The sequence below is a fragment of the Molossus molossus genome, unplaced genomic scaffold (assembly GCF_014108415.1).
Source record: "Molossus molossus isolate mMolMol1 unplaced genomic scaffold, mMolMol1.p scaffold_m16_p_6, whole genome shotgun sequence".
Classification (NCBI taxonomy): Eukaryota; Metazoa; Chordata; class Mammalia; order Chiroptera; family Molossidae; genus Molossus; species Molossus molossus.
This window is the reverse complement of record NW_023425399.1, coordinates 108,390,060-108,647,501: the sequence shown is the minus strand read 5'-3', so window position 1 is coordinate 108,647,501 and position 257,442 is coordinate 108,390,060. Positions and strand designations below refer to the sequence as shown.

The 257,442-nt window shown below is 39.3% G+C and overlaps 2 protein-coding genes across 16 annotated transcripts; one reads left to right on the top strand and one right to left on the bottom strand.

The window, feature by feature from the left end:
* Positions 1-28,637: 28,637 nt before the first annotated feature.
* RELCH (RAB11 binding and LisH domain, coiled-coil and HEAT repeat containing) lies at positions 28,638-130,177 on the bottom strand. Of its 12 annotated transcripts, none has more exons than XM_036244206.1 (29): positions 129,484-130,175; positions 109,760-109,849; positions 101,795-101,866; positions 101,629-101,684; positions 101,416-101,529; positions 97,531-97,734; positions 97,333-97,424; positions 96,441-96,734; positions 93,032-93,107; positions 91,585-91,680; positions 79,712-79,824; positions 74,960-75,050; positions 72,003-72,074; positions 66,309-66,449; positions 65,707-65,871; positions 63,509-63,656; positions 60,841-60,997; positions 60,101-60,224; positions 58,001-58,049; positions 55,652-55,731; positions 51,785-51,891; positions 50,546-50,645; positions 45,763-45,845; positions 44,916-44,979; positions 43,390-43,528; positions 40,859-40,975; positions 36,262-36,350; positions 32,036-32,106; positions 28,638-30,357 (listed from the first exon to the last, which is right to left on the bottom strand). In XM_036244206.1, exons 1-29 carry the CDS (start codon positions 130,007-130,009, stop codon positions 30,237-30,239), a joined length of 3,651 nt encoding a protein of 1,216 aa, XP_036100099.1. In that variant the 5' UTR covers positions 130,010-130,175; the 3' UTR covers positions 28,638-30,236. The 12 variants fall into 12 exon arrangements, 11 of the variants coding, with proteins under 11 accessions (XP_036100099.1, XP_036100109.1, XP_036100102.1 ...); XM_036244216.1 differs by lacking the exon at positions 45,763-45,845 and adding an exon at positions 45,178-45,260; XM_036244209.1 differs by lacking the exon at positions 129,484-130,175 and adding an exon at positions 116,728-116,790.
* A 352-nt stretch (positions 130,178-130,529) lies between these two features.
* PIGN (phosphatidylinositol glycan anchor biosynthesis class N) lies at positions 130,530-215,871 on the top strand. 4 transcript variants are annotated; one of them, XM_036245375.1, is made up of 30 exons: positions 130,530-130,627; positions 132,489-132,635; positions 134,855-135,114; positions 136,145-136,266; positions 136,738-136,836; positions 138,593-138,696; positions 139,800-139,924; positions 141,056-141,186; positions 142,076-142,192; positions 145,294-145,334; positions 148,604-148,663; positions 150,662-150,754; positions 151,659-151,714; positions 163,526-163,604; positions 164,744-164,926; positions 169,929-170,068; positions 173,034-173,133; positions 173,237-173,329; positions 174,259-174,350; positions 180,736-180,844; positions 183,097-183,205; positions 186,842-186,977; positions 192,539-192,641; positions 194,526-194,612; positions 197,134-197,189; positions 197,495-197,570; positions 199,620-199,693; positions 201,922-201,964; positions 204,736-204,788; positions 215,604-215,870. In XM_036245375.1, the coding sequence occupies exons 3-30, from the start codon at positions 134,894-134,896 to the stop codon at positions 215,725-215,727; spliced, it is 2,826 nt and encodes a 941-aa protein (XP_036101268.1). In that variant the 5' UTR covers positions 130,530-130,627; positions 132,489-132,635; positions 134,855-134,893; the 3' UTR covers positions 215,728-215,870. The 4 variants fall into 4 exon arrangements, with proteins under 4 accessions (XP_036101268.1, XP_036101271.1, XP_036101269.1 ...); XM_036245376.1 differs by having other exon boundaries at positions 130,531-130,627; positions 186,842-186,944; positions 215,604-215,869; XM_036245378.1 differs by lacking the exon at positions 136,738-136,836 and having other exon boundaries at positions 215,604-215,871.
* The last annotated feature ends 41,571 nt before the right edge of the window (positions 215,872-257,442 follow it).

The window sequence follows — 257,442 nt, the reverse complement described above, 5'->3', positions numbered from 1 at the left end:
GTCACCCTTTCTTGAGATCTTCCTGCAGGTGGAGAGAAGTGGCCTGGGACCCATCCGGGGGACTGTGGTGTACAGCAGCTGCCTTGGGGGCCAGCTGGGACCTGGTCTGTTTGCAGCGCTGATGTGTTGGGAAATATAATTTCGTGTATGGTACTTAGAAGTCTTGTAAAAAACAGCCATGGACTGACAGGGTCCTACTACAGCTCTTAATAAACCATGAAAACGTTTGGCCCACAGAGCTGACGCCCAGTAACCCTTGTTTTCCAACAGACCCACTCTGACTTAATAAGCAACACTAGACTCTGTTTAGAGCAAATACCCTTTACATCCCCCTTTCTATATGAATTCCTCGGAAAGCCTTTTTTTCTCTTAAGGAGTTAAAGTGGCAAGACGCTACATTTCATTTATTGGCCTCCTGTTGCCTCATTTTCCTGGGGGTTTTGTGCTGTGTGTCTGTCTGTGTCAGGGCACACGGCCCGTGTTTATTTTAACAGCTGACAAACCCTTCTGGAATGAGCATATCCACAGTCTGTGCAAGGCTTTGGGAGGGAGGAGGAAGATAATACATCGTAAATCAAAAGTTATTTCCTGATGCAGCGCCAAGGTGGGTCTAATTCTGAGAAGCCCCGAGCTGGAGAAACCTCGCGTTTCTGCAGGTGGAGGTGCAGAGACCCCTGGGTCTGGGTGTAGGGTCCTACAGGGCAGGGGGCCTGGAACGGGTCCTTTCTTTGCTCTTCATCAGCTGGACTGCGGTGCAAGTTGTCATGGAGACTGAGTCACTCTCCTCTGCTGAAAATCCACGCTGACGTGTAACAAGGCAGAAGGAATGGTGGCCCCTCTGTCACCCCGAGGGGAAACGAGCCCGACCCAGGGGAACAGATGCGGGATTTTTCCATAGATTTTATTTTGTAAAATATCATCTGGGACTATATTTGAGAACTTGGCTATAATCTGAGTAAAGATTTTAGCAAATTTCTGACAGTAGAACTGGAAGACATGGTTTTTGTTATGAGAGAAACTATTAAATGTGAAAATAACACCTTACTTAATAGTCACGATGCCCTTGAAAAGCATATTCTCAGTGAAAGTCCTAACGGAAACTGCTCCTGCCCAGCAGAGAATACGAACACATCTCTAGCGACTGTGTTTCCAAAACACGGAGACAGCTCTTCACTGTGATGGTCTCACGCCAGAAAGGTTTCTCTCCGAAGCCATTTGTTGTGAGAAACAAACAAATAAAACAGAAATAAATAGATCAGAGTAACCTACAAAGAAACGCCGTCACTCCGTGTCTACTGCTTTGAATGTCTTTATTCTCAGCTGGCCGAGCGGACAGGCCAGAGAGGAGGCTGAGGTCCCCCCACCCCAAAACGTTTCTATTACGAGTCAAAACGCTGACCCTTTATGGAGCTGTTTCGGGGGCCTTCTCAGTTTTGCCCCTTTCTTAGTGCCGCTTCTCCAGAAGCTTCCAGAGGGCCTTCTCTCTGCTGTCTAGCTTTCTGTTTTCGACCAGCACAGTCACGTGCCTGGTGGCGGAAAGGGCATCCCACCATCGTGCTCCTCCGTGAAAAGTTCGTAAACGGAAGCAGAAACCATTGAGTCATTTGTTGCTCGGAAATCTGATAAGGCAGGTTTCTACAGCAAAAAGAGAAATGAAATACTAACTACAAGAAAGGTTGACGTGCCAGAATGTGGAGATTTGGTGGAGCAGAGGTAGGGCCCGGACCGAAGAACGCCTGACGTTTCTTTTCTTTTTTTTTCTTTTATTGTTTGTTTTTTGACATTTCTTTAATAAAAGTGTCCAGAGTTTTACAACTGGGGAGCAAGAAAAAATAAGCCACTTCTAAGCCTTAGTCTGCTCACCTGTAAAATGGGGCTAATAATGGTGCCCACCCTACCGCACTGAGGATCGGATATGGTGATTCATGCAAACAATGCAGCCTTGGCAAGCAGCCATGGTCCATGAAAGTTAGGCTGGCTTCCTCCCCTTGAAGCTAAAGACCTTTCTAGGAGCTGTTGGGAGAATGAAGTAGTCACATCAGTCACTCAGCACAGAGGAGGAGGATGCCAAGGTGCTCACCCGAGCAGAGGGAGGACGCATCAGTTACTTAGATCATTCCCTGAGGGGGTAAACAGGAAAGAGTGTCACCAGGAAGTAGAAAGGATGGAAAAGACAGAAAGGGGACCCACAGAAAAATTCTGTCAGACAATGTTCCTGACACACCAGCCCCCTGACCCTTTACCTACATGATGAAAAAGCTGTCAGCTGAGGGGTTGGAAGGATACCATTACTACTACTACTACTACTACTACTACTACCACCACCACCACTACTACTGAAAGTATTACAGCTGTCCCCCCTTTTTGGAAGGATATGTTTTTAATCAAAGGGCTTATTTCTGAAAAGGCATGTTTGATTTCACATAAAAAAGTGCTTTCTCATGGGACGGCAGTCATGACAAGTGGTCCATTCGAGTCATTTAGTGGCTTTCTGTCTGGGGGTTCTGTCAGTGACGTAAGCCACCCTTGGGTAGGGGCAGAGACAGCTTACTCATGTCTGCAGATAAAGAGGCTGTTAGATCCTATCTAGCAGGGATTTTGTTAATGAGGATAAAACTGAGTTATGACTGAATGCCCTTCTAGACATTTTCGTTTCAAAGCTTACAGATTCTCAGAGAAAATATCAGACTCAGTTTTCTTTTGGACAAACCAAAGCCTCACATTGCATGCTTCGGAATGTTGCATAGACATTTATAAAGATAGTATCTTACAAATGGAAGACATAAAGAGAATGAGGGGTAGCTCTGGGGAATCTCCTAAGCACCCCAGTGGATCACCTGGTACCCTCCCGGAGGATGCACTGAACAATGGAACACAACTCGAAGAGCCCAAGTTATACCACCAGGTCCTTGGTTTAAGTCATAACGGAAATGGATACAGAAAATCAGACAGTTTAAACAGAAATCTGAGTGTTTAAAATATGATTCATTTCACAGAAATATATTTCAACACAGCTCTTGAAAAATTACTCTGCTGCCAATAGTGAGGTTCAAGTATTCTCTGATTGGTACAATATGAAAAAATGAGGCTAGTTGAAGACTGAAGAAAATGATGACTGTCACAAACGGTATTATAATCGACGTGCTGCTAAAGGATTTGGGGCATTCTGCAATGCATTGTGTGAAGGTGTTTCCATTGAAAAAGAGTATTCAAAACTCCAGCTCAAAGGCAAGTCCTACTGGCCTCATTGAAAATCACAAACAGAAACCAACTCCTTCCTCCACAACGGGGTTGTGAGCTGATAAAATCATAGAGGAAGGCCAGTCATTCCTTTGCCTGTATCAGTCCCCTTTATCTTGTAAAATGATTTTTCACGCCACTACGAACAGAAGGTAGATTTTTGTCTAGTCCAGGGTTTAAGAGAATAGAAAGCATCACTTTCTTAAAAGCTCTGCTATCTTCACGCCTTTGGAGACATCTTTACGGGGGTTCATATACAGTGGTCCAAGGGGCAGCCTTGCTGCAGGACTAAAGGAATAAGCCCACCCCAGCCCTCTAGGAGCACTTGGCATCAGAGGACACGCCAGGACACAGAGGAGAGGTAGACAATAGTAGCCAATCACAGCAAAGTAGCAGACCCTGGATCTCAGGCTGTATGCAGGAGAGCAGAAAGCTCATGTCGGGGAGGAGAGAACGGGCTGTCTCCGCATCACGGAAAATCAGATTTGGCTCTTTCTACGTCTGTCCTTTGAACGTCTTTTCTTTTTTTTTTAAACTTTGGGTTCCTCTAAAAACGTTTTTATTGTGATAAAATATACTTCAAAAGTTGCCATTTTAACCATTTTTAGTGTACAGTTCAGTGGCACTGATTACATTCACAATGTTGTGTAACTATCACCAGTCTTTCCCCAGAATACTTTCATCACCCCAAACAGAAACTGTTAACCATTAAACAATAACTCTACGTTTTCCCCTCCGTCTAGCCCCTGGTCACCTCTGTTCTACTTTCTGTCTCTATGAATTTGACTACTCAAGGTACCCCTCACAAGAGGACTCATGCAATATTTACCCTTCTGTGTCTGGCTTATACCATTGGCACAATGTCTTCGAGGCTCACCTGTCTTGTAGCGCATGTCAGAACGCCATTCCTTTTTATGGCAGAATAACATTCCAGTGTGTGAATTTACCATGTTTTGTTTATCCATTCATACTACTGGACACTTGGGTTGCCTCTACCACTTGGACACTGTGAACAGGGCTGTAGTAAACTTTGGCACATGAGCATCTGGGTTCCTATTTTCAATTCTTTGGAGTCGATACCTGAGTCATATGCTAACTCTATGCTTAGCTTTTTGAGGAACCACCAAACTGTTTTCTGTAGTGGCTACACCTGTTTAATACAAGCTCACCCAAAATGCAAGAAATTCCAGTTTCTCCATGTCCTCACCAACACATCATTTTCTGGGTTTTTGGTAACAGCCATCCTAATGGGTGTGAAGTGGTCTCTTGTAGGCGTAACTGCATTTCTCTGATTAATAATGTTGAACATCTTTTCACGTGTCTATTGGCCACTTGTACCTCTTCTTTGGAGAAATGTCTACCCAAGTCCTTTGCGATCGTTTATGGAGTAATTGAATTTTGCCTGGATCTGTTCACATGAGTCGGGTTAGCTAGTAACAGCACTGACTCACTACACAGGACTGGAATGAAAGCAGAGGGCTGGAGGACCCTTAGGTTCATTTTCACCACCTTGAAAGACATCCTTGCTTTTCCTGTTTTTAAAAATGCTCTCACTCCAAACAGCATCACTGATGGTTCTCTAGAAAGTAATCTAGGAGGTTTAGCCTTTAGGTAAGACATGTTCAGTGAGTTTACCACCTAAAAGTGGGACAAGTTAAAACTACAGTCATTTATTCCTCAAATGTTAACAGAACACATACCGTGTGCCAGAGATCATTCTAGGTTCTGTGGATACGAGAGATGGACACTAGGCAGAGTCCTTGCGTAGAGTCCACAGGAGAAGAGTGACAACAAACAAACATGCAATGAGATCTGGGTGTGGTAACTTGTGAAAAAAATAAAACGAGCTAAGTGATGAGATTAGGGTGGGAGCCTCTCCAAAATGAAGACATTTGGTGAGAAAACCCCTCAAATTCATAGCGAGGTCGGGAGGAGGAGTATTCCGGGGGATGTAAAAGCACCTGCGAAGGGCCTAGAGGGGGGTGTGCGGCATGGTCAGGGACAGCAGGCAGGCCACGTGACTGCTGCCGTGTGGGGAGGGTGGTGTAGAAGTCACACAACTGATTACGTAACTCATCCAAAGCATGAGGGAATATACACTCCCAGCACCAGGATTGTGTGACAGCGACTTTAGGTTCACAGCGGACACTGCTGTTACCCCACAAAGGTTTACATAACAAGCACTTCATGCTATTTTCATGACCAGACAGGGATTACATTTGCCATAAGATTTCTTAATTTTATTTTATATTGTGATAAAATATGCATAATATGAAATTGACTATCTTAACCACTTTTTTTCTTTCTTTTTTTTTTTTTTTTTTGTACAGATAGAGCGGGAGGGAGAGGAAGGGAGAGAGAGAGAGAAACATCGACGTGAAGGGACACATCGAGTGGCTGCCACCCGCACGACCAACCAGGGCCGGGGACAAACTGCAACCGAAGTACATGCCCTTAGCGGAAACCGAACCCGGGTCTCTCCGGACCGCAGGCCGACGCTCTAACCGCTGAGCCAAACTGGCCAGGGCTTAACCACTTTTTTCCACAGATATTTTTGGAATGTATATTATGCACAGGAAAAAAATCTGACTTAGCTCAGGGTTGACATAAAAAAACACACAAAAAGCCAGCCATGGCTAGTTTGCTCAGTGGTTAGGGCATCGGCCTGCAGACCAATGAGTCTCGGGTTCGATTCCGGTCAAGGGCACGTACCTCGGTTGTGGTTCGTCCCTGGCCCTCATCAGGGTCGTGCGGGAGGTAACCAGTCGATGTGTCCCTCTCACATCAATGTTTCTCTCTCTTCCCCTCTCTCCCTCTCTTCCTATCTGAAGATAAATAGAAAAATATCCCTGGGTGAGGATTAAAAAAAACACACACCAAAAACTTAAAAATGTACAGTAACTATTAAACATCTTGCCAGAGTCGCTGTTTGACTTAGCAAACATTAGACAACTACCTTGAAAGCTGCCCTTTTTCTAGATACTTGGGCATTTTTTCCGCTGACCACCTAGCATCCAGAGACACTCCTCCACGGAGGCAAGGGCGCGGGAGCATCTCCAAGGCCCACTGATCTGCTCCACCCTTCCTGTCTCCTCACAAAGCATTTGTTATCTCTGCTCCTAGGAACAACACACCTGCCGGAGGGAGAGGGAAAAAATCACCTTGCATTTCAACACCTCAATTGCAAGTGTCTTTGTCTTCCAGAGACGCAGAGTTTAGAAAGTGTGCAGCTGGGGGCCGGTGAAATGAAAGGGTGAGGCGGGTTTGTTTCCTAAACACAGCAATTAGGAAGGCTTCGACTTGTCCCTGCGGCACGCCCGACATGTTCCCAAGGCACCAGTGAAGGCCCCTTTATTCTCCCAGTAGTTAAGTCCCTCTCCCCCCAACCAGTCTTAGATTAAAAACAAAAAACTCTCATTTTTTTTCCCTGAGGAGAGCTGATTTCTCTGACTTCCTATAGTAAACGTCAGTGACTCCTGTGCTCCCAAGAGCGCCCTGGTCCGCTGGCGGCCAGGACCCTTCTAGGCTCTGCCTTCATTCTGGGGGTTCACTAAGCTAATATAAGGCCACAAGAGCCCAGAGTGGCCAGGGGAGGGACTAGACTGGCCCCGGCCCTCAGAGCCAAGGTCAGTGCCTCTCATGCGTGCCTAGGATAACCTGGAATCGCAATAAATGCACATTCTGATCCAGTAGGTCAGAGAGGGAGTGAGAGCAAAGTGTCCGCCAGCTGCCCCCTGCGTGCCCCTCCGGGGCGTAAGCCTGCAAACCAGGCATGTGCTCTGACCGGAAATCGAATCAGCAAACATTTGGTTCAGGGAACGATGTCCAACCAACTGAGCCCCACCAGCCAGGGCAGTGATTCTGCATTTTTAACAAGTTGCCAGGTCACCGCTGATGGTCTCTGAGTAGCACGGCAGAGATTACATTAAAGACCAAGAGCCAGAATGTCTCCTGTTCGCACACACTGTACAGAGGGAACCACCTCTCCCATTCCTGGACTCAGACACCGCTGGTGTGAGTGGGCATGAAGGAAGAATCGGCCCTTATGAAACACCTACTGTGTACCTGCCAGGCACCAGGCGAGACACCTGACTTTCCTTCCCTCCAGCATCCTCACAAATGCTCAGGTGGTTAGTGGGAGGACACTGAGCAGAGCTGGGCATGTAGCTCGAACTAAATGCTCAAACTCTTGTTTGTTCAATGAGTCATTTTTTCCTGAAGGACGAGTTTGATCTCATAACTTCCCTGTACAGAAGACTGTAAGTTTCCTACAGCTCTGAATCAGATTCACATTCCAGAGCCTGGACTCGGAAAGACTCCACCAAATGTGTGCAAAACTAGAGCTACCCAGCAGGGAGAGCGCTGCAAAATCCAGATGCGAGATCTCTTCCTGGGCTCAAATTCTGTTTTCTAATCGGGATAGAATATGCGTCTGCCTAACTAACACACGACGCAATGGCTCTGACGCCTGCCACTCACTCTGGGAACAGGCGCCTCTCACCCTGGCTGCGCCCCGTTCCTGAGGCTACTCCAGGCCGCTCTCCGGGCACAGAGGAGCTGGTGCCCATCACCGCCGCTCTGCGCAGTTGTGACGACAACCCGTTGGTTATGCACGAAGGTGCTGTGGCCAATTATAATTGTACACACAAGTGGGACCTCACTGGCCTGGTTACAAGGGCCCCGACTGGGGCAAGGAAAGCCAGAGCCCATCAGAAGGGGAACAATTTGTTACGGTTTTGCTGTTAAATTTCGAAACCTTGTGACCATGAGACAGTAATGGATTCAAGTTGAGGACCCAGATTCTGGTTGTGTTCCCGCCAAATGTAATTGCCCGGTATGTTACACCCCGTGGTCTGTTCTGGAGCTCCTGCTGCTGTGCGCTGGTAACAGGTCATGTCCTCCCCCAGCCTCGCTGGCAGCTCCCCATGTCAATAGCATATCAGAGAGGAAGCTGGGGCCCGAGGCTCCATGCAGTCTGACCCTCGGTCTCTCCAGCTCTCCTGCTCTTCGGGGAGTGTCTCTGAAGGGACTGGAGAAAAGTCAGTAACGGAATGACTTAGATTTGTTCCCTGGTGGGCATACACATCAAAGTAGGAGCCCAGGCCATCTGGGCCAAGAGAGGAGTCCTCGAATTCACTGTGAGTATTACACTGAGACAGAACCTGTAAAAACATAATCAAACTGCATTTACCTGTCCACTGGATGCGACCCCGGGGCTCAGAGGCCTTGTCTCCCCTCCCGCCCCCCAGACAGAGCCTGGCAGTGACTGCAGTGAGCCAGACACAGCGCGTCCCCTCACACAGCGCGTCCCCTCACACAGCGCGTCCCCTCCGGACCACAGGGCTGGGGCAGATGCACGGGCGGGCGGCCCAGGAGTGCGAGGGGTGCGCTGAGGACTCCGAGGTGCCTTCGCTTCAGGAAGCAGCGGCGATGACTTGATGAGTCACATTCTTTTTCCTCCTGACTCAGAGATCAACTAACTGGCACAGGGACCCTGTCCTGAGAGAACTCTGGAAGCCACTTCAAACTCAATTAGCCTTAAAGGCACAGCGCTTGCCTTTCTGCTCAGTAACAGTTAGCAACAGAAAGCCCCCAACGAGTGACGTCCTTGAACAGACCACCACCAATGCAGCCCTTTCCCCAAGGGCTCAGACGCTTGCTTCTGTCCCACCAGCCCTGGAGGGCTTTCTCTGCTCCCCCCCTGCCATACAGTTCACTGTATAAGAAGGTGCCCTGAGGGGCTGAGACCATGCCACTGGAGCAGACACCTAGGAGACGTTCCAGCTACTTACGAGCTGTGCCAACATGGGCAGGTTAGCCTCTCTGGGCCTTGGCTCTTGTATCTTCCTGGCAAGGTGAGCCGAGGACTAGAGCTCATCTCTGTGAAGCACTGAGCACATGACTGGCACACAGATGGCAAGTACCTTTAATAGGTGTTAAACATCTATAGTAACTTGGAGCAGAGCTCAGAACCTTCTGGTGGAATCCCACAGTCCATAACAGTGGTTCTCGAACTTGGGCATGTGTCAGGATCTCCTGGTTGTTGAACCAGACTGCCGGGCCTCGTCCCCAGATTCGGTGGGCCCAGGTGCCGGGTCCAGGAACCACCCTCTCCACAGGGCAGAGTTCCAGCTCCTGAGGTTTGTTCGCACAGCCCTTCATGACTCAGATCCAGCGTCTCCCTAGCTGATCTAAACCTTCTCTGGTCCCTTTCGAGGGCCCTGGGCTCCAGACATCCAGATAGGACATGATTGTGCCCTATGCACTCTGCGTGTCCCATCCTGGCCCCTTCCCCTGTCCATCTGGTACCCAGAGCAAGCACTACCTTGGCAATCCTGTCCCGCTCTGTGTTCCCAGGGTATCTTGTTTATTCCTCTTTTGCAGTGGATTAGACCCACAGAGCTGCAAGAAATGAACACTGTGCTGTCTGACTCTCCCTACTGGATGGGGAGCTTTCCTGGTCAGAGGTTGTGTGGCAAAAGTCTGAGGTTTTCCATCACATCTTATGGGCTTTCATTTGTTTGTAGGTTTTACTAGTAAATGCAAAGAAATATCCATTGAATTGAGAGGAATGAAAGCTGACAGAGAGGTTAAGGAACTAGAACAAATAACCCCGGGCAAGGGGAAGTTGTTGGCTAACAATCTTCAGTAATAGAACCATTAAAATAAAGATGACATTGACCAACTGATCTTTACCCCTACAACAGAACACATTTGAGGAAACGGGATCAAATTGTGACATATTAGGATTAAGTCTGCTCTGGGGAAGTTCCTGAGATTGAGAATTATTAAGTGATCTATCAGGGTTAGCAAGGGCAGATGAGAATAATCCCAGGTAAACTTTAATAAGGGAACTGATTATCTCAATTACCATGAAAGTTTCGGAGGTTTTACACCTTGATCTTTTTTTATACCCTGCCTTTATACCTCGGGTACAAAGTTGAGAGGAGGGAAGGGCCCTTGGCAGGTTTCTTTTAACTGGATATAAGTTTAGCAGCTGTTTTTGCTTCTTAAGGATACACTTTCAAGTTAGTTGTTAACTATATTCCAAAGAGTAACAAATGTTTTAAAAAAATAGATTAATTAGGGAAGCGGATCCTTTCCCATTTGGGGGATGTGATGAGAACCCAAACCAGCCCAAACTGTGGTGCTAAGAGGATTTATGCAATAACGCACATCCTCCTTCCCATTTGCCAGGTTTAACCATCACATTTGCAAAAAAGTTAACATTTTTCTTCCTCATTTTTAATGGAAAGTCTTCAAATTTTTTGATTGCTGGAGGAAGTGGCTCTTGTCCTGTCAACACTGAACAGGAAATGTAATAAGTTATTATTATTCTGATGAACTAAAAGGGTAGCTTTTGCAGTCAGTTCTTCCTGCCACTTGAAACCTGGCAGCTGTGACTGCATTTATGCCGGACAGGCTTCTGCCACCTGCTAGGCTAGGACTTTTTTTGGGTCGGGGAGGCATTTGGGAGCTGGGCAGAGAGGAAGGGAAACACTCATCGTAAGCGCTAGCAATCCACCAGGAAAAATGTTTTATGCAAGCGAAACTTTTTGCCAAGTTAGGGGTCCAAGGTAAACACTGCTTCTGCTGGGGTCAGGTGACCTATCTGCAGCCAGTGTGGCAGGACCGCGGGTCAGGTCACACCTGCTGGGCCCTCTGGGGGTCACTGGCTGCTTATCTCTCTTTAGTCCTGGGTTTTGGAGCTCTGCCTGCATCCTGAGCTTCTGGGTCAAGACGCCTTAGGTCAGGAAACGGCTCAACATTCCAGTGAATCTCCAGTGCATCCCGGTTTCCTGCGGATCCCCACCTTGGGTCTGTTAGCTTGTTTACCGCCATAGCATTTCAGGAACTTGTCTGCCCCCCGATAAAATAATCCAAAGCAGCTGGGGTTCAATAGCCTAAACTTCATCCTTCATTATTACTTGTTTAGGGGGAAAAAATCCCTTTTACTTGAACCTGAACAACATTCTGATTGGGACTAAGATAGATAGACATTTCCTTAATAAACCGTGAAAAAGACAATCCAAATAGTCAGCTATGTGTTGTGACATCAACCACATCTTCTTCTTTTTTTTAAATATTAGGTCCAACCAGCCCACATCCTTTGGCCCTGTATTGTCGGCGCCAGCACAGCCCTTCTGGCTCGGAAGGGCTCCGCTCTGGGCTTCTCCTTTCACCGCTGAGCTGACCTCATTCAAGCCGTGGCCTCCTTCCGCCCCTGGGCTCACCCCCCACACTCCCCGGAACGCACAGTCTGAGCGCTGCCTCCCCAGCCTACAGCACATCAAATACAGCCTCGGCTACTCTGCTTGCACGTGGGCTCGGAGTCCAGGATGCTGTCCCTGTTAGAAATCCCTGCAGACCTGTCAGGCCCCCCCACAGTCCCCACCTGACATAGCACTAGCACCTTGAACCCCAGGCCCAAATGCCCCCCTCTCGGTTCTCTGCGCTTCAGACACACAGGAGCCCGCGGTAAGGAAGAGTGGGTAGTTCCCCAGACACCTGCAGGCGGGTTAAAGCACTCCTGTCCCGGGGCCACACCCAGGTCACACGAGCCCCCTCCCCCAGTCCAGCACATGCGCAGACGGCGCCCCCGCCGGGAGCCCACCGTCCCTCCGGCGCCGGCGCTCGCTCTGTTGAAACGAACAAATGCATTTAACACACATTCTGTCTTATTTCTCCCTCGTGGGCGCCTGCCCTGCACGGGCAGCCCACACCGATCGGAGGCTGCAGGTGGACGGCGGCCCACACAGCAAACACGCAGGATCAGCACCCATCCAGAAAGCGCCCCCTCCTGCGAGGCTGCGCCCCGAGAACGGTGCCGGCCCGGCCGCACGGCCCCGGGGAGGCTCCGCGGGCGCGGGCAGGAAGCGGACCGCCGGCCGCTCCCAGAATGGGGACAGAGATGTGGGGCGCCGTGTCATCGCGCCCGCCGCCCACTCAGCAGTAAACCTCAAAAGCTCACGAAGAACTTCAGTCGGCGAGTCTGCCGTTTCGCGGAAGCCCACTGTCTCCACTGTCTCGCCCCATTTCTTCCGACTCGGTGCCTCGGGGCAGAGGATGGTCCGGCTTCAGCGGTCTTCCTAGCCCTGGGCCCCGCGGGAAGCCCACACATGGGAACTCGGGGCACCGGACAAGGCGAAGGACTCCCTACAAACAAGGTGGAGAACCTCAAGGTGCTCGGAGAGAAAGGCACCTGCGGGCAGGTCCCACCCACGCAGCTGTGTGCTCTGGGGGACAGGGCCTGCTTCCCGCGGCGCTGGGGTCAGGACTCCACGGGGAGGGGACACCTGTGGAGCTGATGATTATTAGGGGGGGATGCAGACCCTCTTTGGCCAAAACAGCCCAGACCGCATTCCTACTCCACCGGACACACCGTGTGGGAAGAACACTAACATTTTTTCCCATGCACCTCAGAAATAGGAAAATACAGCAGGGGAAATGTTAACACTGACACGGCAGAGAGAATTCCTGCAGCACCTTCTTAAAACAACATTGTGCAAAGGAGGCCCCGGCTTGGAACTCCCCTCTTCACGGTCTCCCACAACACTGATTTACTGACCTTTAGAGATTCACCTCTATTGTTTCAGTTTTCCTGGTGTGAGAATTTCGGGTAGATAACTGCAAAAAGCAAGCTCGTGTTTCCTTATCAACACAGAGAACGCGTTCATGTTACAGATTTGCCATTTTCGGGGGGAACTGGTGGGAAGGAAATAGTGGGGAGGCATTTGAAATACCTGTTATCGACAAAACGAACCAAGTGATCTATGTGTCTGTGGTTATCCAGACAAAGCGGTAACACGCAGCAAACTTTCCCTTCAGGGTGGGATGGGAGGCACCAGCCAGCAGATGCGGGGTACCCACCCATCCTATAGTCCAATAGCCCAGACAGAGCTCCACCTAGGGGATTTCCTCCACGGGGTCTCCCTTCCCGGGCCCTGTGGCCTGTTTCTGATTACTCACCTTACCACCTCAGTAAGGGCCATACAAGAGTTATCTCAAAAACTGTAAATGTTTAATGCCCTGTCTGTCGGTGAGGTTTCCTGAATCAAGTGCTTTGTGCTATCTGCAAAGTCATAAGAATATGTGAAGGTTTTTGTTTGTTTTTGTTCTTTGGCAAGCTTCCTTTAAGCCTAAACCACTCACGCCGTCCTCTCGACTAGAAGGCGTTCTTCCCCAGCTGCTTCTTGGAATCACTCCTCTTGATTTATTTCCTCCTCATCCTCCAAAGCCCATTTCAGAAGCCCTTCCCTCCCAAAGCCCCCTCCCCCCCATTCCTCCAGCTACACTCAGTCGGCAGGGGCTCCGCCCTCCACATGTCTCTCATCCCTGCTGCTCCCTGTTAGCTTCACCATCTCGCCCTCTCCCCAGAACTGTGACCTGTGAAGACAGCTGTGTCCCGTCTTGTTTCTCACCAGCACAATGTTTCACATCCCACAAATGTTTGTTGGCCTGGGTATGACTGAATCTGCCCCTAGGTCTTGGATACCTGGGGATAAACAGTTACCTCAATGAACACAGTGAGCTCCCACGTTTTCTTACTTGGAACAAACAGTAGAAGTATCAACATAAAAACTTAAAATGTTTTTATCTGCAGGCAAATACTCTTCTTATGTCTGAAAAATTCCCTCCCAAGACAGGCCGACAGAGATATAACCACAGAAATGTTTTAAAAGGCAAAACGTGCAGCCTTCCAGGTAAGTTTATTTCTATTTAATTAACGTAAATGAAACCAAGTGCAATACTTGCACAGAAAGCACTTTCTAGAAGCTGTTTTTTGCCAACTAGTTTCCAAAACCAATACCCCATCCCCAACAACGCAGAGCAGTTTGCAAGCCTTGCCCAGTGTGTGATAACCAACATCAAGGGATAGCCAAAGCAGTTCCTTTTAAACTCCCAGGTTGGCCAAGGAAGCAGTAATTGGCCAAAAAAGAGTGCTTGTAACTCAAGTATCTTCGGGGGATAATATTGCATCTCCACTTTCATTTAGAGGATTTCCACTGGGGAGCCTGAAATGTATCATTAGATTAGAAGGCGAATGCCATTTGGTTGCTTTCTGTTTAGGTATGATTTTACAGTGCACGTCACTCACGTGGCCGAAAGGAAAAGGGAAGGGAAGCGGCACTTGTTGAAAGGTCTCTCTGCAAAACAGCTCTGTTTTGATAGCATTTGCTGTTAACATTACAACCTACTGCATTTTATGCATAGGTGGGTCGCTTTTGTAATAAAATGTGAGATGCTTTTTTAAATTACGTAGCTGGCAGGTTTTTCTCTGGTGGCTAGCTGTTGATAGGATCCCCGTTTTTTTAGTTCAAATAAGGGGGCGTCCTGCTCAACTTTTTGTACGTGCCCCTAGCGGGGGGCGAACAGAGGACTCTCTGGTCCACAGGCCAACGCTCCAACCGCTGAGCCAAACCGGCCAGGGCCTGCCCAACCTTTTGAACACTTAACTTAAGCAACATCTGAAGTGCTTAAAATGAAAAATCTCATTTGGTTTCTTGGCTGTCTTTACCCTCATTGATTCTGAGGGACCCATACAAGGATTAAGGTCATAGAAGGAATCTCCAGGAGTATTTTCTACTCCGGCTTCTAGCATATTCCTGTTATTTTTCTCAAGCCTTGACTCCCAGGCTTCCCCCTCCCCCTTCTCACCCCAAACACAGTTAGTTCTGCAAGTGCCTCTCCAAGTCTGCACGGGGCTCTGAGCCATTCCGCACACGGGAGTCATAACAGCCTAAACCAACTTGACCAGAAAAGGGAAATCTGAAACTGCTGAAACCAAGGAACCAACACCACCACTTACCCTTCCTTCTGAGGAACTTTCAAACAGACAAGGTTTTCATAGTATTTGCGGTGCTGGGTTGGCCGCACTACAGCTCCCTCCACGAGGCCAGAAAACCAGTAACTGGCTTCACTTACTTGCAACTGTACTGAGCGATCGGATAGAGACAATTCCTCCCAGAGGACTAGGCAGCGACAGGATCTGAGAAGACGCTCATCTGGGGGCACCTCTAAACCCCTGAGCACTCTTCACGCTGAAGCCCTCACCAGCCACGGGGTACCGGGAGGGGGGACGTGGAGGGGAAGGGCCTGGCGTCAGTAGCACTAACCACTGCTCCGCGGTGCCTGCCGCCCCAGCCCCATCTGGCTGAGCTCCAGGACAGCAGGGCTGTTTCTCGCTCCTCCACTGGCCCGAAACCCCGCACGTACCCTGGTTTCTCCCCCTGCAAACAGTATTTTGTCCTAACACCATCAGAGGGTTTCTGAGGACGGTTATTCGGGGCTAGAACCTGAACTTGTGTACCTTAAACTGCTTGTGGGGGAAGTCGGAGGGGACATGGAAAAAGGGGGGGGGTAGTTTTCTGCAGAAACTGCCCAATTGGGTTTCACCGCACGCTGCAGGCGTCCCCACCAAGCGAGCCTTTCTCTAGCCTTCGGATGACCAGGGAAACGGGCTGGGGACGGTGCGACGCCCAGGTGGAGGGCCCGACCCAGAGCCGTCTGTGGGAGTGGTTCCCGAATGCGGGTTTGTCCGCAGGGGGAGGGGCTGTGCGTGGGAACCTCGGTGCTCCAGAAACGTTGGGGGAATACATGCCCCCAAAGCCTGCCGCTAAGTGGGCTTTTGGAAGAGCCCGTGTCCGGTGCTGGGGTCCCGCAGCCCCCAATACCCCATCCACTCGCCCTTTCCCTCCCGCCACGGTCCAACCCGAGTAACCGGGTCCCCCGCTTTCCTCCGTCTCTGTTCCCCAATCCACAGCTCTTGCCTTTCCGTCCAACGGTCGGGACGTCTCGCAGCCCCCGCGCCCCCCAGCTCCCGCGGGGCGCCGAGCGCGGCGGCCCCCTTACCTGCAGCGGGTGGAGCAGCGCGCACAGCGCGAGCAGCGAGGGCAGCGGGCGGCGCCGCCGGGCGCGCGGGGCCATGGCGCGGAGGGCGGGCTGGGCTCCGCGCTCTGCGGCCTCTGCGGCCCGGGCGGCGCGGCCGGCTGCCTGGGCCTCGGGGTCGCCCCGCCCCGCCCCGCTGCCGCGCCCCGCCCCGCCCGGGCGGGCACCTGTCCCCGCCCGCCCGCCCGCGCCGGCCGCGCCCACCAGGTGGTGCCCGAGCGCGGGGCGCGGAGGGGCGGCGCGCGGCGTCTGCCACCTGGGCACGCGAGGCGACCAGGGCACCGGGAGGTGAGGGCAGTGGGGGCGATCTGCGTCCGCCGCCGCAGTGGGCGCGGGGCCACGCCCGGGACCGTGCTCCCTTGACGCTTCAGGTTGCACGCCGCCAGCAGGCAGGCAGGTTGGCCTGCAACTTGACCTGGGTGTCTTCCAAATGCGCAGGCACGGGCCAGCCTGCTGCACCCCGGGCGTCCCCGGAGGGAGGCAGCCGGCAGCCTGGCCGCCGCCCCGCCTCGAGCCCGCGCGCTCAGCCCTTCCAGGAGCGGCCTCCCAGGGGTGGACGGCCCACCAGCGGGAATTAACCAGAAGAGATCTTCGTGGACTCCAGAGAAAGGATCACGACAATGTCAGCCCGGCAAGCCTCATAAAACCCTCTTTCCAAAGCATGCTGGCCAGCGGCCACTTACTCTCCTCCGGGACCCTTCTCCAGGCTGCCAGCCACCACCGTCCGCGCCCTTCGCCCCTCACGGCCCTGGTCTGGCCTTGGCCTCTCTCCTGTCGGGCACAGCAGCTGCTGTTCTGGTCTCTTGTAATCCTTCCTTAGGAGGTCTCTCCCCCCACCTTCTAGGTCGATGCTGGATGCACCTGTATACCCACTCTTTTGTACAGACGTTTTGACTGAAAATACTGGACCCGTGTCAATAGAGCACATTGTTTTGTTTTCCTTGAGTGGTTGCTCTCCTCCTCGGGCCAGCACACGGCGTATCTTCGTGCTCCACGTGCACGCGGAAACCGTGCATCCCACTGCTGTGCGGAGAGGTGCTTTATAAATGTCATTTAGGGTAAATTGGTCGAAATACCCATATTGATTTTGTCCTCTTCCGAGAAAAGTGGAAATTTCCAACAATAATTGTGGATTGCTCTATTCTTCCTTTCAGTTCAAATCTCTCATTAGAGGCATAAACATTTAGGATTATGTCTTCTTGATAAATTGTTCCCTTTATCTTTATTGGATGTCCTTGATCGATGGTAAAACTGGGTTCAGAAGTCTACTTTGATCTCAGTTATATGTACAGCACTTCACCTTTCTTATGGGTGGCATGAATAGTACTTACACAGCACATCTCATTCTATCCATTACATTGTTTATGTCTGATTTAAAGTGACAGCATATAATTGGGTCTTGCTTTGTTTTTTTTTAATCCTCACCCAAGGACATTTTTCCATTTTTTGTTCAGATAGGGTGGGAGGGAGAGAGAGAGAGAGAGAGAGAGAAACATCGATGTGAAAGGGACACATTGAGTGGCTGCCACCCGCACAACCCATCCAGTGCCCGGATCAAACTGCAACCGAGGTACGTGCCCTTAGTGGGAACCGAACCCGGGTCTCTCCAGACCACAGGCCCACACTCTAACCACTGAGCCAAACCGGCCAGGGCGGGTCTTGCTTTTTCATTTTATCCAGTTTGACAATATCTATCTTTTGACTGGAATGTTTAGGCCATTCACATTTCATGTGATTATGGATACGGTGAAGTTTATCTTGCTATTTGTTTCTGTGTGTTCCATCTTTGTTCCTTTTTAAAAATCTTTTGGATTATTTGAGAATATTTTAGGATTCCACTTTCTCTCCACTGTTATCTTACATACCTTCTTGTTTTATTTTTTAGCTCTGGGGTTATAAGATGCACTGATACGTTACACAGTCTACTTTGGATAAAATTCTGCCCCTTCAGGTGTCTTGTAAGCACCTCGGTCCCCCCTCACCCGTGTGCCCTGTAGTCGGAGGACCTGCCGGCTGTGTCACCTCCCGTGCGGCCTGACCCGTGCACTGCCTGCCTGCTTCGCTGCTCCTCAGAAAGCAGGCTGGTGGTGGGGACTAAATAATGGTAAAGTGCAATATCCTTTGACAAAGCAATTCTGTACCTTGGAATCTAACATCAATACATGAAGAGAGAGGTAGAAGAATATCTGAGTGAAATACTTGACCCATGTCAATAGAAGACATTGTTTTGCCCTGGCCGGTTGGGCTGAGCGGTTAGAGCATCGGCCCTCAGAACACAGAGACCCGGGTTCGGTTCCCACTAAGGGCATGTACTTCGGTTGCAGTTTGTCCCCGGCCCTGGTTGGGGTCGTGTGGGTGGCAGCCACTCATGTGTCTCTGTCACATCGCTGTATCTCTCTCTCTTCCTCTCTCTGTCCCTCCCACTCTATCTGAAAATGAATGTAAAAATGTCCTCGGATGAGAATTAAAAAAAAAAAAGAATACATTGGTTTGAATTCCTTATGTAGCTGCCTTATTCTTCTGGCTCAGCACACGTGTATCTTCTTAGTGAGTATTCCATGTGCACGTGAATACTCACAATCAATTTGGAAAACCACAAAGAGAAAAATGTGAATGTCTGATGATATAGAAATGGTAGAAAAAATTGTGGTCCATCATAATATAGGCTATAATGCAGCTATTTAAAAACATTAAGTAGTTGGGCATGGCAGGTGTGGCTCAGTGGTCGAGCGTCGACCCATGCACCAAGAGGTCACCAGTTCGAGTCCCAGTCAGGGCACAAGCTGAGGTTGTGGGCCCGATTTCCAGTAGGGGGCGTATTCTCTCTTTTTGATGCTTCCATCTCTCCCTCCCCTTTCCTTTTTCTCTAAAAATTAATAAAGAAAAAAAAGCATTAAGTAATTGGTGAAAGATGTCCATGATTCAGGGTGGGCAAAAGCAGTCTAAATTACCATCCATCATTACCTAAAATAAGGATACAAAGTAATAACAATAAGAAGGCAAATAATACAAATAAACAATATAATAATTAATGCATAAGTAATAATATAAGAATACTCTGTATTTTGCTCACCCCTGTATATTAAGTAAAAGAAGCAAATAACAGAATAATATCATCCCATGTTTGTGAAAACAATCATAAACGGAAACTTCTGGAAAGATAATAGTAAACACCACTAGCATATGGCACCTGCACTTACAAGTTCATTTAATCCTTACAATGGCCTTGTGAGAAACACTATTATCAGTCCCAATTTACATGGGAGGAAACGGAGACACGGAGGTCAGTAACTTGCCCAGGGTCACTGGCCAATGAGCAGCAGGCCTGGGGTGCAGACCCTGGCTGTCTGGCCCTGCAGGGTCGGTCCTGCCTCCTCCCTAAGCACCCCGTTTTTAATATCAGGTGAGTTGCAGGAGGGAAAGGAGAAACTACTAATTTTACTGTTGAGGCTCTAAATGATTTACATTCAGGAAAAAGTACTTTTGCATTTTAACGGACAGCTGTGTAAACTTGGTAAGTAGATGTTAAAACTCTCAGTGAAATGAGTGAAGGAAGGGTTGTTCAGTACAGAGGAAGGAATAGTGATCTGGCCCATTATCCTGAACGTGGAGACAGGCCTTCTGGAGATGGTCGTGTTGTGAAAGCCAGATGAGATTATGCTTCTGCTAAAAGGAACTGTACTTTCACAGCGGTAACTCCTAAGAAATACCACGGCTCACTCCGGGCAGGCTTCCAACATTACCCCCTTCTTTGTTAAAAAAAGATTAGGGGATTTAAAACTTCTGCTTGGAAAGCCCCAGAGGTGAGTGTCCTGGTTTTAGAAGCACTTTGAAAAACAGAATGCCCATATTAACATATTAAATCTACTTTTTAAAAAAGCTTAATTTTAAGAGATCAAATTACTTATTAAAGACTGCATCTATATTTACTGAATTATCCCTCAAATACGTCAAATCTTGTATAAATACTAATGGACTATACCATTTGTTACCAATATAATCCATTAAAATGGGCTTGAGGATGCCCTCTTTTCTTTTTTCTTCATTGATTTTAGAGAGAGAGGAAGGGAGAGAGAGAGAGGAACATCGATGAGAGAGAACATCCATTGGCCGCCTCCTGCATGCCCCCCACTGGGGATCGGGCCCACAACCTGGGCATGTGCCCTAACTGGGAATCGAACTGGCGACCTCTTGGTGCATGGGGTCACCACTCAACCACTGAGCCACACCAGTCGGGTGAGGATGTCCTCTGTTCTATATAAATAACATTATTATGAGAAACATGGAAGTATGTTAACATGCACACAATTTTCCCTCTATGAAGGTGCACACACTGTGGCTTAAGGGGTTGCCCATCATCTACAGAAACTAGTTTAAATGTTACTTATTATTTAAAAAACCACCCACATTTATAAGCATATATATAATTAAATTTGGTTATATGTACTAACTATAAAATACCTTTTAAACACTAGTATCGATTAAAGTTAAATGTTTCCAATTTCTTAAAAGTACTCAACTGATAATGAATTGTTTTGGATGGGCAGAACAAAGCATGTTATAGAAACATTGGAATCATAGGTTTATTTAAAAACTCTTTTATATGAACAGTGTGCACTTCACCTTGGAAATCCCCACTACCCCCTTTTCTGCACAAACTCAAGTTTTCAGAATTAAAAAGGTAAAATAAAAATGTGGCAATCATTTCTGATTTAGTGAATGGCTTGTATTATATTGCATTTTGTCTTCATTTAACCCCAAACAGAGGCACGATCTCATCAATGTTTATCAATGTCCATAAAAATGAGAATTCATCAGTGTATGTAATTTTTTTCACACAGTGATAAAAGAATAGTTACTGGGCACAGAGCTAGAGAATACATAAAAAAGCAAAATTTTCCAGTGAACATAAGACTTTACAAATCTTTCACTGAAAACACTAATAAATAAAATGTTTTTATTATCTACCCTTTTATGTTTCACTCTTTACCTCATCTTGCCTATAAAATACTTTTTAAACAAAAGCATCGAGAAATCAGTGTTCATTCAGAGATAATTAAGGTTTCAAGACTACTCCATGATGATACCCCAAAATAATATGAAAACTTATGAAACATTTATGAACTGTATACATGGAATCCTATCTTGCTTGCTTCGACAGGCAAGAATTTTTCTGGTTCTACAGATTTGGCATTCATAATAAATAAATTTCCCAACTGCACAAATATCATCCTATGGCCACGTCCAGATCGGCCTCAACTGACAACTGATGCTGCCGTTCAGATCAAGACAGAGTGATTTCTTTTTAAATAATACTTTTATTGAAGAATAACTTTAAAAAGTGTACAGCTTGATGATCATGAGAACATACACATAGCAGCACCTGCATTATAAAGTAGAACATCACCAGCACCCTCAAACGTCCCGTTATCCTCTCTTCTAGTCCTTACCCTTCATCCTTCTTGTCAGATGTAATTACACCACCATTGGTTAGTTGTCTGCCCTTGAACTTTTTATAAGTGGAGTCTACACTGGAGTATTATTTTGTGTATGACCTTTTTTCAGGATCATGTGTGTGAGTCACCCATGATCACTGCAGTATTCCAGTTGAGGAATATGTCACAATTTATTTAACATTTTACGAGGGAAGGCTAGTAGGGTTATGTTCTGTGTTTGGATTAGGATTGCTGCCTTTTAGTTGATGAGTTTTCACACCTATGCTCATGAGGGAGCGAGGCCTATCAGTTTCCTTTCTGCACTGGGTCCCGTCAGGTTTTGGGTTTAGGGTTTTGCTGCATAAGACGAAAACATATGGAAGAACTTTTATTTGGTAGAATTCACTGGTAAAGCCATCTGGGCACCGGGGTTTCCTTGTGGCCTGGTTTTACATGACAAGTTCATCTGTGTATTGTAGTGTGTGTTCACCACCCCAAGTCAAGTCTCCTTCCATCACCATTTACCCCCTTTTACCCTCTTCTGCCCCCTTCCGTCTGGCAGTCACCATGGTGTGGTCTGTGTCCTGAGCCTTCCTTTTCCTTCGCTCAATCCCTTCACCCTGCACACCCAGCCTCAAGCTCCCCTTTCTGACAGTTGTCACTCTGGTCTCCGTATCCGTGAGTCTGTCTCCACACTGTTAGTCTATTTTGTCGATTCCATTTGTTTGACACAGGACTACTGAGATTTTCTTTCTTCTTTATGTTGGTTTGGGTAAGTAGTTATTTTCTAAAAAATAGGAATATGTCCATTCCACCTAAACTTTTAGCTTTTTTGGTATAAAGTCACTCATCATATTTTACGTATTTAATGTCATAGGGTTTGTAGAGGTTTCTTGTTTTTTAATATTGGTAATTTATGCCTTCCCTTTCTCTTGATTCATCTTACTGGGGTTTAATCAAATTAGTTCAATTAATTAGAATCAGATGGTCGCTTTCTTGATCTTCTCTACTGTATGTTGAGTTTTCTATTAATTACTGATATTTACTGCTTCTACTTACTTTGCAGTTCTTTCAAAACTTCTTGAAATGAACATTAGGTAATTGACCTTAAGCCTTTCTTTCTAGTCTATGCCCTTGAACCTATAGATATAACTGCCACTAAGTGTGGCTTTAGATTCATCTGATAAGTTTTGAAATTTTTGAATTTTTATTATTTAATAAAAATGTTTTCTAACTTTTGTTGTCTTTTTTTCCTTAATCTATGGTTTCATTTCGAAGCACATTACTTCCATTTCCAACATATTTTGTTTTCTAGTTACCTTTATATTATTTTTGTAATTCCATTGTGGTCAGAGAACATATTCTATAGGGTTTCATTACCCTAATACCAAAACCAGACAAAGACATAACAAGAAAACTACAGACAATATCTTTCATGAACATAGATACAAAAGTCCTTAACAAAGTAATAGCAAGTGGAATCCAACAATGTATAAAAAGAATCATATATCATTACCAAGTGGGATTCATCCTAGGTCTGTGAGGCTGGTTCAACGTTTGAAAATCAACTAATGCAATACACTAAGGGCTAAAGAAGAAAGAAATGCATAAAAAGCGTTTGACAAAATCCAACACCCATTCATGATAAAAACTCTTAACTAGGAATGGAGGGAAACATCCTCAATTTGATACAGAATACCTACAAAAACCCTACAGCTAAAATCAAACTTGTGGGAAACTTGAAACTTTTCCTCTAAGATCAGCAAGATTTTGATTTGCAGCAAGAACAGATGCCCAATGGACCCTATACCTCCCAGAGAGTATCAGTCTGATGCCATCATTGCAACCCGGCTTACCTGCAGCCCCAGCTACTCTGAACATTCCTTCATGTAACTTGATCCCTAACCCTTCCTCACCACCTGCTGGGCTCATGGAAACTCCTGGTCTAGCTTCAGGTATCTCGGCTATATCTTCAACCTCTTCTCTAAAGGGTCTGTGCTTCATTTCATACTAACTGAATCCTAGCTACCCCTAGCACATCACTTTTCCTGCTAAGCTCTTAATTTTTGTTCTCACAAACCTCCGTACCTTAGAGCTTGGTAGTAGAACAGATATTGCATTTGCTTTTCATTTTTACTCCCAAAGGAAATATCTTTCCAGTTCGCCTACTTGAATATTTTCACCAAAACATATTTTTGACTTTACTGTGACCCATCCCTCCGACTACCTCCCGCCCCACTTCAATATCTTTCTCCTCTTGCCCAGCTGAGACTCTATGGCCCATCACTGTAACCACCCTTTGCTGGCGGCTTTCACGTCCTGGTCTTTACTCCTCCTCTTGAACATCTGGAAAAACTCAGCCCTGGTTCTACTTTATTCTCTGCATACTTCACACCTGCTCTTGAGTAGCTGATCCTGGCTGGAGAAAAAACAGAAAACAATTGTGTTAACTGGCTCTTTCTAAATTTATAATTACTATTCCAATTGGGCTTTCAAAATTGCTTGGCAATCCTACAATTCCCTCAATAATTCGCTCTGCCATTCTCGAAGGCAACCATATCTACCTTCTTTCTCTCGAACCTGCCATACTTCCCAGATGCCAGCCAAGTGAATGTCGTTGCTTCACACTCCACTGAGAAAACAGAAGGTACTGAATGGAAACCCCCTAATCTTCCCACCAGTGAAACCACCAGTTTACCTCCAAATGTGTCCGTTCTCTGCTTTCTCCTGTCACAAAGGAGTCCACTGCCACCCTGTGCTCTGAATCTCACCCGCCTGCCTCAAGGGTCTCACTGCTGTTGCCTGTACTGCTGTGTCATCACCTGCTCTCACCTGCTCCTCAAGGGTCTCACCGCTGTCGCCTGTACTACTGTGTCATCACCTGCTCTCACCCGCCTGCTCCTCAAGGGTCTCACCGCTGTCGCCTGTACTGCTGTGTCATCACCTGCTCCTCAAGGGTCTCACCGCTGTCGCCTGTACTGCTGTGTCATCACCTGCTCTCACCCACCTGCTCCTCAAGGGTCTCACCGCTGTTGCCTGTACTGCTGTGTCATCACCTGCTGTCACCTGCTCCTCAAGGGTCTCACCGCTATTGCCTGTACTGCTGCGTCATCATCTGCTCTCACCTGCTCCTCAAGGGTCTCACCGCTGTTGCCTGTACTGCTGTGTCATCACCTGCTCTCACCTGCCTGCTCCTCAAGGGTCTCACCGCTGTTGCCTGTGCTGCTGTGTCATCACCTGCTCTCACCTGCTCAAGGGTCTCACCGCTGTCGCCTGTACTGCTGTGTCATCACCTGCTCTCACCCGCCTGCTCAAGGGTCTCACCGCTGTCGCCTGTACTGCTGCGTCATCACCTGTTCTCACCTGCCTGCCTTCTGCTGAACCCTACATGAGCCACGCCTGGTACATTACCCACTCAGTTACTAGAAAACAAAAATATGGGACAGAGGTTATCCACGCTTTATTCAGTGGTTTAATTCCACTTTTAAGTTTCATAATATTTTGTAAATGCTTTCAGGTTTAGTATTATGTAATTTTCATAAAGTCCTACAAGGAATAGAGATCGTATTATTATGCCCATGCTCTCTGACGGTAAGACAAAATCATTTGTTAGAAAGGTGATTACACTGGTAAAATCCATAGGAAAATAAATTACAAAATGATTTATGTTATGAAAAGTATTCACCTTAGGTTCAATATTTAATACATGACAGGAAGGCTTATGAAAAGAGAGAAAGCTACAAATTAAAAAACTTATTAAGTAATTATCAGAAATAAAGATAAAGCATCTATGAAATAGTTAATTAGATTTATACTAGTTAGCAATGTATATTTCACACAGAGAAATAGATATTTTCAGCTTCACTGAAAATGTATATCCTAAAAATATCAAAGGTTGCAAATGCCAACAGTTCCACTAAGATCGCAGTTTGCTAAATTTTAAAAAGCAGACTGCTATCAACAAACAACAACCCTAAAGAACATCATTGACAAAGAATTTGGTACCGAAACACACACAACACAAAATCCCAGTTTGCATACATCAAAAAATCTATTAAAAAATTTTTTTTTCCTTTATTAATTTTAGAGAGAGAGAAAGAGAGAGGGAGGGAGAAACATCGATGAGAGAGAACATTGACTGGCCGCCTCCTGCATGCCCCTCACTGGGGATTTGGCCCACAACCTGGGCATGTGCCCTGACCAGGAATCAAATTGGTGATCTCTTGGTGCAGGGGTCGATGCTCAACCACTGAGCCACACCGGCCAGGCTCAAGAAATCTATTTATGCAATGAATAATGGAAATAAATATAATGAATTAGTCTTTGATGGAATAAAAGGAACTAAATAGTAATAGAGTATTCTACATAGATATGCTTTGGATAAAATTTTCCAGATAATACTGAAGACTCTACGGGAAAAAAGCAAGTAATTTACATTCTTCACCACAGTGAACAGAAGGAATTATTTATAGGCTATCAAAAAAACCATAATAGCCCTGGCCAGTTTGGCTCAGCGGTTAGAGCGTCGGCCTGCGGTCCGGAGAGACCCGGGTTCGGTTCCCGCTAAGGGCACGTACTTCGGTTGCAGTTTGTCCCCGGCCCTGGTTGGTCGTGCGGGTGGCAGCCACTCGATGTGTCCCTTCACATTGATGTTTCTCTCTTTCTCTCCCTTCCTGTCTCTCCCTCCCGTTCTATCTGTACGAAAAGTGGAAAAATATCCTCGGGTGAGGATAAAAAATAAATAAATAAATAAAAAAACCATAATAAAATTATTTCATGCCCTGGCCAGTTCATCTCAGTGGTTAGAGCATTGGCCTGTGGACCAAAGGGTCACGGGTTCGATTCCTGGTCAAGGGCAGTTACCTGGGTTGCGGGTTTCATCCCCACGCTGGTTGGGGTTTTGCGGGAGGCAACCAATGGAAGTGTCTCTCTCACATTGATGCTTCTTTCTCCCTCCCTCCCTTCCACCCTAACCAAAACCAAAACCAAAAACCAATGGAAAAATATCCTTGGGTGAAAATGAACAACATCAACAACAACAAAAAGATGTTTCTGAGACACACAAAGTGAACCATGAGGAAGTCAAGCCAGGTTCCCAGCAGTTAGTCCGGAAGGGAAAAGACGAATGAGGAATGAGCAGACACACCAGTGAGATTGATTACAGCGCCATTTCACAGGTGAAAGGCATGTGGCGCATCCTTAGGTAGCATGGGAGGCGTCTACAATCCAGTGATGTTGCTGTGTGCAGAAATCTTCCAGGTACATTGATTAGTTTTGAACATTCAAACACAGGTCTATTCATATGAAGGGCTACATTTATTTCATAGCTTGCTTATAAGAGAGTTAACATCCAACATAAAGGTGGAATTTTGTTACCTAGTCAATCTGGAGGATTTTAGGAATTAAAATCGCTAATTACAAAGCTCTTTAAATCTGTATTCTTCACATGAAAGATAGTTAAGAAATCGGTAACCAGCACAAAGTGTTGGCTGTCGCTCGCCATCGCAGATTAACAAAGGGTATCTCGAGTTATGTCCTTAAAGTTCAAATCATGGTGAAACGTAGATTATCTTAAAAAGTGGGGTCAAGAGCCCTGGCTGATTTGGCTCAGCGGTTAGAGCTTCAGCCCTTAGATCAAAGAGTCCTGGGTTTGATTTCAGCCAAGGGCATATACTCGGTTGCAGTTCGTCCCTGGCCCCGGTTGGGGTCATGTGGAAGGCAACCAATCAACGTGTGTCTCTCACATAGATGTTTCTCTCTCTCTCTCTCTTCCTCCCACTCTATCTGAAGATAAATGGAAAAATATCCTCGGGTAAGGATTTAAAAAAAAAATGGGGTCAAGAAATGACAATTCAATACATACCAATTTCACCTCTCCAAACTTTATCAAGGACCATTTATTTGAACCATTTAATTTTTATTTCTGTAAGAAAAAGAAATTTCATAGCACCTTGAATGAAAATCCCATTAAAATTACTCACTCACAATTTCATTCAGGTCGTCAATCTGGGGTTTCGAAAGGCCCCTTCCACCAGCGCCCGATGCGCAGAGGTCAGACCGCGGGCGGAGCTGGATGTTGCTGCCATTCAAGCATCGTTCTTGGGATAAGTCAGCGAAGGTGCTGACTATGGCACTTCTGGCTTTTAGAAGAATTTTAATCTCTGGCTTGCCTTCGAAACAGGCATCATTTCGGATTAGCCTTTCATTATTTTGCAAACAGCTTTCTGCTAAGTTACATACTTAAGATGTGTGCCATTTCAATTTCTGTGTAAAAAGAGTTAGTGTGGGGGTTTTACGGCCTGTTTTGAAGAACACAGTCTCAGTGCTTAGTGTCTGTCTTCTTTAAAGAACATGTATTGTGCCCTGGCCGGTTTTGCTCAGCGGTTAGCGCATCGGCCTGCGGACCAGAGAGACCCGAGTTCGGTTCCTGCTAAGGGCACATACCTCAGTTGCAGTTTGTCCCCGGCCCTGGTTGGGTCGTGTGGGTGGCAGCCCCCTGATGTGTCCCTTCCATGTTGATGTTTCTCTCTCTCTCCCTCCCACTCTATCTGAACAAAAAATAGAAAAAAATGTCCTTGGGTGAGGATAAAAAACAAAACAAAAAACCCCATGTATTTTAGTGTAAAAATCAATATAAAAATAAATGTGAAGTCTTACTGACATTTAGATATTTAACAGCATAAGGAAAACTCTAAATATACTATATATCTTGCTAGCTGCTGCCTTAAAAAAACACCATTAGCAATTAGATAAATGGATTTACAAATTAATAAGAATGATCACAATGAAAATATATTATATTTGTTTACCTGGTAACAAACACACTTATTCTACTATAGTTCAAAGCAAATGAGTTTAAACATTTTTCTTTAAGTCATCTCTGAAAATGTGTTAATTTTATAGCAACAATTTTTTTTAGTAAAAGTAAATTAAAATAGATAATTCACATAGCTTATATTCCTAAAATAACATATTTGTAGATTTTAATGAGTATATATATGCTTTCTCATTTCCTTTTGCTTGGATATAGATAGTGTTTCAAAATGGTAGTAAGTACACAGAGATAAAACCAAGTATGCAAAAACATTTTATTTATAATAGATCAACATTTTTGACATGAAAGGTAGCCACTTTCAATTTCTCAGGAATGCCTAGAATCCAACAGTTTTCAGAAAGACTAGTTTGTTAACAATTATTTCACCACAGGTAAAAGAAATACTTTCAAAATGAACTTTTTAAATGGCTTTGCCTATGGCAACTTATTTCATAAGCTTGAATGTGTCATAAGGTAGCTTTCTCAGGAAGTGAATGTAATTCAACTATGTTCCAAGCGTATGAAACCAGTTTATACAACAAACATGAGAATCACCTATGTGCATCGACTGTGCTCAAACAAGAATTCTTTATTAAAATATTCATTTTCAAAAAGGCCTCACATTACCCCTCAAGGAGATCACCCCCTCTATGTCCAGTACCACTCTTCTCTACTTCAAGCCGCTCTACTTTACAGACAGCTGTCAGATCCCAGCGGACCCGCACACTGACTCGGACTCTATGTAACACACATCAAACGAAGGAACAGTCACCGACTTTAAGGGACAAGGTGTTAGCGAACCAGTAATAACTCAGCCAATGCCATTTTTAGTTTAGAGGGAAAAAAGCAGCCCCCAAGTGTCCTTAACTTACAGGTACTTCTCTGTAACACACAGAATGAGAAGATAATTTGTAAAATTAAAATCATTAGAAAATACCTTAAATAAAATGTTTACACAAATAAGTGTTAAATTTCAGATTTGAACCATATTTTCTTCTGTATTTCAATTTGGGAAACATTTTCACAATTATTAGCTCTTCTTACTTACATTTAGTTTTGAATATTTAAATCTCCTACACAGCGGTTGTACGTTCACCTTGGTTACCACTCCCCATGGTTACGTACTATCTGTCCTCAGGTCAGTCCATTGCCTGAATGAGTGCCGGGGAGGTTTAAATAGCACTTAAAGAATATTCATGAGCGCTCCGAAATGCTGAAAGTTTCATTGTTAGCTATGTCCTGTAGGATCTGTGATTCAAATTCATCACAGCACTAAAAACACTGTGTGAATGGAATGCACACTGTTCCCACAGATACACAAACTGAAGTCCAAAAGGCACAGAGTAATGCTGGTGGCTCTTTCTAGTCAGTTAAGAAACAATAAAAAGTCTTCATTATTCTTTCATAATTTAAATACTTACGTAATCTCCACTTTTATCACTTTATAACAATGACTTCAAATTTACATTATTTTAAGTACCATTGTAATAGCTTAGTGTATAATACAGATATTTGCTAACATCCCATCCAAAAATTTAAAAACAAAACAAAACAAAACAAAAAACCTCTTCATTTTATATATATATATATATAAAATATATTCTGAAAGACAAGAACATAGAAGAGGGGCATATTTGGTACAGACTATCAACTCAATTTCCTATCACCACAGTTATAACTCCAAAATTAACAGATATACAGCAATAATTAAAAGCAGTGCAAATATCTTTGGAGGTTAGGATGAAATTATAATTCAAGAACATAACACAAAGAAATTAAAAAAGGCAAGTACTTCAAGTACAAGGAACCAGTCTGCTTGAGGTCCATCGTAGTGTCTACTGGGGGCTTCCTTCTTGCTTTTACTTCTTTCTCTGAAACACGTTGGCCAACATGGCACCTGATGTGGTCAACTGGCCCATTTTGTTCAAAAACTTGGTCTTTGTATCTTCACTCACTAAGCTTGCAGCGATTGACATTGAGCTACAGAAGAAAGTTTAAAATTCATGCAAAGCAATTACAAAATTAAAATATTCATTTTTTCATTTCTTCAGTAAATACATTCTGAACTGTACCACAGAAGGAAAACTAGTATTTATGGGGAGGAGTTTTATGTAATATACACAGTCAGGAGCTCACATGTTCGTCCTGTATACTGAAGGAAGCAGCACTGTGTAGTGGTTAAGAGCAAGTTGGAATGAGACTGAATCTTGGCTCTGTCACTTACCAGCTGTGTGACCCTGGGTAAATTATTTAATCTCATCTGTAATAGAATCCTCATCCGTAAAATGGAAATAATTCTATTACCTAACTCAATGGTGTGTGTGTGTGTGTGCACGTGCGTGTGTGTATTGGGAGGACTGTGTGTGTGTGTTGAGGTGTGGAGGACTGTGTGTGTGTTGGGGTGTGGAGGACTGTGTGTGTGTGTGTGGGGGGGTGTGGAGGACTGTGTGTGTGTTGGGGTGTGGAGGACTGTGTGTGTATGTGTGTGTTGGAGGTGTGGAGGACTGTGTGTGTGTGTTGGGGTGTGGAGGACTGTGTGTGTGTGTTGGAGGTGTGGAGAACTCTGTGTGTGTGTTGGAGGTGTGGAGGACTGTGTGTGTATGTGTGTTGGAGGTGTGGAGGACTGTGTGTGTGTGTTGGGGTGTGGAGGACTGTATGTGTGTGTGTTGGAGGTATGGAGGACTGTGTGTGTGTGGGGGTGTGGAGGACTGTGTGTGTGTGTGTTGGGGTGTGGAGGGCTGTGTGTGTGTGTGTGTGTTGGGGTGTGGAGGACTGTGTGTGTATGTGTGTGTTGGAGGTGTGGAGGACTGTGTGTGTGTGTTGGGGTGTGGAGGACTGTGTGTGTGTGTTGGAGGTGTGGAGGACTGTGTGTGTGTGTTGGAGGTGTGGAGGACTGTGTGTGTGTTGGGGTGTGGAGGACTGTGTGTGTGTGTGTGTGTTGGGGTGTGGAGGGCTGTGTGTGTGTGTGTGTTGGGGGTGTGGAGCACTGTGTGTGCGTGTATGTGTGTGTTGGGGGTGTGGATGAAACACATATTCCTGGCAGTCAGTGTTATAAAGGAAACACCTTTGAGCTGTTTATGTAACTGAGTCCATTTAAGATGAACTGCTCAAGGTTACTTCAGCAAGAGCTAAGAGGACACACAGTCTAGTTGTAAATTACTTCCTCTCCTCAGTGCCCAACTTCACTCTTCCACAACTATGTTTGTATTTGAACTTCACCTGGTCTCTGAATTCTAATTGGTTTGGTTAGAGGTATGTGACTAGAATATTCTTAAGTTTATCATCCTTTATGTAGCGCATCAATTTACAGCTTACAAACTCCTGTCATAAGTTTCTAAGAAACTCTTTTGACCAGTGATTCCCAAGCGCAGCACATATCACAGCCTCTCTGGAAGCTTCGGAACATGCAGCTCTCCGGCTGAACGCGAGTGCTGAGAGGAGGGAGAGGGGAAGGGGTAGACATCTGAGCCTTACATTTCCCAGAGACTCCGATGCAGACGGTGTACAGACTAGCATTTGAGAGCTGCTAATTTAAAGTATGTTTTTGTCTTCCAACTAAATGACTACAAAATAACACAAAATAGAACATGACCATGTATAGAAAATTTAGAGAAATTAAGGTTAACATAAAGCCTTAAACAGAGAATTAATGTCTTACCCTTGAGGCTCTTGGACAGTCTTATTCTCTACTTTTTGTTCACATTCTTTTATCATGGAACTTAAAATAACCTGATTGAAAAAGAAATCACTTTAACAAAATATAGTTGACACAGTGAAATGCTATGGTTAATCAAAAGTTTTAATTTAATTTTTAATATTCCCATAAGCAAATATGCTAATTAAAAATGTAAAGTTTTGCCCAGCCAGTGTGGCTCAGTGGTTGAGCGTTGACCCAGGCACCAAGGGGTCCCTGGTTTGATTCCTGTCAGGGCACATGCCCAGGTTGTGGGCCTGATCCCCAGGGAGGGGGAGGGAGCATGCAGGAGGAGGCCAATTGATGTTCTCTCTCATCGATGTTTCTATCTCTCTCTCTCCCTTCCTCTGTCTCTCTAACATCAAATAAAGAAATAATTCAAATAAAAAAAAAAAGTAAAGTTTAAGTTAATTAATTTATTTTGTTACAGATGTTTCTCCTTTTTCCCCCACTGATACTCCACCCCCACCCTCCCCACCCTACCTCCAGCTTTGTTGTCCATGTCCATTGTTTTGACAGTTACTTTGTTAAAGGAATTCACCTTAGATCACTAGATCAGGTACAGAAATAGCATTAAAAGATATCAATCATATAACTTAATAATTCATTTTGATTTTGACTAACCTTCCTTCTAAATGTGATTCCCATTCTCCCTTAGTTTCCCTACCGTCTAATGTTAAAAGTAAAATTTGTATATATCTATACATTAAACATATACCATATCATGGCCACACACATATTTTCCCAGTAAAAGCTGTTCTGTCCCCTATACCTTTGCTTTCTTCAGCTTGCAAAAAGCAAAGTGCTCTATTTTAATGTTTACAGCAGAGACCAGGTATAGGTCTGTGGCTACTATAGTCTGGGATACTATACATTGGGCATCTAAGAGTTCACATCATTTTTGCAGGGAGACTGAATGAGGGATGGAAAGGGTGAAGGGGTCTAAGAAGCTACTGCTCCCGTTGCTAGCAACCACACAGAAACAAATAGCATTCCTGAATATTCTTGGCCTATGTTTGGGCACGAAGGCCACTAAACAGCAAATACCTGTCACCTACTATGTGTCAGGCACATTTTTAAACATAGAGAATGCAGCAAATAAAAATAGACAGCATTCCTTCCTTGTGAAGAGCTTATGTCCCTACATTCTAGACAATAAATACAAAAAAAAAAAAAAACAAATAAAAAAACCCCCACAGATAAATAAAAATAAAAAGAATAGATAAATTAGATAGTATATTAGAAGGTGATAAGGGCTTTGGAAAGAACACTGAGGAAGTTAAGGAGCAGTAGGAGACCAAGGTGAAGAATGTTACAATTTACGTGGAGGTTTTCTGAGCAGCCTTAAATTCATGTGTTAGAAATAAGAAAAGTCAAAAAGTAAATAAGTTAAATAAATAAAGTTAAAAGTAAATCTAAGCTTCCTCCTTAAGAAATCAGAAAAATATAAAAGTAATTAAACCTAAAGAAAACAAAAATAAAGATGAAAATAGAAGTGAATGAAACAGAAAATGAATAGAGAAAAATCAACACAGGCAAAAGTTCAATGTCAGGAAACATTAATAAAATGAATAAACATTAATAAAAACAATAAATCCCTCTGAAAACTATTTTACAAAGAAAGCAAGAAATGAGTTAATATCAGAAGTGAAAAAGGGATAGCAATATAGATCCTACAGCAAGGTAAAAAAATAAAACATACACCAATAAAATAAGACATTTTATTAGAATAATAAAGTTTCTCCAGTTGGCCAGACATAAGTTCAAAGTACAAAAGTTACATTATTTCTATACAACAGCAAGAAAGGGTTAAAAAATATATACTCCTAAAAACGATAGCATAATGACATTATAAATATAAGGTACCACATTTTCTCAGATGAAATTATAAAACTTTACTAAAAGAGATCTAAATAAATATAAGATATAGCATATTCTGGAAAGAAAGACTTAAAATCATGAAGATAATGTCTCTCCAAATTAATTTATAGAATCAATTCAATTTCAATAAAAATCTGAATGAGATTTTTTTGAACCTGATTAAGATAATGCTAAAATATACATGAAAAAGCTAAGGGCCATGAGCAGTTCTAGAAAAAGGCCACAATGCAATGCTGCAATGCTGGGCTTTTCCTCCCCTCCAATTTATGTAATTATTCTCAGCCCTGTGGTTTTCTTAGTTGTAATATGGGAAGAACAACAATGTCTATATCAATGGGTAACTTGGAAAATTAGCATGAGTTCATAAACATAAAGGCCTTAGCTCAGTCACTGGCACATAGTAAGCTTACGATACGAACCCCCTTTCATTCTTCACTATCACTAACAAGGCCACTGTGTGAAGACTGTATATCACTGTTTCTTTTATATATATATATATGTATATATATATATATATATATATATATATATAAAGTTTTATATATATATATTTTTATATATATTTTTTTATATATAAAGTTTCTCCAGTTGGCCAGACATAAGTTCAGTAAGTGCCCCTAGGGGGAACCGAACCCAGGACGTTCTGGTCTGCAGGCCGACGCTCCAACCTCTGAGCCAAATTGGCCAGGGCTGTATATCACTGTTTCAATAACTGACCATGAGACCAATGGAAAAGAATGTTCCCTAATAACAGACACATGCACACATGAACTCCATGCATGATGGAGGTGGCACCGCCAGTCAGTATAGACACGATGAACTGTTTAACAGGCAGTAATGGCACAACTGCTTATCCACAGAGAAAAACAGTGTAATTGGAACACTACCTCTCACCAATTCTAGATGAATTAAGAATTTTTTTTTCTAAAAATAAAATTTTAAACATTTTAGAAGTATAGGAGATAATGTCTTTTGGAAATGATCAATGCCAAAATGTGCAGACACATCACAAATTGAAAAAGATATTCACAAAACACAAAACGAAATACTGATATTTCAAATATATAATACATTTTAAAGAAATAACAGGAGCCCTGGCCGGTTTGGCTCAGCGGTTAGAGCGTTGGCCTGCGGTACAGAGAGACCTGGGTTCGGTTCCCGCTGAGGGCATGTACCTCGGTTGCAGTTTGTCCCCGGCCCTGGTTGGTCGTGCGGGTGGCAGCCACTCGATGTGTCCCTTCACATCGATGTTTCTCTCTCTCTCTCTTCCTCTCTCTCCCTCCCGCTCTATCTGAACAAAAAATGGAAAAATGTCCTCGGGTGAGGATAAAAAAAAATAAATAAATAAATAAAAATAAAAATAAAGAAATAACAGGAAAAGAGACAACCCAAATAAAAAATGGGCAAAAAAACCTAAATAGGCTTTGATTGAAGGATATAACTAGTCTACAAACAAAGGCTGTTCAAGTTTGACAATGAACAGGAAAATGCAAATAAAAACCATAATCAGATACTATTTTATTATATCTACCAAATAAAAATGTCTTAAGAATACCATCTGCTGACAAAGATATGGATGAAAAGGGTACAGACTCCTATATAGTCCTATTAAGTCTGAAAAGTGCCCTTTGTCTCATCACCAGTGGTCTTAGGAACAGCAGCTCACTGGGTTGGTGTGATAGTGGTGGATATGGTACACCAACAGGCAGTGTGCAAGTTGACACAGTGAGCAGACTAAGGGATTTAGGGGGGAGAGATGAAGAAAATATTTTGTTTTTGTTTTGCTTCCTTTAAGAGGGGAGAATCAACCATGATAGATTAAAGAAAAGCTACAGAAAGGCAGGTTGAAAATATAGAATAAGAAATGAGTGGCAGGGTTTTGGAGGAAATAGGGAGACAAATAGAGTGAAAGAGTTATGAGGAAAAGGAGACAGAAGATATAAATCTTTCTTTCATAAATCTTTCTTTTAAAAGTTAATGGTCAGAGATAACATTGTATAGTACTTTATAGATTAAAAGCATTTCGTGTACATTATCTTATTAAATTCTATTTAAAATTCAGTGAAGCAGAGTACATTATCCCTACTTTAGAGAATGAAACAGGCTCAATGATGTTAAAGAAATTGCTTAAGATCTCATAACTAGTAAATAAATCCATAAAATGACATTGAACTAGATTTTAAAAATGTAGGTACAGCATATCATAATCATGCCTCACATAAAGAGGAATACAAATCTCTACAGGAGATATTAAAACACATGAACGTGCCACAAATAATCTCTATGGCTTCATCATCATAGTAGCTTACCTCATGCTCGGGAGAAAGATGTTCCATGTCAGTGCGTAAACATCTGAGACCAGGTAAAAAGTGATTAACCATTAAATCCTCTGAAATGACTTGAGACAACATAGTTAAGGAATTTAAAAAACAAACAAAAACTAGTATGTCCAAAAGAACAGTAGAATAATATAAAAGCAGCAGCTCCTTTAAATAACGCCTGTGGCATACCTAGACTAAGTAGGCTTCCTCAAGTATGACTCTGGTTTGTTGAGTTAGTTACTTATCAAGAGTCCATTTGTATTCCCACAAATCTCTGTCAGTAGTATTCATTATTGCAACATTACACAATTACGTTATGTAAACATGAAATAATGTGAAAATTAAATCACGTACTTTAATTGGATGTTTAAATGAGTAAAGTGAGTATAAAGAGTAAGAAAATTGGTCCTGGCCGGTTAGAGCATTGTCCCATGCACCAAAGGGTTGTGGGCTCAATTCCTGGTCAGGGCATATACACAGGTTGTGGTTTTGATCCCCAGTCAGGGTACGAGAGGTAACTGGTTGATATTTCTCTCTCTCTCTCATCAATGAATGAAACATCCCTGGGTGAGGAGTAAAAAAGAAAAGAAAAGTAAGAAAACTGATGTCTCCATGACAACTAAATTGAAAGTTTCCAGTAGCAGAAATGTTTCCTAATCTGTTTTTTAAAAACTTAAACTGAAAATCACAGTCAATTACATGATAGATGTTTGTCTCAGAGAGATAATGTTTAAAATCCAATCAGCAGATTCACACAAGCGAAATGCCTTAGTCCTACATCAAAAATTGGTAAAGGCAATACATTTATGTATTTCAAATTAAAAATAAGTTATCTTAGGTATCTAACATTCTCTTAATTTTTTGCTTTAATAATCCTATTAAATTGATCTACTATTGGCCCTAATTGAATTGAGTAAGAGAGCTTTTACTGTAATATTAATACTGTAATATTTCCTGGTCATCTTTGAGTTTTAGTTGATTATGTTGACATTCAAAGGAATCAAGAAAACTGATGCATTTTTCAAGAAAACAATTCACCTTGCTTATTCACATCAATTCTGACACATTCTCATCTTATCACAGTTGTTAGCCATTTAAAAATAGTTCTTTCTAATAATATTATTCTATATTAAAAGTTAAAATGCCAGTAAATAAGTTCCCTTATAAATATGAGTCAATTAGTCTTTTTAGAAAAATAAAATTTCATTAATTAAAAAAAAAAAAAAAAAAAAAATCAGTATAATATATGTATTATACAATTGTGGCCTTAAAAATAGTTATAATTAAAATTTGTTTGTAAACAAGGTTCCTATATATGATGAATGACTTATCACCAAACCTCTATAGATAGAGAAAAGGCTGTAACCTAATGGTCATGTAATCTTGTTTTCTAGATATGTGGAAAGTACCACCAAGGCAGAGCTGTGAGTGACCTTTGGATTGGTAGTTGAGACTGATCTAGAAATATGCACATGGAATGAGAAACTGAATACGGCCTTTTGGGAGGTAAGAGGGAATTCACTCTCCTCTTTTTCTACTCACTGTTTGTTTCTACTTTTCCCCCAATGAATCAAACAGTCTTTCTTAAGGGCAAGACTTAGAGGTAATTTGGTCCTATTTCATATTGGGAATCACCTACCTCATCAGTGAATGATGGTCACAAGGCCCCTGGCTGCTAACGACGACATGATATTACAGTTTCATTAGACAGATCATTGCATATTTATTTATTTTATTTTATTTTATTTTATTTTTTATCATTGCATTTTTAGATAGCTCCATTAGAAAGTCTGACACAGAAGGGGCCTCTCTGTGACCTCTGCTTGCTAGTGTTAGTTCTGCACCTTAGTTACAGTGTGCCTAAACTTTCTTCTATAATAACAACCTTTAAAATAATTTTTGAATTATCTTTTCGTCCCCAAGCCTTCTCTTCTCCAGTTCAACATTTCTAAATTTCTTCAAAAATTTTAAACATATGATTTCTTGACTTATTATTAAGTTGAATGTTAAATACTACAGCTATTCTAATTCCTTATTCAAATATCATGTCAGTGTTGACAGAAATATGCTTGTGTTCTACCAGCTCAGAATGCAAAGGATAGCAGAACAGATTTGGACAATGTGATTTTATTAGTGGCCACACCATCCTGTTGACACAAGTACAAGCTCTGACTCATGCAGAACTAACATTTTTAGTACTTGAATGGGGTCTATTGTTAAGCTGGTTCCTCCCCTTATTGCACTGGTGCAAAGACTTTTTTACTATATCTACTCTAGTAATATTTGGTGTATACTTAAACCCACAATAACATTCCTTCTATGCAGACTTTTATGCTTTTTAGAAACCACTGCTCTACCCACTTGGAAAATTTAGCTCTACGGAGCTAAAATTTTTGATCTTTTGACTTCCCCATTTTCCTTGAGACATATTCCTTTAGAAACTCTCTGCTATTTAAGAATACACATGACTTAATGCTTCAGTTTTTAAACAACTACTTTTACAAAGTCTAGGGGACACGTATAAACATTCCAATATTTTCTTTCTGTGAAATGCAAACTCTGACCTGCCATGACTACTTTCTTGTAAGGGTCCTGACACTTCTCCATTACTGAAGAGCTCTTCCTTGCTAATTCAGAGTTTCACTTCCTCTTTTTGCTTCCTCTATCTTTAATAAGTTGAAAATGCCAACAAGATAAATCAAGAATGATAATAGGTTCTCCTTTCAGTAGAATTAAACTTATAGAAGTTGGACTAATGAAGAGTTGAGGCACAACATTATCAAAATATGGTGTCTCTGTCTACTTTATAATCTATATTATAAAATAATGGCTACACTAGCCAGATGAATTGTTTTTAGTAGGTTCCAGAAATAAAATGCTCTCAACCACTCATCCAACTTCAAGTTTTAACAGTTCCAAAAGTACAAATAGCTCCCCACCAAACAGTTCTAAGTTTCTACTTTCTCCATTTGATTTATTCTGAACAAAAATAACCTCCCATTGGAACATTCCTGTCAAGAATCTTGTGCCAATGAGTTTCAGTGGCATTTTGGAACATATTTGTTTTATTGAAAATTATCTGTTCCCTTTATTACGTCAAATTGGTATATAACAACATGAAACTCAATATACAGTTGATGTATTACAGAACTATACACCTGAAACTTATATAAACCTCTATTTTATTAACCAATGTCACCCCAATAAATTCAATTAAAAAATATAAAACCATAAATTTTAATCTTGAAACCCTTCCTTTGTCCTCCACTTTCTCCTATGAATCACTAGAAACCTCTCTATTGTCATTTCCTTTCTACCGTACCCAAACGCTCCGATCATGCTGTCCAGCACGTACTTTATGTCTGTTTGAGTAGCTGGCCTTTCACTCCCTTTTGACCTTATTTCCCTTTTCTTGAACTCACCTGCCTTTCAAGGGGAGAGCCTAGAAGCTGGACTTCACTTTGCTCATTTTTATCTTTACTTCCTCCTTAGTTTTATTCTACTAGGCCTAAATAGTAAAGAGAACATTTAGCTGAAGTCCTTTGTTCTAGTCAGAGTTTTGCCTTTTAATTATAAAAAACATAAGTTCCTAATGTAAATTTCACTTTAATCATTTATAAAAATCAGTGGATGACGTGGGTTAGATCATCTCTGAGCTTTCCTCCACTTCTACCTTCACTGAAGATGATCAGCCACATTGGTGCTGTATTTTTTCAAATTTTTTAAAAATTGATTTTAAAGAGAGAAAGGGAAAGAAAGAGGGAGACAGGGAAGACAGAGGGAGAGAGAGAGAAACATAGATTGGTTGCCTCTGGTATGTGCCCTGAACAGGGATCGAACCTGCCACCTATTTGGTGTGTGGGACGATGCTCCAAGCAACTGAGCCACACTGGCCAGGGTGCACTGTACTTTTTCAATTAATGATATCTCTCAAGAGGTATTCACTGTATTCCTCTGGATACAGATGGTTCAACATTCACTGAAAAATGCAAATGCCAGGACACATACAAAGCTTTCTTTTGATGAACAAAAGCCTCAGCTATAATTCATTTCTTGCTCAGTTATATAGCTGGTTAACATGAATAAAACTTTAGTCAGTGTTTTTAAAACTATATAAGCACAGAGGACTTACAATTATCTTCTAAAATTATGAGATGGCTAGAATAAGGGGTGGGACAAGTCAAATCAAAATTGTACTTTTCTGCAATCCTTATGTAAGTTGAAGAAAAAGAATTCTACTTCTTTTTTTTTTTATATTTTTTTTATCCTCACCTGAGGACATTTTTCCATTTTCTGTACAGATAGAGTGGGAGGGAGAGAGAGGAAGAGAGAGAGAAACATTGATGTGAAAGGGATACATCGAGTGGCTGCCACCCGCACAACCAACCAGGGCCGGGGACAAACTGCAACCGAAGTACGTGCCCTTAGCGGGAACCGAACCCGGGTCTCTCTGGACCGAAAGCCGACGCTCTAACCGCTGAGCCAAACCGGCCAGGGCAAGAATTCTACTTCTTAACCTTTAACAATGGAGGCGACTCACTGTGAGAGTAGTTATATAAACACAGATACACTTTTTCAAGGATACAACAACAGGAAAGCGCACTGTAGGCTTCAAAAAGATGGGTAGCAATGTCCAGTCTTTTCGAATCCACAATCTGTAAGTTGTTCACCAAGGCTAACTTATGCAAATGTGGTAGAACAACTGAAAAAGAAAAGGAAAGTATTACATTTTATCCAAAACATGCTCACACAACATTCATGCATCTTAAAAAATAATTTTTCATTTTAATCTATAAAATGTCATTTTAACTCTAGATGATTTTCAAAAATCTGCCACATCCTATGCTTGCTTTCTCTTACTAGGAAAGAAAGCATGCTTTTCAGAATAAAGAATGATCTAGGATTTGGGAGAAACAGACTAGAGCACTGTTATTATGACCTAACTATAGGTCATTTGGCCTCACTGCAATTCAGTTTCCCAATTTGAAAAATAAAAACTAAAGAAACAAATGTAAACAACCTACTTCTTGTATTTTCTTTACATGTAAGTTTCTTTATAAAAATCAGGTATTACCAATGCAATTAAACAAAAGATAAATACACTATATGTATTCTTTTTCAACATCAAATTATTTCACATCTTTATAAGGCTATTAGTTCTAGTTCCTCAAATTCTTAGCAAAGACCAATGTCAAACAGCACTGGTAGTTGAGTTTCAAAGTTACTTAATGGATGCAGTATCTTATATCTCAATGAATAATGTAAAATTTCAAAAATATGCCTGGCCAGTGTGGCTCACTGGTTCAGCGTCGACCCCCTGCATCAAGAAGAGGTCACTGGTTCAATTCCCATCAGGGAAAGCGCTCAGGTTATGGGCCAAATCCCCAGTGGGGGGAGCAGGGGGCAGCCAATCGATGTTCTCTCTCATTGATGTTTCTGTCTCTCTCTCCCTCTCCCTTCCTCTCTCTCTAAAATCAATAAAGAAAAACAAATTTAAAAAGAAAAAAAATATACAGGTAACCTACTGGTAAAATAAAAGTGATGGCCCAACACAGCAATCAGTTTAATAGTAGTGAGTCCCTCTAGTGCCTAAGATTGTGTCTTCTAAATACATAGCATTTCCCATTAAAACCAGTGTTCCTTGGAGAAATGGCTCCAGGGTCTGCGATTATCAAATTGTTGATAGCATGGCCTCTGTTGATCACAAGTCTCTGCTAGGTTGGAGAACCCAAAACACAATTCATAAGCACATACTTCTCAACAGCACTGGTAGTTGAGTTTCAAAGTCACTTAATGGATACAATATCTTATATCTCAATGAATAACGTAAAATTTCAAAAATATGCCCGGCCGGTGTGGCTCACTGGACCAACTACAGTGACTTCTTTCATTTCGCATTGGTTACTACACATATTCAAGCAGTGGAAACTTCTATCCTTAATCTTTTTGGAACCGTTATGAAAATTTCTTTCTTTTCTGTGACACATACACCTTTCTTTTGAATGTACTCAAAAGGTTAGATCATGTTCAGAGCGTTATTAACTCAACAACATGACACATACCAAAAACCCATTTCATCGTCTGTTTAGCCTATTTCTTGACCCAGGAGCCGAGACTCTCCTTGCTTTGGTGCAATCACAGACTCTACAAAGTTAGTCCCAGCACCTTCAGACTTTTACTAGGGTTACCTGTGAATCTGATGTTACTTCATATGGAACTATTCCTATCTCTAACTAAAATACCAAACCTTTTTCTGTTAACTAATTATGAAATACTGGTATTTTCTCCTCATGTTGTCCATTGAAAAACGATCTCGTGACCGTGTGTCTGTAGCTCAGTAAGTGTCCATGACCTCCAGCAGGCCTTTTGGACACTGCGGTCAAATCCTGATTTTCTGTTGATGACTCTTAAAACTACCAGGCTGGATATGCAATAATTAGTCTGTGGGAGAATCCAATTTTGTACTAGAAAGAAAACTGACTTAAAAAGCCAAACTGGGATCCTCTTTAGAACACGTCAAATTGTGAAGAATGAAAGGATAAAGTGCAGCAGTGATAACTGATATGCATTTGGAGTAATAATTACTGGAAGCTTTGCTGCCACTCAAAGAAATTATCCTGAAGGTTGAGGCCCACAGTCAAGTGATACTATAGAAACATGAGAAAATGTTTCAGCAGATAACCCTGAAGATCACTTAACAAATCAACAAGCTGTGAATTAAAACAAAATAATATAGCCTCGCTGAATGCGTGCTAAGTAGAAGAAATGCATATTTTTCATAATATATCTAGAAACACAAAAATTTCTTTAAAAATAAGAATTAAATAATAAGCTCTAAATATAAGGCAGCATAGTATTTTGACATTAACAATTATTAAGTAAAGTTTTAAAAATAACTTGAAATTGTTTGAGTTACTTTTCATACATGTTACAGCAATCGGTATCTAGTATAAGAAACCATCCACTAATAGTAATACTGATAAATTCACAATAACCAACTTGTTTCACTTACAGCTTTCAGTACATGAATGATAAAAGTGGAGAAAGGTTTTCACATGAGAAATTCTTTGATCTGACATTACAATTCAGAAAAAAAGGTAGAAAAATACAACTTACACTCATCTCGGAACCTTGGTTCTGCGTTTGGCCCAACTCTACCAAATGTTTTTATGATCTCCGTGTGCAAAGAATATTGGTCTTGATACTGAGGATCTTCCAGGAAAGAAGCCAACTGCATTTTCACTCTTTCCAGCAACTTGAAATGGGATATTGCACAGTCATTTTATAGAATATTAAAAGTTGAGTACAGTTGTTAGAGACAAAGATACATATTAAACATGGCTTGCAGTGTTGGAGTCAAATGTTTTATAGCAACATGGCAGTAGAAATTTGAAATGAAGTACTTATTTAGTCTTTTGACTATGAAAAGGTTTTACATTTTTATCCTTAATTCCTCATTTTTTTGTTTTAGGAAATAAAAAAGTATTACATGAACAACTGTTAAATAAAAAGACCCCATAATATTTAGGGGGGGAAAAAAAGAGATAAATAATATTTTGTATCTAAATTATAAGTCTTAAAACAAATCACAGTGTAAGTTACCCAACTATTCACCTTCTGAAAGCAATGAGTCACTAATGACTTACATCTTACTCACATTTCGCTAAGAGACGTTTTTATTTTAGGATTTAAGAACATGTTGAAATTCTGCCAAAACTGCAAGCTTGGCAGAATGATGTACTTTTTTTATGTTGCTTCACCAGTGAAATATATAAGTGAAAAATAGAAAACATTTTTTCCATAACTAACGAAGTTATTTAATTTTTGTTATAAAAATCTACATGACAAAGGGATTTTACAAAATAGTGGGTTTTTTTTGGTAAATGTCTGTTAGATGTAAAACCTTGTTGTGCATTTAAGTGGCTAAGTAATATGTCCACAAATAATTTATCTTCTAATCTGTAGAGTTTTGCATTTGTATAAAGCCATGTCCAATTTCATAATAATGACATTTTGATACTAATTTTGAGAAGTGACTTACAGTTAATGTTGCAGATAAAACCTAATAAGCTTGAAATTAAAACATAAGTTTCTAAATCAAAATAAAGTTTTCGGGAGGAGACTGGTAGTGTGTAGCAGGCAGGGCTCTGTCACAGTGAGGTGTGCTGCGACGAGGCCCCAGTCCAATGGATGATTGCAGCTTGACATCAACGACAGGCAGGAGAAAATTCATGTGCCCCCCAGCCTCCATTTGTGACACCAAGTCTGTACAAACTGGCAATCAGGACTTTATGTAGACTGTCTAGAAGTCTAGTGCGTAACAGAGGTGCTGGAGCTGGATCTGGTTTGAAGGATTATCCGAAACTGCAATACCCAACCAGGCTTAAAATAGAACATCTGAGAGTTGGCTTATACTTAATTTTCTAATTGAGAAGGAAGACTAGAGACTTCCTTAGGATATGATAATATACTTTGGGCAGACTATTATGTTTTCAAATACTGAGATCCTCCTCTGGCCGCTAAGAAATAAAATGAAAGGCATGATGCTCCCTGGCCTCCCACCCCACCAGGTACATGTATCATGATGTGTTATCATCACCTCAACAATACATAGATAGAAGTAAATTTCAATCATTTCCTACCTCTCTTTGAATGACTGTTTCCATAATAGTGCCAAAGGCCGGAATTGTGGCAATCCTGACAGAGCTGTTAGAATTAAAAGAGAAGGAAACTGAAGCTTTCTTTCAGATGAATAACTATTATTAAAATGTATATCAAAGTAAGTACAATGTAAATATACTGTATTAAGTCTCTCAATGACAAATTAAAATTTAAAAAAGCAGACCAGAAGAATGCTCAAAAAGGCAGACAGGATAACTTAAGGTCGCAGTCTGTGAAACTCACAATTCAGGATCACTGGACAAGGTAACAAGGGCCGGAGCAACCCGCTTGTCAACTAACGCTTCACTCATGCCTCGAAGAGTCAGCTGTAAACCAGTCAACATGCAATAAAAAATGGTTTGGTAAACTGGAATGAGAACTGGGTTAGCTGTGACTGAGGATGGGCAGGCAGACTGATTGGCCTTTCTTGGTTTAAGTCACCCACTCGAGACATTAAAATGTTAAGCCTTTGGTTCATGCCACTATACTTACTGGTAACAACATATTAGTGAGATTAGCAGAGCATCCCTTCTTGGCTTGGAAGAAATAGTCCATCAGCATATTTTAACTTTTGGAAATGTTTACTGAGAATACTACTAATATATATTTTTAAATATTTGGCCTCCAAATTAAGCTTATTGTGAAGGCTGACCTAAAGGTACATACATATCTTAAGTATGCTAAAGTTTAAAATCAGTAAGCATACTCCAATATTATTATTTTAAAGAGATAAATGGATTCTTCAATGCATTTAAAAGCTGATGGTTACTTCTTGACAGGCACATTTTGAAAGGGATGCTGAATGTAAAAGGCAGGGACCACACTTACATTTCAGGGTCACTGGAGAGAGTAATGAGAGCAGGAACAACCCTCTGAGCTACCAGAGTTTCATTCACCCCCTTCACCAACAGCTGATTGGTCGGCGCAGGGGGTATTCACAGATGATGCATGTTAAGAGCAAACAGTGCCACGGGAGGAAGAAAGGAATAACCAAGAGAAAGAGAGAAAACACAAAGCAAAAACAAAATTAGAAGCTAAGCAAATATTGCTACCAGAGTGCTTTATACAGGCAGAGAGTGCTCGGGAGGAAAATGAAGCTTCAGTGCCTGGCAGTCTACAAAACTGAGTGTGTCACCAATTCAATGGCAGCTTGTACTTTTGGTCAAATCTTCTACGTAGTTTTGATGTTCAATTAAAATGCAATTTAAAAGAAAACTTAAAAAAAGCTAAAAAGAAGACACATACTGGGTTCTGTGGTTTAAACTCTTTAAGAAGTCTGGTGTGATTTGATTTTGACCAACAAGGCACAAGCTGGACTGTTTTTAACAAAACTCAAACGGCTAGCAGCCACCACTACATTACCTCTGGTTGTTCTACAGCTAGTAAATTTAAAAACTGCATAGAAAATCCCCAACCTTTTACATCACATAGCTTTCTCTTCTGAAGTACAGGGATATAATATAGCCCAGTGGAAAGTATGACAGATGGGAATAAGACCTGGGTTCAGATTCTAGCTCTCCACTTATTAGCCATGTAGCCTTAGATCTATTATTACATAATCTCTTGAAATTCAAGTTTTCTCATCTGAAAATGGTGATACTGTCATCTAGTTATGCTACCAGTTATACATAATACACCTAAATCTTGTGCCTGACAAAGACTAAACATTTAAGAAACATGAGGTTAATTACTGTAAGTAATCCAAGTATGTAAGATTTGTGATATTAAAAAAAATTTATTAAATTAAAAAATTTTTATTGTATGAAGATGGATGAAAACTAGATTTTTGGTGGTGAGCATAAGATATCAATTTATAATGCTCCACACCTGAAATTTATAAATTGTTATAAACCAGTTATCACAATAATAAATATATTAAAAAAATATTTTGCCCTGGCCAGTTTGGCTCAGCGGTTAGAGCATCGGCCTGCGGTCAGGAGAGACCCGGGTTCGGTTCCCACTAAGGGCATGTACCTCGGTTGCAGTTTGTCCCCGGCCCTGGTTGGTCGTGCGGGTGGCAGCCACTCGATGTGTCCCTTTCACGTCGATGTTTCTCTCTCCCTCCCTCCCACTCTATCTGTGCGAAGAATGGAAAAATGTCCTCGGATGAGGATAAAAAAATATATATATTTTTTAACTGGTTCAAGTCAAAGAGTTCTTTGTTTTATATTTCTCTAAAGGCTCAAATAAATACAAAAGTATATATGATGAGCACAATTAGACCCATCTCTATAATCATAAAAGAACTCATTTAGTGATCAATCCTATATCATAGAACAAAAGCACAATGTTGAGAAGATGCATCTTGTTTTTATAAAAATTACTGAGTTTTTTTGAGTTCAATAGAGAAGGGCAATATCCTAATCCTAAATTCTCAATTTCAGAACGTAAACACAAATTAATGCTAAATGCTAATCAATCTGTTCTCTTGGAAGATAAAAGATGCCATAATTTTTAGTAACAAAAGCCCAACACTGTGAGCATATGTTAACACCTTCCTCCTACACAAAATTCAACAGAGGGAGCAGAGCTCACTTTATGTGAAGGTTCTTAATTTTATAATAATCTGTTACCATTTAACAACTGATTCACTTTAGAATCTACTTCAATATTCTGAAATAATTTTTATAAAAAGCCATGGATAATTAGGCAGGAATAAAATTACATAAGAACTTTTCATTTATTTATTTTTACTATTTTAAATATTAATGATATCAGGTACAAAGAAATAGAAAAAAAGTTTAAATACTGTTAAATAAAACTCTTATCTCTGTATCATTTTATAAATAAGTAGTTTAGGTTTGAATCAGTAAAGTATATTTTGAAATGTCTGCTATCTTGTACCAGCCAAAAAGCATTTAAAAAAAAAAATCTAGGGACAAGTTAAATTTTCAATGCTCTGGGTTTTTAAGTCTAATTTCTTTGTTAAGCTAGAATACCAAAAAAGCAGTATTTAAGAGCTATCTATTATTACACACTTTGCATACAATATCTCATCTGATTTCAAACCTGATGAGGTAAGTACATTATTATCAGTGTTTTAACAGATGAAGAAATAGGCCTTAGAAGTTACATAACTTGTCTAGGGTTTTAGAAGCAAAGTTAGAAAATGGACTCAATGACATCTGTCTTAAAGCCTATGCCCTCAGTCCAATGTCACATGATTAATTTCCTTATGATTGATATAAGAAATTATTTAAGCCCTGGCCAGTTTGGCTCAGCGGTTGGAGCGTCCGCCTGCAGTCCGGAGAGACCCGGGTTCGGTTCCCGCTAAGGGCATGTACCTCGGTTGCAGTTTGTCCCCGGCCCTGGTTGGTCGTGCGGGTGGCAGCCACTCGATGTGTCTCTTTCACATCGATGTTTCCCTCTCTCTCTCTACCTCTCTCTCCCTCCCACTCTATCTGTACAAAAAAATGGAAAAATGTCCTCGGGTGAGGATAAAAAAAAAAAAAAAAGAAATTATTTAACAATGAGAATAACATGACTGACTGGGTTTCCCCCTTTTTGTCCAGTGTGTGAAAACTCACACACTGTAAAATTAGTGTTCAATTTCACTAAAGTATCTCATGTTATGTTCCTGGTATATCATTTCTTGCTTTTGTCTCAACAGTCTCTAGTTCACATCATTTACTCTAAACCAATTTTATGTTTTAAATTTAAATTAACTGATGTTGTGGGGCTGGGGCAGGCATAATCATAAATTATAAACTATTAGTATTAAAAGAAATCTTATAAATATACTTAATTCCTTTAATATAATTTTATTTAAAATAAGGGTCATTGACAAAAAAGTAACTAATTTTTCCTACTGATGACTTTTACTAGTATGCTCAGTGAAAATTTTTTTATCATAAATTAATTTGAAAAAATGTTGAAATAAGTCTCTCAAATTAGACTCAGAAGCTCATAATCAACCTGAGAGAACACTGATAAGCCTAGGGATAGTTTTCAGACCAGCTCTTACAGCAAACATAGAGACCAAAACCCAACAAAAGCCACATATGAGAAATAAGGTAGAAAAAAACCAAAAAACAAAAAGGGGTGGATGCTTCATTTTATTTAAATTATTTCCACTTACATGATTTGCTTCATCAGTGTATACATACATTTTAGAAACAAATGGTTTAAAAGCAATAGTTCTTATATAGAATACAATCCTATGAAGAGTGTAAATTAAATAAAGAAACAGCTCTTCATTTAGAAGGATGCTTTTTTTTCTTTTAGGAGAAGAAAGGGTTTAAAGAAAGACTTTTTTCTTTCATGATAACTACTCTTTTTCCAACCTGAATAATCAAAAATTATTTATACCCAGAAGGAACTTATATTAGACATCAAACTGGATTTTTAATTTGGCATTCATCTTGACAAAGAACATCATGGACAAAGAATTTTCAACCTACAGATAACAATGAAATTTTATTTAAAGTCCACAGATTTATTTTATATATTTAAAAGTTTCAGATGGTAAATATTTTAAATATATCAGAGCTCTATCCTTTACTTGCAATTTATCTTAAATTATGGAAAAATTCTGAAATTCAGGAAGAATTGAACTATTACATTTTTCTTATGGAAATAAATTAAGATATTTTAAGAGTCGCATGTATATTTGGACACTTTAGTTTGGATAATTATGTTCTCTAAACTACTATATTATTTTGTGAGGTAACAGAGTAAATAAAAAAAAAGATAATGACAGTTAACATTAAGCTCTTATTATGTGCCAGACACTGAAAGGCTTTACAAGTATTAATTCTTAATATTAACAAAAATCCTTTGGGATGGAGACTTATTACCATCTTCATTTTGTAGATGAGAAAACTAAGGCACAACGTTTGGACTTGCCCCTAAGTGGCAGAGACAGACACTGAACCCAGGTAGTCTGGCTCCTTGGCAAGATTCAGTAGCAATAAGAAATACTCTACACCAATTTTAGTGCTGAAATATCAGTTCTAGAAATATGTATATATTTCTAAGTGATGATATAATGTTCTCTATGATTGGTACAAAAGACAGGTATTTCAATTTTCATAGTTAACTTGGATAGGTGGAGATTTAAGAAAATCTAGTTAAATTATATGTACAGTCTATTCTCTCTTATAAATCTATGGGCTGATGTCTATAAGGATGTTATTCTGGATATGATATGTGAAGGAATAGTGAAGTAAGAGTAATCAATAAAATAAATATTTCCATAACTGCAACAATTGATTTTTTAATGCTACTCACGAATACAACTATATTTTATGACTTTAAAAATATCTTATATTGCTTTAGTTCATTTTAGTAGCCAAATACCTCAGTAAACAGAAAAGTATAGTCAGAAAGATTTACATAGAAAGAATTTTAAAATACGATTTAAAAGAAAATTCAAGAAATGGAACAGATAATAGAATAATATTTAAGGACCCATTAAGGTTAGAAAATATTCTAAAATATGTCAAAGCTAACTTTCTGCCCCATCACACAGCACACAACTAGACACTATTCAATACCACAGAATACACAGCAACATAACAATATGCAAAGCCTTTTTGTTTAAACATTCTCTTCTCCCTCTTCCAGAGAAAATCATTATAACCTGAACCAATAGAAGCATTTGTTTACATACCTCAAACATTCTCGCAGCAGTACACCTCACAAGTGCAGAAGTATGGACAACACCGTACCATAAAACCGTTAACAGTAACTCGTGGTAGGCTGGGTTTGCACTGAAAGAAAAAAACAGTGTTAAAGTGACAGCCACAGTCCCTTACAGGTGCAATGAGAAATACTACATTTATAAGGAATATTAACAATAAAAATATTAGTAAAACATGGAAGTGCTTTGTATATAGCTTAATGGGCTACATCTAAGATTCTTTAAAGAAAGGAAGTTATCCTGTAAAACTACAAACTTTCAGCATACTCAAAATTATACTTTTAGCTTCTCTAAACTAAAATGATAGAAATGTCAACTCTTTAATACCATAAAAGTTAAAATTATAAAAAAAAAAAAAATTTTCCTATGAGAAAATATAAAAAGAGTGTCAGACTAAGAGTCAGATGGGTTATTTACAGCTTCTGTGGATCTAAATTTCTTTATCTATCAAAACTGGAGAAGCAATACATGTCTTATCTAAGTCACATGGTTGTTGTAGGAGCAAATAACATCAACTCAAATCATCTGTATGGAAGGGTAAAGTGTCTGTGAACCCATCACAAGCAGGACAGTGTTTCCAGTGAAGACTGGATTAACACTACTTGAACAGTGGACGACATGATTATGAGCAGGACTAGGCAACCAAATGGAACAGAAAGAGGAGCCTAATGACCTGCTTCACTTGGGGCTCCTTTTTCAGTTTTGGGAAAACCAAATTTTCTTCATATCTGTATTTGATTTTATTTCTCCAAATGTTTTTAAAAAAACATAAGTCTGTGCCTTTTTCAACTCTCTTACTATAATGTATTAATAACAAAATATTAAGAATGTATACATAAGCAAAAACAAAACCCCAAAAATGTAAAGTCTCAAAACCAAGAAAGCTGGCATGTATGCCAATCTTTTAGACTGAAACTATGGATTCTACAAATCCAATATAAAAACTTCATATGACTTTTAGCCTGGCCGGCGTGGCTCACTGGTTGAGCGTCGACCCATGCACCAGGTTGCCAGTTCGATTCCCAGTCAGGGCACATGCCCAGGTTGTGGGCCAAATCCCTAGTGGGGAGCATACAGGAGACAGCCAATCGATGTTCTCTCTCAACGATGTTTCTAACTCTCCCTCCCTTTCCCTTCCTCTCTCTAAAATCAATAAAAGAAAAAAAAACTTTATATGGCTTTTTAAAAACTATAAGCTATTATTTTTACCCCAGTTCCACAAAAGAAGCCTTCAGGCTATCAAGAGGAGCATGAGATAATGAAAGCAGGGTCATTACATCTTCTAAGAATCCAACTAACAGTTTCCGGTCTTCTTCCTACAGAGAAAAAAGACTGATAATGAACTTCCAAGCAATCAAGTACAATTAAAACCATAATTTCCTATCTATTATTAGAAAATTTTACCAAATAAGAGGAAAATATCCTAATTTGGAAGCATTACAATTAAAGTTATTTATTAAGCATATCTACAGTCGCAGTGGTATGAGGATAAAGACGATCTTAATTCACAGATTTAGACCTGTGCTGTCAAATGGTAGCCACAAAATACATGTCATTATTTATATTTAAATTAAAGTTAAAAATTAAGGGGGACATCTGTAATACTTTCAACAATAAAAAAAAAACTAAGTAAAATAAAAGATTCAGTTCCCTACTAGCACTAGCTACAATTCAAGTGCTTCGTAGCCACCTGTGGCTAGCAGCTACCTTATTGGACAACTCAGATACAGACTAGTTCCATCACTGCAGTAAGTTTTATTAGACAGTCTGGGTTTAGAACATAAAAAAGTATATTCTCTCATTAAAATTTATTTTACCAATTTTAATTCCCATTAATTTTAGCTCTAAATATATAAATACAAACTCCTAAAACAGCTATCTCTTTAACAGTGAAATCAATTTGCAAGAAATGATATTTGCAACATCTTAGTGGTGAGAAACTGCATGCCTGCTGAAATATAGACAATTGTATCCTTAAAACAATCTATATTTTTTAAACTTTCTTCAACGAACCATTATTTTAATAATCAGAATTTTTTTTAACATAGCACTGAATTACAGAAATATGTTTTTAAAAAAGCAAGTCTGCTAAATTAAAAAAATTAAAAAAAAACGTTGTGTGTTAAATTAGCCTGAATCTGAAAGAAAAAAGAATCTGATATTCTATCAGAAAATATATAGAGTCAAATTTTTTGTCATTGGGTCAACAATAGATTCCACGAAAAAGATTGGATTACCACCTACTGTTTTTTTTCTACAGTCACATTTAGAAGGAGGTAGTGATAAATTGATGAAAGTAATGATCAGCATGAATCAAGGATGGATATAATAGTATAGATAATGATAGCCTACTTAGTGAAAAGCTGACAAATCAGCATCAGAGATATGTTGAAATAGCGATTTCACCTATTTTTAGTTGTCCAGTACTATGTCAAGCAAGGAGTACACATAAATTTGTTAAACAAACTGAAAATCTGAAAAAAATTAAGTGTGAAATAAGAGTTATGAAGTACAGCCCTGGCCGGTTTGGTTCAGCGGTTGGAGCGTCGGCCTGCGGTCTGGAGACACCCGGGTTTGGTTCCTGCTAAGGGCGCGTACCTCGGTTGCAGTTTGTCCCCAGCCTTGGTCGGTTGTGTGGGTGGCAGCCACTCGATGTGTTCCTTTCACATCGAGGTTTCTCTCTCTCTCTCTCTGTTCCTCTCTCTCCCTCCCACTCCACCTGAACAAAAAAATGGAAAAATGTCCTCGGGTGAGGATAAAAAAAAACAAAAGAGTTATGAAGTACAATTCTAAATGAGCATGGATTTTTAAATTTGAAATCTGTTACAATCCTATTTGTCATCTTTGAAATCTCAAGACAAGAAATGCTGCTTATGTATTTGATTCAGAATAGTTTTTTAATAACCAAATCAAACAGAGCAGTGATATATCCTAATAGAAAACTTTGTTTAGTAAGAAATATATTAACTGCTAGTATGTGCTTCCTAAAACAGGTGACAAACAGTGGCAATCTATAGCTACCTCAATTCACTTTTTTTTTTAAAAACAAACTAAAAAGTTATCTCTTTATCAGCGGTTCTCAACCCGTGGGTTGCAACCCTTTGGGGGTCAAACGACACTTTCACAGGGGTCACTTAAGACCATTGGAAAACACATATTTCTGATGGTCTTAGGAACCTAGACATTGCTCCTCTGTCCGTCTCCAGGAGGGTCTGCCCACATGCAGATATGCCCACATACAACATGAGGAAGGTTGAGAACCACTGCTTTAGATATTTGGACTTCATATAGTGACTCAAAAGACATATCCTTATTCATTTATGCAACAAACCTACTGAGGGCCTACTATGAGGCAAACCTTGTTCTTGGTTCTTTACTATTCTCTAAAATACCATTTGTGGTCAAAATCAACATGCAACCTTGCAAGGGGTTAAACAAGAGAGAGAAATATTGAGATCACACTTGTTATTATGCTGGAACAGCTTCAAAATTAATGAGAGAGGAGAACAGTATGCATATTCTGCCTAGTGTGTGCCAGGACTTAATCTCCATGAATTTAAGAACAAAAGAGACCACATTATGAGGTAGTTTAAGAACTAGTGTAGAAAAGAAAAGTTTAAAAGAATATTATGCTACTTTAACAGAGTAGGGGCTTCTGTTGCAAGGCATTATGTGATACTGTAGAACTATATTTTAACACTGTCAGATGGTTCAAATCTGTTTTGGAGGAAGAGTGTAATAAATATGAATTGTTGTATTTTGAATTCAAAGGGTAAAATAAATGTTATAAAAAAATGAGAGAAAATTCAGGAAAAAAGGTTTTCCTTTTTGATTTTTACATTCTAATTTTCAAAAATGCTTTTATCCTGGGTCAATATTTTCACCTTACTGGTGGGACTTGCTTCATACTTAAAAATGACTGATAAGCCCTGGCCAATTTGGCTCAGCAGTTAGAGCATCGGTCTGTGGTCCAAAGAGACCCGGGTTTGGTTCCCACTAAGGGCATGTACCTTGGTTGCGGTTTGTCCCCGGCCCTGGTTGGGTTGTGTGGGTGGCAGCCACTCGATATGTCCCTTTCATGTCGATGTTTCTCTTTCTCTCCCTTTCTCTTTCTCTCCCTCCCGCTCTATCTGAACAAAAAAATGAAAAAATGTCTTCGGGTGAGGATAAAAAAAAAAAAGACTGATAAGCCTTAATACACATCATGTGTTATTATTAACTTAAAACAATGTTAAGTAGTCTGTTATATTGGTGACCACCAATGAACCATACCTCCTGGTTCACATCCTTGTTTAGTTCTCTCCTCTAAAATCTGGGCTGGGCCTGTACTTGCTTCAACCAATAGAATATAGCAGCAGTGATGTGCTAATTGTAAGCCTAAGCCTTAACCTTAGCAGATTCTGCTTCTATACCTTGGGAGTCCTAAGCCCCCATGCAATAAGTCTGGTTCTGCTATTCCAGCGGTCCCATGAAGAGGCTCCAAGATTACAAGGAGACTGATCAGCCATCCTAGCTGAGCCCCTGCCAACCAACCAGTTGAATGCAGTAACATGAGTGACCACCAGCAGGACCAGCAGAAGAGACATCTAGCTGAGCAAAGCCCATGAGCAAATAAATGAGTTATAATAACCATTATGTTTTAGGATAATTTATTATGCAGTAATAATTAAGATAAAGTATGATTAAAAAGTACTTTGCTAAAAATGATGAGAGTATAATTAGTATTCAACATTTTGTAGTTTGCTTCACCTAATGCATGCTTTCTTTGTTGCTTATGAAAAACTCATCATGAGACACAAGGAAACTGCTAAATAAGTGTAATCTAACACTCTAACAAAGTATCAAGAAGTACACAATCTCCAAATTTATTTGTTCAATGAAGATTTTACTCATAGATGACTTATTTAAATATGCTCTCCACTATAAATAGTTAATTGAATAAAATGAATAAATACACTTTGTTTTCCTTGATGGGTAACATTTTCATATACACACACATTAGAAAGACATACTATTAGGTATCTTTGTAAACAGAAAGTCCTTCTGCATGCTCCAGTAAAAAGATTGTTTCCTTACCTGAATATAACACGTAAGAACTCCTGTTGCATAAATGGGGACGGTGGCTTTAGTGAGGACCCCATTTCCTGCTGAGGAATCTAAAATTATTAAAATAATTTTAAAAATTTGAGTATATTTTAAATGTAAAGCAAAAAGTTACAATGCAAACTGCATTTAAAATTACAAATGGTTACAAGGCTTACAAATAAATATTATCATTACTTTGAAAAATAATTTTGATTAAAACACATATCTATTGGTTGTTGTAAAAGCACAACAATACTTTTACAGAGCCATTAGCATAAAAATTCTTGATAGATGGAAAAAAATGTCTAATAACCAAAATGAGATGTTATACTCATTTCCATAGTCAGCAATCAGGGCTTTAAGAGCCCCCAAGTGCCCATATACGCAGGTCTTTATAAATGTGTATGCTTTCCATCTGTAGTATTCCGTAAAACCTAAAGGCACTCACCCTAAAGGAGGTGCCTAGATATGTATTATTTAATCTGCTTCTAGATATGAGATACTACCTAGTTTCCCGTACTAGCCTAGTTCCAGAGACCCTCCTGCATCCTCTGGGATTTGCGGCCAGACAGAACCCTAGTAACAATCATGCAGGGGAGGAGTGAGGCTAAGTAAAGCAGGGGCGAGGGGATAGCGCCCAAACACAGATGAGTGCCTGTAACTACTGGAAAGTAAGTCTTTTATGCAGCACCTGTAGATGATTGCAAAAGAAAGGTTCCAGAGATGTTATGAAACTTATTATTTACAGCACCAACAGCTCTCACATATTGACCTTTAGGCACTGTTTTAAATGCTTTATATTTGCTTTTATGTACTAAAAATATTCCTATTACATTTTCCCCTATTTTTTTTATGGTTTTAAATTCTCTTTAGAAATAAATTAATTTGAAAAAGTGTATCCTGACTGCCCTGAAGGAATTTTAGCAAGAAAGCATGTTCTAATTTCTTATCAGTTAGTATCTGAGGATTGTTTATTCTCTTGGTAAGAGTAATTTTTTTCTTTGAGGGGATACTGATGCTGCTTGAGTGTGAGTATGGTAGTTTAGAGGTAACTCTGAGGCTAGAAGTATAAGCTTAAGTTGAATTTATAGGTATAAATTACGTATACAGGAGTTAATAACCACTTCCTATATGAACATCTAAACATTTATAGCTAAAAGCTGTTTCTAAAATATATAAATATTCCTCATTAATTTAGCACCAGAAGTAATAATTAAGTAAAAGACAACGCCAACTATTAGGCATTCCAAATGTTAACTCTTTATAAAACTTTTAAATATAAACTTTGGGAAGCAATTGTCAAAAAGAAAATCTCATCAATGTTTTCAAATTTAAAAGAAAAGAATTTATTTATCCATTCTTAACTATGTCTGAGACAGTCAAAAATGGAGTTTTCTAGATCACTCAAATCAAATTAGTAAGGTAGGACTGAGATAAGAATGATCTATAGCAGTGATTTTCAACTGGTATGCTGCAAGAATTTTTTAAAACATGTAATACCTGACTATTTAGTCAGGGGCACTGACCTCTTTTAATCAGATTGTCAAATAAAAAAATAACAACAGCCAATAGAACAATAGCTCTCTGGTGTGAATAAATCAAAATTATAGGTTTGTTTTTTTTTTACAGAACGGCAAAAAATAGATTTTTTGTTTGCCACAGACTTTTAGTAATTAGTCTATGTGTGCCATAAGATGAAAAAGTTTTAAGCCTTAGCCAGTGTGGCTCAGTTGGTTGCGCATCATCCCATGCATTGAGAGGTCGCTGATTTGATTTCCGACAAGGGCACATGCCTGGGGTTTCGGGCTCGATCCCCAATAGGGGGTATGTAGGAAGCAGCTGACCCATGTTTCTCTCTCTCATTCTCCCTTCCACTCTCTCTAAAATCAATCTGTGTATTTTTTTTTAAAAGGCCGAAAATTGCTCATCTATACATTCAAAAAAAGGGGGAGGGCACTATATATTATTCCTGATATTTCCCTCAATTTATTCCTAAAATCTAGAAAAATATATAGGGACATAAGGTACACACATAAACAAGTTCTTAGGCCAATGGTGCTATAACTAGACTTCTTAAGACAGATGAGTAAGAACTATCAACAGAAGGGCTGGAGTTGCCCATTCAAGCCTGTGGTTTCTTTAAAATCTCAGAATAATCTCACTAGCAACTTATGAGGAGGATATTAAATGTGACACAGTTATAAAAGCAAGAGCTCCATAGTACAAATTTTCCTTTTCAATTGTCTTGCTACTTCATTTATACAATTTGCATATAATAAATATAGTATTTTTCCTGAATAAAGAGATTCAATTGTTTTAAAAAAATAATAACAAACTTACCAATATTTTCTTCAGATAGTCTTAAAATCTCCTGGAACTGAGGTTTTACCTAAGCAACCCAAAGAAAAGATCAAAAAAGTCTCAGGTTCATGGATCAATCAATGAGTAAATAAATAAAATTTTTACTACTACTATATATTTATTTATTTTGCTTTATAGACCATTGTTACAAATGTTCAGAAATGTAATAATTTTAAGAGGCATAGGATAAAAGAAGAGTCAAGTTACCAAAAATAATATTTTTAGACATAATAGATTTTAAAAAATCAATTCAGGTCACCAAATATTTTCTGAAGTGCCTTCGGTTTCCTTCACTAAATTAATTTCCAAGATGATTTTAAAAGCTTGACATTATTACCTCCAAAAATTTAACCTAATGATAGAAAGTCTATTTTAGGTAGATATCATATGATCAGAATTACTGAAAACAATATCTGCTATATTTAAAAGGAATGAAAAGGAAACTGCATTCATTCAGGGTATGTAACAAGTAACATTCATCATGTGATATCGTTCTATTTAAATTAATCTTTTATTTTAAATTCCTTAAAATTTAAATGTAAACATCAAATACTGAATTTCACTTAAATATTTCAAGTCAGAGCTAATGCTTGGTTCAGTATTTTATTATTAAGGTCATCACAGACTTCAGTTTTCTGGCCACTGAAGTCAATCTCTTGATGTAAGTCCTAAAGTGAACTCCTCTTGCTTTTGTAAAAACAAATGAACGAACAAACCAACAAACAGTTGCTACTTCTTTTGGAGATGCCAAATGATTTTTGCCGTAACAGTAAAATCAAATTATATTTGTTTAATAATTAGATGTTAGTGAAAAGTGTAAAATGAACTGTTTCTTCTATAGTAACATCACGGTCTGGTTTTCCCCTCCTATTGGCAGGCCAAGCACATTAATTTCCATATTTAGGTTAAACACGTGAAGACCACTGTTTAAAAATTAATCTACAGCCCTGGCCGGTTTGGCTCAGCGGTTAGAGCGTCCGCCTGCGGTCCGGAGAGACCCGGGTTCGGTTCCCGCTAAGGGCATGTACCTCGGTTGCAGTTTGTCCCCGGCCCTGGTTGGTCGTGCGGGTGGCAGCCACTCGATGTGTCCCTTTCACATCGATGTTTCCCTCTCTCTCTCTTCCTCTCTCTCCCTCCCACACTGTCTGTACAAAAAATGGAAAAATGTCCTCGGATGAGGATTAAAAAAAAAAAAAAAAAAATTAATCTACAGAGTCATACTTATAGAATAAAAAGACACTGAAGCAATTTCTTAATTTCACACATGAAAAGACTAAGCCCAGATAAATTATTATAGGTCACAAACATAATAGGGCCATAACCCATTTTCTGAATCTCTTCTTTAAATGTTTCAGAAACTACTGATTTAATAGGAAAGAGTTGCACAAAATTCTTACCTTTTAAATGTCTTGATTAACATCTGATTACAACTACATTATTTTTATGTTTTTATTAGGTCTCTAAAGAACTTCAAAATATGCCATGCAGACAAACAGATTAACCGGATTAAAAAAGAAATTGGAATCTACGGACATTGACGTTTTAATACCTAGAACTAAAAAATAACCTGGAAAGGCAAATGTCATAAATGATACTTTTGCTAGTGACGGAAAAGCAGCATTTATCTCAAATTTCCATGCTATTCTCAGAGCTGGTTTCCTGGAAGCAAGTCTTCTATATAAGCTGCTCTTGGTTCCACAGTCACCTGAGAGTCTGACTCAAGAATACAGAGCAAATAACTGCTTCTCAAATCTGTGGTAGACAGTAAAGTACTAGAAGCATATTCAAAGGATTGCAGTTGACTGCCCCTAGCTGAATCTTTCTATGCTAATCAGTGAGTAGATCTTATATCCAAATCTGGATACAAACTAAGTTTAGGCTAAGTCATCTTCTGAAAATCAGATATAAAGATAAGAATATTACTGACTAGAATTTTACTATCACAGTTTTCTAAGATATTAAAAGATAATTAGAGTACAGGAAGGGCTCGTGCTCTTATTTACTCTGTTATAACAATAATTAACACATTACATTTTCATGGATTTTGCATATAAGAAAACATGGAATACAAGTCTTTACCTTAGTGTTTGTAAAAATTTTGCCAAATGTCCGGCAAAGGCGCCAGAAAAATCTGGAGAATTCATGGACACAGGCAGTTGAAGTAACATTAATTTTGCCAACTATTTCTATAAGTTGTGGCAACCTGAATATGAAAGGAAAGAAAAATAGGCAGGGGATACATATAAATTACTGTTTCCTTGCCAATTTCTGAAACAATGCAGATCTTATTATAACCTCTTCTGTTTTGCTTTTCATAGACAGTAAAACTGGAAAGCAAAGGAGTTGTTTGAGACCCTATGAAAAGGTCTTTACATTCTACTCTATATACTTCTTAAAATAAATTTTAACTGCTTGCCATAAAATATATAGAACTTTATGGCAGAATTCTGAATATGGAGTTAATGAGACTCATATCAATGAATTTTGATGTTTCACACAACAGCTTGGCTACTATGGCATCCCTTTTAGCCTCAAAAATGAAAAGTTTGAATGAAGTTTAAAATCAATCATCACTATTAATCAACAAGGCAGCATACAGATTATTTTGACATAACACATCAGCACCATCTTCGTAGATAAATCACTATATATATTCAGTGGTGCAAATCTCTCTTAAACAAGTTTACCAGAGAGTATGCCAAGTAAGGTTTTGTTCTGTTTTTTAATATTTTTTCCCTCAGGGCTGGGCTAAATATAATGAGCCATCTTCCATTCAACTGAGTAAGATGTACAAAATGATTATGGAGGTGGGAACTTACAATTGATTGACAACCCATAGTAAACTCTCCCAGCATGTTGTACCCTCGTGTTCCAGCTGGTAATCATAGAGTTGAAGAAGCACCCCCAACTGCTCACGACTTCCAATAATTGTAGACACATCTTGAAGGGGTGACAGAGGCCGGGGGAACCTCGTCACTATAAATAATAAAAGCAAAACACATCATGTGGAAAATGGCAGTTTGGCAAGTTAGCTATTCTGTCTAAAGGAAAATAAAGCTCGGCCTCCTCATCTTTATTTGGCTTATTATAAACTTTCAATATAATACTGAGATAAATTAATCAAATCATTTTTAGAAAAAAAATGAAATAAACTTTTGTCACATTTTAAAATCTCAAAAATTAAGATTTTATGATACTAAATAGTTATAAATGGATGCTACAATGACTTAGTTTGCTAATGAAAATAAAATTTCATTTAGGTTAAATTAAAATTGGCCCAGAGATAATATCTTAGCTAAATATGGATTAAAATTTGGTTTAAAAAACAGAAATATTTGTAATTCCACCAGACTATTTGTCAATGAAACAGTAAATATGTTAAATGTTTACCTTGGGAAGTAATAAATTAATTGTTTAATAGCAGGGAAATAATTCTTTAATACCAGAGACTAATGATATAAAATACATTAAAGCTTAAGCTGAACAGATTTCTTAAGTATTTAATCTCTAATACCAAATATTTTGTTTAAAAATTTTTTCATATGCAATAAACATGAAGTTAATATAAAGTACTAAAACCTGTAACCAGTAAGATAAAGCATAATGGATTATAAATATTATAACTAGGGTCTCATGTGCATATTTTTAAAATTACTTTTCAAATTACATAAATAAAACATGAATATACACTAATATATTTAAAGTTTGGACTTATGATCCTATAGGTCATAATTAGATCCCAGGTTATTAAGGAAACACTTCTTAGAAGGCTGTTTAGTGAATAATGAATGCCAACAGCATTAACTGTTGGTCAGAAAGTTCTAATGGCCCAACAATTCCTGCACAGAGGTTGACACCTTATAAAGACACAAATAAGGATGCAGCATTTTCTCAAAATGTATTAATGGTTAATGATAATTATTAAAGTTAAGAAAACATAAAATACACTTAATTTTTAAGCTGCTCAAAGGCAATATTAAAATGTTATTGTCTGCCTATCCTGTGCAAGGCTTAAAACAATACATTAAGTACAAATAAAAGTTATCCCTTGCTAGCTGAACTCTCTCATTTGCTACTGTAATACACAAACAAACAAATAAATACATTTAGATAACATGGTATCTCTCACTATCTGAGGTTTCTGATTTAATTCTCACTACCTCAACCCAGGAATTAATTAGATTTGGATAGTGAGGAATATCCGTACTTCATATTTCTGTATCATGTTAAAGTATATCTGATATAATTTAAAACTATTGGTTACAATCTGCTATACTATGATGAAACTAATGTTATGCCTTCAAAAGTAGTGACAGATTACTGAAAAATAATAGTAGTAAAAAGTAAAATAGATATGTCAAGATTTACCGTAGGAAGAAAGAAAAAGAGGAACTGGGGAAGACAGGAAAGTCCCCAAGCAAGGGAAGCCTCATTGGCGAAGGGGCAGAGCCTGCAAGGCCAGCTGTGCGTGCCTTATGAAGACGTATCTTAACAGTTTGAATTTTCATTCTCCTCAACCCTATCATTTGAAAAATTTTAGTCTACCCCATCCATTCTCAATTTTCCTAGTAAAACTGACATTCAAACAGTATATACCATTTTTATGCTGTGCTTTGTGTATCCCTGAACACACTGCTTCATATCCCTAAGATTATAGGCAACCTATAGTTTTTTTTTTTTTAAATATGAGAAGTGTTAATTCTCAAAAAACTGTTGTCTGTTGATGTTCTCAATGTTATAATCTTTTGTCTATCAGAATGCAGTAAGAGACATGAATAATTTCACCAATCTGAAAAAGCTGCAAAGGAGTCATATACATAGTAATAGCTTGTCTATAAGCATTTATCCTGGGACATAGGTGCAGTGGGGTTACCAAGTGCCAAGGATCAAAGGTCACTTACTGGTTAGCTGGACGCTGAGATCAGAAAATACTGGCTTTAGCTATCAATTGCACATATTTCTGAAATCAAGTCATATTCCTTCTTTGGAAAACAAGAAAAATCTGCTGCATATGCTTGTACTCTTTTGAAGGACATAGTGTGAAGGAAAGAGTAATATATTTATCGTCCCTTAAATAAGATGAAACAGCTAGGGAAGATAAAGAAGTGGAAATGAAAAGCTTCATAAACTGGCACTAGTAAGTAAGTACCAAGTGGATCTTTTTATTGATTTGGCTCTATTAATGAAAGGAAATACTTATTTCAGCCACTGGAAAAAAGGTTATGAAAACTATAGATTAAGAATAGAAAGAAAGTATAAAATTATAAAAATAATACTATGAAACTTATCTATAAAAGATGAAGGTATATTGTTTACCTTGGGTCTACAACCACAAAATGCACACATACATATACATATAATACACATACATATAATACATTTTAATACTTATGCTGTTATATAAAGTGATTTTAAAAATTTTAATAAAAAATAATTCTTTGGGAAGCGAATACTCTGCATCTCCCTTCCACAATTTCAGTTCAGTACCTTCTATCTGTGGCACTTCACCATGAAGCTTGGCTTTGCTGGAGAAAGGGGCATTCTGCAGCACAAATGCAAAGAGCGATGGGATCAAGGACTGCAAGGCAGAAAGATACATGTGGAGCTTATGTTCATCCAGCCCATGTTCTCCTTCCTGAAACATAAGGAGGTAAAAGCTCAATTTAGTCTTTTGAAATTATGTATTTATGATGCTCTTCCCTTCTGTGGCAAATAATGAAACATTTAAGGACCTGTATGTTAGACTTATAGCATAACACCTGATGGAGATGTCCATGAATCTTAATTTCTCTAAGGATGTGAAAATGTGAAGAAGCATTAAGGTAATCGAAGAAATAAAATCTTTTACATAAAAAACTTTAGGGTGAACATTAATCATTTCCATTGGTATGGAACTTCTTTTATAGTTTTCTTTTCCTTTGAAGAGGGCCTTATTTTTTGAAATTTTGTAAGTCGGGGCAAAGAGATTCAAGTGAGCCACAGGAATCATTTTCAATGCTCTACGGCCAAACCAGCAGCAGTGCCTGCTACTTCCTATATAGATTTGGTGACATCTGTATTTGATGGCATTGAAAGAAGTTTAAAACAATTGAACACATAGAGAAAATGTAGAAGAAGTTTTAAAAGAAAACAAAAGAAAGAGAAAGAAAAAATGAGTAAGGAGATTTAGTATACAACATTTAACCAAGTGTTAAAGAAAAATGGAATCATTAGAGATGAAAGCATTTACTGCTGTTCAAATCCACTTGAGATGTCATTACTATATGATAAAATAACAACTTTGTCAGATACATGAATTAATTACTACCAAGTTCTAAATTAATTTCTTTATGAAAGAACTACCTATCTACGTTGCATAGTGCAGATAGGTTTAGTACAATGTGGAATTAGCCATGTTATGAAATGGAACAAGAAAATCCAAGTATAGATAACTCTTAGAAGGAATGTAAACATTACAAAAAAAAAGTATTACAAAATGTTCCCTAGGTTTCATAAAAAGGAATGCTTCACCCTAGCTGTCTATTTATAGTTTTGCTTTAATATTCATTCAGAAGTTTATAGAAAAAAAGGTCAATTTTAAAATTATATATCTACCTACAGAGCAGTTACAATGCTTTATATAAGAGCCTTATAGATTCTTGAAAATTTGGGGGGAGAAAGGACAAGAGTTTGAAGTCAGAGACTGATATCAGATCCTGTTCCATTATTTGACAGCCACGGGACCCAAGTTACTGAAACATTTAATTTCCACAAAAAAACCCCCAAAACCAAAATACAATTCAAAAGGTTCTAGGAATGAAATACTATGTTGTATATACAAAGTATCTACCTTAATGGCATATAATAGGCATTAAAGAAATGTCAGTTTTTTGTGTGTTTTTTTATCCTCACCTGAGGACATTTTTCCATTTTTTTTCAGATAGAGTGGGAGGGAGATAGAGGAAGAGAGAGAGAGAGAGAGAAACTTCGACGTGAAAGGGACACATCCAGTGGCTGCCACCCGCACAACCCAACCAGGGCCGGGGACAAACTGCAACGGGGTACATGCTCTTAGCGGGAACCAAACCCGGGTCTCTCTGGACCACAGGCCGACACTCTAACCACTGAGATAAACTGGCCAGGGCTGTCAGGTTTTTTTTAGACTCCAAAATAAACTTTTAGTATAAAAATTAGAGTAAGAAGTTTCGATTGTTTCAACTTCTCAATTCTTTTATTTGGAAAGAATGAAAAGTTCATTTTAAAAAGAGAGTAAATGAAAAAGTGAGGAAATGAACAACGCAGTGAAATGAACACAGTTAAAGCATTTGCCATCATGTGAATAAAAAAGCTTCAGAAACTTATATTTTAGTTATCTCTGAATTTTGGGACTGGAGTTAATACTTTATCTAAAATATGAAGTCTTCAGAAAAGGCTAGGAAGAGTTAGCTTTTTGAATAATGTATGAATAATAGCTCCACAAAGGTACTATTTCAAGCAAACTCAGATCCTGCCTTTTCTCCTCTAGCTTCAGCAAAGCAGAACTTCCTCAAATGTCTCTTGGCTTCAGTCCAACAGAATTTTTAACTGGTAATTTATTAGCATGCTCACTTAAGGGGTACTTTCAGTCTTTGCTCCCCAGTATTCTGTTAAGATGCCTTAGAATACACCTTTCAAATTTCTATAAACTATACAAAGGAAACAGTTACCCTGAGAAGTTTCTCAATCTTGCTCAGCAATGTAGGTATAAGATGAGACTGCAAATTTCCGAGTTCTGTAGTCCAGGCAGCATAAGCTGGTAAAAATACTTGATGTGTTGCACTAACTACTCTTTCTGAGGGATCACCCAAGGCTGACAGCAACAATTCAAAACCCTGCCAAAACAACAACACATACAAAAAAAAACAGGCCAAATGTAGATTTTTTAAACTTAAAAAAAAACCCACACAACAAAAACCTAAATAAAAAGTAGCAAATACACATTGGAGTACATTTAGAAAATATTTTATGGAAGAAAACCATCCATAATCCTGCCCTTCCAATTTTCTTTAAAGAAAATGTCATGTATAAATCGAGGAGGAAACAAAGGAGAAAGGGTGCAAGCATGCACCCCTGCTGCCAGTTTCCTGTACAATGAATCATAGCATTCTTTCTTCTGAATTGCAGAACTGAAACCAGGCAGCCAACTCCGACTGGTTAAAGCTGATAGAACTGCCATCCCTACTACAGCTTACAGGGCATCGGAATCAGATTTGGGAGATTATCTGAAATTTTAAAATGAAGTAAATGGGGTTCATTTTAAAAAACTCACCTGTTGATATTTGTCTGGATCATCAATGTATCCCATAATGACACCGAGGCTTTTGATCACAGCTTCTCTTACCAAATCTGCCTTATCTTCCATTAACATTTGTTGCAACATTGAAAGAACTAAGGAGCTACGAATTTCTTTCTGAAAATAAATAAGATCAGCTTTTTGCTATTTATTTACACCAGCAGCAGAAAAATACAGAAAATAATGGCAGACATCCACATATCAAAATGCAGATTAAAAATATATTAACATATTCCTATATCTGTTTCAATTCTTCATTTAAAAAATATGTTTTTTAATTGATTTTTTTTTTTTGTACTTGCCCCTAGTGGGAACCGAACCCAGGACTCTCTGGTCCGTAGGCCGATGCTCCAACCGCTGAACCAAACCGGTCAGGGCTTAATTGACTTTTTTAGAGAAAGGGGAAGGGAGAGAGAGATAGAAACATCGACTGGTTGCCTCCTGCATGTCTCCTACCAGGGATCAAGCCTGAAACCAGAGCACATGCCCTTTAACCTCTTGGTGCATGGAACAATGCTCAACCAACTGAACCACAGTGGCTGGGCCAAGTCTTCATTTTTCAAAGACACAGAACATTATGAGTACAGCTAAAGTATCACTCTCCTTCACCCTCTCCCACTTTCTTCTAGCCTCCCTCTTTAAAGGCAATAGTAATAACATCTATTCTTAATTAGGTATTAATCATCTCCCAGCATGTTTTATATCTTTGCTCATTATGTGCAAACCCTTAGAGTGCATAGTAGCAGGCACTGTTGGCAAATCACCAAAGTCAACACTCTGCTATAAATGGACAATGAGTCTTTTATCACTACCTGTTCAACTCAGAGAAAAGCACTGCGAGTTATAACAACAGGAGGGATTACAAAAATCACACTGGCAATCAAAGCGTTTGCCTGGGGTAGGAGTGTGGAAACATTATAAAATCCTAGTGTTCCTATGTTTTGAAGAACTGAGAAAAAAAATTCAAACAGGATGGTAAGATATGAGAGGAAAATAGAAAAGTACTTTAACAAAAATTGCATTACTATTTTCAGATGCTATTTAATATAATGTCAACCACTGTTGTGTCTTAATTTCACATTTTTTCTACAGTTAAAGAATGTTTATAGTTTAGCCTAACTAATGGCTAGAATAGAGTTATCATTATACAAAGTCTTGTCTTTCCTTCCCTTCCTTGTACAATTACTATAACTTGACTAATTTATAACAATTCTTTAAACCTAAACTTGTTTAGGTCCTTTTTACATATAATAGTTAGAATAAAATAAAAATAAAAATAAAAGATGTGACCATTTTCATAAATTTACAGTGTGATTTGGTATGCAGAACAAGGTGTGACATTTTAAAATGATTTAGATTTTGTTTTGACTTTTTAGAAACAAAAATAAATGTAATTTTAGCAAATTTCAGTCACATTTAGGTTGGTGAATATGCCTTCAGGTACAGCATTGTTTATTTATCCTTTAGGCCAAAAATCACCCCGACCCCACGCCAAATGCCTTAAAGTATTTTAACTTTAAGATACTTTAAATATTATTCTAAATATTGGTTTAAAAATTAGCTTCCTCTTTGGTATCAGCATGGACAATAGGACAGAGGTACATCAACTTCAGCTGGGTATGTGCTTCACACTGATTGGGGCCGGGGTCATCTGTGGCAGTTAGTTTCAGTATCCCATAGGGAACCCAGAGGACAAGTCAGGAAGTATTACTGACCACTCTGAGATCTTACATTACAGTGAGATGCAAGGCAAGTGGAGATCCATGGAGGAAACATTAAGTCACTTATTAATACTGCTTAGCATTCCAGTACTAGGAGCAGTGTGGAACAGCTTACTTATCCTTTGTGAGCATGTGATGTTCATCTTTGTCTTGAAACAATAAATCAGTCATAGGATGCTCAAACTCATTTATGTATACCTACCTATATGACTTATCACAATAATATACTAGTTTTTTTCCTATAAGATAGAAAAAAACATTAAAATATCATGCCCAGTTCCTGGTGAAGATATGGGGAAATAAGAACTTCAAGGTACTATTGATAGTAGTATAAATCTATGCTATCTTGGTTGGGGGCAATTTAACACTGTCAAAATAAAAAATGCAAATGCCGAAAGAAGCAAGATGCAGAGGTATTAACAATATGAGATATTTTTTAAATGCAGATATCCAAACAAGAACCTGTAAACAGAGTTTACTGTTGGGGATATAGAACACTGTATGTCATATAATTAATTTGGGGTAAGAAAAATTTAAAGAATATAAAATGCAAGCTGATACAAGTATAAATGTTTATTTTCTGTAAATAATAATTAAAAGTATTAACATTAGCCAGGCTGGTGTTGCTCAGTGGTTGAGCATTGTCCCTTGGACTGAGAGGTCCTGATTTGATTCACAATCAGGGTACATGCCCAGGTTACAGGCACGGTGCCCAGTAGGGGGCATGCAAGAGGCAGCCGATTGATGTTTCTCATATCAGTATTTCTCTCTCTCTCGCCCCACTTCTCTCTTTCTAAAAAAAGAAAAAAAAAATCAATAAAAACAATTTTAAAAAAAGAAGTATTAACACTAGATAGATATCTTTGGAGAAGATGACTAGGGAGGCTTTGATTTTCACTTTATTGTTTTCTGTACTGTATATAAATATAATTTTTAACTAAATAAAAAATATATTATTATTGGAAGCGAGACTATGGACTATTCTTTTTTCTTTATCTTTTTCCAAATTAAAAAACCATAATAAAATTTAATTATTAAAAAAACAATTGTTTGACTATTGGTTTCTCACTCTTCACTAAAGAATATGAGGTTAACAGTAAATGCAACATAAACAGCTCATCACTGTTGCATAATTCCACTTTTGTACCCCTTTTAAAGAACAATTTTACAAAAATGACCCTTAAGGCAAACTTTTGGAAAAGAGCCAGATGTATATACTCTTGGCTTTGGGACCATAAGGTCTACTGCAACTACTCAACTCAGCTGTTGAAGTGTGAAAGCACATAGGCGGTCCTTAAACAAATTGGTGTGGCTGTGTTCCAATAAAACTATTTGTAAAAACAGGCTATGAACTAGATTTGGTGTTCAGACTGTAGTTTGTCAAGCTCTGCTTTAAACTATGGTTGTTTCAATTGAAATAACTGTGATGTCACCTTATCCTGCTAAGCCCTAGACCTATGGGAAGATACCTAAAAGGGCACAAGGCTAGTGGTTCTCATTCTTTGTGGTGGCAGTATTCCTTCAGTCATTTAAAAATCAGCCTGGCTGGCATGGCTTAGTGGATTGACAGTTGTCCCATGGATTGGAAGGTCTTGGTTCAATTCCTGGTCAGGGCAAATGCCCAGGTTGCGGGCTTGTTCCCCAGTAGGGGGTGTGCAGGAGGCAGCCAATCGATGTGTCTATCTCTTCCTCTCTCTCTCTAAAAAAAAAAAAATCAATAAAAACATATTTAAAAAATATTAATGAGCATATCAAACCGATTTGTTGGGATGGGTAATAGCTACTGATATTTATTACATTAGAAATTAAAACTAAGAAGTTTAAAACTATGTGTTGCCCAGCTGGTGTGGCTCAGTGGCTGAGCATCAACCTGTGCACCAAGAGATTGCTGGTTCGATTCCTGATCAGGACATGTGCCCAGGTTGTGGGCCAAATCCCCAGTAGGGGGCATGCAGGAGGCGACCAATCAGTATTTTCTCTCATGGACGTTTCTCTCTCTCTCTCCCTCTCCCTTCCTCGCTCTCTCAAATCAATACAGAAAAAAAATACATGTGTCAATTTATTTAAAAATAACAATAAACTCATAAGGTTAACATGAATAATGTTTTAATAAAAATAACTTTATGAAACAAAAAAAATTATCTAGAAGAATGGTGTTGTTTTACATTCTGCTGCAAAATCTCTTTAATGTCTGACTCAAGGAGGATATGTAGATTTTATCTGCTCTGCATTCAATGGTGTGATATGTTTTGATCAACGTAGTTTAAAAAATATGGCCTCACAGAGACATGTACTTGAAAAAGAGAGGAGTATTTTAATAGCCTTTTAAAATAAGAATAGATATTTTACTTTGATTCTACACTCAAATTGGCCAAGTGGTAGTTTCCTTTCTAAAAAAATTTTTTTTTCTTTATTGCTTTTAGAGAGAGAGGAAGAAAGAGGGAGAGTGATAGAAACATCGATGAGAAAGAAATCAATTGGCTGCCTCCCACATGCTCCCCACTGATGATTGGGCCCACAACCTGGGCATGTGCCCTGACTGGGAATTGAACCGATGACCTCTTGGTGTATGGGTCGATGTTCAACCACTGAGCCACACAAGCTGTGCAGGTGGTGGTTTCTTAAAGGTTAGTTGCAATGTGGAATCTGAAACCATGATATGGTTCATTGCTGATAAGCTCTTTAAGCTCTGATACATTAAATTCCATTGGTCCACCTTGAACTTTGCCTGTTATTAATTACCTATGCCTATTTTTTTAGTGTTATGCATTGGTCATTTGAGAAACACTGGACCACAGAGTTATGCAGATGTTCTTCAATATTGACACGTTTTATTATAATCCCCCCCAAAAAAAAAAATCACATTTGTTAGTATCACCATTGATCTCAGAAAAGTGTTTACATACTTAGAAACTGTCAAGCTCATGGTGGCAGGTAGAAGTTTTCTAAAATTCTTGTTCTCACTTAAAAGTTCAAATTTTATTGCTGGTAATAAATGCTATCTACTCGTTTTCCTTGAAGTGACAGGCTCATTTCATTCATTTTCATGAAAATGCCTGCCAAATACCAAAGGCTGAATAACCATAGCTTGTTTGTCAATCAGTGGTCTGTCAAGTAAAATCAGTGTCCCATGAAAAGAAAGCAGCTAGTTCAGCTCACAGCTCAAACTACTTGGAGTGCTTTTCATGAATTAGCCACTAAACTTCAGTATGCAGCAAAAAGGCTCAATATCAGTATTTTTCCATTTCATCACAAAGAATATTAAAAACAGGCATACATAAGAGTAAGGATTTAGTGGAATTAATCATTTAACTGATCCATCAAACTCATTTGCGAGTGGAAATGACGTCCTCTGCCAGAGCTCAGCGGAGAGGAATACGACCACTATGAGCATATTGGTATCACTGCCCGGATTCCTTGGTGTCGATGCACTGGCACTGCTGCTGCCCCTCACAGCTTTTGCACCAACAGTGTGTCAACACAGAGAACAAGACGGAAAATGTTTTAATATTATTAAAAAAATAATTTTCACTTGATGGACCTCGACCCCTCATGGTCCTCAAACCACACTTTGAGAGCTGCTGATACAATTTAATATACTTACACGCATGCAAAATCAATGGTTAATGTATCAATCTGTCTGCAATGCCATGTTGTATCAATGTAACCCTTTTCTTTTTGACTCATATTTTTCATTCATTCATTTATTTAATTGTTCGTTCATTCGTTCATTCATTCATTCAGTGCCCTGTCAGGAATTGAACCAGTGACCTTTCAGTGCATTGGACGCTCAACCAACTGAGTCTTACCGGCCAGAGTGTCATGTTTTTATTTTATTAGGTCATCATGCCTGAGGAGAATTTGGATTAAAATGTATAAGACACTTGAAAAAAGGTTTCTCTATGATTAAAAAGGAAAAAAATATTTGAGAAAAAATGACAATTCTTACAGGAAGGTAAGGTGCCAAGGCTCCACAGGATTCTGCCACAAGCAGTCGTCTTTCTGGGTATTTGTGGTTAATCTAGAGCAAAAAATAAACCGAGCATACATGAGCAATACACTCTCCCTTCCTCCAACTGAGCATTATTTTTCACCACAAATCCTGTTAAGAATGCTTCTTTCTTTTCCACTTCTGGGAATCCCTGTGTATACCTGGATCAGGAATGAGGGAGTCAGGGAAAGCCTAAAAAACGAGGTCACAGGGGTTATCTGTTAAAGAAAAAAGGATAAAGCAAAGATGAAAATTTGGCAAGGTGGGCTTGCCTAAGCCTAGGCTTTCCTTAGAATCTTGGACATAACTTTCTCCTTCCCTAGAAACATTGGTATATTTTTATATTTGGAAAACCCAGCTTTTGAATAGATATGGTTTATAATACATGACAAGAATGACTCATCAGTCCCCTTTTTTATCTAAGGTATTAGGAAGTAAGTTAATTAAGATTTAAGTAGAACCCTTGACTAGTGATAAGATTTTGTTTTTAAAGTAAGCAGACTTCAATCCATTTATGTTTGCATATGCATGGTGAAGGGATTCTGCTATTATGATGACTACACTGAATCATAACAAAAAATAACAAAACAAAAAAAAGACACATACTGGGTTTTGTTCCCATATGTCTTCTTCATAGAATATAAATTTTTCTTTGACTGGAAAAGAAGAATATCTGTTCTCATAGTCCCATATGAAAAGGTGACATAATTCATTAATGTATTGGATGCCTAAAATTAAGAAAAGAAATTATAAAGCAATCTATTGGGCAACAAACGGGAGGTAGGCAGCTAGACAGATCCCCAATATCCATGTTTGTTAGGTTAGATGTTTATAACTGATATCTTTGAATTAAATTCATAAATATTAACCTCAAAATAGAATAGTTTGAATGTCCAAGTATGCTCCACATAAATTTTCATGTTGCTTTTCTTTAGTCTAGCTCAGTGAGTCTCAAAATTAAATATACAAACAAAAATCAAATGTGTTTCTATATGTTAGTAACAAACAAACAGAAAATAAATATTTTTAAATTCCATTTACAGTAATATCAAAAATAAAATACTTAGGAATAAATTAAACAAAAATACATAAATTATATTCTGAAAACTACAAAACATTGTTGAAAAAAAGAACATTTAAAGACCTAAATAAATGGAAAGATATCCTAAATTCATGAACTGGAAGGTTTACTATTGTTAGGATGGTGATACTCTCCAAATTGATCTACAGATTTAATACAATCCTTATGAAAATTCCAGCTGGCTTCTTTGCAGAAATTGGCAAGCTGATCCTAAAATTCATATGAAAATTCAAGGGTACCAGAAAAGCCAAAATAATCTTGAACTATGAGAACCAAGTTTGAAGGGAAGGGGATTATATTTGGGGTAATAAAATTGTTCTAAGATTGATTATGTTGAAAGTTGTGCAACTCTGAATATACTAAAAAACCACTGAGTTGTATACTTTAATGGGTGAATTGTACAGTATATAAATTGTACTTCAATAAAGCTTAAAAATAAAAGGAAATGGGAAAAAAAATTAAGAGTACATATGAATAACTATACAGAATTGTATGTGTTGTTTCCCAGTTAATTTGACTGTCAGTGATTAAAGTCTCACCCTAAGTTAGTATGTACCATAATCTGTAGATGAGGTAGAAAATTGTCAGAGATGCCCTGGCCGGTTTGGCTCAGCGGTTAGAGTGTCGGCCTGCGGTCTGGAGAGACCCGGGTTCGGTTCCCGCTAAGGGCACATACCTCGGTTGCAGTTTGTCCCCGGGCCTGGTTGGTCGTGCGGGTGGCAGCCACTCGATGTGTTCCTTTCACATCAATGTTTCTCTCTCTCTCTGTTCCTCTCTCTCTCTCCCACTCTACCTGAACAAAAAATGGAAAAGTGTCCTCGGGTGAGGATAAAAAAAAAGAAAATTGTCAGAGATAATTATGCCTATACACAATGTTTATTTTAAATACCAAACCCAGATATGACTCAACTAAATTTTAAAGAAAAAAAGCACTTAAAGAAATTGGAACAGAATTATAAAAGACCATGTACTTCTGTCATATTCCAGAAACCAATATTTTTTTAAGAACAAGTGAACATACTATCACAAATAAGCCCATGACATTTATCTTCATAAGTAAAAAATCCATCTTTTTAAGGAAAAATAAGCTGCTTAATTACCTAAATTCAAGTCTAGAAAGTCAAGATTCTGAGTTCTACAGAGAACTGGAATATTAAAATACAATATAAAGCCAAAAGTATTGTTCATAATTAGTGAATTGAATTATTAATGCAAAAATCTCTTACATCAAAGGTTTATACTCTATATCTTAATATCTACAAGTATACAATATATACAAAATATTATTTCTATTACCTACCTACCTACAAACACACGCACATACCTTCCTGCTCTCCCCTGAACTCATCAGGTACACTGCCATCTCAGGGCTTTTGTATTTGCAGTATCTCGCTTCATTCAGATCCTTGCCTAACCAGTACTTCCTCAGAGATTCCTTCTCTTACCACCCTTTCTAATACAGCATTCACCATCACTCCCTAGCTCTTATCTGGCTTTACTATCTGCATAACTTAAAACACTACAAAACATCATGTCATTGATTTGTTTACCTGTCTCCCCACTAGGATGTTTTATTTCCCACCGTATCCCTAGGGATTACAACAGTACACGGCACTGGAACTAGTGTTTCTTAAGTATTTGTTGGAAGAATGAATGCTGCAAAGCATCCCGGAGTATTCTTAAGCACTATTAAATCACAGTGCTGGGCTACACAAACAGCAGCAAAATTCATATCCAACAAATATCCTAATGGCATTTAAAAAAGAAGATATAAACATTTATGATAAACCAGAATATAAGAGCTAGGGAAAAACCCAATACTGTAGTTATTTACCTGTTCCCAACACTGTGGTAGAAGTTCAGCTTCCACACGAGTTGGTCCAACATGACGTGCAAATGCCACACAACCTGTCAGTATCATTTGCCTGAAAATAATAGAAATGAATCAAGACTTATATTTGCTTTAGAAAACACATCTAAGGGTTAAAAAGAGTGAGTCCTGAATTCACATGAAGTATAATATTTTTGTATAATCAGTACAGACATTTCCAACAATGGACTAAACTCCACCAAGAGAATGAGACCCTAAAGATGGTTCCTTTAGCAGTGGCGACACCATTTGTGAGACTGTTGTGAAGGGTCCTCTATTGCTGTGAAGCTGAAACTCATGACCTCAATGAACGTCCCACATGTGCATTCTGAGAGTATATGGCCAATGCTGCAGCTCCTCCTGAACTTCAATTTGTATCCACGAAAACTATCAGTGATGATTGCCCCAGTATTTCTATAATGAAAAGCTATGGTATCAGATCAGTAAAATGGTACTTCTTAATGAAATTTTGGTATTGCCCCCCAAGCAGCTTCTGACTTGGCTCCTGATGATGACTGTTCTCCCAATACCCATGGTCTTGTGTAATCCTGTCTCCTTGAGTGTAGACTGTCTCTAAGGATTTGCTTTTAATGGACAGAACAATGACCAAACTGAGGGATATCACTTCTGAGATTAGGTTACAAAAGTCTGTGATGTCTGTCTTGTGGGGCCTTCTCTACAGCCTGAAGGTAGTCTCTGACCACAAGTCAGTGAGGAACTGAGGCCCTCAGTCCAAAAACCTACGAGAAACTGATTTGTGGCAATGACTAATCGTGCAAGTGAGTTTAGAAGCAAATCCTTTCCCAGTTGAGAGTTGCAATGACTATAGCTCCAGCCAACACCTTGATTACAACCTTATAAGAGACCCTGAAGCAGAGGACCCAAAAGTTATATTATGAAAATGAGTATATTTAAACTTTCTTTTGAGGTAACATTTTACAGAACAACACATAAATAATTAACACAATAACTTCACTTGAAAATAAAAGAGTATGACATTTTAAGTAAGATTTTTCTCTTCAGATTGAAGTTCCATTTAAAATGACTTTAAATAAAGAATTATGAGTTTTTTCACTTTTGATTGTATAAAACTCCAAAACAGTAAAACTCGATGGGGGAAAAAGTATGATTTCAATAGATGTTTAAAGTATCCAGCTTTGAGGAAAACCAAAATAGAATGCTTAATTCACACTCACTATAAAATCAACACATTACACCCAAGCAGTGCTACTGTTGTTTCTCAAAATAAGTCAATTTAACTCAAACTGCAGAATGACTTTTTTTTTTTAATCCTCACCCAAGGACATTTTTGCATTCATCTACAGATAGAGAGGGAGAAAGGGAGGAAGAGAGAGAGAGAAACATCAACATGAAAGGGACACATCGACTGACTGCCACCCACATGACCCCATCAGGGGCCTGGGGACAAACTGCAACCAAGGTACATGCCCTTAGCGGGAACCGAACCTGGGTCTCTCTGGATAGCAGGCCAATGCTCTAACTGCTGAGCCAAACCCGCCAGGGCTGCAGAATGACTTTAAATCTCTTTATAGTTTAGCCAAACTAGCTAAACTCTCAGATTTACTCTAAACTAGCTAAACTCTCTGGACCACTATGAGAGAAATGTTGAGCCAGTATGTCTTTATTGCATATCGCAGCTTCTCACCACAATCTTGTAATAATCTGATGCCCCTTTATATTTATATCACTGTCTTCTATGCCTATTTCTCAACTGTTCTTTTGCTTTTTATTTCCTTCTACTTTAGGAGGGCAATTAAAGTCAATAGAAGGAAAGTAGAAAAAGAAATTCCCAAGTGTTACATATAACACTACAGCTGCCTGCTCCCCTACGAAAATTTCCTAATATCTGACAACTGTTTTTTCCCCCCTCTAGTGCCTTAAAATAATTAGGAGGTGGCCCGGGCTAGTTTGGCTCAGCGGTTAGAATGTCAGCCTACAAACCAAAGAGTCCCATGTTCGATTCTGGCCAAAGGCACGTACCTTGGTTGCGGTTTGTCCCGGCCCCATTTGGGATCATGCACATACCAATCAATCTTTCACATCGATGTTTCTCTCTCTCTCTCTCCCAGTCCCACTCTGTTTGAAAATAAATGTACAAACATCCTCGGGTAAGGACTGAAATAAATAAATACATAAATACATAAATAAATAAATAAATAGGAGGTGCACATATAGGTTCCATAAATGCTTGATAATTATAATAAACTTTGGTGAAAGTTAACCATTTCAAAAACTTGTAAGAAGTATACATTGCGCCCTGGCCGGTTTGGCTCAGCGGTTGGAGCGTCGGCCTGCGGTACAGAGAGACCCGGGTTCGGTTCCCGCTAAGGGCACGTACCTCGGTTGCAGTTTGTCCCCGGCCCTGGTTGGTCGTGCGGGTGGCAGCCACTCGATGTGTCCCTTTCACATCGATGTTTCTTTCTCTCTCTTCCTCTCTCTCCTTCCTGCTCTATCTGAACAAAAAAATGGAAAAATGTCCTCGGGTGAGGATAAAAAAAAAAAAAAAAAAGAAGTATACATTTCATAAGAACTTATACTGTATAAGACTTTAAATCCTGAGTCCCCATTGCTGTATTAGGTGAAATACTGTAAGGCCCCCTCAAAACAAACTTCTTAGCACAGCTGAGATTCAAAATTCTAAAAATTATTATAGCTTTGAAATACAGTTGAAAATAGAAAAGGTCAGATGGCTTACAGATTATTAACAGCATTAGAAATAACTCCTGTGATGGCAAAAAATAAATGCTGTCTCTGCTTGTGGGAAGCATAGGACAGTGTTTGCCTAGGATTTGACAAAAATAAAAATGTGATATCAATTATAGTTTAGCAAAGAACTGGCCCAAAGCACCATTATTGAGCATAAAATTAAGTTTTTCTCAGGATCTGATCAAAGAAGACTAAGCTTTATTAATTGAGTCAAGAAAAGTGACAACTGATTATACGTCAAATATATTAACTTAAAACATTTCGCTTTTTAAATTTATTATTTGTATTATATATAGTTAATCAGTGAATTAGAGTATTTTAATAAACAAGGTGTTTCTGTAAGGTAAAAGATTGAGGTGTGGACACAAGTGCTTAATTCCTGACATATCTCAACCAAGGTACTTTTGGCCACCAGGTGGCAGCTATTAGCTTTACATGTAGAGTATGAAAACAGGCTATATAGAACTAGAGGTTTTGTTATTGCAAATCTAAAAATGACAATGTAATAAATGACATTTAATTATGAAGTTACCAAGATAGGGAATAATGTTTTTCAAGGAGAAAATGTAATATTAATTTTGCTATATAGCACCATCAAACTGTCCTTAGAAAAATCCCAGTTTGCAATGAATGATAATGACACAGTGATTTATTTTCCCTTATTTCCATTTGACTAGCATGTGAGGAATGCTGGTATAGATTAATCTTGGCTGGGTCCTGCAAAGGACATATTTCTCTACTTGCTCATATATATTTTTGAAAGAACAGGAAAGATTATATACTTATAGAGTTTTAAAGTCTATCTGACTATTTCATTCTATTTTATATCTATTTTATTGAGACATTCGTTGTATTTAAAATTTTAAGCTTGATTTGTTTCATAGTTCACTCTTAAGATTTTCCAACATTCTCAGAAAAGGTAAAAAAAAGTACTGAAATTGCATAAACTTATCCAATCATAACATATAATTCCATTGTTTTGAAAAAGTATAAGGAGCCCTGGTCAGTGAGTGTGGCTCAGCTGGTTAGCGTGTCTTCCCGTACACCAAAGGGTCATGCGCTCGATTTCGGTCAAGGCACATATCTAGGTTGTTGGTTCAGTCCTTGGCAGGGTGCGAACAAGAGGCGACAGATCAATGTCTCTCTCTCACATTGATGTCTCTCTCTCTTTCTCTCTCTCTCTCCCTCCTTCCCTCTAAAATCAATAAACATATCCTTGGGTGAGGATTCAAAACAAAAAGTATAAACAAAAAGGCTTTTAAAATTAAGATAAGAAATTGTAACATAGAAAAAACACTCCTACTGCCAAATTTTATCCAGCTGGTGCTTAGCCTACCTACCCACCCACCAGGATGTTTTGTTCACATTCATACTTGTGCAGCTTCACTTAGTATTGAAGGATGTTACTCTGTGAGGTAGACATCTGTCACAGTTACTTGAGCAAATCCCATTCCTCTTTCTTCTTGCAAGTCACCTTGATATGTGTCTCTTCCCCTCACCACACTCAGGTATAACTTACTTCTCCACTTAGGCATTCCTGGTTGTGGGCATTTGACTCATGACCAACCCATCACAAAACAAAACAAACACTGTATCCCTATAGCCACACAGTAACTGGTTTATAGAGAGCCCAGTAATACAGAAATTCATATAGTAAATATTTTATTTCTTGTAAAGGGTAACTATTAAGAGATTGTTGGGTGGATATTTAGGCATTCTTAGGAATCAAATGTGAAAGATAAAGGCAAAGAAACATTTGAATTAGAAGTCCAAAGGGAACTAACACAAAATTGTACTAATTTCATATGAATAATTGGAATAACAAGAGTGAAAACACTGCAGAGCACTGTGAACAGGCCATTGTTTTCCATTTATTAAAACAGACTTTGGTAAAAAGGTATTTAGACTAAAAGGCTAATTTTGATGCCAAATTAGTAAAATTAGTAAGTCAATGTTTTCTTTATTTCCTAAAGAAGTAGTCACACCCACCTCTGCTCATCATCTGGCCTCTTGATCAAATTGAACAGTATGTGGAGAAGCTGATCTCTCTCTTTAGGCTCAGGGTGCAGACATGCCGTGCACAGTATGAGGGGGATCAACTCCTAAAGAAACATGAAGGTGGAAAAAGTCAAAGTAAAAATGCAGTGCAGAATATTCCTTCTTTTCCTCAGAGTATTCTTAAATGGACATTTAAAGTGAAATAAACCTTACTATACAAAAGAGCAAATTTTAATTCTGTAGGGTTGATATTCAACAGAAAATAATGAAACATTTATGTGTGGGTTGTGCAGAAGGTACAAATCACAATGTAATTAAGTTCCTTAAGTTGCAACTAACCTTGTTTTCTTATCTCGTATACTTCCCTAGGGTCTACTACATTTTATACTACACAACATGCCATCTTACTACAATCTGATAAAGTAATTTTAAATTTAAAAGCATTTTAAACAAAATTTGCAAAAGTTAACTATATTCTAAAGCTTAAAAAGATAACAAAATAAAAACAACTCTTCCCACTTGTGAAGTATAATATAATCTGTTTTCATTAAGATCAGACATAATTCATAATTTTGTATCCTTAGCACCTAATTGGTGGTTAATTGAAAAAAAGTAAAAAAACCATTCCTACAGATGTTGAATGCTCTCAGTACTACAACAGAGTATCAGTGGAAATATTTTATGTTGAAATAAAAATTTTAAACAATATTTTGTTTGTAGCACATTCAATATGCAGAAATAAATTCAATATTGTGTAGGAAAATAATACACAAAAGTTTCTCTTCCAAAGAAACATTTGAAAATTAACATTGTTTCATATTTTAATTAAAATAAGACAAAATTCTAAAGGATATTCAAAAGATAGTAATGTTCCTCATTTTGGAACAAATTTTCAAATCCAATGAGAATAAAAGCCTAAAAGTGATAATTGTAAGTCATAAAAACAATATTTTGCAGATATAAAAAAAAAAAAAACCCACTGCAATATAAGAAGGGCAAAATGATTACGACTCCCATTTCTTTTTCCCATCTACCTCTCTCCCCACCAAAGAGTATCAGCAGATTCAAAATAGAAATTGACCACTATGTTATAATATATGCTACCCTGAAGAAAAATTTACACTTTAGGAGAAAGATATTCCCATTTCGGAGATGCGCCTTTAGAAACAAGATAATAAAAAATTTTGAGTTCAGGCTAAAGCTTAAAGGTATGACTAGAAGTCTCATTCCATTATTTCTAAAATCTCTTTATATATTATTTTAAAATTATAAATACCTGGTATAAATCTTAAATTAAAGGTACAAAGATATAGATAAGAAAAGCTAAGAATAAATCTGAAAATTTAAAACATTTATTCTGTCATTTTCTATTTAGGCACTTCTGTATGTTTCAGATTAGTCAGTAACTGAAAAGCAAAATAAATAAATAATCAGGAAAAATAATTTTGTGCTGGGAATGGAAGAACATATTGTATGGATCCTATAATGTTAGGTAATGTTTTCAACAGAGGCTTAATATGATGCTTGATGGATTAGTTTTTACTTTGTAGGAGAAAATAAGCAAACCTTTTATAAAATATTAGGGTAGGAGGCTATTAATTCCAAAAACTATCCTCATCTTTGGAGGATTCCATTTAGGCTGATAACAGCAAAATATACTAATGAGAGGACTAAGACATTGTATCATCAGCATATCCCATTGAGAGTAGAACCTTAAGGATGAAAAAGTAGTTATTCTAGAAGGTACTAACAAAGTGATAAAATATTTTAGTGCCTAAAAATCAAGCAAGATCTTAAATAATTTTATTTGTACTTTCCCCTCATGCCAGATCTTTCTCTCCTGAAGATTATCTTGCTTCGTCTTAATCCTTCTTCCTACTTTCCTATTATCTCTACATACAGGGTGGGGCAAAAGTAGGTTTAGAGTTATGATCATGTGAAACAGAGTTTATTTATTATTGTATTATTTTCCATACAAACAACTATAAGCCTACTTTTGCCTCACCTTGTAGATACTCTTATATTATCTTATTCCATTTTCTTCCTATTGTATTCTTCTTTAAAGATCAACTATGAAGTGTAGGTAAGATATTTACTATAATTGCAAATACATACATACTGTTTAAAAAATATGGAATATTTAGCTGCTTCTATTCAAAAACAAGCATATCAAGATAACTTGTTGCTGTTTACTCTTTGTGCCTACATTTTCTTTTCCTTTTCTGGTTTTTTTTTTTTAAATCATGAAGCTTAGTGATCCTTAATCAAAGAGGAAGTTTATGTCATATATGAATATAGAGAATCTTATACCTGAAATATGGCTATAGACCAGCTAAAATGAGAATACTGGGCTGAGAAGTAGAATTCCTGTCATGATTTACTCTTTACTACCAAAGAACATAATGAAAATCACAAACTTCTCTAATTTTTAGTTTCCTCAAATGAAACATAAAGGAATTAAGATTAGTGCAGAAATGGAAACTACTTCACATACTTCTGTAATTTCCTTATCTACTGCTAAAGAGAGGGTTAATTTTTGCTTCTGAGATCAAAATTGGCCTCAAAAAGCCTTCTGAACACACCACTTACTAGCAGCCATTAGCAGTCAATTTAACTTGATACATGGGAGGAAAACCATTAGTCAGTCCTTGTCCCCTTGAACTCTAAAGTACTGTGAATTTAGGACTTTGAAGAAAACACTTTTCACTTTTCCGAATCACAGTTAGTAGTAATTTACATTGCCATTTGCTTTAATTTCTTGCTGGCAAAATTAGCAACATGTGGGAAGTCACTGCCAGTAATTTTCGGTTACTATTCCATGCCAGGAAGAACTGGGTACCTACTGGCACATTAATGGGTAGGGCAGTTATAACTCAGTGTAGAAAGTATGCCAGATGGTCTCTTCCTCTTAAAGGAACATAGAGCTGACAAGAGGCCCAGTAAGTGAAGGTAGAAAAAAAGTGAAAAGAGAGGTTTGTTTCTGATACAGCCATCAAGGAGTTTAATTGCTAAGATATGACTGGTTCCAACTATCCTAATTTCTTTATCATTCATTCATTTATTAAAAAAATTCTATTTGTACCACTCTTGAAATAATAAATTCTGTAAGAATGTATCTTCAGTGCAGTATATTCACATTTATTGACTGTGAATTCATCTTTTTCAAGCCTATGAAGTATGAATACACCCACATCACAATTTATTAAGTCTGTCTTTTCCATTTTCACACTACTCATAAATGTATACATTAGAATCAATATTCTCCCTTTTGTATCATTTCTCCAATGGAAGCAGTAGTGTTTTGAAAAACTTTCTTATAAATATGAATAAAAGATTTAAAAAGTGGTAGCTGAATTTCCTTTAGAAGACAAGGTGATAGTGATTTAAAAAATGTTTTTGAATGATTACATATGAAGAAATGTGTTGAGAATAAGACAGCAGTGTTAGATATCATAGCTAAAGCCTAAGAATTTTTCACGTGAAAAAATCCTTAAGCATATTTGATTTAATGTCGCATGTTAGTAATAGCCATGATAAAAAAACAAAAAAAACCTATGGCTTTGGTATTTTCTCCTGACATAAACAGTTACTGTGTCCATTATTTCAAGGCAACAGGAATCTTAAATATTTGAAAACATGCGTTAGCACTTGATATTACTCAATACATGTACACTGAAGTGAAAAATAAAACTAATCTCCTACTGATCATGAGAGAAGAAATCAGTGCAGTAATCGCACTGAAAAAGGTATTTCAACACTTTATTACCATGTTAGAAAAGATAATTCTAAGCCTTTAAAATTTATTAATTTAAAAAGCTTAGTAATATGCACTTTACTAAAGTAAATGACTTTTGCTTTAGCTATTTTTATTTTTGCAATTTTAATTACAAAGCTCGTTCTTTTTACGAAGAACCTCCCACCCGTTAAAACTTATATTCCCCATGGAATTTTGTACAGAATTAAATGGGAAAGGATTTGAGTATTTTAATTTTCCTTTCAGTTCCATAAGTAAAACAAAATAAATTCTAATGATAATAAATAAATCATTTTAGAGATAGTAAATATAATTAGATTTGATTTTATGCATATCTTTATTCAACCTTCTTAGTCTTACAAAGATTAGTGTGTATCAGACTACAAGAACAGAAGAAAAAAAGGACCTTAAAGGATCTAAAACAATGTAATTAGATGTTAAGGAGGGAGAAATGAAGTAGGAAATGAGATTAAGCAAATTTTAACATTAAAAAAAGCAAGGAAATGTTGATAAGATAATGGCTCTGAGATCTGAAAGGAATCTAAAACAGAAAAAGAAACATTACATTTAGCTCAGATGCCAAGGGGAAATGTTTTGAATATTTCAGGTCAAGAGACAAAATTGTACAGTTCTAGGAAGGTAACACATTATTCCAATAAATTACAGTCCACTGCTTACTCTCACTGTTCCACTAAAATTATTTCCTGTAACTCAAGCTTTGGTTTAAACTTTTAGATAGTTGTTATTTTAAAATTTTCATCAAGACTTTTGCCTAGGAACTAAGCAGTAATGAATTATAATTTAAAATCAAGTACTGACATCCTCCGATTTAGATTTTCAGTTGAAACTTGTCAGGGTGGTAACATGTAAAGAAAAAATAAAGAACATCAGAAACATTCACATAAGGAAGAAATAGGATTACTCACCTCTGGAAAAGTTCTACACTTTAAGGGCTCCTAAAATATCTATTCTTAGAATTATTAATATGTATAATTCCTGGGGCCCAACTTTTAGGAGCCTAAGTGAAATACTTAGATGACTTTAAAGCTGCTGATACTGCTAAAGAGCATGTGATTTACTTCCAAAATCCACACACACACACACACACACACACACTAAACAGGTAAGAAGATGGACCAAGTTTATCTATTTTATAACTATCAAAGGTATTATTACACATAAGTTAAAAAATTTACCAATTACAATGTAAAAGAGCAAATTTTGGTTTCCCAGAAGATGAGCAGGTCTTTAGAGGTATAACTACTTTTAAAACTTTTAGAGAATTGGTTCTGTCCTTTGCCTTTTTTTCCCCAATGGCTTTAATGAGATATATTTTATATGTCATAAAATGCATCCATTTCAAGTATACATTCAGTAATTTTTAGTATATTTGGAGTTGTGCAACCAACACCAATCTAATTCTGAAACATTTTCAGTATCCCCGAAAGAAAGCTTGGCCTTAATTCACCATTTCCTCTAGCCCCACCTCCATTCAGGGCACAGGTTTTCTTCATTATTTTTCCAACTTAGCTAGCTGATGGCATGTAGTTCCTTGGTATAGAATGAAAATAAAAATTAAATGCAGCTATATCATTATAAAAATGTTTTTAGAAGTAATCCTTTATAAAATCTTTCTTTTAAATTACAGATTTCCCCTTCACAAACATTTATAGCAGAGATTATAAAAGAAATCAACTTATTTAGCCTATTTACTATATATACATAAATCAAATGATAAATATATTTATTCTGTAATTTGCTTTGAAAGATTCAAGTTCCTCAACGAACCTATTAAAGTGAATTATTATATAAGCCCCATGCAGAAAATTAGTTCAACATATCATTTTTTATTTCTTCCAATATGGTAAGGAAGTCTTTTTAAATACAAGCTAGTAAAAAGAGATTATCATTACTTCAAAGAACATAAAAGAAAATTTTTTCCACTTTTTGTCATCTCTGAAATGGTTACCTTATAATGGAGAGCATGTCATAATTTAATTTAAAATTTTTTCTTTCTTAAAGGTACATCAATATTATAATAAATGACATCTTAGATTTGTAATATGGTATGTTAAATTTAGAAAATGCTATAATTGTGAGGTTAATTTTCTTTTATTTATTTTATTGATTTTTTTAAATCCTCACCCGAGGACATTTTTGTATTTATCTTCAGATAGAGCAGGAGGGAGAGAAGGAGGAAGAGAGAGAGAGAGAGAGAGAGAGAGAGACATTGATGTGAGAGAGACACATCGACTGGTTGCCACCCACACAACCCCAACCAGGGCTGGGAACAAACTGCAATCGAGATACATGCCATTAGCGGGAACCGAATCCTGATCTCTCGACCGCAGGCCGATGCTCTAACCACTGAGCAAAAACCGGCCAGGGCAATTTTCTTTTTTTTTATCCTCACCCGAGGACATTTCTGCATACAGCAAGAGGGAGAGAGAGAGGGAGAGAGAGAAACATCGATGTGAGAGAGACATATTGACTGGTTGCCACCCACACGACCCCAACTGGGGCGGGGGACAAACTGCAACTGAGGCATGTGCCCTCAGCGGAAACTGAACCCAAGACTCTCTGGTCTGCGGGCTGACGCTCTAACCTCTGAGCCAGGGTGGGCTTGATTTTCTTTAAAAAAGGAAAAATCAATAACACTAATATCTATATTCACTGTGTTTTTCACTTTTATAAAAAATTAAAAATTTAAATTATTAGGTAGTTTTAATTTTTATGTCATTCCCTTTGAAACAGTGGATCACAAAATCAATTGAATGGGTAATGAAAAGCATTTTTTATTGTTTATTTAAGTATATTCTTTGTTTTAAAATATTTATATTTGATACTATCTTTTAACTTATTGTAATTAGTGAAAACAAGACCTGATTTTAAAATTTTTATATTAATTATATATATATGTTTACATGCTAGCACACAATGTAAAATGCCTTTCACAATGAGAGGATACATGGATAATGAAGTTTGAAAAACACTAATTTAAAACATGTTAAAAGACTAGCTGTTATGTAGCCGTAAATTCTTTCTATATTGATATAGAAAGATACAAAATAATAATGTTATATAGAAAAATGCAAAGTGGAGAACAGTGTATTTTATAGTATGGTTTTATGTGTGTAAAGTCATGAAAAAAAATTATATATTTGAGTTTGTTTATATATGCACAAAATATCTCTGAAAAATATAAGACAGTTCTACAATAATAGTTGGAGACTTTGATACCCCAGTTTCAATAATGGATCAAACATCTACACAGAAAATCAGTGAGGAAGTAGGGAACTGAACACCATAAAACAACTAGAACTAATAGATATATACATACAGAACACTCCACCTGACAACAGCAGAATATACATTCTTCTCAAGTGCACATGGGACATTCAAGGATAGACTATGTTAAGCCACAGACAATTCTCATAAATTTTTAAAAAATTGAAATCGTACAAAGTATCTTCTCCAACCACAATGAAATGAAATTAAATATCAACAACAAACGGGCAACTTGAAAATTCACAAATATGTATATATTACACAACACACTCAATCAGCCAATGGGTCAAAGAAGAAATCAGTAAAAAAATTACAAAATATTTTGAAATGAATGAAAATGAAAAATACAACATACCAAAACTTATGAGATGCAGCAAAAGTAGTACTCAGAGAGAAATTTAGAGCCTACATTAAAAAGAAGCAATATCTCTTAGGGGGAGGGAGATGAGGAGGAGGGATCTAGTGAGAAAAAAGGAGAAACATCTGCAATAAAAATAAATTAATAAAAATTGGAGGAAAAAAAAAAAGCAATATCCCAACTCAATAACTTTGCTTTTCACCTTAAAGAACAACATAAGGAGCAAAATAATCCAACACCAGCAGAAAGAAGGAAATAAAAAATTACAGCAGAGATAAATTAAAAATAATTGAGAAAATAAATAAAAAGTTCTTTAAAAAATAAACAAAATTAACAAACCATTAGCTAGACTGACTAAGAAAAGAGAGAGAAGATGCAAATAACTACAATAAAAAATGAAGGAGGAGTCATAAATACCAACCTTATAAAATTAAAAGGATTATAAGTGAACACCACAAACAATAGTCCACCAGTAAATAGATAATCAAGATAAAATGTACTAATTCCTAGAATCACATAAATTACCAAAACCAACTCAGGAAGAAATAGACATCAAAAGAACTATAACAAGCAAAGAGTAAATCATTAATTAAAAAAACTTCCCAACAAAGAAAAGTTCCAGGATCAAATGGCTGAACTGGTGAATTCTAAAACATATTTAAAGAAGAAATATTGGTCCTACTCAAAATCTTCTCAAAAAGTAGAAGAGGATGAACAATTCCTAACACAATCTATGAGGCCAGGTATTAGCCTGTTATCAAAATCAGACAAAGACAGCACAACAAAAGAAAAACACAGACCAATATCCCTTATGAATTTAGATGCAACAAAGGCACAGCAAAACCGTGCCAAATCCAACAGCACATTGAAACAATTATACACTGTGACCAAGTGGGATTTATCCCAGGAATTCAAGGATGGTTCAATATATGAAAAACCAATCAATTTATTATACTACATCTGTAGGAACAAAAGGGGGAAAAATCATCATTTCAATCAATGCAGAAAAAACATTTGACAAAATTCAACACCCTTTCATGAAAAACACTCAGCAAACTAGAAATAAAAAGAACTTCCTTAATATGATAAAGGGCATTTATGAAAAACGCACAACTAGCATCATACTCAGTGGTGAAAGACTAAAAGCTTTCCCCCTAAGATCGGGAACAGGATAAGGACATCTGCTTTCTCAAAACACTGCTATTCAACACTGAACTGGAAGTCCTATCCACACCAAGTAAGCAAGAAAAAGAAAAGCATTCCAAATTGGAAAGGAAGAAGCAAAACTATCTCTATTTACATGATTCTATACATAGAAAATCTCATCGAATCCACACAAAAAAACTACTAAAGTTAATAAATTCAATGAAGTTGCAAGGTAGAGGATCAATGCACAATTATCAAATTTGCTCCTATAAACCAGCAATAAACAACCTGCAATGAACAACCTGCAATGAAAGTTAAGGAAACAATTCAATTTACAACAGCATCCAAAGGAATAAAATACCTAGGAATAAATTTAAAAGAGGAAGTGAAAAACTTGTGCATCAAAAACCACAAAATATTGCCAAAAGAAATTGAAGACAAATAAATGAAAAAAATCCCACGTTCACTTAATGTAGTTAGAATGTCAATATTCCCCAAAGTGATCTACAGATTTAGTACAATCCATATCAAAATTCCAATGACTTTTATTGCAAAAGTGAAAGCTGAGCATCAAATTCATATGTAACTGCAAGAAGCCCTGAATAACTATGAATAGCTAAAAAATATTGAAATAGAAAACAAAGTTGGGGGACTTGTACTTCCCAATTTCAAAGTTATAGTCAACGAAAATGTGTACAGGTATAAGGATAAACATAAAGACCAATGAAACAGAATTAACAGTCCAGAAATAAATCCAAACATGTATAGCCAATTGATTTTTGACAAAGGTGCCATGACCATTAAATAGGGAAACAATGATCTCTTCAACAAATGGTGTTGGGACAACTGGATAACCATACAAAAAGAATAAATGAACCCCTGTCTTTCTCATATACAAAAAAATAACTCAAAATGGATCAATGATCTAAATATAAGAGCTAACTAGAAGACTATTAGAAGAAAACATAAAATCAGGTAAATATTCCTGACCTCAGATTTAGGAATAAATTCTTAGATGTGACACCAAAAACACAAGAAACAAAAGAATGTGAAAAGACAACCTACAGAATGGCAGAAAATATTTCCAAAGCATGTATGTGATATGGGTTTAACATCCAGAATTATAAGAACTCTTACAACTTAAAAACAAAGACAATGCAATTTTTTAAAATGAGCAAAGGACCGGTAAGAATACACTAGAAGCTAATAAAATTGACTGCATGTGGGATGGCATTGCAGGACAGAAAAAAAATAGTTTTTGTTGTATATCTTTTTATATTTTAAAAATGTAAACCATGCGAATATATTACTTAAAACCCTGTTTCCAATGTTCTATCTATTTGATTAACTAGACTATTAATATGACCAATCAGGTTAATGAAAGACATTTTAATTATATTTATATACCAATAAAAAAAAGAAAATATAAAACTTGAGAAATTTTTAAAATATCAAAATATTAATCCTTCAATCACAAGACCTTTTAAAAAATATACATTTAAAGAACTAAGGTAAAATATTAAATAAAAGTAGCCCAATATTAATGGATAAAGTGAAACAAAAGTTTTGTCTTTTTATGCCCTGGCATTGGTTTCAAAGCAAACCAAGTAATACTTCATTATTTACCAATTTAATTTCAAGGGACTAAAACTCTGGTATACTGTAAATGGTAAATTTCCTGATAAAACAGAATGAGGTACAAATAATTCAATAAACAAAGATAAATGATAAATTCTTCATGAAATTGTAAGTATATAAATATTTTTTTAAATATAAAAAACTTAAAATCAGCCAGAAAGGTAAACATCATACCACAAATAAAATACGTATGTTTGTATATGTGTATATATGTTTTATATATATTTTTATATATATAATATATCTGATTACCAATGATGCAAGTTTATAGATACTTCATGCAGTACAATCAGGTTTTAGTGGTAGAGTATTTTATGATTAAAAAAATGAAAAAATTAAAATAAAAAAGCTTATACTGCATCTCATAACAATTAGGTTTCTGTGATATTTTAAAGATTATATTAAGAAAACATAGTAAAAGGGATGCAAACATTAATGCATTACATGGATTATGTTACAAGCTGAAAAAGGAAAAGAAGCTCAAACAGCATTCTGACAGGCAGAACTGCAAAACAATTTGAAATTGGACACTGATCTCTCAAGACAGAAAATTTTCCGTATGTTAATATCTCACGACTATATTTAAATAATAGGTAAAATAAAATAGGAAAAGTCATTTTATCTTTTTTTAATTAAAAATACCTATAGGAATAAACATTTTTAAAGCTCTACAGATAACTTTTCTTGAGGATCAGTACAAATTTCTTGTGCTGAACAGGTAAGGATAAGCTTTATATGGGTTTGCCAATGCACTGTGTACCTATCATACTGTAGGTCCCATGAATTATGATTGAAATCAGTCGTAAATATTAAGAGGATAATAGAATAAACTTATGTGGTACATTGTAAAATATTCCTAACCCATTTTTTGGTAAACTATTTTGTGAACTGGAAACTGATTTTATAACCTTAAAAATTCAAATAAATAATTTGTTTGCAAATAAATCATTCACTGTCATTTAAATGAGGTTACAAATAAGTTTTCATTAATCTCTTATTGGCTAAATATAACTGTAAAGATAACTTTTTACAGTACTTATGGCTCATAATACAGTCTATGTGTACTAAAATATTTGTTACTACTGTATTTTGGTTATTTAAAGCATCTGTCAATAACAAGTTAGCTACAAGGAAAACAAAAAAGGTACCTTCAAAAGTTATTATAGTCAATATTAACTATACTATCATCATAAGACAAATGTAGTTATTGCCAAATATAATAAAACGAACATTTATAATAGGCAGAACTATAAGTACATTTAAGAAAAGTTACATTTTTAGTCCTTGTTAATTTTCAATACAGAGTGTCTATTTCTGTAGACATATCAAACAAAATCATATCAAGAGCAGAGATACAATAAATTAGTTAACTGGTAATATAAAAAATGGACAGTGTTCATAGCACATAAATGGACCTACAGTAATAGTTAGTTTAGTGTTGCAGAAGCTAATGCTGCTTTAAGCAAAATGGAAACAACATGAATACCATGCAGTTTTACTGAACTCACCTGACAGAGGTGTAAAACCATTCTCTAGGAGCAGAGATGCATGCACAAAAGTAAGAATATGATTGCAAGTAATAGACTTCAACAAAATAAAAACATAACACTAAACTTCAAAATGACAAAGAATGGACAACATGATGAAATTACTGGGCTGAAATACTTTTATGTGTCTCACCTCTCTCTTTGCTAACAGCACATTGGGAACAATGTGTGGTAGGCAGCGTCCCAGCATTAACATGACACTTTTCTCACTGTCCGCAATCCGAGACACCTAGGAAACCAAAGACTTAATAAATGATGACAGTGGAGAACTTCTGTGCATGATGTTCAAGTTCATGCTTTAAACTCTGCTGTCTCTGCTGCAAACACATCCAAACTTATGATGATGGTGGTAACAACAATAACAACTGTGTCCCTAACAAGATAAACATTTCTGTAGGCCAGAAATGAATAAAAAACCAGTAAGAAGACTATTAGAAGAAAACATAAAATCAGGTAAATATTCCTGACCTCAGATTTAGGAATAAATTCTTAGATGTGAGGCCTACTATGCTTCAGTTCTGGGAAACAAGTAGGGATAATACAGGGCTGAGGTAGCTTCAGTCGCTTTTTTGTTGTTGTTCTTGAAAAGATGCCACAAAGTTACAATCCTTGCCTAAGGAGAGAGTTTGTATAATGCAGCTGTAAGCAAGGGGAAGCCCAAGGAGGCTGGCCCAGTCTTACAATGAGGATTGCCAGAGTTGCATCCAAACCACCCTCCAGCTCTTTCATGTTCTCAATGACATTGTAGGACAGACGCCCAGGAGAGGTCAAGTGGAATCAACCATAAAACAGTTAGAAAGGGAGAGATAAGTGTAAAGATAGGGAGAAAAATAAAATAAAACACCCTCTCCAGATGAGTCTGCAATAACAATTAGAAAGCACTTGAGGAAAACTAATCTGAGAATTAACAAAGTCAGAAAAGACAACCATTCCTAATGAAATACAAATAATGGAGTAATCTAAAAATAACTAAAATATAAACAATATGGCTCTGGCTGGTTTGGCTCAGTGGTTAGGGCATTGGCCTGCAGACCGAAGGGTCTTGGGTTAGGTTCCCAGTTGGGGGCACATACCTGGGTTGCAGGTTCGATCCCCAGCCCCAGTCAGGGTCATGTGGGAGGCAGCCCATCGATGTATCTCTCTCACATTGATGTTTCCTTCTCTCTCTCTTCCTCCCTCCCTTCCATTCTATAAAAAAAAAAAACAATGGAAAAGTATCCTCCAGTGAGGATTAAACAAAAACAACAATAATAAAAAATATATATACACATACACACACAATATGTACAGTTATATTGGTTTTCTGAATTACACTAGAGAGTCACATAACTATATGTTAGCAGACAGAACAAATTAAAAATAGACTGCAAAAGTCACTTTAATACTAAACAAAGCTTTAATCCAAAGAATAGAAATAATCAACAGGTTTCCTTAAAGGTTAAATATTAAAAACTATTTTCTGGAGCATTATTTTAAATAACAGATTTACGTTTGAAATAGTCCACGGCTATTTTTTGGACGAGATGCTAAGAACAACCAAATGCTTTAAGAAAGTTGCAAGAATATCTGCTATACTTTACCTCTGATCCTAAACGACTATCTGCTGACATTCGACAAAAAGAAAGGAGTGCTTGGTGGAAAGCAGGAGACAATTTCCTAGAAGAAAAGAATGGATGAAAAGGTGAGAATATCAAACAGTTACCACTGGTAGTTAAGAAGAAAGTAAGTCACATGCTGTAACTCCCATTCCTGTGTTAAACCTACCCCACAAATGTTAACTGGATTTCTCAGCCACTATGACCTGAAGGACACCTTAATGTAGAATTAGTCAGGAGAAAAAGAAAAAAAGCATTAACTGCTGATCTTAAAATAGCTTGATGGCATGTGAATGAACAGCCCGTAAATGCTAGTGGATCAAACCTGTAGTATAGCAGGTCAGTGACTAGAAAGTATCTGCAAAATCTGAAATGAGGACTTTTTTCTCCCCCATTCTTTTTTTTTTTTTTTCATCCTCACCCGAGGACATTCTTCCATTTTTTGTACAGATAGAGTGGGAGGGAGAGAGAGGAAGAGAGAGAGAGGGAAACATCGATGTGAAAGGGACACATCGAGTGGCTGCCACCCGCACGACCAACCAGGGCCGGGGACAAACTGCAACCGAGGTACGCGCCCTTAGCGGGAACCGAACCCGGGTCTCTCCGGATCGCAGGTGGACACTCCAACCGCTGAGCCAAACCGGCCAGGGCTCTCCCCCATTCTTGAGGTCCCAGGAAGGTAAATAGTAGATACAAAAGTTTATCTGATATGTAGCAGAGAGGAATTAAAGTTTTGCAGATCTATATAATGATAATGATTAACCTTAATGTTAGAGATCCACATAAAAAAAGTAAAATTTAAGTAAGTGAAGAAGAAGCTCATTTAACATTCATGGTATATTTTAAAGTATTCTTTGTAATTGAAATTATTAGCCTATTTATGTTTCTAAAACAACACAGATCTATGTAGCAGTATTTGTAAAATTATAACTATGATTTGTACTTTACATGCTCAATCTACCAAAAAAAGAGCTAACACCAAAAATGACACATTAGATGTTATTTAGTACACACCACCAAGTGGCACTCAGCAATTTGTTATTACAGTTAGAACAGTGTGCCGAAGCTGGAGCTTGTTCCTTTTCCCATATTCTTTCAGCGGAGGGGGCCATAATCCATCCAAATGCCCAAGCCAGAAATCTCAAATCAGCCTTGACACTTCCCTTTCTTTTAACCCCAAATGAAATCAATCTTTATCTCCTGACTACTATGCAAATCTATCCGCTTCCTTCTAATACAGAACAAGCCTCAATCATTTTCCACTTGGTTTCTTTTAATAGATACTCTCTTAGTCTCCTTTCCTCCAGTCGTGCTACCCTCCAATTACCTCTACCCTAGAGTACTCTTTCGGAAACCGAGATACCATCACGTCCTAACTCTCTAAAATGAGGTGACATGGCTTATATGACTTAGTCTTTGCTTAATTCTCCAACTTCATCTCCTGTCATTCTTCTTATTTGTATTCTTTGCTTAAACCTACTAAATTCTTCTTTGTTCCCCAAATGCACCATCTTCTTGCATATGCTTTTCTCCCTTGCTGGCAACACTCTTCCTCTTACCTCTTTGCCTGGTTAATTCATACATACGTGTCAGTCTCAGGATGGATTACACTCCTTCCTTGAAACCTTTCCTGCCGATGACTATGTTAGGTGACTGACTGTGTGTTTCCAAAGCAAGATGAATTTCTCTATTACCACTTCTCATACTTTATTGTCTGTCAGTCGCTCTCATACTGCAAGGTTTGTGACTAAAGGGATTTCCATATATTTTGCTTACCATTATATTCCTTATTAGCACTGCGTGGAACATTGTTAAGAACTAAAACAATTAGTTGAACAAATTTAACAATCATTTTTCTCCAGAGAGTGGCTTTTGAATATCGAAGAAGACATAATGAAATTACTCCTAACATGGAAGAACTACTACAAATGCCATTTTCGTTGATTATCAGAACATAGATTTTTTGTCTGGCCAGTGTGGCTCAGTGGCTGAGTGTTGACCCATGCACCAAGAGGTCGCCGGTTCGATTCCCAGCCAGGACACATGCCCAGGTTGTGGGCCCGATTCCTAGTGGGGGGCATGCAGGAGGCAGTCAATTGATGTTCTCTCTCATAGATGTTTCTATCTCTCTCTCCCTCTCACTTCCTCTCTCTAAAATCAATAAAGAAAAAAATAAATTGAAAAAAATTTTTATGACTATATCTCATCCATATTAAAATAAAGGCACTATTTCAACTCTTTAAGCTCCATAATAGCTAAGGAAATAACAGTCCTGGCCGGTTTGGCTGAGTGGACCTGCAGACCAAGGAATCGTGGGTTTGATTCCGGTCAAGGGCATGTACCTCAGTTGCGGTTTGTCCCTGGCCCTGGTCAGGGTCATGCGGGAGGCAACCAGTTAGTGTGTCTCTCTCACTTCGATGTTTCTCTCTCTGTCCCTCTTTTTCTCTCCCTCCCACTCTATCTGAAGATAAGGAAAAAAATACCCTCGGGTGAGGATTAATAAATGAATAAATAAATAAAAATGATACACTTAGTAGGTACAAAAAAAGTTGTGGCTCATGAGTGGAAAGCTTTGCTTAAAACAAACAAACCAAACACTTCTCACAAACCATGAGCACCTGCTTACAAGTTGAGTTTTCCTGTTATAGCCCCACAGTGGGGAGAACAGCCCTCTGCTCACTAGGAGGGGAAGCATGACCTTGTGGCTCACAATGCAGCACAGGGTATTTGTGAGGATTGAATAAGTCTGTATACACAAAACATTTAGAACTGTGCCTGACACATTGAATGGTGTTCAATAGTCCTTTCTTAAAATGTTTTCACATTATAATCTAAACAATTTTTTAATTGTATTTTGTTTCCTTCACTAGAAGACATGAAGGGTAGGGACCATGCTTTTGCCATCTGAGTTCAATCACTGCGACCCAGTAAAAATTAAATAAATGAATTAAGAGACTATTAATGATACATTATTAGTAATAGAAGCAGGCACAGGAAAAAGGAGTAGAAGCAAAAACTATTCCCTCTTTAGCACAGGCAACTGTGCTATACCAAAACCTCTTCTGAGTCTGACAGTGAGCAGTAACTGAGGAAAGGGCATGGGCTAAAAGTGTTTGCAATACATAGTAACATACATATTATTTACGGGTTTAAGTACTTAGCTAAGATAGAGCCTATCCCATTGATGCTTTATGCTTCTTTAATATACTTTAACTTAGTAATTATTTTGTGATATCCCTTTTTGTGATATGTACTTTGCTATGTGTTAATGCCAATGTAAAAATTAATACCTCTGACCTGCAAGAGCAGTTCAAATAAGAACTGAAGCTCTTTGAGTCTGTCAATGTACTAAATAGCTTAAAGGTATTTTTCAAAATATAGGATGCATACTAACCTGTTGGGTTTATCAAAATGGACTGTGGTTTTACTTGATGAAGAAGAAGATGGCATCCCTTCTCTTTCTCTCCTGGGTAAGGAGTTTGGGAAATTCTCTTTAGGAATCGTGGAATCAACTTCATCTGATTTTGAAGGATGGCTATCCTGGTTTTTTCCCTCGTCTGAACTATTTGTAACTGGTTTCTGTCCACTGTTCTCAGAGTCTTTGTGAAAAGACTGATCCAAAGATGGTGGAATGGAGTCACAAATTACTGGGACAGCAAAGTGTTCATTTTTGAGACAGTCCATTTCACTGTAGAAAGAAAGAGAAATTATCAGACAACTGTACATTTAAAAATTTTGGCAACAGCATAACCTCATAATAGGGTTAATGCCTTAAAAGTGTAACATAATAAAAAATGGTTTGGTAACTCATTAATCTTTTCTGTAGCATATATACTAATTCTTCATATACCTAAAAGCTATAAACTTTTACCAAAGAAGCATAAAAATGGCCTTACAAACTGCTTTGGATTAACACTTAACTTTGTTTCTTCATTTGCAAAATAGGGATATTTCCATCTAACCCACAGGATTATTATAAGAATTAAATGAAGTAATGAATGGGAAACATGTGTAACACTAATATGAACTTTACTGATATTGACAACTCATGGGAAGTAAAAAATATCTTATTTCTTGGTTCTAAGACATAATTGATTGTAAGGTCACTATATTTGGTTTAATAACTTTTTTTGGGAAAAGGACATATTAAATATACAAAGCAATTATAAGACTTTCCTTTAGAAGTACTATAATGTGAAAAATAATGTCTAACAACTAAAATGTTATTTATAATAATAAATAATAATAATAAAGTTAAGGTTTTTCAGAAATGATTAAGTACTAACCTTTCCAGTCTTCTGATTTGTTCCATCAAAGACCATTTCTCACTATTTAATAAACTAATTTTATCTTCTAATTTCTGTACTAGCAAGGAGTTCTAAAATCAAAATGGGAGAAAAAAAGAACCTCAAAATCTCATAGTATACTTTTACATATTTTAAATACTTCTTTGTGCATCTGACTAGTTAGTTACTATCTCTCACCTCTATAGTCTGAGCAGTTTCAAGGGTTGCAGGAAGGTTGCCTAAAACTGGTGTGAGTGCCTCCAGTTCATCTTCTTCTACTCCACTGGCCACATCCACAAGGTCTTTTCCAGTCACTTGATGATTTCCAAAATCTCGGTAGAGCTGCAGTAAGTCTGGAGGTTTTGGAATGTTTAATCCTACATCATCCCACAATTCAAAATCCTAAAAGATAAAAAATAATAATATAAAAAATCTCTGAGGAAATTTTATCCTGTACTTTTGAGATTTATTTTACTCTTTATTGCTAATATTGAAAACAGAACATCATAATTTTGTTATGATGTTAAAGAGCTTTATAAAGTTCCTGAGTAATCAATCACATACAAGTACATTGCCCTAGCCTTCTTTTGTCCACTAACACATCAGAATTTAGTATTAATTTGATGTCTTATAACTAATTTATAATTTACATTCATTTGAATGTTCTAAATGTGATACTCAATCCTTTGAGGGCTCAATGAATAATGAGAATAGCTATTATTAAGGTTAGTTAAATTGAGACAGACATAAAATAGGTATTAAAAATGACAGCTTTGGAGAAAATCAGACCCAAACATAAAATCCGTATCTGTCTCCACTTATTATTATTGTTATAAATTAATTTAAAACTTGAATAGGTTATCTGTAAGACTGGTAGAATACTTACCTCTTAGGGTTCTATTAAGGGTAAAATAAAAGATGTATTAAGGCATTCACACAGTGCTTGGCTTATAACAAGAACTAAACACAGTCTTTTAAAAAATCATGAAATGAAAATTACACATATTAATCAAATGCCCATTTATCCATCTATATTGATCCAATATTTATTAGGTATCCACCCTTTGCTTAGAACCAGAGATAAAATATAGTCATTTACAGAATTTGGCAGTTAAAGAGTAGGGACATAAAGATATAAGTAGAATCTAAAGTATCACACACATTATAACTGAAGAATTGTCAGGAATTCAGAGAAAGGAGTTAATTTCTGTCTTGAGTGGGCATAAGCAAAGGTTTCTGGAAGGTGAAGGCCTGGGCACTTCCTTGGAAAGGGTTAGATATTTACAAGGCAGACGGCAATGAGAGCACAGGGGAAGTGATTATCTCAGAGGCAAGGGGAAGAGCGAGCCAAACACCAAGCTCTGACGGAACCCAGTATGTCCTGGGAGACAGATGTAAGCCCTTCTGTTTATATAGGATTATAATGAATAGGCAGAAGATAATGTGAAGAGGAAGGCAGAAAATAAGCTGAATAGACAGCCGAGAGTGCTTATAAATTTAGAGTTGGTAAGGAAGAAAAAACAGAAGGCAGGAGAGATGACAGACATAAAAAACAGGGAGAGATTTGGGAAGTGGATCATAAGGTGTGAAAACAGAAGTGGTGGGAGGAGGACCGTGGCAACATCCAGGGTGTGGAGCATGGCAATTCCTGCAGAGGAGGAGAGAGCCATGTTGCTGGAAGCCAGGAAGTGTCTGGTGTTAGACTGTGAAATGTGCCATCATCTATTTGGAAAATGGAGGAAACAGGTTCTTCAGTGAACAGACACATCTCATTTAAGGCAAAAATGACATTCTGAGGAGAAGGTGAAAATATACAAAGTTTATTTATGATTAAATAAAAGTTTCAAAAAGCACAACAGAAAGGATGAAAAATACTTAAATCAGTCATAAAAGAAAGAACTGGCAGGAGGGAAGTAAAGAGCAATATGACAATGATTGTACACAGATAAAAATCTGAGAAAACTATTAATATTTACTGAGTGTTATATATGCAACTAGAGAGATGAACAAGAGATTATTTTAGCATCAAAGAGCTGATAGCCTAGTCAGGGGGACAGGAGATAATTCCAGTGGCATTAAGAGGATAAAATGGGGGTAGATGATAGAAAATAAAATAGAATGAAAAGTCTTAAATTTTAGCCAGAGTTTGAACATGAGAGGAGTGAGGAATTTAGATAGCACTGGTGTCGGACCAATTGAAACTACCAGTAAATATTGTTTAATGGTTAAAGAACAGGTTATTGATAAAAACTTTCATTCCCTTTCTTAAAAAACAAACAAGCCCAGCTTCACTGAGGTACAATTAACATACAATAAACTGCACAAGTTAAAATCCACAAGCTAATTTAAAAGGTACAATTTGCTAAATTTTGAATATGTACACACCCTTGAATAGATCACCACAATCAACAAAATGAACTTGTTCACCCATAAGTTTTCTTGGACTCCTTTGCAATCTATCCCTCTTACTCCTCACACCTACTCTGTTCCTAGGCAAATACTGTTCTGTTTTGTTTACTGATCTTGTATCCTACAACCTTGATACAATCAATGATTAGTTTTAGTAACTTCCTGGGATAGTCCATAGGATTTTCTCATATACAATCCTGTCATCAGTGAAAAAAGACAGTTTTATTTCTTCCTCTCTGAAACGTGTGCTTTTCATTTCTTTGCCTCATCTTCGATTGGCTACAATCTTCAGTATGATGTTCAAAAGCAGTGAAAGCAGATATCCTTACCTTTTCCCTGATCTTTTACCATTTAAGTATGATGTTAGTGATAGCTTTTCCATAAATGTCTTTGATGAGGTTGAGGAAATTCCTCTCTATTTGAAGTTTTTAGGGGGAATGGATGTTTGTGTCAAATGCTTTTATAGCATGTTCTGAGATAATTATATAATTGTCTTCTCTTTTAGTTTCTTCATATAGTGAATCACAGTGACTGATTTTTGGACATTAAATAGACCTATATTCCTTGGATAAACCATTTGGATAGATGTATTAGCCTTTTTTACACATTGTTGGATGTGATAGAGTAAAATGTTATGTAGAATTACTGCATAATATTATATAGAAAAGTTATGGAGAATAACCAAGGGAGTAACGGAACTGTCCATTTGTTAAATAATCCCTGGGATATTTTATGGACCAATGAAATATACCTGATTTAAAATGATGGCCCCCTGCCCTGGCCGGTTTGGCTCAGCGGTTAGAGCATCCGCCTGCGGTCCGGAGAGACCCGGGTTCGGTTCCCACTAAGGGCACGTACCTCGTTTGCAGTTTGTCCCCGGCCCTGGTTGGTTGTGCGGGTGGCAGCCACTCGATGTGTCCCTTTCACATCGATGTTTCCCTCTCTCTCTCTCTTCCTATCTCTCCCTCCCACTCTATCTGTACAAAAAATGGAAAAACGTCCTCGGGTGAGGATAAAAAAAACACAAAAAAACAAAAAAATATTAAATGATGGCCCCTGATTTCTACAAAATAAACTCTTTGGTATTTACTCTCCTAAGGTATAAGATTCAAAGTAATCTATTAGCACTAAGAAGTCAAAATAATACAGAGTTGAGAGATAACACTAAAGCCATCATTTCTTTGCTTACAAGATTTTATCAGAAAAATAATGAGCTTCTGAAACTGGCTCCTATTCAAACAGTCACTACTTATATTCACACTCTCATTCAAAATATTCTCCTAATTGCTGTTATCTATTTATCATCTTAATTATTATAGAGCTACTGAAGAGGTTTTTAAAGTATATATTAACCTGTACTCTCAAGTAAATGTTTCAAGGAAGAAAAAATACATAGCACACTATATAAATACATGAAAATATGAGTATATGATATAGTTACTGGGGAATTGTAAAAAGCTACCTGGAAAGAATGAGAAGTCTTTATGTAAAAAGAAGAAATTTATAGATCAGCAGAATACTAGACTGGGTAGGCAAGGAAATGCTGTGCTTGGTAACTAGCCTTATAGAAGTTCACTGTATGTGTAGCTTTAAAAATTAAAGAAACAAAATAAAAGAGAAAAGTACATTTTAAGTTATAAAGGAAAGCAATCACTGTTAAAAATGTAACTGTACCTGATCATCATTTTCATCAGAAAAGGTTATTGATGTAAGCTTGTAGTTATTCTTCAATAAAAATTCATTGACTAAGAAGTTTAGAGCTCTCTTTTCAAGAGGTTTGATTGGCTCCTGGAGGCAAAATAAGATAAAATACCATAAGTTTTCCTCCTTCAATAGTTGTGCTACCATTTTATGTGGACGATACTTTTAGATCTGTCATTCACCCACCTGAATTTCAGGACTTGATTTGTAATTTTTTCGTTCCTGTAAAGGAACTTCATGTTCTGGTGGAAGAAAATATAAATAATACTTTACTATTTTACAATGAAAAATATCTCAGCTACTTCTATATTGTCAAAGAAGGAAAAGTCGCAAAAAATTTTATGTACACCACCTGCAGCCTTTGTCAGGTTGGCTCGGAGGGCCTGAATGGTCTCCTTGGCTTTCCGTAGTTCAAACTCCAGGACTGGACAGGGATTTGGAATAAACACACACAGGCATCCAACCAAGAAAAGGGAAACAAAAATAAAAAAAATAAAAAGCAAGGATGGGTATGAAAAAAAAATACAATTTGTATTGAAAACAGAAAGCATGCAATCTTTATGAAACTTGTGAACGCATGCAGCAGAGTTGATTAGCAAGCAAACTGGTGAATGTTTTCCATAGTTTTAGAATTCAGGGGACTACTGATAAAATGTTCTAGCTGTCTGACAAGGAATAACTCTATTTAAAAATAAAATCTATGGCATACTCTCATCTAGGTAAATAAAAATATTAGTAATCTGGGTGCTTCTGTTTCACTCAGTCTAGGTAAGAAAATGCAATGAAATGTTCTCAGGTAATATAATTTTAGGGGAAAAGATAAAAATTAGGTGAAGTCCAAGCAAAAATACCTAAAGAAAACTTTAGGATTAAAAAGAAAAAGGTATTTTTAATTCATTATCTAAAATAATGTTATATATCAATATATAAATATGTTAGTGAATATATTCCTTTATTAAGATGTTGAAAGAATAGTTTAAATATTTTGTTAAATATTATGTTGGGAAACCTACAATTTTTCTACACACAAGCATATGTTTTTTTGAGGAACAAGCATATATCTTTTTAAAAAGTTCCTAAGGGTTTATTTTAGGTTACATTTTAATTTAAGCCAAAGGGTAGAAATAGTGTGTCTTTTAATTTTAATTAAGATCATTCTAAAGCAAAAGGTTGTGTACAATTTCATAGTGTAGTTATCTAAGGATACTAACTAAAATTATTTAAAATTTCAAAGTTTCTCATAACTCCTCCAATAGGTATTTGTTTATGTTAAGAGGTACTGATGAAGCTCAAAAATTTCTCCTTTTACCAGAGTCTGATCATAATATAAACAATAATACTGAGAAAACATTCTAATAAGCTCTTTAAAATGTTTCATCATGAGCAAGATTTAACTGTGTCTTAACTGAGAATTTTCTTTAAAATATATGAACACTACTCTAAAATATAAATAAAGTTATTTCAGTAAAGTAGACCGCCAGGAAAATTAAGTCATCTTTGTCACAACTAAATAAGAAAAAATTATAGTACATAAGTAGTCTGCATAAAAACAAGCAAGTTTAAAAATTCATATATGCAATTTGACCCTGATTGACTAATAAACAGAAAAAATAAGATGGAAAATGAGATGCTATTGGAGACAACAAAGCTATAAAAATATATGGAAAAATTAGGATTCACTCAGTTTGCATATTTTCATTAAAAGCTTAAGATGTAACTGAACCACATCTAGTACATGAGGGCCAATTATTTTGATGCACAGAATTTCACTGCAACAACATGGAAGCACAACTAAAAATCAGATGATATGTGTGTACTATTTCTTTTTGGTTGTCAGCAATGCTGATCTGCAAACATTTCTGTGCAACAAAGTTAAAATATTTTCCCACAACTTACACTTCTGGAAACTCTTAGAAGTTTGTGTTGAAGTTAGATTGCACATATTTAGTGTATAAATACAGAATATGCTTACTTTTTCTTTTAAATTTTGAAACTCTAGGTAATTGATTTTGATTTAAAAATCCTTAACTATATCTTAAGTAAAATGAGTATATATATTATGCTTTCAATATCACAATTTACTAAGACATATTACAGAACACTTGCAGATCAGAAATGCCCTGCACCAGAGACAGAAATATGAAACAAAATAAACGAAAAAAATGGTTAAAACACAAACTGTGAAAAACTCAAATTCAATTGGTAAAAATTTAGGTGACCAAGAGCAAAACACTAAATGATCAAGGCACAGAAAGCCAGAAAAACCCATGTCAGACGGCAAGAATTTAGATTTTTATGCACATCTACATTTACACTGCCTAATGGCATAAAAAGTTACCAATGCTTTGAAAAGATAGTACTTATCAAAACGAATTCACTCTGCTGCATGTTTCTTAATATACAATATAGACTTTAAAAGACAGAGGCATATCTTTGAAGCTATAGCACATCTCTATAAAGGCATAGTATGATCAATTAACTGTAGTTACATGAAAAAGTTTCACAAGAAAGGTCTGAAAAGCTATATTTATTTACACATATATGAATTTGCGTCTTTATTTAAAAAAAATATTGCCTTAAAGCTCAAAATTAATTATCATGTAAAATGATATTGTACCAAACAACCTTCAAGGATTTTTCAAATATTATAATTGAGGATGTGTATGTTCTTAAAAAACACTGTAGGAACCAATGACCAATATGCTCTCTCCACTATCCCAACCCGATAATAACCTAACACTGCTGAACACAACCAAAATAGTATTTGGAAGACCTTTTCGATAAGACTGATCAATCAAGTATTTTTTATTCCCATTCCTGTTCATTATTGAAGAATTCAAATCAATAGGGCTGAGTCAAGCACTTTCTTCTGAATGTCATTAGGCTTAATAATGAAATACCAATTCCCCATTTTTAATATTTATTTTATTATCCCACGAACATTTCTAGGAAAAGGAAAAATTCTCTTAAGACTATGAATTAGAATAAAAATATATTCCTAAAATAATATTGCAATCCTAAGACAGTACCATCAGCACCCTCTTGGGTTTAGAGAATTAAGAAAGGCATAGTACTATTAGGCATGACTTGGTAGATAGTAAGAAATAAATGAATGGAAGCAAGATGCAATCTCCAGTTTGTACATAGTTTCTACATTCATCACAAAGGGGGAAAATCATCTTCCCCATGTCTTCCAAGAAAACAAAATTCTTTCCATTACTGTTCTTCCTGCTCAAGTTCTCTTAAACAAATTGCTCTATCACACATCAAAGTTGGTGGTTCTCAGGGTCGTCTTCTTACTCTACACGCTCCACTGGGATGACATTCATGCTTATGGTTTAACTACCACAATCTCTGAAGATTTAGAAACCTTTAAACCGTTTCCCCAAGACACAGATCTACCTAATTATCACCTGGACATGCCCACTTGAATGTCTCATAAGGTTTTAATTCAATCTTATCTAAATGAATTTCACCATTTTCCTCTCAAATCTGTTCTCCCTCCTCTTCCCTCAACCTCTCTCCATTAATAGCACCATTATCTATCTAGCTGCTCAAACAGGAAACCTTGAGTTTACTCTTCATTTATGCCTTGTGCTTACTCCCATATTAATTAGATTCCAACCCTTGAGTAACCCCTTAAATAACCATTCTTGCCTTGGCCGGTTTGGCTCAGCGGTTGGAGCGTTGGCCTGTGGTCTGGAGAAATCTGGGTTCGGTTCCCGCTAAGGGCACGTGCCTCGGTTGCAGTTTGTCCCCGGCCCTGGTTTGGGTTGTGTGGGTGGCGACCGCTTGATGTGTCCCTTTCACGTCGCTGTTTCTCTCTCTCTCTCTCCCTCCCACTCTATCTGAACAAAATATAAAAAAAAAAAATGTCCTCCGGTGAGGATAAAAAAAAAAAAAATAACCATTCTTCTCAGTTGTCTCTGCAGTTATCCTAGTTCAGACCTTTATAATTTATCATATAAATGACAACCACCTACAACCACATTAAAGGTTTGTTGCCTTTAAAGGCTTGTTGGAGCCTCGATCCTATTTTAAATCATACAAACTCATAAGTAAGATTTAAAATAAGAAAAACAGAAGTTCTGCTAAAAGTACAAATATCTGTACTAGGGGAGAAATATATTATACAAAGACAAATAGGCTTATTTAATCTTGGTAAAGCTGGATATGTATGCAGCAAGCCAATAGCTAAGAAACGAGAGGGCTACTGATGCTGCTGCTTACCCAGGACACAGGGCCAGGTTATCCCACAGGCAAAAATCTGAATGTCATTTTAGAATGTCTACTAGATTACTTAAGCTTTATAAAGGCTTCATGTCTATATTGCTGATTATTGTTCCCAGAACAGCATAATACCCTGAATACAGAGTAAGCACTCAAATATTTGTTGAATAAATAAGTATTCTAATACTTGATGCCATATGTTAATAACTGTGAAACATTACTGATCTTACAGCATTAAGGACTGTATTTTCCACAAATCAGAAAGCACAGTTTTTGTAGTTTTCTAGATCCCAACATTAAAGTTAAAATGTGAACTAGAGAAGTAATATAGTAATAGATAGAGATATGAGAACAAATAAAGTCAGAGACTCTGATGCTAACAGATGGATCATGTGAACCTGAGACAAGAATATTACTGGTTCCAAAATTAACAGGTCCTTATCACTGTTTCCAAAGTACTGAACATTTATTTGCATTAGAGATATAGATGTATTTCAGTACACATTCTTTGAGGACAGGAACTGTGTATTTCATATTTCTATATCCAGTGCACAACACAGTCCTAACACACAGCAGATGCTCAAAACGTCCAAAAATAAATTAAAGAATGGTAATTCCAATATTTAGACTATAGATTTCCCTTGCTGCATTTTTAAGAAAGCTTGAAAATTTAAGAGGTGCACAAAGCAGGTGCTCAATAAACAGCTGTTCATTTACAGATCTCTTCCTTTTTGAAGGAACACCTATACAGACTTGAATGAAATAACCAGACTTTTAAATTTAGGAAAAAAATGGTAAGAATGATGCTGAAAACAAATGTAGTATCTATCTACTGTCTGATAAACAGTAAAAGCTGACTAAAGGTTGGCGTAGACCCTACATTTGTGTGGTGGGCCAATGAACTAAATACCTGCATTATCTATAATCTCCTTCTGCCCAAGACTGTATAAGAAAATAATAAAGAGATTTTATTTTTTCTTTCTCAGTGAGGTTTACATGTGATCCAATGACAGATGGCAGAATAATTACCTTTTCAGATTACTGGTCTTTTGATATAAACTTTTAAGTTACTACCAATGGTTAGCCAAGAGTCAAAAAATTTTATGAAAATGGTAATTGTGATTAAAACTTTTTTGTAAAGTTTCACCCACATATCACCTTGAATACAGAGTAAGCACTCAAATATCTGTTGAATAAATAAGTATTCTAATACTTGATGCCATATGTAAATAAATGTGAAACATTACTGATCTTGCCAGCATTAAGGATGGTCTTTCCTACAAATTAGAAAGCACAGTTTTTGTAATTCTCTAGATCCCAATATGAAAGACATTTGATTCAATGACAGGCTATAGTACAGGAGCATTAAAAGGCTGAAAGCTGCCCAGCCAGTGTGGCTCAGTGGTTGAGCATCAACCCATGCACCAAGAGATCACTGGATCGATTTCTGGTCAGGGCACATGCCCAGGTTGTGGGCCCAATCCCCAGTGGGGAGCATGCAGAAGGCAGCAATAGATGTTTTCTGTCATTGATATTTCTATCTCTCTCTCCTTCTCCCTTCCTCTCTCGCTAAAATCAAGAAGCCCTGGCAAGTGTGGCTCAGCGGTTAGAGTGCTGGCCTGCAGACCAAGGAATTGCGGGTTCAATTTCAGCCAAGGGCAGGTATCTCGGTTGCGATTTGTCCCTGGCCCTGGTCAGGGTCGTGTGTGAAGCAACCAGTTGATGTGTCTCACATCGATGTTTCTCACGCTCTCTCTCTTTCTCTCTCCCTCCTTCCCACTCTATCTAAAGATAAATGGAAAAACTATCCTCAGGTGAGGATTAAAATAATAATTAATATTATAGTAATAATAATAATAATAAAGAAAATCAATAAAGAATAAAAGTCTGAAAGCTATTCTCGGAAAATAACATTTTTCTTCCCTCTTCCAATGAAAATGAAAGATAGCATTTACTTATACATTAACATCGTATAGTAATCAAAATCAACAAAGTCAGAGACCAAGTATAATCCTTAGATTAAAAATATAAGGTGAAAACTACCAAGTATTTAAAACACTTCATTTTTAGTTTGTTTGGTCATACCATTTTCTTCTAAATCAATAATGTTTCTCCTAATTAGAAATACTAAAATACCTAAATAATAAGAATAATGACGAACCTCTTAAATTTGACTATAAAATTTAGATTTTCACGTGCAAAAAAGAAAATAATTATATTGCCAATTTCTTGCTAGAAATTATTTTCTGATATGGAACCATTTAAACAATAATACAATATACAAAAGTAGATACATCTTGTACTCTTGATAAACTAAAATGCCATGTGTTTAATATTTAACAAAATATCTAATATTTACTTTATAATTATATATAACATAATGCTACTTAAAATAATTAGTAGGACAAGTGAGTCTTAAAGTTATTCAAATAATTTCTATTTGATTTGTTAATTTTTAGTTAATACTGATGAGATTTGATGTTTTGATACATTTGTCAATTAATAGTGCTTATGATAAATCAAGACTTGATTCAGAGAGTCACATAAACACTTCCACTGACATCCCCATTCAAACGGTATTACTATTGCTTTTGTTGCTGAATCCTCCCTTAACTTCTGCTGAACTAAAAACAGTTATATCATTTTAACTCATATAATACTGTCTGAGGTTTTAATAGTCAGTATCTTCATTCTCAAGCAATGAATAAAAATCATATATTGGAATGTCATTTTTCATCAGGTCAAACCTCATCCTTTATGCTAAGAGGCAGCATATAGTATAGTTAATTGTGGGCTCTGATGCTGGGTTATCTGCAGTTGAATCCTAGCTCTGCCACAGAGGTTCTAAATAATCCCTCTGAGTGTGTCAGTTTCCTGGGGAGGACAATGATAATTCTATAGCTCAATGAGTTAACATACATTTAGGACAGTATTTAGAATGGAACAAGTGCTATGTAAAAATCAGCACTCATGTTTATTCGTAACGACCATGACAGGTAAACATTTGGTAGATTTTAACAAACCTGTCCCAGTAAATGAAGAAAAATTCAAAAGATCAGTCAAGAAAAGAATCCAGTGTATGGGTGGGTGTTTCCCTAACTCTATACTGCCTCCACAGACTCCATCTGTCCCATGTGGCATCCCTTTTGTTCCAGGAGTACCCACCATTAGGGTGGAGATCAAAATACTTAATTGATGTCTGTCTGCTATCCCCATTTCCATCTGAGCCAATGGCCTATGAAAACTACAGTTCCTACAAGGCACTTAAGAATGACTTCAATGACAGATAGCCATGGCCTTGAGGCACCAGAAACGTACCAGATATTTGACACTTAAAGAGCCAGTACTGCTACAGTGGTAATTCCAGGATCCTCAACAGAATCCAACTGGGCTCACTTGATGTGGGCAGAACACGGGATACAAATTGGTCTTCTGAAGTGTCTACAGATCCAATGGTGATGCTTAGAAGTAAGAACTTGTTGGAGGGTGAGAAGGGGAACAAGACTAGAATGAGTAGCCAAGCAACCAGAAAGAATGTTGTTGGCTTTCTTCTTGGAATGGGCAAGGTCCTGAAGACCCCTGCTGTACCAAGCATTTTCTGGATCATAGGAAAGTCAGGAGAAGTTTCTGGAGAGATGCTGTGATGGTTAGGGAATACCTTGGGAACTCAAAGATTTATTCAACAGACAGCATGAAAGTATTTCAACCAATTTTAACTATCAGTGGAGTTATATTGGTATATAACACCTGAATATCAACCCTAGTTTGGAGGATCAAAGGAATGAGAAGGCCAAGGTCCAACTAACTTTGTACTAACTTAAATCTGTTTTACACCAGTTTTATAACTACATGTTTGTAAACTGTTGGTTATAGAAACTCGGCAAATTGCATAACCAGACACAGTACCACATGAAGAGGAAGTTAGGGGTTGAGATGTTCCTTGGAGCCAATAAATTAGTAAAATAATGTTGTATGACTATGTAATTATATTAACATACCAAATTGTAGAAGAAAAAGAATTCCTCAAGTCATCTTATTATTTCTGGAATGTCAAAGAATCCAAATCTGTGTTTATAGTCTTACTCACCTGCCACTCTCTCATCTGTTTCCCTGTTACCATCATCTGAATATCTTGCAAAGTCTAAAGAATCAAGGGTACTGATGCTCCCAGCTCTATCTGTAATAAAGAGAAAAATAAAAGAATTAAACAGATTTTTATTTATCAAAATAAGAGACTGGAAATTATAATTATTTCTAGTTAATAAAACCATAATTGTAAGATCTAGGAATTTTATTAAAGCAATAAACTAAGGTAAAAATACTCACACCAATGTTTAAACTCGTTTCGCCCTGGCCGGTTTTGCTCAGCGGTTAGAGCGTTGACTGCGGTCCAGAGAGACCCAGGTTTGGTTCCCGCTAAGGGCACGTACCTCGGTTGCAGTTTGTCCCCAGCCCTGGTTGGGTCATGTGGGAGGCAGCCACTCGATGTGACCCTTTCACATAGATGGTTCTCTCTCTCTCTCTCTCTCTCTTCCACTCTCTCCCTCCCACTCTATCTGAACAAAAGATGGAGAAATGCCCTCGGGTGAGGATTAAAGAAAATTAGTTAAATTAGCTACACTCGTTTCCCTGCCTAATTTCTGGCTAACTCCTGAACAATGTACACACAGGGCATAGTGCAACTAGCCCATCTAAAAACAGAAAAAGAAAAAATAAAATTTCTGGGCTGCTGCCCAGAGCTTCAAGATCGAGTGCAACAAGATAATTTCTTACTAAAAAAAAATAATAATAAAGTTTTAAAAAACAGAACAGAATCCTGTCTCCACAACAAAAACACACATTGTCCATTATATAGTCCAAAATTACTTGATATACAAGAACTAGTAAAATGTGACCCGGTGTCAAGAAAAACACTATCAAGAGGGACCAATCCCAAAATAATGCAGATATTAGATTTAGACTAACATTTAAAAATAACTATTATAACTATGCTGAATGAAGAAATACATGTACACAATGAATGAAAAGAGAGGAAATCTTAGTAGAAAGATAGAGACTATAAAAAAATACCAGCCCGCCCTGGCTAGTTTAGCTCAGAGGTTAGAGCATTGGCCTGCAGACCAGAGAGAACCGGGTTCAGTTCCCACTAAGGGCACGTACCTCGGTTGCAGTTTGTCCCTGGCCCTGGTTGGGGTCATGTGGGTGGCAACCAGTCGATGAGTCTCTTTCACATCAATGTTTTTCTCTCTCTCTCATCCCTCTCTCCCTCCCGCTCTATCTGAAGATGAATGCAAAAATGTCCTCGGGTGAGGATAAAAATAATAATAATAATAATAATAAAAAGTATAGTACATAAACCAGTAACATAGTCATTTATTAACATTATCAAGTATCATGAATTGTACATAATTGCATATACTACACTTTTTTTTTTTTTTTTTAATCCTCACCTGAGGACATTTTTCCATTTTTTGTACAGATAGAGTGGGAGGGAGAGAGAGGAAGAGAGAGAGAGAGAAACATCGATGCGAAAGGGACACATCGAGTGGCTGCCACCCGCACGACCAACCAGGGCCGGGGACAAACTGCAACCGAGGTACATGCCCTTAGCGGCAACCGAACCCGGGTCTCTCTGGACCGCAGGCGGATGCTCTAACCGCTGAGCCAAACCGGCCAGGGCCACCTTTTTTTTTTAATCCTCACCCGAGGACATTTTTGCCGCAGACATTTTTGCATTTATCTTCAGATAGAGTGGGAGGGAGAGAAGGGGGAAGAGAGAAAGAAACATCGACGTGAGAGAGACACATCAACTGGTTGTCACCCACACGACCCCAACTGGGGCCGAGGACAAACTGCAACCGAAGAAGTACATGCCCTTAGCGGGAACCAAACCTGGGACTCTCTGATTCGCGGGCCGACGCTCTAACCCTGAGTCAAACCGGCCAGGGTCTACACTTTTATATTACTAGTGTCACAGTAGTTTTGTTTATACCAGCATCACTAGAAAGACATGAGTAATGAGTTTCTAAGTTATGACGGTTATGGTGTCACCAGGTGATAGGAATTTTCAGTTCCATTATGTTATTGGACCACTGCTGTATATTGTGGTCTGTCCTTGACTAAAATGTTATGTGGCACATGACTGTACTCACAATAACAAAGTACAAATGAACCAAATATCCATCAACGGATGAATGAATAAAATGTGGTGTAATCTATCAAAGAGAAATGAAGTAGTCATACATGCTACCACATTGATAAACCTTGAAAACACGCTAAATAAAAGAAACCAGACATATAAGGCCTTTTATTTTACAATTCCACTCATATGAAATGTCTAGAATATCAAATCCATAGAAACATAAAATAGATGAGTGGCTGCCAGGGGCTAGTGATAGAGAAGAATGGGCAGTGACTACTAATAGGCGTAGGATTTCTTTGAGGGGTGCTGAAAATGTTCTGGAATTGAGAGTGATGATGATTGCTGAAGTTTGTAAATACACTAAAAACTACTGAATTATATACTTTAATGATGAATTTTTAGTATATGAATTATATGGTATGTGGTATATGAATTGTATAACTTTAATAAAAAGACAATGAAGTGTTGGTCAGTATGCATAGAAACTGGAACCCTCATATATTGCTTCTGGGGATGAAAAACAATGCAGCGACTTTAGAAAGCAGTTTGGCAATTCTTCAAAAGGCTGAACATAAGAGTTACCATATGACCTACCAATTCCTCTTTCATCCAAGAAAAATAAAAACATATGTCCAAACAAAATCTTGTACACAATTGTTCATAGCAGCATTATGCATAATGGCAAAAAAAGTGGAAACAGCCCTGGCTGGTTAGGCTCAGCGGTTAGAGCGTTGGCCTGCGGTCCAGGGAGACCTGGGTTCGGTTCCCACTTAGGGCATGTACCTCGGTTGCAGTTTGTCCCCGGCCCTGGTTGAGTCGTGCGCGTGGTAGCCACTCGATGTGTCCCTTTCACGTCGATGTTTCTCTCTCTCTCCCTCCCACTCTATCTGTACAAAAAATGGAAAAATGTCCCCAGGTGAGAATAAAAAAAAAAAAAAAGTGGAAACAACTAAATGTCTACTAATTGATGAAAGGAGAAATAAAATGTAGTATATAAGTCTATACAACTGAATGTTATTCAGCAATAAAAAGGATCGAAATACTGATACATGCTATAACATGGATGAAGCTAGAAAGCATTATCCTAATGAAAGAAGCCAGTCACAGAAGAACCACATCTTGTATGATTCCATCCATAAGAAATGTACAAAACTGGCAAGTCTATAGAGGCAGAAAGTAGAATGGTAGTTTCTTAGGGCTGGAGTGTGGGGATGAATGGGATGTTTGGTAATGGCTGAGGGTCATTTTTATATTTTGAGAGTTACCATTCATTCATTAAGTAAACATTTATAAAGCATCTACTCTATGCCAAGTGCTGTTATAGACACTGGGCAATGATCAGTGAATGAAAGAGATAAAGATATAGTATGCCGGCCTGGCTGGTGTGACTCAGTGCATTGAACATCATCCCATGGTCTGAGAGGTCCCAGTTCGATTCCCAGTCAGGGCATATACCTGGGTTGCGGACTCTATCCCCAGTAGGGGTGTGCAGGTGGCAGCCGATCGATCTTTCTCTCACATTGATGTTTCTATCTCTCTCTCCCTGTCCCTCTCTCAAAAAATCAAAGAAAACATTAAAAAAAAAATATATATATATATATATATATATATATATATATATATATAATTCCAGAAGATGATCAAGTACTATGCAGAAAAGTAAAACAGTAAAAAAGGGAAAAGACATATAAAAACACCTCAACTCTTTCTAGATTTCTGTAATGTAGTCATTATTTATTTTAAAACAGATAAAAAATTTCCAGTTTCTTAGAACTCACTTCACTATTTTTGACTCCTAGATTCAATGGGGCCACAGAAGACTTCAATCAACAAATATTTTAAACTGACGTTTAAAAAATAAATGTCCACCAAGTCAACAAATGAGAAAAGGAACAAACAAACGTATGGAGTTTTCCAAGTACAGGACAAGTGTGGTACATAAATAGTAAGGTTACAATATGCCAAAGCTCCAAGGGATCAGGCAAGCTAGGGTGTAAAGAACTAAGAAGGACATTTTATACTAGTTTACAGGAGTGAACCAGGCTATGGATAAAATATATTAATAAAATCCATTTTACAAAGGAATCTGCTTCTTTCTATGTTATATTTTACACATGCAGAACTGGTTACTGTTGAACACTGTTTTTAAGGTGGTTCTTCCTTGGTAAACACTAACTCAGTCTTCTCCTCTTTACCTGCCTGGTAAATAACTAACAATCTATCACAAAATGGAGTTCCTATATCACTATATGTATACATATATCGTACCTAAAATATTCCGCTCAAAACATAAAAAAAATTAACCATTTTTCTCCAATGTTTTGTACCATACCATAAATGAGAACTTTCTTCACTAGTTATATAAATACTCATATTTTAAATAATTATAAAAATTAAGGTACATAGAAAATTAGATAAATATTCCAATCCCACTAAAATAGGGGATAAGATCAGATACTATTAGTTTTCCCCAGAATTTTTAGATACTCTTTTTTGAACTCCTTTGACCATGTCTAAGTATGTACAGATACTTTTTACAAAAAGAGTGAATACATACAATTACTATCTTGCTTTTTAAAAATTAAGCTTATATAGTGAAAATTTGCCGTATCAGTAAGGCTACTGATACATATTGCTTAAACTGCTTTGCAAAATAAGTATACATAGCAATCTGAGTTCCATTAGCAGCATATAATTAATAGCTGTTGTCAATTACTATTTTTAATTTCACCAATTTAACATACTATACAATTGTATCTTAATTAGGCATCTTTTTGATTCCTGGTGAACTTTCACATTCCTTAAAAAACATATTGGCCAGTCTACCTTTTTGGGGTGTGTATGTGAATTTCTTATTCACATTCTTTGACCATGCATCTAACATCTTGACTTTCCTGATATATTAGTTTATCTGGCCATTACTGACTTAACCAGAAACTCCACTTAAGTACTAGACTCTGCTTAGTCACATGTCTTAGCTACTCATCAACTATTCTGATGCCTCCAACCTGTGTATTAAAACATGTACACCAAATAGAATGAACTTATATCAACCAATATTCTGGTGTTGTAATACCAGACCTCACCGTTTTAGTTCCGAGTTTCATGGAATGTTGAGTATTGATATTGGCTGTTGATTTCAGGTAAGTATTTTTATTACATTAAGTATCCATCTAATGTTAGCTTTCTAAATATTTCTTTCTCTTCCTCTTCCTAATAGATATATTTTTTTGTTAATCCTCATCTGAGGATATTTTTCCCACTGATTTTTAGAGACTAGAAGTTGGGGGGGGGGGGAGGAGAAAGAAACAGAGACAGAGATAGACATCTGTGTAAACGAGGCACATCAATTGGCTGCTTCCCACACATGCCCGGACCTGACCAGGGATGGAACCTGCAACCCAGGTATGAGCCCTTGACAGGAATCAAACCTGCAACCTTTCCGTGCATGGCTGATGCTCTAACCAGGAAGTCATACCGGCCAGGGCTCCTTCTAATATTTTTAATCATACTTAAAGGCATAGGTTAGAGCTTAGTTGATCATCATACATTATTCCTCCATTATAGTCTGAAAGAAATCATCTATATAATAGGAAAAGTCCTAGGGAAAAGAAAACAGTTTAATTTTGTTAAACATAGTTTAATAAAACATAGTATTAGTATGGTCATTAAAAAAATATTCTAAATTTTTTATTTCCAATCCAATGACTTTATATTCTCCAAGAAAAAAAGTTCTGACAACTTTTAAATAATCACTATGATGTAAAATTAATGTCCTAATTCAATAAAATGTATTCCACCAAGAAAAATATTTTCAGAAAAAAGTAATTTAAACTTGTATTGAACTAACCTATAGCAGATTTTGTAAATAAAATGTACTTTGGATTTCAAGACTAAAAGAAGATAATATTATAGCTCTAAGATAAGTATGCTTCCACAATTTCTTTTCCAGAGCAAGCAAATGCTTTTCTAAATATTCTAATATAAATGAAGAAGAGTTTGGAAAAATTAACCTATTAAAAAAGAAGCTAGTATATTCTTTTATGAAATATATGGGTAGTGCAAATTTCAGGATTGTGTAACTTCTTAATAATAATTCACTTTATAACTCAGAAACAGAATAATCAGGGCCTTTCATCATAGTTTGCAAACCGGTAAAACCTGTACGTAACTTTTATTCAGTCTGAAAACTAATGCATGATACACAGTGTGACTATATGACAGACAGACTGATTTTATAAATCACATACATAAGTAGTCTTATTTATATTTACACTTAATACTTTAGTACTGATGACAGAATTAACTTTTATAATAGTTTTAAAAAATTAGTCTCAGACCCTTGCAAAGATATCTTTTATGGAAATTACACAGCACTTTAAAAGCTAAATGTATCAGAAAAACTGACCAGCTGATGACTGATAAACAATATTGGTTAATTCAATTAAACATTTATTGAACAACTACTGTGTACCAGGTTACTGGCAGAAAAGTACAGTTAAATATTAAAGAATAATTTTTTAACGGATGTGAATATAAAAGTCCATGAAGTATGCTGTGTATGTTTTAGTAAATATACACAAATTATTATTAGTAATTGACTCTGAGAAGTAGAATTAAAAATCTTCACTACATTAATTTTTTGGTATGTGTTTTGATATCTTTCCTCCATAGACATTTAATACTTTTTATAATAGTATATATAATAGTATAAAGCAATTAACTTAAAAATTCTATTTCTCTCAGTCATTTATCAAACCATGCCTAAAACACCTATGTCATGGTGAATAATAAAGAAAGAATTATCTAGTATATAAATTTAATAAATAAAAAGGTTACATATAAACATTTTTAATGTTATCCACATTTAAATGAAAAATGAATCTTAGAAATCTGTCAATAGCAAAACTCACATTTATATTTTCTGATCCTCAATTCTTCTCTAATGCTGGGGCTCATTTCACTGACCCCTATATTCAAAATATTTGAGAGTGAGAGGTTATCTTAGAGATAGTTCAACACTCTCATTTTTACAGATAAGCAAAACTGACTATATATTCATTCAATGAATATTTACTAACCCACAGTGGAAGTAGAAAGATAAAAGCCTTTGCCTTAAATAAATTTATAAACCACTGGAATTAAGTCAGGTACACAAATAATGATTCAATTAGATCACTTTATGTTAAAGGTTAAATTAATCTGTGAGCAAGCTAGGAGTAGAATACAAGTCTCCCAGTTTGCAGTCCATTTTTTCTTTGTCACAAGCTTCCACAATGAGATAAACTTCAAAGCCAAGAGATTTAAACTGAGGAAGAGACTTAAATAGAAATTTTACTGACAAACTATTCATTTAAATTTCTACAATGCTGGATGATTTTACCATATGAATAGTTGTCAGGTAAAGAGGATTATTATAAATAACAATAGTTATTATGATCTGTAACACTTCTGACCACTTTTTCTGTGCCACTTTTCACAGATAACCTTATTTAACCTTTGTAACAGCCCCCTGTAAGACTCTACCATCTGCCTTTTACAGTGAAGGAAGCAGACTACCCACAGCTGTGCAAGTAGGGAGTGTCAGAGTAGAAACACGAACTCAAGCTTTCTGACGCCAAAGTCTGAGCTTTAAACCACTAGTTCCCTTGAACAATGTAATTTGCAAGAGCATGCAAGTTCAGATCTCCTAGATAGCACATAAGTTGGGCTTGATACTGAGAACGGCCTCAGAAAGACCAACTTTGACTTGAGTTTGCCCAGACAAAGCTAAGGAAACAGGCTATAGAGAAAAAGGCTAATTTTTCACAAGAAATAGTTCAAGCTTACTTATTTCTAGGATCCTACAACCTAAAGATCATTTCTTTAACATGACTTCAACATTTATTGAAAGCTTGTTTGCCAGGTACAATATTAGGCACTGGCGACACAGAGACAATTAAATATGGTCAATCCTTTCTATACTCATGCTAAGTAAACATTTATAAATTATCTACTTTAGGCATTTGTTCCATCTATGATAAAAGACAAAGATATATGAGACATGAACTCCAACTAATGTCTTTTTTAAAAATCTCATCAGCTAATTGATTAATACAAAAAATGTTTAACAACACTAATATATTCACAAGTCTCTATATAATGTATTTCCATAACTGTAAGATTAAAAGAAAAAAAAACTAGTTCAGAGGACTTAGAGATCACTATGGGCTGGAGAAGCTTCAGGGAGAGGAAGAAACATAAATCGGACCTTCCTTTAAGGCTACACAGGATCTTGAAAAAATAAAAAGGAGGGCAGAGGATAAGCATTCCAAAAGAAAGAAAAATAATATGGACAAAGGCACTGAGTCAGGAAAGTAATAAAACTTGTCCAAGGGACATTAAGTAAACAATGTGAGTACAACAAAGGTTTTGCAAATAGACAACATGGTTGAAAAGGCACGAAGAAGCAAAATTGTTGGAAGAACTTTATTAAACATATCCATAATAAAATATCTTACAGCAATTTTTTCATATACTTTATAAAAATAGGGAAAAAAATTCCTTAACAGGTTTATAGATTCTTTTTTCTGTATAATTTTACTAACAAAAAAGGGATTGGAAAAAAATTGCTTTGAACAGGAGGAAGCAATTGTAAAAGGTTTTAGTTGGAGTGACAGAAACAAATAGCTTTTAAAATCAAGTAAGAATAAGGATGGAGAGATTAAAGGCACCAGTTATAAGACTGTAACTGATGGTTCAGATGGAAGCTAAAAGCCTGAACTGAGGCAGCATGCAAGCATAGAACTTGACAGGTGGTTAGAAATACTAACAAAAAAGACGATGTCACTACTTGGAGCAATCTATCCACTTACAACAGAACCAGCTGGTTTCAAGAACAAATGAGCATTGCTTGTGACTGCTGGGGATTTCTGAAATAATAGGTAGGAAAATTTGGAATAAGGTTACACCCTGACTGCACTGTGTGGTCATCTCTTCCTTGAGACTTCGTCATGCTCTACAACTAGACTAGAAACTTAGATGTAACCATGCAACAAAGCTTCAAGATTGAAAAAGAGAGGGCAAAATAATTCAGCCTTATAAAATTATTTCATTCAAAAGAACAATTGGTGACTATATTTCCTCCAATTCAAGGCTTAGTTGATTCTAGAACCACATATAGAACATGCGTGTCCTGATTTGGGTTAAGTTGAGTGCTCTAAAGTGTGGACACCCTGTTCAAATTAAATGATGCTTTAGGCAGATTATTCACCTCTGCCTTAGTGTGTGGTTCTACAGTTTGTCACTTTATTTTATTTTTAAATATATTTTTATTGATTTTTAGGGAGAGAGAAAGGGAGAAGGAAAAAGAGATGGCAACACTGATGTGAGAACCATCGACTGGCTGCCTCCTGCACGCCCCACAGTGGGTATGGAGATCGAAACCTGGACACGTGCCCTGACCAGGAATCAAACCTGTAACCTCTTGGTACATGGGTTGACACTCAACCACTGAGCCACACCAGCCGGCTGTCACTTCATTTTTTAAATAATCAGTTTTGTACCACCCGACTTGCCTTCTGCATCAAGAGGATTGGCTACTCTGACTGAGTTAAGAGACACATACTCTGAATGAATTACTAAAATACCCTGACTACATACTAAAGTGACCTGAGAACTCCTGCTGAGCTGTCTCTTAACGTTGACATAAAACAGTAGTTGTGGTGTAATGGAAAGACAGCAAACTTCAGTCAGTGATCTGGGTTGGAATCCTACTCCTGCCACTTAAGAGATGATATGTGGTAAAATATAAAAGGTCTATAATGAAAAGGCAAGTAAGTCCCTGTGCTCATCTCCCAACTAGCAATCCTCCTCTGCAGCAACAATCATTGTTTTGATTCTTCTGTATGTATTCTTTTAAAATATGCTGGGCATAGGCAAATTTCTCCTTTTTTGTACATAAATGGACATATATACATATTGGCTGCATTCCAATTCATGCAATTTATAATATAACCCAGTGATCATTCCATATCAGCACACATAGATTATCTATTTAAACTAGCCAATCCCTTACTGTTGGGCATTTGGGTTTGCAATCTTTAATGCCTTTACTTTAAAAGGGTATTTTAATACATCCTGTTTCAACTGTTTCAATGCAAACAAGCATGTCTATAATAAATCACAGAAATGAAATGGGAGACTGAAGGGTCCAGTGGGAACACAGATTCATAAATCACCTATTAATACAGGCTACCTTTTAGATACGGTAATCTTATTTAAAGGTTTAGTAGACAAAAACCAATATTCTTACTATAGTGACTTATTAAAGGGTACAAAATGCAAATACTCATCTTTAAGAACAATGATAAAATATGACTAGAGATTTTGCTGGTACATTCATAACTCTCATCATTCCACCTTACCCTCTTTGGTCAACTGTCCTTACTCACACATCTATCCTGGAGGGGGAAAAGAGCTTCGATCCTTACCACGATTGTAAAAGAATGCTTACAGGAAAGCACTTTACTCATGACTAAAAGAACTAGAAACTTTAAGACTGGTGCTAGGTGCTTTTCTAATGGTAATTCTACTTCCATGCATATATACACAATATTTGCAAGATACTGATACAATGCAATAAAAAACTATTGGTATAAAATAGTTTTGTTCACTTGAAACATGCTAAATATATCCTAAAAGAGATTTGTGTCAATATTATACTAAGAATTATTAACTTACTCTGAGGATTTTCCTTCCAAACAGAATTGATCCTCAAGGTTACAAACGGCAAGAAATTGAGAATAAACTATGTAATCATTAGTTTGTCAGCTAAGAATGACATTTTTTTGCTGTTTTTTTTATTGCAAATTTACTTAATAGATGATATGTAAAATACTGATATTCAATATAAATCAACAGAAAAGGTAGGAAACAAGCCAGACACATGTGAAGAAATAACTTATTTTGCAAAATATAATCTTGGTGTTCATATACCAGAGAGAAGATGGTATGTCAGTCCCCAAAACACCAAACTCTGTTCACATTGCACAGATTATAGGATTAGATACCAATGAATGGTGGAACTCTAGAGTCAATTCCCATTACAAAAGTTTCTTGTTTTGTCATAATTATTACATGCAAATTCTGACAAAGCCCACTGCATACTGTTTTAACTGCTTTTTAAAAAGAAAAGTGCGAAGGACAACACCATATAACTGCCATCCAATATAAACTGTTAATATTTTTCATATAAATTTCAAAATTTTAAAGGAAATAACACATTCATGTCCTTAATGTTTCTCTCCTCAAAGGCAATCACAATACCCAATATAATTTAATATAGCAATGTGTGGTAGTGGACATTACCTAAACTTGTAGTAATCACTTCACAATATATACAAATATCAATCATTCTGTTATATACCTAAAACAAATACAATGTTATAGGTCAACTATATTTTTAAAAAATTGCAGATGATAAGAGAGTTGAATAAAGTAGATCAACCCTAAACTTATGCAAATTCCAAAAATTCAACCAGAGGCACTACATCCAAATTATGGTCAAATAGTGAAATAGTATTTAAATATCAACAAGTATGTTTGTAGTATCAATAATTTAGAAACCATAATTTGTCATCAACTTTCACAGTACTTATTGGTAGAAGCCAGAAAAAACAACTATCTATAAGAAAAAATAGTCTGTTAATATAAGGGTGAGGCAAAAGTAGGTTTACAGTTGTTCGTATTGAAAATAGTTAATAAATAATAATATGAGAATAAACTGTTTCATGTACTCACAACTGTAAACCTACTTTTGACACCCCCACCAATCAATCAGCCCTTTCTCAATTGATATTTGTAATTTATATTTAACAGTGTATTTTTAGACCATGGTAAATGTTCTTTTTCAGTTGGTCATCATACAACCATGAGGGGACACTGTTAAAAGCCATAAAAAAAATTAAGCAAATTTAGCCTTGGATCTAAAATATCAGTAAACAAAACGAAAATTACACCAATTTTTTTTCCAACCAAGGCTTTTAAAAAACAAACAAGCATGCGTTCTAGAGATCACCAACTTTCTTGTTTGAAAACCAGAAAGTGTAATTTTAGTTTTTGATATAAGTAAGGTCTGTTCTCCCTGATTAAATACCCCATATCTTGCTTCCTTTGACCAAAGGACCACAATGGCTTAAAACATCGATAGCCATTTTTACACTACCCAAATGGAAACACTTTAAGTGGACAGCCAGATAATGGTAAGCTCGTTCCCAGATGTTTTAAAGAAGGCAAAATATAAAATAAATACATTTTCTTTAACTTCACTTCCTTTCCCTTTCCTGACTTAGGATAAGGGGTCTAAATTTGGCCAAATATTATTTATAGTAACTATTCAGTCAAAATTTCACCCATCCTTGAAGGTCAAATTTAAACTTTACTTTCTTCACAAGAGCCATTTCATTACCATAATCAATAATGATTTTCCTATATCTTAATATTTACAATATTATCTGTACCACAGAAAACTATTTTATAGTTCTTCCATGTGTTAGTCTTGCCTCTCCATTAAGAACATGCATTAAACATTGTCTGGATCCTTATAATCTTTTTTTTTTATCCTTACCTGAGGACATTTTTCCATTTTTTATTCAGATAGAGCGGGAGGGAAAGAGAGGAAGTGAGAGAGGGAGAAACATTGATGTGAAAGGGACACATCGAGTGGCTGCCACCTGCATGGCCCAACCAGGGCTGGGGACAAACTGCAACCGAAGTACATGCCCTTAGCGGGAACCGAACCCGGGTCTCTTTAGACCACAGGATGACACTCTAACCGCTGAGCCAAAAGGGCCAGGGCAGATCCCTATAATCTTTAATTGATCACACAATTTAAGAAATATATATATATATATGTTTATATATATACGTATATGTTATCCTCACCAAGGATATGTTTTATTGATTTTAGAAAGAGAGGAAGTGCCCTAGCTGGTTTGGCTCAGCGGTTAGAGGGTCAGCCCTCCGACCCAAGGGTCACAGGTTCGATTTCTGGTCAAGAGCACATCCCTGCATTGAAGGTTCAAACCCCTACCCCAGTTAGGGGCTTGTGAGAAGCAACCAAACAATGTCTCCCACATCAATGTTTCTCTCTCCCTCTCCCTCCCTTCCACACTATCTAAAAATAAATGGAAAAATGTCCTCGGGAGAGGATTAACCATAACAAAAAAAGTTATAATAATTTAAAAAAAAAATAGAGAGAGGCCCTGGCCGGTTTGGCTCAGCAGTTAGAGCATTGGCCTGCAGTGCAGAGAGGCCCAGGTTCGGTTCCCGCTAAGGGTACGTACCTCGGTTGCGGTTTGTCCATGGCTCTGGTTGGGGTGTGCGGGAGGCAGCCACTCGATGTGTCCCTTTCATGTAGATGTTTCTCTCTCTCTCTCTTCCTCTCTCTCCCTCTCTCTCCCTCCCACTCTGTCTGATCAAAAATTGAAAAAATGTCCTCGGGTGAGGATAAAAAAAATAGAGAGAAAGGGAGAGAGGAAAAAAAAAAAATCTATGTAAGACAGAAACATCCATTATTGCTTCCAACATGCCTGACCAGGGATGGAACTTGAAACCTTTAGGTGTATGGGAGGACACTCCAACCAACTGAACCATCCAGCCAGAACAAATATATTGGTCAATGTAAAATACTGAATACCAACTATATTCAAGTCACTATGCTAGGCAGTGAAAATATCTGAATAAATTTCTACAAGAATAATAATTTTGAAAGTACTACAAAGGCACAGACAATAAAAATGACAGTTATGCAACAGACAGATTTAGGAATATGTACAGTACTAGATTTAGTAAGAACACTGATGATGCTACAGCAATTTACCAAACATTGAGACTTTCTCAGATAACTTTTTAAAAGTAATTTTATTCAGTTAATAGAAAATCTTCTGTTGAAAACATCAAACTTATAAAGCTATAATTCTTTTAAATATTTGAATGCTTTATTAATATAGATTACTTGTCTACACAAGAAAAAAAGATTAAATATGAAGATTTCTTAGCGTATTTTAAAAGCACTACTATATAGTATTAACCTAGGTTAACAGACTGTTAGGTAAATATCTCAATAAATCTTGCAAAATTAAATTGTTTTTAGACATCATTACATAAAGAAAACTACTCCCAGACCTGGCTCAGCCAGAGACTTGGGGTAAGGACACAATTCAAATGGGATCCTCAGTTCAAATGGGAGTTTTCACCAAAACCAGAACCATTTAACATGCCAGAAGTAGGGGAAGGGAAAAAAGGAATTTAGAGGAAGATGATATGAAAACATACACTGTTCTTATGTTAGATATTTGATTGTTAAAATTCTCTCAATAAGCCCAGCTGGTGTGGCCCAGCGGACTGAGCACTGTCCCATTGACTGAGAGGTCCATGTTCTATTCCCAGTCAGGGCACATGCCCAGGTTGTGGGCTTGGTCCCCAGTAGGGGGCATGCAGGAGGCAGCCAATTGATGTTTCTCTCTCACTTTCATGCTTTTATCTCACTCTCCCTTCCTCCCTCTCTAAAAAAAATTTAAAAAATTAAAAAATTTTCTCAATAAAGTTTTATGGCTTTTTCCAAAATGGTAATAATAATAATAATAAAAACTTTTGATTAGATTTATTATTCTGAAATATTACAAAGTTTCAGACCAGACACACATCAATCAAAATATATACAAAAACAAATCAAAATTATTTAATGTTTTAGATAATTCATACTACCAATCTTTATACTGTTTATAATCAACCAAAAAGTTCTTATTGAGTAACATAAAATCATAATACAACTACCAACAATCAACATGTTAGAATCAAACATAAAGGATCTTTAAAAACAGGCAGTAGTCCAATTCTAGAGAAAGATGCATCCTTAGAATTCCTAAAATATCATTTGTGTAATCAAGAGCTTAGTCAAAATCTTCAAAACATGGTACTACGCAGTTTTACAGACTCATTTTAGCATTTATTTTCTTACTGTATTAAGAAATTTGTAAGCACTGATATTTTTATATACAATGCATTTGTATTGAAACTCTAGTCAAGACTGCTGTAAATGTCTGCATGTTTATAGTTGGAATATTTAAAAATATTTCTTTTTTATCATACCTTTATTAAAACAAGAGTCCTGTCACCATAGACCTAAAACTATAACTCTAAAAGCTAGAACTACAAAACTTCTAGAAGAAAATACAGGAGAAAAATTCTGCAACCTTGGGGTAGACAAGTATTTCTTATATAGGACACAAAGAGCATGAATCATTAAAGAAAAAAATTGATTAACTGGACTTGATAAAATTAAAAACTTTTGTTCTTAAGACACACTATTAAAAACTGAAAAGACAAACCATACTAGGAAAAAATATTTGCAAAACACATATTGTTAAAGAACTTGAGTCCAGAATATATAAATACCTGTAACTCAATAATGAAACAAAAATAAAGCAACAAAGACACACTACTTAAAAAAATCAGGGAAAAGCCCTGTCTGGGTAGCTCGGCTGGTTAAAGCATTGTCCCCATACACTAAGGTTGCAGGTTTGATCCCTGGTCAGGGCACACACAAGAATCAACCAAGGAATACATAAGTGGAATAACAAATCAATGTTTTTTTGTCTCTCTCTCCTTTCCATTCTCTCTAAAATCAATAAATAAAAATAAAAAAACAGGAAAAAGACACGAATGGACATTTCACAAAAGCAGATATACTAATGGCAAAAAGCTCAGAAGCAGCTCAGAATTAGTCCTCAGAGAAATGAAAATTAAAATCACAATGAGACACCACAACTCTCTCACTAGAATAAGTTAAATTAAAAGCATGAAAATACCAAATGTTTGAGGGATGAAATATATAAATTGGAACTCTCATACATTGGTGATAGAAATTTTAAATGGTACAACCACTTTGGAAAATAGTTCATCAGTTTCTTATAAACTTAAATACAAACTGACTACATAACCCAGCAATTCTATATTTAGGTATTACCCAAAAGAAATAAAAATATATGTCCATGCAAAATTTGCACAAGCATGTTCGTGACAGCTTTTTTCATATAGCCCAAAACTCAGAAAAAAAACCACAAACGTCTAACAGAGGAATGGATAAATCAAAAAGGAATAAGCTACTAATACACATAAAAACATGAATGTGAATTTTTTTTTTAAACTTTATTTTATTTATGTTTTGGTAGGTGCCCCTAGAGGGACCGAACCTGGGACTCTGGCATCTAGTGGACAGAGAGGCCAGGGATGCTATTAAACATTCTTGGGCATTTCATTATATTAATACAGTAAAAAAACATAGGTGATGCAATTCATGTTCATTAGGCTGGGAACTGTACAAAATGTAAGGATATAAAGATGTCCCTGAAGAAGTGACTATCTAATGGAGAAAAATGATATTGTCAACAAATCAAATACAAAAGTGTTAAAGGCTATGACTGAGGTTTGCAAAAGGAAGCAACTAAGTAAACATGGGGACTAGGAGAAGGGTTTACAAAGATATCATTTGAGCTGGGTCTTGAGGTATTAGTTGAGCTTGTCAGGTGAAAATCTTAGATCATTTAGAAATATTCAAACCAAAAACCCCAACTACATAACAATTTTAGTCTTAAAGGCCAAATGAGAAATCTCTGAAGAGGAAGATTATCCTACATATTAAGTAAGGAAGTTATGCCAACTGAGAAAATTCCATATCCAAGAGGGAAATCTGCTTAGTATTCACCTTAACAGAAAATTCTCCCTTTGCACATTCACTACATCTAAATTTGGCAATGTAAGTCTTTGGCACCATTCAAAAGTATAGAGATAAAAAATAATCAATTAGGCTACAATTTTAAAATTGCATATTTAACATTAGTAAATTCCAGTAAATTCGTGTAAAATGTCTCACACCATTAATAAAAGAAAATCTAAGATGCCCCCCAAAAGGGGATATTGGGAATCCATTATACATCCTTGATAGCATTTTTCAAGCCATAACAAACTCATAAATAATATATGATGACTGGCACACAAAAAACAGATATATAGATCATATAGGAACAGAATAGAGTGCCCAGAAATAAACCCATACCTTTATTGTCAATAAATATTTGACCAAGAAGAACATACAATGGGGTAAAGACAGTCTATTCAATAAATAAAGTTGGGAAAATTGGAAAGATTAGTGCAAAAAATTAAACGAGACCACCTTCTTATACCATATACAAGAATAAATTCAAAATGGATTCAAGACCTAAATGTTAGACTTGAAACCATAAAAATTCTAGAAGAAAACATAGGCAGTAAAATCTCAGACATTTCTTGTAGCAATATTTTTTCTGATATATCGCATAGGGCAAGAGAAACAAAAGAAAAAATAAACAAATGGGACTACATCACACTAAAAAGTTTTCAAAAATTAAATTTTATTGATTTTTTTTTTTTTAGAGAGGGAGAGGGAGAAACAATGATTGAGAGAAACATCGAATGGTTGCCTCCAGTAAGCACTCCAATTGTGCCTGGACTGGAAATCAAACACACCACATTTTCGTGAACAGGACGATGCTCCAACCAACTGAGCCATACCAGCCAGGGACAAACTAAAAGGTTTTTGCACAGCAAAAGAAACCATCAACAAAACAAAAAGACAGCTCACTGAATGGGAGAACATATTGATCAACGATACATCTGATAAGTGGTTAGTGTACAAAATTTATAAAGAACTTTTAAAACTCAAAAAAAAAAAAAAAATCAATTAAAAACGGTCAAAGGATCTGAATTGACAGTTCTCCAAAGAAGACATACAAATGGCAACAGACATGTGAAAAGATGCTCTATGTCACTAATTATCAGGGAAATGCAAATTAAAACCACAATGAGATATCATTTCACACCTGTCAAAATGGCTCTCATGAATACATCAACAAACAAAAAGTGCTGCGGAGGACTTGGAGAAGAGGGAGCCCTGGAAGAGGGAACCCTCATGCACTGTTGGTGGGAGTGTAGACTGGTGGAACCACTGTGGAAAGCAGTATGGAGTTACACCAAAAAATTAAAAATGGAACTGCTGCCCAGCTGGTGTGGCTCAGTGACTGAGCGCTGACCCCATGCATCAAGAGGTCACTGGTTCGATTCCTGGTCAGGGCACATGCCCAGGTTATGGACCTGATCCCCAGTGGGGGGCAGGCAGGAGGCAGCCAATTGATGTTCTCTCTCATCGATGTTTCTCTCTCTCCCTCTCCCTTCCTCTCTAATACCAATAAAGAAAAAAAATAAAATAAAAATGAAACTGCCTTATGACCCAGCGATTCCACTTCTGGGAATATATCTGAAAAAACCGAAATACTAATTTGAAAGAATGTATGCACCCCTATGGTCACTGCAGTATTTACAATATCTAAGATTTGGAAGCAGCCCAAGTGTCTATATTAGATGAGTGAATAAAAAAGCTGTAGTACATTTACACAGTGGAATACTACTCTGCCGTAAAAAAGGAAATCTTACTCTTTGTGACAGCATGGATGGACCTGGAAAGTATTATGCTAAGTAAAATAAACCAGAGAAAGACAAATACTATATAATTTCATTTGTATGTATAATCTAATGAACAAAAAATAACAAAATAGAAACAGATTCATAGATATACAACAGATTGACAGCTGTCAGAGAGGAGAGGGGAGGGAGGCTGGATGAAAAAGGTAAAGGTATCAAGCAAAAACCCAAAACAAACAAACAAAAACAACCCTCATGGACTGACAACAGTAAGATTACCAGAGGGAAAGGGGTGAGGGGGTGAGGGAAGGCAGAAGAGGGGAAAGGGTCCATAAATGGTGATGGAAAGAGACATGACTTGAGGTGGTGAACACACAGTGTTACAGAATCGTACCCCTGAAACCAATATAATTTTATTAACCAATGTAACCTCAATAAATTCAGTTAAAAATAGTATGTGATGAATGGGGTAAATGATTACTCTGCGCTGCTAAAAATGATATTAACAAGGTAAAAAAGGAAATGTCTAACTTATGCAGAATAAAAAGGCTTTGGTATGGTGGGACCACTAGATAGAGAGCAGGCGGAACTTGCCCTCTCTGCTCCTTAGATTTCCTGTAACTTTGGAAACTACTGCAATGAAGGCATTTAAAGTGTACTTAAACAGAACATATTTTATGCAGTTGAAAGTCCTTTTTTTTTTTTTTTTAGTGAGAAAGCCATCCCAAAGACAAAGGGTCTTTAGTGGAGGACAGGACAACAACATTTCCTATTCTTTTCCCTCTCTCTCGACTTTCAGCCTAATTACAGTGAACACTTGAAGAAACACTATTTCCTGGTAGTGGCGATTCGGGAAACCGGAGAAAAGGGAAAAATGATTAAAGCGATAAGCCGGTTTGCAAGGGAGCCGTCTGGAGCCCTGTCCTAGTCGGTGAACTAGAAACACTGGATATTTTTATAGATCCCGACAGCAACCGGGGAGCCAGTGCAAGGGCAGCCGCGGGATGGGGGCAGGCGGCGAGAGCAGCCACTGCCCGAGCCCGCGTCCGCCGCAGAAGACCTCCACCCCCGGCCACTGTGCGCCCGAAATGTCCCCAGTGCTCAGCACCCGCCCAGAAACACCCTCCCCCCAACCCTAGCAACCTGCGGGGAGACAGACTGCGTTCACTTACTGAGCTGTCCCCCGCCCGACGTCATGCTCGGCTCCCGACCTCCTGCGCCTCCGAAGCCGACTGCTCCAGGGATCCCCGGCGCCCCCATCCCCGGCGGGGTCCCACTCTGCCTCTCGAAGTTGCCCGGATTGGAGAAGTAGTCGCGCAGCCGAGGCAGCTCGCGGCCGCTCTCTAACAGCTCGGTGTGCAGCTCCAGGGCGGTCAACAAGTATTGATCGCGCAACAGCTGAGCCGCGATCGCATCAATTGACAATCGGGCCGGGGTCTCCCCACTGCCCCCCAGTGCCACCGCAGCCGCCGCCTCCCCAGGGAGCCCTGGCCGTGCACTGCTCCCCAAGGCCACGGGATCCTGGGGCGATAGTGAGTCCGCAGAGCCAGGATCTAGGTCGCCCCCGGAACCCAGCCGAAGTCCTGCCCGCCGTTCCTCGGTCGTCGCTACCTCGTCGTCGTCCTCGTCCGAATCACTGAGGAATGGATTCACGCCGCCGCCACCACTGCCACTACCTCCAGGCACCATCGCCGCCATCTTATCCTGTCAGGCGTGTGGGCACCTCCCTGACTGGCTCTGACAGGCCGCAGCCTGAATTCCCCCTCGGCCTCAGCGGGCACTGCGCACCTCCACAGTCCGGGCCTGGCCACGGCCCGCCTCCTCACCAGGCGTAGGCTTAGAGACAGAAGGGCCGGACGCAGCAGGACCCGCTGCCTCAGCCGTGGCTGCACCAGCAGCCCGGCTCTGCAGGCGTCTTCCTGGTCTTCAGTCTCGCGAGAAATAGAGAGTGTTCGGCCCCTCTCCCCGCCCTGTCTTACGCCCGCCCCGCCCCAGTCCCGTCCGTTCACAACACCCGCGAGCAAAGCCGCCCTTGGCTCAAAGGTAAAACCCCGCCCCTCTGCTGTTTGATTGGCCAGAGAAATAAGGAGGAGGCGGGGTTACGGAAGACTGGTCCTAGAATTATCGCGAGAATAGTTGCTGGCTAGGTAGATGTTAGGGGGCGTTTTGTGGTTGAGAAGCGGTTGTGACCGCGAGTTTGGGACGTTTTTTTGGCTATCCTTTCAGGGAGCAGAGGATACTCTGCCAGAGTTGGATCCTGCCTTCGCGCTGAGGAGGCCTCATTCCCGGATCAGGCTTGACCGGGCTAAGCCCCAGGTAAAATCCGGGGGCCAGTGCACAGAGGTGCGGTGGCACCGTAACCGGCCCCGCGCCCGCAGACGCGCTGCTGCTTTAGCACGCTTCACTTTCTGTTTGCTGCTAACTGAGGACATTTTCCCTGCACGTGTAGCGGGTGCCCAGGGAAGCAGTTAGAATTTGGCTTCTTTTCTCTCCCTTTCCGTCCCAGCCATGCGCCTGCTTGCGCTAGAGGCCTGGCAACAGCCCTGGCTGCTGACACCTGGGGAGCGTCTTCCCGCCCTGGAGTGAGTGCTGTAAAACGGCAGGTGGGTGGGGCGTAGGCGGTGCAGAGAGTAGTAAATGGAAAGTGGATTGGCTTGAATCTGTGACTACCCCGAGAGCCTCAACTTGGATAACAAGCTGTTAGGGACTCAATAAACACTTAGGACCTGATACATAATTTGCACAGCAGGGACCCTTCCAAATATCAAGTAGAGAAACAAGTAAATTTAAGCTCAGAAACGTTCATTGACCTGGTCAAGTTAACTCCACTCATTAATATTCGAAGGAACTGAAATTAGTTCTCTTAACGTTCAAAGCCATACTTCTCCCACTATGCCTTGCAATTTGTCCATTTAGGCTGGAGTTCAGGTACTGACAGTGAAACTTCATTGTTTTAAAACTTCGATGCTTTAGACAGCTTTGATTTTCTTTACCGAATGTTAGCACATAAAGGAAGTATACTAAATTTGTAAGTTCAACGTTGATCTTTCATGTCATTCCTTACAGTTGGAGGTGGTAAAGGGGATATTCCTTTTTAGCCAGCAGTATTAAGAGTGCTATTCTTAAGAGCTTCCGTTTTCTTCACTCATAAACTGCTATTTTTGCAGGTATAAGATTTTCTTTCTTTCTGTATAGCTTCCTTTAAAGACCAAAGTAAATAGGTAACAGTTATGTTATCAGGTAAGTTACATATTACATCCAGGCAGTAAAGTATCTCCTTTAGTTCTGTGGAAAAATTAAAATAGAGTCTTCTTATGTAACCTTAGGTCAGGTTATTGGTTTACATGTAAAGGTACGCCAACAGTTAAGTGTAGGCTTTAATTTCAGTTTACCCAGGCTCAGTAAACTAAAATTTTCATTTGAATGAAGCTTCGGGGTTTTTGTTAGAAGTTTTTGGACATTGTTAGTACTAAGAATGTAAAATATTTTTTTGTAGAACATTAGCTCCTTATGTTTGAATTCTAAATATTTTCTGTGACATATATTGAAGAAAGACATGGAAAGAAAGCTCATTTTAGGAAAGTAGTATTAAAAACAACTAATGCTGTATCCTGTTAGATATTTCTTGACCAAAAGGATCGCTGATCCTTATTGTAATTGACTTTGCCTGAGAGATTGACAGTGGAACCAATTTCTGAAATGGAGGAATGAATGGGAGAGATTAGGAATGGCATGGGAAGGGATTAGAAATGGATAGTTTATATACATTATTTCCATTTCTGTAATGGGGATGTTAGAGATTTCCTGCAGTTAGGGTCTTTGAAGAAGATTGTTCTTATCAGGTGGAAGAGCCCAAAGTTTGTATCCCAGTTGTACCAGTTATTTGCTGTGAGACCTTAAAAAGGTTACTTGACTTCTCTCACCTCACTTACATTCATCTAATTGTCAAGGGGATAATGAAAGTACACAGAATTAGGAATGTGCTTGTCACAGTGCCAGGTATCAATTAATGCAATATTAGTATATTGAACATATTTGACAGGTTTTTAAAAATAAAACAAGTATTAACCAGAAACAAAACAATTGTCCATAGGATTCAAAGGACATAGCTTTAATTTAGGGTCTGACTTCTAAAATATAGGTTAAACGTAGATTTAAAATATGTTTGTTTCTTCAGAGAGTTCTAAGAAGTTGGATGTAGAAGTTCTTCATAATTGACTTCTTGTACAAATCTAGTTTCCTGATTCTACTTTATATTCTGTAATCATGGACTTGTTTATGTGACCTTCCATGCTCATAACAAATCAACTGGCCAGTCTTCTCCGTAAGTACTTGCTCTATAATCTAGAAGTTTACCTATCAATTTAAAATGTATTAATAATTGCTGATAAATAATGTATCATAAAATTCTAGTTTATTATTAATATGTTGAGAATTTTTTTCTACTTAGTAAGATTTGCATTAATGTTGGTCTTTACAGCTAATGTTTCATTGAATCATCAGGATCCTCATTGAAGTTTGTATCTTAGTGATGAAAATGTAGCAGATTATTATTATTATTATTATTTTTTTTTTTTTTATCCTCACCCGAGGATATTTGTCCATTTTTTTGTACAGATAGAGGGGGAGGGAGAGAGAGAGAGAAACATCGACGTGAAGGGACACATCGAGTGGCTGCCACCCGCACGACCAACCAGGGCCGGGGACAAACTGCAACCGAAGTACGTGCCCTTAGTGGGAACCGAACCCAGGTCTCTCTGGACCGCAGGCCGACGCTCTAACCGCTGAGCCAAACTGGCCAGGGCCAGATTATTTTTTTTATTCAAGCACTTTAATCTTTTTTATGTGCAAAAAATTATTTTGGCTTTAATAGTCTTAAAATAACCACAAGTAAAATTTCAAATGCAAGTTGCAGTTGACTTAAAGTTTTAGAAATATCTAATTTTTATTGTTTTTTAATGTGTAGTAAACATTCTCTGGGCATAAACTTTTATTGGTACATGGATATGTGTCTTTTAATTTTTTTAGTAGTTATTCACTTACTTGAGAAGTTTCTAAATGACTGAACCATGAAAAATGTTCTTTTTTAGTAAATCTGAAAAAAATGTGATTCTGTTTGAAGAGAAATATTAATATTGCTTAATTTACATGTGTTGGCAATAATAATATAAGTGGTAAGTGAGGGATGATATTTTGAAATAACTAATTTTATGTATAGTAAATGACTTAAGCATAAAAGTTGTGTGTGTGTTTTTAAGTATCCTGAATCTTCACAGTTTTTGTGTTATGTTCTGGAGGAATAAAAAGAGAAGCAAGGCAGCCTCTGGTGGCAAAAGTCCATATTACATCTACCTTTGAAATGATAATCCTAAATAATTTATTCAGTGAACATCTGAGTCCTGGCTAGGTGCCTAGGACTGTGATGAGTCCTGGAGCAGCCTTGTCTTGCTGTGATGAAATGAATTATGGTTAAGTGACAGAGACAGACAGTAATCCAAATGGTCAGCGACTTAGCTGTGTAATTACAAACTGAAGTAAAGGTTTTGGTTTCTGATTTGGACTACACAGTCCCAGAGGAAATGATGCTTGAAAATGTAGGCAGATGTTGTGAGAAACTGGGGAGAGAGGATGGAGGGTAGCTTGGAAGCGCATTCTGTGGAGGGAACTGTACTCATAAAGGTCTTACCACGTGGGGTACGTAAAGAAATAAAAGTGGGCCAGTGTGGCGAGGTGCCATAAAGCTATGGGACAGGCTAGAAAGAGAGGCAGAGGCCAGTCCAGGTAAGACCTTGTTAGTCATATTAAGGATTTCAGTCTTGATCTGGGTTGGGGAGTGGCAATGAAGGGTTTTATATAAAGGGTAAGAGGTTCAGATTTGCATTTTGAAAAAAGCAGAACAAAAAAATGAAAGACTCCTAATTCTCTGATTGCATATCTGGGTGGGAGGTGGTGCCATGGCCTGAGACTGAACACTAGGGAATTAGGAGGGTTCCCACCTAAACAAAGAGGGCTGTGGGGTGGTCGTGAGTTTGGTTTTAAACATACTCAGTTTGCTTTTCTTTGAAATATGGTTGTGTCATGATTGGAGTTACACATTTCAATGGTGTTAAAATTCTGAGAATATCAGTGGTTGTCATGGGTAGTCAAGAACACCATGAGTTATATTTTCTGTTTTATACAGGATTTGATTTGACTGAACCCAGTTCATTTTAGGGCTTATTTAGTTTTTTCTTTGTTGTTGTTTTTTTTTTATCCTATGTTAGTTTTTATGAGCTTAATATACATTTGATTTTATTATAGTTTATTGAAGCTAATTGCTTATTATACTTGACCATTTTCTTTTTGCTTGAATGTACTTTATCATACATTTTATTTCAGTATCATCTCATTGTTAAATAATGTTTATTGTTACCACCGAAAATGAAGTTGTGAATTATGTAATATTTTAAAATACATGTTCCATCTACATGTAGTCGTCAAGATATGTGAAAATATATCATTGCATTAAGGTTTACCCAAATTTAATTTTGCTCCCTCTTTCAGCTTTTCTTGAAGATTAATTAGTTACACTGGATATGCGATATGCTGCTCTTCTTTATTGTGGGATTGCTCGTACATTTTGTGTTCTTTGCCTCCATCTTTGACATTTATTTTACATCTCCTTTGGTTCATGGGATGGCTCCTCAGTTTCCGCCATTGCCCGCTCCAGCAAGAAGACTAGTGCTCATTGTTGCTGATGGGCTGCGGGCAGATGCCCTTTATAAAGTTGATGAAAATAGAAATTCTAGAGCACCATTTATTAGGTAAGCATGTCAACCGGAACAAAGACATCTCTGGAAAGAGTATCATCTGAACCGATCAAAATAATTTTAAATAGAGGTATCCAAATTTCTTTATGCCTTCCTTTTTCTGTTTAAGTTCAGTTTTCGTTATATCACTAAAGAAGTTGAGAATATAGTCAATAGAGTTGAAATAACTATGTATGATGTCAGGTAGGTACTAGACTTATTAGGGGAATTGCTTTGTAAATTATATAAATGTCTAAACACTATGCTTTACACCTGAAACTAATATAAAATAATACCTAATGTCAACTGTAATTGAAAATTTCTAAAAAGAATAAAAATTTGTAAAAAGATATTATATGACATGTCATCCCTAAACACTTCAACCGTGTATGTAAAAACAAGGACTTTCTCCTACATGACCACAATACCATCATCATACCTAATACATTTTTTTCTTTTATCCTCACCCGAGGACTTTTTGCATTTATCTTCAGATAGAGCGGGAGGAAAGGAGGAAGGAAGAGAAAGAGAGAAACATCAATGTGGGAGAGACACATCGACTGGTTGCCACCCACATGACCCCAATCAGGACCGGGGACGAACCACAACCAAAGTATGTGCCTTTAGTGGGAACTGAACCTGGGACTCTCTGGTCTGTGAGTTGACGCTCTAACCACTGAGCCAAACTGGCCAGGGCAGACCTAATAAAATTTAACAGTGGTAGAATTTTATTATATATGTCAGTTATTTATTAGGTAACAAACCATTTTAATGCTTTGGGGCTTAAAACATCAGTGGTGTATTTTGTCTCATGATTCTGTGCAATGGCTGGGTGGTTCTTTGTTCGTCCACCTGGGCTCACTTAGCTACTGAATCCACTGGTGGGAGGCTGGGCCTGGGTTTAGCTGGGATTAGGATTTCTTTCCTTTTTAAATTTCGACTCACTCTTGGTTTTGACTCTTTCTGTATAATCTTATTTTCCCAAAGCCTTCAAAGAGCATTTAATTATAGTCTGTGTTAACTATTCATCCGTAATATCTTTTAGGAATATCATAATGCATGAAGGCAGCTGGGGGATATCTCATACACATGTGCCAACAGAATCTCGGCCGGGTCATGTAGCCCTGATAGCTGGGTTTTATGAAGATGTTAGTGCAGTTGCCAAAGGTACTGTCTATTTAGACAATTTTATCACGTGAAAAATTTATGTAAACATTGCTTCTTTAACCCTGAATCATGACACAAGGTGAAGGATGTTTTGAGATACTTCTGACAAGTATTTTAGCAGGCCTTTTATAATCACACACTAGTATTGACTCAGGAATTAAGTTTTAGTCTTGTATCATCTTGTGCTATTAAAAGAATGTGATTAGATGGTTCTATAGTTTTCCTAGATGTCAATTCTCAAACGTTCAAAATAATTCTGTATTTTAGTAAGAAGTAAATTATTCATTATAAGCTTTAAGAAATCTGTGACATGATACATGTAACAAAATCTATTATTACTTTTGCATTTGTTGTGTGATTAATCCTCGTTGTTATTATTTGAAGAAGACTTGTTTAGGGGACTATACTAATACTTCACCAAGCATATATCACTGTTGTTACTATTTGCTTTTTTTCTTCAATTACCTGAAGGATGGAAAGAAAATCCTGTAGAATTTGATTCTCTTATCAATGAAAGCAAGTACACATGGAGCTGGGGAAGCCCAGATATCTTGAATATGTTTGCCAAAAGTAAGAGTCTTTATTATATTTTCTCGGATAGTAAATAGGTTAATAAATTAACCCAGTAATTTTTTATATGCTAACGCAATTTATTGATTTTGAGATACACGTTTTAACATACTCAACATTCCTGAAATAAGCATGTATTGTTGCAATGGACAGACATGCCAATGTGATTTTTCCTTCTTAGTTGTACTTGAAATATGGGCACATCATAAAGTTATTAGTGTCTTGGATTCGATGGAATGACACATGGCTTTAACACTCAACAGCTTTATAATCTAGGACAAGTTAGATAAATTCTGAACTTCAGTTTGCATTTTTATAAATATGATAATTTCTATCTAAATTTTTAGGAATAAATTAGATAATTCATGTGAAACATTTAGCAAAATGTTTATTCTATAACTCCTTATGATGATGATGTTGATGTCTGGTTCATTTTACATTGATAAATTATTAAGAAGTTGGTAAAAAAAAATTTTTTTAATTGGTAGATAGTCACAAAGATTTGAACATTAAAATTTATATTTATGATTCCTGTTTTCATATATTCAAGATCTTGCCCTTTGGATTGTTTTGTGTTTGTTTCTGTGTTTGAATCTACAAGTATTTGAACATCTGTTGATTACAAATTTATATTACTTTCTAAAATCACTTGGATTTTATTTCAGTTTAATGTTATTAAATGCCTTTTAGTGGGAGAAGAATTATTGATCATTTCACTTAATGAAAGGTTTTGTAACATTATACTTAGCCATGGGTGTAATTATAATAATTGGAATTATTGAAGGTTATTATGTCTTGAAAACAAAATACATATTCAGCATTATGATATTCATAGAACATTATTATGTAGGGCAAGACCCCAAACCACAAACTGCTTACCATTCGTATACTCCCTTCTTTGGACAGCAATTTAGCTTTTTGGGGGGGCTGGTGTTAGTGAGGATGGATTGAGTTGCAATGGCTTACTAAAGTTGCCTTCCTACTTCTCGGATATGACATGACATGACCAATGCCTGAATCAGAGACAGTTCAGTGGGACTGTTCCATTTCCTATGGTAACCAACAAACCTATCTTCACATAGGATGTGAGGATTGGAATGGCTGAGCAGTGGAATAGCTAGCATCAGTAGAGCTAAACTGATGTTGTAAGAGATTGTCATTACTTCATTTTCTCTCTCTCTTATGATCTGTAAGAGCCTATCTAACTCCAATTCAGTAAGTTGATTGGATTCTTGATAAAATATTGCAAATATTTGTTTACCCTGTCAAACTGATTGACAATAATATTTATTCCCTTATATTGAGAAATATACAAATAATCTTTAAGTAAGAGAAGTGACTATTTGAATTTTTTCTTGCATTAGGAAGTTTCGTAACTTCCTAATCTGCTTTAGATTATAACATCCTAATTCACAAAAGAAATTTTGAATAGTTTCTTCCTCATAGGGAGACAAACTTTGGTGTTTATTTTTGTGTATTAGCATTGTCACTATGGAAGTTTAGTTAACTTACATGTAGTGTGTCTAAAATTAGAGTATGTTATTGTGACAACAAAATGCAACAGCATGTGTTAAAGTACAAAGCATTGCCCTTGGTACATAAATATTAATTATTCCTCCCATCTTTCTCTTCTCCATCATAATACAAAATGCTTTGTGAAAAATTCTGGTTACTCACAAAAACCTTTAAATGACTACTTCATGTTTCTAACAGTTTAAAAGATTGTTAAAAACACCCCCCCCCATTACCTTTTCAGGTGTAGGAAACCATGTTTTTGCATATAGTTATGATGCTAACAATGAGGATTTTGGTGCCCAGGATGTTACAAAACTGGATACATGGGTTTTTGATCGTGTTAAGGTGCGTGCTATTGAGTGGTTAATATGCAACACATATTTCTACCTTAAGTACTAGAAACTGATTTGTTAGTAAGTGCATCTTAGTTGTTTTCTACTCTGTGGATGTAAAAGTTCTATATTATAGCACACTATTTTTAAAAGACTGGATTCTAAGAAATTATACATTCTACATTAACCAATTGATAGAAGTTTAAAAAATAATTTTAAAAAGATAACCATTTTTAATCTTTTTTAATGACATGTTTCTGACAGTAAAATGAGCCCTAGATTGGAATTCACTTAACCTGTTTTTTATTCCTAGTTTGCTGAATCATGCTGGGTATAAACCTCAACCAGTCTCTTACGGTGTGGCACCCTGAGATGTGTGGAAGTCTTTTGAAAAATGCTGTTTAAATGTAGTGCAATTATAAAATAAAGTAGATGTTCTTTAATCTTCTACATATTTTTTAAATGTTTATTTATTGATTTTAGAGCGAGAGAGAATGCCCTGACTGGGGATTGAACCTGCAACCTTTATGTATCGGGATGACGCTCTAACCATCTGAGCTACCCGGCCATGTTCTATATTTTATTCAATATTACGAGATCTTCATGAAATCAGATCTCCTTTCTTTTTTTTTTTTTTTTATCCTAACCCGAGGACATTTTCCTATTTTTTTGTTCAGGTAGAGTGGGAGGGAGAGAGAGGAACAGAGAGAGAGAGAGAAACATCGATGTGAAAGGAACACATCGAGTGGCTGCCACCCGCACAACCGACCAGGGCCGGGGACAAACTGCAACCGAGGTACGCGCCCTTAGCGGGAAACGAACCCAGGTCTCTCAGGACCGCAGGTCGACGCTCTAACCGCTGAGCCACACCGGCCCGGGCCAGATCTCCTTTCTATAACCTCTTTTTGGCCACAGAAAATAACTCTCTCTATATTTGAACATAGATGTCTCAAATGATGACAAGGATCTGGTGGTGGTAGGCCTAAGGGCAAATTTAAACAAAATAAGATAATTTTATAGCTTTGTATAAGTTTAATTAAATGTTTTCATCAGAATTATTTTATAAGTACAATAAATGAACTACTTTTTTTTTTTTTACTGATTTGTCACATATAGGACTTCTTTCATGCTGCTAGAAACAACCAGTCTTTGTTTTCTAAACTAAATGAAGAAAAAATCGTTTTTTTCTTACATCTATTAGGAATAGATACAAACGGACATGCCCACCGACCAACATCGAGGTAATTTTAATGCTGTGTCGAATTTCTTGTTTTTGTGGGAAACAACAATTCTGCTTGAACTTTTAAAGTATTATAATTTTTTGTGTGATTATCACAATAGAACTTATATTTTAAATAACTCTTAAGTAGAATAAGTTCTTGATTATATGAGCTATAGATTGATATATAGGCTAAAATCACATGTACTATGGCTAGACTACACATTAATATAAGTAAAATATATCCTGTATTTTTCATCTATCAAGGCAGAGAAAAAAATTTTGTATTTTATAAATTTAGTAAATCTCAATATAGCATTTTATGGTGTTAATATTCATATCACAAAAGATACAACTAGCTATTCCTTATGAATTCCATTTAATCAGTATTATATAAAGTTTTGCATACTATATTTTAATGGCTCTCCTTCTATAGAATAGCAAGTATTTTTTTCACTTTTTTGCAGACCGTAAGAAGGGGAAGAATCCACGTTATACTTTTATGTTTTATTTCGACTTTGGTTTAGATTAGTCTAACTGTAAAGCCTGTTGGGTAGCTGCCTGTAATGAATATTTCCTGCTCCCCCTTTTCACATCATGCACTGTTTTAACTGATAGAGTTCATGCCAAACCATCCTGTTCAACCAGCCTTTCCATCCTAGCCATTTTTAAGCATACAGATCTGGAAAACTTAAGTATAATTTGTTCAAAACCTATCTGATATGATATGACATTATATTACATTTTATTATATATTATATCACAAACAGTCCAAGGGATGAAAATATTCTATATATGAAACGGTTTTCCTTTCCTATTAATGTGGCAAGGACAATATAGTTTGCATTATGAGAGACATGAACTTGACAGGCATCGTTACTGTATTTGAGACTTAAAAAGCACTCAATAAAATGTATTTGCTAATCAGTATCCCCCTCTTAAATCATTTCTGAAAACAATTTCATGTCCTTTTGCTTCTTTAAACTGAGAAAACATTGTTTTTAACAGTCTAAAGAGCTCTGAGTTTGAAATATTAAAGATGAAATCTAAAAGTATTTCAGGAGTTTCTAACTTTGAATGTTGTGAGTTCATGTTAAATAAGTTTGATTTTTCCAAATTAATGTAATTTGTTCTCTTGCTTGTTTTTAAACAGGGAATATGAGGACAATATTAAAATAGTTGATAATGGAATTAAAGAAATTGTGGCCCTGATTAAAGAGTTTTATGGAAATGATGAGAAAACGGCATTTGTCTTTACCTCTGACCACGGAATGACAGACTGGGGTTAGTCTGTCTTTAAGCGATGTGTACTTTATAGTGAAAGCAGTGTTAAACGGACCTCCCAGATATAATGTTGAGGAGATTTACATGCCTTAGTGTATGGGAAGTGTCTGGTACATAATTGTATGCTTAAAATGTTAGTTTAAAAAATTCTGATCTTATATAAAGAATCTTCTAAGTATAGAAGGAATATATTCTCAAAATGAAAAATTAGAGAAAAGTAGGGAGGAGAAAACTAAAGTACCAGAATTTATCCATCTAGTAACTGTATATGGTGGCAGAGGGGCAAGGTTAAGGTGGCACTCCTGAGGGACCTTGGACTACTGAAGATCCACCCTAGGTGACCCTGCCCTCCCTGTGAGATTCCCAAGGCAAGCACAGTGTGTGCATAGAGAACAGAATGGGACAAAGTTGAGCTCCCCATATAACTATGTAATTCTAGTGAGCTGGTTCCACTTTGTGCAGGGCTTTGGGCTGCACCAGCCAGAGTGACCTGGAAGAGAAACATATAGAGACTTAGCCATCCTCTCCAGAGAAGCCCTGGCCTCGGCTGCCTGCTCCAAACTTGGCTCGTTACTCCCCAAAGGCGCGTTCTCTGTCTCCGGAGCCACTCTAGTGGCATCTTCTCCGAGCCTTGCTGTTCTTATTCTTCCAGCCAGTCCCTCAGCAAGCGTTCTGCCTTTCATGTTTGCTTATTTGTTTATGCCCATTTGTTGTTGATGCACTGACTTGCTTTGGGAATATTTTAAAACTTAATTGTAATATGAGCTAGTTGCAAGCATTTGGGAGTGTGGTGGCTAGAATTAACTATAGGTCGATTAACTTAAAAAATAAATATTTAGGAATAAGTTTATATATACATGTCTTTTTAATCTTGGTGTCCTCTTTGTAGGTTCCCATGGGGCTGGTCATCCTTCAGAGACCTATACTCCTTTTGTCACTTGGGGAGCTGGAATCAAGTACCCCCAAAAAGTACCAGCTCAACAGTTTAATGATGCATATTTGAAAGGTATAAACCTTTATTGTTTTTATAAATATAACATTTTTAAATAAGACCAAAGTTTAACTTTTAAAAATCTATTTAAGTTGTAGTTTTCCTTTTGATATTGTGCCACTACTATTTCTATGTATTACTTTGGTATAGTTCATATTATTTGGTGTGTAATATTCAGCTTGAAATACATAGTCTTAGTCATTTGCCTTATGAAAGTTCAAGTATAAATTATACTATTGCTCCACCCCCACATTCCTTATTTGTACTGGGATGTAGATTAAACCCTGAGTCAAATCTTATTTGCAAAGACTGTCAGTCATATAAATCACACATGTCATAATTGATGTTTCACAACTGGACAGATTTTGCCCTGTCTCTTGTACTTTTGAAGGCTCTGTGTTGCCCAAACCTCCTTGCTTCTCAGTCCATGAAGAAAGAGTTCCATTTTTCCTAGAGCCCTTCTTATTTTATTTTGTAAGGTAAGATTTTTTTCAGAGTTCCAATGTTTTCACTAATTGGACAAAACCGATCCCTCTTAAATGTCTTACTTTGGATCACCTGCATCAGACTCATCAAAGCTGTATTTTGTTAAGAAATACAGATTTTAAAAAATAAGGATTTCCAGGTCTTGTGATTAGATATTTTGATGTCATGAGTCTGGGTGAGGCCTAGAAGTTTTGCTTTTAAAACTTCCAGAGATTCAGACTCAAGCCGTGTTCAACTCTTTTTATCATAAATGATTCTTTTCGGTCTGTATACTAAATTTCCTTAGACATTTGCTTTCTTTTTTTAAATTTATTTTTTATTGAGATAAAAATCTCATACCATAACATTCACATATAAAAATTGTACAATTTATGCCCTGACCGGTTTGGCTCAGCAATTGGAGCATTGGCTTGCGGTCTGGAGAGACCTGGGTTCAGTTCCCGGTTAAGGCACGTACCTTGGTTGCAGTTTGTCCCCAGCCCTGGTTTGGTCGTGTGGGTGGCAACCACTCGATGTGTCCCTTTCATGTCGATGTTTCTCTCTCTCTCTCTCTCTCCCTCCCACTCTGTCTGAACAAAATATCAAAAAATGTCCTTGGGTGAGAATTAAAAAAAATAAAATAAAATTGTACAATTTATTCTTCTGAGTGTATTAATAAGATTGTGCTGTCACCTCTACTACCTAATTACAAAATATTTTATAACCCACCCCCTCCAAAAAAACAAAACCCATTAGCAGTCAGTCCTTATTTCTCCCTCTCCCCATCACCTGGCCACCATTAATCTACTTTGCATCTCTGGATTTGCCTGTTCTGGACAGTTCATATTAAAGGAATCATTTTCTATATGGTCTTTTGCGTCTGGCTTCTTCCACATGGCATAATGCTTTCAAGGTTCATCTGTGTTGTAGCACCTATCAGTAGTTTATTTCTTATAGCTGAATAATATTCCATTGCTGTATATACCACATTTTATTTACACAATAATCTTATGGACATTTGGGTGCTTTTCACATTTTTGACTTTTATGGTAATGCTGCCATGAAGATTTATTTGAAAGTTTTTGTGTGGACATATGTTTTAATTTCTCTTGGCTGGATACATAGAAATAGAATAAATGGATCATATGAAACTCTGTTTAATTTTTTGCAGACTGCCAAGCTGTTTTCCAGTGTAGATGCATCATTTTATATTCCTGTACTCTGTGGCCATTGGATTAGATTGGGTATAAATAGAAGCTAGGTTAAAAAGTATGTTTGTATTTAGGAGCTACAACTGTATTTTGGCATTTTATTTCTAAATGAATTAATGTTTTAGAATCACATGACTTCAAAAATCATTACAGAAAGAATGTAGTTTTTCTTATATGAATATTAAGTATCATAAGTTACAGAGAAAGGGAATAGTCTCTTTCCTCATCAGGTGATTAGTATGAATCTTTAGTAACTGACTAGTAGAATCAGGAATACATTTTAAATTTCATTAGCTTATTAAAGGACATTTTATTATAAAAATATCGTAGAACCTTTTTGGTAATACATAATATATATATCTTAAAGTCATTAAATCAAGACATGATTTTTGAGGGGTAGGGGAATGGGGAGGAGAGTGTCAATGGGGAAAAAAGGAGAAACATCTATAACAAAAACAAATTAATAAAATAATAAATAAAACAAAACAAATAAAATAGTAAATATATAATAATTTATTTCAGAAATGATCTTTTTGCCAGTAATATCACAATCTCAGTCAGATGAACTATTAAAGTCTCTAATTTTATTTTTCCCATTTACTAGAATATATAAGATATTTTTATTTTTTACTTATTTATTTTTTAAGATATTTTTAATCCTTATAGAGCTTTGTAGCTGATTCAACAGGGAAAACAAAAAAGGGTAATACATGCCAAATACATGGAATGATTTACTAGTGTCTTACATATATGGTTTATGTTCATATATTTCTTATTTCTTAACAGTGTTCACGTTTTTTGAAACAGTTTTGCAATGTTGTCTGCTACTTTTAACAACAAAATAAATTCATGTATGCAGAAAAAAAAAGACATGGTTTTTGAAATTTCTGAACTTAACATGTAGAAAGATAGAGGAATGAGGTTATCTTTGAAGGTAGTTTTAATAATAACTTATACTATTTTAACATTTGGGATTAATGATGGTAGGTGCATCACAGCTACAATTTCAAGTATTTTGCAAGCAACTGCCATTACAGAAAAAAGAACTTAGATTGGCCAATGGACTATCACTGTCTTAATACCGCCCTGGAGCAGGATTGTAATGACTGGAGGCATGCTAACAGTTGTTATCATCGTGCCTTTAAGTGTTCCTTCCTTAGCCTTTTGGTATTTGAAACAGTTATCTCTAAATGAGCATTTTGAAAGTCTAATTAATTATCACAGAAAACACTCAACATTTACTTTTCAGTTATTCTTTTAAGAATAGCATTTTAAAAGTACACAGCTCTGCCTTTTTAAGTACCCTTTTGATTCATGCTGCCTTAAAATAGACTTTCCAATACTTTTGCTTTTCATCAAGCATTGGCCACTCATAATAATCACATGATCCATTCTTTTTAAATCTTAACATCAGCTTTTGTGTCTAATTGTGTCTTTCAGAATGGAAATTGGAGTACTGGAAGAGGCAAGATATCAATCAGGTATTCATCTCACTTATTCATGTTCGAACTTACTTTTATCTACTGTAAGAAGTTTAGACAAAAAACACCCTGAAATAATTATAATGATGATAAGTGATCTTTCAAAACATTTCAATTAGCAAGGGAAGTCCTTTCAGTGCAAATATTATAACCCAACTAATCTTTCTTTTGACAAAATATAAAAAGCCTCAAGTAAAACTAAAAGGAGAAGTCTCCCTCCAAGTAACACTGACTAATTAAAGAATTATATGTAAATTGAAATTTGCATGCCTGTTAAATTTCTGTGATTTCTTGTCATGGTTGCTTGCCTTGCTTAGTTGCTTTAAGCGTAGATCTAATAAAAACCTCATTATAGATTTATTTCCTATAGTACGTCAGTTACTGTTTCTTTTTTATTAACACATTTTATTTTTAAGTCTGTCCAGGACCCTTACAAATGCAATGGGAAAAAAAATGATGGGAGTATAGATTACCCACCTAGAAACCTTAAATGACAGGAAAATGTATGGCCAACCTGATGAAGTTAGATTAGCAGCAGCATCTAGAAATGGGAAGCACAGAATTTTCATTGTTGAATAGATGCTACTTAAATAGCCATCTTCGCTGTTTGTAGAAAGCATGACATCACTGTTATGTAGCCACCAAAGTGGCTGGAAGCTCCTACCTTCTTCAGGTCAGCTTGCAAGCTGACATTCCTTACTGTGGTGGATAAACCAAGGCCTAGGAGCTCCTTTTCAGGCCTGTGGCTGCAGAAGCCTGGTCTTTCTCAGCATATTAAGAATGCTTTCTTTTCTCTGGATGGATATGTGTTACCCAAATAAATGAAAATGTGTAAAATCAGAATAGCAATTTATTAATTTGCAGTAAAAATGACTGTCAAAGGGATAGGAGTAACTTGAAGACCATAGAACAAGAACATGTTTTATTTACAGTCAGACTGGGTTATAATAAAAAAAGTAAATATGGGTTTGGCTGTTGCTTTCTCAGTAACCCTACTTCAGGTCTACATTAGATGAGAATTTATTCATTTCTTCCATCAACATTGTTATGTGTCTGCAGTATTATTTAAACATCGAGCAAACATTATCATTAAATATTGTGTCAGGGATATAATGGTAAATAAAAGCAAACACAATCCCTTTCCAGGGAAGCTTATATTTTAGAGGTGAGAACAGATACTAATCAAACTATTATACAAATAAGTGTAAAATTATAGCTGTGGACAACCATGAGAGAATAGAGCAAGTGTACAGTAGTCCACCTTTTGCTTTCCATGGCCACAGTCTGAAAATATCTGCACTTTTGCTTTCCATGGCCACAGTCTGAAAATATTATATGGAAAACCCAGAAACAAACAATTCATAAGTTATAGGTTGCATGCCATTCTGAGTAGTGTGATGAAATCTTATTCCATCCCACCCAGGATGTGCATCATTCCTTTGTCCAGCTTTTCCACACTGTCTCAGTTATCAGACTGACAATTGTAGTATCGCAAGACTGTGTTTAGGTCACCCTTATTTTACTTAGTAATGGCCCCAAGGCGCAAGAGTAGGGATGCTGGCAGTTCAGATATGCCAAAGAGAACCCTTAAAGTGCTTCCTTTAAGTGAAAAGGTTTGTATGTGCAGGAAAAACATAGTATATATTGGGTTTGGTACTATCTGCAATTTCAGGCATCCACAGGGGAGTCTTGGAACATATGCCTTGTCAGTAAGGTGGCACCTCTGTATCTGGTAGACTGTGTGGTCAGCAAGGGCTTCCTGAGAAATTGAGGGCTGAGTGGAGATTGAAGAAAAAATAGGAGCTGCCAGACTAAGGTAGGAGGAGGGTTTTTCAGGCAGAGGAAGCCACATGTACACAGAACTCCAATAAGAGGATACATGGCACGTTAAAGGTATGTTAATGGTATGTTAAAGCCGGTGTATGGAGCAACAGTGCCTGGCATGCTGTGAGGCAGAAGGTCGCACTAGACCACGCAGGACTCGTGGGCCTTGTGGACTTAATCGTAAAGTGTTTGACTCCTGGAGCGTGACGTGATCCGCTGCTTTGTGTAAGGATTTCGTGGGCTGCGGCATGGAGAACAGATTAGAGGAGGCCAGCAGTGGATTCTGGGGGAGGGGAGAAGGCGATTAGGAGGCCACTGGCATTTCCCAGAGTTCTGTGGGGTGGTACTTAGTAAAGAGAGTCCAGGTGGTAAAAAGTGAGAAGGATTGAGAACCTGGGACCAAACTTCTTCTTTAGATGGGGGACTAGAGAAAGGATCTGAAAAGGAGGCATGGTGAGATGGAAGATGCTCAGCGGAGGCCAAGAAGCGAGTGGTCTGCACGGTGCTGCTGACAAGTGATTGCTAATCACAACCGCATCGGTAGCCACCAGTGATTGCAGGGCCTTCGTGTGCCAGGTACCTTGTAAGTGTAGTCTCATTTAATCATGCCATGACTCTGGAAGGGAGAAACTTTTATTTATTTTTAACCAATAAGAAAACAGGCATCAGAGAGGTTAAATGACTTACCTGCCCAAGGTCTCAGAGATTACAAGCAAGGATTTGAAACTGGGCATTCCAACATCCAAGCACTTTACTGCCTGAAAAATTATAAGGACTAATATAAAAGCAGGCAGTAAATATAATAAGATTTGGAAAAATGAAGGTTATTAGCTCTCTCAGGGAGAGTTGTCTATGGGATGGTGAAAGGTCAAGTCAGAGTGGGCTAAGGCGTGCTGGGGAGATGAGGACGTGGAGACAGACAGCATGACCCACTCTTCTGGGACACTGGACTTGAAGGGGCGCTATCCCAACGTATCTGGGTCTTCTGTCTGCAGAGCTTTTTACCTGGTTTGTCTTTTCTGGACTTCACTGGCTAGCCAAACCTCCTTCTTCTGATACATCTTTAATTAATATATACATTTCTCCAGTGAAAGTCTGCTATTGCTATTTTTTTTGTTGTTGTCTAAGGCATCCTTTTCATAATACTGAAAATCTGTTATGTAAAGTGGTCAATCTCTAGCTACTACTAAGATAAGTAAGTTTTTGTTTTAATATGTTTTACATTTGGAGCTCTTAATGGTTTCTAATTTATTTTTTTATAAGGTCTTGTACCCCTAGCAAGTGACATTTTTAGGGATCAACATCTAATGCGTAGTAAATAAATGTTTGAAAATCATGAATTATAATAGATATGCTGCTAGTATGACAGCATAGTTGCATTAAATTATTTCATTTTCTTGTTGGTATCTGTAGACTTCTTAAAGTTGAACTTTTTCTGTTTGTAGGCTGATATTGCACCATTGATGGCTTCTCTCATCGGAGTTCCCTTTCCCCTCAATTCAGTGGTAAGGAACAAAATTTTGTTATCAAATCTCAGAATAAAAATATACTATACAGTAAAATTTACTTTTTATATGTCTGAATAATCTTTGATTACATTTAAAACTGTATTTTTCTTTAAACTTTTTTCTAGATATGTTATACCTTATCATTGTGTATGTATATCACAATTTATAATTAAGTGTAAAAGCCTAATAGCTTTTCTTTAAAATCATTTATTTCCAAACAGTAAAAAAAATAAAAATAAAAAAATAAAAAAATAAAAATAAATAAAATAAAATCATTTATTTCCTAGAATGTATATAGATTTATATTTGTAATTTAGTTTTTTTAAAAAAGTTATTTAGCCCTGGCTGGTTTGGCTCAGCGGTTAGAGCGTTGGCCTGCGGTCCGGAGAGACCCGGGTTCGGTTCCCGCTAAGGGCATGTACCTCGGTTGCAGTTTGTCCCCGTCCCTGGTTGGTCGTGCGGGTGGCAGCCACTCGATGTGTCCCTTTCACATCGATGTTTCTCTCTCTCTCTCCCTCCTGCTCTATCTGAACAAAGAATGAAAAAGTGTCCTCGGGTGAGGATAAAAAAAATAAAATAAAATAAAATAAAAAAGTTATTTAGCCCTGGCTGGTTGTTCAGCAGTTAGAGTGTCAGCCTGTGGACCAGAGAGTCTCAGCTTCAGTTCCCGCTGAGGGCACGTACCTCGGTTGCAGTTTGTCCCTGGCCCCAGTTGGGGTTGTATGAATGGCAACCAGTCGATGATGTGTCTCTCTCACATCAATGTTTCTCTCTCTCTCCCTCCCTCTCTCCCTTCTATTCTATCTGAAGATAAATGCAAAAATGTCCTCCGGTGAGAATAAAAAAAAAGTTAAAAATAATAATAATTAAAAAAAATTATTTATTGATTTGAGAGAGAGAAAAACATTGATCTGTTGTTCCACTAACTTACACATTCATTGGTTCATTTTTGTGCCCGGACTGGGTATTGAATCCACAACCTTGGCCTATTGGGACGATGCTGTAACCAACTGGGCTACCCGGCCAGGGCCTATATTTGTAATTTAGTTTTAAGTGATGAAAACAGACAAATAATTTTTGTTTGCAAGCAGAAGAAACTGAATCCATTTAAAGGACGTTTATTGAAAAGGTATTGGTGATTTGTTGGTTTAAAGGGATATTAAAAAACCAGGCTTGGAAATGAACAGGAACCAAGAGAGCTCTGAAGACTTGGAAGAAAGAACTAAACCATGGTCTACACTAGGCGAGAGTAGCATTGCCCCCATCATACTTTTTGTTCCTTGACCCTCAACAGTCAAATTCCAATGCTTACTATTTGAGTGGTCTAGCCTGGGTTATTTGTCTACCTTTCAGTAAAGGAAGACCTACTACACTATGTCCAATGGGGGAGATCTCTCCACATTGAATGTAAGCTGCTAGGAATGGGAAGTGGATCCCGAAGAGCTGAAAAACAAACAAAAACAAAAAATCATTCCAACCAGCCATTCTTATTCTTCAAATCAAATAAACAAAACATCTTATTTAGAATGCCGAGTAATATGAGCCCTGTAGTTGTGTGTGTGTGTGTGTGTGTATTTGTGTAACTGAAATAAAAGTTTCACAAAATAATCCTCACTCTTATATGCACAGTATGCTGTAATGTGTCTTACTTTGTCTTTTATTATCTTTTGAGAGTGTGTTAATTGTGACCCACCATAGGGGTACTTTGCCTGTGCAGCACTTAGTTCACTTCCTCGCGCATAGTAATTTCTCAGTACATGTTAGGTTTTATTGAACTTAATTCGTCTCTTTTACTTTATTTACTTTATTATATTTACTTTCTGAGAAAAATGATGAAACATTTTTTACTGATGGTTTAAAGGAAGATTTTTTTGTTTTATTATTCCAGTAATTTATTTGTCCAAGTGTCTTGTCCTCATTGTAAGTCTATTTTTTTTATAGGAATAACCTAAACTTTGTTAATACTAACATTAAACCAGTATTTATTATTTACAGGGAATCCTTCCTGTGGATTATCTTAACAACACTGATGTCTTCAAAGCAGAGAGCATGTTTACAAATGCAAAACAGATTCTTGAACAGTTCAAGGTAAAATAACACACACACAAATAGACACTACTACAATTCTAAAGATTTTGTGTTTTAAGAAATTATTTGTAAATTACTATCTTTAAATTTTGTGTCAAGCATCAGTTTCACATTTCTGAGTGCAGATTCCATGGAACAGTGTGAGAGTGTACAGCTACTTTTGAGGAGTCTCTCTCACTGTAATACTGTCACATATGCTTATAAAGACTTCCAACCAAGTCTTTATTGATCGGAATTTGCACCCCCCAGAAGTAGCATTAGTGATTGCAGCATTTCTTGTCATTCCACTTATATTATTATATGCATTAAGAACTGAAGCGTTCTGTTATTCTTTTTTTTTAATCCTCACCCGAGGACATTTTTTTGTTCAGGTAGAGTGGGAGCGAGAGAGAGGAACAGAGAGAGAGAGGAACAGAGAGAGAGAGAGAGAAAAACATCAACATGAAAGGGACACATCGAGTGGCTGCCACCCGCACGACCAATCAGGGCCGGGGACAAGCTGCAACTGAGATACATCTCCTTAGCGGGAACCGAACCCGGGTCTCTCTGGTCCGCAGGCCAACGCTATAACTGCTGAGCCAAACCGGCCAGGGCGCGTTCTGTTATTCTTAATATAGTTAATGCAGCTTGGCTTATTTTGTTTCCTAAGAGTTAAAGTAGAATTTAATTACACAACAGACTGTTCTTTTGCAGACTTGATATCCTTAATTCTCAGTTTATGATGATGTTAAATTTTTCTTTAACTATTTATGAAATAATATAGTAACACAAAATTTCATTTATTTTCAAAATAGTTAACCATCTCTGGAGACACATTTTAATGGATGTTTATATTTCAAAATGAAATCAGTTGATTTTTTTCTCATTTATAATATAATAAAATGCTTTCATACTTGGTTCCCAGGTGAAAATGACTCAGAAAAAGGAAGTTACTTTACCATTTTTGTTTACACCATTTAAGTAAGTATTTTATTTTTATTAGCTTGTAGGAAAGAATTCTTCAATGAGTTTAAATGCGGACAGAGTAAATTCCTTAGAAACCTTTTCTTTTTTGTACGCATTAGTGCAAACTCTAAAATGAAAGTCGTCTATTGTTTCTCTAAATGATGAACCAGATGGTAACCAAATAGTAGAGGAGATGCAAGGTGCAGAGAGATATGGGGAACATAAGGAGACACATTCAATAGGTCTTGACTGGGAAGGTGTGGGCACTCCTGGCTTGGATGACTGGGGAGGTACTGGTGCCATTGTGGCTTATAGAAAGAAGGAAGAGCTGGTTTGAGAGGCAAGGATGATTGTTTGATTTACAATTGGAGACGTCCATGAATTGGTTAGAAATTGGGATGTGAATCAGAGCTGAGAGTTGATTGGGAAGGTTTTGGAGCCATCATGGTAAAGATGGAGCTGGACACTGTTACACGTGTAGGAGCTCTAGGCAGAGGTAGAAAGTGACCAGAAAAGGCCAGTGGTGCAATTCTGGGAAACACTGATGACTGCTGGTGGCAAAGAGGAGAGCTGACGTGGTGGGCATCAGATTTGGCTATCTTAGATTCCCAGAAAGATGCGTTTTCCTTGAATCAGAATGGGGAGATTTGAGTCACAAACCTGTCTCTGTAGTACTGCCCTGGGTAGGTTTATTCAACCTCCTTGAAGTTTGTTTTCAATTAGTAAGGATTTGCATTTAATTAGGAAGAATTTTGCTCTTGACCAGAATAAACAGAAATTGTTTGAAATATGGGTGTTAGGCCCTGGCCAATTTGGCTCAGTGGTTGAGCGTCGGCCTGCAGACCAGAGAGTCCTGGGTTTGGTTCCTGCTAGGGACACGTACCACAAAAAAAAAAAAAAAAAGGAAAAGAAATATGGGTGTTAGGGATATGATTGAATGACTTATTGGAATTATATTTAACAACTTACGTAGCATGAGTGTGGTATTCAAAAACTAGAAAGGCTTAAATATTGCATTGCCCTGTGAATAATGTGACTGTATGTCTGATCGTGTGTGTATGTGTGTATAGAGCAAAAATAAAGCAAAATTATGATTTGCAAGTTATGATCATAAGCAATTAGTTATCCTAACTTATATATATTTATCAAAAGTAGAATTACCTTTAAGGAGTGTCCCTGATTATAAGATGACATATGCTTATAAAGCCAAATGTTTACCCCATGTTATATCATATATACATTATGTACATATGCATTTATATGTATCATATGCATCTGTTTATTTATAATGTAGTGGTATAGTCAGACCATGACTAAGTAAACGAATAAATGAACAAGAAATATATGATCAATTCCTGGTATGAAGAAAATACACAGGGCATTGAAACTGAGAATAACTGAGGGTTACTTTAGCCCAGCACTTTAGAAAGACTGGTCAGGGCCCACTGGCGTGCCTTAGTGGATTGAGTGTCGTTCCATGGACTGAGAGGTCCCTGTTCAATTCCCGGTCAGGACTCAGGCCTGGGTTGTGGGCTTGATCCACAGTGCGGGGTACGCAGGAGGCAGCCAATTGATGTTTCTCACATCGATGTTTCTCTCCCTTCCACTCTCTCTAAAAAATTAATAGAAACAAAAAAAGAAAGACTGATCAGAGAAGCACTCTCCTATAAGTGTGCAAGTGCCCACCTCCTTATCCCCGGCCTGCTGACTCACCATGAACTTGCTCGCTCTGTGTTTGTACAAGGCTCAGTAGGATGGTTGATTCCTTCCCACTGGCTCACCCACCAACTCTGGAGCCAAGTTACCAGCCCTGCCTGCAACCTTAAAACCACCATTTCTCGAAAGCCTGCAATATAACCAAAAAAGCCTAAGATAGTTTGAAGAATTGACTCTTGAGGAAATGGATAATTTAAGGAACCGAAAAGAACTTAAAAATATTAAAATCCTCAGAAATACCTGAGAAACTATTGTATCCATAAGCTAAAAAGCAGCATAAACTTGACAATGAGAAAGGGTACCGGCTGCATTTTTTAACAAAGGATAATGCAACTGAAAATGTAGGGAATGCTAACTGTACAAGAATGGTCCAAATGGGAGGCACACCCTCCAAATTAGAATAGGAAGTCAGTAGACCTCAAGTGAAATGAAGTGGATTTTAAGTAATATGTGTATTGAGTAAGGAGCTGGGGAAAACAGTGACTTATGTAGAAGGCATATATTTCTTAACCCTCCAAAACAATGACAACTGGAAACTTCGGGGAAATGAAAACATTTCAAAGTCCATGAGAAAGCATGCTTTACTTAGGACGCAACCTAAGACGTGACATGATTTTGAACAGTTGCAGAGAGTATGAGAAAGGGAATTAATTTGAACACTGGCACATGGATCAAGAACGTCTAATTATAGCATAAAACTTTGCTACTCAGTGAACAGTATTTAAATAATCATAATGTAAACATTGGTCTTCAGTTTTTAGAGTCAAACCTTAGACAAAGTAAGGAAGACTTAGGATCACAGAGTAGAATGCAGGTGTTACCAACCTTGACAGCATACAGAGTTACAGGTTAGAAGGCAGAGGGGGAAAGAAATGTAAATGGAATAGTGATGCTGTTTCCTCATAAAACAGAATGTGGAGAGTCTGGCGAAAGTTGAGAGAATAAGACATTATTAAAGTGACCAATGTAGCCAACAGAGGAGGTAAAAATGGTAATGTAACCATGTTCAAGGGGGAGGAGACTGCAGGAATAGCCAGAGTTAACAGAAAGTGTCTCAGTTCATCAAGTTAAGAAATAGTAATAAATGCATATTATTAAGGCCCTGGTCGGGTGGCTTAGTTGGTTGGAGCGTCATCCAGTACACCAAAAGGCTGCGGGTTTGATTCTCAGTCAGGGCACATACCTAAGTTGTGGGTTTGACCCTGGTCTGGATGCTCAAGGGAGGCAACTGATCGATGTTTCTCTCTCATATTGATGTTTCTCTCTCAAATCAATTTAAAAAAAACACACATCCTTGGATAAGGATTAAAAAATGAAAAAGCATATTAAGAAAAATGGAGATAACTACCAAAATAACTAAAAACAGACTCTTGAAAAGTATTTGTGTCTGGTTTGGGGACTTGCGAGATGGGAAGAGTGGGACGGGGGTTACTGGTCGTCGTTAGCCCTCCTGTACTGTTTCTTTTCATTATATGCATAACATTTTTTTTTTTTTTTTTTATCCTCACCCGAGGACATTTTTCGATATTTTGTTCAGATAGAGTGAGAGGGAGAGAGAGAGAGAGAGAGAGAGAGAGAAACATCGACGTGAAAGCGACACATCGAGTGGTTGCCACCCACACGACCCAACCAGGGCTGGGGACAAACTACAACCAAGGTACGTGCCTTTAGCGGGAACCGAACCCGGGTCTCTCCAGACCGCAGGCCGACGCTCTAACCGCTGAGCCAAACCGGCCAGGGCCGTAACATTTTTTAAAGAAGCAAAAAAAGTATTTGAATCATTGGCATTGGCATCAATCAAAATCATAAATATCATTGACATGAATAAAAAAATTTGTTTTTCCATATAAATTTTAGAATTATCTTGAGTTATATGAATTCTTTGGTTATTATTACAATATTTCAGAAGTAATTTGGAGGGAATTGGAATTTTTACAATATTGAGCATTACTATCCAACATGTATTTATTTATATCTTCTGTTATGTCCTTAAATGAAATTTTAGTTTTCTCTACATTATACAACTCTCATTATTTTATTCCTGGATATTTTATTTTTATTCTTGTGTGGTATCCTTTTTTCCTTTCCTATTAAACATGCTCAGTATACCAGGAAAACCAGTTATCACCATTTACCATCCGAGTACAGTGAACTCTTCAGTTTTCTCTAGTCCAGTAATTTTTCTTTTTTCTTTCTACACCATCGGTTTCTTTCCCGTCAGTTACATATATACCTAAAGTCAGCGTTGTACACTTGTATTAGGTAAATATCGCACATAAATATCATAAGAGATGAAAGAACTGTTGTCACATCTTTTTTGCATAGCAGATAGCTTGTTCTTGTTACAAATAGTGGTGTGGTGAGGTCCTTTCTTTTTGAATAAATACTATATTTTCTGTTCATTCTTAGAAATATATTGTTTAGTCACAGATTCTTAAGTTTGAGAACATTTAGGATATTGACACCTGAAAATTCATATTCTTGCAATTTTTCTTTCATGATCCATTTCACCAACATCACTTGATTTTAGTTTAATGGTATCTGTCCACCATTCCTTCATTGTCTTATTTAGTCTTTTCCAGCATTAATAACTTATCAATAATGTAATAATTTCTAGGGTGATAAAATAGCAAATGTTTCAACAAAAAGGAAAAATAAGATAACTAAAATTCTATAATATATCTTAGACTTGTAAAAGGGTCCATATGAAAATTATATATCCTGTTGCTTAAAAAAAGTACATTTTATTTTTTGATATTTTAAAGACCCATGAGAAAGAATAAAAGTCATGAAATAGCCATTCCCACAAATACAACTGTTGAAATTGAAAAAAGAAACTCAAAGCTAAAATTAGCTCCAATAGACCCGAATGCTATACCTAGGTATGACCAGCAGGTGGAGCTACATGACTAGGAGAAGCATGAAAGTTTTGCCTCTATATGAAAGCACCTTAAAAGGGAAGTAAAACACTTTATATTTGAAGTGTGTACTATAAAGGTCTAAGGAAGAGAAGTAGAACTTTAAAAGAAAAAATTTATGAAGTGAGAAAAGAATAAATGTTACTTAAGAAATATTTTAGAGAAAAAAAATAGGAAGATTAATATTGTACCTTACCAACAGAAGCAAAATCATTGCCTTTTATTTAAAACTCACTATGTAAATTTAGAGAACTTAAATTTTAATTGTTCTCAAAATATTTAAATGTATTTTCTATCAAAATGGCAAAAAAAGTACTTTTGTTCTTTTTAATATATTTGTTTTTATTACAATGTCACGATTAAAAGTTCCTCCCTTAGACCAAACTTAAATATTGGTTTTAATGTCAAAGTTTCTGCCACTTCCATTGGATTTACTAATTATTTGCTAGAAATGTAGTTTTCGGTCATAGAACTGCCTTAAAACTTTAAAAAGGTAACTTTTACACACCACATACTTTCATCCATAGAAAAAGATTCATATACTCAGTTATGACATGGAAAACGACATGATTCTACATCATTCATCTAAAGAATGAAAATTATTCTAGAAATAATTTTTTTTATCCTGCTTTCTCTGTCTTTATCTTCTTGAAATATTTTTTCTTAAGATATTCTAAAAAATGGACTGTAAAACACTAGGTGTCTCTAAAATATTATATATAAATGCAAGCAGAATATTTTTGTAATGAAAATCTTAGTAAGAAGATATAATACTTTAAAGGGCAGCATTTAAAGGAAGTTTTTGTCCTCGAAACACTAGTTCACCTTGAATAATTGACGATAAAAATTTGATAATCCTAAAACATGGTTTACTTTTTTCTGCAGTGGTCAAATAACTATGGGGAAAGGATGGACTAATAGCAATCACAGCAAAGAAAAGTGTACAATTCCTATTCTTTTTTCTTTTTCTTTTTACTTAAGTATAACATGTTACGAATAGAGTCTTTTAAAACCTGATTTTTTTCAATATAAAAGATTTAATCAGTAAAGGAATTTTTCTCCATACAATTACTATGTATAAGCTACCATTATCATCAAATATTACTTCTGCCCAATCTGTCTTCTGGGATCCCAGTTACATATCTCCTGTTTACAGTGACTTGTGTTTTTTTAAATGGTCTTTTGTGATTTCCAATTCTTTCTGCTCTTCATGTTCACAAAAGATATTTTTTACTGACCTTTCTCCCTCCTAATATACCAAATCTCTCTTCGACTTTGTCCAATTTGCTATTGAGTTCTTAATTTCAGTTATTACATTTTTTTCAATTCTAGAATTTTCACATCTATCCATTTAAAAAATAGATTCCAGTATTCAGTGCAATTTTCTATCTTGTTCTCTATCATTGAAGTACATTACCCACAATTATTTTAAAGTCTGTACCTGGTTAACACCAGTGACTTTATTATTTGTGAGTTTATTTCGATTGTCTTTTTTTTCAGTTGGCTCCGTGGTTGAGTCTGGTAGTTTGTAAATGAACCTATCATTGTGTATTAAAAGTACAGAAGCTCAGAATTATCTTATTCCCCAGAGAGTTTGTACCTTACCCTCTGACAGGCAGGAAGAGTGGTTGCTGACTCAGGCTGTGTTCATTTTGTCCTGTCTCCTATTACTTCCCGGTCATCTCTGGAGCCTTTCAGGGATCTCAGTTGAAAGCTTGTTGTATAATCTACAGCCCCCCCCCCCCCTTTTTTTTTTGGTGGCTCCTGAACACCAGAATTGCCTGTTACAGTTCTTGAGACTACCAAAACTTCTCTCCACTTTTCAGGGCCTTTCTTCTTAGCTTCTGGTCCTCTTGTAGAATTCTCAGCTTAGTGTCCAGCTCACCTCTTCTTGTCAGCACGTGGCCTCTATTCTTGACCTGAGTTGTCCTTATAATAGAATATAAATTCTTGCTTATGAAAGTCCTTCTCTTGTACTTTTTTTTTGGTAATCCTCACCTGAGGACATTTTTTGCATTTATCTTTAGATAGAGTGGGAGGGAGAGAAAGCGGAAGACAGAGAGAGGGAGAGAAACATCGATGTGAAAGGGACACATCGACTGGTTGCCACTCACACAACCCCAGCTGGGGCCGGGGACAAACTGCAACTGAGGTACGTGCTCTTAGCGGGAGCCTGAACCCAGGATTCTCTGGTCTGCAGGCTGACGCTCTAACCGCTGAGCCACACTGGCCAGGGCTCTCTTTGTACTTCTTAAGAGCACTCCAGAATCCATGTTAAATTAGTTGAAATAATTTCAGGTAGCTTTCTTTCATGTCTTTTGGTTTTGTTTTTTTAATCCAGAATGATCATTGTGAATTGTTATTTTCCGTCTCTTGGGTCCTCAAGCCCTGGCTGCATTGGCAGCCACAGAGTCTAATTTGTACGGCTGTGGTCTTATAAGATTGCCACAGGCTCTACTGGATTATCTCTCCATCAGCAGCTCTGTGCCCAGATTCTCCGCCTCTTGCCTGGTGCCAAGAATAAGAATGACAAATGCCTTAAGGGTTACAGTTTGTAGAATGTTGGGTTAGTTCTCTGTTGTTTCCTTCTCTCTAGGATTTTAACCCTTCAACTCTTGATGGTCTCAGTAGCTCTCCAGTACCTACAAATTGATTTTTAGTTTAATTTTATCAGGCTTTCTAGTTGTTCCTGGTGGGAGCATATAGTCATTGGGAGCAGTAAGCACAGTTATTGGCTTCTCCATCATAGCCAGTAACTATGGCTAAGTCTTAATGTTTTATTTTAAAAAACAAAACAAAAACACAGTAAAATATGCCTGAGAAAGTAATTTGAATACAAAATAAAATTTATGCAAATAGTAATAAAAAGTTACCTCTCTTGTGTCCAGTCTTCTTCCCCAGAGACAAAGTTGTGGTTTCTTATGCACCTGTCTCTATGTACCGTGTATACAGATGCACATGTACATATCTATATCCTTCTTGTAACACATTTAAAATTTTAATTTTGAAAGACTCCAAATATGCTGAAAAGAATGGAGAATATAACAAAAATCCTGTACCCACAATCCAGGTTTAAGAAATGTTAACATTTTACTATATTTTAGACCCTCTTTTTTTTTCTAAAGAAATAAAATGATGCCCTGGCCAGTTTGGCTCAGCGGTTAGAGTGTCGGCCTGCGGACCAGAGTCCCGGGTTCGGTTCCCGCTAAGGGCACGTACCTCGGTTGCAGTTTGTCCCGGCCCCGGTTGGAGTTGTGTGGATGGCAACCACTCGATGTGCCTCTCATATCGATGTTTCTCTCTCTCTCTTCCTCCCTCTCTCCCTCCCTATCTGAAGATAAAAGCAAAAATGTCCTCTGGTGAGGATAAAAAAAAAAAGAAATAAAATGATGTGCTGGCTGGTGTGGCTCAGTGATTGAGCATTGACCCATGCACCAAGAGGTCACCAGTTCAATTCCTGGTCAGGGCACATGCCCAGGTTGTGGGTCCGATCCCCAGTGGGGGGGCATGCAGGAGGTGTCCATTCAATCTTCTCTCTCATCGATATATATTTTTTTTAATTAATTAATTTTTTTGTTACAGATATTTCTCCTTTTTTACCCCATTGGCATCCCCCTCCCCACCCCACACCCACCCCGTCTGCGGCTTAGTTGTCCATGCCCATTGGTCATGCATACATGCATATAAGTTCTGTGGTTTATCTCTTTCCACCACCCCACCCCCTCTTCTGACGGATGTCAGTCTGTGCCCTACTTCCATGTTTCTGGGTCTACCATATTCCTCAGACTGTTATGTTCATTATATTCCATATATAAGTGAGATCATGTGGTATTTGTCTTCTCATCAATATTTCTGTCTCTCCCTCCCTCTCCCTCTTCCTTCCTCTCTCTTTAAAAATCAATAAAGAGCCCTGGCCGGTTTGGCTCAGCAGTTAGAGGGTTGGCCTGCGGTCTACAGAGACCCGGGTTCGGTTCCCGCTAAGGGCATGTACTTCGGCTGCAGTTTGTCCCCGGCCCTGGTCAGGTCGTGCGGGTGGTGGCCACTCGATGTGTCCCTTTCGCGTCGATGTTTCTCTCTCTCTCTTCCTCTCTTTCCCTCCCACTCTATCTGAACAAAATATCGAAAAATGTCCTCGGGTGAGGATAAAAAAAAAAAAATCAATAAAGAAAAAAAATTTTTAAAAAGAAATAAAATGACATCATAAAATTAAACCCCTATTTTTAAAATCTACCAATTTTTTACAATTCTTTTTCCTATTCAGTATGATTTTCAAGATTTATCCATGTTGACACACGCAGATCCCTGCTTTCATTTTACTTTGTGGGTGATACTCCTCTGCTTCCTACGCTGCCAGCCACCTTATTCTCCTGTTGTTACTTGTTTTGTCTTTTTTGCATAAGTGTTAACTTGTACCTTATGTTCTGGACTTTACATTTTTTACAAAACTTCTTTATATTTTGCACTCCTTCTCAACTTATGGAAAAAATTATATTGGGGGACAATTTTTTTGTTGTTTTTTAAATCCTCGTCCGAGGATATTTTTTCATTTATTTTCAGATAGAGTGGGAGGGAGAGAGAGAGAAACATTGATGTGAGAGAAATACAGCAGTTGGCTGCCTCCTGTAGGACCCTGACCAGGGCTGGGGACCGAACCGCAACCGAGGTACATGCTCTTGACTGGATCAAACCCGAGACTCTTGGGTCCGTGGGCCGCCGCTCTAACTGCTGAGCCAAACTGGCCAGGGCAGGAGACACATTTTTAATAAGAATCTTTAATATCATAATGCTGTAGTGAGGTTTGTACAGAACATTTTGATAAATTCTACACATTTTTTGAACCTTTGGTATGTCCCAAGTTTTGTAAATAGTCCGTTTAAGAAAAATATAAATTAGCCTAACCCTGGTTTCTTTACCTAAGTACTTCATCTATAATACAATGTAATGTAATTAGTTAATGTAACATAAATATTTCTCTTTTAAAATGTTTTTTTTTCTCCCATTCTTTTCAGGACTTTAAAGTAATTTAGTTGTAGACCAGCTTTCTTTTCATCTTTTTATTTAATTTAGCAATTCATTAGACTCTTTAAGAACGACATTGCATATTATTCTCTTATTTCTCTTCCTTTTTTAAGGCCTGCATTTTAATCAATTAAAATTTATTGATTCATTTTATGTGCTTAGCACTTTGCTAAGTATTATTGTGATATTAATGGAAATAATTAATGGCCCACGGGGAGGTTAAAATTTAATTGAAGAGAAATAAATTGCTCATTAGACCACATGAAAGTGCTAATGGCGTGAGGTGAGGTTTGGAGTGGACCATAAAGGATGATGGAGATTGGATTTTAGAACGCAGAGAGGGGAGGATCTTTATGACCAAGAATTCGGCTGTGAATACAAGAGTGGTGATGAATGAAGAGTTTAACCATTTTGTAGCTGAGGGTATACATTTGGGATAATGGGAAATTAAATAGAGTAGAACGAGACGGTCATCAGGAGTCTAGGAGTTTGGAAGTGATGAAGTCGGCAGTGAGGTGCCCACGTCAATTTCATGTAAGTTAGAACATGCCCTCGGTATGTTAGGAGGCTGAGTGGCTCAGAGCAAGGGAAGGGAGATTAACTGGAAGGATTTTATCAGAATTTGGAAAATTCACCTCAGATGCAGGCTTCAAAGAGTGCTCCTGCCCTCTGGCCCAGTAATCCCACTTCCAAGACTTTCAGGGTGATACTCCAAAATGCGTGGCGTCTGGAGGACAGGGAACTAGGTTGTGGCAACATTTTGAAGTAACTTCTCTTTCATGTGTTCCTGCTTCCCGGTACCTTTCTCCAGATCTTAGTGAGTCCCAGGGTGGTGAATTTCGAGGGTCTGAAACAGGAGTGGGGTCCCCTGAGCCGAAAGCTCTGAGAGCCTTGGGTGCAGGCGCAGACCCTCATTTAGGGGCCCCCTGGAGAACTCCAGAGGGCTTGTAGATGAGCTTCTGGGGTTCATGAACTTTCAGAAATGATATGTAAGATTCCAGATTATGTGCATTTTCTAGACAGAGTTTCAGGTTCTGAAAGAAGCCTGTGACCCCGCCCAAATTAATAGCATTGCTTAAAAGATTCATTTCCTGCAAGTCTCCATCTTATCTCTTCAGAGACTGCTAGGACCAACCAGAAGAAGGGTATGTGATCATTTTATGTTGCACTGTATGAAATTGCTGATATTTAATTTAGTAGCTTTTGACATAGAAAAATATCAATATTGTGATCTAGCCTGGTATAGCCTTAAATAACTTTTTAAATGTGAAAGTATTCTGTTTAGGACTATAGGTGTTATAGTTAAGCAGTATATTTCAGTTTTGTGATTAAATATATTTCTTTCAGTAAAGTTATTGAGTTCTGGTTATATTTCCTCAATTTTTACATTCCATGAACTTAAATGTCTTTAGCTGTAGATTTTCTCAGTTTATGCAGTTTAAGGAGTATTTCTTTTGTGGTAAAACAAAGACAGGGAAATGATGGAAAGAGAAATGAAAGATAGGGAGGCTGAAAAAGGTAGATGGTACGGCAAAGAATGGCAAATAGGTTCAAATTGTTTACTAACTTTGGTTGTTGGTTAGGCTCTGCCTGGGCTCTTTGATAAAGACAGTTCTTGGCGTCTGGCTCAGGTACAAAGCGTCATGATGGCTCTGCCTGGTCTGTTTCTGCCAGGACCACTGGGGGGCCGAGCAGGGGGGGTATGAGCAGGGGGGGCCGAGCACTGGGGGGTCGAGGGGGGGGGCTGAGCAGTGGGGGGCCGAGCAGTGGGGTCTGAGCAGTGAGGGGCCAGGCGCTGGGGGGCTGAGTACTGGGTCTGAGTGGCTGGACTGCCATCCCTGTTTGCTCTGCTAGTATTTATGCTTATTTCATCAGAATTTCTTTGTTAGCCAGAATATTAACTTTTCTTGAAAATGGTGCATTATCTGACTGTCGTAACAGTAACTTGGCAGTTGAAACTTTGAGTCAAGAGAACCAAATTTAACTATAAGCTATTTCTTGGAAGAGTTCAGATAACCAGTAATAATATAATTTAGCTCAATGTTAATTTTTTTGTTTTGAATTTTCTCAATTCTTACCATTCTTTAATTTTCATTTAGGAAACAACAACAATAAAGCTTATAATGGAAATGAGGAAACATTTTAAACCTAACCTTTTTGTTTTTGTTTGTAGGTTGCTTTCCGATTCTAAACAGCTCGACCTTTTAAGAAAAGCAAGATCTTATATAAGACAGGGAAAGTATGATGAAGCAGTAAGTACCAGGCCTTGTATCTATAAATAGCTAATTACCATTTTGGGTGTGTGTGGGGGGGTACTGTGTGGCAAAGGAGAGCAAGGTGGGCAGGCCAGAGAGCTTTCTCGAGCCCTCAAGGAAGGCTGACTTTCCCAAGTACTGCTTTAGCCATGGGCATGCTTCTCGTACTTCAGATGGTGGTATGGGTAGACTTTTTTGAGCTAGCATTGGAAAGGAACAGTTGCTGTTTTTTATAATGAAAGAGTATACCCCAAGTTTCTGTCACTCTAATGCATAATATTTTAGAATGTGATATATTTGTACGTTTGGCATTATCAGCACACTACCAGAAGTCTGCTGATTCATATAGAAGCTTTGACTTTTCCCAGCCCCTACCACACTATGCTTTTCATTAATTTCTTTGTTAAATGCTCATATAATTTTTTTAAATTTTATTTATTGATTTTTTTTTTTTTTTAGAGAGAGAGAGAGAGGAAGGGAGAGGGAGAGACAGAGACAGAAACATGGATTGGCCACCTCATGCATGCCTCCCACTGGGTATTGGGCCCACAACCTGGGCATGTGCCCTGACCAGGAATCGAACCGGTGACCTCTTGGTGCATGGGCTGACGCTCAACCACTGAGCCACACTGGCCGGGCAAATGGTCATATAATTTTAAAGTAGGAAAGAATTCTGATCTTAGTTTCTAAAATTGCTTAAGTAATACCATGCATTTCTAATGCTTATTTTTGTCATGGTTTTAAAATAAACTATTCTCCTCTGAAATATTAAACTATTTTAATGATATTTTATAAGTGGCTTTGATAATCTAATATGAGAAGAGTAAAAAATGATATACAGTGGGCATCTCCACTATTTGGGACATATATTAGAGAGCCGATAATTTCCACAAAATGAATCATTTTGCATCACTACACATCTCATAGTTTACATTTAAGGTGCCTTTTCTTATCAAGATTTAAAAGTTCGTTTTATTCAGAAATTTTTCTTTTATTTTGCAAGAAGATTCTTGAACAATTAAAATCTCTTTTGATCCATCATCTATAGTTACTCTAATTTTAATCATTTTTCTCCCTTGTAAACTTAGGTTTCTTATTCATTCCATGTGGCAAGTTATATTTTTTTTTCTCTCTAGGTCTTCCTTTGCAAGGAGCTGATTCATCTCTCACTGAAAGGATTGTCCTATTATCATACTTACGACAGATTCTTTTTAGGCATCAATGTTCTGCTTAGTTTTGTGGGATGGGCATCTTATACCTCTTTGTTGATCATCAAGTTTCATTCCAGCCTTAGCAGAGGTGTTAGTAAAGAAGTTAAGGTATGTTTGTAAAACCTCATAAAGATTCGGGCAATGGTATAAAATCATTAAGACTGAGGAAAGAAATTGAATGAACTCATCTGTAAGGAGTTCATACAAAGTGCAGATTGTACTAAGCTAACTCTTATCTTTCATTTGCTTTTGCTGTATTGGGTCTTTATTCTCAGTTTTGTCTATTTCTTTACTTGAGAAAAGGGTGTACTAATGGCTCTCCAACCTAAGAGGGCTATAAAGATAGCTGTATAATTTAAATTCTCCTGTGGCATTAATTGTTAATTTTCTGTTTTTTTATAATTATTTAGCATGTCATAATTCTTCCATATCTTTCTAGTACTAGTGGTCAGAAAAGTACTTCAAAGCAATATATTTAAATTATTGTGATATTAAACGATTAGGAGCTAGAAAGCAATAAAATCACTTTTTCAAAATGTCCCTTTTTAAATAATTGTTTTCCTAGAACTATTTTTACCTTCTTTCAATTTTCTGAAATTATTACGTATTTCCAGCACTTGCTGTTTATCCTCATTTTGAGAATTTATTCCTAGTTTACTATAATTTCAATACAAAAAACCCCACCTCTTTAATAATACTTCATATTAACCGAGAATATGTAACACTGCGTAATGATTTTACTACGTTAACACACTTGACGCTGTCCAAATACATCGCTGTCATTTACCAGGGAGACTGTGCCGCTTCATCTCCTTCCCTTCATTCTCTAATGATGACTGATTACCATGTCTGAATCTTCTACCAAGTAATATATTCGGATGGTGTATTATTAATAATAACAGTCTATGATTTCCAGCGGTAGCTCTTCCATTTTTATATTTTATTTTTCTGTAATGGAAGAAAGAATAGTAGTATGCATTCCAATTTCTTCTAGTGTTTTAACGCCTCTTAAATAATTTCCTCAGTGCATTCATTATTAGAATGCATATGAAATTGGCTAGCATAGGAATCATTTCTTATATGGTAGGAAAGGAGACAGAAACAACCATGTTTTAGTAATTAGTCTATCTAGGCATTCTGCTTCACACTTAAAACTGATTCTGCCACTTTAAACTCGTAACAGTGCTACAGTAAGCATTATAATTTCTCTTCACAAAAGAGGAAGCTGAAGATGTTTAAGTAACTTCCCATAGGACACTTAGCTGGGACGTGGAGGAATCATGCTTTAAATCCAGAGCAGTCAAGTGCTTGACGCTGCCTTCTCATGTTTACCTTGATCTTCAGGTCATTGAGAAATGATGCGATGTTTTTAGACTGCGATGTCAACAGGTTTCGTAGCCAACAGTTCTTCATCCATTAATCGGATAAGGCAGCAAGCGTTTAACTGAGTGTTCAGAACAACGCTGGATGCTGCATAGGCTGTACAAAGAAATATAAAATTCAGAGTGTGCCCTCAGGAGTTTAGAATTAAATAAAGTACCAATGCATGTCACGCATAACCACCTTATCAGATATATGTCCCTACACTAGTACGAAAGACAACTTTCACGTTGAACAACTTTAATGTCTGTGAAGTGTGTGAGTGTGATACAAAGACTACCATATTTTAACTGAAGGAGTGCTCACTGTAGCTAGGCTGACGGTAACAGAGAAATCTAAGTCTCTGTGGGGATTTGACCCTGCAGGGAGAGGAAAGGATGAGGACTAGAGCAAATTAAATGACATAAACTGAGGCGAAGTTGAGAAAACGGCTCATTATGCTGGGGTAAGAGTAATAGTTACTGAGCCCCACTGTTTCTGGACTCTCCCGGGTGCTTTCCATGTGTTATTCAGTAAGCTTCACACTACCCGAAATTTGGTGGTTATGAGTCTCATGATACGGATTTTATTATGGGGGAATTTAGGCTCAGAGAGATAACATGTTTTCTTCATGATACTCCAGTATTAAATGACAGAACTAATCTTTTTTAAATTCATGCTCTTTCTACATCAGGCTGCCTTTAAAACAAATAGTTCAATTTGGGTAGAATGTGGGAGGTTTGTTCAAGGGATAGTACTAACAATGTGGATTAGGCTGAAATAATCAAAGGCTTCTAATGCTAAACTATAGAACTTATTTAGTGAAGAGTTAGTGCACCAGTTAGAGTTCAACCAGAGAAACAGGACCAGTAGGATCTATGTAGGAAGAGATACAGCATAAGAAATTGGCTTCTGTGGCTGTGGGGGCGGGTTGGGGGCGGGTTGGGGGCTGGTTGGGGGCTGGTTGGAGGCCATTTGGGGGCTGGTTGGGGGCCGGTTGGGGGCCGGTTGGGGGCTGGTTGGGCAAGCACCACGTGCACAGGCCAGGTCTGCAGGCGGCAGCCTGAGCTTCAGGTGGGAGCTGCCCCTGCCTGGCAGGTGCGCTGTCTTCGGGGAAGCCTCCGCTTCTGCTCTTTCCCTTGGCTGAGTCAGTCAGGCTCACCCAGATCATCTAGGATAGTCGCCCTTATTAAAGCCAACTGATAGGGACTTCAGTGACCTACAAGATTTAATCACAGCAACACCCCAATTATGTTTGATTGAATAACTGGGGACTGTAGTCTACCAAGTGGACGCATAAAACTGACCATTACGGTTGAGGTCATTAAAGTGTTTTGAACCCTGTGCTTGTTTGCGAACACATCCTGATTCCTCTCAGCAATGTGGCCGTCTAGTGAAGGGACACAGTCTAGAGTTCCGAAGGAAGACGCGTGCCCACAGTCTAGCAGTAACTGGAGGGCAGCACGCGGTGCGGTTGGGAGGTACCTTGTGCGGCTGTGCACACGCACTGTAGCACGCCGCTAGCAGGTGGGTGCAGGGAGGCGTTGCAGAGGAGGGTACTGCCAAAGGAAATCTTCAAGGGTGTGAAGGAGAACCCAGTGGAACAAAGGAAGAGGATGTGCCAGGTGAGGAGTGGGCTACCTGGCCTCCTGGGAGGCCCAAGTCACTGCTAGGGCTACAGTCTAGCCGCTGTAGGGGAGCGAAGAGGACCTTGCAGTAGCATCATCCTCCATCGCCTGGTGAGGAAACAGCTTTAGACGAGCTAAGTGCTTTAGTCAAATGGCCAAGCAAATAGAAAGGCAGCACTGGAATTAAATTTAGGTCTGACTCCAAAGTTCATGTCACTTGTACATGACAGTGTCCCCAGATTATACAGGTTTCTCCTTGAGCACTATTATAGTCAAGTCTGCAGTGAATATTCTCTCTAACGTAATTTGCCGCAGCCCCCTTAATTGAACTCTGTATTTAACTTCTACATACTCCTCTCCTTTGCTTTTGCCAGTCCAGATATCTTTTGCTTTAGAACTAACTATCCTTATTTGCTACATGCCTTTCCCTTGGTTTTTTTTAATTTTATTTTATCCTCACCTGAGGACATTTTTTTGGTTTTTGTTCAGATAGAATGGGAGGGAGAGAGAGGAAGAGACAGAGAGAGAAACATCGACGTGAAAGGGACACATTGAGTGGTTGCCACCCACACGACCCAACCAGGGCCAGGGACAAACTGCAACCGAGGTACATGCCCTTAGCAGGAACCGAACCTGGATCTCTGCAGACCACAGGCCAACGCTCTAACCGCTGAGCCAAACTGGCCAGGGCTTTCCCTTGTTTTTTTATTACCTAGTCAAGTCCTGAAATATTAACCCCTTAAGCCGAGTCCCATGATTCAGTCTCTACCTGTATGGTTTAAACCTCTTGAAGGCTAACATAGAGTGTGCAATCTAAGAAATATTTGTTGATTGAAGGAATAAGTACAATGTACACAGCATGGTTCATTATCATCAGGTGTTTTTTTGAGGGGGAGCAGGGACACAGGAAACAATTTGTGACAAAGTAGAAAATGTCCCCTATTATTGTTATTTAAAATCTTTATGATTTTTACTTTAGCTGAACCAAATTCTGGATGATTTACTTTACTACATGTAGATCCTATTTGTAATGTCTATTACATTATGTGCCAAAGGTTTAGATAATTATGTCACATTGTACTGGTTCTAGAAAATCCCTCAAGTATTTTTTGTTTTTTTGGTACTTTTTTAAACTTCTTTTCATATTATTTTACTATTCTTGAAATGATATGAAACAGATCCCGATTCTTAATGAACACCTGCCTCAGCTACCTTCAGCTTTAGAGACCCTGTTTGTCCCCATCTATCAGATTTGCTCCTCCTTGTCCCCTTTTTGCTGTGGCACCTCCTTCCTGTCTCGCACATCTCCATTTCTGGGGCTGTTCACTGATAGGTTTCTGTGGTCACTGCGGGGACTGATGTGAAGAAATAGAGGAGAGACTTAAAATGAAGGTAACAATTGCACCCATTGTTTAGGAAGCAGTAGTAATATCCCTGGCATTTTGTTAAGCTCTTTGCATAATCTTATTAAAGCATCACTAGCCTTGATAAATAGATATGGAATTATTGTTCCCATTTTATAGAGAGGATGAAATTAAGTCTCAGAAAAGTTTTGTACTTTGCTCATACTCATAGTCATACAGTGAGCAAGTGACAGCACCCACGGGCCATCTCTGGTGACTTACACTGAGGAGCTTATTCGGCAGGTGTTTGGGAAAGGAGACATGACTGAACGAACCTACTGTGGATGGGCAATGGAGAGCAGCGTGGGCAGCGTGTCAAGCTGGAGTCTGAATAGACAGAAGCATTGTTCCAAGTGAAGATTAGGTCCCACAGTTTATTGTGGATTCAATGGGCTTTTGTGAGCTAGTCACAGAACTCAATCAACATTTATTAAATTATTACTAAGGAGAAATATGTTCCGAGTTCTGAGCAACTTGCTTGCAAACGGCTGAAACAGAGTCACTTTTAAATTGAGAATTGCCTTATTGCAGCCATCCAGGCTGTCCAGCTTTTTCTCCTATATTGTGCTTCTCCGATGAAAGAAAAATGCATTTCTTAGATTCATCATCTACTTGTAGAACCATCGAAAGAAATACATTTTCTTCACTGTATAAAACCTCTTAAAAGCCCATTGGTTGGCATGAGTTTGGAAGTGTTTCAATGTTTTGTTTGATTTTCAGAAACCAAGTCATCTCCTGCTGTGTAGTTTTGTGGCTATTGGCATTTTAATGGCGTTTTTCCTGCTGATTCAAGCCTGTCCCTGGACTTATTATGTGTATTGTTTGTTGCCAGTGCCTATATGGTATGCGGTTCTAAGGGAGTAAGTAACACATTTTGCTGTATTGTTTTTCACTTCACTGTCAGATAAATCTGTATTTAAAATGCATTAGATTTCTGTAGCATAGTCATCAACCATATTTATAATACCCTTAAATCTCTAAACCCGCACACTTCACTTATAACAGCATAAATGTTGCATATAAGTATCCTTTTTGTGTTGCCTTTTAAAAAAGTAATTTTAGAGAGGAAGGGAGGAGGGGGAGAGAGAGAAACATCAGTTTGTTTTTCCATTTATTTATACATTCATTGGTTGACTCTTGTATGTGGGTTGACTGGGATCGAACCCACAACCTTGGTGTATTGGGATGGCACTCTAACCAACCGAGCTACTTTTTTGTTTGTTTCATCTCTATTTCCTTAGGGAAGCATTGACCTTGTTTCCTTCCTTGTGTATCTTTTATAAGAAAAATCTGGAGTAAAAATAAAAGGGTTAATGTTGATTGTACTGTGCCCGGAGTAACTTAACATTTTGAACTTGTCTCATATATCTTAGTTTCTAGTGTCTCTTCATGTTTCATAAAGAGATTTGCACTTTTTTCCCCGTACCTATTTGCCTCTCCTTTTGTAGCTATCCAGTAAACCTGGATCAATGAAACTAGTTAAATCAGATCTACTGCTGTGTGCACACGAGACTAGTGGATGTTATTCCCACGTGCTGTGGTTCTGCCTTTAAGTGCCTCCTCACAAGCGGTACTCCAGTGGGTCCTTGCTGTCGTGGGAAACGTCAGCGCTCGAGTGCTCAGGCGAGTCTTAAGGACTTTAAAATAAAACCACCGAGACGTGAGACTGCTTCACATTCACAGGCAGCAAGAGTCAAGTTGCAGATCTTGTTGATTTATCTATTTGCACAGTAACCTAGGATTTAACTTAGTCTTGGGCATCTAAGCATCCTCTGAGCACACCAGACCCAGCCAGCTGACCAGGGAATGAGAGCCCAGAATAGGAGTATTTTCTTTTTTTTTTATTAAATTTTTTTCTTTATTAATTTTAGAGAAAGAAGAGAGAGGGAGAGATAGAAACATTGATGAGAGATAACATAAGTTGGCTGCCTCCTACATGCCCCCCACTGGGGATCAGACCCACAACCTGGGCATGTGCCCTGACGGGGAATTGAACTGGTGATCTCTTGGTGCGTGGGTCAATGCTCAACCACTGAGCCACACCAGCCGGGCCATAATAAGGGTATTTTCAGGGTTTGCCAGCATGTCTGCCCTGACACAATGTGTATTCTTGTTCTAATTTTTATTAACTCCAGCTTTGACCACTTCTTCCATCCTTTAAAAACATTGAAATGGCCCTGGCCAGTTTGGCTCAGCAGTTAGAGCATCGGCCTCTGTACCAGAGAGTCCCTGGTTCGGTCCCCGCTAAGGGCACGTACCTTGGTTGCAGTTTGTCCCTGGCCCCAGTTGGGGTCATGTGGGTGGCAACCACTTGATGTGTCTCTCTCACATCGATGTTTCTCTCTGTCTCTTACCCCCTTTCTCCCTCCCTCTCTATCCGAAGATAAATGCAGAAATGTCCTCAGGTGAGGATAAAAAAAAATTAAAATGTTGAAAATATCAAAAATAAAAATTAGCCCTGGCCAGTGTGGCTCAGTTTGTCAGAGTATTGTCCTATACACAGAAAGGTTCTAGGCTCGATTCTCACTCAGGGGCACAGATGGGAGGTACCCCATCAATGTTTCTCTCTCACATCAGTGTTATTCCCTCTCCCTCCCTTCCACTGTATCTAAAAATCAATGGGAAAATATCCTCGGGTGAGGATTAACATGAATAAATAAATAAAATAAAAAATTAAGAAGTTTAAAATATCAACATTTTAAAACGTAAGGCAAAATGACATTGACAAAAGAACATACTGTTACTTCTTCATTTAAATGAAATGGGGTTGCTGTAAATATTTAAATCAGATTTTTTTTCTGATGTCATTTACTCTGTTTTAAAATTTTTAGAATGAAAGGTTTTATCCTTGCAGAAAATTCTGTTTTACTACAGAATCCCAAGGGGTTCTGCAAGAGTAAAACCTTTTATTCTAAAAATTTTTAAACAGAGTAAATGACACTAGAAAAAAATCTTCCAGATCATTTTACAAAATCATCTCTTATCTCTCTCTGCTTGTTCACTGTTATGAACAAAAGAAACATTCTTCTTCTGCCTGGTGTTAGCTTTTCTTTTCTACTTGGTACCTTAGTAGTTTTGATAACATTATGTAGCCATTGTTTTAAATTAGAAAAAAGGTAATAAATCAAATGATACTGACGTTTATAATTACCTACTTAATAATGCACTACAAATGCAAAATTTTTTTTCCAGTAATGAAATATAAAAAGTACTCAAGTATATAATACATTTTAAATGGTTATGAGTTCATATTTAATTATAATTACTGTATGATTAGTGACATCTTAAAGTGGGTTCAGAAAAGGTTATTTAGCTCAGTAAAAAGTGCAATTAAGATTTTCCCTACTTAGATCAGAAAAACTTACCTTTATTTCATTAAGACAGTTGAGATATCAATATAAAATTAACCTTGGTGAGTTAAAAATTGTTTTTCAGTTTTTATTCATTTGGGTTCACTGTATTTTCTTTCTGATATTGTATCTGTAATTATATAAACATGAGTATGGTTAAGCTAAGACCAAACAAGACTTATTTATTGTCATTACTATTATTTAAAAAAAAGCAGATTTTTGTTGTTACTATCAAATTAATTCAGAAATTACATTTTTTCCCTAAAATACTTCTAGATTTCAAAAAAAAGATATAGGTCAGTAAAGCCATTGAAAAAAATCTATTAGAGATTCTCTTCATTTTACAATAATCTGTGAATTGAAAATGTCCTGATTATAGCTTTGCACAAAGTTTTTATTTTTGCTATATATGGCCTAATTTTTAAATTCAATATAGAGTATAAATAATCTTTTTATAAATAATCTTGCTAAACAGATACCACGTTATTCAAGACCTTGTCGCATCACTGTTGGCCTTTCCCCCAAGTCATTTTGTGGGATACCTGTTAGCCTGTGCCCTGGGAATTGAAGTATTGGTAAGTAATTTACCACATTGCAACATGTCATATCTCTTTCACATATACATAATTCCTTGGAAATGACCTCACTTTTTATTTCTTCTTTGGAATGCATTACTAGGTTCTCAGTTTTTTCTACCGTTACATGCTTACTGCTGGACTTATTATATTTGCGGGTTGGCCATTTATCACTCAGCTGTGGACTCGCGCAAAGGTACAAGTACTCATTTTGACACTGTACAGATTAGTAGCCACTTTGTTTTGATACATGTTTAACTTGGGGAGTTGTTCCTTTCTAAAGAAAAAGGTGGACTCTTATATGAAGAGTCTGGTCCCTTTGACAGGACTGAGGTTACTTTAAGGTTTCAGTGATTTGCATAGACTTTCATATCAAAATGAGCCTGTCATGTGGTGACTGAAATACTTTAGAAGCAGAGCTCTTGTGTCCTCTGAAGCACTTGCTAGACGGCTTTAGCCCCAAGTATCTGAATGATGGCGCAGCCGAGGACCTGCCCAGCACAGTGGTAGTGGTGCGGCGCTCTGAACTCGGATCACAGAAGTCACCTCCCTCCGGACCTTGAGCCACCTCCGCTCTTTTCTGGAGAAGTCTGTGTTCATGATAGATTATTTTTAAATATAATTACTCTTGATTTTCTTCCTTCCACCAGATAGAGAATTACATGTGCTTCTACAAAGAATAAGCTTGTGTTTCCATTTGGTGCTTTTCGATGGAGGTAGCAAGAAGACAGAAGTATCTCTCCCCGCTAGGAGAACTTGTAGAATTCGACAGTGGGATTTTTGATCATTTTTGTCATAAAAACAATAATTACTAAAGTGTTTTTGCCAATTTCCCTCCTGAGCTCAATCATTTGATTATGATTGCAGGCAAAATTGCTTATAGATATAATCAATATACACAAATTGGTGGAAGTACTTGCTTTGAAATATCAGGCCCAGGTTAAAAACCTGGCTATTTTATTTACTAATCATAGGCTGATACTGCATATACTTTAACATTTCTGAGCTGTTTCCTCATCTGAAACTTTGTGAATAATATAACCTATCTCTCAGCTTATTGTGAAACAATGAAGACAGTTTTCTCTACCATATTAGTCTAAAGATAACTTTTTTTTTTTTTTTTAGAGCATCTCCCTGAGTTGGATCTTCTTCTGTTTGCTCCTGGCAGTATTCCCAATGATGCCTGTTGTGGGACGAAAGCCAGATATCTTCCTAGTGTATGAACAATATTTTAACTTATTTTATTTTCAATACACTTGTTTTTCTCACTATGAAATATGAACCTGAACTTGATCATGAGTTTAAAATCACATGAACAAACTGGAAGTTAAAATATTAATATCAAATTAGTCATAATTCTGTCCCAGACTCTAAGAGGCATTAAGGTCCCTGTGCTGCCTCTGGGCCTTCACAAGAATGACATTGTGCCAAATTTAAAATACCGCCTCCCCACCCCACCACACCCCCACAAAAGTTCAGAAGCTTCCGTATCTTTGCATACTGGGGAATCTGGAAAAGCTTTCATATGAAAAAAATGTTCTATTGCCAAAACAAAAGGTCTGAAAGCCACTGATGTGATCTCTGTCTTGCCTTTGTGCGTGTCCATACTTTTAAGTCTTAGAAAAATGAAATTCCTGTTCTAATCTGAATGTAGATCTCCAGGGAAGAAAACTTTCCCACATTTATTACTTTAACTGTTAGAACATTCTCTATACCTTTCCTGAATTCTCCATGCTACTACTACACTTATTTCCTCTCAGTATTTCCCAAATAAATTTGTAACATAATTGGTTAACTTTGCTTTTACCTTACTTATCAAGTAATCTACTGGCTTTGTTTGTGTTTGTGCATGTGCTTGGCAAGCTAAACAATCATTATTTCATGTAACATTTTCTCTCTTATTTTCTAATTATGAAATCATCTTTGTTACTTTCTTTAGAACTCTGTATAAGCAATATTTTTGCACTTTAACCTAGTTTTTAATAGATGAGGGTTTGTCACTTTTAATTGAAGGAAGATTAACTAAATATTTTTTAAAGTATGTGATAATTTTAAATTATGTGAGATTTATAAATGAATACACTCATCTTATTTCTGTGAGAATACCAATATAGAATAGAGCAGGAATTACTCTAGGCAGTCAGTGTATTAGCCGAGCCCAGAATAATTGTATTGCATTCTAAGACCATACTAGCTAAGATATACTTTATTAGTGTTATTAAGTGCAAACATTTTGCAGCTGTCATAAACTATAAATAGTGTATGAGAAGAGGAATTCAAACATTTTCATATATTTCTGGCTTTCTATTGCTCTGTGAGCTGTTCTGTCACCTCGGAAGCCCATTTCCCTCCTGTCGTCAGCCTCTGCCTCTCTGTCTTGCTCGAGCAGTATGACACAGGTGGGCAGAATTTATATGCGTCAAGGAAAAGAAGTTGTACAAGTGGTCTCCGTTGAAATTTGCCACTTGCATATTCTAGTACAGACGAATTCAGGGTTAAAACATGAGATTTTGTTGTTTCTCTCTGCACTTCTTCATTTAAATTCCTCCGTGACTTAGTTTGTGTTGCTTTCCTCATCGCTGTTTTTGCACCTTCTTTATTTGACTCCTGGTTCATGGAGAAAGTTGATCTCTCACATCAACTCCTTTAGAAAATTACAAAGATTGGTATATGAAACATGGAAGGGTAAAATTAAAGGAAAAAGCAAAAATGTATACAACATAGCTGTAATATCCCTGTTACTCCAGGTGTGTACAGTAGAAACCTATTTGCCAATACAGTAAAATATTAAATTATGTTTTTAAAGGGAAAGGAAAAGGAAAAGCAAAAGCAAACAATCTCGATTGTGCATGGCTATTTTCCCTAAGTCAGCAGTTCTCAAACTGTGGGTCATGACCCTTTGGGGGTCAAATGACCCTTTCACAGGGGTCACCTAAGACCATCGGAAGACACATATTTCCAATGGTCTTAGGAACCGAGACACCGCTCCTCTGTCCGTCTCCAGGCGGGTCCGCCCACATGCAGACACGTCCACATACAGATACGCCCACATACGAGTACCTGGCGTGATGACATCGTCACGCCAACCCCGTCACATACACCTGTATTTGTACAGGGTGTATGTGACGGGGTTGGCGCCATACTGTATACTTATGTGGACCACTTAGGTACTTATGAGTCACAGATGTGTAGAGAGCTGCTACTGTGTTGAAGGCAGCAGTATTGGAGGAAAAACGACACTTCATGAATTATTTTATTTTATTTATTTATTTTTTTTAATCCTCACCCGAGGACATTTTTTAATTTTTTGCTCAGAACAGTGGGATGGAGAGAGAGGAAGAGAGAGAGAGAGAGAAACATCGATGTGAAAGGGACACATTGAGTGACTGCCACCCGCACGACCAACCAGGGCCGGGGACAAACTGCAACTGAGGTACACGCCCTTAGCGGGAACCAAACCCAGGTGTCTCTGTACCACAGGCCGATGCTCTAACCGCTGAGCCAAACCGGCCAGGGCTATGAATTATAATTACCGGGTAAATGTAAAATCATGTACTGAAAAATCATCAACTACTGCAAAAAAAAAATACCTGTACCATGGGAACTTAATTTGGATGCTGACTGGTTTTTTATATTCAGCTGTGGTTGATGTGAATTCTGCCCTCTTGTGATAGTAACAGGTATGTAAAAAAACAAACACACAGAATGGTAAATCATAGGAAACTTGAATGAACTATATTGACTAAACTATGCCATGTATCATCTTCTGTATTATTAAAGCTGTTGTTACATATTATTTTCATTAGCAAACCATCCCATGACAATGGATTGTGTAGAGAGGAATGTTAAGAAAATATAGTGAGGCCCTGGCCGGTTTGGCTCAGCGGTTAGAGCGTTGGCCTGCGGTCCGGAGAGACCCGGGTTCGGTTCCCGCTAAGGGCATGTACCTCGGTTGCAGTTTGTCCCCGGCCCTGGTTGGTCGTGCGGGTGGCAGCCACTCGATGTGTCCCTTTCACATCGATGTTTCTCTCTCTCTCTCCCTCCTGCTCTATCTGAACAAAGAATGAAAAAGTGTCCTCGGGTGAGGATAAAAAAAAAAAAAAAAAAAAGAAAATATAGTGAGGATTTTTTACAGTATGGTTTTACCTCAATAATTACAGTAGGAATTGAGAAACCGCAATGTGTTATTTGTTGTGAAGGTCTATCAGCCAAATCTATGAAGCTGACCAAACTAAAATGCCATTTTGATAGCAAGCATCCGAGCTTTGCCGGCAAGGATACCAACTATTTTAGAAGCAAAGCTGATGGACTCAAGAAAGCCAGACTTGACACTGGTGGCAAGTACCACAAACAAAACGTAGCAGCTGATGAAGCTTCATATTTGGTGGCACTCAGAATTGCCAGAGCTATGAAACCTCACACCATTGCTGAGGATTTACTGTTGCCAGTGGCCAAAGACATTGTTTGAGTTATGAACGGAGACGAATTTGTTACGAAATTGAATGCAATTTCCTTATCTAACAACACTGTCCGCAGAATAATAGAGACATGTCTGCTGATATCCTTGATCAGGTAATCCAGGAAATTAAATCTGCTCCACTTCCAATATTTAGCATCCAGCTTGAATCTACAGACGTTGCAAACTGTTCATAGTTACTGGTTTACGTGAGGTATATTAATGGTGGTGACTTTAAAGATGAGTTTCTTTTTTGCAAACCTCTTGAAATGACAACTACTACATGTGATGTATTGGACACAGTTGGTTTATTTCTGAAAAAGCATAAGATCTCTTGGGAAAAGGTTTGTAGAGTTTGCACAGATGGTGCTCCAGCTATGCTAGGATGTCAATCTGGATTTCAATGTTAGGTGCTGAATGAATCACTAAAAGTCATCGGAACTCACTATATGATTCTTTGGCAAATATTAGCAATGAAGACGCTGCCACAAGAGTTACAAGAAGTAATGAAAAGCATCATAAGTTCTGTCAATTTTGTAAAGGCGAGCACTTTAAACAGTCAACTGTTTTTGCAACTGTGCGAGTTGGATGTGCCAAACAATGCTCTGCTATTTCACACTGAAATGAGATGGTTGTTGACAGGAAAAATTTTAAAGCGTGTTTTTGAGCTTCATGATGAACTCAAAACGTTTTTTAATCAGAAGGCAAGACCGCAGTTCGAAGCACTTTTCAGCAATAAAAGTGAACTGCAGAAGATAACTTACTTGGTTGACATCTTTGCTATCTTGAATGAGTTAAATTTATCACTGCAAGGACCAAATGCAACATGCCTCAATTTGTCTGAAAAGATCCGATCATTTCATATGAAACTTCAGTTTTTGCAAAATAATTGGATGAAAATAAAATTTACATGTTGCCCTTCCTTACCTACTTTCTTTGAGGAACATGACATTGAACCAGACAAAAGGATGACGATGCTCATTTCTGTGAAAGAACACTTGCACATGTTTGCAGATGAAATTTCATTATACTTTCCAAATCTACCTGACACCCTATTTGCACTTGCCAGAAGCCCATTCACAGTCAGAGTTGAAGATGTTCCTGAGACAGCACAAGAAGAGTTAATTGAACTTATTAACAGTGATGCAGCGAGAACTGATTTCTCTACAATGCCAGTTATAAAATTCTGGATCAAGTGTTTGCAGTCATATCCTGTTCTGTCTGAGACAATGTTGCACCTTCTTCTTCCGTTTCCAACAACATATCTTTGTGAAACGGGTATTCCAGCTTGTTGGTTATCAAGTCTAAATACAGAAGTAGACTTGTTGTGGAAGTTGATATTTGTTGTGCTCTTGCAAAGACTGCCCCGAGAATTTCCAATCTGGTGAGAGAGAAGCAATCTCAACCTTCGCACTGACGTTGGCTTTTTATGTATAATGGAGCAATGTAGTTTTCTGTTGTTATATTTTTTTAAATTAATTAATTAATTAATTATTTTATCCTCACCTGAGGACATTCTTTCCATTTTTTGTTCAGATAGAGTGGGAGGGAGACAGAGAGAGAGAGACATCGACGTGAAAGGGACACGTCAAGTGGCTGCCACCCACACGACCCAACCAGGGCCGGGGACAAACTGTAACCGAGGTACACGCCCCTAGCGGGAACCGAACCCAGGTCTCTCAGGACCGCAGGCCAACGCTCTAACTGCTGAGCCAAACCGGCCAGGGCTTCTGTTGTTATATTAAGACTGTTACCCATGCTACACCATGCTTCAAGACAAAATTTTATTTATTTGTAATTAGAAATAAATAGTTCACAATATATAATTGCATATTGTTTTTGTAATTAATCACTATGCTTTAATTCTGTTCAGTTTGTAACAATGAAAATACATCCTGCATATCAGATATTTACATTACAATTCATAACTAGCAAAATTACAGTTATGAAGTAGCAACGAAAATAACTTTATGGTTGGGGGTCACCACAACATGAGGAACTGTATTAAAGGGTCGCGGTATTAGGAAGGTTGAGAACCACTGCCGTAAGTTACGGTTTTAAAGGTAATTCACGTGAACATATTACTGCCTGTTTTCCTTTATGATTCTCAAAGAGAGCGTTAGAAGAATCAAAACAAAAGTGATCGAGCAGTCCAGCTGGTGTGGCTCAGTCTCATCGCTGGTTTGATTCCCGGTCAAGGCACGTGCCCAGATTGTGGGCCCAGTTCCCAGTGGGGGGCATGTAAGAGGTGACCAGTCGACGTTTTGCTCATCGATATTTCTCTCTCTCTCTCTCTTTCTCTCCCTTCCTTTCTCTCTAAAATCAATAAAAGAAATAAAATAAAATAAAAAGATCGAGCATTTTCCTGGGAATTCCAGCTCACATCCTCCTGAGCATGGCCTTTTTGCTCATTCATGCTTCTCTTAACCTAACTCCTTTTCTCTTAGTTCTGTTATATTGCTGGGTTCCAGGTTCTGTCCTCAAAATAATTTCAGTTGTCCTATTTTACTTAGATTTTAGAAGGTGAGAAATAGAGCTCAATATTAGGAATCAACATTCCGTTTCCTTGATACTTACTCCTTCAACTTCAGGAACCATACTGTACCTGGTGCTCTTGAAAAACATAATTTCTTGTTTTATTACTGTACAAATGCCTCACCTCCATGCTACCTTTGTGACTGCTGAGGAAAGCAACAGGGTCAGTGACAGAAAGGAGCAGTCTGCCCTGCTAGGAATACCGTGAATTAAAAATGTAGATCGTTTCTGTATGAGTAAGTGCTCATAATAAAAAAATGTATACTTTAAATACTGTTTAGCTATCTTTTATATTGTTTTTGATACATTTGTCAAAGTCAAGATAAGAAATATGGTAGTTGGTATGCATTAAAGGTTTAAAAATCAAATTAGAGAAGGTAAAAAATACTTTAAAAGTATAAGAAGTTACAAGTAACCCCACCCCTATAATATCTTTATCCCAAGATTTTTATTCCTATTATAGCTTTGTATTCATTTTTCTACTTCATCTTGATTAAACCAAATGACTGAGAAGTTCTCTGTTAGAGTCAAATGTCTAATATTTTCATAATGCTCTGTGGTCCATTAGCATCTTAAGAAAATTTGAAATTGTGAATTGTGTTTTCAAACAGAATGGGTGCAGGCCTGCTGGTCCTTCTGCTGTCCCTGTTTGTTGTACCATCTCTCATAAAAAGAAAAGATGGTTTTGTAAGTGACAAGCTATTTTTACATCTGTTACAGGTTAGTTACTGATTGTCAACACTATCTTATACTATTGATATACCAAAATGTATCTTACGATTGTATTTAATTACATTGTTCTTAAGACGTCATCATGTTTAAGTTGCCCAGTACATACCAGCTAAAAAGAGAGTCTTCTATTTAAGATATAATATGGAAATATAATCTCTAAAAGTATGAAACAGCAGAAAGGTCAACAGAAGGCAGCTGAGAGATGCCCTGAGGGCCAGTTAAGGAGGTATGAGAGCTATCTGTACTGACCAAGAGTTGAGCTGAAAAGGCCTCCTCTAGATCGAGATTGTGTGTTGTCCTCATCTGGGCTGGGAAAAAGGTAAGCTTCTCTGACGTGAAGGCAGCCCCTGAGTATGCTCATATGAAGAATCGCCAATTTAAGACTTTAGACAATGTCCTTGAGAAAATAAACGTCACCTTGGTTGGTGGCTTTGGTGTGGTATAAAGAACAGTGAACTTTATCACTATCGAATCAGTTTCCAGTTATGTTGCATTCTACATGTGTGATTTTCAATAATAGAACTTTAGTCTGTGTTTAATCTGTAAAGTAGAGATAACATCTAATAGTGTTGTGAGAATTAGAGATTATAATGTCATACTATATAAATTGATAGGTAGATAATAATGGAAACCACATTTTTTCCTTTTAAACAATGAAAAAAACTTTTTTTTTAAAGAGAGAGAGAAACATTGATGTGAGAGAGACACATCGAGTGGTTGCCACCCACATGACCCCAACCAGGGCTGGGACAAACCAACCAAGGTACATGCTCTTAGTGGGAACCGAACCCAGGACTCTTTGGTCCACGGGCCGACGCTCTAACCGCTGAGCCAAACTGGCCAGGGTGGGAAAATATTTTTTTAACTACATCTAGCACACTGACCAAGAAAACCTTATGAGTCTAATCAAAAAATTAACTCAGAACAAAGCTGGGATAATAGAAAGTATTTCCAAGAACACTCTGAAATAATGCAACATTTAAAAGATGTCATTCTCGAAGAACAGCAGAGAACATATAAAAAGACAAGAAGTGTTTTGTCAAGGGTGCTGTCAAGCCATTGGAGTCATTTTAAATGCTACACTGACTGGCTTTTCACTGAAGCCCATAGCAGCTTTGACAGAATTCACCAGTAATACACAGTACTTTGGCAGAAGTAAATGTTTCTGAATTGCACTCTGTAGGAGCAAAGAATATCATGTGAAAATTCTTATGTACTTTGTTAGACATACCCCAAGCATAAGGTACATCTATTACAAAATTTCTCTTTATATTAACTTGATTAGTTTGCATTAATTCCTGAACTGTGTGCCATATTTTTCATTGATTCCAAGATACGCATCTTTTTACATTTTAACATATCTGAAATGAAAGTGTGTCTTACAGTGGAAAGGATCCTAGGATTGTGTCATAGCTTTATTGACAGCACTTTTTTCCTTCTTCCTTCACTAAAGATATAACAGCAAATTAAATATATATTTGGGATTTGGTGGTGAGTTTGCTAATCTGTTCTCTAAGAGGCTTTACATTGTCCACAGCCATATTTAGTGTATTTCTTAAAATGGCAATCCACTAGTTCAGGGGTCAGCAATCATTTCTCTAAAGAGCCAGATTGTAAAGATTTTAGGCTTTAGGGCCATTTAGAGTCTTTCGTAAATTTTCGTCTCTACCACTGCAGTGCAAAGGGAACTATAGGCAACATGTAAGTGAATGGGAGGGACTATGATCCAATAAAACAGTATTTCTAAAAACAGGCCCCTGGCATGTAAGCTATAGTTTACCAGCTAGTTTATGTATATTCCCTGAAGAATGTTGTACTCCTTGTATTCCAAGTACCAAGTGAGTACTCGGGCCACAGACCTGTGTTGACTGAATAAATGGATATGACTGTGAGTGAGAACCGGAGGTGGAAGGCACCAAACCACATACACTAAACTATATACACTTCACCCGCTGCATTATGATTTAGGAAAACTTTAAGGTTCCTCATGAATATTTCTAGGTAGAAACAGTGTGATAATGTATGCTGAAATACTTTTGAAAGTGTAAAATGCCTCATCTCATGCTTGTAAAGGATGACCTTGCTTAGGTTAAGACTTCTAACTCTCAGCCTTGGTGAGCTGGGCCAATCTCAGTGGCATTTTTGCCAGATCCCAGTTGTCCAAGCACTTTTTGAAATATTCTTATGAAAATCAGTCTCCCACCACCTCCTTTATTTATGTGTTTTGTATTTGTTTTCAGATGCTGGGCACAGTGCTTTCCATGTATATTGTGTATAGCACCCATAATAACCTACTTAAGAAACAAGGACTTCCTCTTTTTAATCAGATTGTTAGCTGGATAATATTAGGTAAGAGGTCAATCAAACCAAATGAGGTAACTTTACATCAAATCATTGTTAACAATTACCCATTTACATCTATATTATTATTATTGAAAGACAATTTTGTTACAGAAAAATAAAAATATTAATAAAAGGTATTCTATCTTGCTGGCATTTGACAAAGAAAATTAGAACCTTTATGAACATTCATATATTAATAGGAATTACTTGATAGACTGTTTATGACATGATAAGGCTGTATATTTATTCACATCTGATAAAAGTATGTGATTCCAGAAAACAGTATATTTTGTTTTCCACTTCCTTTGCAAATAATAAATCATCTATAACACTCTAAGACCATCAAATATCTTTTCATCAAGATTTATCCCTAGATTTAGTATCTGTTCATACGTCTTTCCTTCTCGAGTCTGTGTCATGATATACAAGTTGTTTTCTAGCTCGAACACTCCCACTGCAGGAATCCTCCCTTCCTTTCAGTTCATCCATCCATTCGCTTATCTATCTATTACTGTGGACCCAGAGGCTTGTCTTTTTCCAAGGTTTGTAATTCATTACCGTTGATATTTTGATGCTGTCATTTTCTCAGACTTAGCCAAAGAGAGAGCCTCTTCAAGCTAGCTTGTCAATAGGCCTCCTATGTTTTCCTCGGCACTTTTTAACTTTCTGGCATGAATAAGTTGTATACCTTATAAGCCTTACCTTATATCCACCCTGCCGTGGTGTGTGATCCTTTTAATGTATTGTTGAATTTGGTTTGCTGATATTTTGTTGAGAATTTATACACCTATATTCATTGGGGATATTGTTCTTCAGTTTCTTTCTTGTAGAGTCCTCTGGCTTTGGTATTAGGCTACTACGGGCTTAGTAAAATCACTTTGGAATTGTTCTCTACTCTCATTTTTTGGAAGAGTTTGAAAAGAATTGGCATTAATTATTTTTTAATTGTTTGATAGAATTTACCAGTGAAGCCATCTGGTCCTGGGCGCTTCTGTGTTGGGAGGTTTTCTACTGATTCAATCTCCTTGTTTGTTATCAGTCTGTTCAGATTTTTTTATTTCTTCCTGATTCAGTCTTGGTAGGTTGTATGTTTCCAGGAATTGTCCTTTTATTTTAGGTTATCTAATTTGGTGGCATATAATTGTTCAGTAGTCTCTTATGCTCCTGTGTATCACTATAATATCAGAGATACACAGAGTTAGGTTATTTATTATTTTTTAATATATGCATTTATCATTATAAACTTTTCTTTCAAAACTGCTTTTATAGCATGCCATAGGCTTTGGTATATTATGTTTGCATTTTCGTTTGTTTTGATATATGTTTTCTCTCTCTCTCTCTCTCTCTCTCTCTCTCTCTCTCTCTCTCTCTCTCTGTTGACCTAGGGGGTTGTTCTGGAGTGTATTATTTAATTTGTAGATTTTCCAACTTTTATCATGTTGTGATTTCTAGTTTTATACAGTTGTCTTCAGTAAAGATACTTGGTATGATTTCAGCAGTTTTCTTAAATTTGCTAAGACTTGTTTTGTGGCCCATTATATGATCTATCCTGGATAATGTTTTGTGTGCACTTGAGAAGAAGGTATGTTTTGCTGTTGTTGGGTGGACTGTTCTGTAGATTTCCGTTAGGTCTGTTTGATCTAATAGATGGTTAAGACTAATGTTTCCATGTAGATTTTCTCTCTGGATGATCTACCCATTGCTGAAAGTGGGGTATTGAAGTCTTCTACTATTATTGTATTGTTACTTGTTTTTCCCTTCAGATCTGTTAATATTTGCTTAATATATTTAGGTGCTCTAATGTTGGGTGCATATATATTTATTAATGTTATATCTTACTGATTGACCCCTTTATCATTATAAATGACCTTCTTCGTGTCTTTTTATTATTCTTGGCTTAAAGTCTATTTTATCTGATATAACTATTACTACCTTTTGCTTTCTTTGGTTTTCACTTGCATGGACTATCTTTTTCTATCCCTTTACTTTGAGCCTATTTATGTCCTTAAATCCGAAGTGAGTCTCTTGTAGACTGGGCATATATTTTGAACAAGATATTTCCTCCTTGGGATGAGGAGAGCTAGGTACCAGAGGATGGCTACCAAATGGTACAAGGCATGACATAGTTAACGCATAGGTAGGTCAGCAGAGTTTCCAGAGATCTCTTCCAGGCACTACTTTCCCACAGTCAGGCTCCAGGGAGCATTTTTCACTGACATGCTATGATCCACAAATACATTATATGTTCTGAAGCTGGTTCTAACCTTTGTCATTCAGAATGGGGACTCATTTCCCCTTTAGACCTCATCAGTCCTTTAGACAAAGGTGTAAAACGAGGATAGTAAATACAGTTTTACAGAAGAGGTCTCATTCGAACTGGCTTTTTAAATAGGAAATACTGTGTTATTTCTGTGTTAAAATATGTGTCAGGTGATGATAACCTTACTAGAACCACACCTCTGAAAAAAATTAGAAGGTATTTGTCCAAACGTATTATAAATATAACTTGCATGGTCTTAAATTTTGCTGTGACTTGACTTTGAATGCTATAACCTTTACATTTAACTTAGTAGATGTTGACTAGTAATAACAATAGCAGCTAACAGTTATTAAGCACCTGCTGTACCCAATGCACTATGCTCAGGGAACATTTTCTAGGTGAAATTGTATTTAAACTTGGCCACTTTTTACATTATCTCTACTTGACAGGTGGAAATACTGCTTACATGCCCCATGGTTAAACACTTAACAAGTGATCTTGCCAGGATTCCATCACAGGTCATCTGTCTCCATTCTCTGGGATATTTAACTCCGGGCATATTGCCATCCTAACTAGAGGAAGTAGGAAGTTACATACATTTCCATCCCCTCTCATCTGTCCTCCCACTGAAGTAGTGGCTTTCTTATGCTGTGGGAAAAGATTAGTTCATTTATTATGATTACTTTTTTAAAATATGATTTTATTGATTTTTAGAGAGAGGCTGGGAGAGAGATAGAAATATTGATGAGAGAGAAACATCAACATCGATTGGTTGTCTCCTGCACACCCCCTGCTGGGGATCCAGCCATGTGTCCTGACCAGGAATCAAACGGGAACCTCTTTGTGCATGGGTTTGACCCTGAACCACCGAGCCACACCAGCCAGGCTATTATGATTATTCTTATTACAATTCTCATGTGTGGTGAAATCCTTTTAAACTGTCTCTAATTTCCTAAGCACACTACAACTCTCAGTGAATATTTTGCAGTGGGAAAACCAGGAGGGGCGGGGTTAGAAAAAATCAATTTCTGGGGAGTAAGTGGTCTTTTGAACTAAATGCCTAATTAAGCGAAGAGTTATTGAATCTTGAAGAATATTTTTTTATTATTTATAGAACAAGTTATTCATTTAGGAGCTAATGTTATAGGGAGTGAGACTGAATGTAAATTGAGAAAATCTGAGCCAAAATTTGGTTGAAATGATGAAATGTCATTTTAATTAGAAGTAGGAAGTTTCAAATGTCTTACAGAAATGATTAGGGCAGATATAGCCTCACTGTAACGGTCACACAAACAGTAGGGTCATTTGTGATTATAGACTGTTCAGTGCTCCTGAACTCACAGGTCGTGTGCCTGGGACTGACCCTCGCGTGTTCCTTGCAGGCTCCTCCTTCGTCGTGCCCCTGCTGAGTCCCCGGAGCCTGTCCGAGCGGCTGTTCAGCATACTCGTCTCCTCCATGTCCACCTACCTGCTGCTGAGCACCGGGTACCAGCTGTTTCTAAACCTTCTGTTAGAGTGGCAAGTTTTAGATAATATGTTGGCATTTCTCTATGGGTATTTAACTTCTGGAAATGAAAAATGTTGTATAAATCTTGAGGAATAAAGTATAAATATTTTCTACTCTGTAGAAACTGTATATAACTTGAACCATAATCTTCATTTTTCTTTTTCATATTATTTTCACGGTATTATCTATTGTCTCTGTTTTTCTATTTAGTTCCTGAAGTTGCTAAAATGACATTTTACTTTAGTATTAGAAAATTCTTATTGATTACGGAGATATTTTAAGTCTCAAACATTGACTTAGAAGACTTTTAGTTCATTTTTTTATTTATGTTTTAATTGATTTTTTTTTAGAGAGAGAGGGAGAGGGCAAGAGAGAGAGAAACATCAATTAGAGAGAGAAACATCAATCAGCTCCCTCCCCTACCAGGGATCAAGCCTACAACCCGGGCATGTGCCCTGACCAGGAATTGAACCAGTAACCTTTCAGTTTGCAGGATGAGGCCCAACCAACTGAGCCACACCAGCCAGGACAAGAATTTTAGTTTTAGTTGCATTTCTTTTATGTGCTTTATATTATGCTTTGATTTATTCATTCTCTTTGAATTTAATATTTTCTTTTTATTTTTACTATTACAAGTATCATAGTCTAAATATGCCTTTTGATTCAGAAGACTTTTAATATTTTCCCAAAAGTTAAAGAATGCATGCCCTGGCCGGTTTGGCTCAGCGGTTAGAGCGTCGGCCTGCGGTCTGGAGAGACCCGGGTTCGGTTCCCGCTAAGGGCATGTACTTCGGTTGCAGTTTGTCCCCGGCCCTGGTTGGTCGCGCGGTGGCAGCCACTCGATGTGTCCCTTTCACGTCGATGTTTCTCTCTCTCTCTCTCTCTCTCCCTCTCTCCCTTCCTCCCTCCCTCCCACTCTATCTGTACAAAAAATGGAAAAATGTCCTCGGGTGAGGATAAAAAAAAAAAATTCTTCACTTGCTTTTGAATTTTATCTCCTTACTTAAATCCTTATGAGGATGAGAAATGTACACATTATCACAAACACGGAATAGAACAAACAAATTGAATAACCACCTCTCATAGTTTGGCCCAAATACAGGATTTGGTTTTAATTAGACTGAACCTAGGGATTCACCATTGTGCTGTCAATGGATTATTCCCACATTAGATGATTTTGTAAAGCCATTTTGTGTCCAAGACTTGGGTTCTTTTTTTTTGGGAAAACTCAGTTGTCCTAATTCAGAATTAGAAGGATGTTCTCAAAATCTTCCTAGTAGACCCTAACGTCCTAAGTAACCTGGATCCCAGGAGTTCTTCTATTCCCCAGATAAGAGGTGATCCAGTGGGTGCCAGACACCCTCTGACCAAGGCTCCCTACACATCCTGTCTTCATTTCTCTCTGCACAAACAGGTCTGGGCCACAGCAGTGAAGAGATGATATAAGCAACAGGGACATTTTTACCAGTTACCTGATAAGATCTTAGACGGGCTTGCTTTCCAACATAGAACTTTGAACTGTCAAATAAGACTTGAAGTCTGTCAGCATATTCTTACTTAAGAGTGATCAACATAATGAGACCCTAAAACTCTTCACCTTTTTTCCCTTTATTGGTGAAATTATAGAATAAGCAATTTAGTTATAATCAGACTCTATCAATATGTAAATGTGGATGTGAATCAGAATATATGCAGTTTTTGGTCTAGATAAGATATCAGAATATAAAATCATTTCTGTTCTAACCCACCATTTTGGAGAGACACATGAGTTGCATTAAGAGATCACACCCAGAGGTTGCCTTAGGAAGTAAATGTTTAGAGGGTCCAGAAACTTATGTATATTCTACACAGTCACTTAATAATCCATAAGCTCTTTTCTTTTTCTTTTCTTTTTTATCCTCACCCGAGGACATTTTTCCATTTTTTGTTCAGACAGAGTGGGAGGGAGAGAGAGAGAGAGAGAGAGAAACATCAACATGAAAGGGACACATCAAGTGGCTGCCACCCGCACAACCAACCATGGCCGGGGTCAAACTGCAACTGAGGTACATGCCCTTAGCGGGAACTGAACCCGGGTCTCTCCGGCCACAGGCCAACGCTCTAACCCCTGAGCCAAACCAGCCAGGGCATCTTTTTCTTTTTTTTAAATTCTCACCCAAGGATATATTTTCCATTGGTTTTTGTTTAGAGAGAGTGGAAGTGAAGAGGGAGAGGGGAGAGAGAGGAGAGAGAGAAACATAGATGTTACAGACACATTGATTGGTTGCCTTCTGCTTGCACCCCGACCAGGGCCGGGGATCAACCTGAAATAGCACAGTCTAATAATTTCAGTCAGTGCATTTTCAGTGTCAAATCAGTTTTGCAAAACAGTCCACGTGATTGTTTCACATCACCACTTTAGGTAACCTGGAGAGTTCTCTGGAAATTAGTGAATCATCAGAATTGTAGGATATTTACAAGAAATGCAGTTTTATTACTTTACAGAAAGACAGTGATAGTAATCCTAAATTCTAACAAACAGTGCATCCTTGATTTTATGAAGATTTGTTTTAAATTAGCATTTAATTATTTTTATCCAAATGGAGCTGTTGTAATACTTGAAAATAGTTCCCTTAAGTTGGTTAACTTTTCCTTCTGAAATCTTGTTTACATGATCCCTTACCACACTATAATAGGAAGTTAGATGCCTTTCAGCTCTGTTCGATTTGCAGAGACCAAACCAGCAGATTCCGATTTAGTATGATTTTATTATGTACACTGTGAGCCCATGATGACATTTTACCGGTGTTTCAGTTTATTAATTCAGATATGCAGACTTTATACAAGATATTGATTGTCTGAAGTCCCATAGGAAACTGTCTTTATCGGATTTCTTCATCTACATATTACAAAAAAAAGTAATCATCCTTTATAGTTTTTGAAAGGGCATAAATCTATAGCACTGTATGTAGAACTATAGAATTTATGTTTTTGTATTTTAGGAAAGAATAATTTCACATATAACTGCAACCATTTAAGAATTTACAGTCCTCTTCCACTCAGAGTACACCTTCTGGATTGAGTTAACCAACACGTGTTCTTTTCTTTCACCTCGCCAGTGTCCTGAGCACGAGACAGCCCTCAGGCAGAACAGCCAGTGTGCCCAGGTGTGCAGTCGCAGTCCGAGGCTGCTGCAAAATAAGGACTGTATTTTACAGTGTTAGACAGTTACTAAATGCCATGATTAAGTTATTTAAGTTGTGAATTGTGTGATATAAAGACTGACGAGAGAAAGAATTGCAGTAGGGAGCTGAGTCGGTGCCTTCCCGGACTCAAGGGGAGTTGAACTAAGTCTTAAAGCATGGCTAGCACACAGGTATTCGAAATCTTTGTCTTTCAATTATTTTTTTTTTTTTTAAAGCACTGTAAAACTAATATAGTCACATTTTGGGAGTAAGGATAAGGGGGAGATCATTTGTTAACCTCACCCCTTCCATCGATGCGGTGGTGTTTCCTTCCAGTCTTACCTCTGTATTTGTCTTTTTAGCATAATATTAATCAAAGTTCATGTGCTATTTTGTATCTTCTTTTTCCTACTTAACATTATTTTAAAAACATTTTCCCATGTGGCTCATAGGCTTCCTAACCATCATTTTCATAGATATTTAATAGTCTGTGATATGGATGCCCCTTGATTTATTTAGCCATTCCTCTATTTTTAATAATTTTCTTTATTTCCACTTTTTATGATCATATTTTGAGTTATGTTTTTATGCATATGTTTTTTACATAGTGTAGATTACTTTGTTCACTTCTCAGATGTGTAGCATTGGTGGGCCACAGGTAGGACTGTTGTTTGTTTTTACCTAAGAACAGTGCCAATTTCCAGTGGCACCATGGCCTTGGAGGGGCCTGTGTCATTCTAGTCCTCACACTATTGGCATTTTCATTTTAAAATAAGAATATCAAATGCTATTTTAACGGGTCAAAATGACCTAGCTTTGTATAACTTTCTGTGCTTGTTAAACTGATATTTTCTTGTGTTTGTATTGTCTCTTCATCCTTGGGCCTTCTAAGTCTTCTGGGCCAAGTGATGATGTGTGCTTTCTCACCCCAAATGTTCCTTCTGCCCAGTCTTTATTGCTTTAGTTTTATGATCTGTGGTAGAGTTTATTTTCTTTCTTTTGCTTTCTCATGTTTAGAAAATAGTACCATATGGAAGGAATAGAGTTCAATAGTTGAAAAAGTTGAAAGAGAAATAAAGGATTTTTTTTGCTTGTTTGCATTGGTTTGTTTGATTTTGTTTTGTGACTTCCAATTAGATAAGTAACTCACTCAACAGATGCTTGTGACCTAGGCCTACAGTGGTGACAAGACTGACACAAGGGTTGTCCAAACTAGCAGGGAGGCTCATAAGGAAACTATTAAAACGGTGTGAAGTACTGTCGCAGAGTTTTGGGGGTTACAAAAGTGGAACACTTATCACAAACCAAGGCCAGAAAGGATCAGAAAAGGCCTGTCACTGGGTTGTCTCATGAGCATTTCTCTTCTGTCCACTTTATACTCCAGCCTGGAGATGTGCCATCCTCACCTGTGGAGAGTAGGCTATTCTCTGTTCTTCACTTCGGTAGACAGTATTGCAGCAGACATCTTCCCAGGGGATTATAGTGCGAGTGTCTGATTGTGTTCTCAGGGAATTCTAGAAATGACGCTATCAGTTACAGCAGTGATTCTCAACCGTTTTCATCTCATGGCACACGTAAACTGATTACTAAACTTTTGTGGCACACCAAAAAATATATTTTTTGCCAATTTGACAAAAAAAATAGGTATAATTTTGATTCATTCACACCAGAGGCTATTGTTGTGTTGACTGTTGTAATTTTTTTTATTTGACTTTCTGAGGGAAAAGAGGTCAGTGTCCCTGACTAAATAGGTATTGCATGTTTTAAAAGTTCTTGTGGTATTCCTATACAGAGAGGATGAGTGTTCTTTTTTCATTATACGCTTGTCAACAGTATTTTTTTTTTACTTTAGGTAAATATGATAAGTGAATATGGTATCTCCCTGTTGTTTTAATTTCCATATCAGTGATCAGTAAGGTCAAACATTTTTATGTATTTATTGGCTCTTCTTTGTTGTTTTTGAGGGTTTTATGTTCTTGGATGGCAGCCATTTTTTTAAAAAACTTGGGACATTTGTCTTGCTTTTGTTCTATGTATGTTAATAATTTTAACTTGGGAATTGTCTTTTTACCTTGTTCTTAATTTTTATGTGTGTGAGTGTATATCTGTCATTTACTTTATTGATAATTTTTAAGTATCTTTACTATTTTAAACATGTCATGATCTCAAGATGTAATACATTTCCAAAAAAGATGGTGTTGGAGTTGATATTTAATGTTGCGTTTCTTTTCTACTTTTTTCTTCTGGAAAACCTAGAAAATTTCTGTTTTGTGATATTGTGCCTTAGAAATATTATTAAGATTGTTTTAATTTTGAAGAAGACCTCTCAGTATAAATTTGCATTTTAATTTAACGTTTTGTCTTTTCATTGTTACCCTCCTGCTTTCCCCCACCCACCTGTCTCGTAGGTATGAAGCCCTCTTTCCGCTAGTACTGTCGTGTTTGATGTTCATCTGGATGCACATGGAGCAGGAAATCCTGCAACTCTCTGGTGTTCCCTGTGTGCAGAAGGTAGCTTGTCAAAGTCACTGCTGCGGTCATTTGAGAATTAGAATACTCTCTATTATATAAGGATGTCGCAATGTGATTTCATTAAACCTCCTTTCTACTTAAAATTGTGTACTATTTAAGTCATTAGTAATTAATTTAATAATTAATAATTAAGTTAAGCAATTAGTATGTAAGGAAATTTTTTACTTCTAACAGAAAAGCATAATGTTATTGTTTTATGGATGGGCTTTTCTTAAAGATTATCTGAGAATCACTGATACAAGAAACATCAAGATAGGGAAGGAATGGAGGAGAAGCACTATTACCTTATTTTCCTCTCTTTACGTCTAATTTTTCTTCCTTTCGATTTATTTTACTTGGAAGAATATTTATGTTGTCATAAATCAATTCATGAATTTGATCATAGGGACATTTATGTTCCCTGGGTTGTTTTTCTCTTTCTAGTAATCCTAATCTAAAATGCTTCTTCTGTCACGTTAGTGATTGTGGTCTCAGACCAAATTTTGGACTGTTTTTCCATCACAGTATACTTTGAATTTCCTAAAAGCCAAGCAGATTTTTTTTAATCCTCAACTGAGGACATGCTTAGAGAGAGGAAGGAAGTGAGAGAGAGAGAGAAACAAACATTGATATGAAAGAGCTACACCAATTGGTTGCCTTCTGTACACGTCCCAACTGGAGCTCAAACCCACAACCCAGGAACGTGCCCTGACTGAGAATCAAACCTGCAACCTTTCAGTGCACAGGACGACACTCGCCTAACTGAGCCACTCCAGCTGGGCCAGAGCCAATCAGATCTTAAGGACATCTTTATTATCCTGAGACAGAGAGTTAAATTGATGTCTTTTGCCTTTTTTTAGAACTGATGTAATTATGAGAAACTGGTGATAGAATATTTACAGTTTTACTGAGGTCAGATAAACTGAATATTGCAGAAAAACTGTCATAGTTGATCTCTTCTTAACTGGTTCCAGTTGAGTTTATAGAGAGGAATTGATAATTTAGAATAATTAATTTTAATAAGGAAGAAACTTTATTGAAGTATATTGAATAATTACTGGTTTTTAACTTTCCATCCTGGAATATTAAAACAATACATTTTGATCAAATTTAAGTAAATGGTCAGGCTGTCCTTAATATTAAATATTAAAAATTTTAATATTAAATATTAAAATTTTTAATATAAACTTTTAAAATGAGGTTTATTGTGTCATTTTTTATGGCAGTTTTGTAACTAAAGCAGATCTTCCTTTTTCTAGAAACGAGTATTAAAGCATCCTAAGAACTTATTGGCCCAGTTACATGGAGAGTGGAGAACAGGGAAAGTCTCCGTTTAAACTTCCTCATGATTTTTCTGGGGGTGAGAGGGATTAAGCAAGAATGCACCCATCTTCTTGGAATCGAGTGACTATTTTACCAAAGACAGAAATATTTTGCTCTTTTATAGAGAGGAAATTATTACTCTACAAATAGAATTAACAGAAGAAAAGAAATAGATAAAAATTTAACTTTATTGTGCTATTTAATATCATACCATACCTGGTTTGAGAAGATCAGGACTCTGAGAAATCAGGGCTTAGAAAAGTGAAGAACTATATAGGGATTTAAAAGTGCAGCATTTATATAGGGTAGGAAAAAGCTCAATTCTCACTTTTATTACACATACAGCAATACTACAGTTCTGTTCAGTATATTATTAGAAATATTTTTGGCAGACTTTATTAAAGCGTGATTAAGCGATAGGGAAACATCGGTTGTTGATTTTGTTGTTGTTGTTAGCAAAAGGTATCTTTCTAGCAGTTGTAACTTAAAAAGTTTGCTTTGAGCGTAGAAGTAAGTGAGCTGTTACTCTGCATTCATGTGTTCCGTTCGTATTTCTCCCAGGTCACCAGTATCCATTTCTCCTACAATGCTGATACAACCCCGTTTCGACAGCTCTGTCTGGAAGACATCCGTAGGGCCTTTTTCCTTGTATCCTTTGTTTGGGCTTTTATTTACAGTTGCTACAGTCTCCCATTTAATGGAGTAAGAAGATGTGGGAGGCATTTCTGCCTATCACTTAATAGTGGTATTACCTTGGAGGACATTTAAGCCCCCTCTCAACCATAATTTTCTCATAGTTCATATTTTTATTTATTTTTTTAATATATTTTTAGTGATTTTTTTAGAGAGAGGAAGGGAGAGAGAGATACATCAATCGGCTGCCTCTTGCACGCCCCCTACCAGGGATCAAGCCCACAACCCGGACATGTGCCCTGACCAGGAATTGAACTGGGACCGCTCAGTCCATGAGATGATCCTCAGTCCACTGCGCCACACTTGCTGGGCATCATAGTTCACATTAAAAAAATTTTTTTGAAACTAGAAAGGCATAAAGAATGAAACAAATATGTGTGTGTGTATTTCTACCACCCATATATCAACAGTTAATATTTTGTCACACATGTCACACATTTAAAAAAAATTAAAACATTATAGCTAAAGTCAAAGTCTCAACTCCCAACTCCAACCTAATTTGCCTTTTTACGTGCAGTCTATACTGTAGTCATGTCATATCTGTCTCAAGGTTTTTGGATCACATCTGAGGCAATAGTGTGTGACAGTTATTAGAATTAGAAGTTTGAGAGACAGCGTGACAGAATGAAGTCTCACTTTGGGAAGGCTGGCTGACCAGCTTCAGGAAATCCACAGGGAGGTATTTCCTTTGAACCCGCCACTGCGCGGGCTGCCCCTGCGGCTGCAGAACGTCAGTGTGCCGTGCTGTCCTCCGCCTCTTGCTTCCGCCCTCAGTCTTGCCCTGTTTTTGCAGGCTCCTTCCACTCAGCACACACACATAAAACGCTGCTTTTCTTGACCCTGCATCTCCCTAAATTATAATCTCATCGTGTCTTTTCTGTTTATTTCCAAGCTCCTTGAAAGAAAAGTCTATAGTTGCTGCTACCTTTTCCTCTCCATTTATATACTTCTTGCCGCTAATGATTTATCTCTGATCCGAATAGCACACCGTCACTGGTATTTCTCTGTCGTTCACCTGAGATGTTCACCAGCTCTTCATTGTCTCCACAATAAAGTCCGAGGCTTTTTTTTTTTTTTATCCTCACCGGAGGACATTTTTCTATTTTTTGTTCAGGTAGAGTGGGAGGGAGAGAGAGGAACAGAGAGAGAGAGAGAGAAACATCGATGTGAAAGGAACACATCGAGTGGCTGCCACCCGCACAAACTGCTGGGGACAAACTGCAACCGTGGTCCATGCCCTTAGCGGGAACCGAACCCGGGTCTCTCAGGACTGCAGGCCGACGCTCTAACCGCTGAGCCAAACCGGCCAGGGCCGAGGCTTTTTATTACTGTATCACCAATCTGTATTTCCTGCTTCATTATTCACTGAATAGTCTGTAATAAGCCCTAAGCTTTTATCAAATCTATTTACTGTTTCTTGACTATGTCATTTATTTTCCCACTGTTTATCTTAAAATGCCCTCATATACTTCTACATACCATAATCTTAGTCACCATATGAGCAGTTGGAGGCTATTTTATTCATATTTATATTCTTAGTGCCCAGCTCTGTCTCTGATAAACACCATGTAATAAATGTTGGTTGGTTAGTTGATTGGTTGGCTAGATCCATGGGTACATTTAAGGCTTAAGTCACCAACTCAGTTACCGTTTTTTCAGGAAAAGCTATCATAAGTCACGCTTCATCTTCAGTGTTTCTATACCACTTCTGTCTATGTGTTGTTGGTAACAAGAAAACAGCTAACGTTTGTGGAGCCCTTTCAGTGGGCCAGGCAATATTTTAAGTACTTCACTACCAGTTACTTTTTAGATGCCAAGAGGATTAATATCTACTTATTTGTAAATTGATTTTAGAGAGGGAGGACGGGAGAAAGAGAAAGATTGACCCCCAGACCTTCGGGTGCCTGGGACAGTGCTCCATCCAGCTGAGTCACACCTGCCAGGGCAGCACCTACTTTCTATTTCAGTACGAATACAAATGTAAATTTAAGGAATTTCAAAAATATAGTTAACAGTTTCTCATGTCTCATTCTCTATTGAATTATTTTAAAACATTTATTTGTATAGTAGGCACACAGCAAGCATCTATGAACTGAAATAGTACTTCAGCTGAAATTGTCTGCTGCATGCACTATGTCTACACTCTCCTCTTGAAAGAAATCACTAGCGGCCAACCGTAGACACAATCATCCTGCTTGCTTATGTTAGAGAAGAGGAAAGTGCTAACCTTCCCAAGGATACTAGTGACTAGTGAGGATGCCCTCCCAGGTGTCATTGTTCTAGTCCACTGCCTCTTCAGCCTGGTTCTTTCTGAAGAAGGTAGGGTAGACCACTCCTTTACAGCACTTTCTGATCAAATGTACAACTGAGAAAGCAAATTGCCCTCATAGTAGAAAAGACATATCTTTTCTAAATGAAAAAAAAAAAAATGTATATGAATTCTGTCTTGTTTTGGCATTTCCTTAACTCTGTTTAGGTTTTCTTCTTAGTGACTGCATTTTTTGGAACTGGGAATATAGCTTCCATTAACAGGTAATTTTAAATGAAAACAATATATATATATATATATATATATATATATATATCTCCAAAAAGTAATGCAGATTGAGATTTTTGTACTTGCTTTTTATACCGAAGGATACGTTGTGGAGATTGGTATGTGTCGGCACATGTAAGCCTTTCTCATTCATTTTAGTGGCTTCATAATGTTCCTTGTATGCTCTTGTTTTAGTAAGTATAGATTTCAGGAAATTTGTTTAAACATCCTCTTTAGCAGACATTCTTTTAAAGTTACAGTGTGAATTCTAAAATCATTTTTCTTTATGTTGGTTCCTTAGCTTTGATCTTGCCTCTGTCTACTGCTTTCTGACCGTGTTTAGTCCTTTTGTGATGGGAGCCCTGATGTTGTGGAAGGTTCGTTTTCTTCTTTTCTTAAGATACTGATTTATTAATATGATGAACTCATTATAACAAGATTATGTAGTATTATGTGACATTAAGGTTACATATAGCCATTGTGACAAAGTTAAATAGCATGGAAAGAAGAAACCGTCTGAGACACTGCAGAACGGGAGGTGGGACCCTCTAGCCTTTACTCCAAAATATAATTAAATCTTTTTGCTTTACTCTTAAGCTCACTAAACTTCAAAAGAGTAGAAATTCTGTTTTAGTCCCAGGAAGTGCGATCAAAGGTGATTGAAACCTGTGGTGAAGCACAGTAAAGATCAAACTGCCTTGCTCCTCAAGACCTATGTTTCCCCGATCCATGCTCCCCACCCTCAAGACTGTCAGCGTGCTGTAATCTTTTCTCATCGTCCGTATGCCTAGAATGATTCATTCATTCAACAGATATGTCATTGACTGCTTGCATTCAGTAACATGCCAGGCACCAGCTGGGTGCTGAGGATACCAGTTATGACTAATTCTGGGTTCATCAGGGGTTCATACTCTCTGGTGGGATTTAATTCATGTGCTTTCCCTTTTTCTCTAGGGTCATTTAGCTCATCTTATTCTCATTGTCATAATGCCTGGCACATTTTACGTGGTTAGTACAGTCCTCGCTTTGGACTCCGAGGGGGATTGGTTCCAAGACCCCCACCCCTCTCACACGTACCAAAATCAATGGATGCTTTAGTGTCTTGTATAATGTGGTGTGGTATTTGCATGTAACCTATACACATCCTCTTGATTACTTTAATCATCTCTAGATTATTTATAATACCTAACACAGTGTGAATGCTGTGTAATTTGTTGTTGCAATGTTTTGTTTAGGGAATAATGACAAGAAAAAGTCTGTACATTTGCAGTACAGTTGCAACCATTGTAGGCCTAACTACATAGTACATATCAGCAACAGAGTAACTTCTTTTCCCCAAATATTTTCAATCCATGGTTCGTTGAAGCTGTGGATATGGAGGGCCAACTGTATGTTTAAATAAAGTAACTGATATCTGCCAAAAATCTGATTGCCTTCTGTTCAGATGACAGAAGTAATAATTATTAAAAAGATGTACCTCTTAGTAGGATTAATGTCCTTGTTTGTTTGTTTGTTACTACATTAATACAAATGTAATTTTGCCATTCTGTACCTTTCACACCTTCTTGTAATCATTTGACCATGGTCCTTAATATAATGAGTTAAGTGGAACAAACGTTTGCAATAGGTTTTATTTGGAATATGTTGATATGTGTTTTTTTTTAATTTTTAATTTTATTTTTCATTAATGTTCACCCAAGGATATTTTTCCATTGATTTTTAGATAGAGTGGAAGGGAGAGGGGGAGGGAGAGAGAGAGAAACATTGATGTGAGAGAGACACACTGATTGGTTGCCTCCCGCACGACCCCTACTGGGTTGGGATTGAACCTCCAACCCAGGTTGTGCCCCTGACCAGAATCAAACTCATGACCATTTGGTCCTTGGGCTGATGCTCTAATTGCTGAGCCAAACTGGCTGGGGTGATATTTGTTATTTTTTTATACTATTTATGCTACTGATGTAGTTTTTCTTTCTTTCTTTCTTTTTTTTTTGTATCCTCACCCGAGGGCATTTTTATATTCATCTTTCAGATAAAGCAGGAGGGAGAGAGGAAGAGAGAGATGTGAGAGAGACACATCGAGTGGTTGCCACCCATACAACCCAAAACGGGGCCAGGGACAAACTGCAACCAAGGTACATGCCCTTAGCAGGAACCAAACCCTGGACTCTCTGGTCCGCAGGCCGATGCTCTAACCGCTGAACCAAACCAGCCAGGGCTTGATGTAGATTTTTAAATCAGCTTCATCTCTGTTCTTATGTCACTGGTATCGCGGTTTTATTTAATTCATCATTTGCCCTTCACTAATATTGATAAAACTCATTAGAGAAATTGTAATATTTCCATAAACAGGAGTAACATTTATTTCAAAAAGCTTTTCAAATGCTTCGGCTACCAATGGCACCATTTGTTGTTCTTTTAAACAGATTTTTATCCCCTTTGTTCTTGTGATGTGTGCTTTTGAAGCCATTCAGTTAACTACCCAGTTATCATCAAAAAGGTAAGGAGAATGTTTAAGAACCATTGGATTTGCCCGCCTTTTAGAAATGAGAGTAAGCATTTGAGGGTATTTCATATGATTGTGGTTAAGACACTGTAACATAGATTGTTTATTATAAAAATGAGAAAAGCTACTTCACCCTTTTAGTCAGAGCTAGTTTTATTAGAGGAAATCAGTTCATTAGAGGCTCTAATAGACAAATACGCTTTCTCAGCAGTGAAATGTTATTAGAATATTATTCAAGCTAGTGAAGAGCCTCCTTACAAAACAGGAAAACATAAATGTTAAATTATTGTGGTGAATAATTTGTATGTTATAGATATAACTGTGCCTACAAAACAAGGGATCTCATTCTGTTTTGGGGGTTATTTCTTGAATATGTATTAGACAAATGTATTAAAATAATTTAATTTTGCACGGCTTGAAATTAACTTGTAAATGTCAGTTAGATACATGGTTTATTAGTCTTGAATCTACACATTTGACAAACGGAATGGAAAGCATTCTTTCTGGGTTTGGGGGAATTTTTGGAACAGTCCGTCTGAAGTAATCAAGCCTGTGGGAGAGAAGCTGTCAACTCTACTGTTAGCTTTTTAACCCATAAAATCGCCTCATCAGCACTGGACTGATCGGCCTCTCTGAAAAACCCTTGCGGTAAATGTGAAGCTTCTTAGCAGTCCCCTTATTCTTGAATCAAACTGGCATATTCAGTGCTGAAAGATGTAACTAATGTAGCATAAATTTGCATGTTCTTCATGATGAGTTTAAGCTAGAATTGGGTTCAGCATGTTATGCATGTGCCATCATAAAAAAGGAACAGATTCTTTTCTGCTGTTTTAAAAATAGTAGAAATCTGGTTTGTAGTTTAATTTTGTATATTTTTGCAGGATATTTACATAAATTTAACATTGAAAGTATTTATACCTTGTCAGTGTCACACAGAAGATAGTTACTTAGATGCAATAAAACTGGTAGTAATAGGTACTTTCTTGCATTTATTAATAGATACATTTTTTAGAAGAAATTTTAATGTTTAAATCAAAAGAGCTGGAAACATATGAAATGAGAAATAGAAAGCTCATGAAAATGTGTGTATGTATGTATATTTGTGTGTGTGTGCACACGTGCACACCTGCATGAACGTGTGTAGTAATTCTATCCTGAGACGAGTGAAGTGAAAAACTCAGCACAAAGGGAGAGAACTGAAGTAAAGTTGACAGAATTGAGGCTTTATAAATGTCTTTTTTGCCCTGGCCAGTGTGGCTTGGTTGAGCATCTTCCCATGCACTGAAAAGTTGCCCGTTCAATTCCCGGTCAGGGTACATGCCGGTTGTGGGCTAAATTCCCAGTAGGGGGCATGCAGGAGGCAGCTGATTGATGTTTTGCTCTCTCATTGATGTCTTTTTCTCTCTCTCCATCTCCCTTTCTCTCTCTCTAAAAATTAATAAACATATATATATATTTTTTAAATTCTCACCTGAGGATATTTTTTCATTTATCTTCAGATGGGGGGGGGGGAGAAACATCGATGTGAGAGAGACACATTGACTGGTTTCCTCCCACATGACCCAACCAGGGCCGGACCAAACTGCAACTGAGGTACATGCCCTTGACCGGAATTGAACCCATGACTCTGGTTCGTGGGTTGATGCTCTAACTGCTGAGCCAAACCAGCCAGGGAAACAAACATTTTTTTTTTAGATAAAAGAAATGATTCCATTTATACAGCACTCTTGAGATGGCAAAGTGATAGAAACAGGGAACAGATTAGTGGTTCCAGGGGTAAGGGTTTGACAGGAGTCATGAAGGGGTGGGTGTGGCTGTACGAGGATCACGAGGGAATTGTGGTGATGGGAGTTCTGTGTCTCGACAGTGTCAGCATCAGTATCCTGGTTGTGGTTCTGTGGTATGGTTCTGCAAGATGTTACCATTGGGGGAGACCAAGCAAAGGGCACATAGGATTCCTCTATATTGTTTCTTGCAATTGCATGTGACTCTACAACTATCTAAACGAAAAAATCACAATTCATATCCTTTTCATACTATTGAAATAAATATTCAAGGTACTATATGACATTTTTGAAATCTAGAGCTTTTGTCAAAACTAATATTTTCAGAAGCAAAAATACTGGCAATATTAGGTTATTTGATTATTCTCATTTTCATTTTAATGTGCTTTAAAAATGTGCCTGTTGTAGTATGTGTAATTTTTCTTTATTTTTTTCCAGTCTGTTTCTCATGGTTCTCGTCATATCTGACATTATGGCTTTGGTAAGACATTCTTGAATATTCAGTATAAATAAGATTGAGAAGCTAAGCACTGAGTTAATGTAATCAAGATAAACATGAGTGCATTTCTGTACATGAAATCTTTAGATATTGAGTTATATACGTGCTGGAATAATTTACACATATAAATTACTTTTTATATGACTTATGCAGTAAGAATACTCGTGTTAAGGTGTCAAAGTCTTTTTAATTTATTCGAATCTTATTTTGTACCTAGTTTTTCATGGTGCATTGTGTTTGAAATGAACTTCCATAGGAAGTTAACAGAAAAGCTAGCTATCTTTAGATTTAGGCAATACATTATTTTCCCACTTGAAATGTTGATTTGTTTTTTTTATCCTCACCCAAGCACATTCTTTTCCATTTTTTTTGTTCAGATGGGGGGGGGGGGCGGGAGAGAAAGAGAGAGAGAGAGAGAGAAGCATTGATGTGAAAGGGACACATGGAGTGGCTGCTACCCGCACGACCCAACCAGGGCCGGGGACAAACCGCAACCAAGGTGCGTGCCCTTAGCGGGAACTGAACCTGGGTCTCTCTGGACTGCAGGCCGACACTCTAACTGCTGGGCCAAACCAGCCAGGGCAGAAATAGAGCTTTACAAGTGGGAAGATGTTATCATGATGATAGTGCTAATAAAGGAATTCTGAGTGAGGAGCATGTAGGTGGGCCTCTTGTATGTTGTGTGTTAACAAAAGGAAGAACCTATTTTATACCTGCAAGTTCAGGGTTTCCCAGAACTACCCTCAGGTTTGAGAATTCACTAGTTGGACTCACAGAGCTCACCGCAGACTGTTCTGTTCACAGGTAAAGTGTATTGCAGGGCAAGGATACAGGCTGAAATCTGCCCAGGAAAGAGACAGAGGGCAGAGTCCAGGAGGGGTCCAGATATGGAGCTCTGGCCATCCTCTCCCTGTAGAATCAAAACAGTATTACTCTTCCAGCCAACGTGTGACGGTACACACAGAGCCCTGCCAGCCAGGGTCACCAGAGCCGTGGTGTCTACACTTTCCTGGGGCTCAGCCACATACTGTTCCCATGGCTAGCCTTTAATCTCCAGTGCTTGTAGAGGTAGAATGATAACATGCAGCCCAAAGCCCCCAACAAAAATCATTATTAAACTGTTCTGTTATTAAACTCGGCTGGTGTGGCTCAGTGGATTGAGCATCGTCCCATGGACTGAGAGGTCCTGGTTCAATTCCCAGTCAGGGCACATGCCCAGGTTGCAGGCTCAATCCCCAGTAAAGGGCGCACAGGAGGCAGCTGATCCTTGTTTTTCATCAATGTTTCTATCTCTCTTTCCCTTCCTCTCTCTCTAAAAAATCAAAAAAAAAAAAAAAAAAAATATATATATATATATATATATATATATATATATATATAAAAAACTGGTGACCAGAGTCCCCCAGGCTAAACATTCCTTATCAGACATGACAGTTCCAGGGCCCAGAAATCACCTCTCAGTAGCTGAGGACAAAAGCCAGGCCTCTCTTCACTGTGCAGCATCTTATGCTAGAAGTAATTAGAGACAGCAGCTACAGTAACTTCTCACTACAGTAATTTCCTAGTCATTTGATTTCCATGCGAGCATTTTTGTATTGTGTTGAACTGGACACTCGATGCAGGCACACACACATCTTGCAGGGTCACTTCCAGGCCCTCAATAAAGTGGGTATCACGATAAAGTGAGTCATAATCTTTTTGCTGGTTGAGGCCCTCTTGCCTTCCATTTATTAAACACACACACACACACACACACACACACACACTATCTGTGAAGCACAGTAAAGCAAAGTGCAATAAAACGAGGTATACTGTATATGTCTAGAATTGACCACCCATAATATTAGAACAAATCAGCTTTCAGTTTTGCTCACAAAGTGGCAAATAGGCAAGACATGTTAATAGAAGAGAATTTAAATTCTGATTTCAAATTTTATAGAAAGAGTCAGATTGCATAATTTAACTTAGAAAGTGATTTGTGTCTAGTTTCTGTTTACTTGGCAGACATCATGTCTCACCTGCCTCTCCTGTTTCCTGTACCCTGGCTACACCTTGGACCTGCCAAGCTCTACCTGGACCATTGGCGTTTATATCGCTTACTCCCTCTGTCAGAAACATCCCCCTCCTCACATCTCCGCATTCTCCTCTTTCATCTGACTCTTACTTTTTACTTAGAGTTTTAGACTTTTTACTGGGGCGGCCTCTCCTTACATTCCAGGAGGTGTACGTACGCCTTTCTGCACCCATAATGGCCTGTGTTTCATGGTGGTTGCACTCATCACACACACACAAAGACACACGCGCGTGTGTATCTGGTAACTTGACCACATTTTTTACTAGATCATATACCTCCTGAAAGAGCATTTATCCCCAGGACCTAACACAGTGACTGTCACAGAGTAGGTGGTCAGTGAATATTTGTTGATGAATGGTTGACATGGCTTCTTTTCACTGAGGTCTTTGGTATTATTTAATGCCTTTTATCAAAGTTGGTTTTCTTTATTTCTAGTTATTCACAAATTTTACTTTTGTGTTCACTTGATTGAATTGTAATGCTATCTCTGGCTTTTAGACTCTTGCTCCTTTTAGTCTAAGTAAAAAATTAATAAAAGGCATATGCTTATTGACTCCAGGCATATAGTGGCTCTGAAGGGTCAGAAATCTGAAATGCATAATCTAAAACAACACTGTTTTTTGACTGAACCTAAACAGCCTTTGTTTTTCATGGAACCATATTCTGTTTTATTTTATAGCATTTTTTCTTCTTGGTGAAGGATTATGGCAGCTGGCTTGATATTGGAACAAGGTATAGTATATGTTCACCCAGAAAGTCTTAAGAGTCCGGTGATAAAAGGAAATTGATATCTTAGTATGGAAGTTGCCAAATTGCTTTTTGAGGTAAGCTTAGCAAGTAGCAATTATTTAAAGCCTCTGGAAGTGAGACTCATCTCTCCTGTTCTCGGCATTAACATATTAGCACTTGTTTTCTTGGAATGATGTGTGTATAGCTGTTCGGTGTGGCGCGAACTACAGGACGTCGGGAAGGTGCAGGGGCACTGCCTGGGCCTGGTGTGCTGACATCACTCCGCAGTCTGTTTTCTCACAATCTCTCCACCTCTCTTTAGAAAAATGAAACTATTCCAGTTACAGTGTGAATTTTATGTGGCAGTTAGTTGCGTGTCATCATTATCTGCCTCCTGGAATCTTTGATATGAGAACATTTTAATGTGATACTTACAACATGGTTATATATAGGACAATCTGAATAAAAAGTCAGCTTCTTCTTTGTTGTAATTTGAATGCCAAGGATTGCCAGAATCTGTTACATTTCTTCTCTTCAAGAAGAAAGCAGAGTTGATCCTTTTGCCTTTTTGTTTTCAAATGTACTCGGAGATAGAATATATTTTTCTGGACTGATTTTATTTCAATTAATCAATATATATATGTTTAATCCTCATCTGAGGATATTTTTCCATTGACATTTTGGTGTTTTTTTTTTAGATAGAGCGAGAAGGAGGGAGAGAGAGAGAGAGAGAAACATGGATATGAGAGAGACATCAATTGGCTGCCTCCCACACGACCCCAAATGGGGATCAGGGCGGGGGGATTGAACCTGCAACCCAGGTATGTGCCCTTGACTGGGAATCAAACCTGAGACCCTTAGGTCTGGGGGCCGACGCTCTAACTGCTGAGCCAAACCGGCCAGGGCCTGATGTGAGACTGTGATGGCAGAAATCTGTATTGGTTTGATTCTAAACAGTGCCAAGGAATGAAAAAGATATACTTTCCGATGAAAATGAGTGGGATTGCCAGCTTCGAAGCCTAGCGATGCCCCGTGGCTGGAGAGACCCACTTCATCAGGATGCTGAGTGGGATTCAAGCACTGAGTGGAGGGGAGGGTCCTGACGTATAACTGAGGGTCATTCCAGTCCAGACGCTTGAGACCGACACCTGGCCCTGCTTTCGGGGAGATTGTGTCCAGCACAGGCTGTGAGTCCTGGTCATGACAGCGCAGGGGCACGGGCCATGTGAAGACGGAAGGAAGGCCACTCGGGCCTCAGTGACAGAACACTCACTGCTCAGGTCTGCATTTAAGCTGCGCCTTCAGTGGAGGATGTGATTTTAATTAGTGGTAGAGGTCTGCAAAGAATCTTTTAGACCGACAGAGTGGATATGAGCAAAGCTATTACGGTGAAAAAGCCCAATGCGTTCGTTTGTGAGGTGGGATAAATTACTTGGATTTCAGAAACCATAAGCTTTCTAGAAATTTCTAGAAAACAGCCTTTGAGAGCCTTACGTCGGACCTTGAATATGAAATTACAGTGTGCATTCTGCTGGCCTACAAGTGAGGAGCCATACTTTTTGGTTCTTCTGGACTTGAGTATTTTAGAAGGAATCATTGCCTGGGAGTTAGGCATCTTGACTGCCTTTGCTATACAAGTTATTCCGGGGGAGGCGGGGGGACCGTCTGGAAGTGGAGGCATGGGCTGAGCGAGCATTGCCAGGCCATTACAGCACTGTCCTACGTGTCTCCGGGCTGTTACCCCAGCACCAGTCGTCAGTTCCCTTCCGACGCCCCGAGTCGTTCTGTATGGCAAGCACAGCTCTCCTGCCTCTGCAGGGCCCTTCCTGTCCCGGGCCGAGGCCTCCACCACGCCGAGCACTTCGCCCCAGATCCGCTCGCCAGCCTTCACTCTTCCCTCGATAGTGTCATCTTCATTTTGAAAATTATGGTAACATATATATCTGTAACACAAAATTACCATCTTAACTATTTATAAGTACACAGTTCAGTAGTAAGTTTATTCACATTGTTGTGCAACCAATCTCCAGAACTTTTTTATCTTGCAAAACTGAAATCTATACCCATTAAACAACAACTCCTTATCCACCCCCCACCCCCACCCCCAGCTCCCGCCCCAGACCCTGGCAACTGCCATTCTAGTTTCTGTCTGTATGAATTAGGCTGTTCCAAGTACCTTATCGAAGTGGAATCACAAAAGATTTGTCTTTTTGTCACTGGCTACTTTCACTTCAGTGTCAAGGTTCAGCCATGTGGTAGCATGTGTCATGGTTTCTTTCTTTTTGAAGGCTGGATAATATTCCATTTATGTATATATCATATTTTGCTTATCCATTCATTTGCCAGTGGACACTTTGTTGCTTCCACCTTTTGACTGTTGTGATGCTGCTGCTGTGAACATGGGTGTGCACTACCTGTTTGAGTCGAGTCCCTGCTTTCGGTTCTATCGCATGTATGTACCCAGAAGTGGGATTGCCGGGTCACATGGTAATTCTGTTCTTCAGTATTTGAGAAGCCTCCATAGTGTTTCCCATAGGAGGCTCACTTTTTACATTCCTACCAACAGTACGCACGAGTCCTGATTTCTCCACATCCTCACTACCCCTTTCTGTTTTTGTTTTTTATTTTTTTTTATAGTAGCCATCCTGATGGGTGAGAGGTGTATCTCTTTGTAGTTTTGAATTGCATTTCCCTAACAATGTTAAACATTTTTCATATACTTGTTGGCCATTTGTATGTCTTCTTTGGGGAAATATCTATTCAAATCCCTCTTCCATTTTAAAGTGGGTTATTTGTTTTTTTTTTATTGTTGGGTTGTAGGAGTTCTTTGTATATTCTGCATATTAACTCCTTATCAGATATATGATTTGCAAATATCTTCTCCCATTCTGTAGGTTGCCTTTTTCCTTTGATGCGCAGGAGTTTTGAATTTGAATGTAGTCCACTGTAGCTATTTTTACTTTTGTTACCTGTGCTTGCTTGACTATTTTCAAAAGAGGCTTTGAGCCATTGCAAAACTTGCACGTAACATCTGCTGTGACGTTCTTGGCACTTATGCGGTGCCTCCAGCCCCATTCCTTGCACCCCTTCATACAGCTATTATGGGAATAACGTGGTCATCAGAGAGGAGGTAATAGCAAAAAGAGAGACTGCAGAGGCATAAAACAAACCGTGAGCACCATTCACGCCGAGGGAAACAGCGGGAGCATTAGCAGTCACGGAGAACGCTGTGACGGTCCCACTCTGCAGTGCGCGCCCGAGAAAAGGGTGTGAACTCGTGTCAGTGCTTTATTGGCTTATGATACATGTTAAAAACTACGTAATTAATTAATGCTAGACAGGGTAAGAACTGCTGTAGAAACATTTCTGGCTTTTTACAGTGGGAGCTGACCTACACCTACTGTGACCATATGTCCGAGTTTACCTGGAATGGTCCTGGTTTATGCCTGTTGTCCTGGTGTATTCATCACACCCTCGTCTGTACAACAATAAAAGTCTGAAGTGGATGGGAGGTTATAAAGGCATAGCAGGTTAGTAAGTTATGTTGAGACCTCAGTTTATCTCAGTTTCAGTGCTTCATCTTTACGGGTCTAACTCCCATAGGTTAAATGGGGTGCTAGCCCTGAGAGACTTCCTGCAGGCAGATATAATCGAGAATTCCAGAGCTCAGGCTGAGGGCACTGACCAGCGACACAAATCCCCCACATGCTCTCTCGGTCATTCCTGCTGAAATAGCTCCTGCCCTGCTCCATTTTCGTCTTCCCTGTCTCCTACTGTACCATCCCAAAGATGCCTACTTAACAAAGGAGGATGATTGCAGAAGTCAGGACAGGGAGAAATGAAACAAAGCCTGCGTCAGTGAAATGGACTTTCTAAAGGGAATTGCCCCAGTTGATGCTGCAAGGTGAGGTTTTTGCTGCTGCTCTTGTTGATAAGTTAGAATTCTAGACCCTTCCCTGCATAGCCTGTACAGCAGTCACGGCATGTAGAGCCGCCGTGCGGTGCAGGTCTGAGGTTGGAGTGGTTCACGCATCTTCATGAGCGTCGAACTGAGTGCCAGGGAAAGGCTTGGCTAATGGGGGCAAATATGCTTTACGATTCAAAACAAAAACGCCGTATAATAGGGTTCACATATCAAAACTTCATTATTCTACCTTTTTCTGCTCTTTATTTGTGAGAGTGTTGCTTTTAAGTTCTGCTTTTCTAATTATTCCTATGGGAATGTCTATTCAAAGAGCTGAGATGCTTCTGGTCTTGTTGCAGATAATTCAGCTTACTGGAGCTCCCTTAATGGGCACCTAGGTAATCTGACATATTGTATTTCTGAACTCTTCTGTATGAGTGATACAGTTCCCAACATCAGCTATTTCATGCCTGTTATTCAGAGCAGTGGAATGTGGTTCTATGATTTTTACTAATGTATTGCTTTATAAATACAGAGATGGTGAAAATGTGTCCCAGCATTTTGGAGAGGAATGGGAGCTAGCCAACCCCATGAACGTAGTCTGGCGTGTATCTGGAATATTTACAGTGTCGTCGTGGTGACTGCAGTGGGTTTTCAAAATAGTTTTGAGAGATTCCTCAGCTGTTAGTTTCAGGTTAATAAATAGTGGTTTCCTTTTTTATTTTTTAATTCTCACCCGAGGACATTTTTGCATTTATCTTCAAATAAAGCAGGAGGGAGAGAGGGAAGAAGAGAGAGAGAGAAACATTGATGTGAGAGAGACATCCACTGGTTGCCACCCACACAACCCCACCAAGGCCAGAGACAAACTGCAACCGAGGTATGTCCCTTAGCGGGGACCGAACCTGGGACTCTCTGGTCCACAGGCAAACACTCTAACCGCTGAGTCAAACCGGCCAGGGCAATAGTGGTTTCTTTAAAAATAAGAGTACAGTATGTAGGCATGAGACAGTATATCTGTTTATTAGTTTAGTCCAATAGGTTTCAAATGCATGTTCAGAGCAGGTTTTTGCAGAAGGATATTGAGACTCTTAAAGGGGTGACTGAAGTCAGTGTGACCAACGGAAACAGGGTGTTTAGGGGTTCAGTGGTCTCAAGAGAAGCTTGTGGCCCCCATGCTTCTTATAACGGCCATGTGACAAATGTCTTTCCCGGGCCATAAAACTCCAGTGGGTTGACACAGCTGTGATTTAGTGTTTTCTTCTTTTGATCTTTTACAGTGTCTTCGTTCATAGCGGGTCATAAACTTTACAGAGTATTACCTTTTATATGGCTCTCTGAGAGAAGTGCATTTTTTAAACTAGAGAAAAAAATGCCTTTAAGGTAATTTTCATAAAAACATATTTAAATTTATATTCCAGAGGTATTTGACAGGAGCTGAACTGTAGTTTGATTTGATAGTAGTGTTGATTTGGACTTCGTTTCCTACATGCACTATTGTTATCCCTTATTAAAATACAATGACAGCTAAAATATCTTTTCTCTCTAGATATAATGAAAACTCATGACTGTGCTCAATAATATGTTAATATCCTCCTAAACGTAATTACTAAGTACCATAAAATATCGCTACTCTTATGATGAGTACGAAGCTTTATTAAAATCAGCGATTCTCAACCTTTTTCTTCCCTGGTGCATCTGACAGATATGACCTGCTTCTGTTGCCCAGCAACCTGACCATTGTCCAGGTGGAAACGGTCTGCCCTGGGATCCGTATGCCCCTCCAGGCACCGACCCCATCTCTCCACCATCACACATGTATGCCTTGAAAGTCACCGATTTAAATGATGTCAAAATCATCATGGCGGGGAGAGGGAACAGCTGAACTCTTTTCACACTGAAATTTGGTGCTGGGATGACAGCAGACTTGATTGATGGAAAATACCACGAGCTGAATGCCTTATGAATCAACTGCATGACGATGATGGGCTTGACAAGTCTTCCCTGCCAATAACGCTAGCTTAGATGTGCCAGGGGCCAGTCACTTCAGGCCGTTGTATGGAATGGCTGAGCTGTGTCTTTTATAAACATACTTTCACTGAATTTGAGGAGGGGTCACCTGGTTTTACAAACTTTACTTTGTTTAAAATAATTTAAAATATTAAAAGTGGTAAAAGGCCTAAAAGTGATGCCAAATTTAACAACAAAAATCTGCTAGAATGTAATCTTTTTCATTTTTACAGTTTTATTGAGGTATAATTTACATATCAAAATTCATTCATTTTAAGGTTATAAATGACTTCAGTGATTTTTTAAAAAAAATCAATTCAGTGATTTTCAGCAAATTTATAGAATTATGTAATCTACTTTTTGAGCATTTCCATCACCCAGAAAATTCCCCCATGCCTGATTATACTCTGTCCCCACTCTCGTACCCAGCCCCAGGTAACACTGCTCTGCTTTCTGTGCCTGCAGTTGGCCTAGTCGAGACATCTCGGTGAAACAGTTGTGCGCTCTGTAATCTTGTACCTCTGACTCCGTCCACTTAGCACAGGGATTTGTGGTATTTATTTATATCGTAGCATCCATCAGTACCTTGTTCCTTTTCATTGCTGAACAGTGTTCCAGGGTACGCTTCTGCCACATTGTGTTTACTTTCTGTACTTTCTGTAGTGTGGCATTTCATGGGCCTCGCTTTACTTCCTCTACCTGGCCCCTGACCCCCCTGCCTGGTCTCCTCTTGGACCGAGGTCGGGTAGCTTTCCTGGACCTGATTCCCAGGGCTCCAGATTGGACTGTTTTCTCTGCTCGCCTGCTCATCACCTCTGACTCTAGACTCAGTCCCTCGGCTGGAGAGTCAACCATCTTAACATACGAAGAAGTTGTGACCATTAATCCAGCTTGTTGGTTTAAGGATCCCCCCCCCCCCCCCCCGGTATGTGCCCCTAGTGGGAACTGAACTCTCTGGTCCGCAGGCCAATGCTCCAACTGCTGAGCCAAACTGGCCAGGGCCGTTTAAGGATTTTGATGTCAGGAACTGGTGTAGATTTTGAAATGTCCTGTGAGAAACAGAAATGGAATAGAGTTAAATATTTCTGTACTAATTATGAATGCAGCCTAAGAATTCATGGCTAAACCTACCATAATTTGTAAATATCACATACACAGAAATGTATCACCAGCTTAGTATAGAAGAATAAGAAATCACCCATAAATCAGTGTCCCAGAACCTCTGTTCAACATGTTGATGTATCTTCTTTTAGCCTTAATTTATGGGCAGATATACATAGAGTACAAGGTTTTTGTTCTTTTTTGTTGTAATTGAATTTACTGGGGATGACATCGGTTTGTTGGTGGTGGTGTCGTTCTGAGTTGCTCAGTGTACTGATTGTCCCCCATGTCAGCGAATACTTTTGGAAACATGAAAGTTGTGGTGACTACAGTGGTGTGAGGAAAGCATGCTGGGAGAGTTTAGAAACACAGACGGTTGATGGCCCTTGTGGCCTTGAAGGTCATTGTAAGGAATTAGGAATGTATTCCAAGTGTAAGGTGAAGCATTGAACTCTTGAGCAGGGAAGTATTTGGTTTCCTGTCCATTTTGAAACCACACTCTGGCCATAGTGGGGAGAACATATCATAGGGACCAAGAGAGGGGCCAGGAGGTTGGTTAAGAGGCTGCTGCAGTGTCTGAGTCAGAGATGATGGCAGCTTGGACTAGGGTAGCAGCTCAAGGTGGTGACATGGGCTGGATTTGATAATACAGTGATACCTCGGTTCTCGAACGCCTCTGTTTTCGACCAAATGGAGATTCGAGAAACTTTTGTCTCGGAATCCGAACAAATATTTGGAACTCGAACTTCCGAGATGAGCCGAATGGCGTTCATTCGGCCCAGCACGCCTTGCTTGCGTCATCAGTGTGAGTGCAGAGAGAGAGTCACGCTTTGTGGAGTCACGCTTTCCTATTGGTTTCATTGCTTCGGTTCTCGAACAATTCGGTTCTCGACCGTCCTCCTGGAACGAATTATGTTCGAGAACCGAGGTATCACTGTATTTTGAAGAAGAGGTGAATAGATTTTGTCGATGGCCGGGCATGCTGGGAGACTCGAGTTTTTTATCTTGAGTAACCAAGTGAAGGGTAAAGCCATTTCCGGAGATGGAGGAAGTTCTAGGAAGAGTGAGTTTGATGGAAGAAGGTGTGGGAGTTTGAGAGCTGGGTTTTGGACGTAATCAGATTTAAAATGCCTTCAGTCAGGTGCTACCATGGGACGTCGGGGAGTGTCATTCGCGTGGTGAAAGGTGCTCCGTTCAGAGAGGGAACGTTGGCAGCACGCTCAGGGAGAGAGAGCGGTGGCTGCAGGGGACCCGAAATAGAAGTGGGGGGGGCTCAGCCAGGGTCTGGTGCAGGGGAACCCGGAGAGGATGGGAGTGAGAAGTTCTCTCTCCCTCCCAGCACTTTCACAGTGAGATGCGCCGAGTCAGCTCCTGGGAGCGGAGGAGGTGACAGGCTTTGGGAAGCGAGGACGTGAGGGCTGTGGCGGGGAGGCCCGGAGCGGGGAGTCCCGTGGCGGCAGGCAGGCCAGGCACTGGCGAGACCCGTCCCTGTGCCGAGTGTACCGGGAGCGCCGCCAGGAGAGGGGGCTTCTCGTGGGGATCCCTCCATCTGGGTGTGGCCAGGGCCGCGGTCCCCTCCGTGGGTGGACTTGCTTCTCAGGCCGGTACTAACCCATCTTTACCTATTAGTCTCTGTGGGCCAGTTTCACTTCATTTTGGTAGAAACTCATTTAGTTTCTTTAAACATTTTAGGATTTTTTTTAGCATTTAATTTTAATTATATGTTTATGATTTCTATTTTAGGGGAGTCTGATTTCAGTCCCGGTTTAACCTGCCAGGGTAATATAAAACAAAAGAGGTTTTTCTGATTTATTTTCATTTCAAATTACTCACTGTAATGGTTCGTTTAACAAATATTAATTGAAGGCCCACAGGCCTTGCATTGGACCTCAGAGATGCAGCGGGGAGAGAGAGACCGTCACCCTGTCCCCGTGGACCTGGCAGTCTAGGGCAAAGGTCATGAACCCAGTCCAGTCACACAAAAGTTTCAAATGTCTTACTTAATATTTGTTTAGTAATTAAGGATCTGATTTTATTGTGTGTATGTGTGTTGTTTTTAGGTCAGGAGCATACCTGAGACCAGACCCCAATTTCTAATATAATTAGTCTAATTTCTGTGTTTTAACTAGCCAACTCTTATTTTTGACTTCAAATTTACTTTATAAAATGAAGCTAGAGAAACATTCCAAGTGAGAATGTCCTAACCGGTGTCTTTCCAAAGGTGATCTTACCAAACTATACAACTTGCCAACTGGAGGCTCTTGCTTAAAAGCTGTAACAACACCAACACATAAAACAATCTGCTCAGAGGAAGAGGCCCTCCTTCCTGGCTCGGGGGCCTTGCCTGTGGGCAGCACCTGACAGGTGCACAGCTTTGCTTAGTTTGGCTGAGGGCCAGCGATCGACATTTGGGGAGGGAGACCTGCTGCTCTTTCCCTTTCCCCGTAATCTGCTCGGCCCTCCAGGTAATCGGCCTGTTTCACTCAGCTCTCCGAAGACAGGTTCCCTGGGGCTTCTGCTGGGGGCCCTTCCGGGGAAGCAGCTTCTGTCACCAGCTCCCGGAGGACACCTGTTTGCTGGGGGTGGAGGCAAGGATAGGGGAGAAAACAGGGCCTCTCTTCATCAACCAGTCCTGAAAGCATCCTCCCTCCTGTTGAGATGTAAAACGTGAATGTACTATAACGGTAGAGAGTTAACTGCAACTCTGGTAGGCACAGTAAATAAATAACCTGCCGATCTGCACTCCTGTCAGTGCAGGAGGCCCCTGCTTTGTTTGTATTTGTCAGGTCTGTACCCCAAGTTTCTTCCCATACTTCTAAATTTACCATCAACCATGTTCTGTGTAGGCAGTACAATTTCTGCGTTTAAAAAGACAAACTGAAGCCCTGGCCGGTTTGGCTCAGCGGTTGGAGCGTCGGCCTGCGGTCCTCAGAGACCTGGGTTCGGTTCCCGCTAAGGGCACATACCTCGGTTGCAGTTTGTCCCCGGCCCTGGTCGGTAGTGCGGGGTGGCAGCCACTCGATGTGTCTCTTTCACATCGATGTTTCTCTCTCTCTCTGTTCCTCTCTCTCCCTCCCACTCTACCTGAACAAAAAATGGAAAAATGTCCTCGGGTGAGGATAAAAAAAAAAAAAAAAAAGACAAACAATATTGACGATCACTGATAGACGAGAGACAGGACTGAGTGATTTTAAGAGTATCCATTATTCTGTCTTCTTCCGAAAGTTGGGGAGATACTAACTTTGACTTTGAGGTTAATATAGGTGGCGGTTGTTTCCTTTGTGTAGATTCCCTGGCTCAGACTTTCACTTCACTGACTTTGGGTGTGGTTGACATGTTTCCTTCTTTGTGGCTGGTAGTTTTGTCCAAGTACCTCCAACTTGTGTCAAAGCGAAGAGTGGCAGGCTCTAACATGTCAGAGTACGTACCCTGGAGACATGTTGGGGGAGTCTGTGGATATTATTCAGAGGGTCTAAGAATTAGGGAATGTTATCTTTATTTTTCTAAAAGCTTGATTTTGAAATTCAGTGTCTACTGGTAACAAAGACAGTTGCTGCTAATACCAGTCAGACATTTTCATAACATCCTACAGTTGGTAGAGATATCTTAAAGTATGACTTATGTTCATCATATTTCTGTAACACTTTTGTTTTTTTAACATTTTGGTATCTTTTCCAGGCGCATTGGTATCCTTTGTAATTCTGTGTATTTGTATGTACATTTAGAAACATTGTTTAAAGGAACCCTGTGCTTTTTCTCATGTGTGTTCTCTCTGCCTGTAACGTCTTTTTCTTTTTCTGTAGCATCAGCCACTACGTGATTGTCATGTGCATGACCATCGTCTTGGTGTTTCTCAACGGCCTGGCACAGCTGCTTACGACAAAGGAACTCAGACTCTGTGGCAAACCCAAAAGCCATCTCATCTGATGCTGCCGAAGCTGTCGTTCCACATCTGGATCCTCTTTCTCATTCTCCTTTTAAAGGGAAAGCTTATCATGGATTCAGCAAGAAGATGGGTTTGATGTTTGGCACATCCTATTCCTGTAAAGAAAATCACGTGTGGGATTCTGAACCTACAGATGATCTGGAATAAAGGAGCTTCCGTTTTCTTTCATTTCCGCATGTGTCAAAGAGTGATTCTGTGTGTGGGAAAGCGCAGGGCAGCATCTCCGTCTTCATTTCTCCCTGAGGTGGCAGCTCTTCTTACGGGCGGCTCGGAGCACCTGTAACAGCCGGGTCCCCAGTTGTGCACGCAGAGAAGTGCTCCTGGGGGGGCAGTGGCACGGCCGAGCCTGAAGGAAGCCACCAGGTGGCACCAGACTGGTTTTGTGAATAGCCTGAAAGACTAGACTGTAGAGCTGACCAAAGCTTCGGTGGGAAATGTTTGCAGGTGTTTGTCATTCTTCCTCAGGATGCGACGATGTATCCTAAACATCTTAGTGCTGTTTCTAGGGTTTTTCCCAGTCAACCCGCCTACATTCAGTTGACCTTTGCTGCTTGTTTTCATTTTGGGATTCTCGTGGAATTTCTGGAGATAGAAAAGTAGAAAATGTTTGCTGTTAGTGTCTTGTCCATGGGCCAAACAATTCTAAGGATTCATTTTTAATTGTAGATTCTGTTAACCTCGTAGCTTTCACTATGCGTTGTTTCAACAGAGTTCTTTAACTCCGTGGTTAAACGTTCTGACAATATCATAAGAATCAGAATTAAAATTGCTTCTCTTACTGATTGTGAGATGCTAGCCCAAAGGCCTAGAGTCCTTTCATTAAATTTAAATTTCTATTTGTAAACTCATTATTATGGACAAAATATTTTGAGAGTAATTTCTATTTGGCTTTTTCATCAAGTGACCTTTACGTGTCGCTGTGGGGTTGGCCTTTTGCCCATGGTTTGCAGTAGATTTGGGCTGATACTAAACTTCACTGAGTCCTATTTTTTAAAAATAATTGCTTTTGAATTAAGTGATAGCAATTCTAACTCACATTAATGACAAGAAAGCCCTCTACAAATGACCAAATTTTTCAGATTGGCAAGTTAGTGAACGAATATAATTTAGAAGATTCAAAAATCAGTTTGGCAGTATGGACTTTCTTAATTTATGTTTATGATGAAGTACAGTTTGTGGTAGTACTTCATGGTACTTCAGCAAAAGCATTATAGTATTTTTAAAAATACATTTCGATGTCAATATAAGCCCTCACGCATCAGTCCGCAGTATAAAATCTAGGTGGACTAAGGAGCATCGATGGCAGACGATGACATTGGCAGAGAGCCACAGACTTTCTCGTGGCCTCAAAGGGTTTCTGATCGATTTTTCACAGCTCAGAGAACATGGGCTTTGTAAACACTTACTTAACTCCTTTTATATCAGTTTTGCCTTTCATCTTTTCCGAGATTTTCACACAGAGGAATTATTGAATATTTTATTACAACATTGTACAAGGTGCTCGGTGCTTTGTCTCTATTTTGCACTTCAAAACATATCTTTTTCTTAATGTTAGTTTGAGTCGTTACAAATTTACACTGCAGGGCCCGCCTGGCCTCAGCATCAACTGTGTGCTACACGAGCCTTTCTGTTGCTCGGCTTATCAGATACGTTCAAGTGTTTTGAAATACTTATCTTTATGTGGAGTAACAGACAAAAATAAAGATTTAAGTAAAATGTGTTTTGGTTTAAGGCATTTACTTTTTCATTCTGACTATGAATACCAGATGTCCAAATCAAGATTGAAGACATTCGCAGAATAACACTGTTTAAATTAGGAATTGCTGTAAGAATGAGAGTGGGCGTATTGAGTTAAGAAACTATTGAACTATTGGCCGGTTTAGCTCAGCGGTTAGAGCGTCGGCTGCGGTCCAGAGAGACCCAGGTTCGGTTCCCGCTAAGGGCACGGCCCTGGTTGGTCGTGCGGGTGGCAGCCACTCGATGTGTCCCTTTCACGTCGGTGTTTCTCTCCCTCCCACTCTATCTGAACAAAAAATGGAAAAATGTCCTCGGGTGAGGATAAAAAAAGAAAATATTGAACAGCCTGAAGCCATGCAGTGCCACATGGACCGTGAACAAATCTCGGAGGACACCCTGAGGACTTGGGCAGGTATCTGTAGCCTGTCCATCACTTACCAAATAGATGACACAATAAAACGTGTTTCCTGATCAAATGTATTTGAGAAACACCTCGCCAGAGTTAAACAGGTGTGTGTATGATAGTCAGGGATCTGGCCTGGTGCCTGCTGGGAGATGCAGCATCCCGAAAACGCCCACCTCCTTGACCGCAGACCCTGCCTCAGACCCCCTTCCAACCGGAAGACATACTCCAGAAATGTCCCCATACACGCTTGCATTTAAATCCTCAATTTGTCATACCGCCTTGAGAAAAGGCTGTCCTATGCTTGATTGAATCTTGTTTGCCCAAGAGCTGGGGAACCGTCTCTGTTTACCCTCCACGCGGGAACACGTGAAGAGGCAGGTTGCGCCGCCTCCGTGTAAACGATGCCTCTTCTCATTCGGTCCGTGGGGGAAGCTTCAGTCTTCAGACGGGCATCGCGTCTTCACGCGTGGCCAGCGGCCCTGTCGGAGTCTGCACTAAGTCTCTACGCCTTGTATTTTACTTCTTTACCGGGAAGATAAATTCACAGCAAGCATTGTCTTGCTGTACAGGGACCACTGTAGACAGGGATTCCCAGCTGAATGTGTGTGCGATCCTGGCTTTTCCTGTTTTGCTCATTTCTCTCCCCGCCTGTTTTCTCTGTTCTCATGTGGCTTCTGTCCCTCGGCCACGTTAGAACCCGGTGTGTACGTGAGTGTCTTTGTCTCAGGAAGGAGCCTCCCCGTTCCGTGTGGGCACAGTGCGTGGGTGTGCTCCGCTGTGCCGTCGTCTGCCTGGCAAGGGCTCCGCAGCGGCCACGCTGACCTGCGCTTCTGACGGGAGCCAGCGGGCGTTTCAGGACTTCGCTCCCCACTGCTGACGGGTTGAGGGGTGCGCCAGTCTGAGTTCTTGGCGAGATTTTCAAAGAACAGAGAACATTTTTGAGATTCAGGAGCCATTGATGGCTGAATGAAATTGAGATACTCCAATATCATACTTGTCCAATACAAGAGGATTCGTGTTACTGGCATTTCTGAGAACACGGTGGATGATGCCAAGTCCAAAGCTCTCTGTGCAACGTTCGTTGGACCTGCTTTTTACATTGGAATCAACGGGACAGAATGGCTCAGTGATGTTCTTGCCGGTCCCTTTGGCTGCCGCCTTGTGCCCAGTTTCCCTTGATTCCTTCCCACTTGCTTTAAACCCTTCCTGGTTATTCCACATGCCTTTCATTTCCTAAACAATGTTGTCTGCATCTTTGTTGCTTGCCACAGAGACCTTTCATTGATATGCATGCTTTGTGTTTGTAAATGTATCCCTTTGATGTTTAGTGCAACTTCTCATTATAGTTTATTTATATAAAAAAATTTTTTTCCTTCATTGATTTTAGAGAGAGAGGAAGTGAGAGGAAGAGAGGGGTAGAAACATCGATGAGAGAGAACATCGACTGACTGCCTCCTGCACGCCCCCCACTGGGCATCGGGCCCACAACCTAGTCATGTGTCCTCACAACCTGGGCATGTGTCCTGACCGGGAATCAAACTGGTGACCTCTTGGTGCATGGGTCGATGCTCAACCACTGAGCCACACCAGCCGGACTCATTATGGTTTTTTTAAATGTTTATGATAAAACTTACAGCCCTTATGTTGCGCCAGGCATCGTTCTAAATGCTTTACAAGTACTAATCTATTGAATCCTCGTCACAAACCTGTGAAGTAGGTTATACCATTTGACAGGTGGAAAAACTGAAACACAGGATGATTATAGATAACCTGCCCAAGATCCCACCACTAGTATGAGGGTTTTTTTAAAAACATGGGCAGGTCCCCACTAACATTCTATTCTGGAATCTGCATAAGAGCATTTGTGGGTTTTTGCTTCTGAAAATGTAGTCACTGTGCCTGAGCAGCCGATGTGAAGACTAGACCTGTTCAGCTGTGTGCGAATAACCAAGTGTAAATGGTACACTTAGGAAAACGTGCTTTCAAAGTTGCCTACACGTGGGCACGGGGCACTGGGCACAGACCCTCGACATGCTCTCGGAGGTACACGTCCACTGTCTCCGAAGTGGTGTGTGCAGCAGGAGGGGAAACGCTTCCTTCCTTCCAAGGGAAGGAAGTGAATATCGGCCGTCTGGTTTTAAGCACTTAGTTTTTTAAAGACCTAGAAGCCCAGAGTATACTTAGTATAGCGGGTTGAATGGTGCCCCCCCCCCCCGAAGATATGTCCACATCCTAACCCAGAACCTGTGAATGTGACCTTTGGAAAAAGGGCCATTGCAGACATAATTAGGTTGCAGAGCTTGAGATGAGGTTGCCCTGGATTATCTGGGCGGGCCCTCCATCCAATGGCAAGTGTCCTAATGAGGACAGAAGAGGAGATACAGACAAAGAAAAGGCTGCGTGAGGAAGGGGGCTGAGACGGGAGTGACGCAGCCCAGGAACACGGAGCCTCCAGACGCTGGAAGAGGCAGGAAGGATCCTCCCCTCGCGCCTTCGAGGGAGCACGGCCCCCCAGCACCTCGGCTTAGGACTCTGGCCTCCAGAACTGAGAGAGGAGAACCCAGTTTGTGATCACGTCTCAAGCAAGTCTTTTCATTTTTTATTGATTTTTTTTAGTTTTTGAGAAAGAGAGAGAGATCGATTTGTTGTTCCACTTACTGATACATTCACTGGATGATTCTTATATGTGCCCTGACTGGGGATTGAACCCGCAACCTTGGCATATCTGGACGACACTCCAACCAACTGAGCTACCTGGCCAAGACCTGACCCTTTCTCGACGGTTCTAGGAAGCATACCTTCGGGGAGCTGAATGTCGCAGAATCATCAGCCAAGTGTCTGCCGGCATGGCTAACATCGCGTACCCGGTCACGAATTTGAAAGCCTTCATCCTGCTCTGTGGGTGTAAAAATATCCACACGTAACCCGAAGGTAGGTTTAATGACTCTTTCATGTCAAGACTGCTGATGATTTGGCTTTTCTGGAACATTCCTGCCATACTTTCCTGGAAGTAGTAAAGGGATCCTCAGACTTGCTTTTCCCTTCAATATTTTTGGTATTTTATGTGTCGGGACTTGAAATGAGAAAGTTGAAAGCTTGTGTTCAGCCAGGTTGTCCTGTAAATGGTGCCCTGAGGGGCTTGCTTGGGAAGAGAGCCCTCCCTGACGCTGCGGCCTCCCGGGCCTGGTCCAGAGGCGGAGGGATTTCCCCACGGCCGCCCTGCACACCGGTCCTCACAGCCTGATCCAGACTTGGCCTACATTAGACATGCCACCGCAGGCCCGTGACAGGCCTGGCACCCTCCCAGGAACATTCCCTGAACCTGGGGTGAAGCCTTCCTTTGTGAGCCGCGGCTCTGGTATCATGTTAACTGACGTCTGCTCTGTAAGATCTTCCCTCATGTCAGCCCGGTGGCACGAGCTGCTGTCCTTAACCCTTCCAGGACCTCGGAGGCCGGCCGGGCTCACGGGGTCTGAGACGGGAGAAGGCTGAGGTGAAAGCCGACTGGCCATGCCCCGGGTCTCTGCATGCCATAGCTCGTGTGCCGAGGTCCGCTGGTCCCTTCCCCTGTCGGCGGGCCTGCCCCTCCGGGAGGCTGCTGGCTTGGATCCGGCTGCGTGAGCCGGCCCCGTGCAGCGAACACTGATGTGTACCGCAGATACTGACTCCTCTGCATTCGATGTTTAATTAAAGGCCAGTCAGTGCCTTTACCTGCAAGGGACGCTGCCCTCCCTCTGCACGCCTGGCTGCCCGACCCTCCCTTCTGCCCCTGGCTTTTGTCACCGGCAATTTGAAGCTCTGGCCTTGCTCTTGCAAACATCTTGGGGTGTAGCGGTCACCAGTACTGACCCCCACCCACCACCTCATCAGATTCGACCTTTTCAGACTGCGCCGGTTCAGCAGAGCACGTTGCCTTTAAGAACAGTCACTCCCTTTGGTGCATGTATCTCCCGTCCTTCCCTCCCTCCCCTCACTGTCTCCTTCACTGAGTCCTTGTGTGTCCACTCTGAGGCTGGGGTAAGGAGCCCGAACTGCTCAGAGATCTCGCCCTGGCTGGACAGGCACCCTCCCCTCAGGCTGCAGGTGCACAGGAAGGCTGGTGAGTGTTGGAGAGACGAGAAGAGAATGGATGAGGCCAACGAGCCCTCTGGATCAGTTTACCCAAAAGGGCCAGAAAAAAATGAGAAAATGGCCTAAGGCCATCAGAAGGATGGCACATTCCTCTCCTGGCTCCGATGCTTCCCACCGTCCCTTCCCGTCTCAGCCAAAATCGCGTGCCCGCCCGGAGAGCAGCGGGGAAGACGACAAAGGCGAGGAGCTCGTGGACGTGATCTCGGCAGTCAGCCCAGCCCCACGTGGCTCCTTCCGCGGCTCATCCCTGGCTGAGGGCGCTGGGGCTCTGGGGCCTTCGCCTCTGGCGAGCACGTGGCGCTGTGTGCTGTCTGCACGCCGGCAGGCTGAGAGGTGATGACACTCATCTCCTGACCTGGAAGACAAGCACATGGACTCGCTTTCTTGGGAACGGGGTGTGTTGCTTTCTATGAAGACTTCTCCTTTCTCCCTCTGATGGCCACTTCCTTACTTGGGAAGCCAACCCAGAACCGTGGCCTTGTTCACTCTGTGGTCTAAGGAGCTGAGAAAACAGTCAGGCAGAGACACGTTCCTGAAAGGAACAGACACCGCTCACTTGGTGACTGTAGGGTTTTACGTAGATCATTTCCCGAATGGTTCGGTCGTTACCCTGTATTGCACAGGGCCTTTTCGTTTGAATCATTAGAATCATGATAGAGTCAAGAAGGAACATACACCTGCTACTGAACACTGTAAGCAGAAGGTTCCTGAAGCTTTGTCAAGACTTTTCTGCCTGCTACTACCACCTACATAACGGCAGTTCCTTCCGCCAACATGTCTGTAAAATCCTTTCATTTCTTCCGTTTCTTTCTAGAGCACAGGCTCTGGACGGTGTGAGCCTGTCCTGAGATCATTTGACGTACCCTTTGAGTCACGCCCCCTTTGAGCCCTCAGCCGTATCGATGCTGCTTTGAATTGTGGCTGTCACGTTTGGCAGAGACAGACTCCCCCGGGAGGACCAGGGGCACAAAGGCAGGCCGCACCTCACACCTGTCAGGCATCGTCATTGCCATCATGGTCATTAGGAGGAGCGAGGAGCAAGAGCTGGAAGTGACCCCCAGCCAGTCGGCAGGATCTGTCTGGATTGTAGACGCCAGCGTGAGCAGCTGCGTGGGGAGGAGAGTGAAGTGATGGTGTTGGACTGTAACAGGGGCTGCTGGGAAATAACTGTCATCTTACTGTCATTCTAATAGCTTGTCCCTTGGGGAAAAATCCTTCTTGGGCCACGTTTGCCGATAGTTATGGTTCCACGTGGGTCTGTGGTGACAGAGGTGTCACCTCCTTCCTACTTCTCTGGCAACTTCTGAAGTGCCTGTCAAGTCCCCAAAACAAATTTGTTCTGCGATGTCTTGACAGTGGTAATAACAGACCCAGAGCGGTGGGGGCCGGTGGGATTCTCCGTGTGAGGAAAGCATATCGGGTACATTTCACAGTAATAACAGGCATCAAACTCTACATAACTGTTACCCAAGACACCTGAAAAGTAAATTCCTCTCCAACTGCGAAGGTTTGGCTTTTTCTCTCTGCTGTTCTGCCAGTATCCATCTGTAGCCGCTGGTGAGTTTGGGGCCGTGGAGCTTGTGGTAATGAGACACATGACACTTTTCATCTGCTTCTGAAATTCAAGGACGGCTCGGGCTGCTTAAATGTGTCCTGTTCTTTAGAATCGATCACCCTGCGTCTTATTCAAACTGGCTGCTCAAACCTTTTGTTTTACTTTTCTGCCTGCTTTTAAATCACCTATTGAAAAAGGGACAGAATCGCATGAACTTATCCTGTTATTACATCTGAATATTCACATTTCTGGAACCAGGACTGCTCTCCCTGTGTGTAAGCTGTTTGTTCCTTTCACAAAGATTTCCTGAGTTCTTACTGTGGCCGCTCACGTTCCGCTGTACACAGATCCCTGGGCTCTGGGGACCCGTGTGCTAGGACTTATATTTGCCCCAAGATGTGTGGCAGCTCAGAGGGGACCTGATCACTCTGACGAGGTGGAGGGATCGGGGAGATTTCACGACCTAACGTTGGAAGGAAGTCTGTCTGGCTGGGACGGTGAGCAGTGGTCCAGACTTCCCGCCGCTGTCCAGTCGGCTCGGCATTACTGCGGCCTCTGTTGTGCTTCTGAAAAGTGTCGCCGTCGGAAAGGGTATCGTGAGACTCCCTTAGGGATCGCCATCTTGTGCTGCCTTTTGCCCAACTTCTGAAAAATAGTTTCACATACTTTGTCCAGCGTCCTAGCTGCTTCCTGCAGGAGGGCTAGTCCCGTACCAGTGGATCGCCATGGCCCAGGCAGGATCCCACCGGGCTCCACTGGGGTTCCATGTAGGAGGGCAGGTCAGAGAGGGGTCCCCTGGCTCCCGACTGGTTCCTCCCTCAGGAAGGAAAACAGGCTGTGATGATGGATCTAAGGACATCTTGCCTTGTGCTTGGTTTTTAGCAAACTCATAAAATTAACATGTGTCCGTAGCTAGTGCCTGGTCAGTTCCCCTAACTCTTCACATATGGGATGGGACGTTGTTGTTGTTGTTTAAGGTATTTGTTTGTTAGTCTAAAAGTAAAAACCTTAATATGGTTACTGAAATGTCTTGAAGGCACATCTGGAGGACATACGGCTGACGCCTAGGATTTGGCTCAGTGATACTGATTTTGGACCCGTGGCCTCCAGAGTTGAGAGAGAATAGTTTCTGTTTTTGTTACCGTCGTAACTCGCTAGCTAATAACAGGAAAGGAGTAAGGGAGGCCAGACATTATAAACATGGTCATCTGGGCAGCTTCACCAGGAAGCTGCAACTTCACACTCCCCAGGGAACCAATGTTCCATTCCCTGTAAATCTCGGGGGGGGGGGGGCCAACAAAGGGAAAGATGATCACATGCGCAGAGAAGTTGGGTAACAGGAAAGGTGCTTGTCTGTCAGTCTAGCCTGGGGAAAGATCATTGGCTGGGGGGGTGGAGCCACTGCAAGCCCACTAAATCCTGAAGGCTTCATTGGCTATGCTCCTAGTTAAAATCCCAGGACAAAACATCCACCCCCCGCCCCAGCCTGTGCTTGCTCAGTAACCCACCTTCGCCTGTGCTCCCACACACAAGCTAAGCTAGCCAGGTGCTGGGCTGCACTGTGCAAATATGGAGCAGAAACTCTGGTCAATGGCTTTGACCTTAGCCCTGCTGAAGACAAAATGGGACCTTGTCCATGGTGAACAGAGGGAGATAGGACCTTGGAAGGGAAACCCCTTAATGTCACCTCATCAGTAAAGCTTTCCAGGATACCTCATCCTCCCGCGGCACTCCAAGAAACTCTTATTCCTGCGGCACCCCAGAAGCCCACTTCCACCAGCAGCAGGTGGGGACGTCCAGGATGCACCACCAATAACACGTCCAGCACCATGTGTGTGGTGGTTTGTTACAGCCGCCCCTGGACCAGCACGGTGGCTTACCGTTCCCTCCACCACAACCCTGCTTCGGAGACCCAGCATCTCTTGCTTGGATTATGGCAGCAGCCTCCAGTCTGACTGGCCTCCCTGCTTCTGGCCTTGCCCCACTCCCTCTCTCAACACAGCAGCCAGAGTGACCCTTTAAAAGTGTAAGTCAAACCCTGGCCAGTTTGGCTCAGCAGTGGGAGCCTTTGCCTGCGGACCAGAGAGACCCGGGTTCGGTTCCCGCTAAGGGCACGTGCCTCAGTTGCAGTTTGTCCCCGGCCCTAGTTGGGGTTGTGTGGGTGGCAACCACTCGATATGTCTTTCTCACGTCAATGTTTCTTTCTCTCTCTCTCTCTCCTCCTCCCTCTCTCCCTCCCACTCTATCTGAAGATAAATGCAAAAATGTCCTCAGGTGAGGATAAAAATAATTTTAAGTCAAATCATGTCATTTGTTTTTCAGAAACCCTTCATTTGTTTCTCATCTCATACAGAGTAGAACCCACCATTCTCATAGTAGACTACAGAGCCCTGTTTCATTGGGCCCCTTTTTACCTGTCTGACTTGGTCTCCTACACTCCACTTTAGTAACAATCATTTTCTCGATGTCCCTTAAGCATCTCGGTTACGTTCCACCTCAGGACCTTTGCACTTGCTGTTCCATCTGCTTGGATTGTTCTGCCCCGCCCCCCATAGCCATGTGGCTTACTTCTTTACCTGAGAGATGAGACCTCTTCTGACCACTTTTCAAAACACCAACCCTCCAACTTCACGCACTTGTATGTCCTAATCCTCTGTCCTTCCTCCTCAATGGTACATACTAAATTCTGACATACGTTCTCTTGTTTGGCTGTTCAGTGGTCTATCCTCCCTCGTTAGAATGTCAGCTCTGTGAGGGCAGAGGCAGCTGTCTGTTTTTTTCTTCCACTGTTCCGTCTCCAGCGCCTACAAAGCACTACGGCACATAACGGAGGCGGAAGAATATTCACTGGAGGAATAAATGATCCAAGAATCCCCAGTTAGTTTTATATTTACAAACACTTTATTCCATTAAGAGGTCATGCTCCGATTGTAATGAGCAATCACTTGAACTCGTTTCTTGATTTCATTCATATTCTCCGGAGATGGCACACTTCCTCTTTTCCAAAGGTCCCTCTGGTGAACCGCCGCACCAAAGGCTGGCTTCAGCTGGGATGGAAATAATGGGACTCTCATGAATTCCAGAAAGAGAAGTCTCTCATGTCTGGGGTTCCCCGTTCTCCTTCTTTAAACCGGGAAGAAGGACTGGTGGGAGTTTCGTATTCCTTTAGAGGGCGTTTCCCATCTAACAGTCTCTGACCCCAGCTGTGGGCTTAATAAGCAGCATCCTTGTCGTTCACCCCCCGGCTCTGGAGTCTCTCTCTTCTAATTCTTTCTCTCCCCAGTCACTTCCTGTCACAGCAACCGCTTCAAAATTAAACTCCAATTCTAAAACAAATGAAGCGAGGCAGGAAGGCAGGAATGAATCACAGGCATATGGGAACAGTTTTGTTTGAAGGCATGATCAGCAGTCTCTGCAAACAAGCTGCGGGCATACGTGGGGAGGGGGGAGTGTTTAAAATATAAGTGATAAACTGTGATAAATGCCTGAGTTATAAGAGATGTCTCACTAAGGATGGGCTTGGCTAGAAGAAGTGATACCTTGAATGCAGCTCTCGCCAAGGAGACAAGATATTGCTGTATCTTTTTTTTTTTTTTTTTTCTCCCAGTCTAAAGATCGCTAAGGGGTAGCCTGTGGTGAATTAAAATTCTTGCCATGTATTAGCGAAGAAACTATGGACAGTTGGCAGTTGGTTGGGACTTGTTTCTTGGCTAAAACCTAGGTCAGTTGAATGCAAATGTATTGGTATAACCAACAGAAAGTTACGCTTAGAACCAGATCTATTGCCTCTAGGTACACATCCCTAAGGCAGAAAGAAAAGAGGTGTGTGTGTGTGTGCATGTGTGTGTGTGTTTCTTTTGTTCACTGACTCTTTTAAGACTTATTTATTGAGTTCCGACCAAATGCCATGCACAGTGCTAACCCTGGGTATTCATTCGATGGTAAGCAAAAATCCTGGGAATTAGATGGTAAGCAAAAATCATTACAGTTCCTGACTCATGGAGCTTACAGTCCAGTGGGAACATAGTAATTAAATGGCCACGAAACAAATGAAAAACAACAGCTGTGGTTTGTGCTACCGAAGGGAGCAACACCGCGCGGTTCCCTGGGGACGTGATGGGTGGGTGCCCGGCCTGGCTGGCAGTTGGGAAGGGCTGCCCTGAGGTGATGATGGCGCGGCTGGGAGATGAGTTATTGCGAGGGGACGTGGGGATGCACCGACAGAGGTCAGGGCAGAAGGGGACATGAATGCCATGGCCCGGGGCAGGCGGTGTTGCAATACATTCAAGAGACCAAAGAAAGAACAGCGATGGGCAATGCCTCTGGAGGTTGGTGGTACTAAGCCACCAGGCAGGACGGGGAGGTTGGAAGGGGCACGACCCCTCAGTGCCTTACAGGAGACCTTAAGGGTTTTGGTCTTACTCTCAAGGAGAAGCCATTGGAAAGGGGGATGGACAGTTCATCCAGAGCATGTCCCTCCAGGCTTTCTCCTATCCCCCTTCTTTCTGGGTCACAGAAAATGTGCTGGAGGGAGACAGAAGGGGTACAACTGGCTCAGCGGAACCAGTCTCTCCCTTGAGCAGCGAGTGACCTTTGCGTGGCGAGCCCTGTTCTAGGTCTAGGAAGCAGGACCTTTCCGATCTGCTTCCTAAGGTTTACCGTCTAGGATACAACGCGCGTTTTCGTCACACGAATGAATTGCAATTGACACGAAGCAACAAAAGAACAGGGTAGGAGTAACGTTGGGAGGGGAAGCCTCAGGGAAGGTCTGCACTGAAGGCAAAGCTGACTCAGTGTTATGGGCTGGTCTACTGCAGAGTCACTGGGAGCTTCCTGTGTTCTACCCCCAAACCTTGTTGCATAAGGTGACCTTGCCTCCGGCGTTCCCCCTCTGTAAACAGCAGTGAGTGGGCAGCAAGGTGCCGGGGTTTTCTGGCAGAAACGCGGAAGCCGCTGGTTCGGAGCAGCGTGGCTGCAAGACCTGTGGTGTAAGCGAAACAATGAACTACCACGTCACTGGGCAGCTCTGGCGTGTCCGTCGGACTCCCCAGGAGGGTCGCGCTATTGATATTTCTAAATTAACACCCTTCTCCTTACTGAACCAATTACTTCCAACATGTTACAGTTCATCACCCCAAACTAGTTTGTTTTCTTTCCCAATCAGTTGAAGACAGAAAACCCATCAGCAGTTTATCAGTGTGTGATGCTTTCTTCTCAGTGCCCCGCCAATCTGGGTGCTCATCATTCTTGGTGCCCTTAGCCTGGTCTCTTCACAAATGAATGTGTTTACGTGGAAACAAGCAGCAATTCTCCTTTATGCATGTCTCATAGCAACCAGTCAGAGCATACTTCCCAGAAACCTTGGGTGTGGTACTTGTTCCTGAAGATCAAGCCCAATGTTGTTGTTTCTCTGAGTTGACCTAGCCCTTTACCAACAACACCCCAACCCGGTGCCCACATTTCATAATCCACAAAGGACTGTTGTAGTGTGGCTTTGAGCTCTGTCTGAACCACTGGACGGGGCGTATCTGTTCGGTGTACTTGATCACTGGATTCTACCTTAATCTCTTAACACTGTAGATCTTGAACAAGTTACGTAAGTTCTCCAAGTTGCCCTCTTTTTCTTCGGTAAAGTAAGAATAATTATATCTGCTCTGCCCTTTTGGTCTAGTTGTGAAATCAAATGAGCAAATATCTATCTGTGAATGTACTTAGTAAACTCGAAATCAGTATTCATGCATAGGGTACCATGACTACCATACATGCTAGAATTGCCTCATTGACGCGTTCCTCGTCCTTCCTGTAATGATGCCATTTGCCATGTGGCTTTGGAGGCCCCTTCCAGAGAGGGAGGGCTTCCTTACTGGCTCTTGACTTGAGTTTGGACGGATTACCACCTTGGGCCAACAGCAGGCAGCCAGAGTGACCGCGTGCGGTTCTGGGTCCCGAGCAGCGCCGAGCATGTCTGCCGGCTGCCGGGGGGACTGCGTCCGGTCCCAGGAAGAGGGTGAGGGCACGTGGAGCAGAGCCCCTCCCAGCTGACTCCACGACACACGGGGAAGTGCAGCCCGGGTGAGCAGGACCCCCAGCCAAACCATACAAACTGCAGAAGCATGTTATTGCATGGCAGTGACGTGTTGCTGTAGTTTGTTATGGGCATTAATATAGTCATAGTTGCCCTGGCCGGTTTGGCTCAGCGGTTAGAACATTGGCCTGTGGTCCAGAGAGACCCGGGTTCAGGCATGTACCTCAGTTGTAGTTTGTCCCCAGCCCTGGTTGGTCGTGCAGGTAGGCAGCCACCCAATGTGTCCCTTTCACGTCGATGTTTCTCTCTCTCTCTCTCTCTCCCTCTCTCTCCTTCCCACTCTATCTGAACAAAAAATGGAAAATGTCCTTGGGTGAGGATAAAATATACACACACACACACACACACACACACACACACATATATATATATAGAGAGAGAGAGAGAGAGAGAGAGAGTCATAGTTGATGGCTACGTTATCCACCTATGCGGCCATCAGTGCATTAAGAATAGGGTATCTTCCAGGGACAAAGACAAGAGATATCAGTTTTTTGTTTTAAATATGTTTTTATTGGAGTTTTTTTGAGAAAGGGGAAGGAAGAAAGAGATAGAAACATCGGGTCGAGAGGGAAACATCGGTCGGCTGCCTCCTGCACACCCCATACTGGATCGAGCCCGCAACCGGGCATGTGTCCTGACTGGGAATCAAACAGGGACCTCTCAGTCCATGGGACGAGGCTCAATCCACTGAGCCACACTGGCCTGGCAGAGATGACAGTTTTGAACAGACTTTTCTTTCTCCCCCTAACTCCTCTATGTTTTTCCTTCCTCGGCCAAATTTTCAAAAGTAAATGGTTCAAGATTTGCAAATATGAAATTCTCTGTACAGCACCCTAATTTATCTGAATAAAAGGCTTGAGAGAAATCTAACATAATATTTTAGTGAAAAGGTTTACTTCTAACCGATAAGTAGGTGAGGAGGCTGTTAGGATGGCATGCTTTCTTCATTGTTGAAATTATAGACTAGACCGATCTATAAATGTATGCAAAAGGCAGAAACAGACTGTGAAATTTCACTAAGAGCCTAGCGTCACCCAGCTTTAGGGGTCGTTTAGGATAATTCTCAGCTGATGCCTTAGTGTAACACATACATGTTAAATGTACATCACATGGAGGGCAAAGGATAAGGTCCTGAGGAAACAGAAATGAACAAGGCGTAGTAGCTCCCTTTTAATATTCTATTAAGAGAAATGAAATGCAAACTACTCATATACTATGTCCATCAAATTGTAACACATTTTTTTCAGCGAGGAAAGTTGTTTTACCTTCCAAGGGAGGAAAGGACCAGGTATTGGTAGGCAATACAAGGCACCAGAGATAGAGGGGGTTGCTCTTTTATTGGGGTTTTAGGGAGTAAACAGCAGCTGTAGTGAAATAATACAGAAGGATGAGGGTTGTGTTAAGTTAGCCAGGTGTTGGGAGTTTGTCTTGGAAAGTTACAGGTTGTTTGCTTCCCGGGAGACAGTCAGGCAGGTGCACTGAGGATGTGTCTGTCTTATCAGCATCTTTCCCAAGCCTGAGAAACAAACTGGTGTTCTCGTTTTTGAATTCGTCATTTTTCTTCATTTCTTGATCCAAGCTATATTCCAGAGATTGTTCTAACTCAGTGGAGTTTTTGAGATGAATTAGTTCCCAACAGGTTTGTCTGAAGCTGCTCAGTCACTTTGTGCTTGCTATTTGATTGTAGCTTTTAACTCGGCATCTTCTGTTTCAAGCTTTTGCATGTCCCCTTGCATGTCACACATTTTTTACTTTTTTATGTGTTGGAATCAAGATGGTATGCCATGGTTTAGTTGGTAGTGTTTTTCCTTTCTTTGTAGTATACAGACTAGTGAGGCAGATTATAATTGAAGGCATTTTAGAGCCAAGACAATACATGAGTAAGTAAGAACATAATCACACTGCACGTCATAGGGTCAAAAAGCAAGGAGAGATGACTTCTTCCTGATAATTTAGGAGAAGATTTCAAGGAGGAAGAAGCATATATATGAGTTGCCAAAAACATGAAGGATTTCAATATGATAGAGTGAGCTGGAATAAAGACAACTATAGGTCAGTTGGTTCCTAAGCTTTCTGTTACCAAGGAGCACTTTTACGACCTATCCCCTCCCCCATCCACATTGTTTTCAAAAAGATTTTTATCATTATAAATAAATTTGCATTTACACTTACTTCCCTTCCCAGGTTGATGGGAAAAGCACGGATTACTGCTAGTCAGAGCTGATAATCAAGCCGATGATCAGCATTCTCGTATTGAGTTAGCATTTTGGGCCTAAAGCCAAGAAACTTCATGTTTTAGTTAGTCTAGAAAGTCATTATTCCAGATAACTATTTAACATTCATGAACGATTTTTGAAATGCTGACAGGACTTAATCCTAGATGGGAACATCACTCTACATGAAAAGTCATCATAAGAAAATACCCAGACATGGGACCCACAGGTTGTGATCTAAATATTGTTTTCCTAGTGTTTCAAGCAAATGAGGAGATGAGGGGAGATGAGTCAGATAATACTATAGGACCAGCTCATGGAGACTCTTAAACATCATACTTAGGAATTTAGACTTTCATTGTAGCAATCACTGAAGAAATCATTAGATTGAATATAGAAGGACTAATAGTATAAATTTTGTAACCAGGATAAGAGGGCGGGGGGAACTCGTATATCATAGGCAAGAGGCGTAAAACCTGGATGACTACATTTCCATGAAAAGGACAGACAAGCCAAAGCTTGTGTGCTCACTGAGATGGGGGAATAGCCCAGTGAGGCAAGTGTGGAAGGAATGTATACGCTTCACCATCAAGTCTGCACTTCTTACATGAGGGTTCCAGCCAGGTGTTGGGGTAGCAAGAGCTTGCGTTCTGGGTTCAGACCACCCAGGTTCACGTTCTGGCTCTACTGCATTTCAGCTCTGTGGCCTTAGGCAAATTACTGATCTAACCTTGGACTAGCGTATTTATAAATGGAGAAAATAGTATTATCAACACTAGAAAGTATTTGAAAGGATGACTTAATTTTTGTAAGTTGTCTCGCGCATACTTAGCAGGACTTAATAGTTTCTTTTGGATTTGCTTGGAAATTTGAATGTCCAGAGGCTTTATGATCCTGTGCAACAATAACTTCAGGCTTCTCTCTTCTCATCATCTCATAAGATGCCACACTGGCTGGTAATCAAGACCCTTAGGAGAAAACATGTGCTCCAGACACCAGCTTTGTCTTGGCATTTGACTTGACAGTAAGTGGGAGGTGACAGGTGAGCCTGGAGTGGAGATTCCAGGAGGGTGGTTTTCCTGCAGGACTTGAACTGGAAGCGTATATATTGCAAATACTTATTGTTGCAAATTCATGACAGTAGGCATAAAGGAGGCACCTTGCAATAGGAAGTCCTAGAATTCCTGGACAGGGCTGAAAACAGGAAGCGGAAGCATGAGATTGTGGCTGCCATCCCCATGGCTAGAGTTTCTTCAGCAGTTTCTTTTTTTAAAATTAATTTTATTTTATTTTAACTCATCTGTATTGTTGAATGTATTACAAATGTTCCCCTCATTTTTCCCCATTGACCCCTTCCTCCCCAATTCCGCCCCCCTCCTGCCTTCCCCACACGATTATCGGTGCCCATTGGTCATGCACACATGCATAGAAGTTCTTTGGTTTATCTCATCCCGCCCTCCCCCTGCTTCCCTTTGAGGTTCATCAGTCTAACAACCAATTTGTACTTCTTAATTCCTTCATCTTTTTCACCCTTTCCCCAGCCCCCACCCATCTGGCAAGCAACAAAAAATTCTCTGTTTCTATTCTGCTTGCTCATTTTGTTAGTAGATTCAATTGATGATAGATATGTATTAATGCCATTTAATTGTTCATATTTTTGTTCTTCTCCTTCGAGAAGACCCTTAAACATTTCATATAATACTGGTTTGGTGGTGATGAACTCCTTTAGCTTTTTCTTGTCTGGGAAACTCTGGGTATGGCCATCGATTCTAAATGATAGCTTTGCAGGATAGAGTAATCTTGGTTTTAGGTCCTTGCTTTTCATCACTTTAAATATTTCTTGCCACTCCCTCCTGGCCTGCAAAGTTTTTGTTTTTTGAGAAACCAGCTGACAGCCTAATGGGAGCTCCGTTGTAGGTAACGAACTGCTTTTCTTTTGCTGCTTTTAAGATTCTCTCTTTGTCTTTAACCTCTGGTATTTTGATGATGATGTGTCTTGGTGTGGACCTCTTTGGGTTCAATTTGTTAGGGACTCTCTGTGCTTCCTGGACTTGTATGTCTGTTTCCTTCACCAAGTTAGGGAAGTTTTCTGTCCTAATGGTTTCAAATAAGTTTTCAATTTCTTGTTGTCTCTATTCTCCTTCTGGCACCCCCATGATGTGAAAGTTGGCATGCTTGAAGTTGTCCCAGAGGCTCCTTACACTATCCTCATTTTTTGTTTTTTAATTATTTTTTCTTTTTGCTGTTCTGATTGGGGTTTTTCTTCCTTATATTCCAAATAGATGGTTTGCTTCTTGGCTTCACCTACTTTACTGTTGATTCCCTGTAAATTATTCTTTGTTTCAATTAGTGCATCCTTCATATCTGACTGGTCCTTTTTTATGTTGTTGATGTTCTCACTAAATTCCTTGGAGGTCTCCTTAAGGTCCTTGAAGATCTCACTAAGTTCCTTGAATGTCTCACCAAGTTCTTTGAGCAACCTTATAACCTGTGTTTTGAACTCTGCATCTGATTGATTGCTTATCTCCATTTTGTTTAATTCTTTTCCTAGAGTTTTGTTCTTTTCTTTCATTTGGGACATGTTTCTTTGTCTCCTCATTTTGACTGCTCCCTTGTGATTGTTTCTATGTATTAGGTAGAGTTACTATGTCTCCTAGGCTTCATAGGGTGGCCCATTGTTGTAGTTGTCCTGTAGGATCCAGTGGCACAGCCTCCCTGATCACTCCAGCTGGGCCCGCGAGGTGCACCCCTTGTGTGGACTGTACACCCTTCTGTAATTGAGTCTTGATTGCTGTTGGCACATCAACGGGAGGGATTAACTCAGGCTGATCAGCTGCAAGGACTGGCTGTGCCCACTGACCACTGGCCTCTGACTCCCTTGGAGGCTCAGCTGTGTAGGGCCCACCACACAGAGCAAGACTTACTTCAGCAGGGCTCTGGTACCCACTGAGTCTGGTCATTGAATGTGTCACTTGTGGAGGTGTTTCGATGTGGTCTGAAGCTGTCCACTGGGTGTACTGGCTCTGGGTCAAGGTCAGCCACTGCCTGTGTTCTACCCGGCCACCCAGCATAAGCTACAAAGTGATCTGCCAATGGCTGCTTCTTGTGCTGGGCTTGGAGTTGCCCAGGAAAAGCCAAGTTGTGAACCAAGGCTGGTTGCTTCTAGTGCAAGGCCTGAGGCCACTTAACCAGAGGTATGGGGCTCACTGAGACCAGATGCTGCTTGTTTAAGAGATTTTAGAAAACTCTGAAGCAAGATCCAAGACAGGTCAATCCTCTGGTAAAGCCTTTGGAAACATCTTGGGTGGGCCTGAAAGTTGGGTGGGGCGGGGCCTCAGGGAATCACCAGGGCGGGGCCAACAGTGTGAGCCAGGTTGCTGGGCTCACCAAAGGAACAAAGGCCTCTGACAGCACCTCTGTTCAGAAGAAAGCCCCCTCTCCAGCCCTCGTCCTGATTCCAGTCAGCTCAGTTCTTTCCTGTGTGTCTCTGTCGCCCCTCAAGCTGCCTCCCCTCTGAACTTACAGGGAGCAAGTCCAAGTAAGTCCGTGCGCGGGCCCTTTAAGGAGCTGCCTGGGCTCCTGCAGCCTCAGCCTCCCTGAGCCTCAGTTCCCGCCGGTTTTACAGCCAGAAGTTATGGGGATTCTCTTCCTGGCACTGGAACCCTGAGCGGGGGTGCCTGGTGTGGGAAGGGGACCCCTCAGTCCTCAGAGAGGACCTTCCCAGCCGAGGTGTCCTCCTGATTTTTATCCGCCACACGTGGGTGTGGGACCAGCCTGTCTGTCTCCGCCCCTCCTACCAGTCTCCTGTGGCTGCTGCTTTAATCTTGTGGTTGTAGGACTTCCATTCAGCTCGATGCCAGGCGGTTCTGAAGGATGGTTGTGCTGTAGTTTAGTTGTAATTTTGATGTGGTTGTAGGAGGAGGCGAGACCAAGTTTACCTACCCGCCATCTTGACCAGAAGTCACCAGCAGTTACTTTTCTATTTTTAATTAGTTAATTAATTAGTTAATGTTTATTGTTGAAAGTATTACAGATGTCCCCCTTTGTTCTCCATTGACTAACTCCCTCCCATCAGCAGTTCCTTTTAATCGGCCGTATCTAAAACTGGCACATCTCTGAAATTCCCCATGAATGTGCTTAAAATATATGTTGACTCATAAGAATGACACCTTGTCTTTGTCGTATATTTTTGAAGTGTTCAAAGTGCTTTCACATTTTATAATTTCATGTGTTTTACAATGACCTTCTGAAAAAGGAAGCTACTATCCCCCTTTTCTGAACAAGAACCCTGAAATTTCAGGTAGCACAGGGAACCTGCCTCATGCTCCTAGCTGGTAAGTGGACAGGACCCCTATCTTTTGACTTAAATTTGAGTCTACTCTGTCCTTGTCCCTAAAGATTTTAAATTATTTTCCTAATGGATTATCATAGTCACAATTCATCCCATTTTGGAGAATTGTCCCCTTAAGTTATATTGTCTTACTCAGCAGTGTTACGTCAGGCCTCGATGTTTCTGGGCTCACAGGGACTAGACCCGCCGTGTCACCTCCTGCATAGACTTGGTGGTGGTTGTGGAAAACGGGCAGCGTATCCCTTCCTGCATCCGGCCTGGTGCAAAGCTTTCAGAAGACAGAGACTTGAACTTGTCGACGTGAGGGTTGAATTACTGAACACCTGGTCAGGGGCAGATCTCATGTTTTTACACACCTTTGTCTGTTCACCTTCTAATCCTTACTGACTAGGATGTCAGCTGTAGCAATCAACTCCCTCCCTTTTGCTTCCTGGGGGCCATCAAAAATCATAAAATCCACCATCCTTCACAAGAAACCAAACTCTTCTCCGGTTCAGAGCATTTCACATTCCTTCCATGTTACTCAACAAGTCCGGTCATTTTGAGGCCCAGAACACCTCCCCTTTCTTTCCCTCTCATTTTAAACAGGAAATCACCTCTGAAACCCTGAGGTGAAGGAAAACAATGTAATGAGATCACGTGTAGGCCGTCTCAGGAAAGTCACAACAGTCTGGCCAAGCCTCCCTCCCTCCCGGTCCCTCTCTCCTCTCCCCAGGTAGTCTCTCCTGAGTAGCAGGGCCTCTTCTTCTGGAGGCTCAAGGTTTCCAGACCTTAAAAGTGGAAGCTACCAGCCATCTTTGGGTTGGACCCGGAGCTATCACTAGTTGACTTCTGCTATGTTCTGCAGGTTATGACAAATTACAGGCCGGCTCCGAGTTAGGAGGAGACAGGATCCTCCAAACACGGGGTTGGGAGCGACTGCTGATGTCCACTTTGGAGTCAGTCTACAGCAAGGACTGTGGCTGCCTGAGTTTCAGTGTGTATTTTATTGCATTACGGACCTCTTAGCGCAAGTCACTATCTAGGCTTAGCAAGACTTCTTCCACTGATGATCAAGTCATGTGTTTGAATGTCAGCCAGCCTCAGCCTCCATGTCGGCCTCTCCGAAGGTGGGGGAACTGGGGTCCAGGGGCAGCCCAGGCTGAGGTCCTAGGATCTAGGATTCAGCATGGGGGCGGGTACATTCTTTGTGTCAGAAATGATTGTTTCTGGGAGGTCGGATCTGACCACTGTACATACCACTCTGCAAACTAGAGATTATAGGGTGATGCTGCCTTTCTGTGAAACACGGGCACTGTCGGCACAATCAAGACAACGCTCGTGATCAGATGAAATAGGGGGAGAAGTGGTGTAATAAGGACAGTCAACAGCTGAAACGTGACTTGAGAGTTTTAGAGGTCACAGGTGTTGCACCTGAGTTGGTTTGATTTTAGTCCCCATTCCTCCACCAGATTGTTTGTTTGTTTAGGGTTATTTAATTTATGGGAACATTAGAATCGATGTTGTACTTCTACACAGGATTTTTTGAAGCACTAAAATGTTTGTGGAAGAACTTGAAAGATGGGTAAAAAAGGAAGATATAATTTAGTGTTATTAAGAAATAGGACCATATTGTAGGGTAATGCAATAGACGTCTCTCAACTTACATTTTTTCATTAAAAATGTATAAGTAATATCTGACATCGATATATATTCATTCATTCAAACATATATTCATTCTAGATGTAAGTAATGAAGCAGAATAATAGAAACTCCAACGAACCCACTACCTAACTTAAGAACCGGAACACGGACATCATTGCATCAACCTGCTTCCCCTTCTCTAACCACATCTCTCCGATCTTTAACCACAACTCGGACTGTTGTGTTTATATTTCCCTTGCTTGTCGGGCCAATAGCTCTTCAGATTTGAATCAAAAAGGGAAATGTAGCTTGGCTCCTAGTTAACTCGAAGGCAAGTTTCTGATTAATTGTTGGCATATACACGCACCTGCTTTGGGTACAATCTATGAAAGAATGAGGGCAGCAGGTGTGATGAGCAGCCTCTGGAAGCAACCATCTGAGTGCTCTGGGTTGTGGAAGGTGCCCCCTCGCTAACCAGACTTACTGGTTTCCTGCTGGCCTCACACAGGCTTGTGAGCCCAGTGGCTCAAAGACTTTTCTTCTCATTCTTCGTTTCTTAAGTGGCTCCTCTTTATCCTCCTCTTTGAAGGTGTCTGGTCAGCGGCACCCAGTCTCCAATCTGTGGCTTCTGGGAGACTGGAGAAGCTAAGTTTTTCAGGACGGAAACCATGGCAATCCTAGAGTCACACCAGTAGAAGTGTTCAATTAATTTGCACAATCCATTTCCCAAGAAAACATTAGGAGCACAGAGAGCCTTTTCCAGGGAAATGCAAAAATCTCAAAAGTAAAGAGTCCGCCTGGGACATATTTGCTGCCGAGTTAGTTCAGGGGCATAAAATCAAGCAAGTTCTGTTGTGATCACTCTCGTTGCGGACAGATGCATTTTTTTTCCACTTGGAGAGTTTTTAATTTTATTTCCCTTTTATCAAAGTACAATTAAATGCATGTGTTCTCGTTTTCCTTTTGCACATGGCTTTTTGTTGTTGTGCAGAAGATCTACGAATAAAGTACACCGTTAGCTCCAGTCCAGTTTCCTCGAGTCAACCACTTTGAACAGTTCTCCTCTGTCGTTCTTCCAGCTGCTTGAACACCTATAGCGAATATGCTACTTCTTGACTTATCCAAAACCTTGTTTGTTCATTCATCCCTATTGAATTCTGATGTTATGATTTAATGGCCACCACTGCACGCTCTCTGACCTCATACCCTATTGTTTACCTCTATGGAGGGAGAGACAGCTCCTCAAACACACCAGGCTCACTCCTGCCTCAGTTTCCTCGCACTCGCTGTTCCCACTGCCTGGAATGCATCCCTCTGGATGCACACGCCACACTCCCTCCAGTCTTCACTTCAGAGTCATCCTGATGAGACCGAGCGGCTGGGGTGGAAATCCAGGCCGTCTAGCTCCACAGTTTCCACTCTCAATGTAAATCCAGCCTCAGGTCAAGGTTGATAACGTAATTTTCTGTTCTGTGGTTGAATTGAAATCTTCCCCACGTGGATTCTTAACAGTGAAAACCCAACGATCTATATTGTTACATCTCGTACTGGGATTATTGTCCCTTATGGGAAGTCCAGTGTCAAGACTCCTTTGCCAATCAGAGGAGACTGTTCCTAGCCAGCTGCTTCCTTTATGTGCAACTTTGTTAGTTTCTTTCTCATCCTGGAGCCGGGCACGTCTGTAGTGAGTCAGAGCCCGTGTTTGCCCTCTCTTATTCTCTTCGCTGGCTTGGAGCTGTTCCTTCACTGCCATTAATTTGGATCTCAAGGGCAGTGGGGGGCATGGCCAAAGGGGCAGAGCCAAGGAGGGAGAGCAGATATCAGTACCCGTGCTCCATCTTGAACTAGAAGCCCCAGTGGTGTATTTTTAAAAATTTTCTTTTAAAATGAAAGTCTGGAAAACCAAAGGGAAAGAAGTCATATTTATTGAATAGCTCACCGTGTGCCAGACACTATTGTAAGTATGTCTCACGTATCAGCTAAATGAATTCTCTTTGTCCCCGTCATAGGTGGGTACATTGATTTCTACTTTGCGGACAAGGACATTGAAGGTTACCTAGGAGACCAGGAAACTTGCCCAAGATCACAGCCTGAAAGGCTAAAGGGCTAATGATGGGATAAGGGGGATTTTAGATGCTTGAAATCTTTTCTTCACACAATCCATGTCACGTACGGGACCCTCCCTGCCCTCGCCGAGGGGGATTCGGGACAGAAGACAGAGGGTAAGTACCACTTGGGGACACGTCCGCATGTGGACTGGGAGAGGAGAGGCCGTGCCTGCGCCGCAAGCCCCCTGGGGTACCCACGAGCGGTCAGAGGGGGTCTCTGCACCCGTGAGTGTTGTGATCCCGGGCCCGGCTGCGTGTCCTTGTGTTACTATCTTGCAGGGATTTTTAACTTTTATTTTTGAGGGGTAGAAAAAAGTAAGTGATAATAGATTATACTTTAAACGTGATAAAAATTGGTCAGATACACCCATGTGCTTCCAAACCCCAGTGTCTTCTGAAATAATTTCATAGAATGATTCCTTGCTAGGCCTCCACAAGAACCCAGAGGCTAACTCTTGATACATACAGGGTTTAGAGTTCGCTGGATTCGATTCTTGTTTGAATTTACATAAAATAGGGTAAAAAAACTTGGTAGCCCCTAAAAATAAGGCCAGGCTGTGTCGTGTTTAAATGCTATTCTGAAAGTTCTTTAGACTTTGGCAGCTTACCGATGGACTGAGTTCCCCAAATTGGATTCTAATCCAGTTTTTTGGGAAATATGAATACATTCTTGCAGTGGGGCAATGTTATAAATGGTGAGTCATCCCAGGCCAGCACACAAAACTCTAAAAAGAATATTTTAGACCAGTGTTTTTCACAATGAAAGCCACAGCTAATTAGTGAGGTGGTCATAAAAGCAACTTGGGGGTGTTGGCTGCCTTTTTAAAATAGTGAAATAGAACCGAACAGAGGAGAAAAATACCAGAATGCAGTGTATGGGGGGGGGGGGTACTGCTTCATGGAATTCTGTTTCTATATATGTATTAGCTAATGATGCAAATGTATTTCCTTTTTGTTTTTTAGTTAAATTTATTGGGTTAGCAATAAATTGGTTAATTTTATTGGTTAATAAAAGTATATAGATTTCAAGTGTACAATTCTATGAAACATCTGTATATTGCATTGGGTGTTTACCATCCAAAGTCAAATTTCCTTTTATCACCATATATTTGAGCCCTTTTACCCTTTTGATATTTTCCTAAGTATCTCTGAAATGTAACTTATGAAAATATATTTTACAATCAATACATTGCCCTGGCTGGTGTGGCTCAGTTGGTTGGCATCATGCTAGTGTACCAAAGGGTTGTTTGGGTTGTGGGCTCGATCCCCTGTAGGGGGTGTGCAGGAGGCAGCTGATTGATGCTATGCTCTCACATAATTGTTTCTCTCTCTCTCTCCCTTCCTCTCTCTTAAATCAATAAAAATAAATAAAATCAATACATTAAAAAACAAACATGCCAAAACCAAAACAAAGTCCTGCTATAAAAATTGTCTTATTTGGAACAACAACAAGCCTCTTTTTCTGGCCCAGGATTAGTACCTCCAAACTTCTTTCTCTTCCCACAAATGCAGGTCCAGAGACATAATGGCCATATTTAATATGCAAACGGTGCAGGTCACCCCTCCAATGGCAGCCGTCCCAGCTGAAAAGCCCTTTCTAGCCCCATTAAATTGTTTGGCGCCTTTCCTTCTCACGATGTGGAGATTTCATTTGCACTTCCAAAAACCCTCATGAAAACACTCTTGGTCCTGGACAACAAGAAGTCACCACAATTAATTATTTTGGCAGGTTTTATAGGCCCACTTTTAATGTTCAAATACTCCTGATGAAAAGAATGTCCTTCAGTTGACTAAATATCACAAATCATTACTTTAAGAACTCAGGTATCAAATTAAGAGCAGTCTACTCATTTTTACATCAGTGTTCTCAAACTTTATTTATTGTGCATCAAATCACCTGGAAAAAATTGCTACAGCACAGTTTTGACTGGGCTCCACCCTCTAGAGTTTCTGATTCGGTCACTTGGGGTGGGGACTGAGAATATGCACTTTTAATAGGTTTCTGGGTGACTCTGCTGCTGGCTTGAAAATCACTATTTCAGATCTTCCTGGCCATCAGCCACTTTAGCTGTGGTTTAGATGTCTTTTTTTACTGATTGCTTTTTTTTTCATCCTCATGGAATTTAAATGCTGATTTAAAGGCTTAAGAACCAATGGTTTCTGCTGTTTGCTACCCATGCTCTGTCCCATGAAAAGATGTAATACTGTGCATATGGTATCTTTCTATCATCTGCCTCCTTCCCCCAGTTGTTGAGAGAAGAGCTCATAGGATTTTAATATCAGATTGTTGAGATACAATTACCAATGAAACTGTCAGAATTGCTATTGTATCTTTTTAGTATAAAAGATTGCTATTATATTATGTTTTCATTGTCAAAGATTGCTACTGTATCTTTTCAGCAAATATTGCTACTGTATCTTTTTTCACTGTCAAAATTGCTACTGTATCTGTTTTCTGATCAGTAGAGAATTTGGGCTTCTCATTTGGACATGTGTCAGAGGTAATTTTTAAATGATATAGAAATTACACACAAAAATGGAAAAGAAAAACACTGCTCAGGGCTGGAATAGGGATTCTAAGATATTACACCTGGAGTGTAAGTGAGGAAGGGTAAGGAGGGGGGGGTAGAATTTTTTCAAAGGGGAGCACAATAGCTCAAAGGTGAAAACAGACTAAATTTCTATCACAGATAAACAATGCGGTATGTGCAGACAGTGGAATATTATTCAGCTATTAAAAAGACTAAAATAGCGATACATGCTACCACACGGATGAACCTCAAAAACATTATGCTAAGTGAAACAAGCCAGACACAGAAGGTCACTATTTTATGATGCCATTTACACAAAATATGCAGAATAGATAAATCTGTAGAGACAGAACAAAGATTGGTGGTTGCCCAGGACCCGAGGGAGAGCTGTCTGCTTGCTGGATTATGTGATTTTACTCTAGAAGGTTAGAATTAGGTAGAGGGGGGTGGTTGTACAGCATTGTGAAGGTACTAAATATCACTGAATTGTTCACTTTAAAATGGTTAATTTTAGCCCAGCCAGTGTGGCTCAGTAGATTGAGTGTTGTCCCATGGACTGAAAGGTCACAGTCAAGCACATGCCCAGGTTGTGGGCTTGATCCCAGTAGGGGGCATGCAGGAGGCAGCCGATCGATAGTTCTCTCTCACATCAATGTTTCTCTCTCTCTCTCCTTTCCTCTCTCTCTAAAAAAATCAATAAAAATGTATTTTTTTGTTGTTGTTGTTCAGATAGAGCGGGAGGGAGAGAGAGGAAGAGAGAGAGAGAGAAACATCGATGTGAAAGGGACACATCGAGTGGCTGCCACCCGCACGACCAACCAGGGCCGGGGACAAACTGCAACCGAGGTACGTGCCCTTAGCGGAAACCGAACCCGGGTCTCTGTACCGCAGGCCGACGCTCCAACCGCTGAGCCAAACCGGCCAGGGCAATAAAAATGTATTTTTAAAAAATAAATAAAATGGTTAATTTTATGTTATATGAATTTCACCTCAATGAATGTTTTTTAACAATTAAAAGGGAAATTCATCAAAATTTCCAACTTCTCTTAGATTTTTATATACTTTCTACCTGCCTTTCTCTTTAGTTGTATCCTAAAGGTAATTTACATTTAATTTAGATACTAAGCAAGGAGAGGTCCTGGATTGACCTCTAAATCTCAAGCATTATATCAGTCTTCATAAAATAGCCCTAATACCATGGCAATAATAAAGTCGCCCCATGAGTCAGTGATAAAACTGGGAATGGATCCCAAGGAGCATTACCGTTTAGTCTCTTCTGAATTCCATTGCTATCTCGACACATCCCTGAAACTCCTGACATAATTGAAGATGACTCGTCAGTGATGTCATCCACTCCACCAGGAGAAAGAGCGCAGTGGAGTCTTGAACACAGGTTGCAGAGGGCTTGTCCTCTGGAGGTGGTGGCAGTCAGATTCAATTTTGCCCTTGGCAACGTTGTGTGACCCGTGAACTTTGTCGGGGCTGCCTTTAACTCATCCCTTTCTATAGCCTATGGCCTCTCTGGGCTCTTCCCTTTAACCTGGAGGCATCTCGAGAGACCTCCCACTCCTTCCTCCCCTCTTTTCTTATTCTCCCATCCACACCCATACCGAGAAAAGGGGTGACGTCCTTTGTTTCCTGAGAGTGAATTTTGCAGAAGCATCTGGGACTAATATCGTTGGAGATGTCGCCACTCTAATCCCGGACATTTCTGCAGGGTTGCTGGGTGTTCTCAGGCTCCGCGTGGATTGCAGATCACTGTCAAGTTTGACATCTAGGTACCAGGGGGAGCAGAGAAACACTACAGTCAGGGCAGTCTAGTAAGTAAGCTGACATTTAACAGAATGAATTGCAGAAAATTACATGTATATAACGGTGATTAGGAGTCTAGCTTTAGCTAGAGGCCAACCTCTGGGTTTGTGTAGCTGAAAGGATCAAAAAGAGAGGTTGACTCGGTGGGCCAATTTGGGCTAGATCCTTTGTAACTAAAAATAGTTTACCCGCAGGGAGTTTATGACTCGTTTCTATATTCTCTTCACACCACATGGTACCCACCTATAATAACATGCACCCACATTATCCCTGCTTATATAAAGATGGGGCACCAGGTCATGGGCATTAAGCTAGAATCAGAAAGACAAGCTCTCTGTGGTTACAGATAATCCAGTTTTAGCCCCTCAATTTGGTGGCCCAGCCTGTTTTGCGACTTCAAAAGCACTAATTATTATCCATTGTCAAGGAAGCGTACCCGTTTCTAAGTTGTTTGTTATTACTGTGTATCTTTCTAGGAGCACAAGGTGTTATCAGTGTCAGATGATGCAATTAGCGAGTGTGTGGACTGCTGACCACCCAACATGTCCTTGGAGCTTTGCTGCCAGGGGATGTCAGCTGACTGTGCACTGCCCATTCCTATCTGTTAGGGCACCGCCATGCACCAAAAACCAGAAGTCCGAGCAAAAATAGTTAGGCCTACATCTAACTCCTAACTTTCATGTGTGTTAAATGCAAACTACTACGATCTACAAGAAATATTGGCAAAGTAGCTGTACAAAGAGGCCTTGTCAGGATTCTCATTCAACCGAACTTGTAACACTCTTCTGTATCTTTTCCTAACATTTCGCTTTGCTGGGTTTTCTCTGAATATTTGGCACTAGTTTTGAGAAATCCTCTATGGGTGGTGGGTACTACGTTTGTTTTCCCCCTTCTTATTTTCAATGTTTATTTTTCCATTTGGGGGAAGTTCCTTGGTCTTTGTTTGGGGAAATTATTTGGGGCAGATGCCAAAGCTCTGGATGATTAGACATGTATATACCTTACAAAGTGATCAGCCTGCTTAAGTCTAGTGCCCACTTGACACCATGCATAGTTATTACAATATTATTGACTGTATTTCCTATGCTGTATGTTACATCCCCGTGACTGTTTTTATAACTGGGAACTTGCACTTCTTAATCCCTTCAACTTTTACAACCATTTTCTCATCCCCGATCCCATCTGGCAACAATCTGTTTGTTCTCTGTATCTTTTAGTTTATTTGTTTTGTTTGTTTATTCATTTTACTTTTTTAGAGTCCACATATAAGTGCAATTATATGGTATGTATCTTTCTGTTTCTGACTTATTTTACTAAGCATAATACCCTCTAGGTCCATCCATGTTGTTGCAAATGGTAAGATGTCATTTTTTACAGCTGAATAATATTCCATTGTATATATGTACCACATTGTCTTATCCAATTGTCTCTTGATAGACAGTTTGCTTCCATATCTTTGCTATTGTAAATCATGCTGCATATATCTTTTTGAATTTGTATTTTGTATTTCTTCAGATAAATACCCAGAAGTAAAATTTCTGGGTCATATGATAGTTCAATTTTTACTTGTTTAAGGAGACTAAATACTGTTTTCCTTAAGGATTGAGGGGAGAATGATTCAACAGGGAGACAGAAGACACAATGACCAAAGCATGGAAGTCATACACCATCAATTCTGCAACATCCTCTTAGTTCCTGTGGCCAGCCGTATCCATGGGTGGGGGGAGGGGGGGATACCAGGAGGCAAGAATCACTGGGGCCATCTTGGGGACTGGCCATCACACCCAGATACGTCACACTATCTTGAACCAGGTGGAACCTTGGGGGAGATGGCAAGACCTCTGTTTTCTGTGGCCCCTCTGCGAACTGGAGACACACCTGCTTCCCAGGCCCTGTCCTTAGTGATGCCTCCTTGGCTTGCTGCTTGCTTGGTTTCTAAGCCTTTGAAACATTTTCCTGTGGCTGGAGTACAATATTTAAACTCCCAGGAACCAGATCATGGCAGAGTTGAAAAGGTCAACAATGATCTGGTCCAATCCCCTTTTTTTATAATAAGGAACTGTCATTATTTACAAGACTAAGCTAAGAGAATTCTCAGGCAAGTTACCTATGCTAGCCAATACCTGCAGATCAAAGAGAGGGCTCTGGAAATTTCCTTTAGTGACGTGGTTACCAAGAAGGTCGAGCGTGTAAGGGTTACCTTTGCACTGCTCCCCTCCCTGCTTAAGGCTCTGTGTCAGCAGGCCTGCATCCCCCCTACGGCCAGGTCCGTGCTTGTCTGAGTGAAAGACAAGGGGATTCGTTTTGAATAGGAGGAGGGAGAATCACTTCCGGTCATTGTAACCAGGAGTGCAGAGATGGTGAAGGACTAGAGGGAGGTGGGGCACTTCATTTCTCAGTTCAGCCCACTCTTTGCTCCTCCCTCTAGTTTGGTGGGAATGTGACTCATGCCAGGTTCTGCAGGCATAAGTGGACCATCCTCTCCTACTCGGGTGTGCCCTCCTCGGGCCCTCACTGTCAAACTTCCAAACCAACTGTCTCTCTCAAAGGGGCCAGGGAGCTCCCTATGCCTCCCCCCATGGATGTCCCATGAGTCACTTCCAGCAAAGGCAGCTGAATGGAAACAGAAGTCATTCCTTTAGGCTCGAACCAAGCGCGAGTGGAAAACGAGAAGATTAACAATTGTATTTATTGAGAGCGAAGAATAGGAACTAAGAAGACCTACGAGGCTTTCATTTTCCGAATGATATTTCTTTTTGGACCGGCCCTTTCCCCCAGGCTGCATTTTCTAGTTACACACATTAACACTGTACCAAATGCAGACCCCCGCTCACCCTCGAGAACCGCAGCCTCCTCCTTGCTGCGCTGACCTCCTGAGTAAGGACGCTGTGTGTCCTGTTCAGGCCGGTCCCCGCGCAGTTGCGGCCCTGCTGTGCTGGAGAAGGGCCATAACATCGCCAGTGTGGATGACTGATGCGTGGAATTCATCAACCTGGTCTCCCCTCGCTACTTGAGCAACGCAGATGTTTTTCACCGTGTTTCGCTGGCATTTTCCGGTCCATTTAGACATGGGCCAAGGTAACCCCTCATAAGGACCTGTGAAACTCCGCCTGAAATAATGCAGACTTGCATCATTTTTAGCGGTTTGGCAAAGTGGCTTGAAAAATGTGAGCACTTGAAGATTTGAAACTGTTGGCAATAATATGATCTTCTGCTTCCAGGAACGCTTCAGGCTTCAGGTCTTGTTCTGCTTAAAGTATCCCAGATACTGGCAATATTTCGAAGAGTGTTTTCTAAAGTGGGGTCTGAGGCTGGGTCGTGTGTGTGTGTGTGTGTGTGTGTGTGTGAGAGAGAGAGAGAGAGAGAGAGAGAGAGAGAGAGGTGGTTGATTGCAGCCGCAGAGGAAAATCTTGGAGACCATTGGCACGACTTTCAGAGCATCAAAGACTGGAGCGAGCGAATTGGGTGGGGGTGGCTGCAAAGTCAGAAAAGCTTGTAGGCACAAAGAGCAGCATGAACGGGGAGAGGTTAAGGAATTGTGCAACAATACAGGGAAGGAAGCAGTCTTACTGAAAACAGTAGGGTTTCAGACCATCTACTGGGTGGTGAAGAGTTCCCTGCAGAAAGAGGTTGGAGAGGGTCACTTCCCAGAAGCAAGGCCTTTGGCTTAGTGTGGAAAGGTGCTTCTCAGACTGTGTCCCGGCACCAGGGCACCCTGCTTCCCGCCCCCAACCCCGCCAATGTCAAGAGCACGTCCAAGGAGTCCATGCCGCAAAGGGAGTCCATGCCGCAAAGCCCCACTGCATGCCCTCAGCAAATACCTTGTAGCTTTGCTCTAGTCCAGCTGAACCAAAGGAAGCCCCGAGAAACCTAGATAAGCTGATTCTGTTAGGTCACATTTATGACAGGCTTGAAGAATAAAGAAACAAAGGCTAAACAAAGGGAAAAGATCCAGGGTTGTGTTACAGAAGCAAGAGAGCAAAGGCAAGATGATGCTCGCCACCAAAATGCTAGTAACCGGTGACGATGACAATACTTGCCTGGTCCTGGATAATAAGGCTCTGGACCTTTTGTGTTATTGTGTAATTGCTTTTGTGTAATTACCTTTTGTGTTATTGTGTAATTGCTGCATAAATATCATTTTCATCTTTCTGTAGGGTTTTAAGGACTTCATAGAATTAACATCACAAAAAGGTGTGTTTGCGAATGCCTGATTCAAAAGCAATCTTGCATCAGCCATATTAAAAGTTCAGAGAAGGTTCCCCGTGGTCCTCCTCACCAAGGACAATGACCTTGAAGAATATGAATGGTTGTCTGGTACAGATGGCCATGGCTGGGGTAGTGAGTGACTAAATAATGGATAAACTTGGTAATTGTACAGATCCTATGATTTCAAGAGTAGATGAGGATTTTTAGAGAGGAGAAATCATTTAGAGGAGATTATGTACCAGGCCTGGTCTGCTCTAACAATGGTGGCCCTTTTGACCTAAAATGTCTTTCCCTGATGTTCCCTAAATGTGTTGGTTCATTGATGAGGATTTGTTTGGGATCAGATGTGTCTTTTGAGGGACGAATGATGCAAACTATTATTCATTCACATGTTAGTATGAAATAGTGCAGGTTGCTTTTTTTCTGTAATAGCAGGTATTGGCTGTGCTGAGCAACAGACTGATGATCTGAAAGCAACTGAAAAGCAATTGGGTGACTGTGGAGCCTGGGGCCCTTTGAGGGGTTAAGACACCCTGGGTAGGATGCTGTAGTAGGAACCAGAGAGCAACCTGAGACCCTGGAGAGTAAGTATCTAGGGACAATGCTAAAAAGGAGAACAGGCCTGAGAAACTTCTCCCGGCCATAATGTAGTTGGAATATAGAAATAATAGTATAGGTCTTAGGATGGGTTTCCTAAAATATGTACCTTAGAACATGTTAGGATAAGAAAATTCACTTCAGGTAACTAAATTTAGAAGTTTCTTCACTGCAGGCCTTCTCTGAACCTTTGATATGCCAATGATCATCATGAATATGCAAAAGGGACTATAGTATACAGTGTTTGAGAAGTTTGTCACCAAACATTTGAATATTGTCTCAGGGGAATAATGGTCAACTGGACACATTTGGAGGGAATAAATTTATTGTTTATTCCAAACAACGTAAACAATCCTGGGTAATAGTTTCACCCCTGAGCCTCAGCTGAAAATAAAGGTGCTACATTGGGCCATGTATTTCTTTCTAATTCTAGAATCCACAGCCCATGAGAAACCCTAGCAGGTACCACTTGAGTGAAGAGTGATTGGGCAGTGGAAGGCTGTAGAAATAGCAGCAAGGGCAAAGTTCGGTCATTACGCAATCTCTTCAAAGCCAATCTGACTCTAGAAACAGGAACTTACTCATTCTTTCTATACTCTTCACATATTACTCTGGCCCTTCTCCTGGGACCCAGAGCTCAGCGTTCCAAGCTCCAGTGGCTAATTTTCCCTCTCCACCCACAGTACTCCAACCTGCCCCGCGCGTCTCGGTGAAGTCCCCCCATTTCCTAACTAGCTCTCAGATATGTCCCGTCTCTCCGACTCCACCAAACTTCCTGAGCTTTTGCCATGTCTTCTCCAGCCCCACTGTAGTCCGTTCTCCACACTGCAGTCAGTTTGAACCCCAAATCTAATCACACCACCATTACCCAGCACCCCAATCCACTGCCCCCAATTTCATGTCTTCTCACTTTTTTTTACAGCATGGTCAAAACTCTCTACTGAGGGTGGAAAGACCCTGTGTGGTATGGCCCTCACCCACCTCTTCTGCCAGCCACACTGGATTTCTCTAGTCCCTCAGACTCCTTGCTGCCACCCGCCACAGGGCCTTGGCACATGCTGCCTTCTTTGACTTTGCCATCCTTCAGCTCTCAGCTCAAGTCTCATTTTCTCAGGGGATGCTTCCCTAATCAACCTGACTGGGTCAAATCCTCATGATACCATGTCCCTTTTGCTTACTATGGTTGCATTTGATATTTACGTCTGTGACTGCGTGATTAATACCTATCTTCTACATGCAACTGATTAGTCATGTGCTCCGTTAAGACATACAGTTTTTGCCCATCATTGCATCCCAAGTGCTTAGCATATGGAAGCCCTGCAGCTGCGGAGCCAGTCCCAGAAGGCAGCTGAGTGGGCTTATCGTCTGCAGCTCGATTCTGAAGGGGCGAGCAAGGAAGCCTCCTACTCGTCAGAATCTGGGAGGGGAAGAGAAACTGTCTTATGACTGCCTCCCAGGGAGGAGGGAAGGGGAGGACCTCAGAGCAGCCCTCCCTGGCCTCCCAGGGGGACCGCAAAGCATTGGGCCACGACTCCCAGGTGAGTTGTGGGTAGAGGCTCAGCTGCGGGGCCCAGGTGGTATGTGCGGGTCACTGTTACCTGACAGTATATTGACAGTAGAGGGCGACTGTTTCTAGGGGGTGTGTGTGAGGACAATTTCAGCCAGGTAAGCCATCTGACGTGTAGGCAGGTCATTTCTAACTAAGACCGCTCTCCTGGTATCAACTGTCCCCAACCCTGCCTGCATCTCGTTCTTCGCAACACTAGCGTCTCTAAAAGCTTGGACATTTATTTGTCTTTTTTCTCATGACAGTGGCAGTGGGCCACAACCACCTAGTTGTAAAAATAACAGTTTGGGGGATCCAGGGCTGGTACTGTTTGGGGGGTGCATTCTGCATTTTCCACCATTGCTTTCAGAGCGGGTACAGCTCAGTGGTAGAACATTTGGCTGCAAGAGTTGTTCTGAAATGAACTTTTCATAGGTGGAGGATTGTTCGTATTTAGGAGGCAGCCTCAGGGAAGTTGGATGGGGCCTAGCTTTTGCTGGGACTGGGCAGAATGTACAGCCTCGAAGACTCCTGGGTCCGGGGATGATGGTCCCGCCTGCCCCGTGTCTGGTGAGCTCACTGTAATAAGGCCTCTGGTTGAGGAGTGGAGATTCGCTGAATCTCCTTGGAAGAGATGAGGAACAACCCTGGGGGCTGGGACAGAGTGCAAATTGAGTTCTCTTACAGGGAACTGACTTTGCCCCAGCTGACCAGCAGCCCACACTCTGATTTTAATAAGCTTGAAGGCTGATACTTCTTAGTAATGAGTGTCAGACTCTAAAGGAAATGAAACCGACTCATGAGTTTTAGTTCATTCTGTGTGTAGCAGCTAGCACCCCGAATAGTGATCGGAATAGCGGCAGGTAATGTCTTGGAACCAACTGACAGGTTTAAAAAAGGATCTGGGAGTCAGACTAGTCTCCAGCCTACTTTTGAGCTGATGGAATTTTGGTCTCTCTTCACACAACAGTGTGTGGGCCCTTCTCGGATCAAGAAAGAGGTGACTGGTTGTTCCAGCCACTGCCGTCTCCCCACGGGGTGGGGTAAGTTCCTCCTTGTTTAAAGCCACTGAAGATGTTGTCATCTTCACACCTGGGAGCCATTTGGAACTTCGCCAGGAGAGAACGTCTTGGGGGAACTCAGCAGGCACCCTCTATTTGAAATAAATATTCATGTGTCCGAGCAAATGCCCCGTGTCTATCATAGTTAACCACAGACAGCAGGGACAGCCCGTGTCAGGGGCCCTCGTGTTTTCCTGGGTTAATGTGAAGAGAATAGGCTTGTGGCATTCAAGGAGAACCTCATACACGTGACTGTTGAGGCTTGGCTGAATCTATTTATTTACTTATTTATTTATTTTATTTTATTTTTTATCTTTATTGTTGAATGTACTACAGATGTTCCTCATTTCCCCCCATTGACCCCCTCCTCCCTACTCCTGCCTTTTCCCACACTGTTGTCTGTGTCCATTGGTTGTGCATGTAAGTTCTCTGGTTTATTTCTTCCCACCCCACCCCCTCTCTGTGAGGTGTGTCAGCCTGGCTTGGCTGGATTTGATGGAAGCACTCTCTGCGCGGTGCCAGAGATAGACCCGTCACCACAGAACTCGTTCAGCTGAGCCACGGCAGTGGATCGATGTTTCTCTCTCTTCCCTTCCTTTCTCTCTAAAATCAATAAAGATATAGTTTTTTTAAAAAAAGAATAATTTGCTTGACCTGCATGGCCTGTGAACAGAATTAACATGGACACAGAAAGCTATAATCTTTAAGTGGTTAAAAATGAGTAGCATTTCATCAAGCCAATGTGGCTCAGTGATTGAGCATCGACCCCTGCACCAAGAGGTTGCCGGTTCGATTCCTGGTCAGGACACATGCCTAGGTTGTGGGGCCGATGCCCAGGTTGTGGGGCCGATCCCCAGCGAGGGGCATGCAGGAGGCGGCCAATTGACGTTCTCTCTCATCGATGTTTTTCTCTCTCTCCCTCTTTCTCCTCTCTCTCTAAAAATAAGAAGAAGAAGAAGAAAGAAAGAAAGAAAGAAAGAAAGAAAGAAAGAAAGAAAGAAAGAAAGAAAGAAAGAAAAAGAAGAGTAGCATTTCTTTTCTGTTTGAATTTCATTTAAACCTGGAGCTGTACGAGAGAACACCGCTGACCGGGCACCAACAGGACGATTATTTGGAGAGGTTATGTTCTGAGACTCACGCCCAGTGCCAGCACTCTGTGGCACACTGCAGGTCTCGGAGAATGTAGCTGGGTCTGGGGCAGGGCAGAGGCAGGCTTTCCTTTGCTGCTGGCCTGTAGTACACACCAAATAGAAAGCACAGGACTGTTTTCCTCAGGTCTCCGAGATGTTGCCAGGGATCTCGCTAATAGAAGGAAACTGATGGAATACCCCTCCCCCCCTTCTAAAATGTCATCGCACCAGAGTGAACGTAATGGTGCTTCTCTCAGAATAAAGCTTTGCATCTAAGTTTGGCAGAGGACATCAAATTTATCTCTTTTCTGCTTAAGCATCCCAAGCCCAGTGCCTAATGGGCTGATGGCATCCCCGTACTATTAGATATACATAAACAGAAACTCAGTCACTGAGAACACAAATCAAATCGGAGCACATGAGTCACCGCCTGGTGCAGCAGGATTGATGGGGGAAGCATTTGTCTCGGAACATCAGGGATGTGAGCTGAGGTCTGATTCTCCTCCTAAGGATCAGACTCAGCCCTAGGGGTTTGCATTGCTCTTCTGCTTCAGGTCCCATCATGCTCAGTGACTCATGACCGGGGCACCAATTAGCACACGGATGTTATGACTAATGAAGGAAAATGCTTTGGATAAAACAGAGAGCAGTATGGGTGGGCCACACTCCAGGGGCCGCTGCAGAGTCAGAAACAGTGAGTGGCCTGTGGGTCAAATTGCACCAGGCTGGGCATTTATTTCTTTTTATTAATTTTTTTTTTTATCCTCACCTGAGGACATTTTTGCATTCATCTTTAGATAGAGTGAGAGGGAGAGAGGGGGGAAGAGAGAGAAACATCAACTGGCCACCACCCACGTGACCCCAACCAGGGCCAGGGACAAACTGCAACCGAGGTACGTACCCTGAGCGGGAACCGAACCCAGATCTCTCTGGACCACAGGCTGACGCTCTAACCGCTGAGCCAAACCGGCCAGGGCTGGGCTTTTATTTCTAAGTGGAAACAGTAAGGGGCACAAGGCTGCAGGGAGATGCCAAGCAACACCTGGCACCTCGGTGGCAACCACCCTGCGGTGAGCATACAGAGCAGTGTGTACCTTGGCTGTGCCCCAGCATTTCTATACAACATAGGGCAGATACGGGCCACATGAGCAGCAGGACAGTCACTCTACTGTGAGGGGCAGAAAGCAACATTGGGCTGTATTGGGCTGTTCGGTGAGAGGAGGGGCAGGAAATGGGGTCCCACATTTGTCCTTAGCCGCCGAGAGTTGTCTTCTTAGCCCCAGCTTTAAAGCTTGTGTGTGTAGGTAGTGGGTTTTAAAAACATTAAAAAGTCGAATCATAAATTATTACGGTGTCTCCGTCCATTACGTCTTCTAGAACAAAAGGCTACAGGCTGGGTGACTTAGAAACAACAGAAATGGATGGCCAACAGTTCTGGAGGCGAAGAAGTTCAAGGTCAAGACAGGAGCATGGCTGCATTCTGGTAAAGGCTGTCTTCTGGGTTGACAGCCGTCTCCTTCTCCACGTGTCCTCGCGGGATAAAGGGCTAGGGATCTCTGTGGAGTCTCTTTTACAAGGGCACTAATCCCATTCATGAGAGCCCACCCTCAGGCCTAATCACCTCCCAGTGCCCCGTCGCCTAATACCGTCATTTTGGGGAGGTTAGGATTTCAACATGCATTGGGTGGGGAGCACACTCAGACCACAGCGTCCAGGGAAGTTACAGTACAAGGTGATGAACTTTTTTGCACATGCGTGTGCCGTGCAAACAACCATTTTGTTCACCCCAGGAGCCCTGGACAATGATGCCACTCACAGGCAAGCACTCCTGGTTTCTGTCGTCATTCATTCATTTTGCCTGTTCTTGAATGTCCTATCAATGAAGTCTCAACCATATACCCTCGTGGCATGTCTGCCTTTTCCACTCAACATTATGTGTGTATTTGAGAGTCGTCCTCATCGGAGACGTTGGTCGGCAGTGATTTGAAGGTCATGCTTTTCCCTGCCTTCGGCGCTTATTTCACGGATGTCATTATATGTAAATTCTGTAAACTAGAAAAGAAGTTCTGTGTAAACATTTCTGACAGTGGGGTGCACAATCCCATGACCCCCCACAGCAACGCGGTACCTGCTCCACATTGCGTGGTTTCCCTGCGTGGGCCCCTCGGCTTCCTGCGGCGGGTGAGCATTCCCTCCGGCCCTGCAGAGGTGGCCTTTTGTTCCCAGAGAGCCGCAGAGCTGCTGTTGGCTAAATCGCAGGGTGGTTAAGGCTGTGCTTGGAACTTAGGAGACAGCGCTCAATGTCACCTTTGATGGTCTAAAATTGCACACAGGTAGGCAGGGGCTCCTCTGTAATAGACAGCACGCAGGCTTAGCTTGGGGTTGTGTGCTCACAGGGTCTGGCCGCAGCTGACTGATGTTATTAAAGTTTAAGGACCCCTCTGAGAAGGATGTTTGGCTCCGTGGAGCAGTGTTCTGGGGGAGACTGTGACCTGGTGACCTCACACAATTGAATCTATCATTTTATAGAGAATCAGAAGCTCCTTGCCATTAAGCTGACCAAGAATAGCAGTGTGGTTTTTTGTTGTTTTTTTTTCCTTTTCTGCTTTAGCACATTCCAGGGGACCAGGGGCTGTGCTTCCTGAGCAGAACTGGGGCAAGACCTTATGGAAATGCCCGGAGATGCAGGATGCACAGGGCGGGGTTTGCAGCTGCCACACAATGAGGTGCTGGCGAGCCTGAGTGACATGCACGGAGGGTCCCCTTGTATTTGGTAACTGTAGAACAAACTGATGTCCTTAGCATAGCCCTTCCCCTGCACACCACCCACCTAATGGCTAATGAGCCGCGACTGAGGTGACCTGTGTGTGTGCTGTCTTTGCAGCCACCCTCCAGCCTGTGGCTCTGGCCCCTCGGGGAGCAGGCAGCGGCCAGGCAGCCCCGTCTCCCGACCCCACGGCCAAGCACCCTCGTGAACAAATGCCCTGAGCCCAAGAGGAGCCCTGCCCCGTGGCAGTGTCTGGTTAGCAAAGTGTGGCCATTTTCTTCGAGTGTTTGATGAACCAACCGACAAAAGCACTTAGAAAAAAGAAACGAGGAGAAAAGTTAGCTTGCAAAGAGGTGAGAGGAATCAGTCTTCCAAAGGACCAGCCCTCCGAGGAAAGAGCCACATAAAGGAAGAAAACCGCAGGTTACGAGTTGGGGAAATTCACGTGCTTTGGCTCACGGGGTGGACGGGGGGGATGGGGGTGCCGGGCACGGGGACTAGCTTTCCCCGGTCATGACATCCACACCCGTCGCCATGGTGAAGGTCGGGCAGGAAGCTGGCGCATTTTGTTTAGGGAGCTCAGGTTTGTAGGAAGCGCTCAAGCTTTTATTATCTTGTGGACCAGACATAGACAGAGTGACCCTGTTATTTTGGTTTATCTCAGGGTGCAAATTCTTCTTTTGTGTTGTTTCCTGACTGTGGTCTTTCACATCCTCAATCAAGAGGGAAGGAGAGCAAAGTGTCGGCTTTGCTTCCGGGGTCCCTCCTTTGGCCACGTTCCTGCCCAGGTGCGGAGTCAGTGATTTTCTGGTTCAGGGTCAGTAATATGATGTTTTATTTCATTTGATGAGTTTTATTGTTATAGGTGTAACAGATGTTTTATGCGCAAAGATCCTCTTGTACATTAAAAAAAACCTAGCCCTGCCCGGTTTGGCTCAGCGGTTGGAGCGTTGGCCTGCGGACTAAAGAGTCCCAGGTTCAGTTCCCGCTAAGGGTACATACCCAAAATAAATAAATAAGTAAATAAATAAATAAAAAGAAACTAGAGCAACATGGTATTAAGGCGTAAGAGTTACTTCTATCTGGAGGCCTTGTGAAGCCCCTACGGTATAAATTTTATGTCTTCGAAGTATTTTACTTTCCTTGTCAGTTTGTTCACCGAGGTCATGAACCAAGAATGATGAACCAATGTGAACTCACTTTTACTAGGCTTTTCCCGCAGTACCTTTAACTTTTGGATGTGTGTATTATTCTGGGTTCTCCAGAGAAACCAAACCAACTGGGGATGAATGGAAAGATTGATTGATCGATCCATCCATCAATAGATAGATAGATAGATAATAGATAAGTGATAGATTAGCTAGCTAGCTAGATAATACATTAGATAGGTAGATAATAGATGATAGATTAGATAGATAATAGATACAGATTAAATAGGTAAATAGATGATAGGTGATAGATGATAGATAAATAGATAATAAATGATAGATTAGCTAGCTAGATTAGATAAATAGATTAAATAGTAAATAGGCGATAAGTAGATAGATGTCTATCTCAGGTAGCAAGATAATAGGTGATAGATAATAGATAAATAAATATTAGTAGCTAGATGATAGATTAAATAGATAAAAGATAGATGATAGGATAAATAGGTGATAAATAGATGATAGATAAATATATGGACAGGTAGATAGATGATGGAGAGAGATGGATAGATGATTGATAGATAGCTAGACAGAGTCAAGGAATTGGATCGTATGATTATGGAGGCTGGGAAGTCTCACAGTCTGCAAGATGGAGACCAGAGAAAGCTCATGGTCTCCAGTCTGCAATT

Bases quoted from the DNA above. Each gene is read 5' to 3' on its own strand.
- PIGN (XM_036245375.1), top strand. From the start codon at position 134,894: ATGCTGCTCTTCTTTATTGTGGGATTGCTCGTACATTTTGTGTTCTTT. The intron at 186,978-192,538 runs GCAAGTTTTAGA...CCTGTCTCGTAG, and splicing joins CTAAACCTTCTGTTAGAGTG to GTATGAAGCCCTCTTTCCGC. The intron at 197,571-199,619 runs GTTCGTTTTCTT...TCTTTTAAACAG, and splicing joins GAGCCCTGATGTTGTGGAAG to ATTTTTATCCCCTTTGTTCT.
- RELCH (XM_036244206.1), bottom strand. From the start codon at position 130,009: ATGGCGGCGATGGTGCCTGGAGGTAGTGGCAGTGGTGGCGGCGGCGTG. The intron at 109,850-129,483 runs GTAAGTGAACGC...TCTTTATTACAG, and splicing joins GTCGGGCGGGGGACAGCTCA to ATAGAGCTGGGAGCATCAGT. The intron at 50,646-51,784 runs GTAAAAATAATA...TTTTTCTTTCAG, and splicing joins GCTTCTTTTGTGGAACTGGG to TGCAAACCCAGCCTACCACG.